The sequence below is a fragment of the Cavia porcellus genome, unplaced genomic scaffold (genome assembly GCF_034190915.1).
Source record: "Cavia porcellus strain 051 isolate PalLab524CR breed Dunkin Hartley unplaced genomic scaffold, mCavPor4.1 scaffold_21, whole genome shotgun sequence".
Lineage (NCBI taxonomy): Eukaryota > Metazoa > Chordata > Mammalia > Rodentia > Caviidae > Cavia > Cavia porcellus.
In genome coordinates, this window is record NW_026947504.1 from 24,098,565 (window position 1) to 24,386,922 (window position 288,358).

Consider the following 288,358-nt stretch of genomic DNA (forward strand, 5'->3'; position numbering starts at 1 on the left):
CTGAGCTATACTCCCAGCCCTGATGAGATTATAAGGCGATGGTGTTACTGGAAGGTGATAGAGTGGGAGATGGGCCTCTAGATGGGAAGATACAATGGGTGTGACTATAGGAACTATGTCTTGTCCTGCTCTTTTCTTCTTTCAGACTCTTCCACCACCAGGACGTTTCTCCCTCCTCAGAGGCTAAAACAATGGAATCAGCTGACCATGGACAGAAACCTCGGTAAGTCTTTCTTCCTCTCTGTTGCTTTCCTCAGATCCTGGGTCACAGCAACAACACCATCCCTCATACCTGTTAGCCGCAGAATATTATTGTGTGTGCAGACAGGGCCACTGCAGAGGTAAGTCAAGTTACACCAGGCGATCCTAGGGGGTCCTGATTCAACCTGACTGATTTCCTTACAACAAGAGGAAATTTGGACACACACACAGAGACACTAAGTGCACGTGCCTTGGTAGGAGATGGAAGATAAAAGAAAATAGTTATAGAACACAGGAACTGTATACAAAAGTTTTAATGTTATTCACAAAGACTTCTGAAGGTAAAAGAGAGATAACCAAAGAAGCACTTCTCAGAGCTAAAGACAAATCACTATCCGCTAAGATTTCCAGGTATGCTAAGCAGAATTCATTTAAAAACAAAAGCCACATCAGGGTAGAGGCAGAGCGCAGAGCTAGAGAACCTGTCTCCACGCCCTCGGCCCTGGGTTTAATGTGTAGTCCTGGGAAAAACAATTGTGTAATTTGATAAACAAACTAGAAAACAGTGATGTGAACTTTCCTTTCAGCGTGCTAATCTATTTTTGGCCCACTATATATGGTTTTCAGAATTTTCACATCAGTTCTGGTCCACTCTTTGCTGTAACTTACCACTGTGATTTTTTTCTTCTCAAAATAAATAGAGATTTTCTTTACTACACTATTGTATAGCTATTGTACTATAACTTTCAAGAAAGTAGTCACATTTATTTGTCTTTGTGTAGTAAACCATCATTTGATAAAGAAAGCTATATAAAGCAGATTTTTAAGGCAGATATTTTAAAAACAGATATTTCTTAGTTGTAGTATACATATCAGCTAACACAATAGACACAGAAATAGCAAATAAGGGGCTGGGGATTTAGTTCAGCGGCATAAGCGCCTGCCTTGCAAGCAGGCAGTTGTGAGTTTGATCCCTGGTACCGATAAAAAGGAAAAAGACAAAAAAAAAAAAAAAAAAAAAAAAAAAAAGAAATAACAAATAAACATGAAACATCAGAATTAACAAATATAATACAGTCACTATCCCTCGTGCTGGGATTAAGCACCCACAGCATAGTTCTCTGCCCACAGTCTCAGAGCTAAGAGCAAGGCCTTTTAGAGAGGCCGTGGCCTAGCTACTGGGTAGTGAAGTGAGGGGAGTTTGCAAGGACTTACTAGAGTCCAGCCTCAAGATTATTCGGGAAAGTTAAACCCCTTGTGGGCTACTGCGGAGAGACTGCCAGGAAAGCTGCAGGCCAAGGAGCCCCGGGGGTCACACACTGTACCTCAGGGCTGTGGCTTCTGCTTAGCCAGGACCTGACACTGAAGGAGTCACCAGGAATCTGCTGCTGAATTTGCTGAGACTGAGGGTAAAATCCTTTCCTCCCACAGAGCCTGTCTGCTGCTCTTTACTGATAATGTTTAACACTGTGCCAGCTTCTAAGAGACAGTTTGTTTTTTAGTTAGTCTTGGGGATTGAACCCAGGAATGCTCAAGCACTGAGCCACATCAGTACTCCTCAACCATTTTTTTGAGTCAGAGCCTCATTATGTAGCCTAGGCTGGCCTCAAACTCTCAGTGATCCTCCTGCTTCAGCCTCCCAAGTGGTGAGATTACAGGTTTGTGCCACTGTGCACTGCTTAGTTCCTTTTTTAAAAAAAATTTTTATTTTTATTAGTCCATGTCTGCAGTGCATAGTGATTACACTCATCATGGGGAACTGGTACACGTATATAACGCATTGGAATTCTTTTTGTATGCCTTTTCCATTCCCCACCTTCCTCTTTGCCCTTTTGAAAACATACTTCAAGACAGAGTCTCCTTAGGTTGCCCATGCTGGGCTCGAATTTGTGATCTGCCTCAGCCTGCAAGTAACTGAGAGGACAGGTATGTCCCACCATGCCAGCAACGAAAAGCATTGGAAAGGTTCAAATTTACCTTCACAGAGCAGGTGAAAAGGGTGAACTCCGAGCTGAGAGGTCAAAAGGAGAAGTGATATAATTATTACGAGCTCTGTGTCAGGATTTCACTCTATCACAGCCTTGACTCCTATCGAGTTCTATAAAATTTTGCCAAGGTGTTTTAAAAGGTGAATTTTTAGCTAGAAATGATCATATATTATCATCAAATTCATTATGTTCTATTGCTAATTTTTATAATGAGTATCATTCCTTTTGGAATATCACATCAGTAAATTTGGTTTTTAAAACTCCTCTTTAAAACTCCACCTGCAATTCCAAGCACACATATAGTTTCTCATTTAGGGTGATGAGAACGTTCTAAAATAAAATTGTAAATATACCAAACTCATTTAATTGTACATCTACAATTAGTAAGTCTTATGGCATATATATTATATCCCAATGAAGCTGTTTTTAAAAAAAAATCAGCTATTATATGCCAAAAGGTCAAATGGAAGAAATAGGCACACAGTGTACCTAAAAGTCTGAAAAACGCTGTTAACCTGTTTTTCTAGTGCTAGCTTGTTACACAGTTGTAGTACTATATGCACATATTTATGTGTTTCCACACTTTTCCTTTGCAGAGTATTTTCCCAGACTCATATTTCCTGACCTCTTGAGAGTAACATATCACTCATCACTAATTTTTCCATTTGAATTATCTTTAAATATTTTGGAAAAGAATTGTGACTTGTAGAATCACCTTTAGTATATAGCTTGATTCTATTGGCAGCTAAAAGGTATTTATCATCTTAAAACTTTGCCTTTTTAGTTTATTTATTCTATTGAATTGAAACACATTTATCACGAGAGCTGATAACGCTGTAGGATATTTTGATTTTGGCATTTTTCTTGAAGCAGGGTCATTTTCTTTGTGATCTGGGGTTGCCCGAGGTCTTGGCACCTACAGTCTTGAGATCCACACCCCAGGCTCTACTTTCTGATATTGATCTGTTTCAGTAAAGGGATGCAGGGAATTCACTAGTTACCTTCTGATTTTCCAGAATGCAAAGATTAATTACTCTGTTGAATGAATTTTATTCCTGTTATCTGCTTATACAAAAATTCTAAAATAAAACATAAGAATTGAATTCTCTCCAAGAATTAACCAATACAATTTTTTATATCATCAAGTCTAGTTTAGTGCTTGGAAGACAGTAGATGTTTAATAAATGAACATATAAAACACAAACTGTGAACCAGTGGGGTTTTCTGAGCAGCTCCACTTTGCATGGAGGCAAGCGTGATTTGCAGGTCAATGACTGACATTCAGCTCAAATACAACCTAGCTAAATAGGCTTACATACAGCTGCCTGGGCAAGCACAGAAGCCACTTAGCTCGGACAGACGGGGCCTGACATGGTATTCCAAGTTAAGCTTGCTTCGCTTTCATCCGTCCCCATCGCAGGAAGACCTTGTGCAGATTGACTATTAGGAACCTCACACGTCCACATAAATTCTGACCGGTTTGTCTTGCTTCCCCCTCACCATGTGTGCTTCCCTCAGCCCGCTGAGGCTGTCTGTGTCTCCACAGGTGTGCTCCCGGTGGGTTTTCCCGGGCTGGGAATGAACACCTAGCTTACATCTCAGGTGGACACAGCTGCATCTTCCTGGTGCCTTCCCCCAGGTTTTCAGCTAGTGTCTTATTCATCTGCAGACCTCTGAACTCCTACTCTTATTTGCACTGAGTCCTTTCTCTCAAGATGGGTCCTCGACATCGTTTCATGCTGGAAAAGTGCAAAAGGCAACAAAACCTCTTTCCATCCCTTTTCTTTGAGCGATCCTGTCCCCTTTCGATACAGATTCTGCAAGAAGGGGATGCAACTGAGCGCTCCATGTACTCCCCTGGATTTTGATCCTACACCCCTTGTGGGCCATGAGTGCTTGCCAGGGTTTCACTCACAGGGCTCCCGTGAGGTTACCGTGACTTTTCCAAAAGAACATCAGGGCCTTTCCCTGTTAATCTTTCTTTCTTTGTTGTTGTTTCCCTGTTAATCTTTCTGTTTTGTTCTGTTTTGATATGTTTAATCTTACCCTCTTTAAGATAAAAAACAAGTGTGTAGGACTGATAACCATATTACTAAGTTTTTGCTGGATCATTGAGCAGTGAACTGTTTGCAGTGTCACTATTTGTATGTCACTTTATATGCTTCAATTTTTTTAACCTGAACAACTATTTCTAAGATGACAATATGTAACTTACCAACTAGTGATTTCTTACTGTTTATTTTTCTGTAATTCTGTATTATTTCTACCCCTTTTTTCTTTTTTATGTTTCTCTTTTAATAATAATAAAAAAATTTTTAAAATCTTGATATCCCTGAGGCATGTGGAATTGTTGATCTTTCTCTCCTCAGACGTAATCCATCCCTTTTATTTTTGTTTTGTTTTGCTTTTATCTCTCGCTTCACTTAAATCCCATATTTAGATGTCAGTATTTTCTGACCCACATTTAGGTATCAGTATTCCCCAAGGATCCCACTTTTATCCCGTGCTGTGTTTGTTGGTATTAACTGTTGCCTCAGTCAGGGTGTTTTCATTCATAAGGTCCTACCTTTCAACAGGTCTTCATTCACAAGGCCCTTTTCCCTGCTCTGTTTAGTATAACTTGGCTGTGTATTATTCTTACAGAATTTACACCTTCTAATTGGAGAGTTTCTGCCTTTAGCGTCCCTTCATGATACACTTGGTATCTCTCATCCATATTGGTACTACTGGTGAGTGACTTGCTATCCATTACTGTCTCCTACACTTCTGAGAATAGTTCTGTTCTAATCATGCATGTGGAAGTTCAGTTGGTGTCCACTAATTTAACATTTCTGAGCATTACAGTTTGTAAGAACTTCCTCGGGCATGGACAAAATTCATTAGCCCCCTCTCGGGCCTCTGCCTTTCCTTTTTTGTATGTGTCAACAAAAGACTGTAAATCATTAAAGAGTTGTCACTAGTTCCTACTAAGGGTGGGCCATCACCCTGTGATAAACACAGCTTTTCTTGAGAGGTAGAAAGGCAACTGTGTAGTCCTGCAGGGCTGAGATCACACTTCCAGTGGACTTTTGACCAAGGCTGCCTGTCCTTCAGCTGAGCCAGCACGGAGCCAGGACAATCAGCTGGGTGGACAGAGCTTGGCCTGAAGTCTGCTTCCGCTGTTCCTTTAGCAGCTCACTCTCGTGCTGGTTCATAAGGACATGTTTCTGATAGGACATCAGCCTACAGCCTGACCCCTAAGATCTGGGCCAGCGCAACTAACACTGCCACTCTCGATTTTTATTACCATCTGCTTTGCCTCTATGTCTGCATCCATTCTGCTTCTTCTTCAGCAGACTCCTTCCATCCCCACGACTTCTCACAGCCTATACCGATTCTTTAAAGTTAGCCTTTCGTCTCCCTCCAGAAATACTGAGTTTTGTACTTGCTATCATAAATCAAGTACTTTTCAGAGTTTGGCAAGTGTCTTATCTCACTTAGGAAACTCAATCATCTCAAGGGTGGAGACAATGTCTTATTCCTTTTGTACCTTTTGTGAGCCTTGTATAATTCAATAGAGGCTTACTGAGTTACTGAATGAATGGATAACAAACTGAATCACAGGAATGAGCTACAATTTGTAAAACTCTCAACGTAGTGCCTTGTGCAGTGTGTTGTACAGGTGTTTGTTAAATAAAATGAAGCTTGATAGGATGTAAGTTTGAATTTAGAAGGACTATTATTACTATAATTAATAAAAATTGTGTCTATAATTTATTAATAGACTCAGATACTTGACTCTTTATCGCTATACTTTTACTAATGTAGAACCATGGATAGAAACATTGCTTCTTTTTTCTAATTGCATATCATTTCTCTCAGTGATAGTTAAACCTCATTATATTTAATGATTTATCCATTTTCTGTTATAACAGTTTTATCAGTGACTCCTTGTGTTATAATCTCATTATTTCACAAAATTATATCCTATTTGTTAATAGTAATGGTACCCTGATTTTATCTTCTTCAATGTTCTTTTCAACGCCTGTCTTAGCTCCCCTGTGAAAAGATTAAACCTTTTTTTCTCTAACTCTAGTTTGCCTAGATTATGTGTATTCCACTGTATATTGTTATGTAAAGAATTTAATTCAGTGTCTGAACTATGTCTGCCTCATTTCTATAAACTTTTTTTTTTGTCTTTTTGAGACAGGGTCTCGCTACACAGTTCAGGCTGACCTTGAGCTCACTTTGTACCCCAGACTGATCTCTAACTCACAACAATCCTCCTGCCTCAGTCTCCCAAATGCTGGGGTTATAGGTATGAGCCACCACACCCAGCTCTATAAATTTATGTCTTAGAATAAGATGGAAAACATGCACTAAAGAAATCCAAATTACCAGATTTTTTTCTTTATTTCAAAGTGTTGTTACAAAATATTGTATTTTGTACTGAATTATATAGTGGCTAAATTCTTTTTTACTGAATATATATAGTTGCTAGACTGATTTTTTTACTTCTTGACTAAAATGTAGTATATGCAAGAAAGTTAAACGTGCTCAATGGGATCTTATAGGTGCACACTGGAAGTATAAAGAGAATAGTTCAGAATTTTACCACACAGGACCTTGCAAGTACTTTGGCTTAGAAAAACAAAAATCTGTGCAAGCAAAGGATGGGGATGCAGGTGTAACTTATTGCTTGTTTGAACCTATAACAATATCACTTGAGACAATTTTACTTGTTGGGTGAATGCCAAAAAACAATGTTTCAAAACAAAGGATTATATCATTTCTGAATAGTTCATTGCTTCTTCAAGACTTTTCAATCAATATTTAATACAGAAAATTTCTAGTATATATGTATATATGTGGGTTACATGAAGAATAATATGATTCCAACACAGTGCCCAGATTTCTAACATTTTTAATCTCACTATGCAACCTATTTAGGTAAAGTTTTAAAATTTTCAAGTGGAGATGAGTTGCCTAGCATATGTAAAGTCCTGTGTTCAAACCCCAGCACTGGAGGAAAAAAAAAAAGTTAAATTAGATGATAAGTAACTGAGGCATAGCACCAGACGCAAATACTTTGTCACGTAATTTGCTTATCTAATTAACAATGTCATGATTTCTTCTTGACATAGAACTCATATTTGGCAGAAAGCATTACCACACTGCTTTTCTTTGATAGAAGAGCAGTCAAATTCATTCTTTCGGGAGAAAATAATTGACCAATCACTTGTTTATGTTCCTGTGCTGAACAAAAAAGACAGCACTGTCATGAGACATATTTTCAGTGACAGTGGTTACCTGCAGTTTTCCTAGATTAAATATTGGCTGTACCACAATGTAGCTACAATACTTGGGCAAGTTACTTCCTTCTGCATCTGCCTCCTCTCATCTGATGATAATCATTCTTAACTTACTGAGCTGCTGTGAGGACTAAATGTTCATAAATGTGAAGAATTAAGAATTTCCAAAACATGGTAAAATATATAGTTCACTTGAATTATAAACCTATTTTAAGTATGGAAGATGTGTGTCCCTCAGACACCTGTGGGTCTTTTGGAATAGCAAAAACTTTAAAATATTTTTAAAAATAATAGGTAAAATACAATATTTCAATTATGAGGAAAAATACATTGTCTCCTTTGCTCACAAAAATGATTCAATAAGACCACTTTTAGCATTAAATTAAAAGATTTTTAATTTAGTAATTTAAATAAAAAATACTCAGAGAAGAAAAATCTTTGTCAGGATCAATAATATTTTCAGAGTTGTAAAAATTAAAATATATATTACAGCAGTTTGTTCATTTAACTTTTATGGGTTCGTATAAAATCTAACACACACCATGCAAACGCAAACAGAAAACATTAAAAGATGGCTGACAAAATGTCCCTGCACATTAAACTTCACTCTTAGCAGATGCTCAATATGTTAATTATGTTTAAAATTTTTTAAAGTGCAAAGTGATTTCTTGGATGATCTGCACAGCAGCGGGGTGTAGAAAGAGAAGGAGGAAGAGGAGGGAAAGGGGGAGAAAATGGAGGAAAAGTGGGAGAAAGGGAGAAGAAGGGAGGAGGGGATGAGAGGACGAAAAAGAAGGGTGACCATATTTTTGGAAGAAGTTGCCTATGTGTGCTGAGGTGTAGAACCTCAACAGCCTGCCCGAGAATCAACCAATCAGGAGGCCGACATCTACATGTCCACAAAGATAATTGGCTAGTGCAGAGGGCTGCACAAAGCTGATTGGCTGGTTCAAGGAGTGGTGAGGGAATTGGGGGAAACTGCTCCCTGAGAAAACAGAGAGCAACGTTCTGGCTCTCTGCCGCTTACTGGGTATTCTCCAAATGACTGTAGTGATTTATCCTTCAGGAAAGCTTGTTTGGAAAACAAAAGAAGCACAGTTGTTCACAACAAAAGTGATATTCAACAGGCGGAGGAGCTGAGTACAATGGAGCTCCTTTATTCTTGTTTAAAACAAACTTTAGCCTTCGGGTTTCTTCTAACAAATATGTTAAGATTGCCTAGAATATGCATAGACATTTTAAAATTATAAATTATTAAATTAGGCAAGACTTATTGTTTCTGATAATCACCATTGCTTTATTAATCTTGTGTCAGATTTATAAAATTGTGCAAATGGAGTATAATTCTTATCGTGCTGAAATCTTTAAATTCTGTGCAAAATATATTAAATTCTTTCACAATTATAAAGGTTCTATCACTCATTAAAAAGAAGCTACTGCTAGCTGTGGTGGCGCATGCCTGTAATCCCATCACTTTGGAGGCTGAGGCAAGAGGATGGCTGCAAATTCCAGGCCAATGAGTTTAAGGCACTATGTAGCGAGACCCTGTCTAAAAAAACAAAGAACAAAACAACAATAGAAACAAAACAAAGAGAACCTCTTTCGGAAGTTTCCTCCTGCAGTTAAATATGTATGAAAATGAGATACATTTACCAAAGTGATTGATACTGTTCTCACAATTTTAACACACATGAAAAGATCTGCTGCCACTCACAGTGTTTCTTTTATTTTGGTTTTGTTTTTGTTTAACAGCAAAAAAGGGAAGCAGAAAAGGAAACAGAAGAGGAAAAGCAAGTAAGCAGGGTGCCGAGGAACGTAATGAACGTGCCCTGCTGCCTTTCTGCCTCCTCCTACTTGACATTATTGCATTTTGTTGTCACAGTTGTTTTAAATTCAAATAAAGTAGTGACAGCATTTCACCTACAAGTTTTTAAATTCAGTTTTGCACACACTGTTTCTACAGGCCATCTTTCTGGAAATGAGAATAACTCTGTAATGCAGATTAAGCAGAAGTATTTTGCAGTCTTTCCTGGTGACCATTCCTTGGCTAGCTAACAGACCAGCCATTCAGAAGCAATTTTCTTCAGGCTGAAATTATGTGCTGACCGCAGCAGATCACTTCCCATAATAACCCTTCCCCCACCCAACGCTAAATACAATCTGTCTCCTACTCACTGTAATAACGTGCAAATGACTGTAATTTTGCAGACAAGAAACAGCCCAAAGTGAAACGTGTCTAAACAGAGGTCGATTTGAAAAATCAGGGCTATTACCTAAATCTGTAAAATACATATTGTAATAAAACCAGCAACAGCAATCTCCAATAAGTAGTCTTAAAAAATGTAGCTTGTGTTTTGATCTTCTTTATTTAAGCAGTCTCCACTAGCATAAAAGAAAAATCCTTTTCCAGAAATGGTTTCAGTACATGAGACCTAAACTGCTTCACTCTGCAAACCCGATCTCCGGCCCTTGCTAGGGCACCCTTTTAGATATAGTGGGGCACCCCACCCCGCAAGAGCCAGAGCCAAGCAGAGCTACAATTTCAGACACTTAACACTGACCTACATTACAGCGCTCTCAATGTGAGCAATATACAGCTGTTTCCCTTTAAAGAATGTGCTGTTTTGTAACATTTTGCTGGGATCTCTAACACTCAAAAGCATGAAAGGCACACACAATCTGCTTTTCGGGGGGTCGGGGCGGGGAGTGCGTACAGGAATCGAACTCAGGACCTTGTCCTTGCTAGGCAGTCGCTGTGCCGCTGAGATACATCTCCAGCCCCAACCTGCTGGGTTTTCTTTTTGTTTATTTTAAGGTGTAGGGTTGAGGAAAGGGAATGATGTGAACATCCAGGCAGAAACATCACCTTCTGTAACTTTTTTTTTTTTTTTTTTTTTTTTCGTCTTTTTCCTTTTTACCGGTACCGGAGATCAAACTCACGACTGCCTGCTTGCAAGGCAGGCGCTTATGCCGCTGAGCTAAATCCCCAGCCCACCACCTTGAGTAACTTTTTTCTTCTTTCTTTTTAAGCTCTGGGGATTGAAGTCTGGGTCTTCTGTATGTGTGTCTGGCAAGTGCTCTACCACTTGTCTTAATCTTAAATCAGTGATGCAGTATTTGCTCTATAGCACTTGGATTTGTTTAAACTACAGTGTACCTTAAAGATCTTTATTGTCTCACCTTTGAATGCAGGGCTCCTTCTATTTTATATTCTTGAAGGTGAGTTAGGAGACCATAAAAATGACCTGAAAATTTGACACAGCGATGTTATACGTATAAATGTCTATATTTGCATATCGTATGCTGGAAACGCCCAAGTCTTCCTTGGTGGGGACATAACTGGTGTCTTTGTCTTTGATAATCCTCCCCTTACCAACAGGGCCCTGAAATGTTTAGGTCTCCAGGATCCTTTCTCCCCTCTTCTTTGTCCTTTTTCTTGATTCATTGATATTGCAGGATAATGGGAATGTCCAGTGTTTGACAACTGCTCATCTCTTTTTGATGACAAATATCCATAACTGCATATTGTTAGAAGTACTTCACAGAAACTGGAATTTAGTGTGGCAGTGTCAAAGGACAGAGACAGTTTCTCTAAAAGCTCTTTAGCAAACAGGAGGATATTAATTGTAGGTAAAAAGAGTGAATGAAGAATGTTTAGTGATTGTGTGAATGTTTAATAAATCACCAACCATGCTTTCTATAGAAGCTAGAGCAGGTTGTGTAACCGTTACCTTCAGGTAGCCCAGTGTATAACAGCCTCAGACAGATAAATATGTTTCTTCATTATCTATTCAGGTTGCCACTGTGATCCTCATTAGGATGAAATTGAATTCTTTTTCTCATAGAAGCACTGTGTGCTTTAAGCTGATCTTGAATTCGTTACGAATAGCCCACGCTGGCCTTGAACTTGTGGCAATCTCCTGGTCTCAGCCTTCCGACTGATGTGATTATAGATGTGTGCACCACCATGTCCAGATGTCTATATAGGGCTTATTTTTTGTTAACTTTGTTTGCTATTTTCTCTTCTTGGTCTTAAGTAGATATCAGATGGTGATGCTGAAAAAGATTAGGCAAAGCTAACCTCATGTTAATACTTGATTCCAAATAAAAGCTCAGATGATTTCTGGTAAATAATGTATCCCAAATAGAAGATAATAAAAAATAAAGACTACTATGTTTCTCTATATAGTTTTTGCAACCCTCAGGCTCCTTGTATTGAGCAATGCTATCTTTGAAAAGGAGAGTCTCCTGCCATGGGAGGGCCTGGTTGTTTTATAAACAATACAGTGTGCACTAGATAGACTTCATTTGGGGGCCTAGGGGTGGAGGGTGCTGGTAGCTATTGGTGGTGAGAAAATTGTCTCTTTTACATTATCTTCAAGCTTTTCCCACTCCTCATTCTCATATATTATTCTCATTTGCAACCTTTCCCTCACTTCTACATCTCTGAATAGAGATGCACTCAAATGTAAAATTACAACCTACATGCTGCACAATAGCATACTGGTACTAATCAGGTATAAGCATATGGATATTAACATAGAGAAAAACACATTCCCTATTATCTTTGTGTCTTAGTTACTTCTTTCTTGTTGCTGAGACAAACTACCTGATACTCAAAGTTAAAGGAGGAAACGTTTAACTTAGCTCACAGTGTGTGGAGGTTTCCGTCCATAACTTGCTGGCTCCAAGGTGGGGTGGCTCATGGCACAGGGGCATGGCAGAGGAGAAACCTTCGGTGGCAAGCAGACAGCAGGCATCAAGCAGCAAGCAACAGCCCTCCCTTGCTTCTGTCCCTTTATACTCCATCCAAGCTGCAAATTTATTGCTCGGTGCCACCCACAACTAAGGTTGGACACCCTTAATGCCAGAATCACACCCTTATCCACACATACATACCTAATCTAACACCTTCTAAACTCCTCACCCATAATTGCATGAGTCTTTAGGGGGACAACAAATCATAATGTTTGGTAAGAGATTAAAATAAAATTTGCAATTCTATAAATATTTAAAACACTTGGGAGGCTGAAGCAGGAAAATTGCCATAAGTTCAAAGACAGCATGGGCTGCACAGCAAATCACTATGACAAAAACAAAGGGATGAACTAGGCTGACTCCTTCAGTTTTGTAAGGGAAATAGCTCTGATTTCAAGACTGGCAGTTAATTACCTTGGTTTCAGTCATCAATTAGCTGATAGTCCTTTGATGCTTCTTGATTGAGTCCTTTGTGAAACAAAACAAACAGCAAAGCCAACACATACTGATTTATACAAAAGTTTCCTGGAAAACTTTGAGAGAGACAGGAAATGGGAGACGGTGTGAGTTAGAATGGGAAGAAATGCTTTAATTTATCAAAATGGTTTGAGTTAAATATGTGATTGTATTGGACATCAGTTTTCATACTTTGGTCATTTTATCCAAAAGGCTTAAGATACTAAATGTTGAAGTTAGGATTGGTTAATGATTTGAATAATAGATGTGTAAATTTTGCTTTTGGTTACACCAAGTCTCTGCTGTAGACCTGAGATTTGCTTCTATGAAGGGGTCTGTTAGAGAAGATGCCACTCATGAAGTCAGCTTTTTAAATATGCCCTTTGAAGTTCTGTTATTCTAAGAGCTATTGATTTTTCCAAACTAATATAATATATGGGATAACCATGAGTTCACCAAGGCTGAAATCTAGACGACACCCCAGGAACACAGAAAGTGCGCAAAAGTGATCTGGTCCTTTGAGAAACCACTTTTCTGAAAGAAGAAAAGTTAAGAATCACCATATGGTGCTGTGTTATTATCAGCCGGCCACACAAATGTATAATCTGTACATTTCAAAACACAAAACAAACATCAGAGCTGAGATGGAGGGTAAGTAGATACTAGGTCTCAAATTCTCATTTTATTCATGCCCAGCTTTGACTCTAAATGGATTTAAGGAAATCTAAGAACTATTATAGATGGCATTCTCTGGTTTATATACTCCAATAAAGGGTAGAAACTACTGTTTATTACTATTTGCAACATCAAGTCTAGTTCATCTAGGGTAGTGAAACAACTAATTGGCAATTTTTAATGGTCTAAATATATTAAAAGCCCAAACAAGTCAATAGCTATTACTTAAAACATGTGACATAAATATTTGTATTGATCCACAAAGTCATCACTGAATATTTACATCCTATGCTATCTTCTGCTTGCAATAATTCACTGTGTGTCCGTTTGGCTCAGTGAAGAGGTATTTTTAAAATTCCAGTTGTCATGTATCAATTACAATCTCAGTTGCACTGGATTTCCTCAAATTTGGGATCAACATGCTTTTGATTAAATTCAGAAAGTACCCATTGGCTTTAGATTTTCAATATTATAGCTCCTAAAAGTAATGGAAAATAATACTGAAAATTTTAAAAATAAAACTTGTTCTAAAAGCTTAATAAGAATATAGGTACATTAGTGTAAATATATTGGCAACTTGTTATTCTGTATTAACTTCTCTTGTCCTGTGACAGGAGTCCATTCACTGGTTACATCTGTCCTATGATAAATTCTAAAATATTTTGTTTTTGTAAATTGCAGATGTAAAATTCTGAAGACACTACACTACCTTTCCTCCCCATACAAAAAGTGTGAAACATTTAGGGAAGAGCAATTCTGAAAATTACGCTTGTTTAAAAGTGAAAAGACTTTAAAATGAGATGTGGGACTGTTTCAGGGGTTAATACTCCTGGTATATTTTATCTCCCACAAATCGATTTAAAAAAGAAGAATCTGGCCCGAGGTGTTAATATGGTTGGCGGTGGCGGATTTTGCTTTATTTCTTTGGAGCCATCAAAGCCCAGGTGGGGGGCTGGCTGCTAAATTAGGGGACAGATCCTCTGCGTTCCCCCGGCTGAACGTCTGCAACCTTCTCACTCCAGTGCTTGTAGACCCGAAAGCTGGAAACAAAAGGGTTACTTGTTTCCCCTCACTGCCTTTACCCCCAGATCGATTTTTCTTATTTAATCAGCAAGCAAAAAGAGACACTGGGAAGAGGGAAAAATGCAGGAAGGGCAAAGTGTTGGGGGAGGGTGGGAAGCCGGAGCCGCAGAGGAGAAAATCCTTCCCGGAGCTGGGTCGCCGCGTCCTGGAACGAGGCGGGGAAGCCGGCAGCACAGCCAGCCTCCTCTCCTCCTCGCTGGCTGGTGGCTCATTTGGCTTCCCTCTGCCACCGAGCGATCACATACATTATTTCCCCCAAGATAACACAACCCAACTTGTATTTACCGACATCCTCTCTCCGCAGCCTGTTTGAGATTTGTTTTAATAAATAAGTGTTTTATGTGAATGATGCAGTAATTGAAACGGGCAGACCCCCCCCCCTTTTTTTTTTTTACTGCGGGAGGTTCCTCAACCCCAATCTGGTTGGAAAATAAAACGCTTTGTCTCCACAGCCACCCCCCACCGCACCCCCACCCGCGCGCAGTGTGTGTTTTATACGTGTGTGTGTCTCAGCCCCTCCAGCAGCCCAGAGAAAGCAGCCAGCCAATGAGAGAGCCCGGTTTCATAAAAGCTGCTCGCTGATTGGCCCGATGCGAAAGGGCATTGGGAACAAAGAAAAGTCCCTTTCAGGTACAGAGGCTTAGAGCTCCTTCTGCTTCACTCCCCCTGTGTGTGTTGTGTTTCAGTCCTGATTTCAGTGTTGCAGAACAAGCTTGTTGTGTATGTGCACCAGGGGGATTTTTGTTTTCTGGTTTTTTTTAATTTTAATTTTTGTTTTTATAAAAATACACAGGAGAGTCTGACAGTTGATGGTCCATCTTCTTTAATAAAAAATTTGTTGAAGAGATTATAATTTCCAAAATAAAGCGGCTGCAACCAAACACATTCAATGCAGTTAGAAGGAAAAGGTCAACTCGATCCCATACAGACCGTAAGTACGGTTGCGTGGTGTGTCTCTCTATAGCACTTAGCGGGGACTTCATGCAGGGGAATGTGCGACTTTTATGCATTGAAATGAGGAACTAGTTACAGGGCTTGGCTTTTTCATTTAGAACAACCCAAGAAGGGTGAATTTTATTCAGTGGAGGGTGAAGCATTTGTAACTTCTTCACACAAATGAAGCTTGACTGGGCGCTCCGGGTAACTTAGAGTAAATTACCTTTTGGGCTCTAACCCAAAGGAGGACGAAAGCGACACAGTTACCTGTCCTGCTCCGCAGTGTCAGCTCTCCAGCCTACCTTACTCTCTCCCTCCTATCCTCATCGGGCGACCCCCTCCCCACCCAGCCAGGAAAATGGGACAGGGGCAGGACGAGCCGATTTCTGTCTCCTGTCACAGCCTAGTGCCCAATAATTTAACAGCAAACAAGGGAATATTCACCATTACATGTAATGGTTATAATTATCATTTTCCACCTTCTTAAAAAGGCAAGCTGCAAAAACACCATGGGGAGAGGGGAGGAGCCCCACCCAACCCAAACATACCCACAAATAGTTACCGTGGTGTATTTATTACATTTAGGGGCTAGCAAAATGTGTTCTTTGTTGGATACACGGAGGGGTCCCTAAAATCCGAGGCATTGGGAGGTGCCCCCTCCCCTCTCTGGCGCCCATGTCCCTGGCCCCTGGGGAAAGCCTACAAATTGGAGATAAGTTGAAGAAAGGTTTATAAGGTGTTTCTTTAAAACATCTGCTTTGCTCTGGTGCTCTCATTTCACTCCTGCCGAACTTCCGAGCCTGGGATCGCGGGGAAATGTTTCACATTCATAACTAGATGCTCAGCCGGGGGGGGGGCGGCGGGGGAGGGGGACCTTCAGCTTTTTTTAAAGACCAGATCAGTATTTTCTTGATACGCTTGTCACCATTTTTGTTCTCACGACAACCAATTGAGCCCTTGATCCTCACGTGATGTGAAAGGCTCGCACTGTAACCAAATCGCTGCTTTTAGTGGTTGGTTGTGGCTGCTCGCGCCCATCCCCCGCCCCACTTGCAGCGCAGCGGCCCCGCGCTTCCAGTCCATCAACAATTCATTACTGCTTTTAGCTTCCCAACGCCGGCTAATTAAAAATCCTAAGCCCGGCTCCTGGCTCCGAGGCTCTCCCTCGGACCAAACCCGGGCGGGGCGCGCGGTGGGGGGCGGCGAGGAGGGAGAGCCGCGGGGGGGGGGTGCTGCGCCGTGGGCCGCGCGCGAGGGGGGACTGTCCGGAAAAGGTCGCCCAGAAAAATCTTGTTTTGACTCTAATTATCGAATTACCACATGACTGATTGGCGTGAGCTGAGAGGACGCACCCCCTCCCCCGACCCTACCAGGAACACGGTTCCTTTTTCTTAAAACAACGTGAAACAGGAAAACATCGCATCCTGGGGCTCGAAGCCGGAGCCCACGGGAAAGGCGGCCCCCACGCGGCCCCGAGTGGGTCCCAGCTCGGCCCCCGCTCCGGCTGCGCCGCACCCCTTCCCGGCCCGCTCCCCCCCCCCGCTCCTCCCTTCCCCCCGCTCCCCCTCCTCCCCTCCCTCCTCCCCTCCTCCCCTCCTGGGCTCCTAAGTTAGTTGGAGAAATCAAATCTGTCAGGACGGGCGGAAAAATGCCACTTCCCGACTAAGAGGCGAAATCCAGCCCAGATTTTCAGTCCTTTCTTCTTATTCTTTCTTCCCTTTCACTAATTTATCCCGATGTTAGCACATTCTGTCTTGTTTCTCGCAGACGCCTGTAGGTTTGCTACATGGGATCATTACTTACTGATCATGGTGACTTTCAAGTCTGGGACTGAAGGCGGAATGAGAAGTTGGGAAAACTTTTTTCTCTAAGCTTTTTTTTTTCTTTCCTTTTAAACCTATTATTCTCGATGCTTGTTCAGAGGAAAAAAACCCTTTGGTGCTTCTGTTGTGAATGTGAAACATTATCTTCCAGCCGTACAGTGACACATTTTTTTAAGGCGAAAAGGACTCCTGATCTATTTGCCAAAAGGGGGGGTGGGGCGGTGGAATAATGTTATCAAGTGATTATTCTGGCTGAGATGTGTTATTTGGTTTCTTCCTTCTTGATCACTTGGTGTTTAAGTAAAATGAGGCACAGGCTTGTTTGCCGAGTGGCGTGGGAAATGTATTTTGATTTGCTGGCCTAATTAAAAATGATAAAGGATTAAAGGTAAGCCATGTCTTATGTGTGTGTGTGTGTGGATATATATATGTATATTTATTTATTTTTTCTTGACAATCAACTGTTAAAAAAGGGGCTGATCCCTTTAAAAACCGTTTTAACTGCTCTTTGTCAAACACACACTCATTTGCGGTCATGGAGGCCACCTTGCCAGATCACTTAAAGTGTATGTCTTAATCAGTTTCCTCTAGTCAGGAGCAGCGCATTTAGCAGACTGAACAGTTCTGTGACCTAGGAATAGAGTAGAATTGTTCAGGTGGATTTTTTCTTTTCCCAAAAGGCATATGTTTAACCTTTCATACAACACTGTCTTTTATGGAAAGAAATGTTTTTACAGACACGTGTGTATATTCCAAAAAATTCTCTGAACTGGGAACAGAGGATAGGGAGTTATGTGTGTGAGGAATTGCTGGTTTTTTGTTTTGTTTATTCCTTTCTCATTGCCCATTAGACAGTTTGTAAGAAAGAGTATTAAAATTAGAAATAAGGAAAATTTAGTGACATCTTTTTGAAAACTAGCCTCAGAGGACTTCCAGGATCTAGTCTTTTATACTGCAAGAGATAGTCCATGTTTAGGGGTGTTTAATGCCATGTTCCTCTTGTCTGAGTGTTTGGATTTTGTTTCTGGGCTTAAGATATCACATGTACCAGACAAAATTCCTAAACTTAAAAAGAAAAAGCCATGAAAACCTTTCAGGACTTGAACAATCCTTAAGATATGTTAATGCTTTTTAAAAATTACTTATCTTTGTGTTGTTGATAAAGGGATTTTCTTTTTGGTTAATGTGAGATGCTTACTGCCATGGGTATATGTTGGGGGATCTGGTTCTTTCCTTTTAAATGTGATACTGGACTGTGGAGACAATACATAAGCCACTTCACTTTACCCTCCCCTGTTCCCCTTACTGACTCCCCAGTGTTAATCAGTTTTTTTTTTCCTTTTTTAAAAAATTCTGGTAACACTCAGACAAGAAATATTCGGCTTTTCCCCCCTTCACAGGAGAAGGTGGACCTGGACTGACTGGTGTAAAATTCGTTGGACACATTCGTGGAGCAGGAAGAAGAGGAAGATTGGGAGAGTTTTTCTGTTTTTGTATTTTTTTTTTTTTTTCTCTTAAGAGAAAGCCCAGCGGAGCTAAACGAATGTCCCCTCATCTCCAAAGGAAAGTTCATCGGATTTTTATTCTAGAGAGCTCATCTTCAGGATGTCAGTGAATATTTCTACAGCAGGAAAAGGTGTGGATCCAAATACAGTTGATACTTATGACAGTGGTGATGATTGGGAAATCGGGGTTGGAAATTTAATCATTGATTTGGACGCTGATTTGGAGAAGGACAGGCAGAAATTTGAGATGAATAATTCCACCAGCACCACTAGCAGCGGCAGCTCTAAGGGTTGTGGAGGTCCGGCGGCGGTCAGTGGGGCTGGTGCTCCTGCAGCCTTAGCTGATGGCCTAAAATTTGCTTCTGTTCAGCCCTCTGCCCCCCAGGGGAATTCACACAAAGAGACCAGCAAATCAAAAGTGAAAAGGAGTAAAACTTCTAAGGATGCTAATAAATCTCTGCCTTCTGCTGCCTTGTATGGGATTCCCGAGATCAGCAGCACGGGCAAAAGGCAGGAAGTCCAAGGGCGCCCTGGAGAGGCTACTGGCATGAATTCAGCGCTGGGTCAAAGTGTGAGTGGCGGCGGCGCTGGCGGCGGCAACCCAAACAGCACCAGCACCGGCACCGGCACCTCGGCTGCCCCCGCGGGGGCAGGCTCCTGTGGGAAGGGCAAGGAGGAGAAGCCAGGTAAAAGCCAGAGCAGCCGAGGCGCCAAGCGGGATAAGGATGCGGGCAAGTCCAGGAAGGACAAGCACGAGCTGCTGCAGGGCCACCAGAATGGCAGTGGCGGCCAGGCCCCCGGCGGGGGGCACCTCTATGGCTTTGGGGCCAAGAGCAACGGAGGTGGTGCGAGCCCTTTCCACTGCGGGGGCGCTGGGAGTGGCAGCGGAGCGGCTGCAGGGGAAGTTAGCAAAAGTGCCCCGGATTCAGGGCTCATGGGAAACTCTGTGCTGGTCAAGAAGGAAGAGGAGGAGGAGGAGAGCCACAGGCGAATCAAGAAGCTGAAAACTGAGAAGGTAGGAAACTATGGCCTTCCTCGGTGCCCCCCTCTGCTCTGTGTGTTTGGGTGGGGTGTGGGGGTGTGGTTCGGTGTGGTTTCCACTCACCCAGCTTCCTGGTTCTTTGTGAGGTTCCTCTGATATACATGCTTTACGTTCGATTTGATATGGGGGTGCTTTCTGGGGTGCAGGGTTCGGCTCCTGCTGCTGCTGCTGCTCCTGCTGCTGAGGTTTAGTGTTTGCGTCCCCAGGTGGGAAGGGCCCAGTGATCCAGTACCTTCTGCCCTACAGAGGGTGGGCTCCTGGGCAGTCAGCAAGGTATGCGATGCTTTAAGTAGAAACCCTGCCTGTGTATCCACTTGACTCTGGTCCTGGTTTCTTCTTTAAGGAGCATTGCCACGTTTTAATTTGCACATCTGTATTTTTGCTAGGTATGTGACCTTTGGTGCAGGTTTCAAGTTTCCTCTGTGGAGAGGTATAGGGAGGATTCTAGTCTGCTCGCCACCGGCATCTCTTTCATGGTTTTGTTACTGTCTCCAAAACAGTGCCCTCAAAGAATGACCTTGGATGGGTCTCTTCTGTCACTGGTCCTGAATTACCCTCCAAGCTTGGTGTGTTGGCTCATTGGTTTCATAACTGTAGCAAAACTGGGACGGTTTTGGTGGCTGCTAGGGCTCGAACTTTGTTCCCTCACCAACTTTGTAGCTAGAGATTTAGGAGTGTTGTCCTCTGGGGTGTCCACCCCCCTGGAAGCTGCAAGCTTGGTGAGAAAAATACAACACACTTAGTGGCTTGATGTTCCTGAAATGTGAAGATATAACCAAAAAGGAGACCGAAAGAGTACAGCAAGTTGCAAGAATTACTCCTTGCATAAACAATGTGGACAGTGTCCTAGGCCATTGGGGCCCATCTTTCCATCTCTGTCATTGTCTGCAGTCGGACACTGCCTTGCAGAAAGTGCCCCAGTGCTGTGCTGCTTGAGCATGGAGGCCTCTGTCCTGCCTAGCTTGGTGCAATGGTGGTGTACCGAGTAAGGTCTGGGAACAAAGATGGTGTGTCCAGCAGGCACTGAGGTAGCTGAGGGTATGTGTGGTCCTTCTGTAAAACCAGTCTGTAGATGGATTTTACAGCGCTGTTTTGAAGAAGCCACTTTCTATCATGTGACTTGTCGTGCAGTTGTTTGGAGATGTGCTTGGAGATGTTCAGTGATGAATACTTGCTTTTGCTGACTTGATTAGAATGATTAGAATTGTAACTGATGTCTTTAGGTAATTATTTCTGTGTAAATTTATGCACAGTTCTCTAAGACTTTTTATTTGTTTTGTGTGCTCAATAAATACAGTATAAGAATAAAGTTTTGATTTTAGAAGTTCATTTTAGAGGGTGAAGTGTAAAAGATGCCAAATTTAAAAAGGCATTGAACTTTTTTGTGTGCTTGTTCATATCCTTTTGGTTAGACTGCACTCTAGATTGATGAATTTAAATGAATTTTTTAATCCTAGGTTTCAATTTTTATATAATGGGAAATATATAGCTCTACATAATTTCCACCAAGGGCATTGTGAAGTCTTCTTATTACTTAGTACAGTAGGGCATTTACCTTTGTTGCCAATGGTCTTCAAATTGCAGCTCTAATCTGCTCTAACTATCTAGATGAATTGCCCTAATCCAGTGCACACAATGGCTGCGGTTAAGGAGTCAGAGCCGTTTGATTGGATTCACTGGCTGCGTGGAATGTGGGAGGTACTGCCCTTTTGCATTCCCCTTAGCCTTTTAATCTTCCAGCCAAATGTTCGCATTCAACAATTTTGTTTAGCTGGCAATTGGAGCATTTCAGGATCTCAAAGGCTGCTGTCATGGCAACTGAGATTAGAGCACCGTGTCACTTCTCTAGTTTTTGTGTTCTTTTAGCTTTCCAGTCACAGAGGAAACTGGATGAAGAATGGGGGAATTAAATTATTCATATGCATGCAACTCATCTTCCATCAGAGCAGTATAAGTGTGATCATATGAGTTACATAAATGAAAAAGCAAACAAACCATGGTTGGCCTGAGTGGGGGAGGGGAGTGCATGTCCTCTGAGACTGACTCCTGGCCCAGTGGCGGGAAGGAGGGTGTGAGGCCAACTTCACTCCCTGGAGCTGACACAGAGGTCTTGGGATCCCTGCAAGGGGCTTGGATCCTGTGGGGTTGGCTGTCCTTGGCAAGCTCTGGTGTTGGCTCAGGGTCTCAGATGTTCCATGAGCCTTTCCTCCTCACCACAGGAGCACATGGCACTCCCTGGCATGAATGCCACCGTGGGAAGGAACTCTTAATGCACCAACTAGTGGTTGTGTCAAATGAGGCTTCCATTTAGATAATACTTCCTAATGGAATGAGTATACTTGTCTAGGAAGTAAATATTTAGTAGGGCAAGCTTCACCTAAGTAAATGTTTCAACTTCAGGCTCTTGCAGAAAGATTTTTTGGTCAATTTATATGATGTTTCAGTTCAGCCTTGCTTATCTGGGTTTGTGAAGAATAAGTGCCTTACAAGTGAGATGATTTTCAATAATCATGTGGCATCACGTGCAAAGACCAAATAGGAGGATGTGTTTGTGCTCATCTCTTTTTTCCTGCTTTGAGCATTTGCAGGAGATTCATAGGGCTGCTGTCACACCATGCTTACCTACCTATTTTTGGGCTGTTTATTCTGCTTCTTCACTGCACAAAGTCATGTAAAATGTGATAAATTGGGCCTTATGAAACCTAATTAAATCAGTGAGTGTTCTACTCCTTTATGTGGAAACCACAAGTATGTTGTAAAAGTCGCCACTCCCTTAATACGTGAACAAAAATCAAAACATGCTATAATTCTCAGATGTTCCAGCCGTATTTCTATAGCCTATTTTGTGGTTAAGCCACCAGTGACATGTCTAAGTAGATTTGACAGTTTGGCTTTTGGTTGTTAAAATCTGCCCCTCTACCTTCCTTGTCTTTTTTTTTTTTTTGGCAGCAGAATAGTCTTGTATTGCAGCTCTTTATGTATCCTCTTAGTTTTGACTTATCAGAGAAGCAGGCATTCAGCTGGGATAAATAGTGATATAGAGTTGTGTACATACGTTTATTCGATTGCTGGCAAATTGCAAAATATATGGAAAAATTCTTAAAAGCACTGATACTTAAATAGAAATGAAAGGCAGGAAGTCACATAGTTGTATTATAGGATTCTACTCAGTATATATTCCAAGAAGAGAATTACTTCTGTAGTATCATATTACCTTCATTAATATGGTCCTTGTCATCTTAAAAGGAGTATCTACAAATGGACCTGTCTATAAAGGATATCATTCATTTTTGTTCACTTGTAGAAGCCTTTTTACACTTCACTTGGGAATTCTGGCACATTTTCTAAATGAGTGTGAGCAGTTTAAGGATGTATTTTGATTAATGAGGGTTTTTTTTTTTTAGCTGATATGTTCCCCCCGCCCAGTACAGTGCCCCCTATGAATTCTGCTTAGAGTGCAGTTTATCCATGGCGAAATCAAAGGGCAAGAAGGTCACTTGCTATAATTAAAGAACAAAGTCCATTGTTGTTGGACAGCAAACTGTTCTGAAAGCTACATAAGAGATTTAGCTGTTAAAAACATTGGTCACTAAGGGCGGCTTCCAATCAGCACTGATTCAGCTCCTTACTTTTCTATAGGCTTTCTTGGAGGGCAAAGGAGCTTTTTAAGGTGGGTCTCAGGGAACTTTCCCTAAGAAAGGGCTCTGTTAGAACTAATGCAGCTTGTAGTATTTGGGTGAGCAGGCCAGTCACTGAATTCTGGAGATTAGTATTTGAAATCTTAGGTTTGGTGGGGAGATTAAACATGTCCACAACTATTCGAGATTGAACTAAAGGAGATAATGTATAGCAACTTTTAATAACTTTGCAAATAGTCTGTAAAAGAAAAATGGGGGGAGGAATTGATTGTTCAAATTTCATGAGGCGAAGTATGCTTTTCTAGAGAAGGCTGCATGGCTGCAAGATGGTTTTAATTAGAGTGTTATAAAGACTTATTTTTCCTAAGTAGCATTTTATAGTTAGTAAATGAAATGTATGCTGAAAGTGCTAAGCAGAAATCTCCCTAACCACAGAGGTGTTCAATAACCAGATTTAAAAAACATGGAAAGAACCATCTGTTCTTCGTTTCCAGCATGAAAAACAGGAATTGAATGGCTGAGATTTGCTCCAATTTTGACGATGTCTGCTTTTTTTTAATTTAAAAAAAGTTCACCTGGTACTTCATAGAGACTTGAAACTGCAGTAATGTGAGCAGCGCTGTGAAAACACATGTTCCTCCATTTATGTTAACCAGTTCCACTTTTATTCAAAAGAGTTCCAGAAGCTCAGCTCTTGACCACTTTGTAATAGTTACTCAATTCCTGCAGCACTCCCAAGCGGGGGTTCTTTTTTCAAGTATGTACTTAGTGGGTACCTGAATTATTCTGTCAGTTTTCTCCCTGGAGGCAGCGAGGTCTCTCCCTGGCTCACCATGGTCAGCATTTATCTGTTAATTTGACTGTGTGTGATAGTGCAGTGGACTGGTGGTTACCGTGTATAGACCATGCTCCATTTCTGAGTGTATAGACCATGCTCCATTTCTGAGCTGTAGTCTTTCTAGGATTCTTGATAACAAGCAAAATATTCTTTTAAGACTAATTTTTGAGTCCTTGACTTTTAGACACTAAGATTCTTAGTACTGGGTTTAGTAAGAGCCCTGGGTAAAACATTATCCTGCCTTTGTTTGAGGTCTTTTATTGAAGTTAATGACTGGGCTTGTGCCTCCCTGAGATAAATGACATTATCTCTGAGTGGGCTGACAGGAAACAGACATGTTAATGGTGAAGCTGCAGGGAGGATCTGCTCCAGTTCTGACAAAAGAGTTGAGAAGGGACCCCTGGTTGTGGTCATTAACACATAATGCATTCTTGCTCTTCCTAAGAGGCCCTTGATAATTGGAAAGCTATTTTAGCCACAAGTACTTAAATCATAAATCTACTATTCCTAGTTCCTTTGCACCCTTAAAAGTAGCAAAGTAATGTGTTTTTGTTAACAAGTGTGCATGCATCTGGCTTTCCAGTGTGACGGCAGCTCTAAGCCACAGCAGTAACATTTGGGAGAGCTGTATGTTGAACTGTCTTTATCTGATAGGTTCATTCTTTGTCTTTAAACTTTGCCTAGTGATCTCACAGCTTTAGTAAGGCAGAAACTTGGTGAGGCTGAATAGAAGTCATTTTGATAGTTGAAGATATCTCATTGGAGAGAGGATGAAATCTCTTTTTATAAGCTAGTTAAAGATTTTGCTCAATGATTTGAATGTGATGGAACCTCTCTTTTGAAATGTATGTTAAAAAAATCATGAGTTTCAGTGCAGTTTAAATGCTTCTTGAACAAAGATAATTGCCATGTTGAGCACACTCTAAAGGTGTAGAAAAAGTGGAAGGCTCATGTTACTCTATTCTTTAATATTAAGCACTGGAAGTTTTTCATAGTAATTATTACAGCACAACATATTTTTGAACTTGCCAGCAATCTGAACATAAAGCGTTTTCCCTGAATATAAAATAGTTTATTCCTAAATTACTTGTATGGTGTCCTGTGTAATGTAGAAATGCGAATTAAGTAAATACTAGGCTGTCCTGGTTAGCAACATCATAGTAGACATAATAACCCTTCTTCCCCAGGATTGCTGTAAGTAATAATAATACCTTCGCATCATTTAATATTATAGAGAAAGGGACCAGGTGAGGTCTCTGCTTCAGTAATGACTTAGGTTGTCACAGAGTAAGTAATACAGGGTCACACTGGTGCCCTCTAACTCATGTTTCATAGTGAGTGTGTAAAAATGTTGAGTTGTGTGCAAAGATACTGGACTGGGAGCATTAGATGATAGGGGCTTTGTTCATTAAGAAATAAACAAAACCCAGAAGTTCCCACTGATTTTATGATTCACCCTGCTGGACAGTAGAAGTTTCCCTCTCCTGTGTCCAATTCTTTCAACTGAAATTTCAGTAGTGTTTGCTTGCTTTCTGTTTCATGTTCTTTTTAATTTAAGCGAAAGGTTTTGGCAACTGGAACAAAACCACTGTAATGAAAGGTTGTTGAACTATTTATAGTTGACTGACTAGCAGTTGGGCTGTTTGTGATGTTATTTTGAGAACCCAGATGCTCACTTTGTTGCTAAAGCTGAAAGTTGCATATTTGCTAGATTTTGCTTAGATACACCTTCAGGAATGTAATGGAAGAGCTTTTTGCATGAATAAATGAATGCTCACTTGGCAGATACTTATATTTTGGTTGGTCAATGGGTCTTGAACCACAGGTTTTGGCAACTGGAACATGAGATACTCAGAAAGTTGTTTTTTGTTTTTTTGAAATCCTTGCCACAGCTAAATGAAAATTTAAAAGTATGTATTCTAACTGTAATAGAGAACTCAATGGGAATAGTGTTTCAGTTAGGACAAGTAGGTTTGAATCCTGATTTTTCAAAGCGTCCCTTTCTTCTTTCTTACTGTCTTCCCAGTCTGATTATTCTGTACTGTGACTGTTCCTGCTGGGAACCCTCAGTGTCAGTGAGCACCTGAAGAGAGATGTGCCTGCAGGGACATTCAAGCACATTCCAGTGACATGTAGCTTTTACAGTGTACAAGTGAATAAAAACATATCGATTATATTTTGTGTTGTATGTCATGGTTTTAAAAAGTAGATATTTAGGTCGTGGAATTGGCTTATTATGTTAACCAGAGAGCAGATGGCATGGTGCCACAGACGTATAATTTTACTTAAAGGGACTTCCAGGGTTTTGATGTGTTTTCTTTTCCTCTTATTTCCCTGATGGCTTCTTTTTATTCAAGGGTAACTTAAGGAGACCTGGTAGCAATTTTACTGCTTTCCCCTGACAGTTTGAAATAATAGCTTGGTCTTTGGTTGCACTGATCTTCTACTAGTCAACTGGATTCTGGTTTTTGTCATGCGGCAGTGAATTGAAAAAAAAAAGTTTGTAGTGTGTTTTAAGAAATGGACCCTTTTATATGCTTCAATTAGTAACAGACGACAAAGTTCTAGTTGGTCACACTTTCATAAAGTACTGGAAAGTCACTGTTCGTCCTTTTGATTAGAGAAAACTACTGGTTTGGTTTCTTAGGGAAGCACACCTGGCTCCTAACTGCTCACTGAACACCTTTTTGTCCCTCGCATTAGTTGCTAAAAGTTCAAAGGTCGTGTCTAAATTGTTCCAGGTTAGGTGAGCAGGCTTTCCTCATGTTGGAGGGCAGTACTTTTGATTACTTCAACTCACCACACGTTTGAATACATTTGGCTTAAAATGCGCCATTTGTTTCTGTGCCTGGATTTTACAGTTTAACCCGTTCTTTACCTAAAATATCATCAGACAGGAAAGCACCCTCCTCTTTGTTTCCCCAAAATGTGCATAGGCAGATAGAATTACTTTTGGATTTCCTGTCACTTCCTAGACTGATTTTGTGGATGGCTCATGTTAAAAAACAATAATGTTTGAATAGGAAGGTTGGAGACCTTGGATTTTCATTCTTCATGGAGAATTGTTTGTGTGTGGTGCACCCAGTACACGGGTAATGCTATCAAATCTGTGCTTTACTAGAGGCTTAGGACCAGCCCAGCAGCCCTTAGCGGTGTGCCTCAGCCCTTTAATTCTTTGCCAGCTCTTTTGTGATGGAAATGAAAGCAGAAATGAATCTTTGCTGCTAGGGAGAAAACAGGCACAACACGTGGAAACTGACCCCTGCACCACTTTAGAAGTAAGTAGTGGAGAGTACTTTTTAAAAATATTTAAAAAGTGAAACTTAGAGAAAATAGTTCGGTTCAATTTTTTTTTTTTTTTTTGTCTTTTTTCTTTTTATCGGTACCGGGGATCGAACTTACGACTGCCTGCTTGCAAGGCAGGTGCTTGTGCCGCTGAGCTAAACCTCCAGCCCCGAAAATAGTTCAGTTCAATTTTTGCGTGAAGAGAAGCGGCAGATGAGCCGAGCACTTGACAAACGGAGGGCTGACCCAAACCTGACTTGGTTATCCCTTTGCACCGGTCGAGGTCTTACGTAACTGATGAAAAGCAGTTCACAGTCCCAGATCTTTCAACTGCTCTGAGGGCGGATTGAGAGTTAGGGGGAGTTTGCTTCGGTCGCCCGAGGGAGCAACACGGTTTTACCAGGAGGGAACTGCCCTTCCGCGTGCAGTCCTTTTGGGGAACCGTCTCCGCGTTCTCTCCAAGAGCCCAGCCTGCGCCGGCCTCTCCAGGATGCCTGGCGGCCGCCAGAGCTTACAGTGCACAGCGCACAGCTGTTCCCATCGCTTCGTGGCCGTGCTGTCCTCCGGCCTGCGCTCCTTTCGCCTCCCCTCCCCCGCCGTAAAAATGAAGACGCTTTTGCTCTCCGTGACTCTGGCGTCCTCGGGTTGACCAGCCAGCAGCTTCCCAGCTCCAGGGCTGCAGCGCTACGCCCCGCAGCGCGCACTGTTTTCCTTGGTAGCAGCTGGAGCCGGCCGGGGGCGTGGCCGGGGGGCGTGGCCTACGCCTGGGCCAGGCTGCTCGCTCCCGCGACGGCGAGCACGCTCGCCGCTCCCCCGCCCGGGACCCGTTTGTGGCCCTGAGCGCTGTAAATCTGTCAGCTCTTCGCGACGCCTTCACCTCTTTCTTCATTTGCTCTAGCTTCTCGTTTGACAACGTTCCCCTGAGGCGGAATTCTAATCTGCTTCCAATTAGTTGCAAAATGTGACTGAAATTTCCACATTATGACTGCAGTTCTACTTGCACGCACACATCTAGAAACAAATTAATGCTCTTGAATATTTATTTTTTGAGCCCTTGAATGTACTTTAAGAGGGAAGGTTTCAACTGTTTGGAATGGCTTCCGGGATTTGCATTTACCCCCTCCGCGTCCCCAGCCTCATATTGGGGTATGTTGAAGCCAAACACCACGACTGTGGTTGGGGGCTGATCTCATCCTGCAGTGCGCTTTTGCCATCGGTTCAAGATTTTCCGAGATGTACTGCATCTGTTTAAGTTTTGCAAATAAATATTGTAGTGTTTCTAAAATAAACAAAGCGAGGATGTTTGGCTAAGGAAGGGTGCCTGCACAGTGTTTTAACAGAATACAAGCACACACAAATTTATATCAAGTATATTTGGCCAAAGCACAAAGACTTTTGTTCTACACTTTTGAATTCTTTCATCTTGTGTTCAAAAGCTGTAAAGCGAAAAACATGAATTGGGTGATTAGTTGGCTTGACAGATATAAGTGCAGTGGATACTGTGTGCCCCAAGTTTGTACACAGATCCTTGGAGTGATCACCCCGGGCTGTAGGAACTTATGTTGCATGAGTCCTTTGATTTAAATCCCTCTCCTGGTACCTAATCCGCTGCTAAGAGAATAGACTGTCCTCTGAGTTTGGGGGTAGTATCACTATGAAGTAGTTAAATATTCTTACTCCAATACAATTTTCTTCTTTTCAGTGATTTTTTTTTTTTACACACAGATGTTGGTCTATTTGATTATATATAAATATTAGAGTGCTTTAAGTCTTAATTGCTGAGACAGTCAGGACAACTGTTCTGTTACTTGCTTGGAAAAATACTTTATCAAGTCTTGTACAATACCAGGAGGTATCCAGTACCAGGATAGTGAATCTCTGACCTAATATTTACAGATAGGTGCTACTCTGAAGTTCACGGATGTGAACGGTCTGATTTACTGGTGCATTTCATAGTAAAGTTCATTCCTCAAGCATATTGGTAAGTTGATATCAAAAGTAATAATGGGCTTTAAGGAGGTGTGAAGGATTTTATTGATGGTAAAGTGATTATGTTGACCACATCACTCTGTATTAGTTTGTAAGTTACACCTTCTCATGTAAATGGATTGCATTCCTTGTTTTTTTTTAACAGTGAGATATAACCATAAAAATTATATTGACTGATTTTTACTGCCCTTTTTTATGTCTGTTTTCAATCTCTGTAATCAAGAGGTGGAGCACTTATTTTAGTTTATTTAAAATGTTACTTATTATATATGTAGAATATACATTATTTAAATGGTCTTATATAAAAAAAAGCAAACCCTTATGTTTTAGCTAAGCCAGAATTCCATAAAAGAGACTTCTTTGTATTGCTTCCCTTTTTCTTACTCAATGACTGGAAGCAAAAAAAAAAAAAAATCCAAATTGAAATCCATAAAAATTTAAAACGTGAGCCTTTCAGATTGTAGAAACCTCCTGGGCTAAAACAAAAACAAAAACAAAAAAACAGTAGCTCTATGGTGAAATGCTCACAATGGGCGTGATTGTGGTAGCCCCTCAAGTCCTGGGGTTCACTAATTACCCTTTAACGAGGTCCTTCTGCCCCAACATTTTTCCTACCTTGGGTAGTTTGGGTTCAAGTGGATCTTGCTGTATTTGCAACTTAGCATAACTGCTTTGAAGCCCCCGCCCGGGGTGGGGTGGGGGGAGGCGCTTCACTGGGGGCAGGCATTTTTGTTTGGGAGGAGGCTACACACAGCTTCATATTGTACATGGAGAAGCCACTGTGAATCTTGGAAGCATTTCATTCTTTTGTCGATGGTGCATAGTTTTATAAACTCCAAATGAGCTTATTGCCTTTTAACCATTGGGAGAGCTAAATAATGGAAGAGCCCAGAAGTTTCTGAGTTGGGCGGCTGCCAAGCAGTTAAAAAAAAAAAAAAAAAAAGACAAATGAATGGTTTAATTGTAGAGCAAACCATTTGTTTACAGATTAAGACTTATTGGGTCACTAAATCCTATGGGCCATAAGGCACAGAAACTGAACGTCCAGTGTGAGGTTTTGTGATGGTGCTCAGCTGTTTTCACTCCCTCCCCATTTTTTTCACAAAAGAAGCAAAAACACAATGAATTGTTTAATGGTGAGAACGCCTGGCCATGTGCACTTTCTAAGCTGCAAAGAAAGGCAGGAGGAAGGGGACGCAGGTTGTTATTCTTTGGTGCCTGGTCTAGAAACTAAAACTTAAGATTTATGGAGGTGAGAGAGGGATTGTAAGATAGCTATGGAATTTTCTGTTTGTTAGAATGAGAGCATGGATGATGGTTGGTAGAGGTCGGAGGAGTCCTAGAAGAAAGGTGTGTGGGAAAGACGTGGTTGGTGGAGGGCCTTTGTTGCTTTCTCCTGAATAGCAGGGACCCTTTGCAGAAATTTCCCCTGCTTCATTCAGTTAGTGGCTGTGTCCCTGAATAGAAAGGGACTCTCCAGCAATGGCAGTCAAGTGGTGTGGCAAATTTATGGAGAGGGCGGAGCTGTTGTCTGACAGTCTGTATTCAGCATGACTTAAAAAAAAAATCTTTTTAGAGAACTAGATTATATTTAAAAGTAGATGATGAGAACTTGGGGTGTTTGTTTCTGTAACAGATGTAGTTCATATTTCTAATCTTATTAATAAATAGATTTAGGAGAATATCTAGTAACATGTTGGTTTCTGGCAGTGTCATTCTAAACACTGGCCAACTCACTATGGTTACATTAATCTCGGGAGCTCAACCCTTTATCTCAAACCCTTTATCTCAAGCTCTTTTGTATATGAATTGTCACCCTTGCTGATAACTCAAGATTTTAGTGCCGTTTGAACAGGAAGCCTTTGTGTTCTGTTGCTTTGAACAAATCCATTCTTTCTGTTACATTAAAATCATTTGCTCATTACTTGATACATAGTTGATCAGTTGAACTTTTAATACTTTGATTAGCTTGAGGTGAACTTGGTTTTCTCCTTTACTATATTGCTATTATGGTCCCTTAGAAATGGCTTGAGTTTTGAGGTCGAATCCTGAATCCTGACAGATGGCTCAGACCATCCACAGACTTGCCTTTCCTTTGGAGAAAGTGAGCAACAGGATGTAGGAGCCCGGGAATAAACATGGTCTAAAAACTTAGGTCTAAATAGTTTTAGAACTGTTCAACTCTTTGTCAACTTTTTAGTGTGCTTTTCTTCATTTATGATGCTTTTATCTTAAAATTTCCTATATGAATGAAGACTGAATTTTACCTGTGAGTATCCAACATAACTACAGATACTGAGATCACGTTTGTGTAAACACATTTTTAAAAGCTCATACAAAAATTAACTCTTTATCAAAATGGTAAAACTCTGCAAGTGCTTACCTAAATGTGACTTGTTTGGTAGTAGTTTGAATATTAATATATGTTCAATCTAGGTTTACTTAGCAAACCAAGATAAGTGAAAAGCTTAAAAAAAGCCAACCAAAAAAACACCGTGGCTTGCATTAATATTTATGACAGCCTTGTGGCTGTGCAAGCTTGAAGTCTCCTGGCAGTTTTAATCTTTCTTGAAAAGAATGCTTTCTACCAAATTGTTAGTGCATCCATCACATAAACGCTTCTGAAGAGTTAGAAGATGTGCTTCTTCTTAAACATGCTGCCTGTTTCAGTAACTTTGTGTTCACAGTTGCGTGAGAATAGGAAGGAAGTAAGGTGCTGAGCTTTCCGCCTGTTAGAACTTAATATGAACGAGAATTTTCCTGGTCACTTCTGCAATTTAAAAAAGAAAGTGTGTATTTTTGCAGTGTTGGGCCAGGACCCAGGACACTGGGTGTGTTAGAAAATGATCTATCGCTGAGCTACACGTCTGCTCCCTCTTTTCGCCTCCTGTTCTTTCCGCGTTAGCCTGTTCTATGTATTGTTCAAGTGGATTCCTTTTACTGTCCATTTAAGTGTGAAAGGAAAAACAGCAATAACCTGTGCTCTAAAATGCTCTGAGAATCATTTTATAAACCTGAATATACCAAAGTCTAATACTGCAATCTTAGCTCCTAGGTCTTAAGGTCTGCTTTGAAAACCAGCCTATGAACCTGTAAGCCTGTTGTGAAGTCGTGCACATTACGCCCTCGTAAAAACCAGCCTTTCTCCATCTTCCTGGAAGAAGTACAGCTGCAGAGCTACTCCCAGCAGATAATCCTGTCTAGTTTTAGGTTGATGAAAGTTCTGAAGTATCTACAGTTATGTTCTGATGATTGGATGACAGCACAAGATCACTGGCCTTGTTATATTTCACTTCTCAAGTATATTAAATCTTAAACTTGCTGAGTTTTGCTTGCTGACATTTGTAGTGAACTCTGAAGAGGTTGGGAAGACTTTTGTACTTGAAAAATCTAGAAAGTGCCCCATGTATTCAAATCACACTTGTATTGGCTCAATCTATAAACACAGACCTCTTTAAGAGAGGAAAGTTAAATGGTGGTGGAAAAAATAGACACTTTTTTCTCTCTTCTGTAAAGTAAATTCTGAATTTTTTTTTTTAATTTCCTTTTGGATTTTTTTGAAAATCACTTTGGAGACCTAAAGCATAACACGACAAATAATTCTGCCCAGTGAGGAATGATTGCCACCATGTTATTTGAGCCAGAATGTGCATGCATAATTGGAGAGATTATTGGAGAGAGAGTGTTTTGCTGTGGTAGATGTGGTTTAAACCCCCGCACGGAGCATAGCATTTAGTTTCTCAGCTTACCCACAAAATCTGTGACTAATTTAGTGAATGTGAAAATTTTTGCCCAGATGGTGAGGTTTAATTGTAAAAACTGGAAAGATTTCAAAGTACCCTTTGGGGGAGTACAGGAAACAACAAGTAAACAACAAAAGAGAATTAAAAGTAACCATAAATCACTAAACATAGCACATAGAGATCATAAACACATAGCTGTACAGACTTAAACATAGACACACATGTAAGTATTCACAGCCATGGAAAAGCTTAAAGAATTAATGGCAACAGCATGAACAAATAGAATCTATAAGGGGAGTGTGGGAATGTTAAGGACTTACTGTGTTTTGCTCTTAGGTATTTTTTGCTGTGAGTGTGTTGGGCCCTTCTTGGATTCAGAGCTGTCATCCCCTCAAGGGTACTGATGTGTCTCTTCCAGTCGCTGGCTGTTCTTGGTCAGTGCGCTCTGATAATTGCCTCTCCAAACATTAGGGAGCACCCTGCCTCCCCCAGGACTTGGATAGTTCAGATTCTCTTGCTGGGGCTCTCCCGAGCCAGGGCTGCCTTGTTTTCTCCATGCTTCAGCTATGTAACCCAAGTAAGAGTATGGAAAGGAGCAGGTAGATAGTGATCAGTACTACCCGGACCCCGCTTCCTGTACAGTATCACTTGGTTTTCACACTTCTTGAATTTGATGGCCATATCAGAATGAGTATGACAGCCTGAGGTAGGACTTTTAGAGCTTCTAAGGCCTTTTCCTTTGGTTGCTTCTTGTGCAGATCATAGTTTACAGGAAAGAAATTGGCCTTCTTCCTGTGGTAGTCAGGGCACTGCTGGCCTAAACCTTGAGCCTGTAAATAACCTTTGAAGTTGGTAGGCTGATAGGGTTCTAGAATGCGCTTCGCTTGTGTGAATTGTGATTGTGAGGGGGAACGAAGAGCACTGTGACTTGGGCTTTAGGAAGTGACAGGACGGAAGGTGAGGTGGAGCTAGTCTATTGATAGCATCCACCGTGTCTTAGAGTCTGCGGCACTGTCCTCTATGAGGCAAAGGACGTGGACACATTTTTTGGTGCAGAAATGGAAAAGTACCCACATATTTATAAATAAATGTTTCATAATATTCAAAAAGAATAGATAAGCTAAATTTAGGTGCTTGACATATTTACTATAAGCAGTTGCTTTAATATTTGATGACAGTCTTTAGCATTTTGAAATGGTCCAGTGAAAGAGATTGAGGATGTTTTGTGTGTAAGGAAGATAAAAAGCCAGAAATGTTGGGATAGTGATTTTCAGGTACAGGGAAACTTGTATAAGATGGATTGGGTCCGTAAAAGGTGCTTCCTGTAGGGGAGTACATGTCAGCAGTGAAGTCATTATTACCAGTGGCATGGCAGAGCATGATAAACAAAGGTCAGCCACCCCAAAGCAGATCCGATCCTTACTGATCTCCTTGGCCAGCTTCCTTTAAAGAATATCTTTTGTGCCTGTAATCCCAAATAATTGGGAGGGTGAGACCAGAAGACCTAAAATTTGAATCAAGCCTGGGCATCATTAGTGAGACCTTGTCCCAAAATAAAATTTAAAAAAAGGCTGAGGACGTAGCTCAGGGTTAAGAGTGTTTGCTTATCATGTACAAGGCTCTGGGTCCAATTTCCAGCATTGCAAAAGAGCAAACAACCACAACAACAAACTTCATTTTTACCTTCACTTGTGTTCCTGTCTGCTTAGAGGCTGAGTTCTGGTTATCAAGAGCTTTGGTCTCTGTTAACAATTATCTATTAAAAGATCCTTAAGATTGTACTACTACCCTGTTGGAGGTAGAGAGCTTTCCTCATGTAAATGATACTTTTTGGGTAGTCATCTTGGCTACATATTTGTAAAGTTGGATTGGGGACAGCTTTTTCCTAGGGATTTTTAAGATACTTAAGATTTGGAAATAAAGTTGCAAAGAATAAGGTTGAAAGAGGATCAGACATAGTTTCTTTTTTTTTCCCTGATTTTTTTTGTTTCTGTCTTTTGTCTTTGTCTTTTTGGGACATGGTCAGTTCAGGCTGGCCTTGAGCTCACTTTGTAGTCCAGGTTACAGTCAGATTCACAGTCATCCTCCTGCCCCAGCCTCCAGAGCGCTGGAATTATGTGCCACCACACTTGGCCTTTCCCTTGATTTTTCTTTTTTTTTTTTTGTCTCTTTCCTTTTTATCGGTACCAAGGATCGAACTCACGACTGCCTGCTTTCAAGGCAGGTGCTTATGCCGCTGAGCTAAACCCCCAGGCCCTCCCTTGATTTTTAAAAGGATTTTTACATCTAACATAAGGCCTAATATTTAACAGACTCTCAGTAAAGCCAGTGAGATCCTCAGGATAAGGACTGCCACTAAACTATGCTGAGACAGAACTGAGAGTGTATCGGATGCTTTTCATGTTTGTCAATACATTTTAGCATATATATCCATTTAAGTTGTGCTTTCTAGAAATTCTGATACACTTTAAAAATTGTTTTGGGGACTAGAAATAATGCACATAGTTGAAGATGTTGTAAAGGAAGCTGTACAAAGTTAAGGCCACAAACATTCGAGGCAGAAAGACAGTGGCTCTGATAAACTCAGCACAATTTGTCTGAGTACTAATATTTTATTTCCTCAGAACCCTTGATTTGGGACAGGGAGAGAGTTTAAGCTTCACAGAATATGTGTTTCTGTGTTGCAAGTTCTGCAGCGTCCAAAGCCAGAAATGGCAAACCTTTGGGAGACTGTGTGCCCAGACTGGAGCCCAAACCCAACTTATTTAATGCAGTGTGCCAACTGTGTAATTAAACATGAATACTGAGGTTTTAATTCAAGGAAAACAAGTCATAGATTAACAACTTTAGTCTTAAGAGAAAACATAAGAACAGAGCTTTTAATGATATAAACAAATGTGTTTTAATTGAAAGGTAAAAGTTTGCATGTGACATGATTTTGCACAAAATGTTGATAGTGTCTCTGTGTGCTGGCTGCAGCATGCCTGCCCAGGGTTTGCTACCAGTCTTCTGGGACACAGTGGAGAACACTTGTTACTGAAAAAAGACAGTAGGAGATTTGCCTACTTGTGGCAAACCTCTTTGATTTGGTTTTTGAGACTCTGATGCTAGGAAGTGCACGCACAGCATGAGGCTGAAGCACAGGGCTGATGCAGCTGCAACTCTGAAACTCTATTACAGGGTAGAGAGTCATGACCAGTATGAGCTTGAGGTGACAAAGCGCAGATTCAGCTGAAGATAGCACTCACCAGACCTGGCAGCCTACGCACAAAGAAGAGGGAATGAAGCCTGCAGTCCCAGCTGATTGGATGTTACACTATTTTCTGGACGCACTTGCTAGCCTTTCTCTTGGCTGGTTGCATATATAAGTCCCCTCAGATCACACACATGGAATATGCTTTGCACAGATGTGCACAGATTGGAGTGGAGGTGAAAACAAGTCTGGGCAGGCAGGGCCTTGGAGGCTATGGGAAGAGTTTGAATCTTCAGTTTTGAGAAAAACACCCCCCTCCTCCCCATGATGTAGTCTTTTATGTTTTTAGGCAGTCTTGTGGATTGAGGCCAGGGTCTTTGTACTGAATATACCCCCTGTCCTTTTTCCTCTTAAAAATGAGTCAGAGCCTCACTAAGTCACTCAGTTGCCCAGACTGGGCTTGAACTTTTGCAATCTTTCTGCTGCAGCCTCACAGAGTGCTAACATTACAGGTATGTACCACCATGCCCTGCTTAATCTGTTTTTTAAATGTCTCATTTTGACTGTTGTATGGATGTTTTGCCATAGAGAAGATGGAAGAGGAATAGAGGATCAGTTATCAGCCTGCTTTAGCAGTCCCTGCGGGAGATGAGAGACTCCTTGGGAATAACAGAGGTGATGGGAAATGGTCACAGATAAACAGAATAGGATATAGATAAACAGATAGGATATAGGATATAAGAGGATATGGAAAAAATGAAAATTAAGGGTAGTATCTGGATTTAGGGGATGGATGATGGCTCAAGAGTTTCCACTTGCTTCTCTTGGTATATCAGATGAGTGCTGAATGTTTTCTTTTCGAGCTGGACAGGTGGGTCTGCAGGTACAGATTAGGAGCATTGGGAATAGATAGGAGTCAGCCTGGGAGAGGTCACCCACAGAGTGATCCAGTTAGGAAAGACCTGGGCTCAGTGCTGAGCCACGAGGACTGATGGTCCTGAGGAGAAGAGGGATCTGAATGGAAAATAAAAAGTTCGATTGGAAAGCTTGAGTTTTTTTGTGGGTGGTGAGGAAAAACAAAACGATGACCATTGCACTCCTGGGCATTGGCCTAGGAGAGATCTGGTCCACAGGTGTAGCTGTGGGCCACAGAGCTGAGACAGCTCCTTCACTAACAGGAAAGAGCATCTGTGCCTGCAGCGGGTTGCCAGGCTTTGTGTGAACAGTTAGTTCTTGTTTAGAGTTGTTTAGGCTCCATGCAGTGTTAGGTTTTTCTAAAGAGATGTTATAGACAGCCTTAAATATTATAATGCCTTCCTCCTTCTTTGCCTCCTCATACTTTCAGACGTGTGAAAGCTAGGACGGAGGGCGTCTGTGCTGCACAGGTTTGCCCCCAGTCCAGGAGGGGCATGCTGGGGCCTCCAGGAACTTTGTAGAATCTGGATGCCTGTGGCCTTGTGGTGGGAACTTTCTAGAAGGCGGAGGAGTGGGAGCAGTTGGAGCGAGCCGGTGAGGGAGTCTAGTGAGGTCCAGATGCCGTGGACAGGGACGGTGTTGGGCGTGGCCAAGTAAGACAGAGGTGGGCGGTGCCCGGGAGGGGGCGGTGCCAAGGAGGAGGGGAGCACGAAGGGGCGGGGCCCGTGAGGCAGGGGCGGGGCCCGCGTGAGGAGGCCCCTTGGCTTCCAGCACTGAGCGCTGATTTTAGTCTCATTTTTAAATTTAAGGAAGAATTTGCAGCACAGTCATCTTAGCTATGCTAAGTATGTTTATACAAATTCAGACATTTTTTCTTTTCCTTTTTCTTTTTCCTTTTCCCTGAGATATTTTTTTTTCACCTTTGAGCAGATTCTAACCCTTGTATTGTATTTATTGAGAATTTTGTATCTTATGTACTCTTAGCAGTTCTTACACTAGGCAGACAATACGGTAAATTCTATTAAGTCCATGGAACAAAACAGCATTCATAGGATTGGAACAATTTTGCATGTTTGTGTCTGGTGATCTGAGGAACTCTTGAAACTCACTGTGTAAAATAACAGCTGGGGATTTAGCTCAGTGGGGTAAGTGCCTGCCTGGCAAGTGTGAGGTCACGAGTTTGATCCCCAATAGCAACAAAACAAAACAAAAAACCTTAGTCCTTTTCCTGCACCTTGTTTTGAAGGCCTATATCATCGTTGTTTTGGGCTCTTTGCTATTGTTATTTGTCTTTTTTGTTTCTTTTTTTTTTTTTTTTTTTTTGTCTTTTTGAGACAGGGTCTCACTATGTAGTTCAGGCTGGCCTTGAGCTCACTTTGTAGAATTTGCAATGATCCTTCTGCCTCAGCCTCCTGAGTCCTGGGATTACAGGCATGAGCCACCACGCCCAGCTTGTTTCTTATTTTGCTAGTGTTTGGTTTGATTTGGTTTGCTTTTTTCCTCTAATGCAGAAAGGATAGGTATACATGTAGAGACTCATCATGCGTAGAACTTCTCCTAAACAGTTTATGAGAATCGATTGTATAATGCATGATGAAATGAACAGCTATTTTGAAGATAAAGAGACATTATGGTGAGACATTATAGTATCCATTGCTGATTCCTTATCATCTTGTTGTGAAATCCAGTAATGTTTTTATTCTTTGTTCAGAGTGGTTTTAGCCTGTTTTGTATTGTTTAATTTCAACATACATGAAGGTATGGACAGCTGTTTTGAAGAGAACAAGAGACATTATGGTTTTCCTATTGTCTGGTGTTGAAGGCCTGTAATGCCTTCATTACTCTGTTTTGATCACTTCTTTACTATTTTGTTTTGTAGGAATTCATTGTGTGTAAAGATACAGACAACCATTTAGAAGAAAACAAGAGACATTATGGTAGCCACTGTAGATCTCCCGTTGTGTTGCTGTGAAATCTGTATCACTTCATTGTTTTCTCCTGATCTGTTTTGTTCTGTTTAGTTTTACCCTCTTTAAAATACAAAAAAAAAAAAAAAAACCTCCAAAAGAAATAAATAAATAAATTTAAGGTGCTGTTTTGGATAAGCTTGATCAACTGATTTCATGGGTAGGATTTAAAAAAAATTTAAAGAGTGGACAAAATAGAGAATAATACTTTCCTCAGGGGATGTTTTCCATGTGTCTCTGGTCTTACGTTGTACACACATCATATGCTGTTATTTTAATATGGTTGATTATTATAACAACAGAAGTCAAACATGGTGGAGTCATAGCAGTTGGAAGGCCAGTGTTTCTTGTCTTGCATCCCGAGAAAGGCTCAGTGAGGGGTTATCACATCTCCTTCTGGGGAGATGGCTTGCGAGCCCTGAGAAACCAGCTTCGTTCGTGACAGTACTTTTGTACATGCATCTACAAGAATTGAAGCTGCACTAAAATGTTATGTAATGTAATGTAGGTTTTACTGTCCCCGTAGACCCTCAGTGTGCTCCCTCGAGCTAGTTACTGTGAACAGTTTCCCCATCTGTTCAAGCTATATATTTCTTGTCTTCTTGTACAGGTTAGAGTACATTAAAGAAACTGATCTGTACCTTGCTTTTCTTTTTTTTTTTTTTTTCACTGTGCCCTTTTTATTTCTCTGTGTCACGTTTTTCTTCTTGGGTCACATGTTTTTCTACATTTGATCTCATAATGCAACTAGTTGGATAGTAAGTATTAGGTTGTTTTTAGTATTTTTCAGTTACAAAAAATGTTCTAGGGAAACATCTCTGTATGTGTCTATTTTAGAATGTACTTGTCCTCCAAGTTGATTGCACCAGTTTGCATACCCTCCCACACTGGGACAGGAAATGCCTAAATTTCTCCAGCTTAACACTGTGGACGGTAATTTTCTGGCAGTAATGTTCAACTAATAGGAATGCATTATTTTAATTTGTATTTTTATATGTATAAAACATTGTATATGTTTTCCTATATATTGCTAATCTTTAACCTTTGACTATTTTTCTTGTGAATTGTTGGCCATTTCTTTTGGTTTGAAAGTATTTCAGTGTATATTAATTACATTTTTTAATATTTCACAAATATTTTCCTGGCTTTGCCACTATTTTCATCTCTTTGTTTGTCTCAGTTCTTTCTATACTGGTCGAATTCCCTCATTCCCAGATATTCTAAATTGTATATTCAGATTTTTAGTTCATTTCTTTTATGGCTGCAGGGCTTTGTGTTGGTTTAGGAAGATTATTATTAAGCTTTATTTTTAAGCTTTTATTATTAAGCTTTTTTTTTCTGCTGCAGGTTTTATGATATTTCAACTACCATTAAGGTCTTTAATGGAAGGCCTGATACTCACCTTACTGACTTTGAAGGCCATATTTCTATATAATTTTTGATCAGTTTTTGACACTGTACCCCAAATTTTTGAACCATTAATAGTTTCTCGATACATAGTTAATCTAAAATATACTAATAGTTTTTTGATATATAGAACGGTGGTCTGAATTAGCTGAAGAATACTTCATTTTTTTTATTTGCCCAAATACCCAGTCCCAGATCCTTTACCCCTGTTCTGATTCTCTAGCTCCTTTGTGTGCTTTTAGAAAAAGCTTCAAACAACTTATTAGAAGATTTCTCTCTGTCTCTCGCTCTCTCTCTCTGTCTCTCTCTCACTCTGGCTATTAAGAGTAGTTATTAGGATGCTTTTTAAAGCTGGTTCTTTATTGAAAAATTACCACAATATTGCTTTAAATATGGCTTCATTAAGGAGTTTTACAGGTGGTTAATTAGTGTGCTTGGTCAAATGGGAGGCAGAGCAGAACCAGTGATTAATTGTGGCTGCAGCCCTAGGAATATTTACACTGAGGAACACATTTGTGTTTTGTAGAATCCTAGGACAGAAACGTCTCTGTACAAAGGAACTGCTTAAGTAGTAATGATGAGCCTTGGCTTTGCTTAGCACTGTGGTTTAGTGGAACCGAGATAATTGCTGTGCAGAGAATGTTTTGGAAGTGTGTGAGCCATACAGTTGTGTTATCGTTGTAGGTCTCATCCAAGGAGCTCCTCACAGAGTGGGGCTTTGACTTCTTGTTCTGGGCAGAGCTGCCGTTTCTGGTCTTGTTTCTTCTTGGACTGCATTTTCTGTATGCCCTTCCTGTTCCAAAAGAGTTCTAATATCTCCTGTTCCTACTTGTTGCACTGGTGATAGATGTCTTTCATCTACATTCTCCCCATTTTCCTTGGTGTATGTGAATGCAGCTTTCCTTGCCAACCTAAGGCCCCCTGAGGACAAGAATGCCATCTTACTTATTTTTTTTTCAGTTAATATTTGTTGAATTGGATATTCTCATAGTAGGATTTCAGAGTAGAGGAGGGCCGAAAATCTGATCCTACTGAGTCCACATATTTTATCATTTTTCTAGATCGAGATCACAAGCAAAAACACTTGGGAATTATCTGCATTCTCTTCAGTCTTACATTTATATGACATTTAAAAATTCTTTTTTTTTTTGGTACCAGGGATCGAACTCACGACCACGTGCTTGCAAGGCAGGCACTTATGCCGCTGAGCTAAATCCCCAGCCCTGACATTTAAAAATTCTTTAAAGAACTATCATCTGTATCATCTGTTATGTTGCTTCTGCTTTCCAGAGTCCGGTAGAACATGTCTGTTGAATTTTAAACAATAATGTTAAGACGGTTTCCCCAGAAGGGCTATGCTGTGTCAGAATAGCAGATCACAATGGCATCTTGTTTGTTGGTAGATTTCTTTTTTACCCATGAAATCCTCAGGGCCAAAATGGAAAGTACTCTTCAAAAAAGAAAAAGTCATTATTCAAAAGCAAGAAAGGAAGTTTTTAGAGGATAATTTATACCAAGTCAACAGTCAAATTTGAAAAAAAAAAAAAAAAATATCCAGCTCACCAAGAGACTTGGAGTTTGATAAGATCAGAGGAGCTCAGGCATGAATTTGACACTTAGAGTCTGCCAAAATTTTATAAAAATTGAAAGTGTTCTTGTAATCCCAGCACTCGGGGAGGCTGAGATGAGAGAATCACCATAAGTTCAAGGCCTTCCTGGGCTACACAAGGGCCAGTCTAATGGAATACAGAGTGAGACCCTGTCTCAAAAAATCAACAGCAAAACTCCAAAACAACAAATCCCCAAAGCAAACAAACTAAAAAACACAAAAGAAAAAAACTGGAAGCAAAGCTTATTCCAAGGATTCTTATGTGCCATCCTTGATTAATTTGTCATTAATAGTTAATTGTTTTGGTTTGGTTTCGTATTTTTGTACCAGGAATTGAACCCAGGACTTGCATTTGACAGACAGGTGCTTACGGTGCTAAGCTATATCCTCGGCTCCACAATAACTGTTCTTAAAGCACTTTGATTTTTATCTTGAAATTGCCATTAAACTGAACATATTATTAAAGTACTTTTTCTGAAAATACTCTCGGCAGTATGCATTCAGTAGATAGAAACTGTGTGTATTTATTGTGAGAGTCTGCTTTACTTGAGCCATTTCTGATACTGATGTTAGCATAGCACAGCTGTGGTTCTGTAGGTCTTCCTCCCAGAAGTATATCTTTTTAACGTAAGGTATTTTTGCTGGACTGGAGGTCAAGAAAAGAAATCTCATAATCAAATATATTATAAAAGATGACAGGAGTTACCCATTAGTGAGAAATCTAGCATCTTTTGGAATGAATTTCCAACTCTCACCAGCAAAGCCTGGGAATAGTTTTTTTGAGACTTCTCTCCTTTTCCCATTAGTTTCCCAGATAAATTATTATTAGAAGATCATTTCCTTTCTAATGTAAAAAAATGCTATCAATAATTTCTAATCTTGGTACAATGGCTAACTGGCCACGGATTGTTTGTTGAATTCAGTAGCACCTTGTATTATGTGTAAGTATCTCTAAACAGCTCTCCTGTTACTTTTTATGACAGCCTTCGAAGATCATCATAAGGCAGTATATTATTGCTCTGGTTTGCAGTCAGAAAAACTGAGGTTTTGAGTGAATGCCAGTGGCTGGAGTCCATCAAACACTTATAAATATGCAGTCTCATGTCAAGGCGGCACAGCTCTTGCCCTGCAATTTACCACCAGGTCAGTTCTTGTCTTGGAAGGAAGGAAAGAAAGAAAGGAAGGAAGGAAAAGTGCTTAAAAATGCAAACTTTCACTTGTGTACCTATAGGATTTCCCAGACTCCACAACATCTTTGACCCCAGGTACAGAATTTTTGATTTAACAATTGCTTGTCAACAAGTCCATGAACTAAGTGCCTTGCTTAGAGGCCAAACAGCTTAACTACTAAGGAGCAATATAAACCCCATGCCTCTCTTTCCTCCCCTAATGTTTTTTCCCACCACCCCATGCTGGTTTTGATTTGATGAACAACAAACGAAATAATAGGAAAACACTTCATAAAAATAGAGGGTTTTACAAGTATGAGTGTAAACAAATCTGTAAGTGGCAGAGAAACCCAGGCCACACATTTTATAATGGCGTATTTTCAGATGTTAGGGAGCCTGCTGGAACCCCACTAAATGGTTAGTTGCCAGCTGTTGCTTTAATCTGATCACTTACAAAAAATGTAGCTCTCTTACTGGTGAGTGTGTTAAATACTGATATAAAAATAAATGCTGTGGCACAATTTTTGCAAATATTCTATGTATATGGATTGTGATAACTGGTTTAATTCTAATTGCACAAATCTCTGTAGGATTTATATCTATCTGTCTTGAGACAGTTGGAAAGAAGAAATTTAAGTACTCGGTACAGATTTGGATTTTGTTCTACAATGGAAAAAAACCATGTTAATTTGAAGAAATTCTTAAGTGTGTGTGCTAGTACTGTTATTCATTTACAGTTAAATTTGGTGGGTGACAGAAGTATTAGAAATGAAATACATGGGAGATTTTGTAAGATTTCTGATTTGAACAGTAGAGAAGAAGCCAGTGGATATTTCTACTGTGCACGGAAATTTAAAAATAATTCAGAAATGACTCCATTTTTTGACCTTCTTGCATTAGAAAGGAGATATGGCAAAGGCTTGCCTGTCTTTATTCACCAAATAGCAGTTTCACAGACCCTTGCAAGTTCCCATATGTTAGGGAAAAACATTTCTAAGGAATTGGCAGCATTGCACTTTGTAGCAAACGCCAGCTCTTTCCTTGGACCAGTTCAACAGAGAAGAGAAGGGCGGGGGTGGGGGGGGCTTGCTTTAGTGGCTGAATTACTCTGACAGGCTTTCACATTACCCCTCCTCTTATTAATATTCTTTTTGATGTGAGCTTGTAAAACAGAGGATTGGCTGTTAATCTCCAAGATCTCAAGGGCTTTTGGCAGTGGCCCATAATTGATGTGTTCACATGGCTGTTGTCTGACTACTAATGATTAGACAGCAGTGTTATCTACCAGCTAAATCAGTGTTGCTTATAAATCACACTTGATAAACTGCAGTTTCATTTCTTCAAAGAGTCTGTACATGTCTGCAGACTTTGATAGAACTGCCAGAGGCATTTCATGATTCTATGACAGCTTAGATTAGGTTTATTTTTCATTTTTGTTTGACAAAATATTAGACTCTGTAACACAAGTGAAAGAGAATTTGTTTTGTTCTCTAACAAGGCATTTGGAGAATGATAAGCAGGCAGTGCTTGCCTGTTCTCAGTGGGAGGAAATACAGGTTGGAATGGCAGGTCTTATTTTTGTCTTTGTTGCTTACTCCAGGATGAGTAGAGGGAGGCACGCCATTTGGGACTGTGCCACTCTAAAAGGGCAGATACCTTTGGGGAGGAAGTTCTCAGAATGTGGGGCTGTACCCAGACTGTGACATGGTTGGGGTGAGCCATCTCAGACTGTGAGGCTACACTGACGGTTCGGTTGTAATACGTGCTCAACCCATGCATCAAAGCGTGACTTTCTTTTATAGAAGTAAGAAACTGAAAGGTTTTATTAGAACAGGCAGCAGCCACAGAAATCTCGTTTATTGTCCTCCTTCATTCTCCACCCATGAGAGGATACTTAGCTGCCCACAGACACACCCAGCATACCCCATCTGGCCAGTACTCTGCACAGGTGGCGTGTTGCATGTACACGGTGCGCTTTGACTGGGAACTTACTTTCTTTTGACCACAAACTCCTGGGGCCTTGAATTGATTCAAGCCATGTACAAGAGTGAAGAAACCAAAAAAAGACTAAATTTCTAAGGCCAGTTGGGTGCTTCTCTGAAATTTTATATTTCTAAAGCTGCTCAGAGCCTTTTTGCTAATGTTAATCTTTCTCTAGTTTTAAATCCAGTTTTTTAAATTTCAAGTAAGAGTTTCTACTTTTAGAAATTGATTTTTTTTCTTTTGGTGGTGGGGGCACTGGGAGTGAATCTAGGGGCTTGCCATACGAGCATATCCTAAGCAGGTTCTCTACCACTGAGCTACATCCACAGCCCTTTTTAAAATTTTGAAACAGGATCTTGCTGACTTGCCCAGGCTGGCTGGCCTCAAATTTGCAAGACTGCTGGCTCAAACTCCCAAGTAACTGAGATTATGAGCTTGCAGCACTACATCAGACTGAGAAACTGATTTTTTTTTCTTTTTTCTTTTTTTTGTCTTTCTCGTTTTTGTTGGTACTAGGGATCGAACTCATGACTGCCTGCTTGCAAGGCAGGCGTTTATGCCGCTGAGCTAAATCCCCAGCCCCAAGAAACTGATTTTTAAAATGTGTTTTAAAAATGTTGCTTTACAGAGAAGTTTATATAGTTTCAAGGTTATTAGATTTTAATATACTAGAGAAATAATTGATCTAGAAAAGATAGTCCTTCAGTTATTTAAATAGATGCTTCATTTAGTTTTGATATATAAAGCAAGTACTATATTAGAGTTTCTAAAAAGATTGTAAAAAAGAAAAAAATTAAGAAGTATAGAGTATATTAAAAATGCATATATGTAAGGTCTGGGTGGTAATATTAATGAACGTAACAAAAATGTTTTAAAATATTTTTTCAGTAGTTTTTAAAAGTAATGTTTTCTTTTAAAAAGCACCATGTAGGCATGTATTCAGGAGGGCTTTTGTTTGTCTTTTTGAGACAGGGTCTCACTATGCAGTTCAAGCTGGCTTTCTGCTCACTTTGTAACCCAGGCTGGTCTTGAACTTGCAACGATCCTCTTGTCTCAGCCTCTCGAGTGCTGGCATTACAGGTGTACACCACCATACCCAGCTATTCGTGAGTTTTTATAAAGAATATTTTTACCATTAAAGCAAAAATAAGCACGAATTATTTAATTTTAAAAGATAACAGTTTTTTTGGCCAATGATTTAAATCATGATTCAAATCAACTTGTTTTAAATTTAGCTTACTGTAATGCTGAAACTGTTCACAGGTGTTTTATCAACTGACTGGAAATTACAGTAACAGTAAAAGAAATTAATATTTCCATGTACCAAGGGATGGTGTTACGGATAGGTGCTTATAGTTTGAGATTAGTATATAGCATATGTCCCCATCATGTGATTCATGTGGATCAAAGTATATCAGCTGTCTTACTGGTTGGAAAGAAAGAAAGTTCGAACAGTTTGTGTATGCAATCTGTCATGACCACATGTGTATTTCAAAGCTAACCTCTTTGTTCTCTGTGACTGACATTTAGAGGAGGCGTTAATAAGCCTCAGTTGTTATAGCTATTTGAAGTCATTTCTCAAGTGAAACATACATGTAAAAATAAGTAAATGTTCTGAAATGATGAATCCTAAGAGAATTTGCTCTTCCTGCCCCTTTCCCTGGCCTTGTTCCTTGGAGCTTTATAAAATGAATTAGTAACCGTGAAAGTGTGGCTAATAAGGCTCAGTTTTATTTACATTTGTGCACCCTTTTTACGTTTGGCAGTCCTGGGAACTGAACCAATGGCCTTGTGTGACAGCCAAGTGTGCGTATCATTGAGTTGCATCCCTGGTTGTTTTCTGGGTTGAGGCAAGATCTCTATGTGTTGCCCAGCCTGGCCTGAAACTTGTGATCTTCCTGCCACAGCCTCTGGCAGTTGTAAGCATGTGCCACCATGTCTGATGTGTGTACATTGTTTGGATACTATTTTCTTAGAGTCTGTTTCATTTGATTCTTGAGATATTCCTGTGACCTTGTTCAGGGAAATGCTCTTGATGCCATTTTACAGATATTTATACTGGGAGATCCTTGTCATTCTTAGGCTAGCTAGGATTCCTCCTAGGACCAGCTTGTAGAAGAGAAAGGGAAAACAAAAACATGCTCTCCCCGAATAAATCTTGTTATATACTTGATTCTAAATAACAATAAATAATCATAAATCTGTTCCCAGATAGTTTGAAGTTTTTTTTTTTTTAATCTCCCCTGAAACAAACCCATGTTTTGATTTTTCAACAATGGGCACATTTTTAATGTATTTTCATAACTGTGTGATGCTTTAAACAAGTATTAAAAGGTTGACACCTTGGATGCCACTAGGAGGGACCAAGATCCTGTGCATGTGAGGGTTAGTTGAAAAAGCTTATTCAGGATCCACATGGGCTTTGTGAATCAGCCTTCTGAATTGAAGGCTTCATTGTTTTCTAGATGGCCAGTGACACACAGATGGTAAAGGGACATGGCATCTAGAGGTAGTTTCTGGTATTCATCTAATGGGGAAAAAATGAACGGAAGCCTGGTGCAGAGCCGTCCTTGTTCACCAGGATTGAGACAGATAGCTCCAGGTTGCTGTGCAGCCACAGTGGGGCTGCCTGTGGGGGAATCAAGGGAAATGCTAGGCACTGGCTGCCTTTGAAAAGTGAGCAGCCTTGCTTTTCTGTGGAGGGTAGGGACAAAGCCCTGGGCTGTCTCCTCTTGATCTCTCCGCAGTGTTGGTGGCCGCCAGCCCTCTGAGGCCTGCTCTCCTTTCGTTTGGGCCTGGGGCGCTTGCGCCCTTATCCTGGGGTTGTGCCACACCACCTCGCTCCCTTGCTCCCTTGATTCTTCTCCGTCCTTGTTGGGGTCTACCAAGTTCTGCCCCCTTTTTTTTTAACACTCTCCTCATTTGCCTCGAGCTATCTCATGCACTTCACTGGCTTCATCACTTGTCTCTGTGCTGGTCTAGATCATTCCCTTGAGTTCCAGGCAGGGCCTCTGCCTGGGAGATGGTGCCCCACGGGTGACCTTATGCCTGAGCCTCGCGTCCCAGGGTAGGAGACACTCTCCTCTGAAACAGACTCCTGGAGCTCATCTTTGCATTTATCTTCTTCTGCCGCCTTCCTAAACTCAGCCTTTTCTTCCCATCCTCACCGCGGCTGCTGTCTCTTCCTTGGAGTTCCATCATGGCTTCTTCACTACTATTCTCCTTCCAATTTTGTTCTGTCTTGTCTGTTTTCTCACAGATTCTGTTGTGCTTTTTACCAGATAAAATGCCTGATCTCCTCCATGCCTGTTGTAGAATCACTACTGCTTTCTTCTAACTTTGCAGTGAGCCTCAGATTCTTGGCTTGGGCTTCTTTGAGAGCTGATTCTTCAGCCTCACCTCACCCTAACTGCCAACCTCCAACTGAATTCAGTATACAAAGGGGCTCAATTCTGCCTGCCCCTCCCATCCTTTTACCAGGCCAAATCTATTCCGGACCCCACCCCCCAGTGCTCCCACAATGCCCTGGGCTTAACTGACCACCTTGGCTCTGACCATACTTTCTCTACAGTTTCCATTCATTTCCAGTCTTGCTCCAGAGGGCTGCAGGAGCAATACGTGATGCATAGTAGCACCTGGCAGAAACTTGTTTAATGACAGGATGACTTCAACAGTGAGGCACTTTAATCAGCAACCATTATACAGGGGAGGGTATGGGCTCAATACCGGGTCCTCATCACACAAATGGGGTCCTCTTGCCTCCTCTGGCTTATGTGTTGATTTTAAGATCTTTGCATAAGGATCCAAATGATCATCTCCCATCATGTGCCCTTTTCCTCAGCATTGGCATTTGTTTACTTTTATTCTTTTTTTTTTTTTTTTTGTCGTTTTCATTTTTATCGGGAACCAGGGTTTCGAACTCACGACTGCCTGCTTGCAAAGCAGGCACTTATGCCGCTGAGCTAAATCCCCAGCCCCTTCTTTTATTCTAAAATGGAATAGCTTAGCATCTTTTATTTAAAAAGATTCTATCTATCTATCTGTCTATCTGTCTACTGGTTTTCTGAGACATAGTCTCACTATGGACTTTGGACTGGCCTGAATTCACTATGTCCAAGTGGGCTTCAAACTTGTGACAGTCCTCCTGTCTCAAAAATAAATTTAAACTGGGTATTTAGCCCAGTGGCATAAGTGCATGGTTTGCAAGCATTGATTTGTGAATTCAAACCGCTATCAAAAATTATAATAATTTAAATGATATTAGAAATACATGTTAACATTTAGGTAACATAGATGACTCTAAATGAGAGCTGATTCCCTCTGTCTCTGTTCTTAGGTGATTTTTGTTTTGGGAGAGGAGTTGAAACGGGGTCTTGCTCTGTAATCCAGACTGGCCTTGAACTTGCTATGAAGCTCAGGTGCTTTGAACGGGGTGGTTTTAGTGCCTCAGCCAGTCCTCCTGAGGGCTAGGATTACAGATGTGTGCATCATAGCTGGCTTCCTCAGTGTTTTCGGAGAGATGTGATTTCTGAAAGGATATTTAAGAAACTGATAAAAGATAGCCTGGTTCTCTTTGGAGAGTGACCCACTGGGTTTTAAAACTTTCTCTGTTCTCAGAAGGGAAAATCATTCTGGATCTGTGAGCAGCAATTTTTTCGTGTGTGTAGGACTGTAAAAAGGAATATTTTTGTTTCTTGTGTGGTGTTGAAACTGAACTTAGGCCTTGCTACATGTCAGGCTACTGATTTACCACTGAGCCACTGCCCCAACCAACACACACGAAAAACTTTAAAATTTTGGGTTATGGTACTAAATTTGATAGAGGGCATGAGTCTTCCATGGTAGACTTTCACAGAGTAATCCATGATTTTGTGTTTTTGCTCCTGACCCTGAGAGGTAACATCTCTGAAGATTTCACTGTCTCTGCTTCACAAAATCAGACAAAAAAACCCCACCTCTGCCCTTCGATAGTGCACTAATAAGAATGAAGGTATCTTTAGAGTGTCCTTGAGCACAGGCACGTTGACTGTATGGTACACATACATAACATATAGCTATGTATGAAAATGAGTCGTAGAACTTTGTGATTTTTTGTTTTTGTCCTTTTGAGACAGGATTTCACTATGTAGTTTAAGCTGGTCTTGAAATCAATTTGTAGCCCAGGTTGGCCTCAAACTTAGGATCCTCCTGCCTTAGCTTCCTGAGTGCTGGTATTACTGGCCTGCACCACCATGCTGAGTGGATGTTATGATTTTATTTCTTTCTTTAATCATTTTGGCTCTGTGATAAACTATAGTTTTACCAAATTGTGCTCAATAAAATTAATAAGATTTAAAAAGTTTCCTTAATTTGTTGAAATAGATCAATATTAAGGGTCAGCATTTGGGAGGTAGGAGGAGAAAAGGGACAAAACAATAAATGCATGCTGAGCCTTGTTGGATTTTTGTGTGCAGTTTTACAGGGAGGAAAGTGAATGGTACCAAGGGGGAATTCTGGGCAGGGAGTGAAAATTCACTTACGTGGCTTTGGAAAGGCAAGTTTTCCAAGATACCCCCAGCTCCCACAGTGTGGCTCAGACACTCGTTTGTCACTCATTTGGTTATGAGCAGGATATATTGGGTTTATAATTAAGATACCCAAGATTTTAGTTGCAGTCTCAAGTAATATTGCCAAATATAAGGTAAAGAAAAGCACTGCTTTAGTTAAAGGAATAGAAAGAACAGGATTTTTCCCAGCAAGCTCGTCTCGTTCCTTTTCTTTCTGCCCTGCCCTTCTAAAATCATGTCACCTTCACCATTTCCAGATTTCAGCCTGACTTCAGGAAGAAATTAGGAGCCTTACAAAGACAGGCAGTGTATTTATCACTGGTCACTATCTACCAAGGTGCATGCATCATTCATGTGATTTGAAACTGATCTGTCTGCTATTGTAGATCCTTTCTTGTGAAGCAGTCTCCAGAGTTTACCACTGAGCTCTCTTTTTAAAATTTCACTCTGACAGGATTGGGAACAAGATCTAATTGATAGCAGTGGACTTGTATGGAACTTTTCAGAAATTCAGCTTCGTACAAACAGAGTAAGATTAACCCAAGAGCACAGGCTTCTAGTATGTTTATATTGTTTCCTTTCTCTGTGGATTATTTTAGTGTTTTAAGTGTCTTTGGAAATGAGATGAGAGGAAATCAGAGAAGTCTTTGAGTGAGATATGAAAACACTGATCACGTACTGCTACTATTTAAAGAACCTCCAACACAGAGCAGTGAAAGATAGCAGTGGCGCTTTTAGAGCAGATTAAGTGTCTGTGCCTCAGCAGTGGGACAGGATTCCTGAGACAGCACAAATGAAGCTAACTGTATGACAACTGATGTGCTCTGGGGGAGGACTCCTCTTCTGGAGGCCCTGTGTCTGCTCTGCCTTCTAGGAGAGATGTACTTTGGCTCTGAAGCAAAAAATTTAAGGAATTGAGTCTGGTAGTTTAATTACACTCTGCCTTTACATGTTCAGTACCTTCTGCTGTGCTTTGGAAACTATCAAGAGGATAAAGTTAAAAATAGTTGCTGTTGCTTGGAGCAGATTTTATGTATGTGTTTGGCCATATGTGCCTTTGCTTTGTGACCTGTACATATGGCCACTTCAGAGGCTATCGCTAACAGTCAGCGACTCTGTTCCCTAAACAGCCCCATAGAGACTGGGCTGGTGGCATTCTATGATTTCAGAGTCCTGGCTCAGAATGGAAGCATCATCTTGGCTCTGTGGGGCCCAAGGCCAAGGTCCAACCCAGCAGGCCGCTGGAGAGCTTATCAGCATTTCAGTAGCTCAGCGTCTGGTAGCTTTTTACAAAATAATCTGGAAAAAATGTAAATAGTGATGTACTTCGCAGTCAGTGTACATGGTCATAGCTTTTGGAGTGGTTTAGAACAATGACAACCACAGAACCAAATCTGAGCCTTGGTTTCAGTGGTGCCTTGAAGGGAGGTTTCTGATTGCAGTTGGAACTCTTCAGATGCGGTATTTTAAAGTGGACAATAAAATAAAGTTCAGGAGTGTGACATCCAGTGTTCAGAAATTAGCTTTGGAGGCAGTTTTCTTTGTATATTGTGTTCTGCTTAAAATTTGAGAGTTGCCTTTGATGTTAGACCAATAATGGGTTCAAATTTTGGCTTGGCCACCCACCCTAAAGGACCTGTCAAGTTATATAACTTCCCAAGCTCCCTTCTCATCTGTAACATTCTTTCTTTATAGTGTTGTGAAGAGCATGGGAGGGCATGGCCAGTCTAATCCTGCCTCAGCTTGGTACCTTAGCCATTTAGTGAGAAATTGCCCATGTTATTTGCATAGTAAACTGGAATACCTAAATTGCTTTGATATCATTGGGAACAAGTCCACCATCATGTTTAGGAGAGGAAGAATTAGATATGATCAAAGGCACAGGTGTTCTAGGTTTGTCTGTCAGGGATGAGAATTTATACTTAATGAATTTGGGAGAAAGGATCAGTGCCTAAGGAAGGTTTTATTTGTTTTCTTTTTTGTTTGTTTGTTTACTAAGTAGTGATGTTAGGCAGATGCTGAGTAGGGACCACGGTTGTGGTCATCTCTAAAGAACTGTGATTTCCCTCTGGTAGTACAGGCTCTATCTAATGCTTTTTAAATAAGAAGTGACTGTGAGCAGTCGCATAAGACAGCCAACTACTAGGACACAGAGAAAACATGAACATTAAAGTAAGCATGTCCCAGCATGCTCATAAGAATGTAAAAGTATTGGTACTGACCCTTTCTCCACTGGTTGGCACTCTGAGAATCCTGGATTGAGGGAGGGATCAGTAGCAGGGTTAGTGTGGTGATTTGTGGCAATAGATGGACGAAACCGGGGGCAGTCTTCCTTGTCAGGGTATCTGGGAGTCCTTGCATTCCGAGACTCACTTATTTGCAGCCCTAGGCCGGCCCTGCCCCTTCCCCAAGGAAGCACTAGCTCTCAGGCAGCAGACCACCTCAATGTTTTTGTTGAATCCTGGTGGAACAGGAGTGCCCACTCGGGTGTTCCCCAGCCCTGTCCTGCAGACACTGGGTTGTCAGTTTTTTGCTTTAGTGATGAGAAGCTGCCACCACCACACTGTAGCTTTGGAAGCTTTTTTGCTAATCAGCACTCAGAAAGCCCTTGAAATAAGGTGAAAAGAGAAAATATTGCCAGGACCTCTGCAGACTTTTTTCCTCCAGCTCTCTGATTACATACACTAAGTATTGCTGTCTGTGTGAATAACCTTTTCTCCCTTGCCTCCCTGGGCCCTCCCTGCTCCCTCCTCCCAAGCTCTTAGACTCTCTGGCGTGATAAATAGCCAGGCTACTGCTCAGCATGCACCAACACCTGGGAATAATCATGCAAAAACAACAGTGAGAGACTGCCGCGAGTCTGTTCTTGACATTAACTTTCCTCAGTTTGACAGGCTGCCACCACCAGCTGTTAGACTTATGGGCGTGTTTTTTTTTTTTTTTTTTTCACCCCTACTGGAGATGGCTGCTTTCCTGCTTTCCTCTTTTGGGCTGTAATAGGTTACATCAGTGTCCCATCAAGATGACAAAAAAGAACTCTGTGAAAGGAGCCATTGCTAAAGCCTGCTAGTTCTTTATTTTGCTTTTTTATTCTAGTTATTAGTACTATTAGACCAGTAATCCCCCACTGATTTTTAAATGAGGAATATCTGATTAGAACTATATTAGAGTTCCTCCCCTTCCCAGAAACTTATTCATAATTGACTCTCTTGAATGTATCAAGTACTAGCTAACACTTGGCTCTATGAGGCTAAATCACCTATAGATTTTAGGTCTGAAATATATTTGTAATAATGATAATAACACTGAAGGTAGAGATATCTCCTGGTTATTGAGTGCTCCTGTGAACTAGACCCTAAGCTATTTTTTTTTTTTTCTTTTGTATGATCTCATAGAGCAGTCACATTAGCTAGGTGCTATTTCTATTTTATACATGAGGGCAGACTCCCAGAGAGATCAATTGGCTTGCCTGAGGTTACATAACTAGAGGTGTTTTGCATGCACACCACCCTGGACAGTACCTTGGATATGGGTCTGTGATTATAGTTGAAGGTTTATTGTATAGGGGTGATTATTTGATTAGTGGTGCAGCCTTGCCCACTAACTAGTCAGTCTATGGAGACAGGGATCTGGCTGGTTTAGGCCCACTGTAATACTAGCAGGTTGCTCCATGCCTGGCAAACAGGCGTGTTCAGTGGTTAATTATTAGGTTTGCATGCATGATGGAGTTTAGGTGACTAGGAGTAGACTTGGGGAAGGCAGTACATGAAAAAGAGGTGCATCTAAAGGAGAATTTGAGGTAGTTTAGGACTCATCAGGACCTCTGTAATGATCCCACCATTGCTATAAACCTGTAAAGTGGGGATGGATTAAGATAGTTGACTGCTGCCTGTTGCCCTTGTGTGAAAGAAGCAGTATTTCCCAAGGCTGAGCTTCTCTAGGTTAAGCCCTTTTTTCTTATACTTTTAACACACTTCAGCTGCACTTAACCATGCATTTGGAAGGGATTATAGAGTTATGTTAAATATAGTAGGATGTAAAAAGGAGCTCTATAGGGTTCTGTGTGGGGTGAGGGAACTGTAATGTCAGACAAGGGACTTTGTTTTAATATACAAAGTCAGTGTTTAGCAAGCTGTGCAGCTTGCTGCGCATTCACATTGTGTGAATTACTTCATGGAGACTGCACTATAAAATGGTGCGGGTAGTTGTTATTATCAATTCCACTTCTTAGATACAGTCACGGAGACTTAGAGAAACCCAGTGACGTGCAAGGACTGTTATAACCAGGATTTGAAACCCAGGCTGTCTTCACACAGAATCCCAGGCTCACATCTTAAGTATTCATGTTACTTTTTGTGGCTCCAATAGAATTTGACAAATACTTTAGATAAACAACTAAAAAGATACTTTTAGTTTGACCTGCAGTTCAGAGGTTTCAGTCCATGCTCTCTCAGCTCCTTGGTTTTGGGCACAGTGGTGACACACAAGATCTTGGTAGAGAGAGCATGTCACTTATCGGAGGTTCTCACCATGTGGCCGGCAGGCTAGAGGGGTGGAGTAAGGGGCTGAGGACAAGATAAAATGAAGTATGGTCACAAAATAGTGAATATTTAAAGAGACACATTCCCATGAATTCCCCTCAAAATATTTCCTCTCCCTTGAACCACACTGATCCCATCATGCTTAGCACTTCCTGAGGTAGTTCTGAGTCCTTTCATAAGTTGCCGCTGCATCAATATCCTGAATTCATTCAAAACATTTACTATTTTTGGTTGTTTTATTTTTTTAAACATTTATTTTTTAATGGTCATTGTGACTTAGGGGAAGAGACAGATGTCACATGGTGCCAGATCCTGATGGATGAGAACACATCGTAATGTTTTTATAAGCCTGCCTTTGCTTTAGCTAGCACTTACCCGTAGCATTCACTGTACTTTTTGATTATGCATTGTAAACACATTCATAAAAGAGGACTTCAAGAACTACCTCCAAAAGTGACAAGAACCATAGAATAAGTATGTATGAAAAGGAAGGAGAGTATTTTGAGAAAGAATGTTACTGTGTTTTTTGTAATAAGTTTTAAAACTTTGAATATGCATTGTATATTTTGATCAACCATTGTAGATACATCACCCAGAACCCAGTCCTTTTTTTCCTCTAGTGAAATATTAATTCCTGTCTATACTCATTTTGATCTCTTATTTTCTACTTTATATTGATTTTGTTTCTGAATAAAGGTTACAAAGGCATTTTTTTTGAATTGTCTCTGAGGTTGCCATCTGGTTATATCCTTACCATTTACAGTAGGATATAGTTAAGCCACTTTACTCCAGCAACCTTGTGAATCAAAAGACGGTACAGAATTAAGAATAACATGGACATTATTTAACTGACCCTTTTCTAATATGAGGAAAACTACTTCCTTAATGCAGTAATTGTATCTAGAAAGCTTTTTAAAAAATATTTCTAAACAGAATCAGAAAGAAAAATGAGATCATAGGAAATCTAGTTTAGTAGACATTGTGTGCTTTTCCAAGTTTGTCCCTGGTATTACTTGAAAGTCAAGAGTAAGTTAATAGGCTAACACTTCCAAAAGTATACTTTAATAAATATAAAATATATAACCGATTAGGTAAGCTTGTAGAGAAGCTGACCAAGATACATAAATTAGAAAGATCCATGTATTCATCTAAATTTTCTATGTATTTTTTTCTTTGTGAAGAATGTTTATTAAAGTTGTTTCAAATGCAATTTTTCATGTCATTTTGGAAGTCCTTCACTATAAAGATAATTCTTTTGTCTGATGACAAATAGCAGGCACAATCATTATTCTGGACCTCCACACTGAATAAGCTCCATTTCCTTTTGAGATACTGGTTTCCTTCTGTATTTCTGAGGCAGCACTTTTTATTATTTCTGCAGTGTCTGGTGGACCTGGATGCATCAGCAGCTCTGGTGCCTGACACCCCTTAGAATGCTGTGAAATCACAGTAGAGTGAGATGGGATCCCTGCTGATTTCAAAGCTTCTGATACACTGGGTGTAGGATTGTCTCTTCTGTCAGGGAACCTTATTAATGGTGTATGTGGTTTGGCTACCTGAACAACCCAGCTGGCAGACACCATTTTGCTGCCCGACATGACCCCAGGAAAGGGTGCCCAGTAGGTCCCACCTTCTAATAGCCCTTTCTTTCCAATAACCCATCAAATTATGGACCTGTTAGTGGGTTGGCCCATTGATAAGGTCAGAACCCTCCTGATCCAGCCTTTCCGCAGAACCACATCTCTGAACCCGGATGCCCTGGGGACCAAGCCCTTGGCACACAATCCTCTGCAGGACATTTCAGATCCAAACTGTAACACTATGTTGCCTTTTCACCAGAAGAAGTGCTGTGGAAACTGATAAGCCCCGCTCTGCCCTAACAAGCTTCACTGGTTGAAGAGATTGTGGTTCAGTGCTCAGATCAGTGACCTGAGAAATCAGGGTTCAATGGAGTAATCTTTTCTATAAGGCGAAAATAACTGCTGAGTATCCTTTAAAATCCTGCTTTGCATATGGTATATGTGGCTTCATGTGTGACAATGAGATACATAAGAGAAGTGAAACGCTTTAGGGAGAACATCTTCCACTGGGGCATTACCTGGCAGAAAGCAGTGGCCACATTCTTTGAATTATTTCTCTTTTACCATCTTTTGTCTCTCAGTATATGTTAAACTCTTATAAATTATCTACTTGATAGTGTACTCTTTTATGCTCACCTGAGCTGCTACTAGTGATAACTTACTGTTCCTGCACAAATATGAGCCACAGTTTTCTCTAGAATGAGTAGACTGGGGTAAGTGACCTACATAGACCATTCTGTGGTTGACTCTGGAAAAGGCCATTCACAAACTCAAACTGCCTGCATGGGCAGGTCAAATGGGAACTGCTGCCTGAGAAGTGCAGGCTCAGAGCAGCACCTTCCCCAGTTACTATTTTAAGAGCTAATGAAAATTCAGACTCTTCTCTAATGTTTTAAATATTGGTTTAAAAAAATATGTTTTTTTTTTTTTTTTTTTTTTTTTTTTTGTCTTTTTCCTTTTTATCGGTACCGGGGATCGAACTCACGACTGCCTGCTTGTAAGGCAGGTGCTTATGCCGCTGAGCTAAATCCCCAGCCCCCAAAAAATATGTTTTTAAAAGTAGCATACTTGGCAAAGAAAACACCTCTGATTCCTCCCAGTGACTCCAACCCCTCTTGACATTTGATGTCTCCCCTCGTTCCTGAAACCTTGCGGGAAGAGAATGTGTTGAGAGGTGAAGGCAAGCGTTTCCTTTTCTTTTACTGGTAGTGCTGATCTCAGGACCGCTGAGAATGACAGCTTTGCACTGCATGACAAAGTTCATACTGTAGAAAAACTAAGGGAAAGATTCACTTGTATAAATAAAAGATTTGAATCTTTAAGATTGTATTGCCTATCCAGTTTAAGGCTTTGAGGCTAGGATCACTTTGTGGTACTATTTATGATTCAGTTAATATTTGTAGTCAACTTTTCCGAATCTTAGCTTTCTCATTTTAAAACACGTTGGATGGGGCTCCATGATTCTTTGCATGATAATATTGGTGAATGTTCTCTTGTTACATTTAGATGATGTTCATGGAAATAAACACAGTTAACTTGTTCATAGGCCTGGGGTACTGTGACTTGTCTCCTACAGTCACCCATGTTCTACACAAATTTGATGTCTTAATGATAGTGTGTGGGCTTAGCTGATTCAAGACCCTAGGTTCAGCTAAAAAAAAAAAAAAAAAAAAAAGGAGAAAGTGGAGGAAGAAAGAGATCTTTGGAATTACAGAAATATTCTAAATAGTATGAGTGAGTGTATCTATATCCAAATATGTTCATAAATGGAGGTATATTGAAATAAGGATTTAGTCTAGAAACTGGCATGGTAGACGTTATCATCAGTATTAAAAGGTTGAAAATACCTTTCCAGCTGATGAAAATGGCCCTCAGAGAGGTTAAGTGACTCTCTATGGTCACAAATCCTAGTATCTTTCACTCCAATAACTCCTGGGGCATTCACTGTTCCCTTGTAAGCTTATTGCAAGAACAAGAATTGATGCTTTCCAAAACTACTCACCTGTGCGATTTTATTTTGGTTTCCTGTATGTCCAGTAGAAGCTAAATTTGTTGTCTTCATGTTAATATTGGCTCCTGATCAGGCAAGGTAAAGAATATTTTCACAATTATTTTTCCATTTTGTCCTTTTGGTTTATATGGATACCGTTTAATTTTAGTCAGTTTACAACTAACTAGGAAATGAAGAATTAAAAAAAAAAATAAAATGAGAATTTTATTGGGAAGAATGCACAGAAAGTACAGAAGTAACTGATTCATAATTTTTAAAAAAATTAAGCAAATGATTGTAATCTGACACAGCTTTTTGGTTGTGATAAAGATTACAAGGTAGCACTACCTTTTTTTCTCTGTTGAAATTCCCTTTCCTAGAGCACTGCTTCTTCCATGTGTTAGCCCTGTTTTAAAATCTTAACTGTCAATGTGAACTTTGATCCACACTGAGCTGCATTTACATGAAAGCATAAATCACCAGATCTGGGGGTCAGGCTGCTCAGTGCTTTTCTTTCTTGGGCTCTGTGATCAAGAATGCAGAACAGTAAAAAGCATGGAGCAAAAGGAAGTTTTATGGCAGCTTCCCCAGCAGGAAATTAAGTTTCTTTAACATGCAGATGGATGAAGGGCTGTTGTATTGCATCTTGGATCACTCAGGCAAGTGAACGTCAGTGTATCATTTTGGCAAAATGCAAACTGTAGAAGTAGTTCCTGCAGTCATTTGTGCAAGGAGACCACACAGATGACTGCTTTGGCTGTTGACCCAGAAGCACACTCCTTCCCTTGATTTGCTGGAATTTTTTTTTTAAGCAACAAAAACTATAATATTACACCTGCAGTACAGTAGCTACAAATGATAACTTGTAAAGGATAACTAGTGATATATGAACAATGGGGGAGAATGACCTTCTGTATGTCCTTAATATTTACAATTTCTTAACCCAGCTGTGAGGTTTGGTCACTTGTATGCAGCAATGACTATGTTCGACAGAAAGATGTAGATAAGCTGGGGTGCTGGTAGAGATGTGTTTGTGTGGCTTTTCACCACTGGCAACCTGAGTGTAGCAGAGTCGAAACTGTTCTGTAGCAGCCCTCCTCAGAGTTGGTCAGTGGGCCAAATGGCTGAGTAGGCTGGTTGGTGACCTGTGTTTTAGTGTGAGCACAGGCTTTGGTTTCCTTCTGTGCAAATGTCTGGCCTTGTGAAGTACTCCTTTACTATCCTCCTGAGGGTGGGGTGCAAAGGAGCTATCATTGCCCCATGAGCACTTCAGCCAAGCTATTGTTTCTGTTTTGTGGAGTTAGAGACAGGGATGTTGTTTCTATTTTCTAGAATTAGAGAGAGAGTTGCTGAGCTTTAATCAGGGATCTTGGCAAGTTGAACCACTAAAGGATTTGTGTATTGGAGAAACTCGTGTTCTGCTGATGTTGGGCAATGCATTTACTTCTCTTATATGAATTTTGCTAAACTTTGCAACAACATTTAATTAGGAATTAATTCTTAATACATGCTAATGATATCCAGTTTGTGTGTTTCAGTGTGTGTAATCAAGTTACATATTTTATATAATCTGCAGAAACTGTTAATGTATTTTAATAGTGATTTATGAAAACAATTTTAGTCCATATCCTGTACTTAAATGTCCAGTGGTACAAATATTATTGTTTACTGGTATTTATTAGACTTTCTCCTTTGGAAATGTTACAGATTTGAAAATAAGATTTCATTGCAAATCACATATACTTTAAAATTTCCAAAGCATTTTTCATTCACATCCACTGATACTAAAGGTTTGTCCATTGGTGAATTTAGAAAACCACTGAAGTCCTATCTGTTATCGATAGTGCTCTTATATTTGCCTTGTTTCGCATGAAAAAACAAAATGCTCATGCTAATCTACTTTAAGTTTGGGCACCATAAAATGCTCAAAGCGTCTTATAATTGCAAATGGATTTTGGAATGATGATGTATTCTAGAAGCCATTTAAGCAGATTGCATTGCAAGGAACGTGTGGATTGCAGCACCACTGCAGTAAGCCTGTCTGTCTTTCAGGTTGATCCCCTGTTTACAGTGCCGGCACCACCACCTCCGATTTCCAGCAGTCTCGCGCCTCAGATTCTACCCTCCTACTTTCCCCCATCTTCATCCAATATTGCAGCGCCTGTTGAGCAGCTTTTGGTTCGGACTCGTTCTGTGGGTGTCAATACGTGTGAAGTTGGAGTAGTGACAGAGCCCGAGTGTCTTGGGCCCTGTGAACCTGGGACCAGTGTGAATTTGGAAGGGATCGTGTGGCATGAAACAGAAGAAGGTAAATACAATTTATTTTTATTTATTTTCCTATGCCTCCCGCCCTGTGATGTATTTCTGTCCATCTGTGAGGGGAACTTGTGTTGTGGTGTTCAGAGAGGAAAGTTTGTAGGCTCTCTGAATTTTTGTGGAAATAAGAACTATGTTTATCTTCTTGTTGATGGATGCTTTAAGGGTGAGTCAGGGTCCCTAAAAGTGTTTTGCCCCTGTAAGTGCTAACATGGAAGGGCTGTGGGAAGTGGGGCTGGGGAACTTCATCCTACAACATATTGTGGAAATCAAGGAGGATGATGGATCTCAAGTTTACTATGTACTTGGTGTGCCAATCAATTTGTCTGTCTTGACACAGTTGTTTTGTGCTGTGGTGGCTTTTGTTTACCTTTGGAATAAAGTGTTTCCGTACATAGTAAGGACCCTTGTCATGATGTGGCTGTGGCTGGTTGGTTCTCAGAGCTAATGAAACCCTGGTCAAAGGCGTAAGCCCTAGTGGAGCCCGGCATCTCTTCTATGGCCAGAGATGAAACCTTTCCTGCCCCTTGGCTCAGCAAGCCGTTTGGCAAGTACAGTACATCAGTCACAGGGGAGACAAGGTACAAGAGAAATGGGTCAATCTATCATTGCTCCTGGAACTATAAATCAGAGAATGTGCCGTGGCGATTGTGGATCCAAATCAGGGGTGACCACGTCTCATAGCACATGGTCATCAGGTACAGGAGGTTGCTGTGGCCTGTGTCAGTAACAGGCCAGCAGACACTGCACGCCAGCCACTGAGGATGCAGAGTCACTCTGCTCCTCTCAGGATGAGTGCGGGAGAAGAGTTGATGGGAGACAGTGTACCCCAAGCCACGCTGAGGGGGACAAAGGAAAATGAAGAACTGGGGAGACTGGTTCCCTCTTCTGTTACACTAGAGTGGTCAGGGGTGAAGGAGAGTCACGGTTGTGAAGACTGTGGTGGTTTGTAAGAATAAGCATGAGGATGAGAGTCCCGAGAAGGGCCTGGGGTGCAGTCATTCACCAGACTCCTCTGAATCCAGGAGGAGAAACTGAGGGTGGAAACTCACAGGGGGAAGGTAAAACCCACGAGAAGGAGGCTAAGTGATACGAAATGGGCACGTTTTCTGGGCAAGAAGTCACTGAACTTGTTTCAAAATAAAGAGCTTTAGAGAAATCTTTAAACTGTGCACATTATATTACATATAGACTGTACATGCTTCATAATTACATAAAAAATTTGTAGTGCCAGTAAGGACTAAAAAGACTTAATTATACAAGAAAAGACAGTGAAAATAGTAGCTGTTGTGTACTCTTCTGTTTGCTGAAATGGAAATGGAAGTTACAACTTACTTTTGACTATAGAAATTTTGAGTTTTTTGTATTTTTCCCCTCTGTACTTTCTTTTTTAAAAGAAGATGCTCTAGAAGCCCACTGTGCTGTCATTTTGGAGGAACTGATTTAAGAGGGGTCAGAATACAGTTTTTCATTCTTATTTGTCTACTTAAAATACCTTCTTCTCCCTCCCCGCCCATCCCCAGTGCAAGAGCAGGCATTTGTGTTACCACATGAATCTTTTGAGTTGTGCAGTTTGCCACCTCCTTAGCTTTTCCCTAGAGCAGAAGTGATAGAGAAGGGCTTCACACTGATACCAGTGTGAAAAATACAGAGGGAGAAGCACAGGATGCATAGAGTTACAATTAATTAGTTAGGCACACATTTTCAGTACCGGGAAAAAAGATCTGGATAGAATCAGGTTAACCACAATAAACTCAGAAGTTCAATTTTCTTGACCTGGCTGGTGTCCTCAGTGGGTGAGGCACTGTCCTCTCATTTCTTTGCTGTGACTTGGCACCCACAGCCGGCCATGATTTTATTTATTTAAGTGTCGGGTGGGACTGTGTTCCCACAGTGTGACCTCATTGGTTGGCGGATGTTATTAAATTAGCCACAGACTTTCTGGGACAGCTTGAGTTATTTTTCAGTTTGCCTAGAAGCCTATTTAGCTTTAACTTTTAACCTTATCCCCTAATAAAAGAAGATTATTTAGAGAAAAATCTGCTTTAGAACTAGAGCAGTACACAAGTTGGAGTAGAAATGTGACCCTCTGGTCATGTGTTTCAAGAGCTCTAAGACATTCTTCATTGCCTGGTCATGATGCAGGGAAAGCCTTACCAACCCGTCCTGCACTCCTGGCTCTGGTGCACCTGCTGTTGTGAGCTGCTTTTCATCCATCTCTGGCTGTGAGTGTTGGCTCAGATAGTGGACTTGTGGCTTTGAAAGGCTTCAGGTGGGGAGCAATCTAGGGTGCCTCCAGCTGTGCCTTCACAGGCTCACGTGTTGCAAGGCTTGGAATATGTGGTAGGAAGAAGCTGGAGAAGGTGGCGTCCATCCTGCTGAGTGAAGCTAAGCTTCAAACCTCCACACAATTTAAGAACTCATTGTAGCCGAAGCCTGAGTCCTAAGATGTGTGTTAAATACATCGCCATTTTCAAGAGCGTTCCAGTTTGCATTTTTTCTTAATACAGTGTGTTTTAAGTTTTTTATACCAATTTAAAACTTAGACCCACTTGACCATTAGTTTTTCTTTTGGGAGAAACAGAGACACCCAAAACCCACTGGGAGCCCGTCCTTTGGCGGAGCTAGCAGGATGTTTAGAGGGAAAGAGAAGGGAAATTAAGGTGAGTGGTTTTGTTATATGAAGTTTCACTCATAAGAGAGCTTTAAGTTGGGCACTCAAGACCCTGTCAGGTGCCTTTGACTCATGCCCTGTAGACTGAGTTGGGTAAAATTCCTGCCCTGGCCATATTTGATTTTGAGGGTATTATAAAAGTGGTAACGTTTTTCACAACCCTAATTTGTTACACGTGTGGATGAAGGTTGTATTTGTGTTCTTTTAAGTCCTAGAATGTTAAGTAATAATATTCACAGTCTTCGGGGACACTGACTGTCCTTACGATTTCTTTCGGTGATGACGGGCAGCCGCAAGACTGGCTATGAGATCCCCGTTTAACAGGAAACCGATTCTTGGACTTGGAATTCCTCATTTTAGGAGGGTTCGTTTAGGCACAGGCTGCCAGTAAACGAAGTCCTGGTTGGGCTCATGAATAAAGTGTTACTAGTGAAGTTCCCTCTGGAAAAAATTAGTGCATTTCAGATCACGCTTAATGGAAGAGAAACTGTTACTGCTTTGGAATGTTCTCTTGTTCTACTCTGATCTTTCTTCTTGAAGATGAATACCTCAGAGCAATGATGTCTTGTGCAAAATTACTCACAGATATTGGAAAGAATTTCCTTAGCTTTGCTTTCTGACATTTGGGACACATATGGTCATGTATAGTTATTTGTTTGGAAATTTGCTCTTTTTGAGGAAAAGACATCAGAAAAAGCATGGTATGCAGGTACACAGCACTGTGTATAAATATGTATATGTTGAACGTGGCCTTTTAATTTGCATAAGTATATGTTTTTCATTTTGTGTTGTGTTGAATCATGTTTGTTTTGGCCACATCTGAGAACATACTTGGTTCAACTGTGTCCCCATCCGTGTTGCAACTGACATTTACAACTCTACACTGTGGTCCCATGCCAGTGGTGGCCTTTGAAACACATACAGCAGTAGAACATTGATTCTCAATGCTGTGTTTTGAATCACGCAGGGAGCTCTGAAAACTTGCAGATGACAAGCTGCTGTCCTTGACATTAACCGGTCTGGGATGGCAGTTGTGTCTGGTTTGGTGATGAGCCATTAATGTTTCAGGAAAGCTCCCAGCATGATAACATGTAGAGGAGGTGGAGAAACATTGTCTCAGGAGAAAGAGTGGATGGCCCAGCCCTTTGCAATTTCTTCGGAAGTTGCATGTATTGTCTTCAGTTCCCAAGTATAAAATGGGACAGGTGTGTCAGCCTCGTCTACCTTGCAGAGTAGATGGTGCCTATCAAGATGTTGAAATGTGCAGGTGGGCAAAGTTGCTCAGTCTCTAATGAGGGACAAGGTCCAGCCTGCAACAAAGGGAATGCCACAGAGGATTTGCAGGGCTTCACAGGTAACAAATTGGTATCACTCTTCCTAGAGCGGTGGTAATGGTGGGGTTGGAGCTTACTGTGGATTTCTGAAATGAGCCAGGCACAATATTTCTTTCTCTGTGGTCTCTGCTAAACTCTTTTTGAAACTGTTTAGAAACTCAAAGTAGTAGGAAAAGTGGTTAATGTAGCAAACAAAGAATTGTACTCAAAGAACTAGAAGGTGTTTTCAGAGGGGACAATAGAAATCTTAAGTGGCCACTAGGATAGTAAAGTGTGGATAGTGAGAAGACTCAACACCAAGTATGAGAGGAGGAATGCTCCTTTACAGGAGGTTCTCTACTTGATGTTCTATGTATTTAGCTCCAAGGAAAGAAATGTGATTTGGGAATTAATATTTTAAAGGCAATTAACTGGAGAAATAAGTTACTCTTTTTTAAACCAACAGAGATGGTCTTAAATTCACCAATCATAAATGTGCTCTGTGCAGGGTTTCAAGCTAATTCATCAAAAAGTAAATGATTCTATATAATTGAGGATGAATCTAACACGAGGTATTGTTAGTCCTATTCTGCAGTGTTTACATACATATCAGTCTTATTATTCACTAGAACATCTCTTTAAAAGTTCTCATTAATTTGAGAGGAGATTGAACATTAATCCAGGCTTAATTTGTGTTTTCAGTAACTGATCAGAATTTGCACAGTACTTTACTGAGATATTATTTATTGAGGTATATTGCTGTGATTTTATTTTATTATTATTATTTGGGGGATTCAGACAGGCCTTTGCTATGTAATTCAGGCTGGTCTTGAACTCACCATGTAGCTAAGGCTGGCCTGAAACTCAGTGACTCACCTCCTAAATGCTGGGATTACAACTGTGCACCACCATGCCCAGCCCTGCTGTAATCTTATAAATTCAACTTTTACTCACAAGAGGACTAAATAAAATGACCATTTTGGGTATTCATTACACCCCCCCCCCATATCCATGATAAAACAGTTTAATCACAGGGAACTTTAAGGTGGCTACTGGATGTTGCCCTCCATCAATATTAAACAGATACATCAGCCTGGAAGTACACGTATTTGTTTAATCAATGCAATAATAGGATAAAGGGTAGGAGCTTCCAGTTCTCTGCCACACTTCACATTGGTCATGAACCTTACTGTCCTGGGTCAGTGAGGAGCTAGCAATGAAGTGGTTCCTGAGATCCGTTTGTGGCACAGAAGCCCCAAATTGGCTGTGACCTTTGAAAGAGCTCAAATACTGCCCGCTTCTCTCCATGGAAATGACAACCTAAGTGGAAGTGAAGTCTGTATAGTTATTGGACAATATACTGTCGTATTACTTCTGATCAAATTGACTACCTGGTAGGCTTTATTTATTTTGAGACATGGTCCACTTCAGTTTCTAGATTATTACTTCTGATCAAATGGACTACCTGGTAGGCTTTATTTATTTTGAGACATGGTCCACTTCAGTTTCTAGATTATGTTTAAACTCCTGAGCACAAGTGATCTGCCGAAGCTGCCTGAGCAGCTGGGACCATAGGTGTACACTACCATGCCAGGAAAAAAAATTGGTTTAAGGATATATAATAAGCAATTACAAAATCATCGAAGGATTTTCTTTTTAAGATTAATAAAGCTAATATCAGCTCATATCACATAAGCATACAGTAGAGTCTCAGTAAAGAATTATTGAATGAAAGAGGAAAAAATGTAACTGTTTTCATGAGTTTTGTGCAGTTTTCCTGGGTTTTGCTTTATTCCTGGATCTTACATTTTATGCTTTCCTGAGAGGGTAGTGTGGCAGCAGTTTAGATATGAAGAGTAGGCAAGGGATTTAGCTCAGTGGCCTAAGCGCCTGCCTGGCAAACACAAGATTGTGAATTTGATCCCCAGTACCAAAAAAGAAGAGTGATTGTCTGTTCTGCTGAAAATGAACAGCACAGTCACCTTACCTGTTGCCAGTGCGCATCTTGTTTAGTAAGATTCAACTATTGTTTTTACACCAAACATTTGCCTTTTAGTTGATTTGTACAGGTGGTGATACTAGGATTGAATGATGGCGCACTAAGTCTGAAACTTGCTACATAAAGACATTTTGTTACCATTTTTCTTGGTGGATATTATAACTAACTTACACTTAATGTGAATATGGGATAGAAAACATTGAAAAGTAACCTTTTCTTAGAACTTAGGTATAACAACATTAAAGTTGTCATATAGGACCAAGTGTGACTGCGAGTGGTAATATACACTCTATTTATTTTTTCCTGTAAAGAAGCAGTTTAAGGAAATCCTGAAAGACTTTCAATACTATAGTAATAACTTTGAATTAAAGATATGTTTTCAAAATCACAAACTGGAGATAGTCTCATTGGTTCCAAAAAACACCTTTTACCCCATCGAGGCATATTAATTAAAGTATTCCACTGATGTTTTTACATGATTTTATAGGAGCTTTATTAAGACATAATTCGTGTAACTTAAAGTCTGCCTACTAAAATGTATAAGGCATTAGTTATTAATGTATTCAAGAGTTATACAAACATCATTATAGTTAATTTTGGAACATTTTCATCATTCCCAAAGAAACCTGTACTCCACCCCTACTTATTACCCTCTTTTATTTCTCTGACATTTTACCTCTGTCCTTATTTGTTGTTTTCATGTACAAGCACGCATATTTTATGCATAAAAAAAAGGATTGACTTGCTGTGTACTTATTCTGTGCCAGGCACTGTGCTGAACATGCTTACCAAGTAATGGTTTTCTGTTACTGTCAGGCTAAAATCTGCAGTGGGCTCAGTATCACTGTCTGTATCTTAGTAACAGAGACTGAGAAGAGCATCCACCTGTGCCATTCTGAATTTGGTCTCACTGCAGTGGGTCTTCCTGAGCCCTCCCCTTCACTCCATGGGGTCTGGATGACGGTCCACACCACTCAGAAGTTCCTGTGTATTTCTCACAGTGCTCCTTGGAAAGAGGGATGAAATGTGATGCAATGACTGAGCTTTTGGTTTAAGTACGCAGTAAAAATTTCTCATAATCCTCGCATCATAGTTGCACCTGAGTCATCTTCACTTCAGCTGGGTCAACTTTCACGAGCCGTACCTTTCAGCCCCACTAGACTGTGAGCCCCATCTGTTTTGTTTACTGTTGACCTAGCCTAGATGTACAGCAAGTGTACCATGTGTAGTTGTTGACTGCTGGGTAAAGGCATGGAATAAAGTGATATGGTCACTATACCTATTTAAATTTGAGTAGCTCTGCTGTCTAGCAGGAATATATTTCTTTTAAATTAAGTTTGGTAGACAATCAAAAATAGTTCTACAAATCTAGTTTGTCTTTCGTTTTTTAAACCAATGTAAAATCAGATTGTATTTTTATTATTTCAATCCTGCTACAACAGTGCTATTATCAGAACAAAAAGAAATACAATATTTGGCATGTTTTCCCATTAATCATTCATATTTTCTGATTATAAAACGAACAAATGGCTACTTTAGGACATTTGAGAAGGTAAGTACAAATGTAAGAGGAAAACTATAATCTTATTTATAAGACCATTTGCTATGTTAATTAACTCTCTTAGCTTTTTAAAATTGTTAATTGGGCCCATCAGCCATGCCAACCTGCCTTGAAACCTCCCAAAAACCATAAGAACAATGGGAGATAGACTGGCCCTGGAGTTTTGCCCAAGTTCAGAATTCAACAGTTAATCCATCAGGACCTGGTCTTCTCTTTATTGGTCTCTTCTGATTGCAGATGAATTTTAAGAATGATTTCTCTAGATCTATGAGGGAAATTAGTTAATGTCAAAAGTATCAAGAAATTAAAAAAATCTTCTTTAAATTGTACAATTTAAAGACTCAGGAGTAGATTAGAGCAAAGATGGCAGATAGATAACAGCTGGCTACAGAGGCTCCCTGAGATAGTCAATTTAGAATTCAACGCAATACAGCACGGGGAGACCTGAACAGAGAGAGATGACTTCTCTCATCCCAAGAAGAAACTAAGGTGAGAAGAACCAATCAAACACACAGTCCTGGTGCTATTATTGGAACAGCTAAAGGATCAGTGCTCCCACTGCAGTGGGCGACTTGCTGAGCCGTCCAAGGTCCCGCTGCTTCGACTCACTGGAGGCGCAGTTACATTGACGTTGGGGGTCGGTCAGCTGAACAGAGAGCTGAGCTGGCGGGGAGGCTGCATCAGCCTGTAGTCAGTGATGGGAGTGGAGCCATTCCACAGAAAGGGGGGCTCCAGAAGCTACATTCTGGCACCAGGCAGGACTGGCAAGTACAAGGGCCAGCAGTGACTGCAGTCAGTTGTTCCCTTCCAGAATGTGATTGGTGGAGTGAGCTAGGCCTGGGTCATGTAACCTGGTTGAGACCCAATAGATTATCCAAAATCAATTCCCTGTGGTGGCACACACTAATGCAGTGAAGCCTCAGCAGTTTGACTGACCCAGAGGGGAGGGGCAGGATTCGCTGCCCCTGTTTGCACACTAGCACACTGCAGTGGGAAGGGTCACCTAGCCAGCATGCTTCAGAAGAATTGTAACTAGCAATGAAAGAAATTGGGGCCTCCTGGAAGAAACAAAAAGATGAGAAGAGGAAGAAACAAGAAAATGTCCCCAGTTCCCAACCCTAAGAACATTGACCAAGGACAGGTAAATACAAAGGAGAATGAGGACAGCAAACGAGCAATATCAGACACAGTGCCGGTGGAATAAAGAGATATATTTGGGATCCCATAGATGAGTTCAAAAGTGAAATAGTTAGCCAAATAAAGCAAGATATAAGATTAATAAAAGAGATGCTAGGCACCCCTCAAGCAGACACAGATGGGAGAAGGGAGGAACTCAAACAAAGAAGCGAACCATTTGATAAAGAATATAAACAAAATATAGAATACATGAAGCAGATTCAAAGAGATTACCAGGAAATTAAAAACTCTATGGAAAGATGGCAAATCTGCTTGAAAGAAACTAAGGACAGGTTATCCAAACTGGAGGACAGTTTTGCAATGTGGGATTATGAAAGGAAAAACTTTAAAAATAACAAGGAAACAAGCAGTAACAATACAAACGCTAGAAGACAAGAGGATCTATAACTTAAGAATAAAGAATGTGAATGAAAAATCAGGGGTACAAACAAAAGAACTACAAAGGCTATTCACAGAAATAATTAAGGAAAACTTCCCAAACATAGGAAAAGGAAATGATATTCTGATATATGAGGCATACAGAACTCCAGCCACCTACAACCAAAGCAGAGCTACACCCAGGCATATAATAATCAAGATCCCAGAAATTCAATATAAGAACAGAATTTTTTTTTTTTTTTTTGTCTTTTTCATTTTTATCAGTACCGGGGATCGAACTCACGACCGCCTGCTTGCAAGGCAGGTGCTTATGCCACTGAGCTAAATCCCCAGCCCCAAGAACAGAATATTAAAAGCTGTTAGAGACAAAAAACAGATAACCTATAAAGGCCCATCAGAATAACAGCAGACTTCTCGACACAAAGCATCAAGTCAAGAAGAGCGTGGAGCAAAATATTCCAAGCACTGAAAGAAAATAACCTCCAGCCCAGATTGATATACCCTGATAAACGATCTCTAGAAATTAATGGAGCAACAAGATTCTTCCAAGACAAAGAGGAACTTGGGAAATTCGCAATCACTAATCCAACTCTACAGAGAATACTGCAGGGCATTCTAGAGAGAGAGAAAAGTACTAGGATTTCAGGAACAGTGGCAGAGAGGCCTTAATAAATGGAGCAGAAAACAGAATGAAGAAGATAAGTTGACAACTGGTGGCAAAAAAAGAGCATAACAGAAATGAGACAGAGAAGGTTGTTATAATCTCTAATATAGATGGCCTTGATACACTAAATTAAAAAAAAAAAAAAAGAACCACACATGGAGTAGATCAGGAGGTAGTGTCCACTGAGATGCTATTTATAGGAAATATAATTAACATGAAAAAGAGTACATGGACTGAAAATCAAATATGAGAAAACAATGCTCTGTGTGACAGAGAACCAGAGTGTAATAGGGGCTACTAGACCAGTATTTGTGGATAGGTTGGAAAGACAGGCTTTAATAGGTAAAGGAATACAATTAGAGATCAAGTCCAGGAGAGAGAAGGTTCGGAATCTCTTAGGTAAATAGCAGGTCCACCCCCCACTTCCACCCCAATGTAAAACCAAGGGTCTTGGTGAGACTCAAAAATGCACAGTGTACCCTGGGGAAGTGAAAGGGGAGGGAAGAGTCTTAAAAAAGATGGCAGAAGATATTGTTAATAGTATATCAGGATTTAAAACCCACATTACTCACACCACTCTAGATAGATTTTATTCTGTCCCAATTTGTCTACTTGCATTAGATTTGAGGACACAGACAGCTATCCCAAAAACATCAGGATATAGCACAGTAATCATCTTTAATTTCCTATTAACTTAATCTGGAGCCCTGTATGACTTATACTGTTTTATCATGACTGATCTTAGTTAAATCTGGTTTGTTTGATTGCTGTTTGGTATCGACAGATTTTATTCAAAACTGATATGATTGATAGTATCAAGTCTGAGAGTATAGGCAATTACACTGAAGATGACAAGACTCTATGATACACATTCTGGTTTGATAACAGCCTATTTTTGAAGTTTTATACTTTATACAAAGTTGTGTTTTTATTAATACTGTTATGTACTGATATATTCAATTATACTATGTCTGATATAGCCAATTCTATTGGAGATAACAAGAGACAACACAGGAAGTATGGTAGAACTCCTTGTATAATGGTCTTATATGTCTTTTTTGTTTTGTGTGTTTATAGGAATATGTTTTGTTTTGTCTTGCTTTGTTTTGTTTCTCCCTCTAATATAGAAAGGATAGAAATACAGGTTAAGACTCATGCATGTGTATAACCTATAAACAGTTTATGAGAACTGATCTTATGACACATGATGAAATGAACAAATACTTTGACGAAAAAGAGACACTAAAGTACCCAGTGCTGATCCTGGAGTGTCATAACGTGACACCCAGTAATAGTATTATTCTTTGTTCAGAGTGATATTAGCCTGCTTGGGTTTGTTCAATCTCAACATAATTGAAGATATGGATAAGTGCATGTATGTTTAAGTGTATAGGATTGATAACCATATTTCTACGTTTTTGTTGGATAGTTGAACAGAACTGGTTGCAGTCTTACTGTTTGAATCCCTACTTTAAATGCTCCACTTTAGTATCTTGAATAACTATTTGTAAGAGGACATCATCAACTAGTGATTTCTTACTGTTTATTTTTTTCTTTGAAAGCATGTATTATTTCTACCCGTTTTCTGTTTTGTTTAGTCTTTCTTTAAATAAAATTTAAAAAAATAAAATTGTTAATTGTAGGTATAGTGTTACATAGGAAATAACTAGAACATACTTAATCTTGCATAACTGACTGCATGTATAGCACAGTGCCTTCGAGGGTCCTCCACATTGTCACATATACTGGGATTTACTTGTTTTTTAAAGCTAAGTGATGTCGCGCTGCACACATATACCTCATTTTCTTTACCCCTCTTACCCGTGAAGAGACACTTTGGTTGTTTCTATATCTTAGTTGCAGATACTACCACTTTGAGATCCTGATTTTACTGCTTACTTGTGGCTGCGTTTTCTTTTTGCTATGGCTTTGAAGGAGTTCTTTATATATTTTGGACACTAACCACTAACAGCATCTCCATATACTTTCTCTTATTCTTTAGGTTGTAGCTTAGTTACTTCTTGTCACTGAGATACAATACCCAACACCCACAAAGTAAGTGACGAAAGGTTTATTTTGGCTCACAGTTTGCAGATGTTTTAGCCCATAGTCCTCTGGCTCCACAGTAGGGTGGCATGGCAGAGGGACATGGCTAAGGAGAGTTGCCTATGGCATGGCAGACAGGTAGCAGAGAGAGAGATCAGGGGAGGAGGGAAAGAGAGCCACCCTTCCAGGCCACATCCCCAGTGACCCACCTCCTCCAGCCAGGCTTCACCCCGCACCATCACATTTAGCTACAAATTCATCAGGAGACTCATCCACTGAGTAATCATGGCCCCGTGATCCCATCGCTTCTCCCAGATCCCACTTCTGAGCACATGAGACTCAGGAGGGACATCCAGATAGAAACCTAAGCAGGTTGCCTTGTCCCACTCGGAATGTTCCTTTACTCTTAACCTTTTAATTTTATGTAATTGTACTTGACTATTTTTGCTTTTGTTGCCTGTCTTAGATTTTAAATATGCATTTACAAAACAGTTGATCTCATTCTGTGAATGTAGGTTTTTTTTCTTAAAGGCTTTACTTTTTGGAGTACTTGTAGGTTCTCAAAAAGCTGAACGGAGCCCACACCACCCTTGTCTTCACACATGCATAGCCTCCTCCTCATCTGTGTCCCCATCGCAGTTGCACAGGCGTCATAGCTGACAAGCTGTACTGACACAGTGTCATCACCGAAGCCCATGGTGTATGCAGGCTTCATCCTTGTACAGTGTATGGGATGGCCCAATGCACAGTAACACATGTAGTATCAAACAGAGTATTTTTATTTTCCAAAAAATCATTGTGCTCTCCCTGGCACCCTTTCCTGTGCCCATCACCGAAGTTTTTACTTTGTCCATCATTTTGTCTTTTCTAGAATGTCATAGAGTTGAAATTATACAATACATAGTTTTCTCAGATAGCTTTAGAGATTTGCATTTAAGTTTTCTTCATGCTTTTTCATGAGTTTGTTGTTCAATTCTTTTGACCACTAATACTCAGTTGAATGTATTACAGTTAATATATTCGTTCACCTACTGAAGCACATTGTGGTCACTTCCAAGTTTGACAATTAAAATTTGACAAATAAAAATAAGTTTAAAAATTAAAAATTTAAACAAGGATTCCATCAGCTAAATGCTAGGGAGTACAGTTTCTGGATCAGATGGTGAGAGTTCTGTTTTACAGGACATTTCCGACTGTCTGCACAAAAGGGCTGCATTACTTTGCATTCCCACCAGTCGTGAGTGAGACCCCACCGCTCCCCATCCTTGGCCGCACTTGTCGACCATGCTAGTGAGCGCCAGTGGTGTCTCCCTGGCTGTGATGCATGATGTGGATGGAGCCTCTTTCCTGTTCCTTGGTGAAGGGCCTGCTCAGATTTTGGCCCAGTTTTTAATAGGGCTTTTTATTTTCCTTTTAAGTTTTAAGCAGTTTTTGTATATTTTTAAATAGCAGTGCTTCCGGGCCCTCCTTCCCCTCCATGACGCATCTTCTCATTGTCGTGATAGTGGTATTTTTTGCAGAGCAGGCAATTTTAACTTCACGTCCATTTTTATTCCAGGAATTGTGCCTTGGGTGTGTCTAAAAAGTCACCCTAAAATCCAAATTTATCTAGATTTTCTTCTACGGTACGTTTAGTTTCACTTTTAAAGGTTTGCATTTAATAAACCTTTAGGTCCATGATACATTTTGATTTAATTTTGTAAAAGGTACAACATTTGTGTCTAGACTCTTTTTTTGGCATGAGTTCATCCTGTTGTTCAGCTCACGGATTGAAAAGATCCTCCTTTCTCTGTGCTATTGCCTTTGCTCCTTTGTGAAAGATCAGTTAACTATATTAACGTGGGTCTACTTCTGGGGTCTGTTACATTGCTTTGATCTCCTTGTCTCTTTTTTTGCCAATACCACACATTCTTGATTACTATAGCTTTAAAGTAAGTTTGAAGTCAGGTAGCAGACAAAGCCTTCTGACTTTTCTTCAGTATTATATTGGCTATTTTGAGAGTTTTGTCTCTCTGTATAAACTTTTGAATCCATTTGCCAAAACGTAACTTTTAGAATTTTGAGTAACATTGCATTGAATCTGTAGGTCATGATGGGAAAAAATGCCATCTTGATAACACTGAGTCTTTCTAAAGAAAATGAAGTATTTATGCACTTACATTTAGTTCTTTGGTTTCTTTCATCTTTTTTCTTACATAGTCCTTGTACACATTTTGTTACATTTATTCCTAATGTTTGGAGGTGTTAATGCAAATGATACTGTGTTTTTAAAGGTTAAGTTTTACATGTCTATTACTAGCCTATAGGAAAGTGACTGACTTTTGTTTACTAACCTTATATCCTATAGCTCACCATAGTCATTTATTAGTTCAAAATAGTTACACTTTTGAACGTGATCTCCTTTTCATTTAATCTTGGCATTAAAACATAAGCATTTAAGATATTTTTTTAAAACTTAAGCATTTTTCCTTGATATGCAATGTTCATGGAATGGACATCAAAGCTTCCCTTAATTTAAATTCTTTTAATAATGCCTATTTACATTGCTTTTGACTTCTTAGCTAAGTATAAGTACTGTTGCATAGTGTAATTTTGTGTATGAAGGTTTTTTTTTTTTTCCTGTGACCTTGGAATTATGTGTATCAGTTTTCGAGAAACTGAATTGCTGAGTCATTGGAAACAAACTCGTCTAACATTCTGGAACCCACATTTCTTAACTGCTTTCCCAAAGGGATTGTGTTAATTTACGGTTCCCGGATGAGAGTGCTTGTCTCACCCCACCGACTATGGACACACTGACATTTCAGGGACAAAGGGGTGAGGCTCTGGGCCACAGGCCTAGCTTGCAGTGTCCACTTCCAGGTTCTGCCCTGAACAGAGAGAGGATGAAACTTCTCTCTGTGGTGAGCATCACAGTTGTTTGGCAAGAGAAAGCAGATGGTGTTCCTGAAGAAAACTTGCCAGTCTCTGCCTTCATGGAGGGTGTAGAATTGACTTCTATTTGTGTCTACAATGATATGTAATAGCTTTTCTCCTCCATGTGAAGCAGGTTAAGCACGACTTCTAAATGTGAGGACTTTAGACACCCAGGGCAGAGTCAGTCTGTATAGCATCTATTCTGTCCAGGGAGGCATCTTAGTCACTTGGGTTTCTCTCTCTGCAAACATCTTTCTTTTGGTTTCTGTCCCTTCAAAGTCAGGAAGGATGAAGCACACATTCTGTGTCTCAGGATGCATTTATAATGTGTTATTTGTCACTGAGGCATTCAAACAGTGTGCAGATTTCCCCCAGCACACTCAAGTCCTACCTTCCTGCCTCCACCATTTATTCCTCACGATCTCCTTGCAGGAGGAGAGGAGCTATCCCTGTAGGGGTTTTCTTTTGCTCTGTTTTGTTTGCTATGTATCTCAAGCTGGCCTTGAACCTTTGGCCATCCTCCTGCCTCAGCCTCCCACGTGCTGGGACTACATGCGTGGGCTGTCACACCCAGCCATCCCTGTAGTTTTAAAAGTCGTATCCACCAAAGCATTCTCACGTGCCCTTCCCTAGGCTTTCTGTCTCAAACAAGTGTGGCTGATATTTCCCTGGAAAATAGAAAATAAGCTGTATAATAAAGGAAAAGCATACCATAGGTTTCAAAAAGCTGTTCTCAGCAAAGAAAGTTGGGGGAATTGGGCTCCAGGGCACAATTGCCAAGTAAGTATCCAGCAGGGTCTGACATAACCCAGCCAGGAGACCCAAGGGGAGTCAGATAAAAAGTGCTGTGGGGTAGGCAAGACCCTGACTGCTCATTCAGTAATTTCTTAGAGCTCAATAGCAATTATATACACAGCGTGCCCACATACACTTACTTAGTAGTGCAGCCTTCTGAACAAGCGTGCACTGGAGGTGCTTCCATAGTGTTTCTGTCTCTGTGCATTAGTACAGTAGCTGCTGCTTTTACATGACACAAGACACGCTTGGTGTGCGTGAACTGTGAAAGCAGCAGTGTGGGGACCTTTCCCGGTGCTCTGTCAGCCCCATCTAATTAGCATTTCTTATTTGTGGAAGACTTCGTGATTAACCCTGTTATTCTTTTGGAGAAACTGAGATGGGAGCAATCTAAAGGAAGTGACTGCAGGGAATGTGCATTTCTGAATTTCTGGATCCCATCTAAGGAGACCAGCCTTCCTAAGCTTTGAGTTGAGCCTTATAGATATAAGGATATGTAGATAAATGTTTTAATTTGTTTTGATATGTAGATAAATGTAACCAGCTATTTTAAAAATATGCTAGAAAGCAAACATTTACCTGTCACTTTGAGGTTTTGACTGAAATGTGGGAACTCAGATTTGCTTATAGAGTCAAATGTTTTTTAAATTTAATATTCACCAAATATTTTTACAAGAGTACCAAAAAATGTAGTTTTCAGCTATGTATTTCATAACAAAAAGAAAGAAAGAAAGAAAGGCAGAAAGAAAGAAAAAAAGAAAAAGAAAAGAAATCCCAGCCAGCCCCTTGGCAGCCTGGGAGAGGAGGGCTTACTTGTACCTGTGTGGCGGCTGCTGGGTTCAGCTGGCTTTCCAAGAGCTTGGGGCACACTGGAGGTGTTCGTATATGGTCGTGTGGGTGTCTTCTTGGTGTCAGCTTTGACAGGCAGCTTTTGAAAGAGCTGACTGGGAGTGTTTTCAGTTCTCTACTTCTGAGCAGCAGCAGGGACTGGCTGTTGGAACAGACCTGCATGTCCCTCGGTGTAGTGAGTGGACCTTGTGGCATAGCACGTATGAAAAGCCACCCATTCCAGCATCACACATATCATTTCCTTGTGTGTGTGTGTGTGTGTTTTTGAGACAGGGTCTCACTTTGCATTTCAGGCTGGCCTTGACCTCACTTTGTAGCCCAGGCTGGCCTCGAACTCACAATGATCCTCCTGCCTCAGCCTCCTGACTGCTGGGATTACAGGCGTGAGCCACCACGCCTGGCTTTTTGTTTGTTTTTTGCTATGCAGCTCACGCTGCCTTTGAACCCCCTGCATAGCCCAGGCAGGCCTCAAACTCGTGGCGATCCTCCTGCCTCAGCCTCCTGAGTACTGGGATGATGGGTGTTCGCCACCCTGTTGGGCTGTCCTGTTGAGAGAAACATGTGACACAGACAGGGCAAGCAGACAGAGCTGTGGTGGAGCTGGCTATAAAGTTCAGGTGGCTGCAGTGAGGCAACCTTAGGGGCGTGCTGTGGGTTCATATGTTTTTGAATACTCAAGGGCAGGCAAATCAGGAAAGTGTGGACTAGGACAGCACAGTCTTCAGTGCAAAGCACAAGGAGCTGTGGTGAACCTGATTCCCATAGACCGCGCCTCCCATGGTGGCCGAAAAGGTGTCATCACAATGACAAGACTTTTTTTAAATGAAGGTGTGCATTGATAGTAGGACAAACAGGGAATAAGGTGTCAGCTTTACAAGAGCAGAATACAGTGAACTAGTTAACAGTATATCAACTACACATTAATCTTCAGTGATTCAGGAGGCAAAAATTACCTCAAAATCCCTTCTCAGTTACGAGAGTTTTCGAAGTATATACCTCCTAGCGTATCTCACTTCCTATCTGGCTTTTGAAGTAAATGCCTTGTTAAAATAAATATCATCAGCTCTACCAGTGCCTCATGCTTGTAGTTTTTTGTAACTGGCATGTTTTCAAGTATGATGTATTGCGTAGCATTTCTGTCACAGCACACAGTGCCGCTTTAGAGGAGAGATTTAATTTGGCTCAAGGCTTCAGTCTGTGATCTGTGGGCTCCAAGTGGAAGTATTGAGGCAGAAGGGGTTGGTGCAGCTGAGCTACTTAGCGCACGGGAGCTGGGGCAGGATCAGGAGAGAAGCCGTCACCTCAATCCCTGGCCACAGCTCTGAGCCGCTCAGACACGCCTTGAGCTGTCTGCAGCGGAACCTAAAGCTGATGTGCAAAGCACATCATAGATTCAGAGTAACCACAGAGTACTAAGGGCTCTGGTTTAGCATCATCATCTATATTTTCTCGCAGTGTGGAAACTAAGGTATGGGGAATTCATGACTTGTATAGCATTGAAGACAGGATCTAAAGGAGAAACAGAGCCTCATGCTCCATAGCTATCATGAGGGCTTGGGAAGGAGCTAGTTGTTTTTGCTCATATACACTCACCTCGAAGTTACAGAGCAAGATGAGCTGGGCCACGCTGTGTTCCTCTGGAGAATGGCGTCTGGCTGCTAATCCCTGCAGTCCAAGGTGGGGTTGTTGATAGCTTGACTGTCACCCGGACTTGTCTTAGCCTTGTCTTGGCTTTACATTTCCCCCAAGGAGTTGCAGGTATTCTACCAAGGGTTGTGCGTCCTTGCTTCACACCCAGAGTGAATTGTTGGCCTGTTTTAGAAAGTAGGAAAAATGATCTGCGGTGTATAGAACAATATTAGTATATTGTCAGCCTAATTTTGTGCTCTTTTAGCCTGACTTGCTACGGTTCAGTATCTGTGTCACATCCCCATTTATTTCATTCTGATCATTAATGAAAAGTGACAAAAGGGTAGGAGGAGTGCTAGTCTGGCTGGTAAACATAATAAGATTGATTAGAACACAAAATGAAAACATTAAACTCACTGAAGGCAGCTGAAGCCTAAGCCTTCCTCCTATTACATATGGCCTTGTTTGGTGGGTGTCTGAGCAGTGAGGAGTGTGCTGAGTGATAGTACAAAGACTGACAAAGCACATGAGCAGGTATGTGTCTCTGTAACCTCCCACGCTACCTACGCAAAAGGTGCATTTTTGTATTTCTTAAAAATACTGTGTTTACTAAGACCTTCTGAAAGGGCATGATTATACAAATCAAGAAGCACCTATAAAATTTTGATTAAAAATTCTTTTTGTTTTGTTTGTAATAGTCTAAAAATTTTTACATTTAGTAGATTTTTTAAAAAATGTAGTTGTAGAATCCTTGAGTCCTTGCATTGCAGTCATGGCTATTACTGGACAAACTTTTAAGAAAAGAACTATAGCCAAATCAGGATAAAAGAGCAAATTAAAACAATGGCAGCACAATTGCTATAATCCTGAGGTTACTATGATATATTGATTTTAGAAGAAAAGGAACTTAGTTAACAAGAAAAGGAAAGCATGTGGCCATCGCGTTTCTGTTGGGACCTCTCCCTTCCTACCGCCCCGTTTGTTCTGGGTGTGGTGATCCACACCTGTAAGGCATTGCAGCACTTGGGAGGCTGAGGCAGGAAGATCACTGAGTTGGAGGCAAGCCTGTGCTGCACAGTGAGTGTTCAAGGCCAACTTGAACTGCAGAGTGTGTTGCTGCATAGAATGACCAGGGAAGTTCTTTCAGAGTATTCTGTAACTTTACCTGCTGTTGTTGACATGATGCCTCAGTCACTGTTTTTATTTTTGGTTTCTTTTTCCCACTCACTGTTAAAAGCTCATGCATTTTACAAAAGCCTGAATAATACGCTGTAGGTCAGAAATTCCTTGGAACTTGTGCAGAAGTTGGTAAGGAACAAGGGAGAGGAAGAGCTCTGGAAAGCAGCACTGGATGAGGTCACAAAGACCTGGGTGAAGTCCCTTTTCTCACCATTGTGCTGTTTCCTCGGCTTTGGACCTTGCTCTCCTTGCAGGGGGAGAGGGAGGGTGCACACAACCCCTTGAAGATACCTGAACTTTAAGTCACAAGGGAATAAAAAGAGATCAAAGTGCTCTTTCAGCCAGAATCATTTCAGACTTAAGAGATTCTTAGCAAATAGTCATCCAAGATGGCATTACTCTTAAGTGACTTTGTGGCTTAATGCCAAGTCCTGTTGAATGAGTAGGCAAAACTTGGGTCTTCAAAAAGTAGATCTGTTCCTAGGACTCTGTACTCAAGTAATTTCCTGACTGATTAGCACTGTTCAAGTGTGTGTGTGTGTGTGTGTGTGTGTTGGGGAGCCTGAGTAGGTGGATCCTTATTTTATGCTTTGATTCCTTCCAAGGAAGAATGAGCCCAATAACAACATGATAGATTAAGATTCCCAAGTAGTGAAGTCAACAGTGGCATTTGTGGGGCTCAGAACCGCTATTCTAACTCGCTTGTACAGGTGTGAGCTCTTTCCACAGCTACTTACCCGTGTGCTTTCTGAGGGACTCCATCCCAGGCCCAGAAGAGCACAGTGAAATGGAGAAGGTAGGAGATGCACTAGACTTAACACACAGATGCAGTTAGGTTTTACTTTTGTTTTTGTTTTTTTTTGTCTTTGTCATTTTTCTCGGTACCGGGGATCGAACTCACGACCGCCTGCTTGCAAGGCAGGTGCTTATGCTGCTGAGCTAAATCCCCAGCCCCTAGATTTTACTTTTAACTTCTGTTTAAGTTACATGTGCACCTCGTTTAAAAAAGACTACAGACTTTTACAAACCCTGTAGCGAAACATAGTAGTTTCATACATTATCAACTTCTATTCCCCAGAGCCAGACACTTTAAACTCTTAGCTGGCATTTCCCTCTGTATTTTAAGACACGTGTTTATATGAATATTCATGACTTGTTTTCAGTTTGAGGCATTTTATGAACCTCTTTTTTGGGAAGATTATGATGTAGCTCTTGCTCGCCTCCCCCAACACAAATAAGTTTACCCCCACTCATGTTGCCAATGTGGTTATGAGTTATGAGCTCTCTGTTGCTGTCAACAAATTACTCTCAAACAGAGTGCCTTACAACAGCGAACACGTATTGTATCACTGCTCCTGTGTGTCAGGAGTCCAGAAGTCCCTTAGCTGGCCCTCGTGGCAGAGGTTGTCTTCTGAGGTTTCATTCAGGCCGAGGGCGTGCTGTGGTGAGCTGGAGACTTGGCTGAGCTTCGAGAGCGACTTGGAAGCTCCCGTCCGTGGCTGTTGGCAGGTGCGATCCTCATGGGCTGCTGGCCGAGGGCCTTCACTCCTGGCTGGGCTGCAGTAGTGTATCTGTGTAATCCTAGCACTCGGAAGGCTGAGGCCAGCTGGAGACGCAGCTAACTCAAAGCCAACCTGGATTACATAGCAGGACTTTGTCAAAAGGAAACAAACATTCCAGCCTAGCGTCAAGGGATGGATCTCACACCAGGGTGAATTGCAGGGGCCATTTTAGAGGCTGCTTACCAAAAGTAGCTTTGTTGTTGTTGTTATTATTATTCAAATATTTAGTGTTACATTATATCCTATAAATATGTTATCATGAAACACCCATGTGCTGTGGTTACCGTCCTTGTCTTATCCACCCTTCCCCTTGGAGTTAATATTTGATTTACTTTTTTTGCTTGGCATTTCCTGTACCTAGCATTAATTCACTGTGACTGTCATGCCAGAATTATAAATTGCTTCTCAGTATATTGAGAAACACTAAGTACAGTGTTCTATGCATTGTTTCTATTGGAATATTCTTTTCCTCAGCACCTTCTAATATGCTCCAATTTGGACGGATTCCTTAGGCATTATTTATAGCTGTGAAATTCCAGGACTTCTTATATCCCATTGTGAAGATACCCTCTCCGTTGGGCATCCTGTTTTCTGGTTTTTAAAAAAAATTTATTTAAGGAGAAAAAGAAAAAAAAAACCAGAAAAAGGGTACAAGTTATACAGAATTTCAGAAAAAATAAACAGTAGGAAATGACAGTTAATAGATTACATATTGTCATCTTAGAAATAGTTGTTCAAGTTACAAAATTAAAGCATATAAAGTGAACATTCAAACAGTGAGACTGCAAACGGTTCTGTTCAATGATCCAACAAAACTCAGTAATATGGTTATCTATCTTATACACTTAAATATACATGGAGTTGTATCCTTTAGAGCACATTCTTTTCTTTTGTACAATGGCAATTACGCATTTTGGGATTTATTACTCCAACGGTTCTTACTACTTTTTTGGAAGAGAGTAAAACCAAATGTGACATAACAGAACAGAGTCGGTCAAATCAAAAGGGTGGACATAATAGATAATGTAAAGACATAATACAAGGTGATCAACAATGGTTACCATAATGCTTTCCACTATCTCAAATAGAATTGCCTATCATTAGTTATAATAAAATTGAACAAAACAGTAAAGACGAAACCAACAAAACCAAAACATTGGAGACATTGTAGGTCTTCAAAAGTAGGTAATAGTCAACCAGAATGGGCATCATAATGAATCTTACAGTCTTCACAGTTGTTGCCTATACTTTCGAACTTCGTGCTATCAAGAAAAACAGAATAGAGTAAAATCAGTTAAAACAAGATGAGAGCAATACAGGGTTTCAAATCAAGTTAATAGGAAATCAAAGTGGGTTACTATTGTTTTCTGGATTTTTGTACTCTTCTTTTTTGGTTTGTCTCTTCATGTTGGTGGAAAGCTCTTCTAATAGCTTCCTAAGAAGGAGCTTATGAAAAGTAAAATTTCCAAAATCTTTGAGTCCCTCCCCTCACTTGATTGGTAATGTGGTTAGATGAAGAATGATTGAAAGCGGGTTTTCCTCAGATCTTTGAAAGTGGTATACTATGCTTTGCATTCCCCGTTGTTCCTGAGAAGTCCAAGGCCATCCCGATCTGAGATCTGGTGTTTGGTTCCAGCCCATGAAGATTTACCTTTGTGTCTAATGTTCTGACATTGCTCAGTGACATCATTTTGCAAGAAGTCTTTTCAAAGTCTGTTGTGCAGAGCTTGCTCCTCTTATTGGAAACTAAGGCCCTGTTGCTTTAATATTTTTTGAGATTTGATTTCCATCCCATATCTTCTCTTATTAGAATAGAAACTCATTTTATTCAGAACCTTTGGTACAAATCTTTTCTGATCTTTGGTGTCCTTTTTCAAAACCTCTGAATTATAGGTATTTATATACTTTCTGACTTAAAGATTTTTTCAATTTTATCTTTTTTAAATTGACAAATCTATGCTCATATATTTTTCATTTCTAAAGACTTTAAAAATTGCAGTTGATTTTTTTTTTTTTTTTTTTTTTGGTCTTTTTCATTTTTATCGGTACCGGGGATCGAACTCACGACCACCTGCTTGCAAGGCAGGTGCTTATGCCGCTGAGCTAAACCTCCAGCCCCTTGCAGTTGATTTTTAAAGAAGCTTCTTGTTCTAGTTCCATCCCTCATTTCTCCGAGGATATGCATTACCCTTTCTTTCTCTTTCTCTTAAGAATTATTTCTAATTCCTCTGGGTTTCTGCTTTTGCTTGTGTGTTTGATTCAGCCTCTGTGTTTTGTGTTGGCAGCTTTCCTCAACAGCGTGATGGTCTTTAATTGATGCTCTTAACAGTTGTGTGCTGAGAGCTGGCTTGAGGCTCTGTAGCTTTACTGGAGTTACTTAAGATGATGATAATGGAGAAAGAACTGGGTGGATGGTTTCTCTAGAGAGGCCTTGAGGGGTGGATTTCTGGATCTCTATGTGTGATTTTTAACCAGTTCCTCAGAAACATTTTCTCTGATTACCTGACTATTACTGTGCTGCTGTGTCATATCCCTGCCCTGGCTCTTGACTATTGTCTTTCTTGATGCCAATTTGAGGGGAAAAAGGACAAAGGTTTTTACTTTGCATTATATAAACTTCGATGGCATCTTCCTGTTTTTTCTAGTGACTTTTTTTGGTACCAGGTATCGAACTCACGACCGCACACTTGCAAGGCAGGCTCTTATGCCACTAGCTAAATCCCCGGTCCCTCTGGTGACTATTTTATCCCTATTTTTAGGTGATTTGCTAGAGAGTCCTAAGTTCTTTTGTTGGTATTTTTTGGAAGTTACAGTTTGAGGTGATTTCAGTTGATATGGAATGGGCCATTGTCACATCACTTTGCTTCTGTAGAAAGATCAAGTCATACAGTTTATTATTATTGTCAGGATTAATCTGGCCTCCTACTGCCTTCAAATGTGGCTTTAGTTCTGCTTGACTCTCAGACTAATAAGTTTGGGAATTTAAAACAGTGGCATATAAATGAAACTTACAGCGTCACCAGACTCTTTTTTGTTAGTCTATTACTTAGCTGAGTAAAACTAACAGTAGCTTTTGGAATGGACAGGCTGCTCATTACTGCAGCCGCAACCTGTGTCCCTGAGGATTCCTCATCAGATCATTGTGCTGGCCTTGACCTCTAGTTTTTTATCTTTATTAAGCAACAGGAGTTGTTTACCTAGCTGAGTTTTCACAAACTGTTCCGTGTAACAGAACTCTCCGTTCCTTCTTTGACTAACCTTCTAATACTTCTGCTTCTAAGAAACTCAGGTTAAGACTTTCCTTCTACAAGGGACAGACACATTGAAAGCCCCTCAGTAAGAGCACGTCCACTACTGTCTTGTGGGTAAGCCATGCTCTAAGTGGGGTGTGCTCACCAGTGTCCCCGAGTGTCTGCACCTAGGCAGAGCACACACAACTACTTGTAATTTCAAATATTTGCTCACAGGCTAGAAAGGTGTTGTTTCCTTTAACCCACCTACCCTACGGTAATAAAGCATACTTGGTGCCCTTCCTTGAGTGGGAGACTGTAAAGGATGATAAGCATCACTTCGATGGCTTCCACAGAAACAGACATATTTTTCTGCCTTGTTCACCAATGTATCCAGTACAGAGTACATGGACAGCAACTAGTAAATACTGTTTACTAAATGGATGAAGAGAAAGGAGGTCATCAACCTAGGACTTTATCCTCCTACTTAGAAAGTAGTGATTAAACCCAGTCCTCTGCCACTCGTGTGCAAAGCATGCATTGCACTGAAGAGGTGCTCATGTGGGGTTTGTATGTGCCATCAGTTGAGTCAGTTGGTGGCAAGCAATAAGCTGAAGAAAATGTCTTTATGTCCTTAAAATTTTATCTTTGTCCTTAAAATTTTATCTTTGAGGAGCATAGTTTATAATTCTAGAGCGAAAGAAGCCTCCTTATAGAAGGCCAGCTCCATATGGATAAAGCTGCTAATTTGTTGTCAGCTTCAAGGAGATTTAGAGCCTAGGCCTTCCTGGCAGTAGCTCACCATAGAATTGTTTTCTCACTACTACTCTGTATAAGTCTGCCATGCCGACATAGGAAAGACCGGATATTTACCAAACTAGTGGGACCAAATTTCTCTTTTGCAGACAGACGTGGAGATTTGCTGTCCAGGACTTTCTGAACTTAAGGATGAATTCTTGGAAAAATACACCCTTTCATATCTGAAGACAACCAGAGACCTCCCTGCCCATGGATGGTAGTGTGAGTCCAGTCACCTACCTGCTAGAAAGAGAAAGGGTGGACCAGACAGAAAGAGCTTGGCTCTCTAGTCCTGGACAGCACTGTTGTTGGCCTTGCCAGAAATAGATAGCAAACAAAGAAAATGTGTACATCAGTAATGTTGTGTAATCAGAAAATGCTGGACAGACCGAAATCTTTGGCAGGATAGTCTAATCAGTGGTGGGTACCTGTAGCATGCATGCCACAGTGGGCTGTTTGTTATCATTGAAAGCTCTAGAAAGTTCTTATCACTGGATACACGCTGAGCATTGAGGAGGCTGCCCATTGTGGGAATGGAAGTTCCATGCTGTCCTTTGCTGGCCTCCACTGAATTTCCAAAGCTGTTTAGACTGCGCTTAGGAGAAGAAACTCTAGTAGGTGGTTAATGTTTGTGTGCCCTTGTTTAGAACTTCTGTTACTATGTAAAATTACATAATTAATTAGATTAATTGTTATTCCATTACAGTTCACTGAGGCTTTTTCCCCCAAAGCAGAGGCCCTTGTATACTGAGAGTCGAAGTTTTGAAATTTCTTGGTAAAGCCTGGATCAACATTCTAGGAATTGCTTGTTCGCCAGCTTTCCTTTTTTGGCAATGGAAAAATGTATGAATAATGCCTTCTTTGAAGGTTTAAGGCACAGATTAAGCTAAGAACTCTCTAATTGAACTTTACATGCTGAAGGGGCTGACTTCTGGGCAGCATTTGAACAAACTTCGAGTCACCACACTCTACTGAGGGTTGGCTGCCAAAAGCCATGTAAGGCTTTATTTGATCCATTTATGAATTAAGAGCCTGCAGTAAATTAATTACCACATATTGGGATAATAAAATCTAGCCGAGAGAGGATGCCTTTGGGTCTACAGAGAGGAATCGAACCGAGAGCTGCCTCCTGGCGGCTGGGCACTTCCTGGCCCCAGGCCTTCCGCAGTGCTGGACAAGGCTGGCGCCGGGCTCTGTGCGCTCCAGAGGCGGCGTTTGAGCCAGCCTTCGGCTCTGCGGCTATTGGGAGGCCTTGCTTTATTGATCATAATAAGCTGTTCTGTCTTATTAAAGTTGCATCATGGAGTCTGGTTTTAGGAGCCCTATCGAGAATTAGCTGCAGAAGAAGTGATTGCTTGTGTATTTCTACAGTTAACAGGCCGAGCAGATGGGATAGCAGACCTGAAATAGTGGTGTTGGCCGCCTGCCACTGTTCTATGAATTTTGATTTGTGCAGATATGTAATAGTTTTTATTTTTCCCTTTTTGGAAGTCCTTGCTTATGAGCCTTGGGAAAATTAAACCCTGGTGTTCCTGTAGATGGTGCGGATGTTGTCACAGACACCATGCAGACCTGGAGCTGCCTCGTGTGTCTGCTAGCACAGGACACCATGAGCTCTGTGTTCTGTCCCAGAGGACAGGACACACTTCAGTTCCTTGCAGCTTTTCAGCTGAAAAGTATTTTCATTCACAATTTACTTCACATTTTAACATGTTTTCCCTCTCAAAGGATAGGATTATGTTTCATTTTCTTGAGGCTGCGTCCGCCAAAATATTGAATAAATGCGAGAAACCATGTTAAACAAGCTTAAAACAAGGAACTTACATGTAAACATGAAATAAACCAAGTGTGGCATGTAGGTGAAGAGGACCTGAGTTACTAAACCAGTTAAAATTTTTATTAAATACTGAATACATACAAATAATGTTTTTAAAATACATAGAACAACATGGAAACAAACACGTATTTTGTACCACTGAGGTTACAAAATAGAGATGTTCAGTGTTGAGACCTTTGAAACTCCTTGGTGACCCTTCCTCAACTCTGTGCTGCTTTTGCTCTCCCTGTAGACCATTACCTTGAATTTTTATTTTTTATTCATGGATTGTTTTATCACACCTTGCAGTTGCTGAATGCACATTGCTAAGTTGTACACTTAGCACTTCCAAGTTGTACAATGGAATCCTATGTGGAACTGTTCACCACTTGGCTCAGTGCACTCAGCGCTGAGCTGAAGTTCACCGTCACTGCAGCAGCAGATGACTTGATGACACTGTACTGTTTATCCATCCTTATGCCCGTAGACGTTTGGATTGTGACCAGTTCTCTGCTGCTTCAACATTGCCTCCAGGTTTCCAAGCCAGTTTTTAAACAAACCAATCTACTTTAAACAGTCTGCTGGCATTTTTTACAATGTTTGTTTTGCTAAGAGGGTATGGCACAAAGTATTTCAGGCAGTATCGATTATAAAATGATCATTTTTTACTCATCTCGGAGAAAAGCCCACATTTACACAAGCGTTAGTTACAAAGGAATAGTAGCTTTGTTTCTCTACTCTTCATAGTGGCTCGGGGAGAAGTCATTGATGCTGCGAAGTGCATTTCATTAATATTTGTTAAAGCTGCAATTGGAGAATCAAGTAGAATTTTTAAGATTAAAAAGAAGCCCCCCCCCCCCCCCGCCACCCCACATGATATGTGTGCTGCATTTCTGTGTGCCGCAATCCCCTCTTGGACTCTGGGAGTGTTCCTTTGTTCGCACTGGCCTCTCGACATCTCGGGATTCTGGTCATTTCTCTCCAGCAGCGTTCACCCAAGGCCTTTGATGGCCTCCTTTGACTTGTATGAGTGGACAACACACTGGGTCCTCCGTAAATACACGTATACCTTCAAACACAGTCACCTCGAATGGGTGGCACACAGCCCGTCCTCTGCCCCTGCCGCCATCTGGTCTTCGCATAGTTCTGTCTCAGGTCCTTTAGCTCTTGGCTCGCATACTGCCCCCTGCAAGTCATTCCTTGACTCCTGACCCCAACTGACCTCTAGTACCCAGACTCAGACCCATCGCTTTGGTTATTGCTTTGGCCCATCTTGTCCCTGAAGGACACGCAGCCTGTCTTGCTCACATCTGTACTGCTTATCTCCTCAGGGGAGCAGTGCAAAAAAATGAGTTTAAGAAATTAGTTATTTTTCTTATTTTATAAGTTATTTTTCCTTAAATAACTTACATGTTAAGTATATTCTAAGTAAACCGTGGAATGAATGTTTAGACAATAGACTTCTAAGCAAGTGATAAACAACTAGGTCATTTTCTCAAGATGAGGTTAAGAATATGGAAAGAATAAAACATTAACAGGTAAAAATGGCTTTAAAATGGAAAAGGTGTTATTATTATGTATTAGTGTTAATTGTCAATGGCAGTGCTAACCCTAAAGGCCACTTGGATTTGGAATGTGTTAGCATTTTCCTGTAAGAAAACAATATTCTTGAAAAGTAAAAGCAGTGGTCAGATTGGATGGCTCCAGAGGACCTTTGGTTTTGTTTTCTTTCTTTCTTTTTCTTTTTCTTTTTTTTTTTTTTTTTTGAGACAGGATCTTGCTGTGTAGTGCAGGCTGGCCTTAAACTCACTTTGTAACCTAGGCTGGCCTGGAACTCAAGGCGATCCTCCAGCCTCAGCCTTCCAGGTGCTAGGATTACGGTCTCCAGCAGACTTTTTATTTCTTAAAAATAAAACCCCTGAACTCCCAAATCAGCTTCCATAATTTTCACTGAGACTCTGCACAGGATGATTTAAAATTTAGCTAATATGACATTGAAACTTAAGAAGATTCAGTTTTCATCTGAATACTTAACAGTGTATAGAGTTTTATAAGTATTACCTGGTTGATACCATAGTTTTTAATATTCTCTTGGTCGTTCACCTCAGCATATATATGTATATGTATTTGTTTTGTTTTTGAGATAGGGTGTTGTATGTAGTTCAGACCAGCATTCAACTCATTCTGTGTTGCAGGCTGGCTTCGAACTCATGGCAGTCTTCCTGTCTGAGCTTCTCAGAGCTCTGGAATTACAGCAGTGTGCCATCACACCTGGCTTCAGTTCAGTGTGTTATTAATTTGACCAGATGAGTCACAATCTCCTTCAAAGGAGAGGCTTGTTTCGTTTTATAACCTGTTACTCTGTTTGGCTAACTCAGTTACGTGCTTTGCGTAGAAGGGTGTCGGGATAAGAGCTTATTAAGTTGTTTAAATACTTTTCATAATAGTAGAGTCTACTACATCCATTCTTCTCAATCCAGCCTACACATTAAAATCATTTTAGGAACTTAAAAAAATGCCACAATTCAGGTTTTAGGGCAAAATATTCAGATTCAGATGATTTAAGATGGAGTGTAGGGGCTGGGCGTTTAGCTCAGTGATGTAATTGCCTGCTTGATAAATGTGAAGTTCCATCCCTGGTACAAAAAAAAAAAAAAGATGGAGTGTAGATATTTTTATAATTAGTCCATCACTCCCAAGCTTATTCTGATGAGCAGCCAGAGCTGAAAAAGCACTAAGTTAGAACAGAACACAAGTTCTTAACTGGCTGTCCACTGGAACCACCAGAGCAGTGATGCTTGGGGCATACTCCCTTATATTCTGATGTCAGTTGAGACGGGCATTGGAATATTTAAAAGATGAGCCAAGTGATCCTAATGTGGCGGAGTTTATGAACCACCAGCAGTGGGTTCCTCCATTTTAGTGCCAGCCAACACAGCTTACCCTTCCCCGAGCTGGCCTGCAGATACAGTCTCCTTGTAATGCTTGCAAAAATGCAGATTCCTGGACCTTACTCCGGCACCCACAGGAGAGTTCTGCAGGAGCTCCAGGTCTCCTCAGAGGTTTATTTTCATATGCTGCTCTAAATTTTGGGGACATGATCCGATACATATTCTGCTTCCTATTAAATTATGGCTATGAGCAAATTTTCTCATATTTTACTAGGTTTGCCTTTGAGCACACAAATCTGCTTTGTAGGCACATGCTATCTTTCAAATAATTAGACTGAAACACTTTCGTATTTAGAGAAAATGTATAAAAGCAGCAAAAGGTGTCAACTATGCCATTTCAAGGAACAATTATAATTGTTTTCTTCCTGTTGTTAAGTGATCATAAGCTATAGGCTATGTAAATCTTTGAAATAAACAGCCCATTTAGTGATAAGCATTTGATGGTAGGACTATGGCAAACTCTTAACAATCTTATAAAAAATAAGTAAAGACTCATTATACTGAAGGCTCTCCCTTTACCGTATCCCTCTCTCTGTTGAGTCTGTTTGAATTGGGAGCTATTGTCTGGATTGCATTTCACTATTTCACTTTGATGATGTTTGTCTTGTGGAGATACTAAAATATAGTATTATATTAAAAGGGAGAAACAGAAACAACAACAACAAAGATAAAAAGCCAAAGGCATTCAACAGAATTTATTGAATTCTACTATGTGCCTAGCATTGTATGAGCTACTAGGAAAGATATTAAAAATATAAGATGACTTATTGTGATTGAAGGATGAATATAAAGATTTTATGTCTGAATAATGAATAACCTGTTTAATCCACCAACTGGTTAATTAATTGCTTAATAATTGAGAGTGGGGATATATCTGTATCTCCATATACAGGCATCATGCTGTCTACTGTTTCCCATCATTTGTAAGAGATTTCCAATGATTTATACAGGAAAGTTCTTTTGGTGTGAGTTAAGAGATTGTCTAGTAATGCTAAACATTCCCAGCTTTGTGTGAATCTATTTGAAAAGATACACAAGCTATGCTTATATGGTGGGAGGTGGGGGTATATTGGAACTCATATGTTGCAGTCATGATCCCTCCAATGGATATTCGAGGCTCCAGAAAAATATTAAATATAGGATCTGTTTTCTCTGCAGCTGGAGAATAGTCAGTCCATTGCATTCAGACTTCCTTCCTATTTTTTCTTTTTTTATCGGTACCGGGGATCGAACTCATGACCACACACTTGCAAAGAAGGCACTTGTGCAGCTGTGCTAAATCCTCAGCCTCCTCCTTCCTATTGTTTTCTTTGGCATCACCTTAATTTAGTAGGATCTTCCTGTCATCACCACATACTGACTAAAAGTATATGATAAATGATTTGGGTTCATACTTCTTTCTGATGAAAAATTTTTAGGAAACATATTTGTTTTTCTTAGGCTTCTCCGAACAGTGTTAAGATCTGAGATTTTTGCATTTTAGCACTGGAAACCTAACATCAAAAGGCTGTTCCTTCAAAGACATTCATGTTGCTATTTAAATGGTAATTACTTTCCTTCTGGTTTAGCTCTGGGCTTGGTAAATTTAATAAGCTCAGTATTTTTATTTTATATTGTTGGTACTGTGAAATGAGTGTCTGAATCAAAAACACCTCAGTTCAGGTTAGGAAAACAGTTAAATACCTAGATTGAAGATCTGTTCCATCTCTCAGTTGTAGTGATTCATTTTGCATGTGTTTTTCCTTTAGTGTCTAGAGATGGTTTTCCAGTCTACATAGCCTACTGATATAATTGAGGGACTAGTTAGATGAGTTAGTTTTTTTCACAAATTAAAATTTCCCAGAGGAAAAATTTAAGCCAGTGTTTTTAAAGTTCTTGCTACACATTCGAATCACATTTTTTAAAATGTTGCTTTGGCACCAGACCAGCTGAATCACAGCATTTTGGGACCAGGCCATGGCATAGATACTTAAATATTTTTCCTCCTAAATAAAATATACAGGGCTGGGGATTTAGCTCAGTGGCATAAGTGCCTGCCTGGCAAGCCTGAGGTTGTGAGTTTGATCCCTGGTACCCATAAGGTTTTACACACATACACACACACACACACACACGCACGCACGCACGCACGCACGCATTCACACACACACACACACACACACACACACACACACACACACACAGCAGGATTGAAAACTACAGTTCTGACATAGAGTCTACATTTTATTAGGCCAAGAAAGAGTTACACCAAATTTACTTAACTAGGTGCTTTTGAATATTTTAAGTTGTATTTCTCAGTTTTAGGGAAAGGAGTCTTTTGGTTTATTAATGATTTTGCTAGTTTCTTGATTCATCATTTGATCCTTTGGAAAACTGCTCTGTAGATTATGCTTTCCTGTGTACTTCACAATTCAATTAAAAGGTTCAAGGACAGTATGAGATGCTTATTTTTCAACCACAAAAATGAACTCATTTCTGTATAAAACATTTTTTGGTTATAATGAATCTTGAGTTTTGAGACAGTGTGTGAGTGGAGGCGTTTAGAAGAGAGGGGTGGAGACAGGATCTGTTGTACCCACTCTGCAGTGGTTACTGGAAACTTAATGGGGAGCTGGGACTTGTTTTTGTGGTTTCCAATGACCTTTTGGATACAGCAGGTTATTTAAAACCCCAGGCGGCAAGGTGAGTCTCGCCACATTACTATTCTAGGAATTAGGCTGGGACATACAAACAGAAAAAGACTTTCTGGGCTTTTCTTTATGTTGTGAATCTGTTTCCTGACCATTTAGTTAGAGTTTCCTTTGAATATTTTATCGTCAGCGTGGTTTATACTCAAGGCCACCCACCTGATTTTCGCCTGCTGACTTTTTTTCTGCCTTTTTATTCCCTCAAGCCCACAGTGCATGTGTATTCATGTTTTTGCTTTCCATTCACGGAGATCTCCAGCTGGGAAAATATAGTGTGTACAATACTCTCTGCCTTCAGCTGACATTGCTCATAAATTGCAAGAGAAACACTGCTATCAGCAGCTTAATAGCAGGTAGAATACAGCTCTACATATCAAGTCTCAGCAGGATACAGAAACTATGGTTACCAAATTTTCAAAGGAGAAGGGGAGGGAGTAGAAAGTTTTCTATCTCAGAATAACTGAAACAACATTGAAAATTGACTCACTGAAAGCTGCTTTTGAAAAGGACTTATAAGGGCTGACGCAGTGGTTGCCCACTGTCACTTTTTGCTGAATTGTTATTTTTGAAGACCTCACAAGAGGTTTTTGTGGTGGAGCAGGGCAGAAAAGGCAGGCTTGTTCACTTCTCTTCCTCTCTTTTGCCCTCTCTTTCTCCTTCTCCTCTGTCCTTTCAAATGAAAAAGAAAAGCCCTTTGATAAACTTAATGAAAAGGGTCCCAGCTAACCGATTTCTAGGGTGTGATGAGGTGAGGTTGAAAATGGGTCCCCAGCACACTCACCTTGGAACGCGGGTGTCTGGACAGTAGAAGTGAGACTCTGTGTTAACTTTGTCTCTGGGTTACAGTTTAGTTTCTTTTAGCCTCTGATCTGTTTATGTATTTGATTTATAGTAACAGAGCACACAATTACATAGTCTATCAAGGTGTTTATTTTAGGCTCTGATGTGAAAATACAGTCTTTCCATTAACAAAAGGAAAAGCTGTTAATATTTTAGGCTGCAAAGCACATCATAGATCCTTTCCATTAAAAATTAAGGAAAGGAAAGATAGTGCTGTTGTTTGAGAATTGTCAGTGCTTTAGCACATCATTTTATCTTAATAAGTAAGATTATATTAATATTTTGAAAAGTCCCAGATTTCCTTCCATGAAGAATGGATTGCTGGGCTCCATCATTTTCTGTGAGTAGCCACAGTCCAATTCTGCCTCTTGCCAGAAGAGATTAGTGTGGATGGTGAAATAATTCTTTCTTTAAACCAAGTAAAGCTGTTGTATTAATGCTCCTGTCAAAGGGCTCAGGCGGATAAAGAGTCCTCAGCCTTACTCCAGGCTCCTTAGTGATTTTTTTCAAAGGAGTAGCAAGATACATCCTCCCCCACCTGCAAGCCTGTCCCCAAGAGTGTTGGAAAGTAATTTATCAAAATCACCAGTCCTCATTTTTTCCCTGGAAAAACTGAACACCGTTTATGTAGATCTTATTTGGTATGATGTAGACTTCTTAGAAGTCTGTTAGCTGTGGGACTCTGATGAAAATCATCATAGGTCCTTGGGGTAGAGCTATGATGAATTAGTATTTTTAGTTAGCACGCAGAGGGATTTTTTTTTTTTTTTTAAATCACCTGGTGAGTTTGGAAACACGTTGAAATCAGGCTTGTGTTAGAAACCAAAAAAAAAAAAAAAAAACAAAAAAACAAAAAAAAAAACCCACCCCACCCATCCCCTAGGGTGTGTGCATGTCTTTCTGTGAAAGGATTCACATCTCTTTTAGACCAGAAACCCAGGATTGGAAACCTGCTCTGTAAATTTTTTTAAAAATAGAAACCTGGTTTTTCTTTTGTTTTTTTGATACCAGGTCTTGCTCTGAAGTTCAGGCTGGCCTCCAACTCATTGTATAGCTCAGGCTGGCCTCAAACTCATGGCAGTCCTCCTACCTCAGCCTCCCAGGTACTGGGATCACAGGCATGCACCACCACGCCAGGCTGGAACCCCAGTCCTTAACGTGTAGAAAAAGCCTGCACCTCTCAGCCTGTCCAGGTCACTTGCAGTGACATTGCTTGCCTTCCACCTGGCCTTATCAGGCCCTGGGCACACAGGAGGAAGGGAGAAGGCACTGTGTTGTGGATGGCCGTCCCAGGAACAGGGGCATGGTGACAGCTGAGGTGCAGCCCCACCTGTCAGCCTGCACTGGCTGCTTTCTGAGCCTTTTGGTAAAACAGGCAGAGCAGTCTTACAGTGAAGGTTTGGATGACTTTGTTTTGCAGCGGGGTTTCTGAGTGGAGAGGTGATGTCAGCAAGGCTGTTCTTGTCTGTCCCTTGCCTCTCTTATCAAGGTGCTATCCAAGAAGGTCTGGTCAGAGTGGCCAGGGCAGGCCTGCCTCTCCATGTGGCTTTATATGGTTTTGTCAGCTGGTTTCACAGTGCACTAAATGTGGCAGACCCCATATTCAGTAGTATGGATTTGGCAATGATGAGCCTCCGGTTTCATCCTCGTCAGTCATTTTATATGCCATAAACTTGATACTTTCCTGGTGAGGCCTAGGAGCTTAGACGTAATTAAAAGAGCAGCACTTGCTTCCCATGTCACCTACTACAGGACCCTGGTCACTGTCCCGTGCACTGTTTTCTGCAGTCTGCAAGCCAGCCTTTGCTTGGCCTCCTGTTCTCCAGAGTAGTTTCTTAGCATGTGGCTGTGTATTCAGCTCATTGAGCAGAATTCTCAGATGGGGGCAGCTGGGCCTTAAGTCAGGCCTCACAGCCGTCTGATGGTCTGGAAAAGACCTCATGTGCTTGGAGAAGCACAAAGCCTTGAGACTAGCGTGCCCATCACCCCTACCCCGTACTGCTGTTGAGGCAAAAGAGCAACCCCCACAGAAGAAGGTGGAGATCTGCTTGTGGTTTTGGCCTTGATTTTGCCTGTGTTCTCAGTGCTGGGACCTGGAACCAACCATTTAACCTCTAGGGGTTTTCTTCGCTTGAAAATTACATGATGTTTGTGCTTACTTGTGGGAATCCTAGACATGATCCAATGAGTCTTATTGTGTGTTAGTCACTGTATTGTGTATATACATAGCACCTTAGCAAAGGTGAGCAAGAGGCCAAGCTCTTGAGGTGAGGGCCAGGAGTGCTCTGTTGGGTCTCTTTCCATGTGGGGATACTGGAGTCCTGGCTGCCGTTTCCCAGTCTGAGTGAGTGACCTTGGGCAAGTAACTTTCTGCTTTCTTTGTAGATCAGCTGTGAGATGGAGATAAGCACCTCACTGGATGGTTAGGAGGATTAGTGAGTTAATATTTGTAAAACTCTTTAAATAGTGCCTAACACCCAGTCAGCACTATACGCCTTTGTTAAGCTAAACAAACGAAAGTAGGTTCCCAGGTTGTAATATTTGTTCTGGACAGAACCCAGGTGCTTTTATTGGGCTACCAGCATGGTCTCTGTAATTTGGGGTTTCAACCAAGAGTCCCTAGTGCTTTTAGGTCTTATTCTGATGATGATCCATGGCATTAATGAAGCCACGTATCTCCTCCCAGCAGAGGTGACCCTGAGGGGAGGTGGCAGCGGGTCAGGGGTGAGTGTTGTGCGGGCCTGCAGGGAATGTGCCCCGCTCCCAGGGGCTGGTCTGGCTGATTGTCTCTCCTCTGGGGTCAGCTGGAAGGTAAGCAACTGTAGGGAACAGTGCTGTATGTGTAATTGCTTTGTAAAAAACAGTTTATCGTCCTCCCATCCCTCCTGCGTCCTCAACTGCCAAACCCACACCAATAAATTTCTCTCTCTTACTTCTTTTATGTAATGGCTGGGTTGTGAATACAGCCTAAATAGATGTTGTCTTGAGGGATTGATCTTGAATACCTCATGCACTTAGAGGTCAGATGGTTCATTCTTACTCTGCACTGGGCTGTTAATTTATATTAAATAAATGAGACTTTACATCTCTGTAATCTCCTGCTCCAAAGGAGTCTCTCTGCATCCAATCTACATTACACTGTTGACGTTATTACGGCAATGGTATTGTTTTTAGAATGACAACTTAATATTCTGTTTTGTTGAATACATGCTGTATATTGCTCACAGTTACCAAGTTTCTTTTTAAGAATATGTTTCAAAGGAAAAAGAATATGTTTCTACATAAAATTAGACTAACTCAATTAAGTAGTATTAAGTAAAAATGCTATAATTTGTTAAAATAGATTAAATATACATATATGCAAACATACATGAAGCAAATATAATTTGTATTTTAATCATTTTCGTTGTGAAGAAACTTACCAGTAACTTACCAGTCTTTGAGGTGGGGATCCTTACTACATACTGTGATGTCTTTCTCTTTTATTAAGAGCCAGGTATACGGTTCCTAATATCTTCACAATGTGACATTTGAAAAAAACTACTTTATTTGTATTATTTGGAGAGGATGCCATGTCTAAAAGCATACTGGGAAAGAAAATTACCATTCTGCACTTCAATCAGTACCACAACAGTGCCTATTAAAGATTGTGGGCCATTTACTGAGGACAAGGGATACATGTGTCCCCTTCTAGAAGCAGCACACTATTCAGAAGGCAGGTGTTTCCGCCTGTGCCAACAAGTCACAGCAGGAAAGCGGCGCCTGACCTTTGCACTGTGCAAAACTGCGAATGTGCGACCTGTGGTTCATGTTGCCCGGCAATGAGTTCAATCATTTTGTGTCTCCTGGAAATCAATTTCTCATGATCACATATGCAGATTGGAAACCACGGCCTGAAGATTTACATTCAGCAAATAAAGTTTACACTCCCTGAAAGGCAGAGAAGGCTGTCATTTCATGCTCTCTAACCTTCATTATCGTACACACAGAAGCCTAGGGCACGCAAAGGTACGTGCCGGTTACAGACAGAGAGCTTTCTGCTCTGTCAGCTTGGCTTTATAAAAGTTCTGTTTTTTTTTTATTGCCTTTATCTATTACATCTGGAAAATTTATTTAAGCGATGATGAGTCTCTTTTGGGGCCCAGAGTCTGGGAGAATAAGCACTGACAGGTCATTGGGCAGAGATTTGTTGGCTGTGACTATTCATTAAAGTGTACGGAGTAGTGGGAGAGGCAGGCAGCCTGGCTCTGCTGTGGCCTGTGTCTAGAGCGCCTGTGTCAGGTGAGTGACAGAGGGACCTTGTCAATTGCTTCTGCAGTAGTTTAGTAAAGTGGATGACTTTTGAGATTCCAGAGAAAGTTTCCTGCATTTTTTTTAACATGTAAAATTACTTATTCCAGAAAAGTTTCTATTAAAAAGGGAAGACATATAAAGCAAGTTGTTTCCATCTGTATTGTTATCAGATGATTTAAAATGTGGACACCGTTAACTGAAAGCTCCTTCACTGAGGACATAGCACGGTCAACTGACAAGTCTCAGCTTTGCAGTTTTCGCTTTTATCTTTAGATTTGTGTCTCTAATTATAGTTACAGGAGCTATCTTATACTTTCATTTTTTAAATTTAATTTTCCCTAAAACAAATTATTGAGTGTCTATTCTTTGCCAGGCATTTCAAAAGACAGGTCCTTAGTTGTCCAGGAGAGCTGGTAGGTGAAAGGAAATCACCCTGGATCTCATGGTGGTTGTTTCAGTAGAAACGTCCACAGGGGCTGCCTCATGCTCTCCGAGCTTTTGAGAAGGGCTTCCCAGAATTCAAGGAACCAAAAGATTAAGCCAGGCAAGCCAGGCAAGGCAGGCCACCATTGTCCAACCAAAAGAGGAACAGAGCAGGGATGTATGAAATAGTTTACTGTGTCCTAGGGGCACGTATTTAAAGGATTCTTCAAGTGTCAGGTGGCTGAAAGTCAAGTGGACTTACCAAGACCTGATTTGGGGCAGTGTGTAGGTCAAGAAGAGGAGATGGAGTCAGGACTTAGGAGGAAATCACATAGGCGGGACTCCATGACCACTGAAATGTGAGTGCTTAAGCAGAAGAAACGCCTTGGATTATGACTTGTGACTCCTCTGACCTGTAACTAACCTCATAACAAATTACAACTCAAGTCCACAGTACATTCTAGAACTATCCCCGAGTTTTCTACCATAGATGACTTCTGAGAAGTTAAAGTTTCGAAGTTTCATGCTTTTTCCAGACTGTGATTTTCCATGTCAAGAGGTCGCATGTGAGGGGGGCGCAGGAATGAACTGATTTTTTTTTCTTTTTGAGACAGAGTCTTACTATGCAGTTCAGGCCGGCCTCGAGCTCATTTTCTAGCCCAGGCTGGTCTGGAATTTACAACTATCCTCCTGCCTCAGCCTCCCGAGTGATCTTGTAAGCGCCGAATGGCAGGAGGTGTTTAGTACTTGGCTCCAGGGTGAATGTTCAGAGGGAAACCTGTGACCTGCTTCTGTGGTGTGTTTATCAATGCTGCAGTCAATTCCAAGCAAAATGCTGCTGAGGCTAGAGTAGGGAAGATGTATGCACACCTGTGGCACCTGTCTGCAAGCTTCTCATCCCCACAGAGACCCGGTGGGTCCCATCTGTGCGTATGTAGGTCCTTTATGAGGCTGTGCTATTTATCAACACAGCTTCATGTAAACTTTCATGGCACATATAAGAGCACAGTAACATGTCTCTGACCTTCGAACCTGGGACAAATCAGTTAAGTATGCTAAGACTTACTTTCTCCTTCAGTAAAGTAGTGATGATTTAAAAATCGGACACATATGCTCTGAGGAACAAAGTGAGATAATGTCAGACACTCATTCTTGTGACCTACACAGAGCAAAGCTCTATCAGCGTTCCTTACATTCCTTTCCTGTATTTACACAAATCTTAGCCACTACCTGATGTGTAAAATAATGCTGTTTTGGGGCTTTAAATTTGCTTCCCTGAAGCTTCAGGAAGGCCTTGGTTTCAACTATATCAAGATCCAGTAAGCAAACCTTGAGTTTAGTTTGTCGTTAGGCATCGCAATTTGATTGAAATCTGTTCTGTCCATGTCTTAAGCTGTTTTGTGCCACCATAATAGCATACTTAAGATTGGGTAATTCATAATGAGCAAATTTACTTTCTTCAAATTCTGGGTGCTGGGAAGTCTTAAGATCAAAACTCTGGCATCGAATAAGGGCCTTTTTGCTGCATTCTCACAGGTAGAAACAGCAGGGTAAGATGGGGAATAAACTCCTACCGAGGCCTTTGAGAACTCTGCTAGTCTCCTTCATACGGGAGGTCCCCATAGCCTACCCAGCTCCTGAAGTCCCCATCTCCTAACATTACCACAGCAGCACATGCCTGAGTTGTGGAGGGGACACATTTACATCATCACATTCCCCTGCAGCTGCCATCTGTATTAACTCAAGGCTCATCGTTTAGAGTCAGCTTTCTGTGTTGTGGATTCAAAATGCTCTTAGCTTCTTGGGTTCAGTCAATGGTGGATCAAAAGTATTTGAAAAACAAGTTGATTTGAATGTGTACAAATTGTTTTCCTTGTTATTAATCCCTGAACAATACAAGTACTTACAACGTTTATATTGGATTAGATATTTTGAGGAAACACCAAGAGGATTTGTGTAGAATTCACCTAAAATACTGCACTCTTGAGGCACCCACGGAGTTGAGTATGGGTGTAGTGGTCTTGGAGCTTGCCATGGATACCACGGGCAGACTGTTACTGTGCAGCACCTACTTGGACATATATTTTTTAAATTTCCTCTGAATTGTTTTGTAACTTATTTCTAGGCTTCAAAAAATAAGCCTTCTCAAGGAAGCCTTTTGTACAAAAACAGAGTATGCATTTAGTTTCATTTTGAAAACGTCACAAAATAATTTTTGGCTTTGTAGCCCATTATATTGGTGAGTTTAAATCTGTTATAGCAATAATTCTTGATAGTTTAAAAATTAAGAATTTTAAAAATAAATTTAAGTTATCAGTATAAGACTGATTTAAATAAAGATTAATTGCATGGCTTAGTTTTTCTTGATTTCATTCTCACAGCTCTTCAAGTGGAGTTGGACTCAGTGGCACCAGATAGTATAATGTGCTACACAAGTGACTTCATCAGGGTGGGAAGCACTGTCTCTTTAACCACCACCTGACCAGAAAGCTTAGCAAATTCACTGTCACCATCACATATCTTGAAATCAGGAACAGAATTTAAAATGGCAGTCAAAAAACGGCCTTCAACTCACATGTTGGGAAAAATGCACGCATATATACTAATTTGTACACTGGGGTATACTACATGAAAGCCACATAATCTGGGACTACATGTCAGAGACTGAAAATTTCTTAAAAGCTAAAGTTAAAAGCCAGGTGTGGTAGCACATGCCTGTTTAGCAACTAACTTAGTGAGGCTCTGTCTTAAAATTTAAAAATAAATAAAAAAGGACTAGGGATTTAGCGCACTGTGGAGACTCTAGGTTTATCCCTGTAGCACAGAAATAGAGGAGTGTGGAAATGAAGTGTATTGCTCAGTGGCAGAGCACTTTGCTAGCCCATGTACGCATCTGGATTTCATCCCAGTACCAAAAATACATATGTACTAACCTTTAAAAAACTGAGTTAATAAAACAAAACAAACACACCAAGCCACTCTGACTTCCAAAATGGCAGCACGGGATTTCTCCCTCAAATTCTACCACTTTGAACTGCAAGTGTGCTTGGAGCTGCTGTGTGGCAGGCCTCACAGGGAGCTGGTGTGTGGAGAGTGGACCTCTGCTGTGTCGCTTCCCTGAGAGGCCCGCTCGAGTACCAAAAGATAATGATTTGCCACCCTTTCCTCTCAAAGCCAGAGTGTTTCCACAGTCTCTATGTAGTGCTGAGTTCTTCAAAGGAAGCTTGAGCCGAGTCCTGTACTCTTCACCCTGAGTTGTCCAGTCTTCTGCTGACAGTTCCCTAGCTTCAACTGAAACAGATCTTTCGTTATTTTAAGCAAAGGACATCAGAGGGAAACAATCGGTCTATATTTCATTCCTCTAAGAGGCATTTTCCTGTCTCAGCTGTTGTCATGAAAAAGACTTCTGCTCCATGTGTGACATTCCAAGGGTTGGTGCTGTCCATCCAGGTGCTGTGTCTGTGCTCCCATCAGATTTAGTGATTCAGGGACTGTGGTGGATACAAATCAGATTTTTGTCCAGTATATGTGTGTGTGTGTGTGTGTGTTTTCATGCTCCTAAAAGAAACACAGGCAGAGCTCGGAAAGATGTTGAAATGTTGAGTCCGATCTTCTTTCAGTGAAATGAGGTTTATAAAACACACCCTGATGATGAGCAGCAATTAACAGTGCCTTGCTTTCTGGAAAAGACTTGAAGCTGGCTGCCCTGCAGGTCAGAGTCAATAAAGACTGAGTTACTAACAATAGCCTTTCTCTCCCTCCCGCTGGAGCCTTGGACTTAACCCTAACTTCATCAGACTGGAGGAAGAGAATAATGCAAACAACAGGCATCGTGGACGCTGACTTGGGCTTAATGTGCAGGGGCCGTAGAAGCTGTCAGGGGCTTGATGGAGTGGCTTGTGCCTTAGTCCCCAGTGCGAAGCAGCACTAATGTTTCTGCCTCTTCTGAGAAGGCTTATGTGCCACCTGGGGTCAGAACTTAGCAGCCTGTGAGGCTAATGTTTCAGAGGAGGCCAAAGTGCAGTCAGTAATTTATATGGAAATTTGTGCTTAGATTGGCAAGGAAAGCGGATTCTGACTTGAATTCCTCTATCCGGAAAGAAGTCAGGGCCAGCTGCAGATCTCACTGCTAACATCATTGCCATGTGTACTAGTAACAATTAAAGTCATTATGAAATATTTATTTAGCAGCTAACATTTGGAGCCATATTTAAAGCAAAATGACTAACGGAAACATCAGCAGTTTTGAACTTAGTAGGAAAAAGAAACCACCTCTGAACTGTAAGCAGCAGTTCAGGTGAAATCTGAGTGACTTCGGAAACAATTACCAAGTGTCCGGTGGGGAGCTTCAGTTTACAGGCTCTGAAATTGAGGTTCGTGGTACTGACAACACTGAGAGAAATGTTAGGAAATATCCAGGACTGGACGAGATACAAATGTCAGAGAGGAATTAGATTTCAGCTGGATGCCTTGAATGCTTCCTCCAGTTTGCAGAGAGGTTTCTCACCCAGAAGTGGACTTAGAAGGCTGCATGTGCATGTGTGTCTACATAAACACGCGTGCTCAGATGTTCAGTGTGGAGAAACAGCCAGTGGAGCGGTGACACCGAGCACGTCTGGTCAATCAGCAACCAGCGAACTTTTGTTCTGCTCCAGCAAAATGATGACTTTGCCCCAGTAAGTGCTAACAAAGGCTCTTTCCCTTCCCTCTGCTCTAGGAGAGCGCTGTTAGTCACACTTCATTAGGCTTGTTTACAGAAAAGAGCTGGTCTCTAAGCACGTTATTGAAATACTTGTAACTCCACGGGGCTTTTTTCTTCCCTGAAAGATAAGAACCTTGGAATGTGGAAGGGGGAGGGTGGGAAGCAGCCCTTGCCCTTTCTGCGGGAAACTGGACTGAGCCTGGGAAAGGTGAGCTCACCCTGACCACTGCACCTCTCCTTGGTGCTGTCAGTGCATCAAGCAGCTTTACGTCTGCCTTTTATAGTCTAGACGTATGTGAGATGTTCGGTTAGCTATTCCTAAAACTTGCAGCTAGGTGTCCCTACCTTTCAGTGACCCAGAGAGCTTTCCTCACTGTGGTCAAAGGAAGAAATACCCAGAGATGATACAGGATGTTGTTAACGGAAATTTGCAGCCCTTAAGATTCTAAAATACAGAATCTGGTCACCAGGAATAGAGGATAATTAGTACAAATATCCAAAGATGTTTCACCTGGAAAGGACGCAGGACAACTTGCTGCTGTGCAATTCCTGGTATTTTTGCATTTCCCCTATTCTTTGATTTATGAGATGAGTTACAGGCGAGTTTAAGAGATGAGGGAACCTGCCAGATATGTGCATATCTGTAATCCCAGACACTACAGAGGCTAAAACGGTAGAATTACAAGTTTGAGCTGAGCCTGGGCAAATTGAAGAGACTTTGTCTCAAAATGAAGAATAAAGAGATTCGAATATGTAACTCAACATTCCCTAGGTTCAGTTCCCAATAGCAGGAAAATAAAAAAAGAAAAGAAAACAACAAAACAGAGCCACAGTGCATTTGCTGAGCATCTACTTAGCCCATGCTGAGCACCTTCCATAGATCATACCACGTCTCAGACTCGTATTGGTCCTATTTTTATGGCTGAGGAAGCGGAGGTGCAGAGGGATTTAGTTCAGCTCTGCAGAGGGCTATGAACCATGAGGGTCTCTCTTCAGGGCCATGTTGGCAGGAATTTAGAGTGCTCTGTTTGCTCACCGCCCTTGCTCTTTCTTCCTTGGGAGGCTTCCAGTTTGACCGCAGACTGAAGTTCATTAGGGTGAGTGCACCCAGCTTTCTCCGTAGCCTTGTGAAATGAGCCCTGCACGCACCAGCCTCTGGCTCCCAGTAGGTAAGGGCCCTTCTTCTGGGTGAGAACAGGGAGGGGCTCATGGCATGAACCTCATTTACCTCCCTTCTGTCCTTCATTGGAAAGTGTCTCTGACACCTTGTCCCTTTCCATGTGGGCCAGCATTGTTGCTTTTCAGGATGCACAGAATGTATCTCTGCCATCTGCCTACAGATCCCGCCCACTCACCCATGTGCACACACACTAGTGCATGCTCACACATGCACACACAGACACACAGAGTGAAGAGAAACAGTTCCATTTCAGCTGCTGCTGTAAATTGCTATTTTAAATTTCACCGAGTGGAATAATAGCAGGGTGATCATCTGCAGTAAGCGTTGTTGGCCTTTATGAAGAACAGCTCCTTCAGAGGTTTCGTGATTTACAGAGGACACAGCTGGTGGCCGGCAGAGCTGTAGGAATGTGTGCTCTCCGGGGCCCAGTGAGCTAAAGATGAAAAGGGCCCAGAGCTGGCACCAAAGCAAATAAGCATGCTGACTTTAAATAAAGCATCATAATTTATAGGAAGCCTGGCTCTTCAATCCCAGTGAGATGCTCGGGTCAGTAGCAGCTTTTTGATGTGGAGCATAATTGTCAATTGGTTCCCACTGTTTCCTCAGAACTCAAGGAGTGAAGATGGTAAAAAAAATATTTTAAAACACAGACTTGTAATTTATAGTTGTGTTACACACATTTTGACAATGATTCAAAGAGCATTTTTTATGAAACTGTTAATCACCCCCGACCTAGACTGTATGGATGGAGGACAGAGGGTGGATTTTGAGAAAGGCTAGGTAACCAGAGAAGTTGAGAGGGCCAATAATCTCCACCTTCTCCGCGTCTCCCTTCCTCCCACCCCAAAGTAATAAGGATTTGAGTTCTTACCTTTGATTTCTTTGGCATCTTTAATTTCACTCATAATCACACACACACACACACACACACACCCCAGCTTGTCTCTCCCTGCTCCGGGCCAGGAGCATGGTCTGGTCCATATGGGGGTGATGGCAGAAAGCTGTTACATGACTCCCCCTTCTCAGCACTTGACACCCTTCCCCCTTTGATCCCTGCAGGCTCAGTTTTCATGAGGCACTGGCGCAGCAAAGGAGACATTTGCCTTGAGGAGAGTTTATTTTTGTCTGTTTGCTGTTCTCTCTACTACGTGTGTTCCTAGCTGAAGTAACAGCATCATGGAGAGCTTGGGTGTGGGTGGTGGGAACCAAAAAGATCCTGGAATGAGTATGAAGTGTAGGAAAAGACGGCAACGATGATTGGGAGGCTGCATTCGCTCAGCTGCTCCTCCTTGGAGACTCGTGAGTCTCGTAGTGGGTGAGGCTGTCCTGCTGGCCATGGGAGACCCTGGCCATGTGCCGTGGGCCCAGGGTCACTTATACATAGCCATGTCCTAAAATAATACTCTTAAGAAAGGAATAACTATGACAGGGAAATACAGTAAGAACTGAATCGCTGTTAGGACCTATAGGAAGCTTACTTTACAAAATATTTATAAAATACCTTTCCCAAATTTTCAACTGCTTTTATTTACATAAAAATATCTCCCAGTGAGCTAATAACACAAGCTTGTGAAGCAGGGTTGGGGGAGGGGATCAGTTCCCTCAGCATTGGACATTGAACTCCCATGATGCAAGGGAGGCGGAAGGGAATAGAAATCATCTGCTCCGCTAATGAGGAAATTGGGCTTCAAAAAAGGAAAGGGTGTGAGAAAACTCTCAGGTTTACAGATCATCATCTCAGCTCATCGGATGTCAGCCAAATCAGTGGGTGCCTAGAGAATGCAAGTTCAGAACCTGGCTTCAGAAATCAGACCAGGGCTGTGGCTTATCTCCATGCCACAGAGCCTCGGAGGAGGTGGGAACTTGCTGGAAAGTGTACTCAAAAGGCGAGAATGAAGCGTCTTCATCCAGATGCATGCAGACACACTATATGAATTACATGTACTCGCTCAGCTTAAACGTTTAAATTGCTCCATATGTCTGTCTCAAAAGACTCTGTGTGTGTGTGTGTGTGTGTTTTCTCCCAGCCATCAGCCCCATCTCTTTCTGTCCTTTTCATGTCACTGTGTGTGAAGGACCACTGCTTAAGGTTCATCCCCTTAGTGGGTACAGGAGGTGGCTTTTGATGCTGCCCAGTGTCTGTAGCTTGCTCCCCTGTTGAAACAAACTCAGGGGACTTATTTTCCTCCCCTATTCTTACACTTGAACCTCAGATGGGTTCTCCTGCCTGTCCCCAAGGAGGAACTCTGAGCACCCTTGCAGAAACTGTTAGAGGAACTGCCCAAGAGTACATACTCTGGTGTGAATGGTGTATGTGTAGGTATATACTCTCAAATTGGCTCAGACCATCCAGAGTAGTGTTACTGTAAGATATGTGTGTCTGCCTAACCTCAAAGCAAATGCTTTTGTTACTGATCACATTTAAATTTCTCTCTAAAGATCTTGTGATTTTTTTTTCTCCCCACAGTTTTTTGTGAACTAAAATGTCTATAATGACACCTATTATATTTTGTAACTACAACCACTTTTGTTAGAACAGAATCTGATTGTTTAGGAGAAGCAAAGCCTCTTTCTTGACAAAACATTAATTGCTCGAGAGTGATGAAGCTTACATTTTTGGAAGTTTTACGTTGACTATCAGGGTTTTCGTTTATGTTTAGACAAGAGTGATACTTGGTCACTGAATACCCTGTCACCATCTTCATGCGTGGGACAGGCACCCATGCAAATGTGTAGGACAGCATTTAGTGTCCCCGGTGGTGCCTGACAAAAGCCTTGCCTCTGCCTCTCTTCTTCCCCACTAGACTTCTTAACAGGCCATTGTGTTTTTTAGAAGTGGGAAAGGATGGCGTTACTAGGCAAGCGGGGAAAGAAAAGCAGCGAGAGCTTCTTTTAGCTGACCAGTCAACTAGATATTGACCACCTGTCTTCGTGGGAAAGAAATAGATGGCAGTGAATAAGCGGGAGTCTAGTTTTCCAAGAAGCTCAATGATTTATCCAAATCAATACAGCTCATCAGGCCTCAGAACAAAGGCTGCAGGCGAGGTGACAGTGATGGAAGTGACTGTGTGTTCTTTTGTGTATTAAACCATAAGCCCCATGGGGAAACAAGGTTTCTCTTAGCTGTGTCTTTTTAAGGGGGTGAGGGTTCTTTTAGATTTTTAAAAAAAGATCTCCATAGTTTATGTTGATGCTCAAGTATACCTCCAAAAGAGATAAACTCTATCTAGGAAGGAAATACCATCTTTTAAAATGTAGATGAAAATAGCATTTTGTCTTTTGTGTTTGTTTGTTTGTTTGCTTGCTTGTTTTGGTTAAGGTTTCATTTTTTTTTTTCTTGTTATTTATAGATGGTGTCTGGATGAATCTCAAAGAATGTTAATTAAGATTAACCTCTTACAAAAAATCACAACTGATATTACTCCCACCCCATAAATGAACCCATTCCCAGTGACCAAACCCTAAATGGAATGCCGGGCTGCCTTTGGAGAGGTCACGATTAACATAGATAGGGTGATGCCAACATATTCCTGCCACTGAGGGAGAAGAGCTATCCAAACAGCAGTCATTAGCCCTAGTCCTTTAATCTTTAAGCTCACGGTGTTTTTATATAGTAGTAGTTAACACCAGGACAGTATGGGGTTTATGGCTGGGGTGGCAGCACACTAGGGCATGAAGTGTTACGTTACATTTCCTTTTGTTGGTACTGCCCTATCTCGTAGCTCTACTGCCATACACTATTTGTTCAGATAAAGCCCAATGTTCAGGGTGACTAATCGCAGCACTGTGTTCCAGATGGTTTGATTACAGGATGTGGTTAAAGTGACTCTTAAAACATTAAAACATTCAGCCCAGCAGTAGGGCTCTTTTAAAAAATACTGGTTTTATGGTCACGTGACGGCACTTACTTTTCTTACCCTAGTGCTTCGTGTAGACTTGGTGCAGGAAGGTACCTCTGCTTTTTGGCTGGCATGTATTTGATGGGCAACCTTAGTTGTAAATGTAAAATTGTCCAGATAATTATAAACTCAGCTTTGTCCTCTGAAAAAGTACCTGTATGAAGGCTGAAGCTATAAAACAAAGAATAGAGATATTACATCATTTTCAGCATCAAGAAAAGCACCAGTATTGAATACAACACAACAGAACATTAGCAGGGGGAGTTTTGAACAAGGGAATGATTATAAATCATACTTTGTGCAATAGTTATATTGTATAAAGTATAAGGCGAGATGAAACCCGAAATATGGGATCTTGACCTGTGTCAGGAAATCAGCATATTGTGTGGGGCCTTCCTGTTATCACTTACATTTCACTAGAAAGAATGTATGAAAATGAAGAAATGTGCAGAGTTTGAAAAGACGGATTATGGCATAAATGGGTTACAAGTTGCTATTATTAGAATGAGGTTTCTGTTTTCTGCCTGAGTGCACACCAAGTCCATCCAGATGTGGTGGTCTGAGTACCAGTTCAAAAACACTTCTGCCTAGCTCCAAATTCCACATTTGCAAGGCCCGGCAAAGACTTCTGTCCCAGAGATGAGCTACTTTAAAGACTCCAAGACAGTCTTTAAACGGTAATATAAACAGAGTTATGCTGATCCTCTGGGAAATCAGGCATTTGCCCAGTTCTTGAGGAAACGGCTTCACAAATACCAGAAATAATAATTCATAAGCCACATTTATAACATCTTTGGAGTAAAATTTCCCCCACAGAGAATGTGCATCATCTATAAGCTAGGGAGAGATTATACTTATTGAAAAAATATGGTAAGAGTGCATAAAAGTCACGGAGGAGGATTCGGTTTAGATTCTGGTTATTTCCTATGTGTTCAGTGAATGCCCACTGTGAGCTGGGAAGTGTCTTCTTAGGGGCTGGAGGGCGTGCAGACACTGCCCATGTTTAAAGGTTGTTGGAAGAGACACATTCACTGATAACAGGCATGGAGTGAGATGTTAAAGGTCCAAGTATTAGGGGAGGAGAAATAGACTTAAGCATGTTCAAACATGCGAGTTTTTGTTGCTCACTTGACAGACTGAGCTGGATATTTCTGGCGAGTGGAGCATCTCCTCACCATTCAGAGTCCCAGATGAAGGAACCACCTCACTTCAGTGTGTAGCCTTTAAGGTCAGTGTCGTCCTTTCCATTACAGTGAGCCACAAAGGGGAACAGACTAGACCTGCTGCAGAGATCTTATGGCCAGGCCCATGTGCCTTCACTCAGTTTCCTCTGGTAGAATACAGAGGCCACTGCTACGAAGGCTGGGACAGTCCACCTGCAGACTCAGAAAGAAGAGGGAAATGAGCTCTTGAGAGTAGCCTTTGGTGGGAGGTGCGTGGAATCCAGTTGGGACCCAGGATAGAACAGCCATTTGTGGAGTGGTACACACAACATATGTGTGACCAGGGAGAGAAGACACATGGGGAAACACTGGAATTTGCCTCTGGTCCTAATTTATTAGAAACTTTAGCTTTCCTTATGACTTTGGATTAAAGAACCTTATTTAAAGTTTCATGCAGAACAGTTAAAATCATAACATGAAGACTAGCTGAAGACACTTGTCTAGGATGGAGGGAAGAAGGAGAGAGTGACCAGGAAGGGAGGAAGAAAAGGAAGAAAAAAAAAGAAGGGAGGATGGATAGAAAGAAGGATGGTAATAAGGGAAATGAATGCTCACATGGCTTTTCCTTGCCGGATGAATGGTGGAGGATAGATGGGCTGTTTTCCCGTAGGCTACAGAGGCCCAGGAAGGAGCAAGATATTCAAAGACAGATTTTAAGTTAATGCAAGGAGCACCTTTTTATAAGATGACTGGGAAAGAGCGAGGCAGTCTGGGTGGGTGCTGGTAACATCCTTTGTCAGCACTAAGGCCAGAAGTGCTGATGGCTTTGCACCTTCAGCTGGCTTCCTCTGTCATCACCCTGGCATCCAAGGCTTTGGCCCGTCACCATCCTCTTTGCCTCTCAGTCACCTGGTGCCCGCCACGGTTCCACTCCAGTGGGCCAAGGTTACTGAGACCTGGACACCGAAGGCTGCCTTCCAAGCAGGAAGTGAATCTGAGGACACACTCCAGTGTTGCACACTTAGGCTCTAGTCTCATGTGACAGGTGAAGGGCCTGCTCTGTAAATGCAGGCAATATGCAGAAGTATATTTCCACTTTAGGATGACATGTACGCCTGTGTTGGTTCTAAGAGTACAGTCTTGAAATACAGAGTGTGGTCAGAGTCCTAGCCAAAATGTGCTTGGTTCAGTGGCACCAAACAGCTCTCTAATGCATAGTGCATAGATACAGTGAATACTCAACAGGCCGTCCTCTGGGAAACAGCACTGGAATCCTTCTGAGATCTCAGGGTTTTTGACCTGTAGAGACAAGGGCCTTATGTTATATAATAAACACCTTGTTCATAGTAAATGCCCTGTAGATAATATGCCTTTGGGAGCAGCTGCTTATGTGCTGCTCCAGTATCTGAGATAAACTGTCAACAACACAAAGAAAATCAGTGTAGTGTCATACCCCAAGATTATCTCACCAGCGTTTCCTCTGTGCTCTTCCTTTACTAGTAATAAGACTTGGGTTTTTTCCAAGTATAAAATGTTACAGTACAGGCATTAGCTCTTACAGAAAGAGCATGTCCAGTTCATTGTGCAAAAGGGTGAGGTGGGGTGGGGGCATCAACTTATGCAGCAGTTTGAGAAGGCAAAGAGAAAATGGACTTCAGTGCGCTGAGACCTCACTCACAGGCAAGAAGTTTGGAAGAGTGAACGTCTTTGGAAATAGGAGTATTAGTGTATTTCTAATTCATGTAAGAAATACAGCTCTCTGCCTAGATTTGTACAATTCATGTTTGTACTTTTAGAGAGATGACTTTCATCTTGAGCATTTATTTACGCCTTTAAGTCAGGATAGTGCACTTTGTAAGGTCGTAGGTTACAAAATGTTCACCACTTGAGATTTCTGCGAAAGGATTCTCCGTGCTCCTGCTGTGGAGCTGGACACCACCTTCGCACGCACTCTTCATGGTGGGTCCTGTGTGTGCACACGTGAGTGCAACCTCGTGGCCTTGTGCACCTCTTGCACGGGAGAGAAAGCCAGCCACCAGCACGCGTGGCTCGGCTTTCCGGAATCCCCCTCGAGGGGAGCGCCTGTCTGGAGCACCTTCAACACCTTTTAGACTCCTTTGGAGAAGCAGGGGTGACCCGCTGTGGGCCCAGGGTGCTGACACAAGCTTTCCTGTAGGTTTCTCTTTCCCAGCCACCACACAGCGGTGCCCACACTGTGCTCAGATCTTCAGTCTGCAGGTGCAGAGGGACGGTCCGGTCTGGCCCGAGGGGGCGTTCGTAGCGGCGGAGAAGCCTGGCGGACGAGGCCTGAGTGAACCCACCCGGGGACCCCGCAGATCCCGCCCGAGCCGCTGCCTCCCCAGCGGCGGCTCCAAGCTCCCACCGGCTGCCCTCCGCCAGCCAATCAGAATCGAGAGTTGGCAGCCAGCTCTGGCCAATCCGCGTCCAGCCTTCGCTGGAAACGCGAAACCCTTAGGGGAAAAGCAATAACAAAAGCCTTTCACTGCAGACAAATGTTAAGTGTCTGTGCAGACTTTTCCTGTTTTTAATTTTATTACTGCAAGAATGGAAGGTTTGTTGTTTCTTTCATGTTTCCTTTCAAGCAATTTTAATTATACATTTGTGCTACATCAGGGGCTCTGGAACGCAGTGATTCAGCCCATTGCATCTAAAGCTGAAATGCAGTAACCTTCTGGCAATACAGATATATTCCTGCACTGTAAATATAGCTGACATGCTCAAGAATTTTAAGCAGCTGCAAAGGTCTTTGACACCACACACAGAGCCCCAGAGAGCAGATGATGAGAAAAGCAGCTCAACCGTCCCCTTCCTCTCTTTTGCTCCCCCCCCCCCCTTTCCTGAAGGGGTGTGCTCATAAAGAATCCTTTCCTCCAGTTGTTCTTTCTTGTGCACATTTTGACCAAATGCCTAATTACCACTGCCTCGCATTGCAAAATGAGTTTCTTATACTCAACAAGGGGGAAAAAAATTCCTGAGGGAATTACGAAGGACTGAGCCACTATTTGAGAAAAGACATGCGATTTGAGAAAAAGACTTGCTTTGCTTCGTCCTAGCTTTTCTTTCCGTGCTAGACGATTGCTACAATAGGCTGAATTTACAGTGAGTAAATTCAGCTGTCACGTAAGTAATAACAACACGGACCATATGGGAAACAATTTTAAACCCCCTTTGGAGACTCGTGAAAGAAAATCTTCCTTCTTCGCTAAAGTCCCAACCATTCAAATATTTTACCTGCTGTTAGAAGGGTCTCAAGGAAATGAGTCTTACCCTTGTGAGGTTTCCCTTATCGTACGGGAGCTCAGCTCGGGTTTTCTGCAAATTCAAAATGGCAGCAGCAGTAGTAGAAGTGAACACACCAGCTGGAAACAGACTTTGAGTCATGTCTGCTAGTGTTTCCAAGCAAGAATAGGTGAGGGCGACTGCAGAAAAGGAAACAAAGACTCACAGAAGTCTTTCATGTATTTGCCCTAATATTTTATATATGTCTTAAGCTCTAGGTTTTTTAAAAACATATTTTAAAGAAGTAATTTTTTAAAAGTGGCACTTATCCTCCAGAGAAATAAAGACAATGTTTTGTTTCTCGGTGCCATTTGTTGTACTAAGTGCACTTAAGTTTAGTAATTCACAGATGCAGTGCTAAATTAAATTGTCTGTCTGCAAGCAGTGGGGAAAAGCAGAATAGCTTGCAGGAAATAAGTGTGTTGGTTTTGAGATTTCTTTGTTAATCCTCTGTGGCGAATGCTTACCAAAGTTGATTCTAAAGATAACCCCAACAGCAAATCTATTGTGCACATTTATTTTCTTAAGAGGGCTATTTTAGGAGTTCTTAACAGTGAAACAAGACCAAACAGTGAAAGAGACACAGCACCAGGCTGATTATTGTCTCACAGAGTCAAGGAGGGCAGGATTAGGAAGGAGAAATCGAGCAGATTGTCAGCTCCCTGGACTCTTGAGTCTCCATTTTCTCCTCTGTTCCGTTCCTATTTTTACACACTTACACAATTTTTTTCTTAATAAAAAATAACCATTATTTTACGTTGTCGAATTGGAAACAAAACCAATTCTTTTCAGTCACCTTCTGGGTTAAGCACTGGTAACTGGCGCTTAGTTTATGTTGGCTGCTTGCCAAATGAAAGCAATTATGTGTAATAATAGAAAAATTAAGAGGTGAGTGTTGCTGTTTTATAGCAGGACATGGCAAAAACCATTTCCTTCTGTCAGCAGTATCTTGATTACAGTCTCAGCCTCACCCTCCTGTGCCACATGGGTGTGCGCACGGAGACACACATGTCATTTCCTGTGGGTTTGAACTTGAGGTCACCGAAACCAGAAAGAGGAAGGCTGCAAACCACAGCCTTTGAAAGCAAATGAGAATAGAATTTGGCTGATAAAAATAGTGACAATCGATAAAGTAGAAATAAAGTCACTGGTGTTAAATGTGGTCCCCTTTCATCCTTTCCTCCCTGCAGGTGTTCTAGTTGTCAATGTCACGTGGAGGAACAAGACTTACGTGGGGACGCTCCTGGACTGCACCAAGCACGACTGGGCCCCTCCCAGGTATGCCCGGGTCTTTTATTTCTCTCCTCCTCCTCCTCCTGCCCCGGTGCTGCCTTTGCAAGGAAACTAGAGAACAGATTAATAATACATAAAAGTCTGCTTGTAATTGAAACCAGGCAAAAGAGAAATGAGTAGTTCAGCATTGAGCACACAGCAAAGTGCAGATGCTGGCTTCTTTCCTGTCAGGAGATCTCTGCTCCCCATCCCTTCCCTCTCTCCCCTTTGTTTTCTTCTTTTCTCATAGTGGGAATTTGAACTGAATTGGAAGCCAGCTGTCTGAGCTGTGTTTCTTTGATTTTTTGAGGCAGAGTGTAAGCCATTGGTAGCCTGTTCTGTTGCAGATGCTGAACTTGTCAATGGAAAAGTAAAGTGATTTTTTCCCTCAAGCTACCAAAGTGTTGACTCCTCTTTGCTGCATTATGTACCTTGTGATTGCATCTAATTCTTGTGGAGCCGCTTGGTTTGACACCTGTTCTTGCTTTCCTAGGTTTTGTGAGTCTCCGACGAGTGACCTGGAGATGAGAGGGGGCCGGGGCCGAGGGAAGAGAGCAAGGTCTGCGGCGGCCGCCCCGGGCTCAGAGGCCACCTTCACGGAGTCCAGAGGGCTTCAGAGCAAGAACAGAGGCGGGGCCAATGGGAAGGGGCGGCGGGGCAGCCTCAATGCCAGTGGGCGAAGGACACCCCCAAATTGTGCTGTGGAAGATATCAAAGCCAGTCCTTCCTCCACCAATAAGAGGAAGAACAAGCCTCCCATGGAGCTGGACCTGAACTCCAGCTCTGAGGACAGTAAGCCTGGGAAACGTGTCCGCACAAATTCCAGAAGCACTCCTACCACCCCCCAGGGGAAGCCAGAGACTCCTTTTTTGGACCAAGGCTGCTCCTCTCCAGTGTTAATCGATTGTCCTCACCCAAACTGCAACAAAAAGTACAAGCACATTAATGGCCTAAGGTACCACCAGGCTCACGCACACTTAGATCCAGAAAGCAAGCTGGAGTTCGAGCCTGACAGTGAGGACAAGATCTCAGACTGTGAGGAAGCCTTGAGCAGTGTGGCCCTTGAATGCAGTGAGCCAAGCACAAGTGTGTCTGCTTACGACCAGGCAAAGGCACCGATGTCCCCTGGGGCCCCTGGGACTCCCAAGGGAAAAAGAGAGTTGATGAGCAATGGCCCAGGGTCTCTCATGGGTTCCAAAGCTGGGAAGAATTCTGGCAAAAAGAAAGGGCTCAACAGTGAACTGAGCAACCTTCCTGTCATCTCCCACATGACAGCCACCTCAGATGGGTGCTCAGCAGTGGATGGCAGTCTGGCTACTGAAATGCCCAAACTGGAAGCAGAAGGGCTGATTGATAAGAAAAATCTAGGCGACAAGGAAAAGGGCAGAAAAGCCAACAATTGCAAAATGGACAAAAACCTCTCCAAACTAAAAAGTGCCCGGCCCATTGCCCCTGCCCCAGCCCCAACACCCCCACAGCTGATTGCTATACCTACTGCGGCCTTCACAACCACCACCACGGGGACGATACCTGGCCTGCCCTCCCTTACGACAACTGTGGTCCAGGCCACTCCAAAGAGCCCCCCGCTGAAACCCATCCAGCCAAAGCCCACAATCATGGGAGAGCCCATCACCGTGAACCCAGCCCTGGTGTCCCTCAAAGACAAAAAGAAAAAGGAGAAGAGAAAGCTCAAGGACAAAGAGGGGAAGGACACAGGAAGCCCGAAAATGGATGCTAAGCTGGGGAAGCTCGAAGACTCCAAGGGGACTGGCAAAGATCTCCCTGGGCATTTTTTAAAGGATCATCTTAGCAAGAACGAGGGGCTGACCAACGGGCTCTCGGAGTCTCAGGAGAGCCGCATGGCCAGCATCAAAGCTGAGGCCGATAAGGTCTACACTTTCACGGACAACGCCCCCAGCCCGTCCATAGGGAGTGCCTCGAGGATGGAGTGCAGCCCCCTGGTGAACGGGCAGGCCCCCATGGTGCCGCTGCACGTGCTGACCCCGAATGGCACCGAGAGCTCAGCGGCCAAGACCAGCAGCCCAGCCTACTCAGACATTTCTGATGCTGCAGACGATGGTGGTTCTGACAGCAGGTCAGAGGGCATGAGGTCAAAGGCCAGCTCCCCATCAGACACTGTTTGTGGCAAGGATGGCATTGTAAAAGGGCATTCCTCCTCTGCAGCGCCATCGTCTCAACTGAAAGAGTCGCATTCCCCCTATTACCATGGCTACGACCCCTATTACTCGCCCAGTTACCTGCACCCTGGGCAGGTCGCTGGCCCTGCAGTGGGGAACAGTGGGAGCTTGCAGTCCATGAAGATCAAGAAGGAGTCTGAGGAAGATGCAGAAAAAAAAGACAAGGCCGAGCAGTTGGAGTCTAAGAAAGTGGACCATAATGCCATGTCCCTGCAGCCGCAGCACCAGTCAGTGATCACACAGAGGCACCCTGCCCTGGCCCAGTCCCTTTACTATGGCCAGTATGCCTATGGACTCTATATGGACCAGAAGTCACTGATGGCCACCAGCCCAGCCTACAGACAGCAGTATGAAAAATACTACGAGGACCAGAGGCTGGCCGAGCAGAAAATGGCCCAGGCCGGGAGAGGAGACTGTGAGCGGAAAGCGGAGCTCCCCTTGAAAGAGCTGGCTAAGGAGGACAGTAAACAGAAAGCCGCGCCGCCGGCCACAGTCTCCAAAGCTCCCTCTGCTCCAGAACCTAACAAAAACCATTCTAAACTAGGGCCGTCAGTGCCTAATAAAACTGAGGAGACAGGTAAATCGCAGCTTCTCTCCAATCACCAGCAGCAGCTTCAGGCCGACAGCTTCAAAGCTAAGCAGATGGAAAACCACCAGCTTATTAAGGAGGCTGTAGAAATGAAATCTGTCATGGACTCTATGAAGCAGACAGGTGTAGACCCAACCTCGAGATTTAAACAAGTAAGATTGTGGATCGTGACCCCGACAGATAGAGCAGTCTGAGGCGTTTACATGTCTGGGGTTGATCTGGTTAGTGTTCGTACACAGGAGAGAAACCAACATCAGGGTTGTTGTTTTTTTTTTTCTCCTGAAAATATCTTGAGTCTCATGCATAGCTGTAAAATATGCATTGCTTACTACTATCTTACTGTGTTCTATAGGAAAAGGAGCTCCAGACATGTGCTGTGCAGACCTGTGTTCCATGCCCTTACTGTGTTTAGTTCTGTGACTCTAATGCATTCCCTTAACTTCTTTCTGAGTCTGAGGGGAGGACATTCCACTAAGGGACAGTAAATTCCTTTTAAACTCTGAGATTCTGAGTCTGATCGATAAATACTTATTCTTTCATATTTCAAATTTGTATTAGCATCTTCTAGGAGTATTACAACTGGGCACTTGAATTCATATTTCCTACTTTCTTTTTTCTTTCTTTCTTTTTTTTTTTTTTTTTTTTTTTGTGGTACTGGGGACTGAACCCAGGGCCTTCACACTGTGAGCTATGTTCCCAGCCCTTTTTAATTTTTCGTTTTGAGACAGGGTCTGGCTAGGTTGCTCTAAGGTCCCAGAGCCTTTCACGTGGGGTGTGAGGTCTCTCCGTCCCTGTTCTGCACACTGGTTTAAGTGCCCAGCGGATAGCCTGGTGCTGAGTGCTTGTGAGGAGAGCTGGGCCTCAGCACCTGTCCCAGAGCCCCATGGCCAGCCATCTGGGAACCCCTGAAAACTGACCCCACCCGTGCTAGCACTTTCTTTCACAGTTGTGACATCTAGCTTCACTACAGCCTGATGAACAGTCAGTTTGGTAGTTCCTAACACTGCCTCCCCACCCACCCCCAGCCCCACTTAGATGGTCACTGTGAATCTCAACGACAGTCCTTTCCCTGGGAACAGTTTTGCCCAAAGTAGAGACTGAGGCCCAATTCTCATTGTCCACCCAGGATCTGAATTCCTGGTGGAATTACATGCCCAGTGGGACCTGTGCGGCAGAAACCATTTCGGATTCTCAGGTTTCTCCTTCCCAGAGGCCGAAGTCAGGCAGTTGCTTGACAGGACTGTGTGTGAATGGTGCAATTTTGGACATTCGTAGATGGCTTTGTTTTCTAATAGAGGAGCCATAATACGTGCTATGAATTTGAAGTTTTGTTTTGATTAAGATGTTAACACATAATGAGAGCTCAGCTGGCAGGATATTAAGCCTCAGCTACAGTAAGTGAAGAAAATGTATTAGGAAAACAACAGTTTTTCCTTCTAAGTGATGTTAATAGCTATAATAATTGCTTAAATTTGCTATTATTAACTTGAGTTTAGAGTTTTTAAAATCCGTTTGACCTACGTAAAGTATTAAAAGTAAAATGAGGATTGGATTAAATATATCCAAGGATGTTATTTAAGTTGAAAAATGACGTCACGGGCCTAGCCCAACAGCTGAGAGTTTGGAGCCCAGCTTCTCAACTGGGCCACAGTGTGACCTTGATGGTGCTTGAACTTTTAAAAAGTGGGTTTTGTGTTTTGTACAAGGAATCCGTAGTCACCCCAGACATGATCACGTAGGAGAGAAGGAAAAATAACGTGCCTACACATGAACAGATGCTAACTTTGTATGCAAAGTAATAGTAATAGGCTGTCATGACTAATGGGTTTTGTTAAAAGTTAAAGTTTTAAGACAAATGTATATATATTTTTAAATCAGGATCCAGATTCAAGGACATGGCATCATTACGTATACCAGCCCAAATATCTGGATCAGCAAAAGTCAGAAGAACTTGATAGAGAAAAGAAATTGAAAGAGGATAGCCCAAGGAAAACTCCCAATAAAGAGAGTGGTGCGTCCAGCCTGCCTGTATCGTTAACCAGCATCAAAGAAGAACCCAAAGAGGCCAAGCGTCCCGATTCGCAATCAATGGAGGAGAACAAGCTGAAAAGTGATGATCGAAAGACGCCCGTGAATTGGAAAGACTCTCGGGGGACACGAGTAGCTGTGTCCTCTCCCATGAGTCAGCACCAGTCGTACATACAGTACTTGCACGCCTATCCATACCCACAGATGTACGACCCCAGCCACCCAGCCTACCGGGCTGTTTCTCCCGTCCTGATGCACAGTTACCCCGGTACGTGTTGTAAGCTCTGACTCTGTGGGGGGAGAGACTGTGTTCCAATATTAGCTATTAGAAACCTCACAATAAATTAGAAGCTTCAGGAATGACATTTGTTCTGCTTATTTTTATACTGTTTAAAGTCCCACAGATGAAACTGATTTAATAGAGGATTTTTGGGAAATGAAATATCAAGAGTCCTCAGCTGCAGTTTCTGTAGTCTCTGATGGTCTGCCGTAGCTGTCAGACTGGCAGATACTTTATTGCCTCTGAAAATATTCTAACCACTTACTGTCATAATCATTACAGTTACTATTCCTTTCACTTAAGCAGACACATAAATGCATGAAGTGGCTGTGAGCTCCATTCTGTTTATAACCTCTGTTCATCAGGATGAATTAACTGGAGAAGAAAATCGGAGAACCTAGATAACAGTTTAGCAATGATGTAGCCCATGTTTAATGTAGCTCTTATTTTAAGATGTCTGACTCTTATCACAAATTCATGTAATCCAAATTACGTTTTGTAAAGATGTGGCCCATAATTTGATGTGGCATTTGCTGTTTATCTGCAGGGGCCTATCTCTCTCCAGGATTTCATTATCCTGTTTATGGGAAGATGTCAGGGAGAGAAGAGGCAGAGAAAGTCAATACCAGCCCCAGCATCAGCACGAAAACAACCACTGAATCGAAAGCACTGGACTTGCTCCAACAACATGCCAACCAGTACCGCAGCAAGTCTCCTGCTGTAAGTCTCCTTCTGTTGCCTTTTAAAAGAACAGTGTTTTGGGGAAGACAAACTAGAGAACAGTCTTGAAATATAAACACTTAGAACCAGCTGTGATTTCAGGGTGCTGTTTTATCCTTAATACATAAAGAATGTAGTGTTCAAAAATAAGATGCTTTCAGGGGCTGGGGATTTAGCTCAGCGTCATAAGCACCTGCCTTGCAAGCAGGCGGTTGTGAGTTCGATCCCCGGTACCAATTAAAAAAAAAGAAAAGGACAAAAAAAATAAATAAATAACATGCTTTCACATGTGAGAGACAGTCATTGAAGTGCGTATGGTAGAAGTGAGATTTTCTGTTGCAAAATATGGTGTGCCTTGCTAGACAGGACAATGCATGTCACCTGAGAATGTAAATTAACAGGCGCCAACATTTGGATGAACTATGTTTTTGAAACACTGAAAAATTAATGATCAGGCACAAGCTGTTGAACTGTCAGGCAACTGTGGAACTTTTAGATACTTTTTTTGGGAGGGAGACAGCTTTCAGACATCAGCCTTTTCTCATACCAATTTAGATATCCATTTTCTCTGATGACAGTCGAAAGCCAGGCACAATGATGCACACCTGTGATCCTAGCACTGTGGAGGCTGAGGCAGAGCTGTAGGGTAGCAGACAGCTTGGGGTACATGGCAAGTTCAATGCGTGTCTCAATTGCGTAGTGAGACCCTGACTCAGAAAGAAAAAACAAAGCACAAAAAAGACAAGAAATCTGGTCCAAAATTCACTTGGCAGTAAGCCGATGGGGAAGTAGACTTTCTAGGTGGTAAATCTGACTTCCCAGCAATGGAGCATGTACAGAGTCAAACCTGCCCGTCTTACACCACCCATCTTTGTTATTAGCCTCGCTTGTACAGACTCAGGTTTTAAGTTCCTCCCGTAGGTCATTGGTATTCATGCGGTCAGCGTCCATGCTTGGATGTTCATCATGAGCCACATGGAGGGTCCATAATGCAGAATAGCTATTGATTTTATTCAGCTGCAAAGTGGAGTGGTACACAGTGAGAGATGCATGTGCAAGTCACTTGGTTGAGGAGAGAGATCTACATCTGCTATTTTTTGGCCTTGACTCTTTGCCTGTCCCTGTAACTCTGCTGAAGTCATGCAAATATGTGTCTTCAAAAGAAAATTTCTCAGCTAGGGGTTTAGCTCAGGGGCACAAGCACCTGCTTGGCAAACACAAGGTCATGAGTTCGATCCCTGGTACAAAAAAAAAAAAGATGATTTTGCTCCAAAGGCAAGTGTCTAGCTGATCCTTGTTACTGTTTAAAAAGACGCCACAGAAAGGATGTGATAGTTCTTGGCCAGAAAAGAGAAGCTTAGAATATGCTATCTACAATGTGAATGGGTACACTCTGTAGAAAATCTATAATGATGATTTAGGAGTCATTCTCTGTGAGGCTTCCTTCTAGTAAATAGATTTTTGGGGGGTCTGGGTGAGAAAGAGAACTTTAGTGAAAGAATGTTGGGTTCAAGGTGGAAATATATAGAAAACAGGCATTCCTTAACCAAACTGTGCCTGGGAGATGCTGGAGTCTCCATGTGAGCGTTGAGAAATTGGAAGATTCTGGATGTGGATTAGGATAGTGGCTTCTTGTACAGTACTATGTCTTTGGACCAGATTTTTTATTGTCTTGTTCCAGAGAATGCTGAAAACCAGGAATGCAAGTCCTTTATATAAAATAGTGTGCTTTTTGTGTATAATTCCCTCACATCTTTCTTTATATAGTACTTTAAAGTACCTCTAGAGTACCTCAACTACTAACACAGTATAAATGCTATGTAAATATTTGCTATACTCTATAGTTAGGGAATAATGACGAAAGAAATTCTGTATATATTTAGTACAGCAAATTACTGCAATATTTTTGATCCCAGGTTGGTTGAGTTACAGATGTGGAACCCAAGAGTATGATGTGTGAAACTGGGGTGGATAAACATTTTCATTGGAACAAAATGGATACAGACATGTTTAACATTATGAGCGTTTCTTTTCACAAAATACAAATAAAAGTGTAATTAGACAAGTTGACCTGGATAAAATCTGCAAAATGACTTATTTTCCCTGACTCATTTCTAAAAGTTGTTTGAGGCGATGATGGATTCTCAGCCTGCAGTGGTGATTGGTCATAAGGAGAAGACTAATCTCTTCACTTTGGATGGGGCAATTATTTTGGGCTGTATGTCAATGGAAATTAAACCATGTCATTTGGAATTATCTCCAGTTAATATAGAATTTTGAGTATGGGCTAGGTTTTAATCATTTATACAGATTGCTAAAGGGACAAAGGGGATTCAGTAGTTCTTGTTGCATTTCAGAGAATAAAATAGGATGCATTTTTCTTTCTGTTTGCAGCCTGTGGAAAAGGCGACAGCTGAGCGGGAACGGGAGGCCGAGAGGGAAAGGGACCGCCACTCCCCTTTTGGCCAGCGACACCTGCATACACACCACCACACCCACGTTGGCATGGGCTATCCTCTAATCCCCGGTCAATATGACCCTTTTCAAGGTCAGCAGCTCAATCCTTACTATGTCTGTTTTCATTCCGCTTTGGGGAACTGTTGCTAAAATTACCTGACATGACTTTTAAAATACCGTACTGAACTTTGAATTAATATCAGCTTTGGAAAGGAAAAGATTTTTATCACTTATTTCTTAGTATTTCCAAGACCATCCTCACATCTTTGTGCTCTGTCAAGACTTGCAATGGCTACCATTTAATAATTGTCACTGGCTGATGTTATCAGGAGTTTACTGTTATCTCACCGACTGAGGGCGTGGTCAGGGCTGGGGCACTGAATATTACAGTCAGATCAGATATCTGCGGTATGGAAATTGAAGCTTTTTTTGTTCCATTTCTGTAAGCCTCTGCAGTTGCCCTTTTCCTATGTAAGTGACGGAGGAGTTAAGTTTAGCACTTTCTAATCTAACTCAAGGGCTCTTCACAACCCTTCACGGCTAGGACTCTTTTCACCAAAGAGGAATGTCAAGAAAAATGTCTTTCTTAAAAATCTGGGGTCATACCATGCAGCAGCCCTCTATTTGTGACATATTATTGAGCACATCACATCAGAAGACCCAGGAGGTGGCGTGGTGTTTATCAACACCCACGCTGGCCCGGGACCTTGCTGTCTCTGTGAGCATGGGTGGTGATGACAAATAGCATGGGGTGCCTTGCTGTAAACAGCAGAAGCTTATTTTCTCACAATTCTGGGGACTCGAGGGGCAATGCAGTGCAGTTTCTGGTGCAGACTTTTGTGGGCTTGTTGGCCACAAGGCTTTCATCCCGCAGTGCGCTCCCCAGGCGAGGCTGCCAAAATTCAAGCATCTGCTCTTTCTTACCCGAGGACAACAATCATCTTCTAGGATTCCTATTAGGATAAGACTCTTGTGACCTTATTTTTCTTTAATCACCTTCTTCTGGGCCTTGTTTCCAAATGCAGTGAAATTGGAGTTGAGGGTCTCGACATAGGAGTTTCAGAGGGGACACAGTTCAGTCTAACTGAGGCCAGCTTATTCAGCTCTCATTACTTGGTGTCAAGCAGAGGTGCAAAGGGACCATCTCTACTTTGTAAACAACTTGCATCCAGTGTGAGCTTGGATGCTTGGTGGAGAAGGGGGATTTGTTTCTAACATACTCTGATCTAACTTATTCATATAACATAACTGTATGTGTGGGGAGGTAGCTAATCCCTTCTTATATGTTATGTGTTGTTACCTCTGGGAAAAGAAAGTGTGTCCACATAAAGGACATAGGAGAGGTGAATAATCTTTTTTACGTCTCCTGTTTTTGATGCTTTCTATGGAATTTAATAGCATTCTGTTAGGCACTGAGTTTCCTTTGGCAAGCCGTTTCAGTCTATTACCTTTGTCCTCCAGAGTGAGGCTACTTCTACGGTTGATTATTGACTCCATGTACGTTATCAGTGCATGGTGTTAAATCACAAATATTAAAATGGCTGAAGTTAGTATAAAAGTATTAAATTGCAAGGAAATAGTATATTGAGTCTATATCTTGCCATGACTTTGATTCCTTTTATGTTTTTTAACCTGGTACTTATTATTTCTCCTGAGCTTCTTGTTCAGGAATGTATGTCAACCGGTTAGCATGGTGCAGAGCCAGAGAGATACAATACAGTATCCTCTCCAACTAACTGTTAAGAAAAGCACAGCTTATTCAGTCAAGGGGTAGACACTGATTAGACCAAGTGGTTTGTTCTGGGTCCTGACAGCATGAAACATTTCCTGTGTGTGCTTAGGAAACAGTTTACTGCCACTGGGCCAGCACCCTCTGCTGTCCGTCCCCCCCCACTTTGCTCTGGGGTGATGTCTCAGAAGTCCCCATTTCTTCCCCTCTTAGGCTTGACCTCTGCTGCCCTGGTGGCTTCTCAGCAGGTGGCTGCTCAGGCATCTGCATCAGGAATGTTTCCTGCACAAAGAAGGTAAACTTCCTCTTCATTTCAAATTCGTTTTCTAGACACAGACATCTTAGTGACTTTGAGGGAGTCAGGATTGCCTTTTTAGATGAAAACCTTAGCTGCTTGGTTCCTAGCATTGTAAAGAATGTGCTTATTATGCTGTGCACCTCGCATCAACTTGGAGTCCATGAGCCACATTCTCGAAATATACTGTGGGTTGTTAATGAACTGGTTGGTGTTTTGCACAGTTGAAACTTCTTTGGATTCTCCTTACAGCTTTATTAAAGTAATTCACCATGATTCCCTGTTTTATTACATTCAAACAAAGTTGCAAAGAGAGAAATTATCATAATGTAGAGATATTGTTTGTGCATGTTTCCACTACCCCTTAAGTTGTTTAAAGAAAGAAAATAGTGTAAGGTAATTATTATTGAACACAAAATTGACATTTTTCACAAAATGTGTATTATTGTAGCTGGGCATGGTGGCACATGCCTGTAATCCCAGCACTTGGGAGGCTAAGGCAGGAGAATTGTTGTGAGTTCAAGACTGGGTTACAAAGTGAGCTTAAGGCCAACCTGAACAGCACAGTGAGATTCTGTCTCAAAAAGACAACAACAACAAGTCTGTTATTATGATTCATTCTTTCTGGAACTGAATTCCGGAATGAGCTAGACGTAGAGGAAGTCTCTCAGTCTAGGCGTTTCTGGGTTTTCAGCATCAAACGTTGATAGAGCCTGTGTTAACTTGTGCTTTTCTTTTGCAGAGAATAACAGGATTAGAAGTGTACGGTGTCATGTGACTGGATCACATGGGAAGCGCTTTATACAGACATCAGTTCCATGGTGTTAATTTGAAATGCCTTAATGGCAGGCAAAAACCAGTCATTTCATTTTTGTAAATTACAGATTTTATCACAGAGTAACAAATGTTGCTGTAATTAAACTTCTGTTTTATATATATATACGTATACATATCTGTATATATACATATATATATATATAAATATATAAATATATTATATATTCTTTACTTTTTGTATCAGTAACCAGGCTCGCACACACAGGGTCTGCTGCCAAGTCGCAAACCACTCAGTAAAGGAAATAAAAAAATGTATTTGTCATGTTGAAAAGTGTTAGCCACAAAAGGCTGCTTATTTTGTTTCTTTTTTCCTTTTAAATTGTAAATAAATAATGTTATGTATCAGTGTGCCTGATCCTTGCATATCCTTCATATATTTCCCGTAAGCTCCTCAGAAAGGCAAACTGTGATGATGACACTTTGGTACAATTTAGATGTCTATTTGGTGGCTCCTCTTAAGGACGCATCAGTGTAAAATGTTCCTGTAGTCACTGTTTGTACTTGTGTATTGTGGGAAAAATACTTTTGGAAGGCATGGGGTTGCCAGTACCACAAAAACTGTATGTATATAATGTAAAGATTAAAATGAGCGAATCATGAGCATCTGTGAATAATGAGGTGTCATTTTTTTATAATCTTGAATGGCAAATAACCCAACAGCCTGCATAACAGAGACATCTGTGATTGTTCTGTTACTTGAATAGTCCTGCGGTCCTTTATTTTTTTTAATTTTTTTGTTTTTTAATGTTTACAATTTTCCAGTTTTAGAAGAAAGACTTTAATGCCATTGCCTGGTTACTTGTTTTATGCTGTAATCTAGTTTATTTTATGTAAAATGTATATTGAATGCTTTCCTTTTTTATACCTGCCTTAAATAATTTGGCAATCAGAATTAAAAAGTTTTTTTTTTTATAAGGCTTCTTGTCTGTCTCATGTTATTTCCAGCTGACTGGTAATGATTCTAATTTTTAGTGAAAGATTTCTTAGTACTGTAAGGGCATAAGACATGATACAGTTTTCTTATATGACACATGGGAATAAGTACACACAGTGTATTTAATTCAGGGTACGTAGAGGATATTTATTCTGAATATGGAATGTATCCCTATAACTTAATAGGTATAGGTTTCTGTAATGTGGAGTGACATTCCAAACTTGTACTAATAAAAGTTTTAAAAATTTAAAAAAAACAAAAAAAAAAACAAAGACAGAAGTCTTGTACTATGTGGGCAGGAGATAAAGCATGTAATACTTCAGCCAGCTATTATTCAGTTGATTTACAGGACTGTATTATGCCAAATTTTAACTCATTCTTTTTTACCTCTCACCCTCTTCCTCCTTTCTACCTTTGTGACCTCCAGCAGAGAGCTGTTTAATACCTACCCTACCCCTGGGCCAGCACAGGACACTGGATAATGAACAAAGTAAACAAAACTTGCCCTTATAGTACCTGCATTTTCTTGTGCATGGGTTAAACACATGACAAAATATGTAAGGAGTTTACAAAGTCTATGTCTTAGTCACTTTTCTCATTGCTTAGATGAAATACCCAACACTCAAAGTGGGGAAGGTTTGTAGAGTGAAGATTTATTTAGCTTACAGTTTGTAGAGGTTTCAGTCCATAACTGACTGGCTCCAAGGTGAGATAGTGTGACAGAGGAGAAACAGTTCATGGTGGGCAGGAGGTAGCAAAGGACAAGACGAGCCTCTTTCTATCCCTTCTGTTGTATCCAGGGTACTTAGAGTAGGTACCACGCACACCCTTGATCCTACCATTGCACCATGAATCAGTCCCAGTATCGCACACTCTGAGAAAGCCCCACCTATGACCACCTGAGACTTTGGAGGACTGCTAAGGACCAGCTGGATAACTCTCCTTGAAAGAACAATTATCTCCATTTTGGCTAAATCTGGCCCTTTTTCCTTCCAAGTACTTATCAGTACAGAGCTGGCTGGAACATGTCTGGCTACAATGCATTCCCACTATTAGCTTTAAGCATGTAACTGGTCTAACTGAGGTGCTAATGTATAGTATATAAAGCAAGGTGACAGGTCAGTGTGTGCCTGTCCCGTAGCTCTCAAGAAGTATGTGTGAGCTGGATGGGAGGGAGAGCCATGCTCCACACTGTTGACTGGAATGGAACCTTGCGATAAGAAGCTATGACTTCCCAGGGCATCAGAGCTGAAGCTCTGTACCACAAACATTAGATACCCCTTAGAATTATATTATGCCGATTACTCTTCTGCATATTTCTCTCTCTACATATTGCAGTCGTGATTTCAGGGCTCCCACCTAAACCAGCTTATGGCACTCTCATGGTCACTTATCCTCAAGACACTCCCCTCTTCCTACATTAATACAACCTGGGTTTGGTCCTGGGTCTAGGCCTTTGTTCCAGTTAGCCATCATTTTAGGACCCCGTGGCTCCCCACACCTACAGGTATGTTTTAGTGTCTTATTCTGGCCATGGGTTGCACTGGAAGTGGTAGATTAGAATTAGCTCCCTGGAATTCCAATAACGTTCCCAGGGGATTAAAATAGAACCTTCCCAGACCACAACACAATCCAGGGAGGGCTCTCTGTGGAGGATCATCTAGACACAAACCATAACGATATTAGGTGACTGATAAATGTTATACAGAAAATTGTGGGCTAGGTGGGGCACAGTGAATGTGAAGAAGTGTGCTCAGATGAACAGAGCAGTCAGGGAGGCTTCCCTACAGAGAGGAGCAGCAGGTGCATGCTCCGTCCTGGGGAAAAGCACTGCAGTGACTTGGAAAGCAGACACCGCCGAAGTCCTCAGGTGGGAGGCTGCTTCCTGTGTTTGCACCGATTGGTTTCATTAGTTCCCAGTGGTAAGTTTTTATGACATTACTGTAATTGCTATTGACAGTTTTACCACTTTGTTTACTAAAGAGTTCTTTAAATTGGCAGAATTTGTCTTGATATACTGTGGTTAGACTTTAAAGGTCTTTGTTTTATAAATGAACAGATTTTTTTGCAAATGAAATGATTCCTCTGTTTTTTTACTTTACAAAGCAAAATAGAGAAAAAAAGGGTTAGATATGATACAGAATTTCAAAAAAGAAAACAAAGTAGGGAATTAGTACTAGTTAATATGTTGCGTATTGTTATCTCAGAAGGAGTTGTTCAGGTTACAAAATCTAGACACAAAAGGGATCAAACAATGACAACGCAAACTGTCCTTTTAATGAACTAAGATTAGTAGTATAGTTATCTATCTAGCATCCATATACATACACACACTTATATATGTTTACCAACATACACATAATCTTTGCCTTTCTTCCTTTCCCCTATCCTATTAGTTCTGTCCTTTTGAGCACTTTCTTTCCCTTTCATTATTACAATAGCTATTATATATTTTAGATCTTATTACTCTTTTAGATTTTAAAAAAATTTATATACCAGGGAGACAATACAATATTTATAAATGTGAGCTTATTTCACTTATAAGGATGGTCTCACTGTGAATAGTCAAGAAAGCAAGTGCAGATGACCTCAGGCGGGAGGCTGCTCCTGTGTTTCTGCTGGTTGGTTTCATTGGTTTATTTTTCTTTTGCGTTTCATTTATGTCATCATTTATAAAGACATTGTTGCTGGTGTTATTCCTACATGAAAGATTACTTTACTTGTTTTTCATCTGTTGTAAGCTATCAAATTTTTCAGTCCTTAACCACATTTTGATACCATCCTTAAAGACTTCATATCATCTGTCTCTGTTGCCTGAGGCTTCGCCAGTTCCTGGCCAGCTCCTTATCTGCTGAATTAAGGTCCTCTTCACTGTCACCAGTTGAACTATCGTGTTGTTGATGTAGACTGAGCGATACTGAAGATTCCTGATGATTTGTCTGCTCTAAGATGCATATTTTTCAAGTCATACATACGCAAGCTACAGATAATACAAGTAATAACTTGCTATTTTAATCACTTCTAGTTAGGTGTTTCAAAAGATGGGATCATAAAATAGGTGCACTTGAGCAAGTTGAAGTCTACTACCATAATACAGGGGATGCTGGTAACAAAAGTGCATGACACAGCACAACATGATTTGCTCAGGGTTCTCCTGGAGTGTTATTCATGGCTGGTTTTTTTTTTTTTTTTTTTTTTTTTTTTTTCCTTTTTGAGACAGGGTCTCAATATACAGTTCATGCTGGCCTTGAGCTCACTTTGTAGCCCAGGCTGGTCTCGAACTCACCACAGTCCTCCTGCCTCAGCCTCCTAAGTGCTGGGATTACAGGCGTGAACCACCACTCCCGGCACTCATGGCTGGTTTACAGGAATCACTAAACCAAGTTTTATTTTTTCCCTGTACCTTTACAGCATTATCACTGCTGATAGTAACACAAATTGCCAAAGGCCAGAGCTTGTTTATTTTGTGTGCCATTTCTCTGGTTGAGTATCTAGCCAGCACTAAGTGGTAGATTAAAGATTCCCAAAAGACAGTCATGCTTGGCTCCATTATATTATTATGATGAAAGTGCCATTAATATGCTTCTAATTGTTTTACTTTTATAGACATAAAATCAGTTCCCCTTAGTGACTAATAAGAGGGTTTATTGATTTTGCTAAACATTATTCATTCCAGGCCTGTTCATACCAGCTTGTCCTGAACATATGCAAAAAGCCTGCAGTGCTGACACAGTGCAAATTAACTTCATGAGAAACAAGAATGAAGAATTTTTTATAGTTGTGGTCCCATCGAATACAGAATATTAAAAGCAAACTAGTAGGCGCCATAATGAAGCATTTATTCCTTGATTAGGGTTTTTCATGGAAACTAGCCATTGATGTTCTGCCCAGGTCATTAACAGAGGAAAAAGCTATCCTCATATATTCACTGGGGGGGGGGGGGTGACCCTGATTTACTGTGCTTTCAGCCAAGGGCCCGTGAGTAACTGAAATAAATAGCTCCGGTTGAGACAGAATAAAGCAGCAGGATAACGATCATTACTGGTCTCTTCGTTCCTTCCTGGCTCTAAAAAGGGGACAAGACGGGCAAAGCCCCTTCTGATTGTTTTTGTCACTAACTACAGTCCTGCATTCCCTTCTTCTAGCAGTGGTCTGAGTCATAAACGTTGTTTACTTCCAGTTAACTTCAGGGGAGAAACAGAGCAAAACCACAGTGTAATAGCAGGTCTTCTGCCATGGAGTCTCCTATTTCGTAACAGAATCATTCTGTAAAGCAGGGGATAGTTCTCAGCCTCAGCCTTAGAGTTCTGGACCAGATAATTTTTGTGCGTGAGGCCTGGTGTGTTTAGTCGTGTCTGTGCCCTCCATCCCAAAGACAGCAGCTGCAACCTCCCCAGCAGGTGTGATAGTCAAGGTCGTAGGAAGTGTAGAGCTCCTGCCCAGCCTCCGCCACAGGTCCACTCCTGAGTCTTCCTGTTCTCCTGGTAACCATGTGAAAATAATTGTATTTTCTGCTTCTCACTTGACCAACATTGGACAAAATCTCCAGCTGATAAAGAGAATTGGGTGATGCATTGTTTAACACAATAGTTTTATAACAATAGTTTTATAGGTTGAAAATTTGGTTCAATTTAAAAATGCAATGGTCTCAGTTCAGCTTGTAACACATAATTTTTCAATACTGTTTTATTTGAATACTATTGTATTCAAAAGTATTACTTCTCCCTGGAATGCAGACTATCAAATAGAGAAAACCAGATGAATGAGTAATTCTTAACTGAGCTGCTGGGATTGGACTTGGCTTTCCTTCCCACGGGGAAATCCATTCATCGCCACCTCACTGGAGTGCGCGTGGAGAGACCCTCAGACACACTATGTATTCATAGGTGAAGGGTGAGGGGACCTTACCCTTCACTTAGTTGAAAATAAAATGAAACAAGCCAGAATCTGAGAAATAAAGGGAAGAAACAGAGATCTGCAGCACCAAGGTGAGCTCAGAGCCCTGGTGCTGCCCAGGGGGCCACGTGGGTGGTCTGACCACTTGATGGCCAGGTGTAATGAGTCTCTCTTTGTGGAGAGAAGCAACAGTGAGGGTGGTGGTGGTGAAACTCATTACCCGCATTTGTGGCAAACATGGCTAACCGACTGTGGCACTTGCTCTCCAGGTGTGTGGGTGGGCCTGGTGAGACCCCACAACAACCTCAATGCAGTTCTCCAGGTAATCCCGGGGAGACAAAGGTGGACTTCAAAATAAAAACTGTTTACCTGCCCTGCAAGAAACAAGCCACTCCTCCCTCAGCTGGGAGTTGGGATTAAACCCAGGGCAAGTGTTGTACCAGTGAACTATATTCTAGTCCCCCTGTATGTTGAGACAGGGCTTGCCTGAGTTTCCCAGACTGGTCTCAAACTTGCAGTTTTCTGGCCACTGCCTCCTTCTTGAGTAGGAGTATAGGCATGTACCACCGTGCCTTGCCAAAAACTATGTTCTTGAAACAAATCACCTCAATTACAATCAATCATCTAGCTTGTAGCTCCCAAGACTCCCTTCCCCCCATTTTCTAGCCAGGAGACTTGACTTTATGCAATTTAAAGTAATTGCTACTCACTGAGTCAAAAAAGCTTAGGAAACAGAATCATATGCTGATGCATCTTTTTACTGACTGGTGGAGGACCATTATTCTGCCTATTGTAACACTCAACATGAAGTTCTTTTTGCTATATAATAATGGCACAATAACGGTGTAAAAATACTACTATGGTTTATAGTTGGCATAATATATAATAATTATAATAGTCTAGTGTTTACAGGGCACTAGCTGTTGTTCTAAGCACTTCACACTCATTTAATTCTCATAGCTTAATTACTATTCCCATTCCAGAATTGACAAAACGGAGGTGCAGTGTCTTAGCCTATTATGCACAGCTATTACTGAACACCACAGATGGGTAATTTCTAAACCGTCTATTTGGCTTATGATCGTGCAGCTGGGAAGTCCATGATTGAGGAGATGCATGGATGAGAGCCTTTTGGCTTCTCCACCATAACATGGTGGAAGGCATCATAAGAATAAGAGAGAAGAGGACCAGACTCATCCTTGTATCTGGAGCTCACTCCAGACAGAACTACTCCCTCCTGTGATAGCAGCATTAAACCATTTAAGAGGGCAAATCCCTTGTGACTAATCACCTCACAACATTGCTACACTGAGGATTAATTTTCAGCCCATAGACTTTAGGGGACACAGTCAATCCACAGCACAAAGACAAAGTAATTTGCTCAGATTTACACTGTTAACATGACAGGGACAGGATTCAGAAGAAGGACCATAAACTCTCTAGCAAACTCTCTGGTAATTAGCAAGGTTGAACTTGCTTTTCTTGTTAAGGTGTTTATTAGCTTCCCTGAGTTAAACAAGAGAAAGAGTCTATGAGGCCAAGTCCCCAGAGAACGTGTACCAGAGCCAAGCATGAACTCTTTTCCTCTGTGTGCTGGCCCAGCATTCTGAGAAATAGCGCACAGAGGCTGCTGGAAGTTCTACCCTTTTGTCCATTGCCATGGGCCCTTGATTTCTTGAGTACTCTCTGCATCTGACAGCGACCAGCTCAGCATGTGAGAGGTGAGTCTGGGAGGCTCTGGTGTTTGGGTGAGCCTGGCAAAGACTCACATAGGGTCCAGAACAGTTACTTTTATAGTTCTTCCAAGAGCATTTCCAATGCTGACTTTTCTCTCCAAATGATGTCACGCTTCGTGTCCCAGAGGACTCCTGAATAAATTAGAAAAAGAAGATGTTCAAACCACAACTTTCAACTCTTTCCCACGGCCAGCTCTTCCTCCAGTGTACTTTGTATGCTCTGAGGGAAGAGGGTACTACATGAAACATTCTTGTTTTCAAAGTATAAATATTTAAACTCCAATTTATGTAACCATGCTGGAACTGGATTTTTACTTCAATGAAAAGAGCCTAAAAAAATAGTCTAGTCTAAATTTTTTCTTGGTCTTTGTGAGGACTTTGTGCCAGATGGTATGTGCTGGGGGCAACATAAGATAATTGACTCAAGACTTCACATAAGAATGGCAGGGGCTGGTGACCCAAAGTATTCTGGTCCCTTTCAATCACTTTTAAAACCTGTGGGTCAAAAAGAGAAGGTAGTCCCATCTCCCTGCCTTTCTCTAGAAAAGATGGTACAACCACCCCACCATGTCCTGCTATATCAGACAGGTGTTTTCAAGGTTCATTTCCGAGTGACCTTTGGCAGGTGAGGAAAATCAGGAGTGGGTCCAGGCTGGTAGCATGGCCTTTCGGCATGAACATCACGGAAAGGGAGAGTGAGTGTGCTTGGATATTTTCAGGTACATTTAGCAGGGACCATGCTTCACAAGTATCCTCTCCTACAACACAAAGCTGGGGTGGAATGGGCTCTGGACATCATCCTGCCCTCTGATTGCTCTAAAACACTGTTCGTTCCTTCTGCCCTGGCTTTTTCCCTTCTATTCAGGGCTCAAGTGTTCCAAAGACTGGTCCAGGGACATCAGTGCCTTGGGCAGAGGACAGCATCTTCCTGTATGTCTCTTGGGAGAGATGAAACCTGTCTCAGTTACTTCACTGGTCACAGCTGGGCCATCACCAGTGGGAGACATCATGCTTAAATCATCACCAGTGGGAGAAAAACAGAAATTGCCACGATTTCCTCAGGCTACAAAAGATGAGGCTCTGCTCCAGGGTCATGCCTGGGAAAGTGGACCGTGGCTCCAAATCTGGGTGCTGTTGGGGTGAAAGCAGAGCGTAATGAGTGTTGTGTTGCCCAAGAAGGAAATCCTTCTTCTGGCCCAACGAATTGGTACATTCTCCCACAGTCCCTGCAGTGCTCCTGTCTTTCTGTAAGGTGCTGTGGGTGGGAGGTGGGCACGCATTTGTGCTCAAGTAGAGCTCAGCTGCTAGGTCACAACTGATTCTCCCTTAGAGAATCTGGCAACTGGGCAGAACTAGCACGGTGAGGCACCTGTAGCATTGACCTCTACCGAGCATCAAAAGGACTATGAAGAGATCATTCTGCTGTATTTCTTTTCCCTCTTCTGTGACACTGTTGAGTAGCACTCTACACTGCCAGGAACAGGAGGGATTATGTCATTCAAGGCAACAGGCCACTCATATTGACTTAGCAATAATCGTGCCTTGGATAAACCTCATTGGCTTCATAGCTGCCTAAAATACACTATTAATTCCTTTAAAGCAGAGTTGTTTTATATGAATACTATGTATCCCCTAAACCTCCCAAACCCAAACCCAAACAGATCTCACCTTAGGAATGAAAATCACTGGGGCTTAGCTCAGCCGCATAAGCACCTGCCTTGCAAGCAGGCAGTTGTGAGTTTGATCCCCAGTACTGATATAAAGGAAAAAGACCAAAAAAAAAAAAAAAAAAAAAAGGAATAAAAGTCACAAATTATCTGTTGCAGAAATAAAATGATCCAAGGGTTTCTGAAGCACTTTTTTTTTTTTTGAAATTTAAGTAGAAGAGACTAATAATATAGTTCAGTATAGAGGGTTTGCATAGCATGTGTAAGGCTGTCACCTTGAACACCAGAGAGAGACAGAGACAGAGAGAGACAGAGACATAGAGAGAGAGTCAGAAAGACAAAAGACACAGGGAGAGACTGAGATTGAGACCCAGACTACCTTCTTCCCCAAACAAGTAAATTCTGCTCTGGGGAGAAGGTGGCAGGTTTACCTCTGTTACAAAAATGGAGATGGAACAGAGAGGAAGGGGGCCAAATTCAGGCAGGCAAAGTCCTGAATCCTGGTATACAAAAAAGGGAGGAGAGAGGACAAATTAGGCCATGGGCTAAGCAGAGACTTTCACCATTTCAGGAACAAGGAAGATGCCTGAGGAGAAAGAGCAACGAAGTTTATTTTTAGAGGCACTGACTTAGAGTTATGGAAAGATCGGAGTGGAGAAAAAGCTTCTCCAAACTCAGAGAACCTTCTCTCTGTTGCCAGAAGAAGGGGCGGCTCCAGCCGTGCGGGGAACAATAACTTTGCCACTGTACCCCATCCTAAGTGCTTACAGGGGAAGAAGGAAAACTCAGTGGCCCCCTGTGAGGTACCCTGCTTGGGTGAGGGGTGAGCTAGAGCCCCACCCAGCACATCTGGTGGCTGACAACCCTTGGAGGTAGGTCTGTTCCTTCAAAAGAAGGAATTTTGAAAGACCCTGAGCAGCCTGTGAAGCAGAACCCAATCGGTAGTGCTTCCTGAGTACCTACTGAGACTGAACTTTTCCTCAGGACAAGAGCCTGGACATGGCCCTCTCGCCCTGCAAAGATGGGGCAGAGACCGCCCTTCGGGGGAGAAGCCACTTGTCACTGTGGCACTGAAAAACGTGAAACTCTGCAGGCCGTCTGCTGGCTGAGGAGATCTGCTATGGACTCCAGTACTTCCTTTGGACTGTGACATGAAAGCTCGGGAACCGGGGACCTGGTGTGCTCCCCTCAGGAACCCCAGGAGTTTGTTGTGGAAGGCTGAGCATCCCGACCTCACCAGCTCCTCTGAGCAGCTGCCAGTGCTCTGGGTACCCACTGGGACACTTTCACGCTTCCATTGCCATAGTCACAGTCTTTTCAAATGGAAATGACAGAAACCTATTCAAATTTAAGTAAAAAAAGCAGATTTAATGGAAGGGCAAAGGGGCTCTAAGGGGAACAAAGTGGGAAGCATGGTCACACTTCCAGAGTCTGGCCCCAAGACCTTTCGGCTACTAGGTGCCTTGGGCAGCCTCTCTGTCCGTCTCTCTTCTTCCTCTGGCTGAGCACTTTCCTCCTCTGTTCTGCAGACTAACTCCTCAATTCTCTGAGCGCAGGCCACCCCCAGACTGGCAGTCCTGTCTAACATCCCTTAGTGCAAATTGCAAACTCCCAAGGAAGAAATGGAGGCAGTTCTGCTTGAGTCCAAGGCCCCAGAAGGTCCAGCGTGGCAGAGAGAACTTGCTTGGCCGGGAAGTGGAGGCTAGGGGTGAGAAATGGGACCAGGATGCTAGACGGCTCCCGGTGTTGGCTTATTTTAAACAGCCCTGTACCACTGCACTGCCACCTAAACCCTTTGTTCCAGGAAGATTTATGGCCAGAAACAGAAGCCCATTCAAACCAGCTTAGTTGTAAAGAAGGCTTACTGAAAGCTTATAAGACTTGTCTCATAATATCTGAGGATAGAAAGGGAACTGGCAGGTCACAGCGATGGTCTTTAAAAAACCCCTAAATCTCTCTGGAGTATCACTTAATATCTTTCCTCTACTTCTCTTTGTGCAACTGTCCCCTTCTGTACCTGTTGACAGCCTGTTTCTGCTTCCTCGGGGCCTGGCCTGTTCTTTAGTTAAATGTGGCGTGTGCTATCAGTCTGGCTCACTTTCTCCATCGCTTACCTGGCTATGATTTTCACATGCCAAGTACTTGTGCTAAGTGCTATAGATTCCTGTCCTGGAATAACCAGGTCTGGCTTGGACAGACTTGGGAAAGATTGGCAGACTTAGAAAATTTCAAGTGTTTTGCACCAAAAACTTAGCGGGATAAGGAAAAGAGCAAATATATCTTTTTATTTTAGCAAGAATGGGAATTCCCCCCCCCCTTGTAAGTATTTCTTACCCTCTTTGCCCTACTTCGATCTATATTACTTTCTACCATCTTGATACAGAAAGTGATATCAGGAATGTGATATAGGCCCTCCAAGTGGTCCAAATAATATAAGGGAAATATAACTTCCAAATTGCTAATGTCTGATACACTGAGTTCGTTTCCCCCAAAATCAAAGGCTGAATTCTAAGGAACAAGAGAGGTTAATGGTAGGAAATATTTATTGAGAGGGAGATACAGTTCCCGAAAGGCAGGAGGGATCTTCAGCGGTTTACCAAGGACCCCACTTCTCAGGGGAAGTTTTATAGAGCACAACTATGTGGGTACTATGTGGGTTACAGCTATGATCAACCAATAAGATTATAAGTGTAGTCACATAGGTAATATTGATTCAAGAGAGAAGCAAGTCACAGGGCAAGTGATGTGGAAAGAACAAAGAACTTGTTAGGAAGGGTTGAGTCCATGGGGCTTGGTCACCCACAGAGGTGACTGATATCTATGTAGATTTCATTGGACCAGATGATGCCACTTGTCTCTGGCCTGGTCATCGAGTCTTCATCTTGAGGCCTGGCCTCCAACAGATTCTCCTCTGGCCACAGTTAGAAAGAGTTTTCATCTCTGCCTTGACTCTTGGTGTGGCCCAACCCTATATGACTGCCTGTAATATTTCTAGCTGGCACAGCTGCCTATAGTAATCTGGCACCTTGTATATTCTTACGATTGTTTATGGTTTTCTCTTCTCATTAGTATGTAAGCTTGGTAAGGGAAGGGAATCAGTCTCTGTACGTTATCTCCAGCACCCAGAATAGTGTCAAGCCTGTAACAGGGCCTCCCTAAATGTGGTCTGACAGGTAAGAATATCACACAAGGATTTGGGAAGGATGCAGGTGACTCATCCTTTAAACTCTGCCTCACCCACAATCTCCGGCAGGTTTGGTTATTTATAATGAATGCCTTTGACCACACCTGAGATTATGTTTCTGCGGTGACTCATAGAAGTCCCCAGATAGCTTCACGTGGGATACTGGTCCCCAAAGGAACTAACTACGTGATTGGTGGAGAGGAGCAGTTGTGGAGCTTAAATTCAGTCACCAGTGGTCAGTGGTTTGGTCGTCATGCCTTTGTAAAGAAATTTCAACTAAAAGGTCAATTATGAAGCACAGGAGCTTCTGAGGAATATATCCTGTATCTCTCTCACTTGGGTTCATGGGGTTTTATCCCTTTCATTGAATCTGTCATTTTAAGTGTAACTCTTTCCTGCGTTCTGTGAGTTGGTTTCAAGATTTGGTGAGCAGAAGCAAGAGTTCAAAGGTCATGTGAAACCCCAGAGCTGTAATCAGGTAAGCAGATGTGCAGGTGGGGTGGGGACTCCATTGGGGATTGGCCCCTGGAGGTACACCTGTCTTGTGGGACTGAGCCCTTAGTCTGTAGGATCTGTGTGAACTCCAGCTACAGTGTTAGAGTTGAATGATAGGATGATGGCTAGTGACTTAATATTAGAGAATTACTGTTAAAAGTGATAAATTTTATATAGCGGTCAGGGAAGAGAAACCAAAAGGAAGTGAGGGAGCACATCATGCAGATGCCCACAGGAAGTATTCCAGGCTGGCAGAAGAGTCCGTGGAGGGTCCATGAAGAAAGAATGTGTTTAGGGGCTGGGGATTTAGCTCAGCGGCATAAGGGCCTGCTTTGCAAGCAGGCAGTCGTGAGTTCGATCCCTGGTACCAATAAAAAAGAAAAAGACAAAAAAAAAAAAAAAAAAGAATGTGTTTGAAATGTGTAAGGGACATCAAGGAGAGGTGTGCTGGCATCTTGGTGAGGGCCAGGATGGTAGCTGAAGTGTCCCATGTGCATAAATGTGATGTCCCCACCACACAAGGGGAGCTGCCCTGAAGTCACGGGGCAGGAAGGACACAGATTTAAGATACAGAGATCTCACATGTTATTGAAATGATTTAAATGGAAGCATAGAGTAAGAAGCAAGTACAAAGAAATGGAGTGGATGCATGCTTCTAAGCTGGGGAACAACCCAGTAGGCCATAGCCTGGAGTTTTGCAGAACATCACGTTTTTCTCAGATGGACGAGGCTGGAGCACAGCACTCAGAGCCTGACCAACAGTTCTAGAGCAGCGTTCCAGGCAGTTTGGTTTTGTTTGATGTACATCTGAAAGGTGAGACAGGTGAGGGTGCACACAGCAGAAACCAAATAGTGGCTGAAGTAAGACCCTGTGGATGGCGAATGCTTCGTGTCCTCATGTATATATATCTAGCATATAATGAGTATTCAGAGCTTCCTCTGTTCTTGTGTGTTTAGTGTATCATGAATATTTAGTGTTTCCTTGGGTCTTCCGTTCCTTCCGATTCATGTGTGCACGCTCTGCTTATTTTATGTCTGACAATATCTCGTAGGTAAATAATTTAATCATCTTGCTTAATACTTCTAACGATTTACATCAGCCTCATTTGTTTTCTCATTGAATACTCTTAATTCAGAAAATGCTTATTGCTTGACAACCCAGAGTTGCATGTGTGCTTAGGTGGGGAAAGTGGTTTATTAATTAGGACCTTGCAAGTTCCTGTGAGGACTTGGCCTTTACAGTTAAGGAGCTGCCTGTGCAGATGAGCCTATAGCGTAAGCGTGGAAGACTGGGACAGGCATGAGGCAGGAAACGTCACAGAAGTAGGTGGCGCAGGGCTTTGTAGAGTGCTGTGTGTAAGAGGTGCTGAAAATGTGCACCAGAAGGACGGTGGATGGAAATGGATAAAAACTCACTTGTTTGCTTTCTGTCCTTTTCAGTTGTATCCTGCTGGGTAAAAAGTATGAAACAGCCAGCCACCCAGAGCTGTGAGCAGCAAGGCTGGGCACAGAGTAGGTACCGTTAGCCTGGAGAAGAGGCCCAGCCAGCCCTCTGACAATTTTAATGAGGCATGTTTGCAGTGTGGGAGGAGATAAATTAGTAACTCTGACACACAGAAGGACCGTTGTTTTTTTTGTCTTTCTCGTTTTTTTATCGGTACCAGGGATCGAACTCACGACTGCCTGCTTGCAAGCCAGGCACTTATGCCGCTGAGCTAAATCCCCAGCCCCTAGGACCGTTGTTTTTAACTACTCAGTCTTTACAGTGAACTTGACTTATCCCCTAAAATTATATTTCCAGTTATTCCTTATACAAGTATATTTTTCTTTGTCCATTTGCTTAAAATTTTGAATTATCTGTTACTATTATTGATATATTGCTGTTATTTTCATGGTTTGAGTTAACTTGAACAGAATACTGACATATTTGGTACTTTGATAAAAATAATATAGCACTTGCTTATGAGACAAAAGGACACAGTCATTCTGAGAAATAACCCTGAAAGCTAATTTAAACATTTTGTTGGAAGAATCACTTTAAAGAAATTTTGATGGAATATGATTATTTTCATTTTTTTGTCTCACCCATTAGTAGGAATTTGGGAAGTTATTCCTCCTTCAGGTTCCTAAAACACACAACTCATAATTGTGTTTTATTCTCAGGTTGCAGGATACGTTTCTTAAAGAAAAATATCATGCACATTATGAAATAATTGGAGTGTACTATTAATATGTCTGAGAAATAAAGTGAATCCACAAAAACATGAGTGTAGCTTTATCTTTAGTTTCAATAAAGCATTACTTGACCAGCAAATGTGGCATGTTATTGCTTTCAGTATCCCTTGACACTGGAGAGCCAAATGGAAATAAACCAGCCCAGAATCCTATATAATTCTTTACAACAAAATAAATTCCAGATGGGTTAAATCCTTAGTTAAGTTATCAAAATACTAGAGGAAAAACAGATGTTTACTTATATTTTTGAAGTTAAAAATAGTATTTCTGTATATAACACAACATTCAGAAACTATAGAGGAAAAGAATAATTTATTTACATTAAAAAATCCAAAAACTTTTAAATGACATTTGGGTAGCAATGTCATAAATAAAATCAAATAAGAAATAAAAAATTGGAGAAACTATAGGTTTAGTGCCAATCTTTATGTTCATTTTATTTTTAAAAAAGCTTTAAGCCAGAAACTTCACAGAAAATAGAAGGAAAGGTATAAACAACTAGTTAACAGGGAATTACAATGACTGAAACATGAAAGAATGATCAGATAGTAAACTAAAAGGGCAACAGATTCATTTTTTATGTGTAAATGTGATAAAGAAATGTTGGTAAGCATATGAACCAAAATCTTGCAATGTTAAATATGTTAGAGACAAATTTGGTACTACTTGTCAAACAATACAGATGCACATAACAAATTTCCTTTGGGGACTGGTGTATAGCTAGTGTCACTCAGGCACTGGAAGATGCTGTACAGAAATGTTCACTGCACTCCTTTAAACAACTGGAAGCTTCTCAAAGGCCCGCCGGTATGGCCCCGTAAGGCACAGTTGGAATACACTACCCTAACATGGGTGAACTAAACCTTCATGCAATCACAGGATTTGGTGGCTATAAATATTTTTAAAAAAAGACTTCTGGGATAAGAAGTGTGCATTGCAGGAGTGCAATCGCATTTCTGCAAATAAACAGGTACAAATTTATATTTGTGTATATGAGTTGTATGCATGTATAAGTGTGTGTGTTTGGACAGTATGTTTATATTTGAATAGGGAGATCTGAAAGGTGAAGTAGTTATTCACAATGAATGGCTAGAGGGAGAAGTAGCCCAGAGAAGGAAAGGACTTTGTTAATATAATTGAGAATCATGTGGTGTTTTGGAATGATGGACATGATTCGCTTTTGAAATAAACTAATATTTGCCTCGCTGATTGTTATGGTTTGTGTTTAGATGTCCTCCAAAAACCTTGTGTAGTCATGGGGACAGGATTCTACAGTTTGTGACTGATTCATGGTCCAATGCTGGGATTATGTGTGTGAGTGCTACACCTGCCCTGGGCTGGGTAGCCTGCATACTATACAAAGGAGGGAAAGAGGGATGATCTCTCTCTCTCTCTCTCTTTCTCTTTGCTTTTTGCTTTTATTATTTTGTTGTCTTCTACTGCCATGAACTGTTGCCCCTGTGCCATGCCACCCTGCTTTGCGGCCAGCTGATTATGGACTGAAACTTCCATGAACCACGAGCTAGATAAACCTTTTCTTCTTTGATTTTGGGCATCAGTTATTTTGTCTCAGCAATGAGAGAAAAAATTAACTTACATGTTAGTAATAGGTGTTGTGATGTGTCTGTCTCCATCTTTTCTCTGTCTCTCTTGCCATCACTCTCTATTTTATTCATCTGTGATTAATTAGTTAAATATATACATACATATATAAAGTGAAGAAAATATGTTTATTATTTAGTTAATATCTTTCATAGTTAAAAATTCAACACCAATTATGAAGAAGCACATAGAAAGTTCTTCAAAGACACGTGTCATTTCCTTTGGAAATGGTGGAGAGAAAACTTCCTCCTTAAGAATCCAGTTGTGGGGGCTGGGGATTTAGCTCAGCGGCATAAGCACCTGCCTTGCAAGCAGGCAGTCGTGAGTTCGATCCCTGGTACCGGTAAAAATGAAAAAGACCAAAAAAAAAAAAAAGAATCCAGTTGTGGTGGGAACCTGGGAATGAGCTGAGCAGTGGATCTCTCTGCACTCTGGACCTCCTGTGCAAAAGCAGTTTAGACCCTGGGAGACAGAGGACAGGCGTAGCTTGGTTTCAGAGCGGTCAAGATTAGGTGATGTCTCCAGTACCAGAAAAGCTTTTGTTTGCCCTCCTTGTAGCCTCTCAGGACTCACAGTAGCTGAGAGAGCAGGACATGTGTATAAGCCTTGGAGCAAAGTACCCAGTTCCCACCTTTAATACTCAGAGCATTTTCTATGTCGGCAGGGGCAAGTCTGTATTTTTAACATTTTGCGTTGGCCTAGAATTCCTTTGACCATCAATGTTTCATTTCAAGCTTTCTGAATCACCTGTTTTGCATGTGCCTTATGTACAATAGAGATTAGTTTCATAGAATCCCAACCTGAAAATCTATTTTTTTAGTAAAGTTTGGTCCAGGTTTTCATGGCTACAAAAGACTGTTTCTATTCTGTTATATTACTCTGTGCCATGGTTTTGGTTTGGTTTTGCTTTTTGCTAATCTTAACATTGTAGTTCTGATATTTGGGGAAGTTTATATTTTTGTATAAATATTTTGAACTTTTATAAAGACATTCTATATAACTGTCTTGTATTTGTTAAAGATAAAATTGCAACACATAAAGGCAACTTTATATGGAGCTACTTTTATATAATATACAATAATTTCAGCCCTCTTTGCCTGACTGCTGTCAATGATACAGGACATCTCTTTGTTCTTTGTGTACTTTTCTTCCTCCACATTGAGCATCATCATTTAATTTACGTATGGCCTTGCACCTATGTATTTTTGCCTTACCACTTGCTTTGTCAGTATTAAGTACTGTTCTTTCATCCTCACCTATTTTGTATCTTCTTTCTTACTTCAATTTTTATTTGATTATGTTGTAAGTCATATTACATTTTTTTCCTAGACATTAAACAAAAACCCCATTGTGAGTAACTTGATCATTGTGCCTCGCTGTCCACAGTGCTATTTCTTTTGCTTTTTCTCTGTCTTTGTGTGTGTGTGCATGTGTGTCTGTGTGTGCATGCATGTGTGTGTATGTGTGTGTGTGTGTGTTTTGAGAAGGGGTCTCACTGTGTAGTCCAAGACAGTTTTGAACTCACTCTGTAGCCCAGCAGTGTTGGGATTTTAGGTGTGAGCCACCACACTCAGCCAGAATATTATTTCTTTATTGTAAAATTCTTACTACTTCATTAGATCCTCTCTTTGTTGGTTTTTCTGATTCCATATTTCAAGACAACTGATGTACCTTTTCAATTGGTAGCTAGGATTCTTCCTTTAGTTCAAGAAAGTTTAGCACTGATCTACAACTACTTGCTTTGTTTTATCTACTTTGGGGATTGCAATCATGTGCATGTTGGATAGCTTTTGTAACTTTACTAGTTAGATAATTTTTGTTTTATAAATACTTTTTTCTTTTCTCTTGTGGTACTGGGGTTGAACCTATGGCTTTGCACATGGTAGGTAAGTGATTTACCTCTAATTTATCTGGGAGATTTAACACCCAGAATTGTAACTATTTTTTCCTGTAAAATTCTTAAATTTTTCATTATTTCTATCTTATTTTGTTAGCTTATTTTGTTTCTTTCTTCATTATTTCTTACTGAGGTTTCCCGGCACACTATTTTCCCTTTCATTTTTTCCATTTGAAAATAATTCATTTCTCTATTTTTTCGTATATTTCCTAAGTTCTGCTAGCAATATATTATGTTCCCTCAGCACTGATTCTTCTCTGTGTTTTTATATTTTAATTTTGTAATCTTACTTTATGAAGGTAGAGTAATTGTTTTATTAATATTCGGGATACTGGGGATTGAGTTATAATTCCAGCCTTTTAAAAATTTATTTAGTAATTAACGTTTATTTTTATTTAAGAACATTTTTTGGTCACCCAGTCTAACTCAAACTTTTGATCCTCCTGCCTCATCTTTCAAGTAGCTGAGGTACTTGTGTGTGCTGGGCTTATTTTTTAATTACAGCTAGTTTTGTGCTTGCAAATTTCATTCCATTCTATAGAAATAGCTTTGTGGTGTGCACGTGTGTTTTAAAAAATCTTTCCAAAATTCTGATGTTTTAAATTAAGAAGAAATAAGAGAAAAACATTGTGCTATGAGCTGGGCACGGTGGTGCACGCCTGGTGTCCCAGCACTCGGGAGGCTGAGGAAGGAGCACTGTTGCCAGTTCAAGACCATACTGAGTTACAAAGTGAATTCAAGGCCCACCTACAACTGCATAGTGAGCCCCTACCTCAAAAAGGCACACACACACACACACACAAATTGTGCTAATTATGTTATACATGATTGATTTAGATTTTTCTGGACTTATTTGATTTAGAGCGGGAAGTCACGCAAAGTGAAATTCTAGGTTTTTTAGCTTGAGATTCTTTCCCTTTCTGTCTCACACGTATTTTACTTTAATATGGTATCCAGGCTGTGCAAACTCCCTTTTCTTCTCTGAGTTAAATAGCATAATCTTACCTCTATTCATTTCTTAACTTTTCACTTCTTAGCAGAGGTGGAAGTGCGTTTGTGCTCATGCTCCAGGGATCTGTCAGCCAGGGCTCCCTCTGCCCTTCCTGAGCTGCTTCCTGCTTGCAAGGCAACTCTTTGGGGGCTTTGCTTGATCTCAGCTTTGGGGGAATCATGAATAATAATGTTTGTACAATGTTCTCCATATCCAATTAAGCTTTTTTCTTTCACAGTCCTGGTTGGTCAGTGGAGTTTCTAGAATGAAAGACATTCTGAACCACATTGTCATTGTGTTTATACCAGAAATCTTTTTTCTCATACGTTAAGCATTCTGTTTTCCATTACACAGTACAAGTACTTTTTTTATTGCACAAGTCATATGTAACTAAATAAAAACAAAAGAAATAAATACTGTCCTTATTTTTCCTCCAAATATTAAAAAATAATATTTTTCATCAAAAAGATACAAACCACAAAAATATTTTTCTCTAGAAAAATTAATATCATATATATTAAATTCATGCTTTGAATCTTGTATTTTATTGGTATTCATGTGTTTTTGCCTGCTTTCAATCCCCCATGCCACCCTACTATTAATTTTGTTCTTATTCAGTAGCTATAGAACTTACTGAATCATTACAAGAATTATTGGTCCTGAAACATAGCAATGCTTTCTATCTTGAAGGACAAAATATTCAACAAAAGTTGAACATTATGATTGTGATTTTTCTACTTCTTTTTTCTGAGCTGTTTGTTTAAATCTTTCTTTGTTTTCAATATTTAAAAGCAAGAACTGAAATTACACTCTTCTATCCCCTCTCTCCTTTTTCTCCCTAATTTCCTCTCCATTTGTTTAGTCTTAGCAGATTGCAGAATCTTTTTCTTTCAAACATAGAACAAGCCCTGTTTCTGTGAAGATTGTTCTGGAATAATAGTCTTTCTTTTCCTTTTTGGTTAAAGTATTTTTATCTCTCCTGTGCAGTTAACCTTTTTTTTTTTTTTTTTTTTTTGTCTTTTTCGTTTTTACCGGTACCAGGGATCAAACTCACGACTGCCTGCTTGCAAGGCAGGCACTTATGCCGCTGAGCTAAATCCCCAGCCCCTTAACTTTTTACTTAAAATTATATGAACCATCTCAAATATTCAAATAAACATTTCCAAAGTAAATGTTCTGGAACATTTTGAGCAGTGACAAATCTCAAATAATTTCTCCTCCTGATCATAGCCATAAAAGAAGTTACCTTATGATGCATCGCTTTTCTTCCTTAGTAATCACAAACAATCTTATAAGAAGTAAAGACTTCAAAGAGAATTTACTTTTTGTAGACTAGATCTTCATGCTGAGTCCCTAAATTAGACTCACTACATAGCCGTGTGTCAGAACACTCATTCTCTTGGTCAAATAAAGAATAGACATTGTTCTCGTGACTATGGTTAGCCATCCGGTTGAAAGGTTGGTTTTGGACAATCAGCTGGACAAATCAGTCATTTGGCACAGTTTGGATTTTCAGCTTATTCGTGTAAGTATGAGAAATAGTTACATAAGAGGAATTCTCTATAATCAGAATTACTTAGCATGAAAAGACAGAGGGAAAAGACAGCCAATGGTTACTCCACCAAGAAATGAGATGGGATAGTCTTATAATTATTTTTTTGTTTGTTTCAGAAAGATTTTCTCTTTTCTACGCTATTGCTTGCCTTCTAAGGGCGCAGGAACTCTCTGAAACAGGAAACATTTGGAATGTCTTGGTCATATGACATTTTTATGGAGGAAAAGACTGTTAGTTTTTGGATTCCAAAGAGATGAATGTGTGAAAGTTTAAGAAGTGTTACTAAAGATTCTTACAGTTCACCACAATTTTGCTTTTAGCAGTTTCATGGTCATCTGCTGTTATCTTTCCTGAGCACCCCTTTTCCTCTCCTTGGTAATTACCTCCGGCTCTTTGGGACTTCCTTTCCTCCTTTGGTCTTGTGCAGTGAGAAGATAGTGCACACTCCCAGCCCCATTCTAGCAGGAGCACAGGGCACCCTAAGGACAATAAGCACTATCTGCTCTCCTGGGCTTCCTGCTACTTCAGGAGTGGACAAGAGACTGACCAGAGCCTGTGACTCTTAGGTTCGAGGCTTTGCTGCGCTGTTGAGTAAGAAGCAACTTCTTTTCAGTGGAGTTTTGGGATAGATGTCTCCAAATGAAATGGAAGCTTCTCTGGAAGGGAAGCCAGTAGGAAACAGATTTGAGCCAAGAACTAACGGGACACAGCCGTGGTACTTTTGAGCCCCTAAGTCCAGTGATGGCCCACGCAGCCCCTCCTGTCCTTTCTGTTACCTGAAGCGTAAGCAACAAGCTCCTCACTTCTTTCTTGGTCTATTTGTTCACCTGAATGACTTCGAATTGGAATTTTTGTTACGTGAGTGACCAAGCATCTTGGCTGGTATCTTTACTCTAAGACATAAGGTTTTTGAACCTGTGTAACGGTAACCTCTGCACGATTTGACTGCTTCATATCAAGAAGTGTTGGAGAGATGCAATGTACCATTTTCCATATTTAAATCTGTTGACTAACATGTTCTTTGAGAGCTAGGAAAACAGATTCCTGTTTTCTTAATGTGTAATTATACTTTATGTCCCCCCCCCCCCGGTCTACCTGTTTCTGTTCCTAAAATGCCTTCCTGCACACATGACTTTCCTATTTATTGAGCATCCTCTGATATTTTAAGTAGGCAATGTGATGGCCCCGTGTATCCCAGGACCCAAAGAGGAGACAAAAGACACAGGTATAGCTGCAGGATCCAAGCATGGACTCGGGATTTTTCTTATTTCTTTCCTTTGCACTAAATAAGAAAGAGTACTTATTTTATATAACTTAGCAAAGTTAGGAGAGAGACCAAAGAATCATTTTGAAAAATTTGCGTGTAGTTCTAACAAAGTGAGCTCTCTTGTCTAAGATTCAATAGCAACAAAGAAGGAAAAATTCTCATATATGCTCAAGCACTTTTTCAGTTTTTGAAAAAATCAATAACATATTCACACTAGTGTTTGTTTATATAAAATATTGATGGCAGACATATCCCTCTGAGTCCTTATGTAAAAATCCTTCCTTAATCATCAGATGGGTTCTAATTGCTCCTTCCCCTCTCATGGAAAGAGTAATGAAGGGACTGTTAAACGCAGCACTATATAGTTATTTTATAACTGGCACTAACAAATTTCACCAATTATAGAGTCCATTCTGTAAGCAATGAATGTGTGGCTCCCAATTAATCTAGTGCACCTCCAGGCAAGGTCTAAATCAGCTGGATACAGCTAAAGCAATTTGCACACAGCTAAAAGCAAATTGGAAAATAAGTGTTCCACGCGGCTGCCTATCTTTCCAAGCCAAAGACACAATCAGTGTTCTGGCAGCAGCCCTCTGTCATGTTATTTGCAGCTATCAATTTTAATTATAACAATTATTGATTAGTTAGGAAAGTGAATAATCTGAAGCTCAAACGAATGACTGGAGCTTCAGGTCTTCCAGTTTTTGAAGAGGACTGGGGGGTCCTACTTACAGACCTGTACTGTCTGGTCCTTATTTCTCCCTGTCTCTTCCCACCACACACAGAGTTTCAACTTGGCAATTTTGCTCAAAGTCAGCTTTGACCTGAAATTAATCTGGATCAGCATTTTATTTTTAATCAGAGAATTTAGAGACAATGAAGAGGGAGCTGGGGTTTGAGAATATAGTGTTCACTAAGCTATGTCTGCATGTACATGTGAGAAAAGAAATTCACTACAAAGAAAGGAAAATCTATGTAAGAAGAAAATGTATCTGGTATGTTGCCAAACGAAACAAGAATGACAATGTGGTTTAGTGGGTGGAAAAAGTGGGAGTTGAGGTTAGAAGTTATGAAAGAATCTTGGCTTTAAAATTATTGCTACACTTTGTTATCTTGGAAAAAAATCAAATAACACGGCCAAATCTTTATTTCATAGTCTGTAAATAAGCACAGGAATGGCACATTGAGCATAATATTTTCTTCATTAGTTAGTTTCATTTTTGGGGAGAGCAAAGATTGGGATGGGAGGTAATTTACAATACATTCTGTGTAAAGAGTTCTGCAAGACAGTTACAAATGTTATATTGAGCTCTCTCAAACAAGGTCTATTGTATTTGTTGAATTAACCACATTCTCCTCTGAGTTAATTTTCTCCTGTCAGATTCTGCAGGAAAGAAGCCCCAGTGAGGCAGACACAGACAGAGATGATAGATAGGAACATAAATAAATTCATCTCTCACTCTTATGAAATAGATGCATGCTAGCAAATTTGTCTATAAAATGAATTTCAGCAAAGCAAATCCCATTTCCCTGTTGATGCCTATTATAAAATCAGATCTATATCCATGGAAAAGAATTTCTCAAGATACTAAGTCAAAAACTGTGATAGAACAGTAGCACTTAATTTGAAGAATTTTTAAATATTTGGTGTGCACTTCCCAACTCAAGGGTTCCTCTGGAATCAGCCTTTGCAGAAAAGATCGGTTAATGCCTAAAGAGGATCAAAGCTCTTGGAACTCAATGCTCCTTGTTTTTAGTTTGGGGAATTAGACAGATTCTATGCTTTCTCGCTTTCTAAATCTATAGATTCAGCATATGTAATGAATGATTAGAAGGCCAGATAGAACTAGACTGCATTTGGTGGTCTGGGCTGATGGTCACAGCTGGAGGCCAAAGGGCCCCGGCTTCTGTGTGGTCCCAGAATGGGACAGCATCCAAAAACAAAAGCAAGGTAGGAGGCCCAATACTGCCAGCAATTCTTAGTGAAGAACAGTTAAAACCTTGACTAACCTGTAGTTCATTTCCATTTGTTTCTTGTAGGAAAGCAGAATTCTACACTTGGAGATGTATGCAAATCTTGTATAGAAAACAGTCAACCAGTTTCGTGAGTATCGGTTTTTGCTTTTGGTTTTTTTCCTTTAGATAACTTAGAAATGATTTTCAAATTGTGTGTAATATAATCTACCGTTTCTCCCTTTCACGCTAACTTGAGCCAACAAATGGGCTGCTTTGTTAGTTTGCTCTGTAGCAGAGAATAAGATCTTTTTAAATGATTGTACAATTGCAGCGAGTCTATTATTATATTTCAAGGAATTTAAATTAAATACCAAAGTTAAAGTTTTGCAATGGTGACATGCAGAAGATTTTTTTTAACTATTCCAGAATCATTAGTTTTTCAAGCACTCTATTTACATATGCAACATTAGTCATACAGGGAACGTTTTAGAGTATCACGTTCCTTTCTTAAGGACCTCTTTACATTTTTGGTTTTGAATCTTTGACTTATGAAGCAAACAGAACTGTATGTAAACATCTGGCACTTCGAATTCTTTGATAATTTATCATGATTCAAGTTGATGGAATTTTTTTCTATGAATAGAAAAGGCTTAAAAACTTCCTTGTTTGATGAAAGTTTCTTAGCAGGGACTACACTCACATCAGGAATGTCCTTGGACCATGGGCAACACCTAAAACTTACGATCTTTACCATGGAATGTGGAGTGATTTGACGGACTCCATTGAAAAATATGTATTTTAAGCTCAAAATCTGAGACAGGACATAATACTCTGAGATTTCGTATACAAAATAAATCTGCTTAGATGTTGAGTTTATGTCTTCTGATTCTATGTCTGTTACAAGAAGTTGAAGGAAGTTATTGAACCTGACTGAGATCCATTCTCCTTCTATAAAAGGTGAGTAAAAAAACCAAAGTGCTGTTAAAGAGAAGGCAGGCAGGTAGACACTTTTAAAGTGTGTAACATTTGCTCAACAAATACTAATTTCTCTTTTCCACTCCCTCTCCCAGCTCAAAATAACATCAAGAAATCCAGAAAGGGAGTCAGAAAGGCTAAAAAGAATATGCGTTTTAATAATCAAAAAATTTATTGTAAGAGAGTCTTATCTGACAAAAACTTTGAAATCCTAAGCTTAAGCGTGAACAACACTAGCAGCAATAGTTTATAGTATCAAAGAATCTGGCTGTCAGAAGTTTCAAGTGTCATCGGCCTAATTGCCCACCTGGGGTTGTACTCCTCCGAGTCTTACAGCTGGGTGCTGCCCAAGGAGGGAACGAATCGCTGTGGGGTCACTGGGTGACACTATTAACCACGTTTGTTTGGAATGGGCCCTGTCTGCAGCCCTCTGGCTCCCTTGGTCAGCTAGGGGAAGCAAGGGTCCCCTCTCTGGCCTGTGTAATGACTTCTGCACCTGTTCCAGGGAAAGAGCCTAGGGCACCTGCCCCGGACTGTCCACCTTGGGCTGCCTGTACCCATGTCTGCACCCCTCCTCAGTCTATCTAGACTCTAGATTAGTGGCCTTTCTGTTCTTAATTGTTGCTCTGGTTCTAGACGCTCTTGCTAATAGGCTGACTAATTTTATATGCCAATTTATAAGGTGTTAACAATAATCTCCCTCGGGATTATTCTTGTCTTAAAAGTGATTCATAAAACTACAGGGGCCTCATGAGTGGAATTTAAATAAGGCTGTCTGGGAGGGAGGCAGCTTCATGGGAGAGATGAGATAACCAGGGAGAGAGCAGCATGGCACCCTCACATCCTTCCAAGTCTGCATTTACCTTCCACCTGTTTTTGTAAAACCAATGTGGGCAAGCTTCTACTTACAAAGGAAACAGTGTATCTTTTAACTTGCAAGTTTGCTCAATAAAATTGCCACGTTTTAGCATAAAATTGAAATAATCTAGTAAAGGCTGAATCCTATCGCATTTAATTTCAAATTCTTTGGCTGTTTAGGGTTTCTAAAAAGAAAACAAGTTCAACTGTTTTGTGCTTATATCTGGCTCCTTTTAAGTGACTGTGAATGGGTAAGGAGGAGCTTTACTTTTCAAAAGCAAATACTCAAGTACCTCGGTGAGGCTTCATGAAAAAGCACCAGCCCTCAGTAAGGAAACGTGTGTGCAGATGGTCTCCAGTCAATGCTGTGATAACTAGGACAAATTACCAGAGAAGTGGAGTCCCAAAGTGACCGTTCCATCACCTGTGCCACGCTGCAACACTTTTGTCCCCGTGAAAAGTGGGCCCGCGGGTATCTGTACTACTCAACCAAACTAGAAGCCAGAAGACAAACCAGAAATGTTGAATCTAATCTTCCGGATCTTACCTATAACAATGATTGCCTACATAATGTTTACCCACCTTGAAAAAAAAAATCAATAGCAAATCTTTTTATTGTGCTTTCTTTAAGTGGCACTGAGTACTATTTCACTGCGTGTACTAATCAGCTGTTCACGTGGTAACATCACGCATCCATTCAATCTCCAATCCTGTCCTTAATAATCACAGACAACAGATAACTTTTGACACTTTTATTCACTAAATGTTGAGTTGGCCATAGTGTGAGAAGATTTTTCTAAGAAAATAAAAGCTGGTGGCCATGAACATTTACTTCCTTCCCTTCTCTCCTCATTTCTGTCTTAAGAAGGCATTGTTACAGTTTGGATCTGGGATGCTCCTCAAAGGTCCACGTATTAAAGTTTTGCTCCTGGCACATGGTGCTGTGGGAAACTAACGTGGAGCCTAGTGTTGGGGAGGTAGGTCATGGGGTCAAGAAACTCCCAATCTACTTGATATCTGGTTTGAGTTTGTAGTCTCTAAAATTGAAGAATGAATTTTAGGAACAACGGAATTTAACAGCAGAATGTATTTATTGAGAGAAAGAAAGCTTCTGTCTGAGAGAGAGGCAGGAGTTCCAAAGGAGTTACTAAAGATTGTCTTTTCTAAGAACTTTTATAGAGTAAAACCACAAAGTGAGGCAGTTCTAAGGTGAAGATAACATGGGAACTCACAATGTGGGCTGAGGTGGGACAGAACTATGACTGACCAATGAGATTAATTGCTCAAGCAAAGCTGATTAAATCGAGGACAAATGGGGAGGAGAGTGACATAACAAACACGCATGCTTAAAGAGCAGTAACTCTTCCTATAAGGGCTTGAGTTAGTGACTCTTAGCTTCCTCAGGATGATAGAGACCTATTTAGAATATCAATTCCTATTGAATACCCTTAGGAAGTTTGTGGGTGCAAAGTTTGATTTGTCTTTAGTCTTGAGGTCTGGCCCACTGAGCAGGTGTCTGTCTTCCCTGCAGTTGCAAGGTATCTGATCTTCTGCACTGGCTCCTTTGAGGGCCCAGCCTTGTCTGATGGCCTATAATACTTCTAACTCAGCTGCCTATAACACTGGGACCTCTCTCTCTCTGTCTGTTTGTCTGTCTCTCTCTGTCTGTCTGTCTCTCTTTGCTTCTCAGACATTATGAAGTGAGCAACTTCTGCCACCGCACACTCCCACCAAGTGGTAATGTCCTGCATAGGCTCAGAGGAATGGATCAAGACACCATGGACTAACCCCTCTGACACCATGAGCCAAGTCTAACCTGTCTTCCCTTCAGTTTGACTTATTTCATATATTTCGTCTTTTTGATAGAAAGCTGACTTACACAGAAGGTCGTTTCCTTGTTGCCAAGTTTTCTCTTTCTCGTTCTCTTGCTTCTTTGTCTCCTTGGGGTCTTTATCCTCTTCTGTTTTTTTAGCCACACTATCTTCCCTCTCACAGGAGTTTGCTTATCTCAGGCTTTCATTACCCTGCCCTAAACCATCACAATCATGATCCCCGGCACCAAAAAAAATCACAGTCACGCAAACTTTTCACCATCAAAGCAAGAGTGTTTCCGTGCTTCCTCCTCTCCTCCACCAAACTTCTTGGGTTTCTGTTGCTCTTCCTCTTCTTCCCCTCCACACCCAGGCCTCAGCATTTGCGAATCTGGAGTGTCCCCTCCTCTTCGTAATGTATGTGTCTCCTTGACTGGAGCCTGGTGAGTGACAGATTAAATGACACTTCCCTGGTACCTGCGTCCCTGACCATCTGTTACCTCCCAGCTCTCTGTTCCCTTGACTTCCTGACACAACTGTAACTCTCATCTTTATTTACCGAAGCTTCTTTCTCCTCTGTGGGGCTTCTTACACCTTGGCACTCACACAGAACCCTCTCCCCCCTCGGTTACTTTTCTCTTTTGATTTCCTACAGATTTCTTCCATCCTCAGGATTTTAACTGCCATTATTTATGTTGTTGCTTTCAAACATGCTATCATCTAATTTTCTCCTAAGTTTTGGGCTTATATTCGAAGTACTTCCTAATAACCTCAAGATATCCTTACGCAGTTGTATTTTAGTCTATAGTTGATAACCAAAAACCCAAGTTTCTTTCCCTTCATTAAACTAAATTTGCCTGTTTTTCTGCACTCCTGCGGGTTCCCCAAGTGCTCCTCCCACTCCACTCAAACGGTTCGCTTCATTCAAACACGCAGGAAGCTTTTATGTGGACTCTTCGATTTTTCTTCGTGTGTACCTCCGAATTTCCTGTTGTCCTCGTGGCTCGGGTTCACGCTCTTACTGTGACTGATTTAGCTTCCTGAACCGTGGGTCTGCTTTCTTAGCTCATTCTCCCCAAGGAGCTCCATACTTCATCCTACTCAGAATAATCAGGATGGTTGTCTGTGGGGTAACAATGAAAACTTAATTAAAATGGAACCATGAGTGATGACGCATACATATCTTAAACATTTTAACTTAAACCATATAAATATTAAGGGTTTTATTTTATCTTACAGCAAATAACCCTAACCCTATAATATCCTCTGGTCAATTTGTTTTCTTTCTTTCTTTCTTTCTTTCTTTCTTTCTTTCTTTCTTTCTTTCTTTCTTTCTTTTTGCATAATTATCTCAGCTTTTGGTTTCTTTGGTTTGAGTTTCTTTTTATGTGGAGCAGGAATTTAAACTTTTGAAGCCATCTGAGAAAACACTGCTCTTAGCTTTTTGTGCTGTCCTATGAATCACTTACAATTGTTTCACCCACAGCTAATATAGTGACATTAAAAAAGTCCATCTCTTTCAGAGAAAATGCAAATCTTTTCTTTCACTTTTATTTTATCTGTTCGTTTTAAATCCTTTAAACATTATAATAACAAAAGCAGCTTCTGTAAACAAATTAGGGGGCAAACACAACTTACTCTTGAAAAAAACATAACTGATGAAGGCAGAAGTGTGCAGTGGCCCTATTCATCAGGCAAGGAGCCATGTGTGATGGCCAGAAGTCAGGGCTCCCACAATCCCAGTTAGTTTGGGGATTTGGCTATTTGTGGCCTGGTTAACAGAGTATCCAGTGTTTTGTGGGTCTGCTTATACCTGGTGGGAGATAACTTTGTTTTCAAAATCCTCCCTGTAGAGAAACCTGACCTCCTGGGAAACTTATTTGGAGGGGGGGGGGTGCTGTTGGAATGACACCTCATTGCTGTACTAAAACTTCTGCCTTGGTGCACTGGTTTCCAGGGAAAACCTGCTTCAGAGTCTTTTCTTTAAGTAGAGACATATAAAAATTTAGATATGCAACCACTGCCAAAGAAATTAAAATGAAGACATGTCTACACACCTGAATGTAGAATTTACATACCAACATATGACTATTTATTGTTCAATTAGAGACTGATTTTCCATAAAACATTTGCATAATGTCAGTGTCTGATTAAAGAATCTTATATAAAATACTGTGATCTTTTATACTTTCCAACCTACTGTGAGTTAAAGTTGACTCTGGGAATTGATGTCATATTCTTTAACGAGAATCCCTCCTGGAGAGCAAAAATAATTTACTGAGAAAAAGAATTCTCAATGAAATCTAATGCACTAATCCATGGATTAAAATATAATTTAAAAATTCTTTTTCCCTAGAGTTCATCTGTGGAATCATTTTACTGACTCTAGCTCTGTGTGACGATGAACAGAGCCAAAAACCAGAATCACTTCCCTTTGACATGGAAAAGTGTATTACCAAGCTCCGAATCAACTCGACACTATCTCGAGATTCTTAAAGGAAATCGTCTCCTTTAAACTGCAAGCCCAGGCTTTCAGCACATGTTTGCAGAAATTTGCTGATTTGCCTAATCAGAGGCCTGGATTACAGGGGCATGGAGTGGGCTTGGTGACTCGCAAGGGCTCTCCGGACAGGCCTGGAAAAGCCAGCCTGGTCCTGTCCCCTGGCCCTATGTCAGGATGCTGTCACCAGAAGTTCAGAAACATCTTACAATGCGGCCCTGAACTCTGGAGCATGGGTGACTTGCTTTTCCGAAAGCAAAGAAGGCCAGCATTGCTACGTAAGGAGAGGAAGCTGACATGATCTCATTCACGAGCCTTTCTTCTGTTTGTGTCAAGGGAATCAGCCTCTGCAGAACAAAAGCCTTTCTTTGGCCACACATGGCTGTCCGCCTAATTTTCCCCATTTTTACCTCTGCCTCTTGTGTGGAATGAAGTGTGAAATACTGCTGAGACTCTGCATTGTTTCTCTATAGCTCCCTCACACTAGTCAAGGGAGGCAGGGTTAGAAGTGTTTGCACACTCAGAAAAATAACTCCAGCCTTTGGGACCAGGTCTGAGCAGCAGCTACCACTGGAAGAGGCCACAGAAAAATGATGGATTTTTGTTTCTATATGCTCAGAATGAATCCTGTAAGCTCAGGATGAATCCTGTATGCTCAGGATGAATAATTGTTTCTGTATCATGAATGTGCATAGCAGTTGCACAGTTCAATATCTAATTTAAATTAAGGATAAGAATATCATGTAAATAATTAAAGTCCAAAAAGCTAAAATGTTCAGTACTAGCCTTTAACTCAGACTTTTGCTTTTCAGGACAAACAGAGTATAATGGTTGACACATTGTGTCAATTTGAGAAGTTTAGAAGTTTAAGTGACTCAGCGGGGGGCCAGGGTCCTCACTCTGTAAACATACACATTTTGTGCAAGAGGAGGGCAAGGAGATGGTTGTGAGTGTTACACCTGCCCCAGGACAGGTAACCTGCTTACAATGTAAGGGAGGAAAAAGACGCTTGCCATCCCTTGCTGCTCCTGATGGCTGTTTCCTTGAAGTGATACCCCAGTGCCATGTGACCCTGCTTTGGAGGCAAACTGACTGAAACCTCCACAAACAGTGAGCTACAAATAAACCTTTCCTTCCTTAATTTTGGGTGTTGGTTTTTTTTGTCCCAGCAACAGGAGAAAAGTAACCAAGACATGGAACATTAATTATTGGGTAAAATGTAGCTCCTCGTGAAAGAATAAAATGCTATATTTTACACAGTGATGCTTTTTTATTCTTTTAATTGCTGCACATATTGTAGAACTGTGAATAAATCTATAAATGAGATCTGAGAAGACTATCTGTAACCAATAATTATATACACCACTGACAGGGCATTTAAGAAAGCATTATCTCAGCTGATCACTGGATTGATCAGAAAACATTTAATTTTCACTGGTTCACTTAAAAAAGAAATTTCTGTGTCTAAATCTATAGGGCTAATTATTAACTGATAATTGATTTCATTATGTATTCTATGATCAATTGCTTATTTCTCATTCCCAAAGAAAGAAAAGGGTGAAGCCACGAGTACGCAGACATCAGGAATCTGTAGGATGGAGTTTGATGACTGACCTCCTAGGGTTAACACTCACTGGAGAGTCATAGTGCACCTCGCTCCTCTGTGTCTTCTTCTGATTACACAGTCACACAGAACTGTGGCGAAGCTCAGTTTTCAGCCGTGTTTTGGCTTTGGCAGTACAAGCTCTTCTGAGATCAGCCACTGCACCCTGACAACCTGGGGGCCCTCAGGAAAGAGACTTGGGCCACTTGCTTCTTTCTTCATGAGTTTTCTTCAAAGTATTAGTAACTTCTTTTCAAAGATCTACTTTTAATCTTGTTTTCTTTACTCTTTGATACGTACAATTACATAATAGTATGTTGGAAAACAAAACATAGAAAAATTCCGTCCCCTTAACAAAATTATCTCAATGCAATTAGTACTGTTGTTTTTACTGGTGCGTTGCCATCTAGTCTTTCCTAGGAATTTATACTTATATAGTGTGTAATTGGTGGCATATTTGCTGGATTTCCTACCTGCCCCCCATAATATGATTTTTAACAGTTACAATTCACAAAATGGATGGCTCATCCTTTGTTTGGGAATTCCTCCTTTTTTAAAAATTTAAGTTTTTATATAGTTTTTACAAATATAAGTAACACTGTACTATTGTATTACTGTCTAATATGTGATCATAGTACTATACATTGTAAGTTACTATATAGTAGTTGAATTATATTAATTTGTATCACTTTTTCTTCATTTCAAAACCATCTCAAGGCTGGAGATCCAGGAGCAGGCATTATGAGTCAAATAAACATTTCATAGCTCTTAACACACTTGCCAAATTGCTCACCAAAACACAATACCAACTTGTATGGCAGTAATTATGGTGAAAATTGTAGTGTCAGTGTAGTCTTACCTTGTTTTCTTTCTGCCCTCTCGATGCTGCAGCCTCAGGAAAGAACACAATGGTTAATATTAGTCTGTCCCACGTTCTATAAAGAATAGAATACTGTTTGTAGGAATCGACATCAGGTGATTATTAGAAGAGGAAACTGACATTTTGCTTTTTTGTTTGTTTGCTTTCTTTTTTTTTAATACTGGGAATTGAACTCAAGGCCTTCAGCTTGGCGAGCAGGCATTTTATGACATCTTTTTTGGATAAGGCTTTATCCACTTGTCCGGATGTTATACCATTTACATCTTTTGTTTTTACTGTGTTTCTATTGCTTGTTCATATTTTATAGGTTTTGCTATTTTATTCATAAAGATATTTTGATAAAGTTGTATTTTACAGAAAAGTTATTCGAGTGTAGAAGGATGTGTCAGACTCCAGCTCAGCTGATTATATCATTCTCTGCTCGAAAACCTCAACAGACTCCATTACCTAGTAAATAAATTCTGAATTCTTCAGCCTGACATTTCAGATCCTTCATTTACTGGGCCCAAACTTTCTCCGGTCTTCGTCTCTTGCTGTGAGTTGTCTGTACACCGGCCAATCAGTGAGCTCAGCTCTCTGAAAGGTACTCACTGTTCTCTGGCCGGCTCTTTCTTGCTTCCTACTCGGGCTCCACCTTTCCTGCGGAAATTCAGTTTGGGACTCAAGGCATTAGAGCTGCATCCTCCCACAGCTCTCCTGTGTCCTAGCACGCTTCTCCCTCCAAAAGCCTGTAACACCCATCAGAGCGCTGTGCTTCATCCCTAAACCATTTATCATATTCAATCTCTAGGTTACTTAAAGAATGTGCCTTCATATAGTTGCTTCTTAAATATTCATTTAAGTAAAATATATTGGTTGATTCCAAGAGACCCTAGCCAATGTCAACATCTACCATTTCCTAGCGGCTGTGAGAATTGGTCTGTGACATCTCCGGAGGAAGTGGGGAACTGTCTGTGCTCAGATGGGAGCTGATATAAATAAACCTCCAAGTGTTTTGAGATCTTTCCACGCCTTTAAAATCACTAAAAATACAATGATGCTGCTTGCCTCTTTCAGGTTTCAACACCACTGATCCACACTCAGGCTATTTTAATGAGGATATTTTATGTAGATATCCAGGAGGCATTAAAAATGAGTGCAAAACAATCACACTTAGCATCCAAGCCCAACTTCAGGGCACAGACTGCCTTCCTCTGACAGCCTGGCTTCCTTGACAGCCGCATCACAGCTTCTGCTGCTATCAGCTCAGAACTTTGCCATTGGGAAGACTCAGAACTTTGCCATTGGGAAGACTCAGAACTTTGCCATTGGGAAGACTCAGTGCCTAAGGTCTTCGGGGCCTCTGCTGTCTTCAACCTTGACTTTGTCATTTGAGGGGAAGAGTTTGCTGGTCAATCAGCCCGGATTTACTACTGACCCCAAGCCACTTGTGGGTTAGAGGATAGTGCACAAGGAGCTCAGTGCCAGCACCTGCAGGCTGAAGTCCCTGGAACTGTACCCAGTCTGGCCTGGCCGGCTGCACTGGGATAATCACAAAAACTGTAAATTCGGGATACTTATTTCTAAGGACTTTACTGTGATTGACACTCAGAGCATTTGTAGCTTACACACAGGTTTAGTGTTTCAATGTTATGTTGTGGTAATTTCTAACTGCGTGAAGTTGATAGTCCATACTATATCTAGAGTCTGTTCACCTAACTTGTACGTTATCCAGTTATGAGAGGTCCTACAGATTTAATACGTGCTAACTTTATAAAGCATTCACCTTTGCAAATACGTCTTTAATCTTCGCAAGAATTTCTTGGAGGTTTTTATCCCTATTTCCCAGCTAAGGAGATGAAGGCTCGGAAAAGTGTACTGACTTCTGTTAAAATCACCCGATTAAATCATAGGACCAGGCCGTGACCCCCAAGTTTGTTAGATCTCAAAGTCTGTGCTTGAGCTGCGCTCCAGGTGGATGAGGTAGAGTCTGTATTATTTAATTTTCCCTCAGCAGAAAACATAGCAGGTTTTATTTAAGTTTTAACTTCCTGTTTCAGGGTGAGTTTGACTGTTTTGCAAGTGAAATTGCGAGCAGGCGGCAGAGGGGTACGGGGCCCCCATCAGCACTGTCAGTATTCCTGCTCATCCCACCGCAAAAGGTCCCCCACCTTTCGCGTTTTTGTTCTCAAATATTAGGAAATGACCCAGCACACCTCCTCACTCAGAGGAAACTCACTGCCCCGAGACAGGGAGTTATGCTCCAAGGCTTTCCGGAGGAGTTAACCCCTGCAAGGCAGGCTTGCGGGTTTAAATAGCTTCCCTGAGTTTGCTCCTGCTGCTCCCCCTCACTGCTGCCTTCACAAATATATACAACACAGTTGGAACTTAAATTTGCAAAGCCTAAAGCTGTTTGCAGAGAAAAAATTGAAATATGACCACGTTTCGTTCCTTTCTTCATTAGAAACGGAACTAGGTTCATAGCTGCATTTCTAATTCAATTAGAACTTAACGTCTCCGCGTAATATTTTTCTGTAATGTGTGCCTTTTATCTGGAATTTCAGATTTCTTTCTTTTGCTTCCTGGGATTTGCAAAGTAGCAACATCAGCCAGTTTACATTTAAGATGTTTTGATTCTTTTCTCAGGCTCTTGCCAGTGTACTTAACACAGAATGATTAAAAGCTGTGTGTTCTGTTAGAACTGTTACAGTGTTTAAACAAGGAAGTCTGTGTTTGTTTAAGAGAATGGGGAAATGGTTATCTTGACAGATTAGACTGAAAAAACAGGACAGCCACAGTCTAGCACAGATGTCCACATTTGCCACTTGGCTGGCTTTTGGAGGTATTCTAAACAAAACTCGCCTGTGTGCCCGGGCTGTGCTCTGCTCCACACCTGACGGAGGAATGTGATTGAGAGCTCCTGCCAGGCCCCGCGCCTCGCCTGCAAACGTTCCCAGGTCTGAGATTTCTCAGAGTCTAACTATGTCATAATTAAGCTAATGGAACACAAAAGGAATTTCTCCAACTGGCGTCAAGACTTCATTCGAATGTGATTTCGTTGTGCATCACACCCAGCTCCTAGGGCCCCTCTGCAAAGCGGAGATGAAGCCGAGCAGAAGCTGCGGGACACACCGCAGGATCCGGCTCTCAGAAATGTATTCCTCAAAACCGGGGCAAATGCCAGCAACAGCTGTGGCTGGGTGGGAACAGCGCTGGATGAAAATTCAGGGAACCTTATTCGATCCCTGACTGCAACTTCTGCCTGTGCGTGATGGGGAGTCCCCACTTAATCTTTTCAGGATAAGAAAGCTCGTGCTGATGACACTGATGGTGGTGGTTTGAGTGCACGCAGGGGGCCTGGCACGGTTAGGAGATGGATGTGCAGCACCCCCATCTTGGTCTCAAAGGAGCCCTGTTGACTACACACAGCGCAGCTGCTTCCTGTGGAATCGTGGGAAAGCTGAGAGCGAGGCCCAACATCGGGTACCAAGCACACAGTACTGGCTTGAACCCAGGCTGTAATACTTCATTAAATGATTGGCTTTTCAGGTGAAGAGGCCTTCAGGGTAACTTTAGCTGCCCACTCCAAACGCTGCGAAGCCTGAACACCTAAGCAGGCTTGAAAAATAAATAAAATTAAAAAGACAACGGTTATATTGGTTGGAATTATAGGTGTGGATAGATGCCTATATCTGTTGTCTGGTTAGTTTGCCATAAATAGTAATATAAAATTATTTTGCTGGCCGTGGTGGTGGATGCCTGTAATTCAAGCTCCCTGGGAGGCTGAGGCAGGAGGGTTCCAAAGTGCAGGCTGCCAGGAAAACTTAGCAAGACTTTGCCTCAAAATAAAACAAAAAGGGTCAGGGATATGGCTCAGTAGTAGAGTTCTTGCCTAGGATATAGGATGCTTTGGGTTCAATCCCCATTGATGTAAAAACAAAACACCCATAAACTTTAGGAAGCTACAGACTACCCATAGTGGAAGTATATTTGCGGTACTCAGATCCTGAGAGTTGTGTTTACCTTTTTTTTTTTTTAATCAGTTCTGGGGATTGAAATCACGACCGCGTGCTTCCAAGGTAGGCCCTTACGCTGCTGAGCTAAATTCCCAGCCCTGAATTTAACTTTTTATAGAGTAAGAACTTCAAAATATAGTGCATAATTTAAGACTTTGAAACACACTTGTTGGGGTTGGGAATGTAGCTCAACAGCACAGCACCTACTGGTAAGTGCAAGGTCCTGTGTTTGATTCCTGGTACGAAAAAAAGAAAGAGGGGCTGGGGATTTAGCTCAGCGGCGTAAGCACCTGCCTTGCAAGCAGGCGGTCGTGAGTTCGATCCCTGGTACCGATAAAAATGAAAAAGACAAAAAAAAAAAAAAAAAAAAAAAAAAGAGAGAAAGAAGAAAGGAAAGAAAGAAAGAAAGAGAAAGAGAGATGCTTGTTATTCATATACACAATTGCCAATTTCACTGTCTTCATTTTATTTACTACTATTACCACGTATTTTGTTTTATAATGTGGGTGACATTTATAATCAGTGTGAATTTAGAAATTATTCTAATGCAGCTTTATTGGTAACAAAATCATTGGCTTATTTTAAATTCGGAAGATTTAAAAATTTATCTCCAACATATCCACATTTGGTACTTGCTTGTAATTTTGATACCTACATATGCACACTTTTTATTGAAAATACAGAATTCGAAATGTCAAAGTTCTTAGTGGTGTCTTTTTTTTTTTTCCACTTCTGGCTCTTTTATCAGTGTTGAGTGGTCACCAAGGTCTTTGACAGGCCAGAAGGATTACAGCCAGGGATCTAACCCTGTTCCTTCCTACAAACAAGCCAGAATTTAAGTGACTGGTTTGAAGAATTAAGCTTATACCAATGGATACATTTGCATGTAGATTAAATGTCTTGCAGTTGTTCCAAGATTTCTGGAGGCATCTGAGTGCCTCTGTTCTGGCCTGGGAGGGTCAGTCTGGCTAGCTCCATTCTGGGTCTTCTGTTGTAAGCCTCTTCCTTCACTTCCTTCAAACCTCTCGCCCTTCTTAGGCCCCTGATGTCCTCTCTGTCTGCTCCTTTTCTCTCTGGCCTTTTCTGTTTACATAAAACTCCCTGAATTCTAACCCTAACCATCAATCTTTCTTAGTTCCTTATCAGAGGATAACAGGCCTCACCCAATGCAGTATTTTGTTTACCACAAAAATAACAGTCTGCTTCTTTCCAAATAGGATCTATTGTTTTGTCTTATCTCTGAGAATGTAAGAGTTAGAAGATCAGGGTCACTTTTTTCCCACACACTGATAAGTACCAGGCAATTGATATTATTAGATAACAAAGGAATTTCTTCATAATTATTGTGTACATTCCTGGCAACATGTCACCTAACTTCCTTGGTTGGCTCTCCCTAGGAATTGCTAGATCTAGGAGTTTAGATTACTTTCTGATCACATTTATAATCACCAGATTAGGGATGAGACCTTTATACACAGCTCGGAGATTGTCTATGCCATATCACCCCGAACCAGCAGGATTACATCTGATACATAGTATCAATGTGCTTGATGTGTTGAATCCGGAGGAAATCCAAAACTTTGAGAAGTTTCCTGGGTCTAGGATGAACTGTGATGCCAATTGCTTCCCAACAACTGTGTTTACTTGGAATAAAGCAATGATTCGCGACAGGCTCAGAGAAAGGCAGTCAGGGAGTAATGGCAGATAAACGTTCCTTAGGTTTGGAGATGATTTATGCAAGATTTCTGTGTTCATGCAATGCAAGCCTCACGGTCCAGCACTGTGTCCCGTACCTGTCCTTGGCTGCAGAACCGGTGCTGACCGGCCCACTATGGAACATCCATCCTGCACCAAGCTGGGGCCAAAGGGGACCACCAAGACACACAAGTCAAATATTGCAGCCTGGGTGTTTTTCAGGCAGTGTCTCCCATGCCCGGGTCACTGCCAAACCCACCATTCTGAAATTTCCTGAATTTAAAAGAAAAAAACTGACTTTGCCAATTTACAAAACATAAAATTATAGAAGAAAACTAGGTATCATATGCTGTAAAGGAAAGACAACACAAACATCCTGAAAACAGACCCATGCTCTTTAGAGTCTGCAGGCTAAAATGGACCTGAGCTCCTGGTCTGTTCTTTTTTTCTGAAATAGGAGCTGTTAGTGTTAGGAAGTGACAAGGATTACTGGTGATAGGCTAATATTGCTCTTGATTTATTCAGAAAGATTGAGAGAAAACAAATTAGAATAATATACTTCATCCCTTCAGAAGCATGAACCTCAAATGTTGAGAATGTTTCTGACCATCGTCTGAACCCAAGAGAAGTTGTCAGTGGGCTGATTGAATGTCTAGTGTTGAGTTCTTAGTGTAATGAAGTACAAGAAACACAACTAGGGGCTGGAGATTTAGCTCAGCGGCATAAGCGCCTGCTTTGCAACCAGGCAGTCGTGAGTTCAATCCCCGGTACCAATAAAAAGGAAAAAGACAAAAAAAAAAAAAAAAAGAAAGAAAAAAAAAAAAAAAGAAAAAGAAACACAACTAGACAGGATAACCTGAATAAGGTTAGAGGACATACATAATATATGCATCTACATCCATGCATGCGCTTGCATATTTATATTTGCAGGGCTTTTTTTTTGTTTTTGTTTTTGTTTTTAAGATAGGATGTAGCTATGTAGTTCAGGCTGGCCTCTAACTCACTTACATAGCCCTGGCTGGCCTTGAACTCCCAGCAATCTTCCTGCCTCAGGTTCTCGAATGCTGGGATTACAGGCCTGTGCCACCATGCCTGGCATTATGCTTGTATTCTGAGACCAGCACTAAGTTAACTTATGTGACATGTAGTGCAGCTGGTGACCACCAAGGTAGCCAGAGAAAGGAAACATTCTGTAGGGTGCTTGCCTTAGCAAAGCTTCATGGGAATTTAGCTGGTGTTTGGAGAATGTGTATGTTTTGCATTACAAGCAAGTGGAATGTGAATGCATCCAGAATGCACAGATTTGCTGTGCAGTTAAGGACTGGGCCCAAGATCAGATTTAGGGACTCAGGACTTGACTATGAGAGGCAGGATGTAAAATCTGGCAGGATGTAAAAATGCGAGTTGAAGCCGGGGCAGGAGAGAGAGATTTCTAGCACTTGAGCTGGTGTCAGTGTGCCAAGGACATGGGAAAGGAATGCTTGGCTCATCAGGGTACAAGCTACAAATGCTAGGAGACCTGCTGTCCTCAAGCGCCACAGGTGGCTCTGAGAGCCGAAGACCTGAGTTAACAACAAGGATCAGCATGCACCCTGCGAAACACTGGGTCCCTAGAGAAGTGCGGTGGTGGGGAGGAGGGAAGAAACCACACTTTAGAGCGTTTCGAGGCCCAGGACAAGAGAGACCAGAGAATGAGATTGTTTGGGAGGGAATCTCCATCTTCTGTGCTGGTGTTAGCTCTGCTCCTTTTGAGCCTAAAATTAGTGTTGATTCTCGTATAAAAATTTGAACCAAGGATGCAAGTCTCCATTTTATAGGAGAGCGATACTGGAAAAAGGGCCCTCGATCCTCGGTCGATGGGGTGGAAAAGGAGGAGGAAAGGGAGCAGCCTGGGCTGTGTCTGTCTCCTGGCTTCCACTGAACTGAGTCTCCATATGTTTTGAAATTTCGTTATCTTTACAGTTCACAGTCGAGGGTGATATAGAAAGGATTTCACAGACAAAACCAAGATTCAGATGTCTAGGGGTGTTAGGATAAAGGGGAACAGAGGATATAAAAAAGAATGTGAAACGAAGGAGAGGAAGATAATGGCGAGTGGGAACATCGGAGATACCACTAGGGAAGACCTTTCTCCTGCATTTTGCCTTTTTAAATACATAGTCTTATTTTTCACGCACATCCTTTTGAAAAGCAGATATCGTATTTATTAAAACAGTGAACTAGTGTCCCATGAGTTGAACTTAATAATCTTTTGGCCATAAAATGATGCTAGGTTTGGTGACATGACAGATGGTTTCTTTTTTTTTTTCCTATGAAGACTAGCATTTCATGATGAACAAGTCACTTTCAATGGAAACTTTCAAGAATTCTGAACAAGGTCCACAGGAGGGGAAGGCAGCCAAGTGGCTCCTCTCTCAGAATTCTCATTAATGCTGCCTCCCCTCCTTAGAGGGAAGTTGTGTCCAAGCCCAGCTGCAGGGCTGGCCTTGTGACCCGGATGTAGATGCCAAGTTGGAAATCGAAACAAGTGGGCTAGGAAATGGAGATACAATGCCTCAGCAGGAAGGACCGTGGAATCAGAGAACTTTCCTTCATTTTTAACAAGAGCGCTCTTGTTCCAGGTTTCAGGAGGCAGGACACATATGTGTGCCTTGCAGAGATCCTGGAGACAAGACTGTGGGGATCTGCAGGACACTCAGGACACAATGCTCCAGTAGCTCCCCTGGGAGTGTGGCGCTGTGGACGGCTTCCCAGTGCCTCTCGTCCCTCACGCTGCCCAAATGAAATGGAAGGTCATTCAGATCAAGCAATTGGGCGTCGGTTTATGTCCAGATCTGCTTTTTCTCTATCTACTTCAGACCTCCGGACTTGAGTGCTACAGTGACCTCTTCAGCCTTTATCTGTCCTCTGGGACAGGTGCATCTCTGTGACATTTTTCCCACTTGCTCTGCCGGCCTCTCTTGGTTCTCCTTGGAGATCTTCTATACCTCGTCTCTCAGTATCATTTCTTTTTTCTGAGAAATATCCCAACAAAGCATAATAACTTAGCAAACATGGCTCATGCAGAATCATTTTTGGTTATTCCTCACAGGATTAAAGTTGTCAGAACATTTCACTTCTCCTATTTGGGTAATCATAATCATAAACATTTATTCATTTGCTCAACAAATATTTGTCCGTGCCAGGCACTATACCAATAGGCACTTAAGTAACACTAGTTCAGGGTCCAGAAGAACTTTGCAACTCTGTGGGAAGAGACAGATAGTCAACAATAGATCCTCGAGATAACAGGAACTGTGATAGGTCTGCTGATACAATGCCCTAGAGTAAACAGGAGAGGCATCTGCGCCAGCTCTTCTGGGTCTTATAGCTGCTTCACTTATTCTCACACTTGTATGATAGTTCTAGTCGTTCAAACGTTAAGATTCTCCTGTTCTAGTTGATGAATGACCTTCATGTCTCTTTCACCCCACTGCTCCCCGCATTCCCACCGACCTATCAGCTAAGGAAGGGTCAGAGTCCAGGAGCTATGGCTCTACATGTAGGTTTTAGTCTATTCTGCTTAATTGTTACTTGGGCCATCATGATTTCTAAATACTTTTAGTATCTCTCTCTCTATTTTATTTGTTCGGCACTGGATCTATAGTGCCCACTCTAGAGACCACCATATAGGTAATGCTTCAGAAGTATTAGTTCTGTGTTTATTACCGAATGCTGAGAGTTGAGACACAGGAGAGTGATAAACCAGGAAGGCCTCTTGGAGGAAAGATGTTAGAGATCTCATTATGGAAACAATAAACACACTTTGCTGATTTTATAAAAATTCCATAAAGCAAGAAGAAGAAAACTCATGATGCTGTCACCCAGAAATGGTCACATTTTGACAGTTTGATGTTTACGCTTAGAATTTTCTTGTGTATTTTTTTCCTCTGTGTATATGTAAGTGGGCAAAGATTTTATAGTGCTATATGTAAGTTTTCTGTCTTTCCTCAGCAGCCTGCGTGGGACTCCGGCTGCCTGTTTGATCCTGGCCCTTCAATTGGTCAAGGAGCTAATCAGGGAGGAGAATGGGGAGGAGCTAAGGGCGGCTGCCTTAGATTCCCAGAGCAGGGCACTGAGCTAGCCTGCAGGTAGACCAAAGGTGAACAGAGAAGAGAGCCCTGAAAAACCCTAACATTGGCTATAATTTGAGGAAGAAGGGAGATGTAGGAGAGTAGCTTTCATAACCACACAAGTGATATAGGTTAATAAAGAAAAACTGAGGTCGTTTTCTTATATGTCATGGAATATAGTCCTATCCTTTTAAAGGTACTTTCCATAAAGACCTAACATTTCATAGCCTTTGTGGGAGTGAAATTGTAGTTTTCAACAGAAGTCTGTGCTGGGATGGGCTTTATATTGGCAATAGAAGGGCCGATTTGTTTAGACTATTTCTGAGTATGTGTGTTGTGTATGTGTGTGTATGCATGTGTGTGTACATGTGCACACACGTGTATGTAGGTGTGTGTATGCTGGACATATATATGCAAGTGTCCTATGAGGGGGTGTGGTGGTGACTATAGTTTAAGATGGCTTGATGTGCTCTTTTGTTTTTCTAAGCACTTGGCTTCAGCTTTATTGTGCCTGAGGTATCCATTACCCACCTGTAAAAAATGTAAACAGGGAAGGAAGGTCATGGCCAATTCTAAAATTCAAAAATACAATATTGCAATAACTCAAGAGTTTCAAAAGCCAGAATCTTACTTTAAGAAGGTAACCTCTAAATTCCATTGTCTCCTTACTTTGACAAATCAAAGTTCATACTTAATGATTCAGACCACAGTTTATGAATGGAAGGCCAGATGGGAAGGTGGTGAGTCTTTTCCAGCCCTGTAGACTTTGAGGGAAGAAGAAAAACAGAGAATTAGGAGAGAAAGGCTATCAGACATATGCCTTGAGGAGATTTAGCAAAAATGAGGCTAACCACACAGAGGTCTTCCTGTCTGCCCCTCCTGATGCCCATCTGGGGGAGCGCAAGTCTGCCAAGATGGCCACTTCATGGAAAGTGAAGCCACTGCAGAGAGCACAAGGTTAAAGCACCCATGTGCAGAGACCTGGGACCCGCCCTTTGGAGCTGTCCTTGGTTCTGCTGTTCATCCTAGTTCTGAGAGTCTCCAAAGATCAAAATCCTTAAAACATAAAATTCAGAAAATCACAGTCCCACAAGATTAAAATTTCACATTTACATATCCAAAAAACCACTAATTCCTTTAAAATTGGGGGAAACTCTAATAAGGAAACAGAAAACTCTATGCTGAGCTAGGCATGCTGATATATCTCTGTAATACAAGCACTCTGGGAGACTGAGTCAGGAGGATCACAAGTGCAATCCCAGCTTGGGCAATTTAGCAACACCTGTTTCAAGATAAATAAATAAGTAAATAAATACATGGAATGGGGATACAGCTCCAGAGTGAATTCAGTGTGAATTCTCTGGGTTTAGTCCTTGCAGAGGGATGAGGGAAGCTGAGTTTTGGGTAAGAAACTGGCTATATAGAATGGCAAGGACAAAAATTTCATATTAAAAAGGTGCTATGTGGGGTGTAGCTCACTGGCAATGAATTTACCTAGCATGCCTGAGGCCTTGACTTGGATCCTCAACACCAGGAAAAAAAAAGTATCATTTTTCTGCATTGGCATTCCTTCCCACTGATGAAATTTCAGGAGGTTTTACTGAACCAAAGCCCCACTTGCATGAAGAAGCCAGCAAAGTTACAGACTGGTCAACATTATTTATGTGCCAGATAGGACAACAAATTACTTAGCACAATAGTGTTGGTGTTCAATCTACGATAATGTTTCTGCACGATCTGTGTTCTGTATGAGTCATGTGGGATGGATTCCCATACGGCTACACAGCAGCACAGCACAGAGATGAGAGGATACAATGACACATGCTTGTGTTGGTATATATCGAGTCATAGTTTTAAAAAGCTGCACCACGTAGAAAATGAGTGTGAAACGCTTATCTGAGATCTATGCCCTAGAAAAATGCAGTGATTCGGTGATTGTGAAGCGAGCCAGCTCTTATGGACTGACTGTTTTTAACTGCCCACAATCAATCCTGGCTTACATGCTTCATAGGTCAAGTTTCCTTTTTAGTTTTTTCCTCACTAGTTTAAAATTTCAGCATTACTTTTTGCAAAAAAAATGTATGTTATTGTTACTTATTTTGTTGTGTGGAGTAGCCTGTGTGGTGTCCTGCCATATTTTTATATGCTTTTCAGATAAGCCATCATTTGAAAGTGTAAATGTGTCTTTTAAAAAAACATTTCAAAATTAATTTTTCCAGAATTGGTTTTTGAGATTTTAGATGTTGGGAGTTTTCATCTTGCAGGATTTCTGTTCAGGATTATATATTTGAGGGTGATGGCTTAAACTTGCTTGATTCCTATAGGGCAAAGCATGACCCAGAAGTAGCTTAGCATATTGTAGATTGTCAGATAGTGTTACTAAAGTGGAATAAGTGTCATCAGTGATAAAATGCAGAGCTGACAGCTCAAGCTTGTGCTCAATGGAAGTTGAAATGCCCAAGAGGTGTCTAACACTCCAGGCTTACCCAAATTAAGAGCCAGGTGGCCACATTCCCAGCTATAGATGGTGGTAGTAGACTTGCTAGCATCCAGATGGTGGGGTTATTTGCTCCAGAGGCAAGGGAGAATAAAATCTTGAAGAACACGAGATTGGGACATTTTTTTAAGCAGTCCTTTATTACGTAGAAAAATGTTACTAGAGAGATTAGCATTTTATCTACTATTACTAAAGACACAGTAATTTTTTTTGTTTGTTTGTTTTTTTGTATCGGGGATTGAACTCACAACCTGGAGCTTGCCAAGCATGCACTTATGCTGCTGAGCTAAATCCCCAGCCCTGAAGTCACAGTAATTTATATGATTAAATACTAAATCTGACAGAGCACTTAGTAGAGGGTTTCCAAGCTGGATTGGTCAGCTTTCTGACATTGCAATAAAATATCTAAGAATAACAACTTGAAGGAGGAAAAGGTTTTTTTTTTCTACTCATGGTTTCAGAGGCTTTAGGCCATGGTCAGCAGCTTGCATTGCCTTTAAGCTTATGGTTACATTGAGGGAGTCATCTCGACAAACAAATATGACGGTGGAAAGCTCTGTCCTCACCACAACTAGTAAGCAGTGAGGATGAGAAAGCCAGAGAAAGATGAAAGGGCTGGTGACATAAAGGAATGCTCTCAGGGACCTATTTCCTCCAACTGGACACCATCTTCTAAAGCTCATTTAGCTATGAAATCACCCACATTAGTGCCCCTGTGGTCCAGTCATCTGTCTGGCTCCACTTCTGAACATTGCTGCACTGGGGATCAGTCTTTCAGGGACATTTCATATTTAGGGACATTTCACGGCCACTGCTAAAAACATTTGGGTGTTGGAGAAGAGGGACATACAATTCACAAACTGAAGAAAGAAAATATTTTTGCTCCATCCATCTGAATTGTGTTGTTTAAAGTCAATGTTTCTCTGTGTGTGTGTGTCACACACACACATACACACACACACACACACACAAACACGTGTGTGAGCTTGCGGTAGGGGAGACCATTAATACTGGGTGTGGAATAGTTCTGGTGAAAGTTCTTTTGCTGGTGAGGATCAGTACCCCTTAACTGAGGTAACAGGGTAAGGAATAATTTCTAAGGGTCCTAAAGAAAATCTCATGTGTATAGGTGAACAAGAAAAGACTAATAAGTGCAAGTAGAATGCAAAGTTCAAGACCTAGATTTACACTTATTACTTCTCAAAGGTCATATGACCTCGCTTATTTCTGCTTCTTTTTATTTATGAAGCTTGTACAAGATGTTGCCTTCCCTTGGTCTACATCAGGACTATTTATTTAGAAGCCATTCTTCAATTTAGAATTTTCTTGTGAGTCTCTCAGTTCAAATTCCAATGAGATTTTTTAAAATATGGATCAACTAGAAATCATCAGGCAGCTGATGATAAAATATGATACTATAAAACTTAAAAAAAACAATGGAAGAAAATCTTTGTGGTGTTCAGTCAGGCAAAGAATACTAGATATGACACCAAAAGCATAATGTATGTAGGAAAAAAATAGATATATTGGCACTCTATTAATATTAAATGTTTTTCCTCCTCAAATGTTACTAGTAAGAGAATTTACAGACAAATCACACACTGGGAGAAAAATCTCTGCAAAGTACATACTTAAAAAGGCTTGTATTTGGAAAATTTAAAAAAATATCTTAAGACTATGATATTAACAAAAAAATTAAATAGGCAAAATTTGGAGACATTGTACTAAACAATGTATGTGGGTAGGAAATAAACACATAAAAAGAAGTTAGGCACCGTTAGTTATTATGAAAATATTAATCAAAAGTACAATAAATTATCATTACACACCTATCAGAATGTTTTTAAAAAACCCTCAAAGGGCAGAATAAGTGGAACTTTCTTTTGTATAATGCCAGTGAAAATGCAAAGTGGCAGAATTACTTGCAAAACAATTCTTTTATTTCTTATAAAGTTAAATTACACTTTCTATATGATGGAGAGATTCCACTTCTACCTATTTACCCAACTGAAATCTTTCAAAAGCCTCTACACAAATATTTACAGAAGCTTTATCCATGATTTTCTCAAATTGGAAAGGAAGCCAAAATGTCCCTCAATTCCTTAATTGGGAATGAATTAGTAAATTCTGGCACATCCAATACAACGAAATACTACTTAGTAATAAAAACGAGTGAACTGGGCAGATGTGGTGGCCCCAGCCTATAACCCCAGGATCCTGGGAAGCTGTGGGAGGAGGATCATAATCCTGAACTCATTCTGGGCAATTTAGCTACTTAGTGATCTCGATTTGGGACACAGTTCAATGAAAAGGCCCTGGGTTGAATGGGAGGGGAGCTTTTCATACACACAAGCTAAATGAAGCTCAGATGGTGCCTTGTGCTGAGTAAAATAAGCCATATTCAGAGGTGATGTTATATACAATTCCACTTATGTGGCATTCTCAGAAAGGCAAAGCTGTCAGAGGAGAAAACAGATCAATGGTTGGAGGAGTTAGAGGTAAGGGTCATTGTTTGCAAAGGTGTCAGCCAGAGAATTTTACAAAAGGGATAATAAAAATGTTTGGTAACTTTATTACAGTAGTAATGACAGAGCCCTGTGCATCTGCTAAAATTCATAGAATTGTACATTTAAACAATCATTATGCAATATAGAGTTTAAAAAAACATGTTAAAAAGTAGAAAGCCAGTCACGATACTGCAAGCCTGTAATTCCATCTACTAGGGAGGCTGAACCAGGAGGTCACAAGTTTGAGGCTAACCTGAGCAATTTAATAAGACTGTGCTTTAAAATAAAATTTTGAAAGCGCTTGGAGGTGTAGCTCAGTGGTAGAACACTTGCCTCATGTGCACAGGGTCTGGACTCAATTCTTAGTACTACAAAAAAAAAAAAAAATCACTGAAGGAGAGAGAATATAATTGATACCTTTTATAACAAATTCTGAAGTTGGTAACCACTGATGATTCCCAAGCACACAAAGCCCTGAGCAATTTCTCTGGCTTCTGGGATGGAGCTAACAGTGGGATGGAAAACTTCATGTGGTTTGTAAATGGACAGCTTTGTTTGGGAAGTAGTTTTATACCATGACATCACTAACTGTTCAGTGATTCCCCAAGTCATTAAAGCAGTTGTGTATGTGTCTACTGAAAATATTTCCAGTGGCACAGGATTTCTAAGAGTTGGAAAACAAATGAATAAAGGAGATAAGAAAGAGAGACAAGAAGAATAAATGCTAATTTCAGGAATGTGAGAACCAATGTCCCCTTGGTCAAAACAGAGAACCTGTTTTGAATATAACAGTGGGATAGTGTGTGCAGTCTTAAAATATATAGTAAGAGTCAAACTCTAATATGTCAAAGGTGCTCTCTAGGTGAGGTATAAAATTAACATAGGAAACGATAGGGGCAATACTATTTTCTTTTTAATATATTTTATACGGTCCTCTTAGGGTGATAAATTTGTATTACATTATGTTTTTTAAAATGACCTACTGAAAAAAATAAACCTTTGAAGTACTGAGATCTATAAATCTTTGAAATGTGCAAACATGCCTCAGAAACTTTACCTGTTTGATACAAGGCAAGAATGCTGTATTTTATTATTATTTATAGTTTTGGAATATCTTCCTTGATTTTTATAATCAAGTATCTTGGAGCATTCTCATACTTCATTTTCTGATGAGCACATGCACTATTCATTCAGGAGGCTCTTTAGAAGGAAAATAAGAGATTTCAGTAATCTCCTCTTGTCAAACCTTGCATAACATAAACATATCAGCGGAAGATTAAGGGCCAATTCAAGAAAATAAAATAGAATCTTGAGGTGATTCAGGGAGAGGAAAACACAGGCATTGTTTGTAAATGAAGGTTAATGATATCCTTGTGCTAGTTGCAATTTTGTAGCTTGCATATTTTGATAAAAATATAAAGGCTGTATCATAATTTGCAACTTACATCCAAAGAGTTAAAGTGAAGTAGTTATCTGCATTTTATTGTCAGCAAAAGAATTTTTTCCATGATTAGAGTCTTTCCCCAATATTACTAGACTTCATATGTGTAGATGAATGAGTTGTCTGTGTGTGTGTGTGTGTGTGTGTGTGTGTGTGTGTGTGTGTGTGTGTATGTGTGTATGTTAGTTCCTCTGGAGATTATGTTAGCATTGATTGGCTACAAAATGATTGAGAGAATCAGAGAGAGAAAGAGAGAGAGAGAGAGAGAGACAGAGAGACAGAGAAAGACAGAGACTGAGAGACAGAGACAGGGCTCTACCTAACATCTACACATGCCAATGGGGGATGAGGGAAGGCTTTGAATTCTTAAGTTTAGATTTATTTACATTAAAAATTGTTGATAGAAGTTTTCATATCTCACCTCAAAGGACTGTACAGTATCATTGCTGACAGTACATTTACCCAAACTGACTTTATGCTAACAAATATGCTGTTCAGATTGTCAGCAAAACTAAAATGAATGAGCTTAGCACAATTCAAATGGATCTTTGGCATATCATTAATCAATTACGTTCTCCCTGGCACTCTCAGGTTAGTATCAAAGTATACAATATAACATCATCCATTTTATTTAGCATTCTTTGTGTGTGGCCTCATAAAACATTCTATACAGCTTTCCTTCTGCCTCTCTTCTAGATCACAGCGACTGCAACCTCAGTGAAGCAGAAGCTGAGGGGATGGGACCAAAGCTTGTTCCTAAAGCCTTTTTTATCTCAGGGTAAAAGGTCCCCCAAATGACCAAATTCCAGGATAAAAGCCTGAAAGACAGTGAGAAAGAAGGGTAGAAAAATGTCACAGGGATGGAGTAAATAGTTCCCCAAATTCAACTTCTATTCTAGCGAATCAGTGGGCATTGATCTCAAAAGAACAGACAGAGAGCAATGTGGTAGAGGTGCCGATAGGGGTTCTTCTGAAACTGGAAGATCTTTTTGAAAAAACGCAGCAGTCTGCACTTAGTCACAGGGGATATTTATCAAGACCTGGGAGGACCTCTGAAGTGGCAAATAGCATTGAATCCTATGTGTACCTGGGTGATATCTGTAATACAGTTTAATTTATACTTTGAGCACAGTAAGAGATTCATAATAACTAATAATGAAACAGAATAATTATAACAATATGCTGTAATAAAAGTTATGTAATGCAGTCTCTCAAAAATATCTTACTGTATTGTACTCATCCTACCTCTTGCAATGATGTGGGATGTTAAGGAAGCACTTTATAGTTTCTCCCTAGCATATTACTCTTTTCCTGCTTTGGAGCCATTATTAAGCAAAATAACAGTTCCTTGATTACAAGCAATGTGTTCTGATAACCAAAGAGGCTATAGGATGATTAATGGATAGGTAGCATATACAGAACAGACACTCTGGTACATAATAAAATTTTTGTTGTATACTTACGCTGTATACTTATGATTGCTGTATACTTATGATTTATAAGTACTTTATATACTTCATTTGGCTTTCTAAAAATGGTTAGGAAATTCTTTGACTGTGTTCTACCAAGAGACAGCATCTTTATCACCTCTCTTGAAATTTAGACTCTTTTATATCTGCTAGGATACACTGACTGGTTATCTGAGACCAAGTTATAAATGACAATCAGCCTTTTTTTTGTGAGTAGCTGAAGCATTTCTTTTGGGATCCTGGGCTATCATTGGAGAAGTTCAACAGTCTTAAAACTGCCATGCTGACTTCGGGGAGAAAGGAGGTCTCCCGTCACGTGAGAAGGCTGTGGTAAGGCTGCTCCTCTCCTCATGGCGAGCTAATTCTGCTCTTTGCTTTGTGTTCTAGAACCCCTGCCTCTAGATCGGGCCCGTGGTCAGTTTCACCTCTGAGCCCCGTGTGTGCCCTTTCCAATCCCTCCTTTAATGTTGTTCCACTGCTTCTCCTCTGGGCTTCTCTGGAGAAGACATCCTTGGTAGATCGTGTTCTCAAGAAACTCCACACATCAGGCAATGTGAAACACTTGGTCTAGGTCAGTGCTTGTCAAGTGCATCACAAATCCAGAGCCCATAAAACCCAGGTCTCTGGGCTTCCATCTCAGCTTTTCTCATTTAGCAAATCTCCAGTGTGGGGAGAGGGCCTGTGAACATACATTGCTAATAAATTATCAGGCAATGCTGATGAAGCTGGTCTTGGTACCACGCTCAATCATTGTTTTTGCAACTGCTAAGGTCTGAATTCAACTGCTTGGATGACTCTCTGTGCTCTACCTGTATGCCTAGCCCAAGTAACTCTGGAATAGAAATTGAAACTTGTACTTAATTCTTTTTTAAAATATGTGTTTTTAAATTTATGTATTTATTTTTATTTTAAAGGGAATATAACAACAGTGAAACAAAACAGGGATAATGTTGCAGGCTACTGAGTTAGACAGAAATATTATAGGCAGTCAGACAGGGTTGGGCATTTGAAGGAGCCAGGGCAGAAAACCAGATACCTTACAAGTGTGGGGGAGGACAGACACTTCCCACTGTGTGTCTGTCCTGTGTCTGTCTTGAGACAAAAGATCAAACAAATACACCCACATCCTAAGTATTGGTATTCTAAATAGGTCTCTATTACCCCGAGGAAGCCAGGAGTCACCATTCCAACCCCCCACAAGAAGAGTCACCGGTCCCTAAGAATGCCCACCTTCTATGTGACTCGCCTCCTCATTTGTCTCCAATCTAATCAATTTTACCTGAGCAATTAATCTTATTGGTTAACTATAGTTCTGCCCCACCTTATACCTACTTTGCGAGTTCCATGTTTTTCCCACCTTGGACCCGTCCCACCTCATGGGTTTTGCTCTATAACAGTCCCTAAAAAGCCAGAGTCTGTAGCAACCCCCTCAGGACCACTTCTGCCTCTCTCTCAGACAGAAGCTTTCTTTCTCTCAAGTAAATATATTCTGATTTTAACCTTCATTGTTCCTACAGTTCATTCTTTGATTTTAGAGAACACTGTTAGGTCTGAGAAGAGTGGGGAGGAAGAGGAAGGAGTGGAAGGGAAAGAGGGCCGTGGAAGGAGTGGGCAGTGGTGGCTGCAAAGAAAAGAAGTATAAAATATAAGTAACCTTTATTTCGGGAGTGTGGGGAGAGACCCCCCGGCCCCTGGGGCACAACATCTCCACCCCGGGGCCGGCCGGCAGTCTCTCTCTGGAACACACACTCTCTCCTCGGACACGTGGCGTGGGGGAATATAAGTAGCCTAAGCTTAGGGCAGTGCCCTAAGGCCATTAGAGATGTACAGATATTTCATTGGCACAGGTTTGGTGCCAGGGACAGGTTCTTAGGGATGGGGGTATAGGGTTACAGGTAAATTCCTAGGGGCGGGGGGAGGCAGGAGCTCTTTAATTTGGCTGAGGCTTCTCCTGGTTAAAGTATCCGGCCTGGGCCAGCAACTCTTTCAAACACAAACTCGTGTCAGACATATAGTAGGTTGAGTTTGTTCCCCTATACCAGTAAGACATTAGGGAATCTGCAATAGTTACTATATTGCATTTTGTTGTCCTCTAAATAGTTGCTCAGGCTCCTGGCATTGGGCTGGCTCACAGGTGGGGGTTAAGCTGTCTTCCTCGTTCTCCTTGGTTGTACTTAATTCTGTAGTGAGGAACAAACTGTAAAAAATGTAAAAGGTAAAATAAAAGAAAAATGATAATTACATTTGTGGGGATGGGAAGGGGCCTTGAGGACTGAGAGAGATGGGGAATAACTTGGTTACTTTTCTCTCGTTGTTGAGACAAAAATCCCAACGCCCCAAATTAAGGAAGAAATGGTTTATTTAGGTCACAGTTTGTGGAGGTTTCAGTCCATAACCACCAGTGTCTCCTGAGATCCACATCATGCCATGTTGGAACTTAGGACACTGGGAAACCAAGCAGCCAACTTGCCTCCTTGCTAAGCGGTAGTGAGCCTACTGGCACACAGGCTGAGAATGAAACACCCCACTCTCCCTCTCTCCCATTAGCAAATGGGAGCCAGAGATCGTGTGAGCATCTCTTGGGAGGTTGACCATATGCAATATAGCAAATATGGGGGATTTCCTTCTACCATCTCTTTGAAGGCAAATATTTTTACCACTGTGTTGCTTTATTCTGATTAATGGTACCGCTCTATTCAATATTCTGTTTTGATAAGTTCTATAATGTCTTGTATTTCATTTTATTGTGCTATACCTGATTGAAAGAGCAACTATTGTGAAGATAACGAGGTATACTGTGGTACCTATTTACTGTTCTGTGAAGTTCTGTACCAATTTCACTACACTGTCTAAATTGGCTTTGTTCCATCTTGTTCTGTTGTATTTTACTACCTTTAAAGTAATAAAAATCTTTAAATATTTAAAAAAACAAAACAACTTCTGAGGGATTCCAGTGTACAGAAAGGGTCTGAAGAACCATAGTGATCTTCTGTAAGCACTGGCCTATACACTGGCTCTGCTGGCTGATCCACATCCACGGAGTTGCAGGATCTATAGCTGTTTCTCAGTTTGATCCAAGCTTGGCCTGGGGCTGTTTCCATATGGCACATTTATTTTGAAGAAACAGACCATCCGTATGATTTTACTAGGAAACCAGAGACCCCCTATTGCATTTCAAGCTCTGCAGTTCTGGTGGGAAAACACACAATATGAAAGAAAACAGGATTCGGCTCCACTGTTCATATAAATGACGCTTAGTAAAATCCATGTTAGAGGAATAGCAATGTCATGGGCCACGGACAAATTTTTTGATGTTTTCCCTTCTGTATATTTCATGGTCTTGATTTTTATTCCACAGAAAGGACAGGGCATATGAAAATGCTTAAGAAACTACACATTTCAGCCTGGGATGGTTCAGTTTTGATGGATGATGTGGGATTGCACAGCTCATTGCAAAGTAACGCTTTTAACTTAAAACAAATCAGCTTTAAGTGAATATGTTTTACACATTTCTGCTCCAGAGTTTGGAAAGCTTTTTCCTAGAAAACAGCACTTTTGGAAAAAGTCTGAGTGAGGGAGCTGCTGAAGGGAGGCGACATCTCCCTGGCTTGGAAAAGAGGATGTTTACTTGCTTTATCTTTAAAGGACTAGAAGTTTAAGGCCCACAGTGCTCCTGTCTTCCTAATGAAGCAGTTAATGATGTGTGAATTATAGATACTGACAACCGCTTTAATAAAAACAACAGGACGGCATCCACAGTACAGTGTGGCTCTCGACAATGACAGACTGTCTGCCTAGCACAGTATCTTTAAGTAAAGTGCCATTCTTGTGTGGCCGCACTGCAAATTCTTGGTGAACAGAGTTACTAAGAACACATGAATACACAGGACACTTAATTTCCACCCAGCTGGAGCACAGGGGAGGTTTCAGAGATGCTGCTGAATCCTGAATAAGCGGGAGTTGTTCTTTCTCTTTGCATTGGCTGCTCTGTTTTCCTGTGATTACCCACAACAGCAAAGGACTCTGTGCTGGATGTTTTCATACCCTGAGAGCTGCCCTCTCTCCTCGCTCTCCCTCTCCCCAGTGGAGCACAGGAATGCTGGCTTTCCAGTTGATTTCAAAGAACCAATTGTCTCTTCTGAATCCTGACTGATGTTTGAGATGGGATAATGTGCGGGTTTGTGCTAAGCCAGGAAAGCAGTCTGCCAGCCAGCAGTAGAGAGAAGCACTTTGTGGTCACTGACCTGGACAGCAGATTGCATGAAAGCCAGGCTTGTGAGAGCTGGCAAACAAACCCAAACCTAAACAAAGCCTTTTCTCCATTTAATTTGGTGGCCACTTTTAAGGAAAAGTGAATTCTCTTTCAGTCTCTCAATAGGTCATGGATTTGGATCCACAGGCTAAAGTCCAATCTCTTTATCATTATCCCTGGGATGAGAAAATCCAAATGGGCCTTGTTTGGGCAGGGGTAGTTTTCCTTTAAACAGATCAAGAAACTGTTTGTCTAACCCTCACCATTTGAGGTGACAGATAGCAAAGCAAAGCAAAGAGAATGGCATGCATTCACAAGTGAACACAACCTTTCCATTTGTCCCCAGAGCTCCGGGACCAGCAGAGCAACAAAATCACAGCACGCTGAAAGGGCATTGACATGCAAATGAGGCCTGGAGCACCCTGCGAGGCTGCAGAAAGGCCTGCTTGCCCTGCTGGGAAAGGCTGGGGAACAGGGAGGGTCCTAAGAGCCAGACCAAGCTGCCTCCTTCTTCAGGGCTGTGTGGATGTGGCCAGGCCCCCGAAAGGGGAAAGGGTAAGATGACCCAGGGGCAGCTGGGACTTGGGGTGGGGAAAGGAGGTCTGAGGCAAGTCATCAAAGTTTAAAATGACCAATCATCTTAGTTTCCCTGGCCTAAGAAGATGATTCCTAGATGAGGAATTGTCAGTGCTCAGATCAGTCCATGCGAGTCTGACGCCCAATAATAACCTTCTCAGCTAGAAAGTCAACCAGACATACTGTCCAATGTGGAATCAAAAAGGTTCACTGGGGCTGGGGGTTTAGCTCAGCGGTGTAAGTGCCTGCTTGGCGAACACCAGGTCATGAGCTTGATCCCAGGCGTGCACACACACACACACACACACACACACAGTTCACTGATAACCAAAGGTCTTCATATCTTTTCTGCAGTTTACTATATAGTGCAAAATCAATTAGTGGGACATGTTGTTTTGCTTTTCAGTCTCTATATTCTACTGACATACACAAGATGAATAAATCAGATTACTCTCTGTGGAGTCAAAGAGGATGGTGGATTGATCAGAACTGTCGTTCACTGAAAAGGAAGGTTTGTTCTAATGCTGTCTGGAGGACTTTTTAATGCTCATATCCTGTACTTTGAGTAACTACTTTGAAGATAATAATACGCAGTATATTAACTATTGTTATTCTCCTAGTGTTTTGTTATGTAATTTGGTTTTATTTTTCCCATAAAATAATAAAAAATAAAAACAATAAAAGAACAACAATTATGAAATTGTTGATACGTGCAAAGCTACGTGCTTCAAGCTTATTAAATTATCCAGTTCCACCACTAGTCCTGTTAAGTGGTATTTTGTTTGCTTTGTGCATAATGAAATAAAGAGCATATAGGTGATAATGAGTTTAAAAAATTCTTATAAGTTTATAAAAGTAGTGGGCGTGGAGCAAAATTCTTGATTTCTCTAATCCCAAATACCACAGTATTCCATTGGATACCATACTGTCTCTCAAGAAGGTACAGGTTGCCCGGTGTGGTGTGCACTCCTGTAATCCCAGCACTTGAGAGGCTGAGACAGGTGGATTGCTGTAAGTTCAAGACCATTCTGGGCTACAAAGTGAGACCAAGGCAGCCTGCACTGCATAGTGAGAAACTCTCAAAAAGATACACACACACACACACACACACACACACACACACACACACACACAGAATTTAAAAAAAGAAGGAAAGTTACAGGTCAGGGTAAGAAAGAGAAGTTGCAGAATCAGACACCAGAAAGTCTTTTTAAAAGGCTATTAATTATATTCACATGAATTTGCATAATTATGATGTAATTAACATGATTGCTATAAATTCATCAATATAGCAATAAAGATAAAATGGAAAGAAAAAGTTACTGCCTACTCAGTCACCCTGGCTGCTGTGCTCTCTAAAGGCACTTGTAGCTATCAGTTTAAAACAATTTAAGAGATTTCCACAGACATGAGTATCTTTCCATATGTTTTGGTTTTTTTTAAACAGTTGGGCTACGCTTTATTCAGATGACATTGTTTTGACATTTTATCGTGTCACAGTTGAAACTGTTTTCTCTTAAGACGTTGTCTGGGTCAGCTTCCCAAGGACACTGTGTTAGATTTCTGTTGCTGTAGCAAGACACTGAGGACAACAGAATCATAAGGAGGGAGTTTATATTGATTCATCTTTTCCCAAGTTTCAGATCACATTTTGGCTTGTGGGGAGGCAGGGAGTGTGTCTCTGTGGAGCTGTGCCGCACAGGAAGCCGCTCACCTCGTGAGGAGGCGGATGAAAGACCAGAGCCCTACAACCCCCTTCAAGGATCCGTCCCCAAAACCCAAAATCTATGCGGCCTTACTTCTTAAAGATTTCCATCACCTCCCACCAGCACTAAATCTTTAGCATGCAGGCTTTATAAGATGTGTTCCCTTATAAAACAGTCCTTTCCCAATTATTCTTGTGCATTTATGATTATATCCTTTTGCAGATATATTTGAAGGACAAATGTCTATGAGAGGAGTATATAACAAAAATTGTGACATGGGCATGGTGATATATACTTGTAATTCAGTTTAATTGGGAGGCCAAGACAGGAGAATCACAAGTTTGTGTTACAGGCAGCTGAGTTAGTTAGAAATATTATAGTTAGTCAGGCAGGGATGGGCCCTCGAGGAAGCTGGCCCAGAGGACCCAATGTCTGGTGACCTTGGAGGAGACACACACCTCTAACTGTGGGCCAGATCTCAAGACAAAAGACAAAACAAATGCAACCACACCCTAAGTATAAACATTAGGGATTAGGTATGGATCACCTTGAGAAGCCAGGAGTCACCATCCCAGCCCCCTACAGGAAGTCACTGACCCATGAGAATGCTCGCTTGCTATGTGACTCACTTCCCCATTTATCCCTGATTTGGTCAATTTTGCCTGAGCAATTAAACTTACTGGTTGATCATAGCTCTGTCCCATCTCATGCCCATCTACTTCATGAGTTCCCAGTGTTCTCCACTTTAGACCTGCCTCGCCTCCTGGTTTCACTGTCTAAAAATCCTAAGAAAATACAGAATCTTTGTTTTTTGTTTTGTTTTGTTTTGTTTTGTTTTGTTTGGTCTTTTTTTTTTTTTTCGTTTTTATTGGTACCAGGGATCGAACTCATGACTGCCTGCTTGCAAGGCAGGCGCTTATGCCGCTGAGCTAAATCCCCAGCCCCAATACAGAATCTTTGGCAACCCAGTCAGGACCGCTTCTGTTTCTCTCTCTCAGACAGAATCTTTGTTTCTCTCAATAAATATTTCTGTTCTTAATCTCTGTTGTTCCTAAAATACATTCTTTGATTTTGGAGAACATTAACTTGTTCTGGACATATAGTAGGTGTGGAGTTTTGTTCACCCATGTTGTCTGAGACCAGCTCTCAGTCTCCAGGAAGACACACGCACACACACAACACACACACACACACACACACACACACACACACACACACACACACATTGGTGGATATTACTAAAAACAAAAAAGCTGTTCAAAATTGTTCTAATGTAGACGCAAATCAACAAAGTTTCAGAGTCTTTGTTTTTTTCTGTCCTGGAAAAGTTTTACAGACATTCTGATATTGACTCATCTAATAGCTAAAACATATCATTGTTGCTTTAATTTTCCTTATTTATACCTGGATTTGGGTATCTTTGTCTTTATGTTGCATCAGTATTACCTTCCAATAGATGTGTGCTTAAGCCAAGCACTGTGTTAGGTATGAGGACTGAAAAAATGAAATGATTAAGACATCTATCATCAAGAAACTCAAGGTCTGTGAAACATACAAATAAAACTACAATGAGATATGACAGTACTATGGAAGAAATTCATATAAAAAACTACAAGAAATCAAAGAACCATGTGGGCAGTTTTCTTCGGATGGCCAAGGTTAAACGCAAAAGGGTTTAGAGAAGCTGACCCTTGGACATAGAAACAAAAAGGGTTTCAGAGATAGCAAGACGGGAAACTTGACTCTGTTGCTTCTTATATTATCTTGGGCAATTTATTCGATCTTCCTGAGCTTTAGTTTGTTCACAGATAATGTGGGGATTATGCTTGCTAAATCACATGGTTAGGAGGATTATATGTGACAATGTTGATAGGTAAGAAGTAATTTTTTCATGCAAATTTTATCATTAAGGAAAAATGCTTTCATTCAATAACCACCTCTTCTTATCTTTGAGTGAGACACTTCCACGTCTCCAATTATGAGTTTTCAATTATAAATTGGTGAGAATAGGGACTTTTTGACTCCTTGGTTGCTAAGTCCTTAAATGACATAGCTACTGCTACTGCTTTATAGTGTCACTGATACATATCACCCCAGTCAAGGATAATAATTTATGGAAGAAACTAGTTTCAAACTTGCTGAATGAGATCCGGGAATTTAGCTCAGCGGCTTAAGCGTTTGCCTGGTAGGCTCAAGGTTGTGAGTTCGAGGCCCAGTACCAAAAAATCAAAAACAAACGAATGAAAAGCAAAGTTGCTGAGTGAGAACTGTTTTAATGTCAGTTGAAGATAGGACGGGACCAAGTCTCAAGGTGAAATTTGAAAAAAATGCAGTTGGAGTTCGTGCTTGTGACAAGCTGGAACATCTCTAGTACCAGCAGTGGCTTCATAGTTTCTGTTATGGCTGTGCCTAGATGTCCCCTCCAAGACTCATGCAGTCATAGGTGGGCTTTTTCAGAGGTGACCGGATCTAGAATGTGTGATGCTGGAATCGATTCATGGTGTATTGCTAGGATTAGGGTCCTGCCCGCCTAAGTAGCCTAAATAAGACATAAGAGATAGAACTGTGGTCACCCCTTGTTGCTACACTGCCTTCTTCTTACCATGACCTTTTTTCCTCTGTGATGCCCCTCTGCCATGCCACCCTGCCTTGGAGCCAACTAATTGTGGACTGAGACTTCTACAGACTCTGAGATACATAAAACTTTCCTCCTTTAACTTTGGGTGTCAAGTATTTTGTCTCAGCAATGAGAGATAAACAACTAAAACAGCATTCTTCAAAGACCGAGAACTGTGTGGAAGTTCTTGTATCAAGTTACTTTTTTAGACACGAAGAAAGCAATATTGCAAATGCCACTATTCCTAGTTTCCATTTAATTTAAACTGCTCACTGAGATAATAGCCACCCTTTTGTGGAGACATCCCTGGAAGATGTTAGTGTCCAAGAACTTTGCTTTCATGACTTTGGAAGACAGCAAGTTTAATTTTTGCTTACAAAAGCATTTGTTTGTTTTGTTTCCCTTAAGAGGGCATGAATGGATTTAGATCGTTTGAATGGATCCCAGCTGGTTTGGGTATTTGTGAAAGTCTACTTGGACATTAGTTTATATGTGAGCTTGTTTGCTGGTGGGAAGTTTCATGATAGTTTCCAAAGCTACCTGTGAATAAGAAAAATCTGTGTCAAGGAGAGTTCATTTATTTCCCACCATGGCAAGTGACAGGCTGGAGGACTCATGTTACAATGACCGCTTGGTGCCCAAATATAGGATTTTGGTTTGCATAAAGTTTTTGGTTTGGTGTTGCCAAGTTCCTTTTCATAATGCTAGAGGAGAGATTATAAACATCAAGGAATGCAAGTGTTTTTCTGGGAAGTCAGTCCTCCAAAGCCATTAACCTCGACTTCTGGGTGGCTTGAAAGTCACTTCTCCAATGCCTATTGTCTTTCCATTAAGACTACAGCCTTTAGAAGCCCAATGTCACGAAAGCCTCAGGTGACTTTCTTCTCCCTTCTTCATGGCATTTTTTCATGGTACAGGACACATACAGCAATCTACACAAATCTTGAGTATACATTATTAAATTAGTACATATCTCTATGTGATTTGAAATAAATCATGAATGCAAAAATATAAAACACAAGTTTCTGTATATTTTTATTTTTACTTTTATTGGTCTTTTGAGACACGGTCTTGCTATGTCATCATTGCTGACCTTTAACGTGCTGTGAAGCCCAGATTGACCTTGAACTCATGATCCTCTTGCCTCAGATTCCTGAGTGCTGGGATTATAGGTGTTGAGTGTAGCACTGTTTAGAACAGAAGAACTGTGCTCCCAATCAGGCTGAAATGTCTCTGAAAATTTCTGCGGTGTGTTTGAGGTGTTCTTAGGTTGTACTTATTGGAAGCTACAGAAATTGTGTTTGAAGCAATCAATAAATCAAATGTAACATCTAAGGTAATTTCAGAGTATTCTCTGGGAAACTTGGCTCATTCAGTGGCTTCTCTATCACTTAAAATCCAGCTCTTTGTCTCTGAGGTTGATGAGTCGGTATGAAAGCAATTCCAGCGCAAACTGTCAGATAAAGCAAACTCAATTCATGTCCTATAATGACAAGGTTGTGCACCACGCAGAAGGGCTTTTAGATTGGCTTTGAGTAAACTCAGATGAAGAGAAGCTTGTATCAAAAAGACAAAGAGAGAAAGAAAATCCACCTCACCTGAGAAATACAGGGATCAAAGGAGTCCAGCTCTGGTAGGGACCTGGCAAATCACTTCTGTTTGTGTAATGACTTCTTTACATTATTGAATACAATGGGAACTTTAAAGGCAACTGCAATAACAGTTACTCATGAAAAATTAACACAGAATTTATGGAAATGTAGGAAAAGTCCCAAAGCAATTAGCTTAGATTTCTCTAGAGTCTGAGAAAAGCCTGGATAATTGCATGCAGAAACTGCATAAAGTGGCTGTTTCCATTATTGTAGGATAGAGAAAGGCCATTTCCCTCACAATAGGATATAATGATGTTAGCGCTAACAGGGAGATATGTTTAAAAGGTTATAACATGGTTTACAAATGGTTTGATTTATGTAACTTTGGTGATATACACTTAAGGTTACTGTTCAGGAGAGTGGAAAAGTTACCCTTGAAATTTCCAAAAGCTCCTATATGATAGGAACATATATTACAGTTTCTGAAAACTAATTGTGTATTACCACTAGGATGCACAAGAATGGATTTAATTTGTCTCAGAATTGAAAGCTGAATTGTACTACAAGCTGGCACATGAATATCCATTGGAACTCATCTCTCTTGTAAATTGGTTATTATGTATGTTTAGGGCTGGGGGTTTCTCGCTAAATGTCTTAGAAACTCTGAGGTGCTGGCACCCTGAGGAGACGGAGGGAACACTCTGACAACCTGAAGAGTCCTTACTGAGCCTAGAAAGAGATTATACATGGTTATTTAACTGTCATTATTTTTAGAAAAATGTAAAAAAAAATTATCTTGCTTTCTGATGTTCATTCATAAGCATTGGCAGTTTAATGACTTTTCAAGTCCCAGAGTCAGTGTCTCCTTTGCTGTCTGTAAAGAAATGGAGAAAGAGGCATAATGCAGGGAGCCTTTATCAACCCTCAGTGTCCTCAGCAGTGGCGATGTCACACATGCGGATCTGGGTATCCTTTTCTATCTGTAAAAAGCTGTAGTTACGGCTCTGCCTGGGATTTGAATGACTCTTCAAACCATTAAATAGATTCTTGCTCTGAAGCACACAGAATATTAATAATTTTCATTAGCTGCAGTGTCAGAAGGGCCATACATTCTCAATCTTATTTGGTAAACACTCTCTAAGAAAGGAGAGAAGCAAGCAAGCAAGCAAGCAAGAAAGAAAAAAGAAAAGAAAAGAAAAGAAAAGAAAGAAAGAAAGAAAGAAAGAAAATTATTTAAGTGCGTCCAACAAAAGCCTCAGCAGAAGTCCTGTTCTGAATGGAAACTGCTGCCTGGGGACAAATGTCAACACAGTTCAAGCTTTGTTAAAAGGACTGAAAAGACCCGCCAGTCTACACATGGGCTCGCTTATGGCCAGCATTAAGAAAATCAATCTAAAATAACAACAACACATTCACATCCCAACCTGGCCAATACACTTCCAGCAGATGTGACAATCATATTTTGACAGTTCAGATAGCTGATAACGGATGGCAAAAGAACTTCCCGTTTGATGTGGGACCCAAGTTTACACAATTACAGCTCTGTTTGTCTGGGCCACATTAAGGATGCAAAACACAGAGAACAAACAGGAGCCACTGTCTTGACATAATCCATGGAAAACAAGCCCTGGCAGTATCACTCCGATTTGCTTCTAATTTTGTTTGTTCGTTTGCTTTGTTCTAATATTAGGCACTCCTAATTTTATAGTAATTCAAAGAAAAAAATGCAGATCTCTGCAGTCCTTCATTCCCAGCTGTCTCTCTCTCTCTCTCTCTCTCTCTCTCTCTCTCTCTCTCTCTCCTCTTTGTCCTTGTGAGCACACTTCTTTTGGGTGTATTGTTCACCTGGCTAATGAAAGAAAGGAAGGAAGAATGAATTGAAAGCTTTGCCGTAAGTGGAGCTGGCATTTCATTCAAGCATTCTGAGCTGCTTTGACATTCGACACCCTTGTACCTGAGACTCCTGGACATCCTGCACTCCAGCAGCTCAAATAAAGCTGTTCCTTGTGGGATAGTTTAAAACTACTTGTAACATGTTTTGATTTACAGATTATCAATGCAGCCGAGCAGCAGAGAGACATATTTGGGGGTTGCATAAACAAACACATTCAACTGTGGTGTGGATTAACCTAAAGTGACACATTTATTTAAAAATCTGCCTACTACTTGTCCTCATTGATTAAATGCCCTTAAGAAAGTACGACTGATGAAATGAAAGCCATTAAGATGCAGCACACCTCCTCCACTTCTTTTGATGGTTGACACATTCCCTAGAGTGGGAGATTGGACGGCTGATAAGCTAACACTGAATTATAAGCACTTTGTGGAATGTCACTGGCAAATGAAAGATCTACTGTTCTGCTTGCAAAGCAACTGTATGCCTTAACAGCATGAAAATGGACACGATGCAGAATTAGTTCATCCTCTGTGCCTAGAATACAAACGAGGGTATACACTGTGTGCATTTCCATGTAGAGACCAGCTCAGAGCCAGCACGGCTTGTTCCTGCCTGCAGTATCATCGATTAAGGAGACAGAAGGGACTGCCAAAGACTTTGTCAATGTTGTCAGGACTCCAACAAGCATCTGGTGATTTTTCTGTTAGGTGTTGTAACTTGGGCTTGCACAGTATTATGGGGGAGGACAGGAGTATGTTGGCGGTGATGCTGGGGTGCGGAAAGGTTAAATGGGAAGTTCTTTTCTTCTTGGAATCAGGGGAGTAAACCATATTTAAGGTATAGTGGGAAAGAGGCCAAGTCTGGAGTTGTTTTTTTTTTTGTCTTTTTCTTTTTTATCGGTACCGGGGGATCGAACTCACGACTGCCTGCTTGCAAGGCAGGCGCTTATGCCGCTGAGCTAAATCCCCAGCCCCCCAAGTCTGTAGTTTAAGCTATGTGTTTCCTTACTAGCCCTAAGGCTTGGTAAGAGTCAAGTTTGCTGAATCTCTGGTTTCTTCAGCTGAAAAATAGGGCTAACCACACTTGGCTTTTTGATTGGATTGTGGCAAGGATGGTGTGGATATTGGACCAGAATGAGCTTTGTGAACTGTCTAGCACCATACAGGGGTCGGGAGTCACCACTGGCTGCCATGACCAACATCATGGGGTAGTTGACCTCCCCAGGTGGACATCATCCCACTCCATGGGTAGGGCATTTCCTGCCTGCTTCTTCTGTATTGCTTCAGGCCAAATCAGTGAGAATTCTCTTTGCAGACTGTGCTAAGCCCAAACAGAAATAGCTAAAAAATCTGGATCCTAGTTTAGACCTCAGTCTAAATGGTTTGGTGTATGCTTCAGATCAGCAATCAATCATATGGTCTAAAGTAAAAATAGGGAAGGGAATCCTAAAGTATCAGGAAATATGAGTAAACTTTGGAACACTGATAAAACTGGAGACCAGACTTGATGAATATTCATACTACTTTTTCTGAGCAACTAAACATTGTTATTAAAATCTGTAGTGGGAAGTTGCTTTTAAGTCTGCTCATATCAACAATCATTTTGCTTCAGATGTTTCTGTGCAGTCACACCCACTGGGTGAATGTTACCTCTTCCAATGCTAAATGGTGTCATTGTGTTATGGTTAATATCTAATGTCTAATGTATTTGCAAGGCAGCTGGATTACGGGCACTATAGCTGACTTGCTGTAAAGAAGGGTCTGAGTGGAAGAGGTGAGTCACCATAGATATGACTCAGGAGGGTTTGATCTGGTGTTTGGACCCTCCCTTCACTTTCTCTGCTTCCCAAACACCATAATGCAAGCAGGTTTTCCTATGCCCAGGCATTTCCGCTATGCTTTTCTGCCTTGGAGCCAGCGTACAATGGGCTAAAACCTCTACAAACTATGAGTCAAAATAAATGTTTCTTCCTTTAAATTGTGGGTGTTTGGAATTGAGTCCCAGGGATGAAGGCAGTAAATATGGCATGCTATTTGTTCCAAAACATCTGGGGGTTGGACCAGAATGCATTCTGAAGAGACCTATGCCCATCTGGCCCTTATAGGGATTTCCCTCTGAGGCTGATTCTGAGAGGATTGTATTATCTTACGCAAATCTGAAAGCCTACAGTAAGTGGTGTGGGCCATTCTATCATGTGGTCATGACAAAATGGACTTGATTCTGGCTTTGATTTAGTCAACTGTTACCTGGGCTTATCTCTTAACATTTGTGATAATAATAATAATAATTGTGATAATAGTAATAATGATGATAATATATAATTAACGGATACTCCCTCATACACCATTCATTTCTGCAATGATTAATATGTTATGGCTTCTTCTGAGAACCTGACATAGTGGACTCTAATATCCTATCTGTGGTTCAAGTAGTAGATTTGAAAAAAAAGGGATCATAACTATAATTGGGTGACTCTAGATTCAGAGCTACATATACCTCGCTTAACTTACTGGGCTCTGGAGAATATTAAACATTATCATGCCTATGAAAACACTTTTAAAAAAAAGTATTCATTGAAAAATTAAAAGTATATTATTTTAAGGAAAATTTGAAAAGCACATAAAGAAATAAAAACTACTGTTGTCCCACATACAGCAAACAGCCAGGTCCCTCCCCACACCTCTCCATCCACCTTCTGAGGATGTTACCGTTGTTTGGTGCATGCTTCTGTACTCCTTTCTTGGCGAAAGTTCTTGAAAGTAGAAAACTCCAAGATACAAATGTGAGTCCCGTTTCTTTGCTGTGGTGACATGAAGAGCAGTTTGACCCTGACTACTAGGGTTGTTTGTTTCAGGGTGCTCTGGCCTGTGCAGGCTTTGGGCCTTGGTTGCAAGACCAACCATGTGCATTGGAAGCCCTCCGGGGCCCCCACTGGCCCGGGCAGTGGAAACATGCATGAACCTTGTCTCAGCCTTTGGCCTTCGATCATGTCCCCTTCTTGGCCTTTCCCCTCCTTTTTTTTCTTTCTCTGCTTTCACTCTTTCCTTTTGTGGTTTGTATCCTCCTCTTCCCTGTACTATCCTTCCTTTGTGGATTTCAGTGGCAAGAAACCCACAGATGGCAAGAAATCCATCACTTGTGGGGATGGGGTGAGAATGGCATGAAGGATAGTCAGGAAAAAAGTCTGTCTTCCTTGTTATTGTTAGGTTGCTCAGACTCCTTTGCTCTGACTTAGCTAAGTACTTGGGAGAACAGATGTTCTATGATCCTGAAGAGAATAAACCAGATGTGTGCAGGAGACAGGAGCTAGGAGTCACACTCCTATCTGGGGAGCAGGTGAGTGTTATGGTTGGTGTTTGGATGTTCCTCCCAAAGCCTCATGCAGTAATGGAGGTGGCTGAATCTAGCATTTGTGATTGGTTCATCGTCTAGCACTGGGATTGGTGGCGAGAGTGCTAATATGCCCAGGGGCAGGTAGCTGGTTTATAAGGAAGGAAAAGAGGCTTGCTTACCACATCTTTTGCTCTGGCTGCTTTGCAGTCTTCAGTGCCTTGCAGTACTGCCCCGTGCCACATGCTTGGAGCCAGCTGATTATGGCCTGAAACCTCCACAAACTGTAGGCTACATAAACCTTTCCTTCTTTCATTTTGAATGTAGGGTATTTTTCTCTTAGCAATGAAAGAAAAGTAACCAAGACAGTGGGAGAATGAGCTTGTATTTATTCTCGCTGGCTACTTGGTAGGTGCTACTGCCTGATATCAGGTCCCAGACCTCGAGCTTGTTGTGGGATTTAGCTGTAGCTGAAAAATCCTGACTGGTGGTGGAACAAATAGCAGCAAGACTGATTTTCAAAGGAGATTTAGGTGGATCCTCTTTATCAGATAGAGGACGCCGAACATATCACTGTGGTTAGAGCCATTTTACCCTGAGGATTTGAAAGCTCTTCAGTAGAATTCAGAGCAACCTGCTGGGTTTGCCGAGATGCCTGATGAAGTTTAGGTCACCTAAAACTCTTCTCCAATCACCCTCTGGCCACCTGGAGAATGTAGTTTCTCTTTCAGGATCAGAGTTTAACTCAATTGATCTTGTGCAAAGAACACTGCAGAAGCAGCAAATGATAGCTGTTTTTCACTTATTTTTGATGTTCTGCTGACATATAGGCATCATCTAGAACGTAGAGATCTTGCCAGCCATGTTCATCTTATTTACAAAGCCCATCCTTCACAGGAAAGGCAATCAGAAGTTAGTGCAGACATGTTCATTTTCAGGTCATTTGTGTAAATGACTAAAGTTTGTATCAAGGCAAATCTGGGGTGGTCCATATTATCAGGTATAGATCTCCTTGCCTATTTTTTACTTATGCAAAAAAAGTAGAAATAATTCTGTGTAATAATAATAAAGTAGAAATTCTATTGAGAGGTGTCAGCTACTCCTGGTATCAGAAGTGAAAAGATCCAATTACAGAGATCCAGAGATCCAATTACAACTGAATAGGCACAGTAAGTGTGTTTTATCATCTACGACACACGCTTCATTTTTAAACTTTGTTTGACTGCTCTATCAGTCTTCTGACCAGTCTCCTGTTCTGCTCCCCTCCCTTACCCCGACTCCATCATTTAAAACACTGAGAATTGTGCTGTCAGACAGGCGGGTGGACACGATTGAGAGTATCTGCTTTCTGTGCACTTTTATTATTTTATTTTTTGAGACAGTGTCTTGCTATGCACTTCAGGCTGACCTCGAACTCATAGCACTTTGCCCACTTCAGCCTCCTGAGTGCTGGGATTATAGGCTTGTGCAACTTTGTTTAAAAAAGCCAAATCCAGGTGTCTCTTCTGAGTACCACAGAAGCTTAATGAGTGGTAAACAGGATAATGGAGCCTATATTTGCATTATTGTGTCTAAAACACAGCACAAGCTGTGTTTGTACCTACTGAATGGACTAAAAAAAAAATTGGACTGATTCAACAAATATCTATTCCTCTGTGTCAAGAATTAGGCAAGACATTGGAGATACAGATAGGAACAAGTTAGATAGGGTCCCTGTCCTCGTGGAGCTTGGACCTTTGCTAGGGAAGATAGACAATAGGCAAGATAGTTCTAGGTTACAGTTTACAGTACAAACAACCAAGAAGGGTAGCACAGTGTGATGAAGTGGACAGACAGGCAGGAAAGGCTGTTCTGAGTGGTGCTCTGTACCGGGAAGATGCAGTTCAGCACACTGAGGCAGCGTGTTCACCTTTCAGTCATTAGTCACCATGGTCAATCTCTGCTGTCTGCTCCCCAGCAGCCCATAACATTGACAATGAGGCAGTATGAGTGAAGCTCCCGTGGAGAGATTCCGCTGGAGATGCATTAATTTGCTAGAGTTGCCATTAAAAAAGAACCATGGTCTGAGTGGTTCAGTAACAGACATGTATAAGTATTTTTTCACAGTTTTGGAGGCTGGAAAGTCTAATGTCAGGGGCAGCAGAGCTGCTTCCTGGAGAAACCTCTCTCCTTGGTTTGTAGGTGGCCTTCTTGTTCTGTGCCTTTTGTGTCTGCACATGTTCCTTTTAAGGAACATTGGTCATTCTGGACTACTGGCCAATATGACAGTGTAATGACCTCTTTAGAGATCTTCCCTTCAAATATTTATGTTCTGAAGTTCTGGGGCTCAGGACCTGTTGTATTCAAGGTTTGAAAGGGAACAGATGTATTACAGGACACATAATTTATAGGATTATTTTATAATATTTATCCAAAAAGTTAAATGCAGAAGAGTATAAGGTATCTGTTCACACACAACAGACACAAAGAATCCAGCTGAGGATCTGGATCCCACGGCAATGTCCTGCACCAGTCCAGCTGGAGGCCTGGAGCCCACAACAATGTCTTATGAAAGTCTGTCTCGAGGATCTGCACGGGGAAGGCCCAAAGTTCAGTGGTGGAAGCTAGAAAGTCTGTGTCGGTGGGATAAAGGATGTGTGCCCACAGGATGGGGATCTGCACTAGAGGAAGGAGGCGATGCTCAAGGTAAGGACTAGAACTCACCCTAAAAGAACCACAGCCATCCTCAGTGACAGCAAGGACCTCAGAAGTTGAGACGACAACTTCCTCCCGGATAATCAACGGGCCACCATCTTCCCCTCCAGTTCTGCTTTCATGCTGTTGCAGTAATCCTCAGGCGGGCCTTCCACACCCAGCACCATGCTGATTTGGTCCAACTAGGTATGACAAGTTGCCATTAGTTAATCCACCACAGGACCTTAACATATAAATATCTGCAGAATACGATTCAGCCTGTAAGGAGAGAATCAATGTCTCACTGTAGATTTCTGTACAATTGGAAAAACGTTTTATCCTCTGGGTACCTTGCAGTGTGCTATAACATGTGCCTAAGGAAAACGCCTATCAGATGACAGACTACGGGGTGTTACAGTTAGATGGGTGCCAGTGGGTGTGTCCTGCCCTGTCTGTATCTTACACTGCACTGTCTTACACTGAGTTGGAGGTTCCTTTTCATAAAGTTTTCCATCTGTTATCTCCAGTTTGGGAGATGGACCTGACTATCAATTCTGAAAATGTGTGGGGAAAATACACTGTCTAAATGAATACGTATTTTGTAAAAATCATAAAAGATAAACCATTAGAAAAAGAACACCTAGTTTAAAAAATTCTGTTGATATATTCAGATTTTACAGCATGGGAAAAACAATCAATTTATTGAAAGCTATGTGCTCAGCACTCTGCTAAGGGGAATCTAGAGGCACCATAATTGATTTATTCTTCCTTTCACTCAACAAATATTTATTGAGTCTTTACTGTGAGCTTCATTTAGCATGTCCAGTTTTGAAAACCTGGCTAAAGATAATTCGAGCATGAACTGAATTTATCCAATGTGGTCACGTGTTTCCCGTCGTGCAGTCCTTCTAGAAGCCGCCGTGCTGCAGCTGTAGTGGTGACAGGCCTGAGAAGACCCCAGCTGCCACGTGGCTCACAGGCCTCCTGCTGGAAGATGAGTCCTCCCTCAATGAGGTGTGGAGCGCATAGAATCCAAAAAGCAAAGGTGATGGTGAAGATGGTGCACAGTTCTGAACCTCTGAGAGGAGACGTACAAGGAGGAGCAGTGCTCGAGAGGCGACTACCAGCTCCTGCGGAGTTACTGAGCAGGACTGGTGAGTCTGTTTCTCTCAGTGGGCCTAACTATTCATGCATCAAACCAGAGGGAAGAGGTGGGCCTTTGCTTTACACATGCGCTCCCGTACCTGTCAAACTGATACTGCCATGGTGCCTGGCTCAGCTATCTTACATTGTCCTGATAGTTCACTTGTACATCCTCAGCCCCAGTGGAATTTGCTCGTCTTGGAGTGCCAGAAAGTAAGCCCATGCTCAGTAAATATTTGTTGAATGAGTGAATTAATCAAATTGCAGTCATCCAGAGAGGTTTTTCTTGAGTAAGTTCCATGTGAAGCTGTAATAGTTATATCTTTTTAAATCAGGTTGAAATCAGATCACTAGATATCTGGTTCTTAGTGATAGAATCTAGGCAGGGTTCTATTATATCTGAATGCATGTGTGTCAAGACTTCATCCATCGGCTCATGCATTGTCTAAGTGCAAGTTAGGTAAAAATGTGTGAGAATCCAAGAGTGGACAGTGTGAGAAAGAGACTCTTTCTTCTCATGTTTAGAATGAACTTTTGAGAAGCATGAGCACCTTGGCCACTATACCAAATGTGCCAAAGTGTTGCTGTCTCATGCCCTCTCAGTGCTGCACTGGTGTCGATGGCCAGAAGCTGCAGTTCAGAGGCTCTGGCCTTGCAGACACAGGAAGCCAGTGTAGCAGGGTCTTGCCATTTCCTGGGGCCAGAGTCCACTGATATACTCCTCTGATGTTTGTGGGTTCACATGAAGATCACGTGGGATATCAGTGGGAGTTCCACAAGTGCCAGGAAAATGCACAGGAAGAATTTGGGCTTCTACGGGATTTCAGCTGCTTCTCAGAAATTTCATTTATAAGGGCCAAAGCTACCTGAAATGAGCGTCACTTAGCAAAAGCAAATATTGCTTCTGCAACAAATTATAACTGAATAAATGGAAGGCAGCAGTCATGACTTCTGTCTTGAAATGAGCAATATGTTGAGACAAAGTAATGAAAGATAAAATATGTACAGTGAAAATCCATTCAGCTCCTCAGGAGACAGAGGTGGGAGAATTGCAGCTTTGAGGCGGGCCTCGGGAACTGCAAGGATCTTCCTTATCATTTTAAGAAGGGCTTGTGTGGTAGCTCAGTGATCCAGTGTTTGTCTAACGTGTTTAAGACCTTGGGTTTAATCCCCAGGACCGTGAAAAAAATCTGTGAATATGAAGTTCATTTAAAATGTCTTAAAATTATCATATTCAAAAAATAGAGGACTAATTAAGGTTAAGAGTAGCTTTTGTCTAAGAGAGACAGAAGAGGGCCTATAAAGTGGGTTGCCCTCAAAATTATTGAATTAGAATATATCTTCATGATAGATTATCTGACAGCCGTTAAATATGTTTTGAAACTTTTAAAGGTATGGAAAACCTTTATGACACAATAAGTCAAAATGCAAACTATGAAAATAAATACTAAAGACATAATTATACAAGCACATGTCGAAGAAAGACTAAAAGCCTGCCTACAACATTCCAGTATGTGTAGAGTGGGTGGGGATCCTGGCTTACGCTTCTGATTCATTACTTTTTTTCCTGTACTTTTTATGTTGTTAATGAACATATATTAATTGTACATATAAGTAGCATATTTTGATACATGTGTACATGTGGATCAATCATGTATTAATTGCACCTCTCCTCCATTCATGGTTTTAAAAAAATTAGAAAGAAACTTGAAAGTTCAGGAAAATATAGCATGGAAATATACGTACCCACCATGGAGATTAACCATATGCTGACAGGGTGGCAGGATTTGCCTGAGATCTCTCTTTAAAAGACACTAGACATATTCCTGATAGTCACTTCCTCAGCCTGAGCCAGGTTCTTTCTCTTCTCTCCTTTGCAGAAATAATCTCTGATATCCTGTTTAGCACGTTTACTGAGGGTAAGCATCATATTGCCAGGGGACTAAGTTCTGGCCAGTGGAATGAAAGGAGCTGTGTGTACAGCACTGTGGATGGTTCCTCAAAAGAAGGAAAAATTGCTTCCCCTTTCCCTCTTTCTGTCTCTCTGTCTCTATCTCTGTCTCTGTCTCTCTGTCTCTCTTTCTCTCTCTCTCTCTTTCCTTGATACCAGAAATCGAACTCAGCACCTTACACTTGCCAGGCAGGTGCTGTGCCACTGTGCTGCACCCCCGGCTCCTAACCATTCTCTTTGAGGCTGGCTAGGGTGGGGCAACCATCTCAGCAGCTGCTGTGGGCCACCAGATAGATGTGTGCCACAGAAGATGGTCTTATAAGACAGAGGAGTGTTTTCAGGCATGTAGACTAGACTTACCAACTATCTGTGACTTACCATAATTCTGTTGGCAAACAAATAACATTCTAATATATTCAAGACAGTACTATGTAAGATTTCCGGCCCTGGAAGCCTAGGTTAATTTATCTAGCACACTGTGTATCATGTTCTCTGGTATGTCTTGTATTTTTATTACCTGTGTACATAGTGTAAACAATATACATGTTGCATGCTAATAGTATAATTAAATGGTATTATATTGTAATACCCTTTTGTAACCTGCTTTTTAGAAATACAGAATTTCCTGACACTTATCCATGTTGATATATGTAGATACAGTTCATTAATTTTGACTGCGATGTACTATGCCACAAATTATGTCAATCCTTATTGAGGACTAGATTATTTTCACTCTTATATTGTTTATAAATACTACTATACAAGCGTGTTTGCACATGTTTTGTGGTATCAACATGTGTGAGATTTTTAGGGTGGCTATTTGTGGAGTGGCTGGATTGCGGGACACATGCATTTTTAAGTATACTAGATCATAGACATAATTTTAGAATAAATATTAGAAAGTATATAAAAATTTCTGTTTCTCAGCATCTTGAGCAACACTTCATATTTCTAGGCTTTTCATTTTTACCTATTTAATGACTAAACAATGGTGTTTTATTATCATTTTCCATTTTTTACAACAAAAATGCATTATCTTTATAATTAGAAAAGATAAACATCAAAACCTCTCCCAGCTTGACTCTCAGGATGTACATTAAATTTCTTCAGGGAGTCTAGACATGTCTCAGGGATCAGTGGGGGAATCTTTCTCGTCCATATGGCTCCCTCTCCAAGCTCATAGAAGAGTCTAATTTATTATTCCAGAAATGCTGTGTACAATAATACAAGACAATAAACCTTTTGTTCTGCTTTAACACACTGTTTATGAGCGCTCAACAATTGTGGAGCTGAAGCTAGCTGAACTGGCGACCTATAACTTGTGTTTCTGGGTGTCCAGCCACAGCACTGCCCTGTTCTGTAAGCAAAGAGAGTATTACCTGTCCTTACGAAATACTGTGAAGTGTGTGTGTGTGTGTGTGTGTGTGTGTGTGTGTGTGTGAGTGTGTGTGTGAGTATGGTCTTGCTTGATCTACTTATTTCCCCACGATGCTCTCAATGATTCTTTCCTTGAGGTGAAGACATGCCTCTCTTCTGTGTGAGTCCAAGGGCATTGTCATCCTATCTCTCTCCCTCAACTAATGGCCCTATTTTGAATCAGATTCCTGCAAACCATGGACCTGAGCCCAGTTGGGAGCTCATCATCTTAAATTGCTGTCTAAAGGTGATTTTTTTCTTAAAGGGCATTTGCAATTTAATAGGAAACTGTGGAAGACAGAAATGCCTCCTGGAAAGACTGGGTCTTTTGCTGTAGAATTGAAGCTGTTCTCACAAGTCAAAGTGGTAAAGTTTTGTTCCTTACAGACTCTGCTCAAGTAACAACATGGAGTTTGGTAATATGAATCCATTTAAGAATATTTAGCCTGGCACTTGAAAAAATGTGGACATGAAAGGAATACAGTAATTGAGTCTTCATTATACAATTTACAAAGTTTATTTTATTCTATTTATTTATTTATTGGTACCGGGGATTGAACTCATGACAGCCTGCTTGCAAGGCAGTTGCTTATGTTGCTGAGCTAAATCTCCAGCCCCTTTATTTTTTATTTTAAAAAGCAAAAAGCAAAAAAAAAAAGGATAGAAATAATACAGAAATTTTTAAAAAATAGAAAAATAACACTAGTTAATATATTGCATATTGTTGTCATAGAAGTACTTGTTCAGATTACAAGATCTAGGCACAAAATATTTAAGATAAAATCCCAGAAATAATGGGGAAAACTACAATTGTGCAAAATATTTCATTTGAATGTTCTTTCAACAATCGTGTACTGGGTAAAAATGTGCACAAGTGAAGGTAACTGTTTGGGACTTCAGTGGCTAGGGGGGTTGCATCACCTAGATTTAGGTGATAGATCAAGGGAAACTATGAGGTTTTCTAAAGGCTTATTTTTTCCCCTGTAGTACTGGAGTCTGGGAGCTTTTTGAATTGAGAAGGTATACTAAGACCAGTTCTCAGGAGTGAGCAAAGGATTCCCAAGAGGCTTTGCCCTGACAGTTTTGTAAAGTCTTTATCGTTTGATGATTTTAAAATATATATGTATTGTGAGGGGAGGAGGTTGTAGTAAGCCATATCTACACAGATAGCTAAATGTCCTCCCCACAAAGCCTCAGGTACTCTCAGATGGGGTTCTGAGGGAGACAGCCGGATCATGGGGGGATGGAAATCATCAGCAGATTATTTCACAGATAACTTTATAGCTTACTTGCTGTTAGGAGATGGGATCCAGCTGGAAGCAGTGTGTTGCTGGGGGTGTGGCCTGGGAGGGTTATCTGCCCCCCTCCGCTGTCTGTTTCCTGTCCATCATGCTGTGAGCACCCCTCCTCTGCCAGTCCCTCCGCCATGCAGGTCTGCCCTGGAGCGAGCTGACTATGAACCGAAACCTCCCCAAACCGTGAGCTGAGTAAATCTTTCCTCCTTTAAATTGTAGGTGTTGGATATTGTGACTCAGTGATGAGAAAGTGACAAAGGCAGAGGTTGAGATGGAGAAAGTTGATCAGTGAGAATAATTTATGGTTACAAAGAAGCAAGTTCAGGAAAGCTATTGCAAAGCAGAGAGGCAATTGTAATGATGTGCGCTTGAGAAAGCTAGAAAAAGGATTTTGGAAAGTTTTTGCTATTAAGAAATTATATATAAGATAGATATGCTTAATCTCAATTAAACATTGTGTCATGTCTGCATGTATCAAAGTATCACTTGCAACTCCATTAGTATGTGTGTGTATATATATATATATATATTTTTTTTTTGGGGGGGTACCAAGGGATTGCACTCATGACCTCATGCTTGCAAGACAGGTGTTTACACCACGGACCTAAATCCCTGGCCCCAGTATGTATAATTTTATGTATCACATATTTTAAAGAAATACTCAAATGTAATTTTACTCTCTATTTAGAATTATTCCAGTGTTGAATCATCATGATGCTAGATCTATGGACTTTTGTTCCTGCTCAATTCACTTATAGCTACTTATTTCCCTTTGTATTTGTGACTTTTGTAGTTGATATTTCTGTGGCCTCTTGTTTGGTTAAACTGAATCTCTGCAATCATGTGTCTACACCGGCAACTCTTCCTTTCAAAGAGAGTATTTCTTCTCTTTGGAACTTTGACCTGAGAACGCTTCAGTTTCTTTGGAGGACACATGCTCATCACATTTCTTAGATTCAGCTCTTACCAACTTGCACCCGTCACTCCAAAGTCCTGCAGTGAAGTTAGAGCTTTCTCCCAGGGTTTGGGGGTGTCGAGGAAACAAACCTGAGTCCTGTACGTACCAGGAATGTGCTCTGTCACTGAGCTGCCTCTGCCTCAACATCCATCCTCCCACAATGACTCCTCCTTCTTTCTCTCTCCTACTCCCACTCCTCTGGCTTCAGGTTGAGCTCACCATTCCTTTTCTACCATTTTTTCTCTGTTTTAAGATTTCTCTTACTTTCCAGTGTGTTTACACTGCACACAAAAGTTGTAGGCCATCCTGGTTCCGCATGGCTCCCGTCCGTACTGCCAAAAGCTGGTGTTGCAGACCCTTGTACTTACAGGCTTATCCTCTTACATAGTTTTTTTTTTTTTTTTAATTTAAAGAAAAAAAGCAAAACAAAAAGGGTTGAATACAGAATTTAAAAAAAAACTAAGAAATCACTAGTTTATAAGTTAAATATTATTATCTTAGAAGTAGTTGTTTAAGTTACAAAATCAAAGCATAGAAAGTGGACAGTGAAATGGTGACAGTATAAACTATTCTGTTTGATGAACTAACAAAAACTTAGTAGTGTGGTTATCTATCTTGCACGGTTAAATATACATGCAGTTATATCTTTTAGAGCGCTTTCCTTTCATTTCATTATTTTACATAGTTTTTAAACACTGACACATGTGAAGCCCTTTGCAAGATGCTATGAGGAATAATGTTTTTATTTATGACAGCTTAGTGGTGGGAAAGATGGACCCAGAGAGCAGAAATTATCCTAGCAGGCAACCCAGGATATGTGCTAAAACAGACTACTGCGGGGCTGGCGAAGGCTAGGAGGGCGGTGGGAGGCTCTCTCCCAGGGAACAGTGGTGGCTGGGAAAAGCAAGCTCTTGCATTGCATACAAGCTTCTGTTGCTCAGCAGTTCAGGGGTGCACAGTTGGGCAGAAGGAAAATCAAGTCTCTTTCGTGTTGCGAGTGACCGATGTGAATGACACCGCTTACGGCAGAAATCTGAGGAAATATTCCAGACAGCCCCGGCTACTCTCCCGTCACAAATCTCCACTTGTAACAGAAATTATTTAGAAGGTGCATGGCTGAGAAGAGGTGGAGCACGTCTTGGTATTTCAAATATTTCCCCGAAGAAACACCTAGTGCTTATCCTGCTATTAAAGAAAACTTCTAAAGTCACCACTCTTTGTCTGCTGGTGTTACCTGTTAGAACCCTAAATTAAGATGGCTGTAACGTGACTGTAAAAATTCCTTCTAGGTGAAAACTTGACATGCCAGAATGCTTCTTTTGAATAATGTCCCCTGTCCCACTTTTAGTTTTGCAAATTTGTTTTACGTTAACCAAGGACTTTGAAAGTCAGAAGACAATTTCTTGACATTGGAAATAACTGACTCTTTCTATAAAGTTTTGTATACTGCATGAAACATTAAAAGCACAACAAGAAGAACAAAACAAACAAACAAAAAAACAGGAATCAAGATTACCTGGTTAATTAATGTACAGAAAAATTCAAAAAGTCTTTACGTAGTATGCCAAATCCAATACCAAAGTTGGAAGAAAGAGTATTTATATTTGTAAAGTAACAGATGTAGCTGTGAGAGAGCTGGTTAAAGTATAACCAAATAGAACCAGCACAGATGCAAGCAGCAGTTTTAGTTCCTCCTTGTGAGCTACATGAGCTTTACCAAAACAGTGAGTTATATTGCAGAAACGTCACTGATAAACAGGGCAATAAATACATGTAATATTGCTATTATTTGAATCTCAAATGTTCCCCGTAGCTGTGTGTTGAGAGCCTGATCCCCAGTGTATGACATGGTATGGTAGAAGCTTTGGGAAGTGGGACAATGCAACATAAATAAGTCACCAGGCGATATTACGGTTTACATCTAGATTTCCCCCAAAGGTTCACATGCTCCTAAGTAGGGCTTTGGGAAGGTGATTGGATTGTGGGGGCATGATACTCATCAGTGGCTTAATCCGCTGATGAGTTTATAGTTAAATGTGATGTTGGGAGGTGAAGCCTGGTTGAAGGAAGTGGACTCTCCTTCCTTGATCTTGGTCTGCTTCCTGTCTGCAATGCCATGGCTTGTTTCTCCTCCATCACACCCCTCTGCTGTGCTTCCCTGCTTTGGAGTCAGAGTGCTATGAATTGAAAGTACTATACACTGTGAGCCAAAATAAACCTGCCTTCCTCACAGTTATGGCGTTGGCTATTGTTTTTAATGAATACAAGGGTGGACCTGGACAGGAAATTGAGAACTTGGCCATTTTTTTCTCTCTCTTTGCTTCCCAGATGCTATGAGGTAAGCAGCTGGGATCTACCACACTCTAGATGATATACTGCCTCGCACCAGTCCAGCAACAACAGAGCCAGCCCTCCATGGACTGCAGCCTCTAAACCGTGAGCCAAAATAAAGTTTTCTCCTTTAAGTTGTTTGGCAGGTATTTTGTCACAGTGATAGATAGTTGACAAAGGAGGTGCTGAGGGACAGGAAAAGGGTTTCCAAACACAGACAGTCGCATAGGGCCTAGGGCCCTTGGAACAGGGCCTGAAACTGCTTTCTTGATAAGTTCAGCCCTCATGCATTTATTTCCTCAAAGCGCTCCACTTGACTCTAGTGATTGAAGATGCATCTGGGTATAAACAACTGTCTTCCGTAAGTGCCCAGCCAGAGGTACAGCTGTCTTTCTGCTCTGCCTGTGAAGGAAGTGCTGGCTTTGTTATATTTTCATCTACATAGTGATGATTTTCTGAGAACTGTTAAGTAAATTTGATTCTATGCAGTTACCTTTTACCATTTACAAGCTTTGGAATCTAACTAAGATGTGACCTTCTATGCTGTGTTAGTAGTGACATGGTTTCAAAGATTTTTGTTTAGTGAAAAGAAATGTGGGCAAAATTTCTCTATTTCTTACAACTTCATGTGAATGTATAACTATATCAAAATAAGCAGTTTAATTAAGATATTCTAAGATAGTATTAAAAGGTATACAATACAGAGTAGCATTACAGAGAGCTGTGATAACAGTGCCACATTCAACAGATTAGTAAACTCTGGCCCACATGTTTTTGACAACTTTTCACTAGAATATTTCTGTGCTTATTATTATTTTTTATTTTAAAGAGGATAAAACAGAATAAAACCAATCAAAACAAATCAGTGTAAGAGATACAGGACTTCAAAACATTACAAAATCAGCAATGATTATCATAATGCCTTTTGGTGTCTGCAAAATAGCTGTAGATAATTTTGGACATAGTAAAAGTCAAGCAGAATAGAACAGAATAGAAACATTAAAAAGCAAAACAATGAATGCAATAAAGAGTTTCAAAATAAGTCAGTAGTAAATCCAAAATTGCTGCCAATATCATGCTATCTTTGATATAGCTGCTCCTGCCTTCAGATTTATCATAATCAAACAAAACAAAAGAGAATAAAACCCAACCCAGCAAAACAATGGAATCAATGTAGGACCTCAAAACGAGACCATAGGGAATCCACAAAGGACTCACAACCCTCAGAAGGAGATGCCCCCTAGATGCCATACTGCATATCGATATCCTCTGCACCCATGATCAGACCTGCAATGTTAGTGAAACACCAAAGCACCACAGGCATTGAATTGCCTTTCAGCCCCGTAGCTATCATCACAGCCTTTGTTTCTCTGGCTAAGTCAGTCACCCATGGTGGGGTGGAGGAGGGGTGCAGTGGTTCTTCCTGTTTGCAGGTCCATGCTCTAGAAGGGGCTTGTGCTAGCTGTTCTCAGTCTGGTGGTGGTCCGTACATGGTGCTGGTTCCCAGACTGGGCTTGTTTGCTGGTGTGGCATCATTTTCTCTCTCCCCCATCCACAAATCTCTGTGCTTATTAATTTGACTGACAAGGGCAAAATTTAGTATGTAGTTACACTGGAGATTGTAGGATCCACAAGCCACCACATTTACCATCTTATCCTTCCCAGGATAAAAATTTGCTGATGTGGAGTGTGAGCTGTACAAGGCGAGGACCTCTTCAGCTCATCCTTGTTGCTTAGCACATTGCCTTGCACACCGTGGGAGCGAAACAATGGTATGCTGAATTATTGATGCACATATTAAGGAAATGTGGGTTTGCTATTGGGAGAGTGAGTGAAACAATTTGCAAACATCATCTCCAATGCCATGGCCAACGTCTGTGCGAGGCAGAGGACTGTGGGTCTAACAGAAGACCTGAGAATTCACCGGAGATCAGCCAGATGGCAAGCTAACAGCAGCATGAACTGATATGTAGAGCACCGCGTGCAATTCTGATATACGGTTAGTCAGGTATCTTAGTCCTTTTTAGGTGTACAGCATGTAGTAGTAGTTCAGTTTTCTAGTTAAGTAACAAATTGAATGAAAAGATTTACATCTAGTTATGGGTAGGCATACTAGAGTCTCATTAAACTGACCTCTCCCTTTATTAAAGAGAAAAATAATTAAAAATAAACCTAAACAATCCAAATTTTAAGTCAGCTGTAGTTTTGAAATTTTTATTATTCCAATGAAAGTTTCAATTAAAATGGGCTCTTTCAGAAAGATCTGAAGGGTGAAAATGTTTCTTGACAATACAAAAGAATAAATTTTTAAGTTGTCAGCTAATTCTGTCTTTCTCCCAGGCAGGGAGGGCTTTATCAATTTGTGGTCTCAGTAATAATTTCCTGAGAATATGTTCAGCACTGGAAACATGAGAAAAGGGAATAATGAAGGAATTTGGAGCCAGACAAAGCTGGATTTGAATCTCTGGGCCTGGACTAACTTAATTATCTGCACCAAGGCTCATCTGTAATGGAGAAAATGACCTCAGCCTCCTAAAGTTGTTTTGAGGATTAAATAATAACGGAGAGTGATTAGAACATGGTGTATACTCATAGCCACTTATCAAATGTTAGCAACCTTTCCTTGGACCAAAGGACAAAGGACAGACGAGTGAGAGAAGGAACGCCTTTCGGTTAACTGCAGAAGAGAATCTCTGCCCCTGAATGACTCTGCCAGCTGTCTAGGGGATATTAGGACTATATTATCTGTGTCATGCCAGAAGCATTGCTGTACAGCCTGTCTACATACTGCGCCTATATATTATTTCAGAAAGATGATTTTTCACATGGAGCATAGCCTGACTGTTTAAGCAAACCATACTAAACACTTTCATTGGTGCGAAGCCTTGGGCTGCAGAAATCTTTGCTGCAGCTCCTGTTTGCAGGTGCTGGGGTGGCGGGAAGGCTTGCCCTTGCTGAAATCTGTTCATTAGCTGCTTGCTGTTCTTCCTCCTGACCCCAGCACACACTTCTATTTTTGGCATTCAGCCTTGCCTCACAGGCAAATGGTTGGCCAATTTGTTTTATTAAATTGTTTTTAAAAATAACTCTTTGTTACAGAAAGTCTGTATTTTTTTTTCATAGCTAGAGGCTAGAGTGGTCTTCTGTTATCAGGTTAAACACTGAACAGTAAGCAACAGTATTTTCCAAGGGCAGTGCTTCATCCTTTCCAGCTCCTAAGCGTTTGACCTTGAGTTAGGTCCCGCAGTAATCCTTCTCTTGTTGTTAGTATTGCAGACTGCCTGTCAGTGACTGTGGCCATTTTACCAATTCAGCATGGAGCAAAATTATGATGAAGCACGTTTGCCGTGGGTAGCAATTTATTATTATCCTAACACATATTTAAGGAGAAAATGTGACGAGGAGAAAGGTTCACAGAAGGTCCTGTGACTATCTGGGGTTGTTACCTTACCTAAACTAGAGAGAAATAAAAAGCAACTTTCAGACTACATAGACTGTGTCAGCTCTGGGTTAGATGTAAGCACACAAATCTACACTAGGACAAAGCTCCATGGAGCTGCCAGACAGGGCTGGCATCGCATAAACACCAGCTTTGCATTTCAGGAAAATCTTTAAAATTATTAAATATAGTTAGGATTTTCTCTACATTTTCTTCTGTAACTCTATTGGTCATTTTTGTGATTTTCAAGACCAAAAGTTCAAGTGTTGAAAACATAATCCATCACAGATCGGTTACTTTTCTCTTCCCTGAATGGCTATTGGTTTTATCCTGGATTATTTTACTCACTTTACAAACGTTGACTATTATCAGAAGAAATAGAACCGTGGCATGTTGTACTTCCAGCTGGTATGTTAATTGGATACTGTTTATTCAACAGCAACATTAGGAAAATAAAAACCTCATCACTAGTCTTCACTGAAAAGCCCTTGCAAATAATAGCGCTTATATAAAACTTAAGGCCTGAATGTTTCTTGTTTATGAGTAGCATGGTATTAGCATATTAAAATCATTACTAACTGGTGCTGGAATATGTGTCAGAAGCCTGTCAATGTGCTAATGGCAGTAGTCTTGGAAACATCACATCTGCCACAGATTAATTACGCACATAAAACATTATCATTTCCCCTTGCCTCCTATGAGAAAGTACGGCTGCTAAAGTGATTAATGGCTTTGAGTGATATACAAAGGAATAAACAGGAATGTTACCAGTAGATTGAGAGACCTGCTCTTGATTTGTATTAGAACAAGTTGCAGGACCTCCGTGGTGTAACATTTATTTCTTGAAGCCCTTAGGCAATTAAAAAGAAATGTCTGGCACAAACTCTGGGTAACTTGTTGTCCAAATGGCTAATCCTGCCTTTCCCCAGAGGTCTTTGCGTAGGAGGAGTTGAGGGTGGAGATCAGGTAAGGTCAGAGTGAACCGGCCAGGCCACTCAAGGCGAGGGGGACCAGCTGCTGTGTGCGAGGTCGTTTCCTGTTTTCCTCCCACTCTGTATTTCTCAGCCATTGGAGTTAGGCACAGAGGTGACTTTCCAAGGTCTGCACTGGCTGCTCGGAGCATACTGCGCTTCCTTCCTAGAGGTCAAGCTGAGGGAGATCTAATTTTTAAAGGTTGGAGGTAAAGGAAAGAGAAAGCATTTGAAAGACAATTTATTGTTTACAATTAAAACCGGAGGATTAAAGTTCAAAGGTGAGAACCCAGCCTGCAATTAAGGCTGGTGAGAGGACTTAAACAACCTATTATATGACAATTACCACAAATGAGAACAGGAGGTAATCCATTGATTGCATTCGTGAGCACCCTGCCTCGTTATCCATCATCGCAGCCAAGCACCTTTGCGTTCCCTGAACGTCCCTAGCTATGTGCATGGGCCAAGCTACTTTTCCCTCTTTAAGGTGAGTGAGCAGCAGATTTTCCAAACAAGACCAGTGCTGGGTTCTAAAGACCCTGCTTATTACATTGTCTCTACTTTTTGGTTATTTTCCTAGGCCTTGTGGGGGAAACTTGGAAGGTTAAAGCAACAGTAAATACTAAAAAACCAAGACAATTTTCAGTATTTCAGCATCATTATAATTAGACACAATTATAGTGAAGTTAGAGGTAATTTAAATTGACCAGCTAGATATCAGATGATGTGTCTGGAACTGGCAAATTAATATGTACTTAGTGAGCAGACTTGCCTTTTAGGAGACAAAGGTAAAACCCATTCACTTGGCTAGCCAGAATGTGTGAGCCCATGTATTTGTGGAAATGCTATTTATACAGATGACAAGGCTTTAGTACTGTGGATTTTTCAGGGAAAATGGCATTGGAGGTGAATCCTCTTGAGTTTTCCCTCATGGTCTGCTCAATTTCTGCTGCACCGATAAAGCATTTAAATGCTATTGTTCATGGAAGACCTTGGGAAAATGGTGTCTTTCATTTTCCAGAACCAGGTGCTGTTCCCCGGCTGTTTGACTTTCTCAGAACTCATACAACCCTGACCAGAATCATTTTGTCCCTAAGGACAGAGGTAAGGGCACAGAAGAGAGACACAGAGAGACACATGGAGGAAAAAAGGGAGAAGAAAATGAAGGGGAGGAAGAGAGTTAGGGAGAAGGGGGGAGATAATAAATATAGCTCCAAAAGAGAGCGAGACAGTGTATGTGGTGGAGAAATTATGAATTTAACCTGAATGAGAGTGTGGGTCATTTTTCCTGTGTTCCCAGTAGCTGTGTTGAAATTTGAAGCACTGGGGCATTTGACATTTTATAAAATTCAAGAGAACTTTTGGTGTTGAATTCTCCAAAGACTTTGGCTTTATGATGGTTTAGGTCAGAGCTTGGGGTGAGCAACAGGACTGGAGAAAATGTTCCTTTGTCCCTTTTGTCTGTGAGAAATGACATCACTGATCTTTCAGAGTGGAAATACTGCTAACTCAAGCCATGGACGATTTTCTCCTTATGTGTTCTTTGATATGAGAAATGGGAATCCAGGGTGATTTGATGTTGTCCCTTTAGGCTTTGAGACTTAGGAAGCAATAGAACCAGTTACTTAATGCAATTTCTCAAGCCTTGAAAGAAAACATTTTAAAAAGGAAGTCAAAGGAATTGAAGCTCCTTTCCTTTTTTTTTTTACACCCTCCTTTGTAATTCTAGTTATAGGGCTTATTATAATAAGAAAAAATCCTCTGGAGTTTACATCTTCTGTCACACACTATTATTGCTTCAAAATCCCTGTATGTATTTTCACCCGAAGTGCTAAACCTTTGAGAGAAACAGGTCTGACGATTGAGTGTCTGGCTGGAAATCATTTACTATTGATGGTCACTCGGCTCAAGATTGTATCGCTGAAATGACTTAGGGAGAAAAATCAATAATACTCACACACTGTGCAGTCCTGTTACAGGATCATCTGTTTTTACTTGAAAAAGTATTCCTTGTTCCAGATTACTCTTTTAAAATAAAGGGAGAGAAAAAGGTGACCTAAATCACAGCTCATTTTTGCTTATGCCCTTATTGTTATTTGAAGTTCTTGCTTTGGCAGAAGTAGAGAGGAACAACTCCATCTCATGAAGAAATAGTAACATATGTAAGTAAGATGGAAGGCTATGTGTATGTGCTTTATTACAGCTTCAATTGCTAATGTTTTCAACTGAGGGAGACCCTATCTGGTGTATATTTACTAATATCTCAATTTTGAAATTGTTGGACAAAGAAGAAATGATTTGGTTTCTGTAAAATGGCTTTTGTGGGTGGGACACTGATTTTGTACACACAGCCCCACACATTCGTGCAGTCACACACATGGAGCATGTGAGTCACTTGTGTTCCCATTTTTACTTACACAATGACATTTCCATTGCTTCTGTAGATTTAGTTCTTATACATTTGTCTTCCAGCCCGAGCCTGGAACAAATTCCGGAGCAGAGTTCTAGTGAAATGAGACAAGGCCTGTCTGGTTTGGAAAAGGAGCCACATTGCTTATTGAAGTGTGAAATTGAAATCCATGGAGTCTGTGCTTATCAAAAGCTCAGTGAAGGAGTCAGGGAAGACAGAGGAGAATCCCAGAGTGGAGAACCTCACAGCGGGCTCGGAGCTCTCCTCGGTGCTGAGACAGCACAGTACGGAATGCCCTGACCTGGGACCGACCTGGCACATGTAGGCTGTGTAGTATTTTGCAAGGACAAGGAAATCATTCAGGAAATTTGTTTTGTGGTGAGGGCATTATTCCTTTACCAAAGCCTTCATCTTTTCCCTATCATCAGAGCTTCTGTGACATTAGAACCCAGGTGGTCCCTCGGCTTTCACTGCCTTCCTCTTGATTCTTGTTCTGTCTTTATTTTAATGAAATAAAACCTCTGAGTGTGGGTTCTTTATCTGGATTTTCACTGCATCTTTGATTGCTCTGGAGAATTTCATTTGTAGTCTTCATTTAAGAATACATAGTGCGTATCCTGATAGGTGGATCCATTCTCCTGTCTGGCTCTCTTAGGTAACTGCTTCAGTTGCATCTGTCAGCTTAGTAATATAAAACTCAGTTCAAAGTCTGGATTCTTTTTGTTGTTTTGTTTTTGGTTTTGTTTTTCCTCCAGTACCGAGAGTGAATCCAGCGTCTTGACTCTGAGCTGCATCCCTAACCCTTTTCAAAATTTTTTTTTAAATTTTGAGACAGGGTACCCTAGTTCCTTTCTCACCACAGTTTGTAGAGGTATCAGCCCATAGTCAGCTGGCTGTGGTGGAGGAACATGCAGAGGAGATCAGTCTGTAGGGCAGCGGGAAATGGAGGGAGGGAAATACACCCATTTAGGCTGTGTCTTCAGGATCCACCTTCTCCAATGGTCTTCACTTGCCAGCATCATGTTTAGCTATAAACTCATGATCCTCCAATGAGTATCATACTCTCTGAAGCCCGACCTGTGTAACCATGTGAGGCTGTAGGGGACATGCACCTATAAATCAAAGCAAGGCTTTCACTGAGCCACTCACTTGTCCAGACTGGGCTCAAACCTGCAGTCCCCTTGCCTCAGGATCCCAGAGTACTGGGATCACAGTATGTACAGCCATGCCCTGCCTGAATTTTTGTAAATGAACTTCTACCTTTTACTTGTTATATTCACAGTGTGAAGTTCCATTTCCACTGATAACAGAAATCCAACAAGTAAGCAAAAGTAGTGATGTTCTAATAGCTTTCTGTATCCTAGAATAGAACAATTAAAGCACAACAACCTCTTATGTTTATGATTAATGTTTATTTAATGTGAATTAGCTGAAACACAGTTGGTAAATAGGAAATGATGTCAATATTATGCAGAAGCTATTTTGACTTGTATAGGATTTTCCTGGGGTATTAATATTTTAAAGTAATTAAAACCAGTTTCTTTCCATTTAACAAGGGACATCTGGCCATACATTAAAACCTCAGGAGAAAAACTGAAAACCCTGTAGAAGTGATATTTTTAGTGCTAGTATCAGCCTGTTTAGCAGTTCTAATAGCTACTACAGCTTTCAATGTATTAAGGCTATCTGAGGAAGCTAAGTGTGCAGATAAAGATGCTAAAGTGACATCTTCTTATATTAAAACACATGATCTAGCTTTCAACTTCAGTGAAAGTGGTCTGTCTCAGAAGGGCCTCCTTTAAGGCCTTATACCATGAAGAAGGACTAAGTAGGAACCTCAAGTTTATCACTGCAAATGATCTCAGGTGTTGTAGTTAGGGGTTGTATGGAAAGCAATTACAATCAGGACACAGAATTTATAATATTATTTTATGATGGTCACCCAGAGTTAAACACACACAAAAAGTGCAGGAAATCTGTCCATAACACAGAAGACTCAGAATATCCAGCCAAGGGCTTGAATTCCACAGCAATGTCCTGCATGAGTTCAGCTGAAAACCTAGGGCCCATGACAATGCCTCCCATGAGTCCATCTGAAGGTCTAGTGCCCATGATAAGGACTCATGCCAGTTTGCTGGGAAGACCAAAGTTCAGCAGTGGAAGCCAGAAAGTCTATGCCAGCAGGACGAAGGATCTGTGCCAGTAGGTTGAGGGTTCGACACTGGAGCCGAGAAGTCACACTCAAGGACCAGGGCTGTCCTGAAAATTACTGCAGTCATGCTCAGTAACAAGTCCCAAGCTCCTCTGATGATGAGAACAGTCAAGTACCAGAAAGCCAGCGTGGCAAGCTTTTCTTGGAGATTAAACAGCCTCTCCAGAGCCAGGAAGCAATGCACAATGTAAGGACCAGAGCTCCTCCAAAGTGAACCACAGCCACTCCTACCAACAAGGTCCTGAGCTCCTCTGATGATAATGGCTCAGCTCATACTGGGGAAGCTAGTCCTGACGAGCTCCCCCAGGAGAACCAACAGCTCAAAGCAGCAACACTTAGGAGAATCCACAACGCCTAGCTCTTCTCCACATCTCTGTCTATGCTGGCAACTTTCCCCAGGTGGGCCAACTACACTCAGCACCATGCTGATTTAATTCATCTGGTGTTAGGTTGACAACCAGTTTTTAATTCGTAACATAAGTGGATAATTAAATATGCCTGTATGTTTGCAAGAGTTTTTGTTTGTTTGTTTTGGGCTTGAAGAAGACACATAGATTCTGTCTCAGTTTCCTAACATAATTTCCCCAAAGCCCTATTATTTTTAGCACACAGTTTTATAGAATAAAAGGATTTTTGGTATGTGTATGTGGACACACACCAAAATGTGACATCTGAATAGTTCAAGTTCACATTCTTGGGCATGAATATTATTAATCTTTCCCAGCACAGGAAAGGTGATGCAAAGTAGTATTGTGCACAGGACATGAGAGGAACTTTTCAATGCCCAAGGACTTTGGGCTAGAATTCAGCACATGCCACAAGTGCACGTAGGCATATACTCAGGATTTTTGACACATAGCCTGTGTGTTATCCTTCCTATCCTATGGGAGAGAGATGCTGTTGTGACTTACAAACCTTCCAGTTAGCAGTGATGGTCCTTGTTTCTCAAGGCTCTCACAGCTGCATTTGGGAGCCAAACAATCTCTCTTTTGGGTGCTGTACCCGCAGTGTGGCTAATGCTGCCTTGTCTCCATCAGGGCAGGTTGGAAAAGCTAGTGCTGGAGTTGTAGAAAACTTGAAAAGTGATGTGCATGCCTTTCAATTTATATTTATATTATATATTTTGAATTGTATAGTAATATGAACAGTTTGATGCTATTTCCAACTCTGACAGTAATGAGTCAGAAGTGAAGAAAGTTGATTAGCTCACTTCACTTCTGGAGTTAAAGTCCCAGAATCTGGGAAGTGAAGTCGCTTTTCTATCCTATTCCCTATCAGCCTACCCTGTCACCTGCCTTCTCTTTCTACACAATCTCAGAATACTCCACCACCCACAGTCCCTCATCTGTGTTTGCTATCAGGGGCCCAGGCCAGGAATGCAGATATTAACTCATAGGCTGACCTCTCATCTGAAAGGGTGTGTGGTTGGAGAGCTCAGCTTGGCCATTCCACATGAACTGGTCAGTTAGCCGCAACATTTGAGTAGCTCCAACTCCAGGCCTTCAAAGTTATTGGTAGATACAGAAGAAGATGAATCAGCTGCAGGCAGAGTAGCTGTATCACCCACCCCCATGGAGCACCAGCTGGTGAACAGCAGAAGTAGCCTTCCAGAGGACAAATAACTTGATGGTTGCTTTCAGTGGCAGTGTATCTTGAATGATATTTTGATGTTTGCCTTGAGTGAATTGAGATAGTTTTCTGTATTTCCAGGCTTTCCAGTAAATTTATATCCAATAGCGTGATTTCCCATTGCCTGGCTCAAGAGATGAAGGAGGAGAAGGTTGTGTTCGGGGACGCTCAAGACACTTGCCTCCAAATACAGGTTCAGAGACTTTCTACCTCACTAGCTCCCCAAGGGGTGCCCATGTCTTCATTCTTCTTTGATAGTTTATGAGTGTTTAAGGTTACTGAAACTGGGGTTTGATTGTTGGGTTGAAAACTCTAGTGCCAGATTGGTATTATTCTCCGAAGATGTGCTTCTGCAGAACCCCTCAAGGCTGTAATGCCTTGGTTATTCATGTCACTCACTGTGAACTGAATTCCAAACATGATGGGCTGCTCTCATAAGAGAATGAAATGAAAAAGGCCACTGGATTTGGGCTGTATCTCCAGAACTGTGATTCAAAATAGTCCCATCTTTATTGCATAAATAGCCTGTGCAGGTAACTGTTGTAGTAGCGCAGAGCTGACTAATACAGACAAAACTGAAGGAGGAGAGACGAGGTGGCTCTTGGACTCTGGTCTCACTATTGTCTCAAGGTCTTCCCAGCCCACAGCGGGCCTCAGTGTCTCTTTCTTTGTTTCCTTCCTTCCGTATCCCTCCTTCCCTAACATTAGGGAATGCAAGGTTGTCCAGGTGCATCCATGGGCCGTGGATGGTAGCTCTTGTTCCTCTTGCTTCATATGTATTTCTGAGTCTGACCTACTCTCAGCATACTACAGTGCTGATGTGCCTCCCAGACAGAGATTTCCTTTTGGGGGGCCATTCTGTTGCAGCAAACTTTCCTTGAAGCTGAGGCAGTGAATGCTGTGCACGTAGCTACTTGAATGAATACAGAGAGAGAGAGAGAGAGAGAGACAGACAGACAGACAGACAGCCAGTCAGGAGAATGAGGTTGGTGCAGGAGCCTGTACTGTAATAAAGGGTGAGAAGAATTCTGGCTCATAGACATGAATAACGAATTTCATGGTCTTGTGGAAGTAACCTGAGCACATGTCTCTTTTGCATCTTGAAAGAACCTAACATATACTGAGTCTTCATAAAGCAAAAAAAAGTTCAAATTTCAGTGAGTAAGCCATGTCTTTCTGTAAATATGATAAGTTATATCACATGTCTAAGTTATTTGGAAACCCACTGAAATTTGTTAAGATACAAACTGAAAGAGAAATGAGAAAGGATAAAAGGAATCTGCTAAACTCTTAAGATACTAATCAAATAATACTTTGCATGTTGGGTTTCCATTTAGAAGAAAACTATGTCTAACAATTTATCCAATGATAAACTGAAATGAAAATGAAAGAAACAACTTAGAAATTATCAAAATCAACAGACTAGAATCTCTGATTTGAAGCATGAAAGCAAGTACATATTGTGTTGAAACACTCACCAAGCTTTCTCATGAATGCACTTAATTATAGGTGAAGTTCCTAATGAAAGTGAACAATTATAATCAAATGGAGCTGGCTAGGGAAGACCTGAAGGCCAAGGGCTGTGTTTACTGCAGAGACTTTAAAAACAATAAAAATACTTGATGGTGAATTTTCCAGGTTTTGAGAAGTGCAATTATAACCATCTAGCAGTAAGTGAATTACTCTTTTTGCAAATAGTTGCCAGCAAGTATATATCCTTTCTATTCTGAAGTTTGGGTCAATTAAATGTTTTGTACGAAGAATAGTAATAGGCATTGTGCCCAAACACAATGCACAATCAGTTTCCATCCTTTCCCCGCCAGGTGCCTCAGTTTGTAAGGCACAGTTTACAAGGGACCCATATTGCCCAAGAAGCTAGAATTATTTAAGAAGGGTTTATGCTGAGGGCAAAAAGAATTCTCTTCCCTTGTATAGTTAACAGGCAAATATGTAAAGAGATAGGAGGTGGTACAAAAATAAAATATGTCCAAAAGTACAGAGCAAGTCTCATTTGTAGCTCAATTGGCTATCATAATTTACCCAACTTCTCTGAAAGTTACAAAGATCTATTACCTTTCTGTTCATCTGAAGCTTTATTTAAATAATTTTATTTAAATAAATGAGCATCTATGATCATCTTTCACCACAAACTTACACAGCCCTTTGCCTGGCACGATAGCTTTTAGATGATTTAGCCTGTCTGAGTTTCTCAGGTGTAAACAGTTGAGGTGAGAGCCACACTTGTTCATTTCTGTATTTCCCACGGTGCTTCACCGTTTAAGTGATCAATCAATGTGTGCTGAACTGAACATGTTTGTATTCATCTTCAGAGTATCTCTGTTTGCCTCCCCAAAGTTCTGTGATATATTCAATTTATTCATCCAATATTTATTGAATATCTACTGCATGCTATGCTGAGGATTGTGTACAATATGGTGATCAAGGTAGGTAGACATGGGCATCTTGACTTGGAGCTCAAATCAGTGGCCAGGAGAGAAGGTGGACTTCCCTGGACTCCAGCATGTCTCGCCCACCCGAGACTCTTTGTACATAGGCATTATGCTCTAGGGTGCCTCATTCTAGCCATGGGCAAAACAATCTTGAAATCAATCAGATAATTTTTGCTTCAAATACACTGTGGCCGCCTCTTCTGAGGGTGTTCAGGCTGGGAATTTCTGCCACAGCAGATATAACAGCTTCCTGGCATAAAGTGTCCTCTCTCTAGACACAGCTTTCCAGAACAGACAGCACCAGCCAAACATTTCTGCTGGCTCTGTGGACCGGCTGGAGTAATGTTAAGGAAAGGCTTGTGACTAGGGAGTGGATGTGTGGTTGCAACGTCCACCTGCATGAGCAGCTCCTCCCAGTGCATGCAGGGACCAAGGAGGGAAGTAGGAGTGAACCGCTTCCAGCCCCAGGGCTTCCTCTTGTAATCTCTGGTGGCATCACACCTCTTAGAAGTTGGTCTGCATGCAGTGGAGCCAGGACACTGGGTAAGACTGACACTCTGAAACCTGATTGCTCAGACAAACACTCCCAGAGGAGCTGACTTGGGAGGTGAACACTGAAAAATGGGGAGGAGGAAGAGTATTCCAGGGTAAGGCTTTCCAGCGTAAGAGGGAGAAAGTTTACAAGGAATCAAGAGAGAACTGAGTATTCAGTACTGCGGAAGCAAGTGTGGACTGCTGTGTGGAAGGCTGAGATAGGAGATGAGATAAGGCGGAAAGCCTGGCAGGAGCTGGGCTATGAAGAAAACTCTGGACTGCTGATCAGTTAAGACTGTATCCTAATTGCAAGCCATGAAAAGGCGCTGAGGTTTAAGGTTTTTGTTTTGTTTTGTACCAGGGATCAAATCACAACCTCACAATTACCAGGCAAATGCTTGAACCACTGAGCTAAATCCCCGGTGTGCTGAGCTTTAATTTGGAAGCAGATAGCAAGACTTTCTGTGTATTTTCAGTCTATCTCTTTGGATTTGTGGAGAATGGGTCATAGATGAATGTGAACCTGCCTAAGGCTGAGATGTGGCCAGAATGTAAGTGGGCAGAGCTAAATGATATTCCTGTGGCAGATCTGATAGAATTTTGTGCTGGAATGGATGGGAGGTACTAGTCATGGGTACAAGGATTCAAAGATTGTCTGAGTTTCAGGACTGGGAAACGGGTTAGCTTTCTTGTCTTGGGGCAAAGTAGAAGAAAAATGTTTATTTGGCTCGTAATTTCCAGAGGGTTCAAAGTTGATTGGCTCCAAGATAGAAACAACGTGGCGGAAGTGTACAGAGGAAGCAGCTGCTCAGTCTGCCCTTGAAAGTCACCCCCGAACTGTGACCTCCTCCACTCAGACTCCGCCTTCTGAGAGCACATTCAGCCACTGAACTTCCTGATGGCTGGGTGAGTGGATGTGCAGAGTGCCCCATAGTCCAGTCGCCTTCCAGACACATGAGACTCTAGGGGGGCATTTTAGGTCTTCACAGAGATGCTGGCAGCTGGCAGCGGCGTTAACTGAGTTGTGAGGAATGAGAGGAGGAAGAATTGAAGGACATGGTCATTCTCCTGAATGGAGCTTATTCCCTAGGTTGAGAGAAGGTGAGATCCAGCAGTCTTAAAGAGAGGTCCTCAGATATTTCTTTTCCACCTAATATGGTGGACCCTGAGAGCCAAGAAAAGTTCTTTCATAATTTGATAATTCAGTCCCAACAGAAAACCTCAGTAGGGACAATTGATGTGGCATCCAGCTGTTTACAAATGGTAGCCCAGATCACTCTGTTGAATACAGTTCAAAGACTGACTTCAATGCTAGGTGTGACCAAATTGCCCACAGCATGGCTTTACAGTTTCTTTGAGGTCAAATCCATGGAGAATGCATTCTACCAGCTGAACTTGGCATTCTGGTAAAACTGGTCTCACTTTCTTCCCCTAATGAATGAACCAAGATGGTCTCATTTTAATTTGTTCTCTGACCTTGAAAGAACAGCGACTTCGGGACTGGAATTTCGAGTGGGTGTCCCGCGGAGCCCTAGACCGATTCATGCCCTTTACCTCGACCCATTTAATTCCCTTCCCCAATTTCCTTATCTTCTGGAGGGACAGAAATGTTGGTCACTTTGTTTTCTAGTATTCTTGGAACATACTAATTTTTACTTAATCCTAGTATAGTAGCTGGGTGCAGGGCAGATCTGCTTGATGCTTGTTGGTGTGAGCATGGCTTGGGGAGGTAAAATCGGGAGGGAAAGTGGAGAGGGGAGGAGAGTTGCTCGTATGGGGAGCTGCGCTGGGCAGCTGTTAGGTCCAGTGCTTAGCTGATGTGATGCCTAAGGGAAAGCATCACCCCAACCAGATGCAGGGTGCGACGAATGGAGAGGCTGCTCAGGATAGTAGAAGTGCCAAGTAATGGGGACATTTATGGTTCTTAGTGACATGCTTATTGCCTTAGGAAACACAGGATAGCATAGGAATGAGTCAGATTTTGCTAGAAATTATATCCTGAGCCATGTCAACTGATTGTGTCCTGTGGCTCCAAGCCTGACACCAAATCTGGGAAAGGGAAAGAGGAAAAAATTCCTGTAATTACAGAATATACAGTACCCATCACGAAGGGTAGAATTAAGTTGGATTATTTAGAGTTTATAAAAGCATGGTCATTACCATTCCAGACAGAGTCTTTTTCAGGAAGGACTTGGAGATGTGGTGTTTCTGGGAAAATGGTGAAGAATAACACATGCTGTGAGCATTTGACCCCACCCAGCCCTACATCCACTCCCTGTTTTACAGTGTTGCCACCAATTTTCTTAGAGTCCCTTGAAGAATCTCTTGAAATTAATTTCACTCTTTTTTTTTTTTTAAATCAGTACCGGGGATCGAACTCATGACTGCCTGCTTGCAAGGCAGGTTCTTACGCCGCTGAGCTAAATCCCCAGCCCCAATTTCACTCTTTTTGACTGAACTTTCATGTAATTTATTTAGTAAGCTGAGCATAAAATTCACATTTATTTTGTCCCTTAATTTGTCAGTCGAATGCTTTACCATGTCCATCTTGTGCTCCATACAAAGATGGAAATGTCAGAGCTGGGGATTTAGCTCAGCGGCATAAGCGCCTGCCTTGCAAGCAGGCAGTCGTGAGTTCAATCCCTGGTACCGGTAAAAATGAAAAAGACAAAAAAAAAAAAAAAAAAAAAAAAAGATGGAAATGTCCACTGAGTAATTGCACTTGGAACTGTCCTACTAGCAGAGATGGGGATCTTAAATGAAATGTTCTCTAGTCTAACACTGTATTTTTTAAAAAAAATATGATATGTGGGAACAGAACCTCCAAATTGCTTGGGCTAAGAGAATTACTTCTTTTTAAAACTCTGTCTCATCAACCAGTACTTGATTTTCTTCCTAATGCTGGATTTCAAAGTCTTAGAGGAGCCCACAAATACAGCATTCAGCCTTCCCACAGCTGGGGGAAGGGGTCCAGAGAAGGGTCAGGGGTCAGAGTATTTTCAGGTGGAAAAAATGCCAAAGATAGTCCCTGCCAGTTTTTTAACTTCACTGAAAACCTGTGAGCTGTTTGTCATCCCTAACTTTTCTCTACAGAATCTATGTCAGGAAAACAGTCATCTCTCCCAAACACAACGCCTGGGGGTACGGGTCCAGGCATTGCATAAGCACCAACCAGACTTCACCAGTCAGAAAGTGGAGTTTTGATTCAGTTTAATGGCAAAGAGTTGTGCCAAACTATGGTGTATGTCTTGCCTCCTCCTCAAAGTACCTGGACTGGATTTCCATGAATCTAATTATTTCCCATAATGGTGAATTAAGTTATATAAAATAAAAAGTTGTCCTAAACTCTATTGTTAGCATAAGAACTGCTTCTAGGACTCCAAGAACACCCATACCATACACCCTGCCCAATAGGGTCGATTCCCTGGAGACAGCCACAGGGGCATAAAATTCTTCTGTCAACTGTTTTTCCTCTGGCTTTTGGAAATGCTGAGGATGATTTTTTTTTTTTATGCCCCCTCATACCCAAAACTATAGATCTACATACACACTCTGACACATACACTCATTTTCAGAAAAGTTTTTCCTTCCTGCAACTCTACGATCCTGGAATCTAGCTCCCTGCAGGCTAGAAATGATGCCTGAAACTCCGATGAAGCCTAACAAGCTGACTAGGTAGGGACAAAGGACCAGATTCTTATGGGGAGGATGATTTTTCTTGAATCCAATCACCTCAGTAACACAGAAGTAGTGATGCTAGGATGGGCTAAGATGTTTGTTTAAGAGGATTTGGAAGCAGGAGAACCTATGAGACTGAAGATAAGGGAAACCCATAACTTGAAAACACATTTTGTTTTGATTTGTGACTCACAATAGTGGGTTACAAATGTAACACAGAAATAAGAAGTGTTGAATTAACTCTGCTTTGTGCCTATGAGCAGTTAGTTGTTTCCTTTGTCTTTGGTGTGTTAGGCCTTTGCACATTTACTTCTCATATAAGGAATTCTCCATTTACCTAGTAAACCACCACACTCTATGAAGCTCAGCCCACCCCCCAACTACAGAGACTCCTCCTCCTCTGCAGAGGTTGATGGTCATTCTCCTGACCCTAGAGGCTTCCCTGGAGTTGCTGGTGTGCCCCATTGGCATTGTGCAAATATTTCAAGTATGAAACCAGGCATTTCATTTAGGCAGGAACTAGCTTTTTTTTTTTTAATTATTTTTTATTTACTTCTTTATTTGTCATTGGCTTTTATGATGATGCTCTTTTTTGTGACTCCCCTGTGTGCAGCATAGAACCTGGAAACTGGTATGATAAGGTAAGAAGTTTTTGGGTAAAAAAAATATTTACAGCATCATTTTTTATACAAGAGGCAATGGAATAACTGCATAAAATATGAGGCAAGATTTCAGTCTATTTCAATAGCGTCATCTAGTAGAGTGGCAAGACAGCAGGATCTGAGAGTGCAAGCAGACAGTGAGAGGTGACACAAGGAAAAAGGGAGACAGAGGACTCCAGAGCCACCAGACACCTGTGATGGTGATGGGTATTACTTCCGGGGCAAGACAACTAGCAAACCCGGAAGCAGTTTCCCTGAGACGCCATCTGTCTTTCTTTTGGATTATAAAACTAGTTTATATGTATCTTTCATGACACTCATTATATTCTACGATGTCACACAGATATTTATGTTATGCATCACCTTCTTTTCCTTGCAAGACTAAATTTTATTCATTTAAAAATATCCCACAGTGCCGGGCTTCGTGTTATTGTAGCGATGCAGGTGATCAAATGAACTGTGCTGCCTCAATGCATATAGGAAACTGTGCTATAGGAAAGGTCACGGTCAGCTGTTTTCATCATAGAATGCCTAGAAAAAGAAAAAGAATTAAGCTAAATTTTTGAAATGAAGATAGAATGGAAGTAGACTCAGGGAAGACATTTGGGAAGACTCAGGGAAGAAAATGATATGAACAAAAACGTGAAGAGGGAACGTGGCAAAGCCAGGCAGAAGGTGAGCCTCAGAGAATCATGAAAGGAGCGTGGGATGATGCAGGAGAAGATGGAGCCTTAATAGTCTAGGATCACCATGCTTTGCACATCCCTTGGGGATTGTATCCTTTTTCTGGCTTCCCAAGAAAGCTCAGCTCCCACCCAGCCCACAGCGGCAGTCCTGACAGTTGCCTACCTCACTGCTGAGTAGGGATAGATGAAAAAGACAGCAATAGAAGCTGGAGGAGGAAAACAGCAGAACAAGAATGTGGATAGGAGAGAAAAAAGTGGATAAATAAACATGGATAAAGAATCAAAGGACCCTGGCAAATTCTCAAGCTAATCTAGTAGCAGTAATGGCCTGGCTTCTGAGGTTAATTGAAAGTTGATGGAGTTGCTGAACTAGAAAATTCCAAAAACTATGAATACTTTTTTCATGTTGGTGAAGATCCAGGACAATATCAAATTCCACCCTCCCTTCCCACGGAAAACAATTGCTGCATCAGCTGAAACTCATTTACAAAAATTTTGCAGTGGTGAATCGTTTGAAAATCTGTGGGTTTATACTTCAGTGTTTTACAAAGAAGACAAGGTTCTCAGTGCTTGACATTCTTTGATTCTCTGAGCACAAGCAAAGTGCACAATGGCGGAGCCTGACATCATGTCTGTATTAGACACGGGTAGGCAAATTCACCCACCATGAAGCAGTAGTGGGGTTCTCTGTAGGTAAAATGGTAATTGTATCCATCACAGAGGGCGGAAAGTGGTTGTACACAGGGGTCAGCAGCGCGATCTGCCAGTCACAAACCTCATGGCTTCTCGGGGAAGCACGTTCATTTTTAGCCTGTTTCCCCTCCTTTGAAGCCGGAAGTTATTGGCTACAGCCGGAGGCCTGTTATGACCGTGTGAGGATCAAAGCCCCACGAGGGGTGGGAAATCCTTTGTTCCTGGCTCTCACATAATAGTTTTTTCCTTTTCTTTGACAAAGAGAAGCAAGTCAAATAGGATTATACTAATGGAACAGAGTGTTTTATATAAAAAGTTTAAAGAAACCCAGAAATCCAAACAAATTCCAATGTCTTTCATTTACTGAATACTGTTTCATTCCTGAGCCCAAATGGAAAATATGTTGGTGGTAAGTGGGCCATTTTCTGAGGCTCTAAAGAAACTATCATTTTTCAAATTATGACTGATATACAAGCAAATGCAATGGTCCTTTTAACCACAGTAAGTGAAGCAAGTGTTTTTTTTTTTTTTTTTTTCCTATTTCAGATTCCTTTAAAACACAAGCTTCAAAGGCTGTGCTCTCCCAAATTACTTCAACTCCAGCTTGTTTCTATTGTTTCAGAATAGCAAACAATATTCCCTAAAGTGAAAATAAAGACACACTAAAGTGACACTTTCAGGGTATAATGAACTACAGCTTAAGAGCAAAAAGCACAATAGAGTCATTTAAGAAATAAAAGCACAATGGTAAAGTAATAAAACAATTTTCCATGCACTGTTGTTTTAAGGAGAAGCTATCTCCTGAGCAGACAATATTATCTTCCTGATTACAGAGTACTTTGTTGACTGAAATTCAAGAATTCACTGGTTCCCAACAATTACCTATTGTCGGCGTGGCTATAAAGATCATTCTGTTTGGGAAAGGAAGTTGAAAGGGTTCTGTGACTGTGGCTCATTTCTGGGAAAATGGACAGAATGGGACACCTGACACTGTTGCACATGAGGACAAGTTAGCAGCCTGGAAAAACATTCCATCCTAGGGTTCTAATGCCAACACATGAGATCTGACTTGGTTGTTTTTAAGCAAAGGACAAATATGGGCGGGCTGTGGATACGAATGGGTTTTTTTGGGCAACATGCTGGGGTGAAAAGCGTGTTTGATAATTTCTTGTGTTTTCTGTTTTAATCTTTTTTTTTTTTAATTGGTACCGGGGATCAAATTCATGACTGTGCACTTGCAAGACAGGTACTTATGCCACTGAGCTAAATCCCCAGTCCCTGATTTCTTGTGTTTTCAGAGAGCTGGTTTGGAAGGAAGGCAAAGGAGTAATTGCAGCAGTTTACCCTTTCAGTTAAATACTGCCCAGGCCACTGGCTGCTAGTTTCAATCTTTTTCAGTAATTTAAGAAGAAAATGAAGAATGGGTGAATTATTAGATGGATTGAGTCAATGCAAAGGCAGTGAATGGGAGTTCCAGGTGGAGTCCTGGCAATCTCGATGAGTAAAATTAATCTGAGGAAAATGATAGCAGAGTTCTGGACAAAAGGCACACTCTGATGGCTGTAGCTGAGTTTCGACCAGGCCTTGAAATGTAAGTTGATGAAATGTAAGTTCAACTGATTGGCAGCATATTAAAAATCTGACATTTTTCTTAAAATCTGCATTTTCTGATTGGATTGAAGTTGTCAAGAGGTGTGGACTGCCACCAACATTTGACGTACAAGAAATGGCAGCAAAGAGACATGGGATTTTGTCCTAAGTTCACACACCCAGAGACTGTACTTTAGTGGTCACGGGGTAAGGAAATTTTCTTGAGTCTTCCAGTTCAGGAAGTTGAGCTTCACTAAGTTTTGTTATCAATATGTGTAGTTCCTTCCTCTAACTCCCATTTCTGCAATTACTTGATAATCTAAATTGCTTATGGATACCCAAAGTCAACTGTGTCTACAAAGTATCATGTCTTGTGGTGTTTGGGGTAGGACAAATTCTATGCTTTGCAGTCTCCATGTCACTTTAATATTAGTAATGCCAGTCTGAATGGGTAGCTAAAAAAGCCTTAGACTGGAAAAAATAAACACAAAGAAGAGTGCAGGTTAGGCATTGTAGATTAAGCAAGCATTTGGTTCTGGTAGCAGTCCTCTGCTTTGGACTTGATCCTGTGGTTTAAGGATTAACTGTGTTACAGGATATTATAATAATTGTGAAAAAGAATTGTAATGGAATAAGGATGTAGATTAGTGGGAGAGCACTTCCCCAACATGTGTGAGACCCTGGGGTCAAAGGCCAGCCAGAAAAATAGCTCAGGAAGGTGAGAGAGAGTGAGAGTGAGAGGGAGGGAGAAAAGGAGGGAGAGGAGAGGGAGAGCTGCATACACAAGAGAGAGGGAGGGAGAAATGAGAGAGCCAAGGAAGAATGCAGCTGGTTTTGGAAATGTGCACACATGCATGTCACACCAGTGTGTAGGCATAGTGGTCAGCTCCGTAGGGCAGAGGACAGACCAGGACAAAGGGATGGTGGTGATGGGAGGCTAAAGCGTCTTTGAGGGCAGACAGCTGGGTTTAGGAGCTAAGCCTGAGAGAAGGGCACACAGCAGGGACCTCCGGAGACAGAATGAGGGTGGCAATGAGAGCAGGTTCCTCCTGCTCAGTGCCAGCTTCGTGCTGCAGCACCAGCCTGTGCTTCCTTAGGTGAGGATGGGTTTTCCCAAGGTTCTCCTCATTTTTAAAAACTGGTGATTCACTAAAGTTTTTTTTTTTTTAAACATTCAAAAGCAAAATAAAACTACAGCGTTAAATTTTGCTTCTGGTGATCCCTGAGAGACCTCTGCTTTGGTACTCTAGTCTGAGGTGGCACAGTCAGGTGGTAAGGAAGCAAGGGAGGAAATGCATCCCAGGGATACAGTACCAGCACTTAATCCTTAAGGACGCAGAGGCAGGGAAACGCCCTAATTACAGTGAGGGATAGAGTCAGGGACAGGGTGTCAGCCAACTGGAGAAGCTAGAACCGGGGGAGGACGGAGTCCAAGGCATACAAATCATAGAAATAAGACTTATAGGAATTTGGGGTTAATCTTATAGCCATTGTTGCATGTATTACATGTTGTTAATTGAATTTTGTCCCTCTAAATTGGCCCAAATCCAGCATCTTTGGAGATATGATTAAAGGAATTGATGAGATCATCTTGGATTAATGAGGGGGTTTCACTGGGCCTTAAACTGAATGACTGGGGTCTTCATAGGAGACAGGAAAGAGATTTCAGATACACAGACCCTGAGGAAAGACAGCAGGTATAAGACAGTATGAAGGAAGCAGCGAGGTGTGTGCAAACTGAGGGCCACCACAGATTGCTGGAGTCACCAAAGCCAGGACGGAGGCAGGGGACATACGCCTGCCACATCTCCAGAAGATGCCACTATTCTAACATCAATTACAAATTTCTGATCTGCTGTGACTTGCACAGCTCTTGAAACTCTGGAGCAAGGATGGTGGCAAATGACGAAAGGAAGACAAGCATCAGAAGGCTGAGGTCACGTGGAGCCCCTCTCCTGATGGGAGAAAGGACTGCCCCACAACTGCAGCACATCTGCTTATACGACCAGCATTGGGGGCTGCTTCCAGAGAATTTAAGGGGAGGGTGAGATCTGGAACAGGAAGAGCATCAAATCTTCAACAAAACACCGTGCCTTGGTGGTCACACAGGAGATGAGAGAGAAGCTGAGGGGAGGTTCATTCACTCTGCATCAGCTCCCTGAGCTGCACATACTTCTCCCAGGGCCCTGACAAACGCATGAGCAGCAGAGACTTTGTCCTAGATCCCAGAGGTACAGACAGCTTTGCTCCCAACCCTGGTCTCCAAAGCTCAGAGGGAGACATTTCTGTTGGTCTCAGTCACCAAGTTAGTGGCAAATTGTTATGGCAACCCTTGGTGTCTGTGTAACTTTCCACTGGAAAATCGTAGCAGTAGACAAGGGAGACCATGGCAAGCAGTAGGGTTGGGGAGTACTGCAGTTAATTTTAAGGGAGGATCTTCCCAGCAGCTTTTGGGAAGGACAGAAGATCCTCACATTCCATTGGGCATTCCATTGGGAAATCAAAGGAGCCCCTGAGTGTGGACAGAGCAGAAAAGACAGCTTTGAAGAGTAGAACATTTGGAGGAAGAACTGGCAGGCCTTGATGACAGCTGTGGGCTGGGTGACATCGAGGATGGAAGAGGATGAGGAGAGGGAAAAGCCAAGACTGAGTTATTCTGAAGTCATTGGAAGGTTAGATACAGCAGTAGCACCAAGAGAAATGAAGAAGCCAGGAGGAATAGTGGGTGCACAGGGAAACACACACTACCCAATGGACAACAACAGCCACAAGGTTAAACCCACTTGTAAGACTTAGTTCCATGACTTTGGTGCCTTGGACCTCATGCTCCCTTGGCTTTAGCTTCTCCAACTGGTTGTCTTCCTTGTTAGAGGCAGACAAGGCTGGCTTGAAGTACATGTGCCTGTGAGCTGTTCAGGGGCAGGTGAGTGGTAAGCCCACCATGGTGCCAGTGAAGAATTCTCTCTTGTGAAAGAGGAGTGAGCAGACTGAAGAGGCAGAAAGTGGGACATACTTAGCACTGGAAGAAGGCCACCTACAGGAAACACACACCTGGGTGTTAGACACACCTGTGAGTTAGACAGGCGGGAAAGGATCAGACGACGCTGTGTGCAAGGTTAAGGACTTTGTATTGTATCCCAAAAGCAAGAGGAAGCTAGAAAAGAGAAAGAGCAGAAGCCTAACTGGATGTATGATGGAGACATCATGTCAAGATAAGTATGGAGTGCATTGTGGGAATGCAGACAGGCACAGAAGGCTGATTAAAGGCGGATCGAGTGGCTCACTTGATACATGACAAAGCTTTTCTATAGGCTATGGCCTGGGAGAGAGAATGGGGGGGGGGTAAACTAGCTGGAGGGCATTTAAAACAGGACCCTAGAGTGGGACACGGTGGAGGTGAGGGGCAGAGGTGAGTGTAAAGCACACTGAGTTTTGTAACTTGAGCAAGTAGGGGTCTGGTGGAGCCATTTCTCAGATCAGAGGACAGAGGAGAAGGCTGCCTTAGAGTCTCATGGCTCCTAGGGGGCTCTCAGAAAGCCCCCATGCTGGAACAGTAACTCCCCAGGTTGCAGGGCCTCTGTATCTGGGAAGGAGCCACCACTTCCCAGCATACTGGCCAGACTCTTATTCTGAGCTAGAGTTAGAGCTTAAATAGCTGCTAACTCTCTTCTCATCTGTGATTTTTTATTTTTGAGAAAATAATTAAGCTCTGTTTTCTGTAAATGGAACTTTTAAGAACTCTCTTTTCGACTCTGTGCATGCATGGGACTTGTGGAATAGCTTGACACTACTGGCCAAAACAAATAAACACCAGACTTAAAGGCAACAGTATTTTAGCAAATTTGTTTGATGCCCTGTTGAAAGCAGAGTACATTGTAGCTAGGACAGATAGAATATTTAATGTCAATTTAATGTGGAAAGCATCTTAGATGTTTCCAGTTACTAATTCCTGCTTATTAAATAAGAATGATCAAAACCAGCATTAAAATTTAGTTGGGAGCCCAATCTCCGTTCAATGAGCAGATGAGATTTTCCTCTTTGCAAAATGAGTATACACATGGGGATGAATATATAGAACATATTAGATTCTCACTAAATTGGTAAAAGTTCCACTTTCCTGCTGTCAAAACATCTTCTGGAATTTCAACAAACAATATTTTTTCTTAGATGAAATCCTTATTACTGTTTGATGTTTGAGTATAAAACTGGAATGGAAACCTGGAATGCAGGCAAATAAAAATGGAGCAAGTTAAGCTCAGTGTGTTTGTACCATTATTGTGAACACACCTGTTTGATAGGCTCGGAAAAGATCAGGTGTAGTGTCATGATGTATCATTCTGGGGTCACCAGGAGTGAGTGCAAGAAACTAAAGAGATTTCTCTTTTAGGATTGGGGAGGAAGAAAGCCTCTGAAAGTACCGCACAGTGCTGTGTTAGCAGCAGAGTTCTTTGAAGGAAACCATGCAAGTCACATGCTGTACACAGAACACAGTTTAAAGAAGCAAAGCTGTGGAGGAGCTAACAATGGCGGATTGGTAAGCAGCAGAATACAGAGGTTTCCTGAGACAGACAACTCAGATGCCAGAATAAAACATCCTGGAGAGGTCTGGACAGAGGGAGATGAATCTTCTTGACACTGGAAGAAACTAAGTGGAAAAGAGCTGGTCAAACATGCAGTCCAGGGGCTACCATTGGAGAAGCTAAGATTAATGGCCATGGTGCTCTCCCTGGAGTGCCCAAACTCCCACCATCTCAACTCAGCTGAGCCTCCTGGACTCCTGCCACTGTGACTTATTGGAGCTACAGCCATAATGAAGTCAGAGATTGGGGAGCCCAACAGAGAGTGGAGCTGGCAAGGGACCTGCATTGATCCACAGTGAGTGCTGGGAATAAGACCCTCCCACAGGAAAGGAGACCAACTGGATGCAAGGGACCTGCATTGATCCACAGTGAGTGCTGGGAATAAGACCCTCCCACAGGAAAGGAGACCAACTGGATGACATGTTGAAATCAGGCAGGATGGGCAGGAACAAGGAACAGGAGTGACTTCAGTTGGTTGTTCCCTTCCCATACCAGATTGGTAGGATCTGCTTGGCCTGGGTCACACCCCTGGCCAGGACCCAATAAGTCATCCCAAACCAATTCCGTATGTGTGGTACATACTAACACAGTGAAGGTCCCACAGGTTGACCTGGAAGGTAGGGTCCAGCATATGCTGCCCCTATTTGCACCCTAGTGACAAACAGCAAACTGGAGAGGACAGAAATCCCTAGGCAGTGCATATCAGAAGAACCATAACCAACAAGGAAAGGGGCTGGGACCTCCTCTATGCACCTGTATGGAAGAAACCAAAAACATGACAAGAGAAAGAAACAAGAAAAAATCCCCAGCCCCCAACCCTGAGAACATTGACCCAGGAGAGGTAAATACAAAAGAGATTGAGGGCAGCAAACATGCAATATCAGACACAGCATCAGTGGACATAAAGAGATATTTTCAGGATCTTATAGATGAGCTCAAAGGTGAAACATTTAACTAAGTAAAGTAAGATATAAGTAGATTAATAAAAGAAATGCTAAGCACCTCTCAAGAAGACACAGACAGAAGAATGGAGGCCCACAAAATAAAAAGAGAAATGTTCAATGAAGAATATAAAGAAAACCTAGAATACATGATTCAGATTCAAAGATATTACCAGGAAATTAAAAACTCCATTGAAATCTGGCAAAACTGCTTGAAAGAAACTGAGGATAGACTATCAAACTTGAAGACAGGTTTGCAATGTGTGATCATGAAAGGAAAGATCTCTTAAAAATAACAAGGAAACAAGCAGTAACAATATAAAGGCTAGAAGATGACAAGAGGATCTATAACTTAAGAACAAAGAATGTGAATAAAGAAGCAAAGGCTTCTTTATGTCAAACATAAAGGCTATTCACAGAAATAATTAAGGAAAACTTCCCAAGCATAGGAAAAGGAAATGATATTCAGATGTATGAGGCATACAGAACTCCAGCCACCTACAACCAAAACAGAGCTACACCCACACATATAATAATCAAGATCCAAAAATTCAGTGTAAGAGCAGAATATGAAAAGCTGTCAGAGAAAAGAAACAGATCACCTATAAAGGAAAACCCATCAAAATCATGGCAGACTTCTCAACACAGACCATCAAATCAAGAAGAGCTTGTAGTGAAGTATTCTAAGCCCTAAAAGAAAATAACCTCCAGCCCAGATTGATGTAACCACCAAAACTGTCTCTAGAAATTAATGGAGAAATAAGGTGCTTCCAAGACAAAGAGGAACTGGGGGAATTCATGACCATCAATCCACCCCTACAGAGAATAATGAAGGACATTGTAGAGAGAGAAAAAATGTACCAGGGTTTCAGGAACAGTGGCAGAGAGGCCTCAATGAATGAGTTAGAAAGTGAAATGAAAGAGAAAAGCAGACAACTAATGGCAGAAAAATAGCAAAGCAGAAATGAGGCAGAGAAGGTTGGCTATAATCTCTAATATAGATGGCCTTGATACACTAGAAAAAAGAGAAAGAAAAGAAATGCAGGCAGAGTAGATCAGGAGATAGGGTCCACTAAGATGCTCTGTATAGGAAATATAATTAACCTGAAAGAGGGTTTATGGACCGAAAATCAAATATGAGAAAACAATGTTCTATGTGACAGCGAACCAGAAAATAATAGGGGCAATTTGGTCAGCACCTGCAGAGAGATTGGAAAGACAGGCTTTTGTAGGTAAAGGAATGCAACTTGAGATCAAGTCCAGGAGTGAGAGGATTTGGAACCATTTAGATAAATAGCAGGTTGCCCCTCCAATCTAAAAACTGAGGGAGGTGGTGGGACCCAAAATACACAGTGCACCCTGAGGGAGTGAAAGGGGAGAAATAGTTTTAAAAAAGAAGGCAGAGGATATTGTTAATAGTGTATCAGGATTTAAAACCCACATTACTCATACTTCTCTGTTTAGATAGATTATATTCTGTTATGGTTTGTCTATTTGTACTAGATCTGAAGGCACAGACAGCTATCCCCCAAAAAGCAGGATATAGTATGGTAATCATCCTTAATTTCCTATTAACTTAATCTGAAGCCCTGTATAACTTATACTGTTTTACTATGACTGATCTTATTTGAATATGTTTTGTTAGATTGCTGTTTGGTATTGACAGATTTTATTCAAATGTGTTATGATTGATAGTATCAAGTCTGAGCGTATATGCAACTACACTGAAGATGACAAGATTCAGTAGGATACCCATTCTGGTTTATTACCTCCTTTTGAAGTTGTACACTATCTACAATGTTTTGTTCTTATTAATATTGTTATGTACTGCTATATTCAATTATACTATGCTTGACAATATAGACATTTCTATTGAAGATAACAAGAGACAACACAGTAACCATTGTAGAACACCTTGTACTGTGGTTTTGTATGATTGTTTGTTTCATGTTTTTATAGGAATGTTTTGTTTTGTCTTGCTTTGTTTTGTTTCTCCCTTTAATATAAAAAGGATAGAAATATGTGTAGAGACTCATGCATGCGTAGAACCTATAAACACTTTATGAGAACTGATCATATAACGCATGATGACATGAATAACTACTTTGAAGAAAAAAGAGACACTACAGTGCCCAGTGCTGATTCCATAGTATCTTGATGTGAAATCCAGCAATACTATTATTCTTTGTTCAGAGTGATTTTAGCCTGTTTTGCTTTGTTTAATCTTACCATACATGAAAGTATGGACAGCTATTTTGAAGAGAATGAGAGACACAATGACAGTCATTGTAGACTTCCCTGTTGTCTGATCTTGAAGACCTAAAATGCCTTCTTCATCTTGTTCAGATCAGTTCTGTACTATGTTGTTCTGTGTGAATTCTCTGTATGTGAAGCTATGCACAAATATTTGGAAGGAAACATACAATATGATAGATAGTGAAGATCTCTGATTGCCTTGCTTTGAAATTTATGTGTCTTACATTGCTTTGTTATGTTCTGTTTTGTTCTGTTCTGTTGTGTTTAATTTTACCCTCTTTAAAATTAAAAAAAAAATGCAAAAAAAAAAAAGGCAAAGCTGTAACTCCAGCAAGTTGGTAGCAGGGGACAGATGAGTTCCCAGCACCTGTAAGGGCGAGTATCAAAGTGTCTATGCTACTCAGAGACCGCGAGGAGCCACTGATGAAGCATAGTACGGCCCTTCTTTCATCGAGGAAGAGGGCCACATATACTTCAGAGGGGAGTCGCTGATTTTCTCAGTAGCACTTCTTGGATGAGGGTGTATTTTGTTCTATTGCTCACTTACTATTTTTGCTTTCCTGAGACAGGGTCTTGCTAGGCAGTTCCAGCTGACCTTGAACTCACTATGGAGCCCAAAATGCTATCAAGGTCACAGCAATATGCTTGCTTCAGCCTCCTGAATGCTGAGATCATAGGTGTGTGTCAGCACAGCCAATGTGAGCATGTGTTTTAGAGACTTGCTTTTCTTACCTTCCTTTGTAGAGTTGAGAGTGTTTCTCTTGCCTATTCTCACATGGAGAAATGACATTCCTCTTTTATAACAGTGTTATGCAAGTGTAACTTACAGGAAGTTCACAAAGACATTAGTAGTATTCCATTATTCATTGTAGGTATGAAATCTTATTTCTAAATATGACTGTATAAGAAATACCATGCTTCTTTGCTTTTTAAAATTAAGCAAGATGTGTCTCTGAGCTACTACTGATTGGGCCAAGAGAAAATTCAGGACCACCCACTACTTGGGCTCCAATCCAATCCTGACCTTCGGCCAGAGGCAAGTTCCAGGGGCCTCCTTTGGCATAGTTCTTCTGGCTGCTGGTGATTTGCTGAATCTTTGGAGCTACAGGTTAAGTTACAGATTCTCTAATCTGTAGCATTGTTCTTGAAACTTTCTAAAGATGAGAATGCTACAGATTTCCAAAACTGACTCACTTCAAGATGGACTTCCAGGAAATTTGTGAATATGCCTCACTGTCATTCTCTGGGGATGCTGCAGACATTCTCTGTTTTGCAGCAGACAGATGCTTGCGATCTTTACCAAAGGACCATGAGCTCACTTAACCTCCGTATTTCTGTCCTTCCTAGTTCTGAAGTGCCATTTTTACCTATCAGTATTATTGTTTTTCTGGTGGTACAAGAACGCTGCGTGTCAGTGGACTATTTACAATACTGACCATGTCTGCCCCGCCCTGCCCCCACCCCTCTCTCTCCCAGGACTTGCTTGTTGTGATAGATGTGCTGGCTCTTCTCACTGGCACATTTGATATAAGCTACTTGGCAGTAAACACTGTGTGGCGCCTCAGATCGCCGCCAACCTGATGATTTCTTAATCCTTAGCTTGTTCCAATACTTGTACGGCTGAGTTAGCACATGGGGTGCTATAAAACACTGAGGCTGATCTGAGACCGAGACAAAGAAGCTCCCCCAGGCTTCCACAGTTCCTTTCAAAAGGCTTTAATTTAGAAAGAAGAATAAAACAAGCTCAAGTCCATATGCAGATGATCAACTTTGAAGTCCAGGCTGCTGCTGAGATTCAGCTTTAGATGTTGAAAGAAATCATCCGGCTGGTGATGAGTTCCGGGTTGCCATTTCGTAAGCTGTCTTCTTATGTGTAAAAATGGACAGGAGGCTTAAAAAAAAAGTCTTTCTCCCTACTGGCCTTAAATTACACTGGTTTCAAAACTCAGTTTTCAATAAGGTAGAAAATATGGGAGTATATACTGTATAATTTCGAAATTCCTTTAGCAAATGTAGTGAGGAGAGAAAAAATTGTAAAAATATTTTAAGTTATAGGAGGAGTAACATGATTTTGTGTAAATGGTTTTCTGACTTGTACACAGTAAAGGCAAATAGGGAAGTCGACATTACTGACACGTTTGGTACCAACTAGTAAACAAGTGCAGGAAAATCCCGCTATCTGTCCATCCCAGTTGCTTTTCCCCTGCTTTACAGTCACAGAAGCTGTGCAGTGACAGCCTGGGCACGTGACTTGTGATTTGGTGGAGCCACATCACATCCAAGGAGGATATAGAAGGTTCTAGTTTCCTATCTGGCCCTTTGTAATGCTTTTATTGTACCTGTACAAACAAGAAGAATGTGAAGTCAAATCGCTTTCTTGAATCCCTCAGAACAGTATACTTAGGGATGTGTCACACCTATCCAAGTTAGCAGGGTGTGGGTGTGGTGAACAGCTAGTTCGTTGCAGTCGTTGGTTTTGCTCATATTTATCACCAGGTGTTCCGGTAAAATAATATGAGCTCTTTTTAACGGTGTGATTATACCCTTAAGTCAGTGAAAAATGTAGGTGTTAAGCTGAATGAAAAGCCATTTAGAAAAATACTGAAGGCATTGGGGATCTGAACTGACACTGAACTCAGCTGGGGTGTGCCGGGCTGGCAGGAGTGGGAGCTTTGGCAGGGCCCTGGAACACTCAGGTGCGGGCTGGAAAGGGAGAAGCGAGGGCTTCACGTCCAACTAGAACAAGGGGCTTGGAAACAGGTGAGCAAATTAGAGACAGCTGGGCTCTGAACACAGTTCTGAGGGGAGCCGAGCAGCTGGTCTGAGGAGGAAGGAAGTAGATGTCAAAGGGAAGGTAATACAGGTGGCTACAAAGTCTGCACAGGTGGTCAGCAATCGGCGCAAACCTGAAGAAGCGAGACAGAGTGAGGGAAAGGATGCATGGTAAAAACACAAAGGAGAGATGTGGAGAGGAGCCCCGCTGGCTGGCCAGAGGCTTCCTCAGCCTCAATTAGGGCACAGCGAGTCCTGCAAAGGGAACTGCCTGCTCCATCCCTGCTTCCTCTGTCATCGCTTGTGGAAGGAGTCACGGCACAAGTGACATTCAGAGGGTTCCTAGTGGCGAGGACGGGAATCTTCCCATCATTCTTGGGATGTTCAATTCAACCTTCATTTCAAATCTCATAATGGGGAACATGTGGGCACTGCCTCAAAAAGGGGCAGCAGCTTTGGGGCCCTAATGTGCTTTAGTCTCAGCCCATGGCAAAGTTCTGGAGCTTTACTAGAAGGAGAGGTCACACTAAGGCGAAAAACAGATAAATAAGACAAGTGTGCTGAACGGTCAGCACACCAGTTAGCGGGGTTATGTTCCCTGAAGCTTTAGATGCGTCAGGCTGCAGGAAGAGATCACTGTGGCGTGTAAGATGGTACTCATCTTCAGACTGCAGGTGGGTTCCTGGAACCTTGATGCCAGTGGGCGAGCTCACCTTTGCAAATGGAGAGGGAGCTCTTTTATGATCTTTTCCAGTAAAAAGTAGGCCAGAGCTTTCTAGGGAGGGGACATCAGCTTGGATTTCATGGTTACTCAGAAGCTTCTGGTGGAGGTTTTACATCCAGATCCTCATTCTAAAGATGAAATCAGCTTTGGTTTAGAATTCTAATTTCCAATTAGTGAACACATTGGATATTAGTTTAATGACCAATAGGCATGATTAGCAGAAGGCCAACTGTATTTGAAAGGGCAGGTCGGTCCTCAGGGTAACCTCTATCCTGAGAGAGTACAGAATCCAGAGTTGATATACATTTTCATGAGAATTAGTACTGTGCTGACGGAAGTAAACTCAGCGAGCAGACAAACAGCTCTTCCAGCTTCATGTGGGAATAACTGTTCACTTATTACTCATGTCTAATTAGTAACAGGAAAAGGAACAGGCAGAGATGGAGAAACAAACGTCAGAGAAACACTTAGGTAGTGCATCTGCAGGTTGTGATGGCTTTGTCCTTAAAGTGTACTTCAGACAGAGGAGAAGCCAAACACCTAAGTATAGATTAGGAACAAAACGCAGGAGCTTAGCTTCCCTCCTTCCTGCTCAGACTGCTCCCCTGATGGTAGGCTTTCTTTTCACTTACAATCCTGTGGTATTGAGCACACACTGTAAAGGACTTAAAAGGAATCTCACCAATAAGGTGCTTTTGTTACTAAATTCTCAGAAGCCTCACTTAAAAGTCCTGCCCCTGAGATCAAGGCTTTGGCTATGCCTGCAGTATTTTACAGAGCTGTTGTTTTTACAAAGCTGAGAGAGTTCTCTGTTCTACTGTTCATGCCAATCCACCTCCAGAAAATTTTGGAAGGGCAGTTCCTAGTTCCTAGGTAAGCTTCCAGAAGCAGTGTTCCTGATGGCCTTTGCCTAAAGAGAAAGGGAGTTCTGGTGGCAGAATGCTTTATGTGCTTAAGATAACATCCGGGTTGTAATTTCTCCAGAACAAAAATACTGCTTTATGACAGGCAAGTTCCCTAGCAGCCTTGGCTTGGCTTAGGGACTCAGAAGCGGCGAACCTGCTCCCTACCGCACACTATCATCAGTTGGACACTCTAGTGGACAGATTACTTTGTGGTTCAGGGTGCCTCCAATGTCACTCTCCAAGAGGACACATCCACTTGACGTTCAGAATGAGGAAAGGGCAGGAGATGATGGCTGTGTGGACAGAGAGCTAGCTTTTGGGCAAGCAGGACAGAGGCAGCTTGGACGTGGGGCTGGAGCTGCAGAAGCAGCTTGTAGCATCAGCACTTGGTGATCACAACTGAGGCCCCTGCTGTAATCAGACCCTTCAACATGTCATCACGGAAGCTGGCTCTGAAAGCGTTGTTTAGAGCCTGTCTTTGCAAATCACCTGTGGTTTGGTGAGCTCCGTTATATTCTGTAACATTTAGCTTTCCCTGTGTCTTGCCTATAGTGTATTTTGATGTCCATAAGAAAACAAAAGCCCAAAACATGAAGTGATAGATTCACTCTCTCCTGAAGGTCTAGATGACAGGGTGTCCTCAGCCTTCCTAAAGGGCTGCCCGGGCTCCTTCCCTTTGTCTCTCCTCTGCTCTTACTTCTGACTCCTGGCATGTGACCCTTCTTCGCTGCCACCATCTTTCCTCATTTTCTAGGACCAAATGCTCTTCAAATTTGCTCCTTTATCTCATGGATGCAGTGCCCGGATAACTATAGATGTGCGTTCAGCTGTATATGAGGAGAAATTGGAACGTGCTCTCACTTTGGTGTAACTGGTACCGTCAACCTCCTTCATCCGCAGTCACCAGGGGACACTAGAGTAACCACCCCGAGCCCCGGCGTGATCTTCCCCTCACCAGACACTCGCAGTCAGACCTCTCACTTCTGGAGAGGGGCACGGTTCAGTTAATTCTTTTCCTCTGTCTGCTTTTGGCAGAGACAGCAGTTTCCCAGGCATGTTCATTCTTTTAAGAACAGAAATTCCAAACAGGTGTTTAGAGCAGAAGACACTGCGCACAACATACTTTAGGCAGGTGGAAATAAATTTAGATTAAAGCTTTTTGATTTTATTTTGAGGAATTTGTGTTCCTAGAATTCACACTCCATTCATATCCAATAGAAATCAAAACAGTGGGGAAAAATGGGAAGATATGTCAGAATTAGAAGGAAACAGTTATGTGCTGCAGTACAAAGGAGGTATTTTATGCCTCTTTAAAGGGGCAGAATCAGTATATTTGCTTGTTTTCTGGGGCTCTGTTGTACCATGTGGAGTGTTAACGATCATGACTCTTTTCCTTTGTTAGTGTACCTATACTGTGCTGGAGAGCCAGTGGTACTGAGTCAAGGGCATGTGGCAAAGCTAGAGGTGAGTAAAGTTGGTGGTTACTTACGACCACAAAAGCAAGGGCAGGTCCTTTGGGTGGCATTTCAGAGGCATCCTCTTCCCTTCCATTGCTGCTTTTTTTTTTTTTTTTAAAGTCTCTCTTAAAATTAAACCAACTCTTTTGGAGAAAGAGTAGTAGAGTAAAAATAAATCTGCATGTGGAGTGACTGCCTCTGGTTATGAAACTTGACATATTATTTAATATTGTGTTAACCTTAGTCAAGTAAATTATTTCTTGGAAGCTTATCAGTCTTACACTGGAAATATTTCTATTTTGAACTTTCCCAGGATTACATAGCTGAGACTACGAACAACAACATGCTTTAGGCATATTCATGGTCAAACCAGGCAATATCTGTTAAATATATTTTCTGGCCAGGGTGGCCCACCAATTTATTATCAGCTGCAATCTCTTTCATCAATGTGCAGTCTTAGTTGTGAGAAGTACAAATAGTTTTCTATGGTATTAAGCAAATGGATGAATTTGAAGCTCCAAGAGGCTTTAGAATTAACAGGAGATTGAAGGACTGGGTTTGGGAAAGTGGGTGGAAATAAAAAAATTTCAGAATTAGGAAGTAGAATGCCATTGTTTGAGCAGCGTCAGCCTGACCAGATGTTGTTGCTACCAGTACTACAGGATGGGATCTCAGATAATGGAAGTGTTTCTGCTGTGTATGCTACTGTAAATGAACCCAAGAAGTCCTAGTATTTTAGGAAATTCCCAGATTCACAGCAGCACTTTATTAGCAAACACTGGGTCACATACCACCTCATCGGCAAGCTACCAGCATTCTGGGGTAGGCCGATGTGAATGTTCTTATTCTACCAAAGGTTGCAGACAGTTATTACCACCGAGGTTGTAACTGTTTAGCGCCAACTTATTTACTTAAAGCTTACCAAATTCTACATCATGGGAGAATAGAAAAAATAAGTTTTGAAGTGAAATCAACGTAATAAAATTTCAACAAAACACAAATGGGAGAGGAAGGGGATGCTGATTGACCAAGGGTCATGTTGGATAATGGGAAAAAAATTGTGAAATAAGGTAAGAGGACATTAAAGATTTATTTATCTTATAATTTTAACCCTAAGCACATTATCTGATACTGGAAAATTTCTGGAAAAAGTTCTAAAGTTTCCTTTAGGTTGCATATTCATAGAGTATATCTAGAGGAAAGGTCTCTGTAGCTACAACTCTATCTTCCTATGCAATAATCAAGGCTGAATCGATGTGAATACACAGGCTGCAAAGTAAATTAAGGGCAAGACCAAAGAAGGAGTCAATTTTCCAGACTCTAGTTCAGTTTTGTTTTTATAGTGTCTCCTTTCGAAAGCTCTTTAAAATTTTTCCTATCAGAAAAAGAACTATAAAATACTTTAATTGGAAGACATTCTCAGCAGTATTTACTGGCGCAGTCTAACTGGGCCCTGAATTCTGCACTGCATCTTCTTCCCTTAAGAGTTTCAATGACTGAACTATGGCATGGTATTAGGTGGCCCCAAAACTCCACTGGAGCCACCCTGGATGGTGAGTGAGAGAGAATAAACCTGTGTTAGAGTCCATCGCTGAGAATTTTGGACTTGCTGTTTATGTAGTATCATCTTGGCCTATTCTTCAAGGAAAAGAGGACATGTAAATCAAAATATAAATAAATGTAGATTTAATAACATATGTTCAGTAATTAAATACCATTTTAATAAACACAAAGAAATAATTAGAATAGCAAATGCACCTGGCAGCCTAAGTATAAGTCCATACTGTAAATATAATGGTATCAGTGTAAGTGAGTTCTATCAGTCAGTGTATTACTCATTTCCCTGAATAATTTAATGCTGGAAACCTAGGAACCTATTTAAAGTTCAAACTGTCTCTGCTGTTCTCCTTTACTTAATTTTAACTATTTCTGTACAATCATAAAAAAAAATTCCCTTTCAATACCATCTGATGTCTGGTCAGAGAGCCAACTCTCACAGAATTCATCCAACTCTGATTATAAGTGAACGAGTTGTCATCATGGGCATACTTCATAGAATGATTGGATGGGCGAGTGAAATAGAGAACAGTCTCTGGGTTTCTATTGATATTTCACAGGACGATAAATAAATACACTAATAAGTAAACAAGAAAAGAGAACTGTTTTCAAAAAGCTGTATTCATTTAAAGGCTGAAGCCTTTCCATGGTAGGAGAAAACAGATAATAACAGTTAATATAGTAGATGTGCAGAAAGTGGTTATTTTCTTTCTATCCTTTTGGCGAGGTGATGGAGGGAGTTGAGAGAGTTGTTGGATGATATACTGCCAAAGAAATCAAAAGTGATTTTTCTAGCCAGTTATACTCTCCAAGAAATGTGAAATCACTCCAAGTTAAAGAGCATATAACACTGCCTGAGTCTATTGAAATCCTTCCAAAATATGTCCACATTCAGTCTTCCAAGTCCCATTGCTCTGTTGGTGCTGTCAAATGGAGCAATTGCAGATCATGAAGTGTACAGAAACACCGAAGTGTTTTTCAAATGTAGCAACATGAATCACAAATAGCTTTACGCATTTGGAAATACATAACCCCACCAGGTCATTCTTTCCCTTCATACACCATTACCAGCCCTTTAGCCTTATTATTTTGCAACTTCCTTGGTTTCTTGTCAACTCCCTTGATTGCATCCAAGGGAAACTTGGAAAAGTACTTAAAATAGAAATAATGGAGAAACCCTCGGACATTCTGCCTTTATTAATGCCAGCACTTAACCTTTGTTGATGTAACATTTTCTTAGCAAATAGTGCAAATTGGAAATTTCCCTAGGATCACAATCCAGTCCTCCCCCGAGCCAAGTTCAGCCCCAGAATTGCTGTTCTCTCATACAAGGATATTTATTCAGTCCCAGCTCATTTCTTACTTTTCTGTTGAAACACTTTCTCCACAGCATTATTTAACAAGTGAGTCATTTGAACAATGTTATTCGGTTCTGAATTTTTGATTTCTCAAGCATAAATATTTGTCCATGGTTAGTGTGTTAGGCACTGATCAAGTGCAGATTCTATACAATGGCTTTGACCTTTTACTTGGAGAGACTTGTGTACATTTCTTCCAAATTCATTTATTTTGTTTCACCTGCTGGGAATCATGTTTACATACAACAATACTGTAAGAACCTATTGAGAAATCCTCTGTGCTGTTGTTAATGTGTTTTTATTTCCTTGGAGAGGAGATTTCATTGTGCAGCCCTCTGCCGACACCCTATTCATGCTTCCTATTATCCCTCCAGCGCTGTCTTCCACTAAACACATTCTCTTTTTCTCTTCCTCCGTGTGATTATTTGCATGAAGATTTGCATTTAAATGGACGTGGAAAGTACATTAGCAGCACCTACACTAACCATGTAAAAGCTGCACACTATTTGTTGCTGCCAGATATGAATGGGAAAAAAATTCAATGAATGTTTTGTAAGGAGAATTCTCAGGTAGCTGCAGTTTAGACACAAAGATACTTCCTTACATTGTATTTAGCACTGATTATGCATATAGAAATATATGAATACAAATGCCTTATTCCCAAAAGGGATGCTGTGAAGTTTTACAGCATTTATGTTTTCTCACAGGAACCAAACATATTGTACCATAGGCTCCTATGTTTTGTGAGAGCATATTCCAGAGCTGGTCCAGTTTGACTTTTTTATCTTTGCTAATAGAATAAGGATGGGGGGGGGGAGAATTAAAATGCACTGTTTTAGGTCAGTAGTTTAGGGCTTTCTTTTGTTGAGCAGCTCAAAAATAACATTTTGTAAGAAAGTGGGATACCACAAAGAAAAAGGGGAAAAAATTAGTAGAGAGAAAGCATAAATAAAAAATGGGGAAAGAGAAAAGCATACTTAGTGAAATGGCAGAGGTCTACTAGTTTGTATTAAAAGAAAAAAAATCAGAAGAGGAAAAGGGAAAAAGAGCAAAAATGGAGAAAAATGGAAAAATAAGAAAAAGGCACGCAAAATGGTAATATAAATCAGAAAGCAAGTATTCATGTAGAAAAGAGAGAAAGGGAGAGGAAGAGAAGAAATCAAGGAAGACAGTGAAAGAACCTTTGTGTTTTATACACAAAGCAGAGACTCTGGGTTATCATTCAATATTATGAGAGAGAAAATTAAATCGGCCCTAGCAAAAGGATTCTATTAAGGGATAATATCTTCCCTTTTATTGTTAATTATCTTACGTTTACAATAGTCAGTGTAAATGTATATTATTTTTACAGTAACACATGGTTTAGCATAAATAATTTACCCAGAATATATGGCTAATTTCTAATTAACTTCTAGCTCTGTTAGTTTGCTTTAGATTAAAGCCCTTTCTCTTTCTAACAAGACCTTGAAGGGGAGCAGACAACCTAATTACAGACATTCATTGTGGAATATTTATATTTAGCAATTTAAAAAGGTAATATCAAACGAGAAATGTAGTGGAAAATAGAGTGGAGGCAAAAAAGGTTGCAGTAGAGGAAGGAAAATTTATTGTTTGTCTTTGTATTTTTATGTCTGCATAAGAAAAAAATAGGCCAGAGAAATTTATCAGCAGGCTGAATGCAGTACGGCAGTAGTACCTCTGTGTCCCCAAATACAATTATTGTTTATTGCTTAAAAACAATTTTCCATAGGCTGTATGTGCTAAAGAGAAATCCATAAACATCAGAAACAAGTCTTTAACAAGTCTTCATTGTTTATATGGATGAAAACAATCCATATTTTCCTTTCTGTTCATCGAGAATGAACCCAAATAAAGAAAACTCCCTGCATCCAATGAGATTTGTAATACAACAATAGAAGAATCCAACACACACATTATGTTTAGGGTGCTCCATATCTCAGCCATAACAAGGGTAATAAATAAAATCTACTTTAAAACCAGGAATAGAACCTCAGTAATTGACTCGTGACTGCATGAGACACAATGATTTCTGAATGTGTAGGGTAACCAGCGTCAGAGAGCTTGCAAAGATTCTCCACAGGGCGCCGGGGATTTAGCTCAGTGGTGTGAGCACCTGTCTGGCCAAGTGTGAGGTTGTGAGTTTGATCCCCAATACAAAAAAAAAAAAAAAAGATTCTGCACGGGAATGTGCTGGCATAAACTCCTTTTTTTGTTCATGTAGCCTCATCCTTGGTACTGAAGCACCTTTAAAAAGCAAGAAAATGGGATCAACTTCCTGCTTTATATCTGTTCATTGTCACTGTCACAGGGGAGGAAAGCCCTCTCCCCCTGGGGTTCTTATATCTTGAACTAATCTGAGTCACTCATGGACTTGTGATACCACATCTCTGAATTCATTGAGTTTTAGATAAGTGTGGTATATTAGTCTTAATGTGCACTTACAATACATGGCGTAATTGCTCCTTTGGAGCTGTTAATGCATTTTTATGGCCAAAAAACAATTTCCTGCATACTGTATGCATTAAGGAGAAATGTCTACCAGAAAAGATTTATGTTGAGAGCGCACAAAAACAAAACGAAATTTCCTAGTGTGTGCATGCATCCTTCTTGTTAAAGACCGTCCCCCTGGGTGTATTTGTTCTTCAAAGACTGAGGGACATCAAACCTTTTCTTTGTCATTCTTAAGCCTAGATTCAGAGCATCCTCAGGTCCTTTGCTATTTCTTTCTGTATCTTCAATATATAATGCTCTCTGGGGAATAAGTGAGAAAATATAGGACAAAAAGGTTTATATGATAATGAAAGAGAGAAGTTTTTAAATCAGCTCGGAAGAGACAGTGCAGATTCATACGAACAAAGACAGAAAGGAAATTCTGGAAAGTGGACATTGCTGTATCTACGAATGCAGCATTAGAAATACAGTATTCCTCTTTCTTTAAGATTCTTCTATGGTGTTGAATAATTTTTACCAAGATAAAGGCTGGGTGGATGTTCTGGTATTGTTTGATTTGTCTGCTAATCTGTATTCTTTCTCTGCACTGTTCTTTGTTCCCTGGCGCTATTTTATGTCTGTACCACTGAGCTCCTTTGCCAGCTGGCTTCCAATTTGGTGTGGCCAATGGGAGGCACTGGCAGGAGATCAGAGGGCAGAGGAAAGAAACCGGACCATTTCTTCTTTGCTCTCTCCCTGTCTTGGTCTTGTATTTCTGGCAAGAGTCCCTCTGTGATCACAGCTCCTGCCAATGGCCTCTCCAGGGGTCCAGCTCTCACCGAAAGCTGGTAACACGGAGTGGGAAGCCTTCTCATTCTCAGTGGCCCCTGGATGCTCGTCTCTTGTTAATCCTGCCCATTCCTCTGGAAGTAATCACTTTATTAAAATATATTTGTTGAAATCCTGACAGAGATGAGCAGGTGCATAAGCAGGAGAAAGAGATCCCCAAATGGCCACGCCAGTTCACTCACTCAGCAGCTGAACTACCTCAATTGCTCTGTTGCTGTATGGTTTTGGCAAACTCATCCCCATGACTGCCAAAATGATGGATCCTCCTAAGCCTTGGCCGACTGTACTGTTATGTCAGTAGAATGATTCGGTTTGGGTTTGACCTAAAGCAACTGTGCACTAGAAGGATTTTGTAGCAACAGATGACAGAAATTCAATCCAAAAGAGTTTAAAAAGTGAGGAAAATTTATCGACTTGTGTAACTAGAGTGTTCAGTGATATTATAGCTATCGATATGGCTAGATCTAGAAATTCTCATAGTGCTGCAGAACTCTGGCTCTTTTCACACCCATCTCAACTTGATTTCTCTCTGTATAAGTTTTGTCCTCAGGCTGGGCTGTTTCACATGTCAACGATGTCCCTGGGAGCTCGTCACTCACCCTGCCCTCTGGAGAGAACCTCTTCCCTTCCTGAGATCCCGTGTAGTTCTGTGAATGGGATCTTCTTATTCTAGCTTGATTATTGATTCTGAAGTTACCTTCTCTTTAGCTAAGTGATGGAATATTCTCTAAATTTCCTGGCTCCTAGGATGATCCCTGAGCTACAGAAGTTGAGGACAGTTTTACTAAAACCCCCAAAGGTAGTTTATCAAAATGGGACTTGGCAGACAGAGGTAGCAAAAAAGGAAGAAATGTGTGTTTTATATGCTCCAAACAGTTCTCAGAAATATTGTCACTAAGCACTTTTGTGATCTTCCTCATTACCTTTTAACACCTGCCTGCAGTCCACAGATGAATACCTGTGGAAACCACTGTGTATGTCTAGCCTCCACTTTATGGCAAAATTAAGATAAGAGGTTTTTGGAAAGAGCACTGAATATATTACCTAATGTCCAGTGAATGCTCAATCAATTCTAATTACCCACTTATGAATGGGGAGGAAAGATAAGAGATGCAAAAACATTTCTGAAAAATGAAAACATCTGGCTTGGCAATGGGACTGAGTGCAGATCCAGTCCAGCCATGAGCTCCGAGGTGCATGGGTGCTCCTGAAAATCTGGAGCTCTTGATTTATCCCTCGGAGGAGGGGAGGAAGGGAGACAGGACTCTCTTATGCTGTCTCTAGTGAGACTTCTTTTAGAATTGGTTCAACAGAGCTTCTGGCAGGAAGCAGTCAGCAGGTATTTGGCTTTTTGGTTGCACCACATGGTAAACAGATGATGCAATTCTTTACAATATTTGCCACCTAAGCATTTCTTTCTGAGAAAACATTTAGGAAGAAATGAACACCCTGTCATTAAAATGTCTTCTAAGATCAGGGGAAGCAGCAGGTGAGGCAGTGGCTTCTTTTAACTTCTTACCTCCCATTATTAACAACCACTCCAGTCTTAGTCTGTCTTGGTTTAATTGTGAATTTCCAAATCCTGATAGAAATTTGTTAATGTTCTTTCTTAAGACACTTTTATCCAAAGGTTTTGAGGAATGAATACAAGCAGAGAGTTTAACAGACAGTGTTCTGTTTTCTTCCCCTTCAGTATTGGTCTAAGATGTGATATCTGTCCCTTTCTTCCCACATATGTGTGAGACAGAATTTGCCTGAGATTGCTAGTTAGTGGTGGCTACTCTCCAGGGACAGCCCCTCCTCCCCGAGCTTGCACCCTTGTGTGGTCCCCACTCCTTAAATCCAGGTCGGCTAACACAGAAAACCACTACACACTTCAAAAGCATGTCAAAGATGCTTGTAGATTTTGCCTGGGTTATTGGGGTGCATTCTCTGGGGAACATCCAGCCCCACCTAAGAATTTGGACTAATCTGAGGTCATATTCCATGAAAAGGTTCATACTAGCCATGTGTAGAGGCCAGAAAGAGAGAGGATACCCTGTTATTATTAATCAGTCCTATTCTCCAGCTAGTACCAGACATATGAGGCGGGAGACAAGTGACAAAGCCACCTTAGTGTTCAGAATGTAGATGTCACTGGTTCTGTTACTCAGGAGAAAACCTGAGTGAGAAAACAACTCTGCTGTGCTTGATCAATTTTAGAAATACAAAAGATAATGATGAGTTGGTATTTAAATTCACTGAATTCTTGGTTTTCCAAGAAGTAACAGATACTGAAATAAGGCCTGTAAGTAAATGAGTGGATGGTTCATGAAGATAGGGCTGTCTTGGATCATTTCCAATTCATTCTAGTGGTTGTGGTCATTAATAATGAAAGAATACCTTAAACACCAGAGACTATTCTATCTGTTGAGGCCTCTGGCCACTGTGGAATTCTTCTTACTTTGAAATCTCTGCAGAATTCTCTTCTGTGTGCTCTGGATTCTTGGAATCCATAGACATCTGTTATTAGCAATAAAATAATTTTTCTCAGGATAGAATCACTGACCCAATTTGTTTTCATCATTTAATTAATGCCCACTATTATATGCTTGTGCTATCAATGCATTTTTTAGTAATTAAAGGAATTATTCAGTTATAATTTATATATGATAGGACCGAGGGGAGAGAGAACAAGACCACACCAGCATGCAAACCCAGTCTGGGAACCAGTTCCATGTGTGGACTGCTGGTGGATTGGAAACAGCCAGACTCCAGCCCCTACTGGAGCATGGTCTGGCAAACAAGAAGTGCCAATTCCTCCAACCCACCCCTACCCTGTAAGCGACCAGCTTATCCAGAGAAACACAGGCTGCGATGATAGCTATGGAGGTGAAATGCAATTGGATGCCTATGGTACTTTGGTGTTTCACTAACGTTGCTGGTCTAGAGCCAGTGGTGTGATCATGGGTTCAGAGGATAGCGGTAAGCAGTGTGGCACCTAGGGGGGATCTCCTTCTGAGGGTGGTAGCCACTGTTGACTCCCTATGGTCTTGTTTTGAAGTCTTACATCATTTCCATTGTTTTGTTTGGTTGGATTTTATTCTCTTTTGTTTTGTTTGATTATGTCAAATCCAATGGCAGGAGCAGCTATTTCAAAGATAGCAAGACATATTATGGTAGCAATTTTGGATTTACTACTGGCTCGTTTTGAAGTCCTTTATTGTATTCACTGTTTTGTTTTTATTGTTTCTATTCTATTCTGTTCTGTTTGATTTTTTACTATGTCCGAAGCCATCTACAGCTATTTTGAAGACATCAAAAGACATTATGGAAACTATTGTTGATTTCATAATGTTTTGTATATTTTAGGCTGGCTTGTTTTGATTTGTTTCATTCTGTTTTATTCTCTTTAAAATGAAATAAAAAATATAATTTATATATAATAGTGAATACTCATTAGCAATATTCCACACGTCCTTAATTGGGTGGGAGGCGAGTTTCATACATAGGCAGTTAACTAACCATTCAAAGACTTTTTAAAAATACTCTTCAGATTAGGAGACAGGGTACAACCACTGAACAAAATCAACATCAAACCTTCCACTCCCAGGCATCTCTGTAAAGAGATGTTACATGACAAGCTTCCAAGGTTGCAGTGACCTATAAAACAACCCCTTTGCACAGTGAATGTTAAATCTAGATGGTGAGATGAGGATAGGAACCAGCATTTGGGATGGAGTTATAGCTCAGTGGCATAAGCACCTGCCTGGCAAGCATGAGGTCATGGGTTTGATCCCTACTACCAAAAAGAAAAACAAAAAAACCAACCAAACAAAAACCAGTATTTATTGTGTACCTTTATTGTGCTAGGCACTATTGGAAGCACTTGTATTTATGCACTTAATCCTCAAAACTATCTATCAAGTAGATGATATTTTGAGATCATAGGGGAGAAAAATTAAAGAAGAGAGACCATGCAACTGATGGTCATGCAGCTAGCAAGTGGTGGAAGTAACCAGATTACTGCTAGCAGCGCTGCTGTATGTACAGTAAGCCAGGTTTGCATTGCTTTTTGGTATGAGTTAGCATATGCTCTGTGCATAAGACACTTTGTCACTCAAACTGTGGCCCCTAGACCAGCAACATTAGCATCCCCTGAGAACTTGTTAGAAATGGAGACGCTCAACCTTCACTTTAGACTTACTGAGTCAGAATCTGTGTTTTAACAAGATCCCAAGGTGATTTGGATGCACATTAAGGTTGGATAAGCACTGATCTAGAAAGTAAATGCTAAAGGACTCCCAAGGGAGAAGATAGTACTGTGACCTTCAAAGGGACAAGAGCTGACTGCTCACCTAGGGAATGGGCGGCATGATTATATGAAGAGGCAACATAATTTGTCCATTAAGAACTCAGGAAGTGTTACACAAAATGAAAACATAAAAAAAAGTTCTTTTAATATATTTGAGTTTTAAAATCTGAAACACATGGTTAGGTTAGGGAGATGTGTTGACTCATTCCATGGGCAGACTCTCTGGCCACACCTTCCCTCACTAAGACTGGCATGTATATTGCATCAGCTGGGCCCAGGAAGATGGATGGACATCCAACCAATCATTTAATTGGACTTGGTGACTTGAGAATAGCTACCACAAGTCTGTATCAGGAGGATATGTACTTCCTCGCTTAAAGACGTCACTCTAAGCTCTGAATAAATTTGAATAGGTCATACATTTAAAAGTGACAAGAAGGTACTTCCTGTGACATTATTGATCAAGGAATGGATTCAGTAAATCCTAGTGATGAGAGAGCAGGTAATTGAAAAAAGGAAGAGAAGCAGAGAGAATGGAAAAAATCCCATGACATAACTTGCTGTCTTGACGTTGGTTTTGAAATATCTCAGAGAATTGTTGAGGTAATTATTAGCCAGAAGGAGTGAAAAAACTTAAGGGAACAAGCAAGGAAGTTAAGGGGGGATTTATTTTCTTTAGAGTATAAAAGGAAACCTAGAGACAGCTATTACAAAACAGGAGAATTTTATGTAGCCAACCTGGAAGCCAGAAAATAAGGCAACTCTGCAAACACAGTGACAAATATACTGACCGGTCTATACCCAGCCAGTGGAAGAGACGTGCTCAAACAGAAAAAGTCATGTGGAAATGTAGATATCACAGGATTTATGTTGCCTTTTGGAGCAGGAGGTATACTAATAAGGGTTAGTTCCATGAGCGAAATCTGAGGACAGAGAAATAAGCAGTGACACAGCAGGAGAACACGAAACAAATCCCATGGAAGAGAGCAGAGGTTTCTAACTCAGAGAGATCAGGCTTGGAAATCAGACTTTTGTCTGTGTCATGCTTTTCTGACCTTCTGTTTTTTTGCCGATGAAATAATCTTATTAGCTTTATGAGGTTGTTCTGGAAATTCTTTGGGGCCTATAAAAGGTATCATTTCTGCTTATTCAGTTCATCACCATGTCTTGGTTACTTTCTCAAGACCTCTTGACCGCACTTCCTTTTCCCCGGGATTATTTCCACTCTCGTCATCCAAGAAAACCAGTGCCGAGTGCTTGCCCTTACACGCTCATCATTGCGTCCATGTCTAGGTCTTCGTGTGCTGCTCCCCGCGGTGCTTGCTTCTTCTAGTTCGCACTGCAGATGTGGTCTCTCAAAACGTGGCCTGGCCCCACCCACCACTGAAACCTTGACTGTTGTAACTCTCAGCCTTCCGTGTGGCTACCTGAGTAATGTCTGATTCCATCATTTGCCTGGTAAAATCTCTCTTTGTGCTCCTACTGAAAGACATGACATATGTCAAAATTGCAAAAGAGAATCTTAGTAGGAGCCTGACTACTGGGGCTTGACCACAAAGCCCATCTACCATACACCAGCTTCAAACGTTTTAGAATGATTTTCTCAGTCTAGAGATTACGAATGAGCAAAAAAGAAAAAAAAAAAAGTGACAATAGAAGATTTGGAAAAATTTGGTGATACCTTATATTACAGTTAATAAGTAAGTAGAATTGGGCTGTTTTACACACATTTTTCATAGTGTCAAAACATTCTTACAGTATTTGTTTATTTCTCCTTTTTTATAATAAAGTAGAACATTAAGAGGACATGCAGACACATATATACACACAGTGCAGACTACTGTCAAATAAAATATTACATTTTCTATTACTTAGAGACATTTAAATAAAGGAACATCTTAATTGTCTTATCCACTCTTAATTTTTATTCTGTACTGTGTGTCTTCTTATTCCCACTTGGAAATAGCCTGTCATTTTAATATTGGCTTGTTCACTTTTCAGAATTATCCTGTGTAATCTAATCTCTGGAAGTTTAGCTCTTGCATTGTTAATAATAATATGATATGCTTAATTTCTAAGGACTCTCATTAGTAATACTATTCATTTCAAATCCTTATTAACCTGTCAGACAAGAAAGTTAGATTCTCCACTGCTAGACTACAGGCAGGTTCCAATAAGCTTTAATTACTTGGAATGAAGTACTCTATGTTATCTTTCAGAATGTTTATATGATAACATTTGGCTCAAATTTGATCTTTTTAAAATATCTTTTTTTTTTTTTTTGTGCTACTGGGGATTGAACTCAGGGCCTATGCATGCCAGGCAATCACTCTACCACTGAGATACATCTCCAGCCCTCAAATGTGGTCTTAGATATATATTTTCCAGAATCTATTGAGTTATGGTACTCTGGAGAATAATTAAAAACAAAGCTATAACATGAAAAAAATCAGGCAGTCTTTCTAAATGATCCGCCTAGCTGTTTGTGTTGGCCTGTCTTTCATAACTCTCTCGATTTTGTCCTACACAAGGAGCTGAGGATGTTAGAGGCATAACGCTTTCCATCTCACAGGCAGGCAGACTGTACAAAGGTGCCCAGGAAATGTGAGACCTTGGTGGAACACTGGTTGATGCACTGCGGCAGAGACAGTGCAAAATAGTTTCGATTGGTTTTACTTTTGAGATCTGAGATGGGTCAGGGGAGTCTTTTGAGAGTGCTCAGTATTTAGCCATTTATGTCAAGATGATTCTTTTGGAAAAGAAAATTTTTAGAAGATGCTTGGTCAGGTAGCCCCAAGTGTGAGACTCTACCTGGACAGTGCAGTGATTTTGGGAACAATAATCTTAAGCAAGACAAATGGATGTATGTGCCACTGTCACACCTGTGTGAACTGATTAGCACTGCTTTTAATTTTCATATCCAAGGTAATCTATGATCAATTATTATTCAGGAACCCAGGAAAATGTGGGGAATTGGCCTTTTGTATTAGGATTTTTAAAGAATGTATGAGGCAAGTGGGGTGGCTATTTAGGATTAAGGGGCAAATATCTTAAGAAACAGTATGTTCTCATTATTTCAAAGTAATTCTCTGCAGATAAAGTATATACTATTAAAATTACATACTACTAAATTTAGTAAACATGAGTGAACAGAAAGGAAAAAAATTAAATGTTTCCATGAATACAGTATCTAGACTCACCTCCACCTGTGGTATTCTTCCTGCTCTCTGGCCCTTTTCTTTCTCTTTCCTTCCTTCCTTCCTTCCTTCCTTCTTTCCTTCCTTCCTTCCTTCCTTCCTTCCTTCCTTCCTTCCTTCCTTCCTTCCTTCCTTCCTTCTTGTCTATTTTTCTTTCTTTTTGTGGTACTGGAGATTGAAACTTGGCTTTTCACTCTTAACTACATGTCCAGCCCTTTTAACTTTCTTTATTTTCTTCTTTAGTAAATTTGAGACAAGTTCTCCCTAAGTTACTAAATTGTAAACACTGGACTCAAACTTGTAATTCCCCTTTAGCCTCCTAGAGGGCTAGAATTATTTCTATGAAAGAGGTTGGATGCCTGCCTTTTCATGCGTGTGTGTTTGTGTGTAATCCTTACACTTACACACAGGAATATGCAAAGCAAAGTCACAAAATTACCAAAGCCCAGATTACTCAGAATAGTACGGTGTTAATTTTTCTGTAACTGATATGGTCTTTCGCTTGATCCTATATGCTACCTGTGGGAACAAAAATCAAGTTTTAGTTTGGTCAAATAAACTCAGTCTGATCTGCGGTGAGCATTTGAAGCCTATTGGTCTCCCCTTGCTTGATAAAGTAAAATGCAAGCTTCCAGAGTCTGACTCTTCCCCTAACTTTTCTCCAAGATGTTGGAGGAGGGAGCCTCTGAGCCTTTGCTAGTGGAACCCTCCTTCTGTTGGTGCTAAGGACCTGTGGTTTTGGGGTGCTGTTTTCAAGTCAGGAATCGCCATGACCTACCTCTCCTCATTGTTAATTCAGGCTCCCTTGTGCATGGTGCACACCCCTGGAGGAGCCAGGAGTTCTGCTTCCCTGCTCCACTGTGAGCTGGGTTGTATACCTGTTCTTCTGGAGAGAAATGCTGGGAGTTCAAACTGTGAAAATAGTATGACAAGTCCGCCCAAGATTTAAAAATTACCTTGAGAACTGCTCTGAGTGAGCAATGAGAGGTCTCACAATTGAGCACAGCAGAGCTGTCTTTTTCTGGAAAGGCTTCATTCTGCTTTGTAAATTCCACATTACCTGCCTTGCCCTCTCATCTGGGTCAAGATTTGTTCTCACAGAATGTTGCCAGGGCAACAATGCCTGTGGCTTTTCAAGGTATTTCAGGAGTGACTAAAGAGCTCTCTTCATCTGCTGGCACAGCTACTTGGGGATAAGAGAGAGGCCATATGTCAATTTGTTTCTTATTAAAATCACATTAATAAGCACCATTCATGTAAATCTTGCAGGCAAGCAGTAATTCTGGGGCTAGTGCTTCCATACTTTCAATCACAGGATTCTCTATCTCTGTGTTCCTGTGTCACCACAGAACTCTTGGAAGACAAATAGATTAATTCATTTTATTTGCTTTGTATCCTTTGAATGTCACAATCAAATTTGGCTTAGTGACCAGTGAAGAAAGTTGGATTACGGTGGAGTTTCAGGAATTCAGTGCGGCTCCTGTGTGTGTAGGGACTGATAGATGGGGCAACAGAAGTGTCACTTGGCAGTCACCAGAAGACCCTAGGAATGGTATTAGGAGTCGTCTCCACAACATGGTGCATATAAGGGTAAGGGATACATATCCCCGATGCTCTGTGCTCTGGAAGAATTTGGGTCTAAATGACTATGGAGAAGTCTGAAGGAGATGGCATTGGCAGGGGCTTTGTTGGATTGAATACAAAAGGTTAAAAGGCTCTGAGTCTTTCTCTCAAAAGCATACTTGTTTTGGCTCATATAATGTTTTCATAGGAGGGAAAAATAGAGAATTTGACCTTCTCCGTCTTTTATTTGTGAGTAAAAATTACTTTTTTGTACCATGGCCCATTCCCTCAAGGAAACAAATCTCTATCTGCTTACAAAATAGAGCATATAGTTCTGCACAGGCTGAGCTAGATAGAGGAAATGCCAAATAAGGAGAAGGAAGCTTGTGACTTTCTGACTCTGACATTAATCGGGTCGTCTTGATTACATAGCACAGGCAATGAGAAGCTTGATTAAATGACTTCAGTTCATTGATGTCTTTAAATAGATGAATATGTAATTTGCAATTTTACCAACTCAGTTACCTGTGGGTTACCATGGTAATTCGGTATATGCTGCAGTGACATTTGACATTAATTTTATTATTTTAATTTACAGTGAAACAATAGTCCTTCCCTATCAGTGTAGTTTGTTTTAAAGTAAATGAGAAAGAATAAATATACTCATGTCCCCAGAGTAGTCATGAATTACAGTTTATTAAGAGAAAAGGTTAAGACCAGTTCATCCGTCATCCAAATTAAGCTTCAGATTGATGTAGGTGTTTGGGTTAAATGGATTCTTCTGAAGTAGGTATCTATCTGGCCTCCCAACCTGTGAATGGGTGGTGTTCGGTCTCCAGACAAGACATATTGAAATTCGTACTACAAAATGTGTTATAATGAGATGATAATGCTGCAACTCCTCCAACTGCATTTCAACATAAGACTGAGATATAATTTGTTGGCAATATGTGTTATGCAATTAAGTCCTGGTTAACTTTAATGGTTTAGTTAATATTCTGGGAAAAACATTCTCTGCCCAATGGAAGCAGGGAACTTAAGACATTCTTTTTCTCCTCCCAGTTGTAGATTTATATCGAAAAAGTTGAGATAATGAGAATGTGAAATAATTTCTTTTTTGGTAATATTTTTTGTAATACAGACTATTAAAAGTGGGTATGAAAAAGACCTACCACTTGGGAAATGATTCCATGTGCATTTTTCATCTCTCAAGGCCTGAGAGATCCACTGTTTCTTACGAAGATCCCCCTGAATCCGTCTTGTTCCTGCCTCTAAGAATGTCTACATAGTTTCTTTCTCTTTTAGCTCCAATGTAAACTTATTGAAAACATTAATTAATTATTAAAATTAATTCTGTTGGAAGACTTATAATGATTGAATACCTTCAAGGTATTTCTGCTTTTGGCTGGGAAGGGAAGCCAATATTATATCTGAAGTAGCTGAAGAGTTTCACTATCTTTTTTTTTTTTTTTTGTACCGGTGTTCGAACTCACGACCTCATGCTTGCAGGCCAACACTTGTGCCACTGAGCCCAGTTCCTCTATTGTCTGCAGTGGTATACATTTTCTTTTAAATGAGGAGGTAAAGATGCATATGAAATAGTTTAAGCATAGTTAATTCATTGTTTTGTGAGATGGCTATGAACATAAATACTCTTTGTATTTTCTTGACAAATGTAATCCCTATAAACTGAGAATATAGAAAACAGAATCAGGCTCTTTTCTTAAATGAAGAATTTTTCTTAGAAGCTAACCAAAGGAAGTCACTACCTGCTAGTTATTTATCGACGAGTTAATTCAAAAGGTTGCCACAAAGTATTCACAATGGTTTTATCTAACCATTCAAATAGCCATCAATAAATAACAAAACAAAAAAAATAATTAGCAGTTGTAGAGAAAGAATGATAGGAAAAGGTAGAAAATAAATGTGTCCGTCAGCTAATGGAAATAAAACCAGTAAGCACAGGAAACAGTAAAGAAAACATTAATTCAGGCGACACCGTTTCAGTTTGCCTTAGGAATCATGAGTAGCAATTTGAAATCCAGTTTTTCTCTTGGGAAGAAGGGCTGCCTAGAATATGATATAAACTATACTGATTAAATAAAGAGGAGAGCCTCAGGCTAAAACAGAGAGAAAGAAGCTCCAACAAAGAAAAACAGCTAGTTGTATGAAATGACACATTTATATACCAGCAAAGTAAAATTAGAAATCTACCCCCACATAAATGTTGTATCAGCTGCAGAAGAGAAATAGCTATATCACAGAGACTAGACTTAAAAAAGATGGTAACATAAAATAGAAGATTATTTCAAATAGTTCCCAGAGCATACCTCATAATACATATTTAGGTTTTGATCACAATATTATTTTAATTTGCTACGTGATGTATAGTTACTTGAAATAAGCTGAAACGTAAGGAGAAATGTAAGGATAAAACAATATGGAAAATTACATATTGGAAGAAAAAAATCCAGTGTGTATGGATTATTAAGTTTAAGCAGGGATTTGATATTTTCGTTCTTCTTTAGAAAGGCAAAGCTTTTGATTCAGGCAAAATGGTACCCTATGGCTTTTGTGAGCCCCACTTAAAGTGTAACCAATGACAAAATGAAACATTGCAGGAGCGTGCTATGGATGTGATGATCCGTCATTGCAGAAGTTCCCATTAGAAATTCAATGTCATCTATTAGCAAGAGCCTTGGTGTATGCAGTAGATAGATTCTGAAAAGCAACAGATGAGTAAAATTTTTGTAAATTAAATCAGTGGGCTTGTCATTTGTGGTTCATCACTTTGTAAAACCATAGCCAATTTGTAATATCAATGATAAGGCCTAAAATATCTAATTGATTCGATTTTCTAAATCAGATTTTATTAGAAGAAAGCATTAGAAATATTGCTGAGAGCAATTTAAATGTCTGTAAAAGTACTAGAATGACCAAGACAGAAATAATTATGGGAAATCATGAATGATTCACATCACAGTCAATGCAGCGTAAACAAGATTCTGAGTGTTTAATCTGTGCATACTGATAATTACTTTATTCTTTTCCTCAAGCCTCGATCTTTGGATTCTCACTTTATATAAATAGCATTTCTACAGCTGATCACTTCTTCATGTTTGTATAAATATCAAGAAACCATCCTCTGCTAGAAGTTCTCATGTCTCGATCACTCATCATTTCCCCACTTTTGGTTGTATGTCACCATCAGAGTGTCCTCAGGAGTCACGCATGCTTCAGACCTCTTATTCTCTAATTCAGCCTCTTGCACTTGGTAATTTAATTGACTCATAAATTTAAATACTATATGTGTGTATTTGAGTTCTAGACTCTTACATGCAGCTGTATACTCAAATGCTTTCATTCAGATGTTATTTTTTAATTGGATGATCTTTATTTACTTTTATCCATGTGTTTTAGTATTTCATGCTTAATATGTGCAAAACTGCTTGGTTGTCACACCCCAAATTTCTTCCTCGATGTCATTTCTTCTCAGTAAATAAAAACTCCGAACCCAGAGTCACACTTAAATCTTCTTTCTTTCTCACATCACACACAGATCTTCGCTATCATTAGCAACTAACCTAAGCCACTTCCTTGTATCGTTGCAGTGGCTTCTTACTACACCTGTCTTATTTTCCTCTTACCTGATTAGTGTTGATTTCCCATCAAGCAGTGAGAACAATTCTTTTAAGATATAAGCAGGATTGAGAAAATTCCTCTGTCTAAAACTCCTCCGATCAGTTCCCAAGTCCCCCAAAGTACAAGAAATACAAAAAGAAAGACTTGTTCATCAGCCTACAAGGCCATGCACCATCTCATTGCTTTACCTTGACTCCATTCCTGGTTCCTGTTGCCTTTCCTGCCACAGCCTTCTTGCTGTCAAGCCCGGATCATTCTGACCTCAAAGCGTTTGCATCCTTGATCACTCTTCACCCAGGTTCTACTCTGTTTTTACTCAAATGCCATCACCGATGATGGGTTCCTCCACCAACCCAATTTCAATCGCAACTGCCCTTCTCTATGACCAGTATAGGCAGTGTACGTTTTTTTCTTGCTCAGAGTTATTTTCTTGTTTGAATGTATGATGCAGAAAAGAAGTAATTATCTTCTTTTTTGGCTCACTACTGTATCCTCAGTGTGCAAAGAAGTGGTCTGACATAGAAAGGAATTTAGTTAGTATTTGTTGAATGAAGAATCACATGTACAAATGGCCTTGGGGCTACCTCGAACATTTAAAGAATATAACCTAGATGTATATTCCATTTAGATCTTAACTTTGTGTCTAACTGAATTAATAAATTTAAACTTGGGACCAATGTTTTTATAGTGGAACATACTGTCGGTATAACTAGGTTAAATGTTCAAAGAAAATAAATATAAAATGAAGATTAGGCAAGTCTTTTGATTGCTTATCGATTTCTTCCTCATTTTTGGTGAAAATCATGCAGATTATGACAGTTACAATGAATCCTAGGATGAATGATGATTAATTTAAGGTAATCAAGAAAACCTCATTCTGTTTTGGCCAGTGACCAACTAGAACAATTCTTGTTAAAGTGCTATAAGAAATTTCTGGGGAACCTATTCTTTGTGGCATGGAATCTCTACCACTGAGCTATATCCCCAGCCCTTTCTATTTTTTGTCTTGAGACAAGGTCTCATTAATTGTTCAGGCAAGTCTAGAACTTGTAATTCTTCTGCATGACCCTCTCTCATTGTTGGAATTGGGGGTGTGCATTACCACGCACGACTTCTGGGAAAATTTTCTTACTCTTGTAAAAGAGTGGGCGGTGCATTGGCAAAGCTATTTATTTGCCTTCCCCTGGCTCTTTGAATTTGGATATTGTCTTTTGAAGATGTAATGCTTGTAGTTGGCACAACCAACCTGGCTCTGTGTGGGAAGCAGCAACAACACACTGAAGGTTCCTTAGCAAAATCACAGGAAAAAAAGGCCTCTGTATGGACAGGGCTGCCAATCTGGGAGCAACCTGCTCGTAGACTTCTTGAGAAGTGAGGTAATCCGCATCTATACTGTTTAAGTCACTCATTCTTGTACCCGTAGCTAAGTCAGAAATTATCTGTAGCAAAAATTATTTTGATAGGGAAGACTTAAAACAGTGAAGACTTGCCACTAATTCCAATAAATCTCAATGGCAACAGTTTACTTGGAAAAATCTCAATGTGCACTTATTCTCCAGAAGGCATCAGAGTTCACTGGGTAGTGATTTGCCTCTGGTTTCATCACTGTTTTTGATTCTCTGTACAGAATATGAAGTATCACAGATCAGTGCTCTAGGCTATAACATCTCCCGTCATGCTCCCATATAGGAACCAACAGCACCCTCCTCCAGCAGAGTGGATCTGGCCAGAGGTCTGCCTGGAGCTCTGCTGTACTCCAGCCTACAAGCAAAGAATGCCTTTTCTTTATCCACACAGGGTGGCTCCGGACTGCACAGTGGCCACCCTCTCCGTGGAAAAATTTCTATTTCTCATTATTCTTTCTCTTTGAATCGGCTCCAAATCCTCTGGCTTAGTAAAATGACTCTCCTTTAACATTTTCTTTATAGCACTGAGCCATTGTTCATGCTCAATTAAGGATGATGACGAATAATGCAACTAACAGTAATTAGTAGCCTGAAAGAAAACGATGGCTGAAAAGACAGTGGGGAACTTCCCGGGAGAGTTTTATTCCTATTTCGATGAGCCGTGTAAAAAATGCAGTGGAAGCATCCTCCACCTGGGAAGGTGCGAGCCTGGACAAATAGTGACAACAGATGACAGTGGGGAATTCTGCAATAGTGAGGTAATGAGCTGAAAGGCCCAATGGTTTTTTTTTTATTCCCTTTAATTTCAAAGGCTTAATTTTCACCATTACTGAATGGTGATTGTTACATCCCCTCATGCACACAGCATTGACCTAGATATGAGCCAGCATGCAGCTTGAATTTCCCTCAGTTATATTTGTAGGAAAATAGTACCTGCTGGAATGTTCTTAAGAAAATAAAGCTTCTCTGTCTCTTGCTCTTGCTGCCTCTGCAAGTGGTGTGCCCTGCCCTCTTCCACTGAGTCTTTCTCAGCCCCTTCTAGGTCAGGTCCTCTCCTGAAAGCCATCTCGGGTCCTTCATGCTCTGAGGTAATTGTTTTCTTCTGAGTTCCTGAAGTCTATTTTCCCCCCTTCCCTAAGCCAACAAGTTTTGAATATTGTAAGGATGATTTACATGCAACAAAATTTACATATCTTAGGCACTGAGTTTGATGAATTTTAAATCAACGAATACTGAAATAAAGACCTAGAACATTTCCCAGGATTCCTTCATCATTATTCAAGGAGCTAACGTTTTTAAAAAGTCTTCGTATAAATCTGTGGTTTTTCCCTGAAGTTAACTTTTGTCTCAGAGGACATTTGCAGTGCCCAGGAGCACAAGCGCTGGCCACAGTGAGCAGGGTGTGGGGGTCAGTGGAAATCAGGATCACTGCTACTAAACATCATGGAACAATCTTACACATCAAAGCAGTATAGAGCTGAGGATGAGAAGCCCTGATGTAAATAAAATCATGGAGTTGGTTCTTTGGATCTGATGTCTTCTATTGAGCATTATGTCTGTGAGATTCAGCCACAGTGCTGTGTAAATCAGTAGGTCTTGGTGTGTCGTATTTGACCACATGATAAATGAGTAAACCAAAATGTTCGTTCCAACATTTGTATGCATCTTGGTTGAAGAGAGTCAGCACGGTGAGTAAGGGCCAGGTTTGGGTAGTGGATCACCTGGGTTCATCCTTGGCTCTGTCTCATCTTAGCCATAGGATTGGTGGGAAGCTACTTAACTTTCCTGTGCCTCAAAACTATAGTAATTCAAGTGGAGATGGCATAATAATATCTGTTTACGGGGTTGTTGAGAGGACAGAGTTATGCATAGAAATAATGCTGACCTGCCTGTGCTAAAAATTATTGAGCTATGTACTTAGTACATCAAGTTTAGCTACTCATCAAAATATGTTTTGTGTTATAAATAATTACTGAAAAAAGGAGGAAAAGAGAAAAAATTCAACATTTGTCAAGGCTGCTAAAGGGACTGTTGGGTTAGCAATGCATTTGTAACAAAACATACCCATCCCAAACTGGGACTATCTCTGATCATCTAGCTGTCTACATCTTATATCTTATACACATTTAAAAATATAACCATTTTTGAGACACAAGAAGAATCTTCTAAAGAAAGGAGAATTTAATGTTAAGATTTTATATTTATTTAAAATTATTTAAAGTTGAGTCTAGAAATTTAGTCATGAATTTTAGAAAAATTGTCTCTGGGTTGAATCATAAAGGAATCTAATCCTTCTTGAACATGAGAAACAGCACACAGGGGAAACTAGCTGAAACCACTTTAGATGGTAACTTCAAAGATTTTGGAAAGAAATTATGTTAAAAGAAACAAAAAATTTGCCCAGCTGAATGAGGAAATTATTGTGTGACCTTACAAAATTCACTTGTTTTTAAATATAACATTTAAGTCTTTTGTATAGTGCCTGCATTCAGGCACGTATTAGATACTTGCCCATATGTTATCTTTTGGCTCAGGATACTATAGTAATTTTGATAATAAAGATGGCCAAACATAGGTCTAAGAGACAGCTCAATCTATGATGCAAGTTGCTCATGCATAGCATGTTTTGCTTGTTATTATAGTCTTTGTTGTAGGTATCAGTCAGTGCTTTACTAGAGAAACAGTTATAACATAAGTTATACAAATGTATGAGAAATGACACAATTGGCTTACAGTAGCCATCCACAGAATCAGACAAGGAAGCATACAGAGGCTCTGACTGAGCAATGGGCCTGGAGCTCCCTGCAGTGTAGGTGTGAGTTGTATCAGGAGGCCAATGGGTCTGTGCCAGAAAGCTTGAGGATCTGCAGTGCAAGTCAAAGAGTCTGCCCTGAAAGCCAGGAGACAACATCCAAACCAGTGGCAAAGACTGGAGCTCCTCTGAACAACAGAAACCAGTCCATCCTTCCTCATTTCCCCTCTCCACCATCCAGATGACGAACCGCCCTAGGGTGGGTCCTACACACCCTACAGTGTAGAAATACTGAGTTGATTTAGTTAATCTTCTAAACTTTTCAGGTTGACACAATCAATCAACTTAATAGTGCATAAATGTAGACAGCGGTCAAAGCCTTTTTTATTGTAGAGAGGCTCTGAGTGCCAATCAGCTACGTGATGAATTTGGCTCTTACCGTTTGCTTTATAAAAGTCCTGAAAGTGAGTACTAACTATATCCTCTCTGTTTAATGTCTTTTTTCTAGAAAAGACCTTGTTTCTCATAGAAATCTGGGGAGATTCTCTCTGTTAGCCTGATAAAATATAAAAGCAGGTCATGAACTCTGTTCAGTCAGCCATAGCTCCATGAGTTCTGATGTCTCTCTGAGCAAAGCTAGTCCTTGCTAAGAAGTATTTTTTCTGTGTGTGTCTGTCATGTTCCCATGCAGGAAGCTGAGCAAGCTTTTGTCTATGGGACTGAGTAACTGATCACATTAAGACATTGCAAAATGACCTGTTGATGAAAGAGCCAGGCGAGCTCTGGCCAAGAGTTACCATCTGGTGGCACTGGGCTCTGCCATCTGAGTGCTTCAGCCCCGTAAGACTCTGTGGCCAGGGGGAATGGTCTGCCTGTGGAACTGATCCTGTGGGGTCTTGTTCTGTTTACACCATTCTTTGACAATAACAAGGGAGAAATTTTACAAAAATGTAGATTTTACTAAAACCAGGCTATATTGTGAAGAAAGAGCATTTTTGTATTGGTACATGGAAAAAATCATGAGGAGAGATATTGTCCTACATAATCCCCTTGTAGAAGCTTTTCTATATATTTTTTTCAAGAAACATTCTCTAGTATCACAGAGAGAATAACACAGGTAAGTTCAGCAAAACTTGTAGGTGGAACTTGCTGTGGCTTTTGTCATGAGTGAGGGCAGTGAAAAGTTATTGATTTTGAAATGCATTCCCCTACCCCCAGACATGACAGACTGTTAAAAAGGGAGCAGTAGTTTTCAGAGAACCAAAGCTGAGGCCTCTTTTCAGCAGAGGTTTGACTAGGAGAACTACCAGCAAAGAGGACCAAGTTTTATTTCACAGAAAGAAGAACAGAGCAACAATGAAGATACAAAAAGAAAATGAGGTCAGTGTGCTTTCCCCTTAAAAAAAGAAATCCAGCCTGGTTTCAAGCAGGTAACATAGTTAAAGACTAGTGTCAAGTTCATGCCATAATTTACCCTGAAAGATCAAAGATAGAGTCCTCATTGATTCATTTAATCTTTCTCAGGTATTGCTACTGAATGCTGACTCAGGTGGCAGAGCCCAGTGCTGACTGCTGGAGCTGAGCTTGTCCTGCTTTGGTTGATGTGCAGAACACTGGTGAGTGTCAGATCCTGCCAAGCAGTATTCTTCTAGTCTGGAGACTGGATGCCAACAGGATCTGCACACCCCCATGGTGCAGCCTGGCCCTGGGTCATTTCTGAGCTGACTCCCCCAATCCTGGACACAAGTTCCCCACAGGGAAGTGTGTCACTCTGAAGTGCCCCTCCCCCACGTGCATTATCAGTCTCTCCCATGAGAAAGGTTCATCACAAAGTAGGCAAGACGCTCTTTCAGCATCTCAGTCTTCTTTTCTGCCGAGGGACTGTATCCTACACAGAGAAGCAAGGAAGAAGCAGGCTCCAATAGCCAGTAATGGCATGATAGGTGATTACCCCATGCTCATTTAAGAGCCCAAGTCCGTACACCTCAGTCCCAAACAATTCCATGTTTGAACTTCCTGAAGTATATCACTCTCAAAATATTTCTAACATTCTTATGATAACAAATCCTGCTGGGGAAGAATGTATTCTTACATAGATTCCACCTCACTACTTACAACAAAATATTTCAAAATGTGTCACTACAAGTTTAATACACACCTACTATGTGCCAGACATTGTCCTGGAGATGCATAATCAAATAAAGTCATTGCTGCCATGCTGTTTGCATTCATATTAACTAAGTGATATAAAATATAAAGTTATATAGAGAAAAAATCCACGAAGAAACTGAGTGAGGTAAAGGGAGACAGAGGAATGGGTAACAGTACACTTACACAGGGCTCAGGAAAGGCTGACTTTCAGGGTGCACTTGAAAGAGGCTTGAGTGAAGAGCGGCGGGGTATGGGGTGAGGTTTGTACCAAACAAAGAACTAATGATTACAGGGGCTGAGGCCTGATGGTTGGGAGTATTGCCAGGACTGAAGGAGGCCATGGTGGGTCTCAGCAACAGTGAACAAGTGGAGGCCGCGTGGGGAGGTGACTGGGGCTGCATCTGCTGGGCCGGGCCCAAATCCAGGATTTCAAACCTTACTCCAAATATGACTGGAGGTCTCAAGTAGGTTTGGGGTCAGAAAGCAAGGCAGGCAAATGCATCTCTCCAAATTTATGAGAAAGTAACATTGCTTACAGGGCTGTTCAGATCATGTGTATCCTCAGCAAACACATACACTCATAATTTCGGTATCTTATTCAGAGCCAAACTTACCATTATTCACAAGAGTAACGTTCTTTGCAGATAAGATTCGACTTGGTGTTTTCTCATTTTGTGTTTTTAAACAGCCCAGAAGCAGTGTTTGTCATATTCCATTTTAGCTATATATTTTATGAATTCATCGTTGCTTCTCTTCTCCATCTAACACATATTAATTACACGTAACAGTGGAGTTAGTATGACAACTCAACTCTCTTTTCTACCCACTGATCAAATCCAACCACCTTTCCACCCCATCTCCAGCCTGTCTCAACCTGTAGTAATGGTTATTCTACTTGCAGGTGGGCTTTTTTTTTTTTCCCATATATGAGAGAACATAAAGTGCTTACACAGCTGTATCTACTGCATCCCAGTAATGTTATGTCTTCCATCTCCATTCATTTCACTGCAGATGGTGGAATTTCATCCTTCTTTATGATTGAATACTACTCCTCTGTTTATATGACATTCCATTTACTCATTCATCTGTTGGTGGACACCTGGGCTGGGGCCAGGGATTTAGATCAGAAGTATAAACGCCTGCCTGGCAAGTGTGGGCTTGTGAGTTTGATCCCTGGTACCAAACAAACAAACAGAAAAACAAAGAAACACCTGGGTTGGTTCTGTGTCTTAGCAGTTGTGAATAGTGCTGCCATGGTAGTGCTCTAATATGTTGATTTTATTTCTTGGGATGAACACCCAAAAGTGAGATAATTAAAACATATGATTTCCATGTATTTTTTAGTTCTATGAGAAACTGTTACTATTTCTCATTATGGGTGAATCAATTTACATTCCCACTGACAGTATAAAAGTGTGTCTCCTCACAGCTTTCCAGCACTCTATTTATTTAATAGTTATTTTAACTGCAATCAGATGATAACTCATTATGGTTTTGAATTTTGTTTCCAAAATGACCCGAGAAATTGCAAACTTTTAGTATATCTGTTGGCAATTTGTATATCTTCATTCAATAAGTAATTATTCAAATTATTTGCCTATTTTAGTTGATCTTTTTTTCTGGTTAGGTTTTTGACTTGCTTATATGTTCTGGGCATTAATCCATTATTAGTTGAATGATTTCCAAAACTTTTCTCCCATTCTGTAGCCTTTTTTCATTATATTAATTGTTTTCTTTGCTGTGCAGAACTTTCATCGCCAGATACAATTCCATTTTTCTATTTTTTAAACATTTCGTTGCCTGTGCTTTTGGAACCGTATCCAAAAGATCATTGTCTATACTGCTGTCTTGAAACTTCTCCCTGTGCTTAAGTAATTCCTGGCTTTGGCTCTTACTTTGGTCTTCTGTCTGTTTGGAGTGTGTTTTTACACAGGATGAGAGGTGGGAGCCCCATGCCACCTCCTGACGGGTGCCTGGACTCCCCCGCACCACTTGTTAAAGAGATTTTCCTTTCCCCAGCCTGTTTTTGGTGCCTTTGTCAAAGATCAGTTGGTGACAGATGTATAGATTTGCTTCTGGCTTCTCTATTCTGTTTCAGTGGTCAGTGGGTCTATTTTTATGTCAGAACCATTTTGTTTTGGTTAGTATAGATTTGTGGCATATTTTGAGGGCAGATATTGTGATGCCTCCAGCTTTGTGTTTTTGACATACTTTTGTAAGAAAAAGTTGCACATTTCTCAAAAAGATGGCTTGGGATTTACTTCCAGGTAGATACCAGTGTAGTAATTGGCCTCCCAGGATAACCCGGACAGCCTGCCTCCTGGTACTTACATTTTGTTTGTTTGTTTGTTTGTGGTACTGGACATTGAACCCAGGGTCTTGATACTGAGCTGCTTCCCACGTCTTTTTTGTGACAAGGTCTACCTCATCTGTGGCTGGGCTTGAATATTTGATCCTCCTGCCTCAGGCTCTATACAGTACTTTTATATAGAATCAGAATATGGTGGAAATGATGATGTATGACTCAGGAGACTAAGTCATAAAAGACATTTGCACTTTTGCCTATTTCCTCTTTGGTCAGTTATTCTGAGGGAAGCTGACACCCAAGCACTCAACAGACACTTTCATGTTGTTCTGGTTTAGTTCTAGCCTGTGGCCCAAAGGTCCATGTGTTCAAAGTGGAACTTTTGGAAGGTGACTGGATCTGGGGCTGCTATACTCGTGAGCGGACTCCTCCACTGCACAGTCAGAGCTGGATGAGGTGTTAGTAGTGAGGTTCGGTCAGCAGAGGAGGCCCCTGCCATGTGGCCTGGAAGAGTGTGTCTTCACCCCGGCTCCTCCCTTTGATCCCTGCTTCCTGGCTACCCTGTGTAAGTAGCTGTGCTCCACCCAGGCTCCTCCAGTACGGTTCTGCCTCTGAACCAGACTAGAAACAGGAGCCAAGCTGCCCATCCTTTCCGTCATGGGTATTGGCTGTTTCATCCCAGGGAGGATAAAGTTACCAAGGGATGTGTCAAGGCGCTGAAATCCTGCCAGTCACTAGCATCGCTTCACAACCCGCCTGGGGAGGTGGTGTGGGAAGCAGACTCTTCTGCCCCTTCAGGGCAGCCCCGCACACACACGTGTGAACACCACCTCATGGAAAATCTCAAGCTCATTCACTTTCAGATTCATGAGCCACAGAAACCAGGACAATAAATCATCATTGTTTAAAGCCGCTAACTTTTGAGGCAATCTCATGCAACAGTGGATTATGTACACAATTAGACTCCCTGAAGTCTCCTGGGGACTCTGGCAACTCTAACACAAGCATACAGTCTAAGGACAGCTGCGATTGCTGTGGTTCCAGAGGCTCCAGGTGGAGCTTCAGGCATGTTTCATGTATTGTACCATTTAATCCACATAACAGCTCTATGAGATGGATACTCTTTATTACCCTGCTTTTTCAATGAGGAAATCAAAGTTCAGAAAATTCCCAGAAACTCAGGGAGGGTAGACAGATGGTAAGGCTGGAGGGCTCACAATCCTCTGCTAATATTTTACAACTTCACTATCTAATGGTTCACACTCTCATGACTTCATCCCTGTGTATGTGAGATTTTAATTTCTTTTCATTTTTCTCTAAATAAGTTGCAAAGTGAATTTTCATGCCTTTTCATGCACCCATTGTCTGAAACTAGAGTGGCACAGCAAACCAGGTTTCTATGACATACAAGCTCATAGTATAGTGAACTCTGATGTATGCAACTGCTTTCCTAGTGAAGCAAACCAGGTAGGGTGCAATGTATTTCTTGTCTTTTGCCTTTTAGTTAAGTGCCTAAAAGTAGATTTGTTTGTGCTAAAAGAAAAAATATGTTTTCTAGAAATTGTTTTAATATGTTCAGAGAACTACCAGTCAAAAAACCTTACTTTGCCCCTGTAAACAATTCATCATGCAGAAAGTTCTTTCTGTATTTTGAACGAATGCAATGATCAGTTTGCTCCTTAGTTAGTAACTCCTCTCATGAATTTTGCTTTACTTTGTTTTATTTTATTTTTTTAAAAAATCTTTTTTTATTTTGAATTAATCTTATACTTACAGAAAACTTGCAAAAATAGAAGAGAGAATTCCCATATACCTTTCACCAAGCTTCCTCTTACGTTGACGTCTTACATAGTATGTAGGACAATTCCCCAAACCTATAAAATTTGCTAATACAATAATTAGACTTATCAGCGCTTATCAATGAAAAGCAACAGGGCTTGGGGGTGTGAGAAGATGTTATTAAGTAAAGCCTAGAAAAAGACATTTTGCATTCTCATTCCATCAAGTCTAGTAAAAAACAAAAAGATGGCTTACTAAACTAATAAAGTGTAATCAAGGACCAAAGTGTATAGTAGGTATTAAAGTATTAAACTAATAAAGTTTAATTTTGTTTTGCTTGGTACTGGGGATTAAACTCACGACCTCACACTAACCAGGCAGCACTTGAGGTACTGAGTTAAATTTTTTTTAAGTTTATTGGTACAATTTAGATAAACATAATGATCATATTAATTATAAGGAATTTGTACCCGTACATGATACATCTTGACTCCTCTTTCCCCCAAGCCCCTCCCCTCTCTTCAATTGCTCTTCCCTTATTTATTCACAAAGCTTTGTTTCCATTCTATCCTTTTATCATTTTTTTCTTTTCCCATCCTTCCTTTCCCCATTCCTCCTCCTTAGTGTCCCTCGTTTTTGAAGCATCTCTATTTCACAATACCTACTGTACACTTTGGTCCTTGATTACACTTTAAGTTTCTCAAACCAAAGAAATAATGCAATATTTACACGTGTGACCTATTTATTTCATTTAAGAGTGTGGTCTCAAGGTGCATGCATTTACCTAGAATTGTCTCAACTTTATCTTTCCGTAGAGCTCAATTGTATAAAAAAAACCCCACACACCCTTTTTATCTATTCCTTGGTGATGGACATTCAGATTGTTTCTAAGATTCAGCTATTAAAAGTTGTGCTGCTATAAATATGGGTGCTCATGTATCACTGTGGTATGATGCTTTTAATTCTTCCTGAAAGATACCCAGAAGTGGAATACCTGGGTCATGTGGGGGACCTGTAATTCTAGTTTTTGGAGGAATCTCCATACTGATTTTCACAGTGGTCTACATTACCACCAACAGGGGAGAAGCGTTCCTTTTTCCACACAGCCCCTCCAGCATTTGTTATTGGTTGATTATTTGATAATAGCCATTCATTTTGGAGTGAGATGGAATCAGCATTGTTTTAATTTGCATCTCTTGAATGACCAGTGATGCGGAACATTTTTTCATATATTTATTTGCTGTTTGTATTTCTTCAACTGTGAAGTAACTATTCATCTCAGATGCCCATTTTCAACTGAGTTTTTAAATTTTGGAGGTCTTTTTACCTCCAAATGTTAATTCTTACATATTCTAGATATTAGTCCCGTATCTGAAAGACAACTGATTAAATTTTTTCCCACTCTGCAGGTTGTCTTTTGACTCTATTGGTAATATTTTTTGTTATGCAAAAGCTTTTTAGTAGAATGAGATCCCAGATGTTGAGTCTTAGTATAATTTCCCATGCAATCAGAGTTTTGTTCATGAAATCTTTGCCTACATCTATGCATTCAAGAGTCCCATCTATTCTTTCTTCCAGTAGATTTAGTGTTTCTTTTTTGAAACTAAAAATAAGCCCAATAGATCTTGATCTATTTCAATTTTAGTTCACTACATGGTGATAGACATGGGTCTAATTTTAGCCTTTGGCATGTGGAAAGCCAATTTTTCTAGCACCATTTATCAAAGAGTTTTTGTTTCTTCCACTGAAGCTGTTTGGCCCCGTTGAGTGTTTGGAGTTGTTTCTGCATCTTCTAATCTGTCCCATTGTTCTTTAGTTCTGTTTTTTATTTTCCCAGTATGATTCTGTTTTTATCATAGTACCTTTGTAGTATAATTTCAAGTCCCCTGCCTTTTGATTTCCCCTGCCTTACCTTTGTTGCCTAGGATTGTTTTCGTTATTCTAGATCTTTTCTGGTTCCAAATGAATTTTAGGAATGTTTTCTCTGATTACATGAGATTTACGCTAATGGTATTTTGATTTGGATTGCATTAAATGTTTTAGCAGTTTTGTGTTAATGGGTATTTTCACTCTTTTGGCTCTTCCTACCCATGAGAAGAGATATCTATTTTCTGATATCCTCTTCAGGCCCCTCTACCAAAGTACAGTAATTGTCAATGTGTAGGTCTTTACTTCTTTTGTTAGATCGACACCTAAATGTTTCATTTTTTTGAGTGCTATTGTGAAAGACGTTATTGTCTTAATTTCTCAGTGTGTTTGTGGTTTGTGTATAGGAATGCTGTTGTTTTTTGAGTGTTGTCTTTGTACCTAGCTATGCTACTTAATTTGTCTATTAAATCTAGAAGTCTTTTGGGCCTTCTGTGTAGAGTACACATCAACTAACAAATAATGATAATTTAACTTATTTCTTATCCTTATTCCTTTTGTTTCTTTTACTTATGTAATTGCTCTGGCTAATGTTTCTAGAATTCTATGTATAAGAATGGAGAAAGTGAGTATTCTTGTTTTGCTCCTGAGTTTAGAGTGAAAACCTGGTTTCAACCATTTAGTATGTTGTTGGCTATTGGTTTTCATAAAAGACTTGTGACAAATTGAGACAAAGACCATCTATTCCAATTTTCTGTAGGATTTTTATCATGAATGTGTGTTGGATTTTGTCCAATGCTTTTTCTGTTACTATTAAAATGATCATCTGATTTTGTTTTTGCTTCTGTTAATATAGTGTATTTATTGATTTGTATATGTTGAATAATCCCTGCATCCCTGAGATGAATTCTACATGGTTATAGTGTATGAATTTCTTGGTGATTTCATATATTCTGTTTGCCAGTATCTGATTGAAGATGTTTATGTCTATGGTGTCTGGAGATTTTCCTTTATAGGTGATTTACTTCTTTTCTCTGGCTGCTTTTAATATTTTGGTTTTGTGCTGAATTCCTGGAATCTTAATTATTATATGCCTTTGTGTAGATTTCTTTTTGTTATGGTTATTTGGAGTTCTATATGCTTCATTTATTTGTGTGTCAACTTCTTTTTCCATGTTTGGATGTTTTCTGTTATTATTTCTGTGAAGAGCTTTGTAATGGCTTTTGTGCTGTCTCCAGCTTCTTCACTGAGTCTAGTCAATCTTATGTTTTACTCCTTTGCTTCATCCTGTAGCTACTGGATTGATTTTTCATGAAGTATTGCCATTTTTAAGTTGTCTTTCCTTTTATGATTGATAATTGTGTTCGTGTCTTCTAGATCTGATATTTTATCTCCACTTTCATTCTTTCTGCCACATATATTTTCAGTGGGGTTTCTAATTCCCTATATTTCTGTTTGGATCTGTTTCATGAATTCTATTTCTTATTTATGGTTGGCATTCATGGTTCCATCATCTTTATGAGCTCTTCCATTCGATTAACTGTGCCTGCTCAATGATTTTTATTTTGATAGTTATTTCTTTTTGCCTTTTAGAGATTTTGTTTTCTATGGCCTATTCCATTTGTCTGTTTTCACTTCTCTATCATTTCAGAAAGTTCCATTTGCGGGCTTACAGTGTCCTCTGTCCGTTTGTGTTCTGGACTTGTTCTGGATGGGCTGGGATGTTTGAGATTGCATTTTTTTTTTGGAAAGTGTTTTTAAGTTTTCTTTCTTTTTTTTTTTTTTTTTGGTCTTTTTCGTTTTTATCGGTCCCAGGGATCGAACTCATGACTGCCTGCTTGCAAGGCAGGTGCTTATGCCGCTGAGCTAAATCCCCAGCCCCTTAAGTTTTCTTTTTTATTTAAAGAGAAAAACAAAACAAAACAGAAAAAGGGTACAAGTAATACAGAATTTCAAAAAAAAAAAACAGTAAGAAATCACTAGTTAATAGATTACATATTGTCATCTTAGAAATAGTTGTTCAAGTTACAAAATTAAAGCATACAAAGTGGACATTCAAACAGTGAGACTGCAAACAGTTCTGTTCAGTGATCCAACAAAAACTTAGTAATATGTTTATCTATCTTACACACTTAAATATACATGCAGTTATATCCTTTAGAGCACTTTCTTTTCCTCTCTTTTTTACAATAACAATTACATATTTTGGCCTTTATTACTCCCACAGTTCTTATTACTTTTTTTTGGAAGAGAATAAAATCAAATGTGACAAAACAAAACAGAGTCAGTCAAAGCAAAAGGATGGACATAGTACATGATGTAAAAACAGAATACCAGGTGATCAACAATGGTTACCATAATGTCTCTTGCTATCTTAAAAAGAATTGCATATATCATCAGTTATAATAAAATTAAACAAAACATTACAGAACAAAACCAATAAAACCAGAACATTGCAGACACTACAAGATTTCAAAAGAAGATAATAGTCAAACTAGAATGGGCATCATAGTGAATCTTACTGTCTTCAAAGTAGTTGCCTATACCCTCAAACTTGATACTATCAAACAAAACAGAATAGAGTAAAATCAGTCAAAACAAGATGGTGAGAGCAATACAGGGCTTCAAATCAAGTTAATAGGAAATCAAAATGGTTACTATAATATATCCTGCTTTTTTAAAATTTATTTTTTCCCTTAATTAAAAAAATAAAAATAAATAAATAAAAAGGAGATTGAGATATAAGAGGATATAACAGTACAACACCATAGGTCAGAACAGAACAATTTAAGTAACATAGTGTTTCACCACAAATTGACATAACAGTAGTCACCATAGTGTCTCTTTCCTTGAAATATTTGAGTATAACTTCGTATACTATAGCATCAAGCATATCAAGACAGTGTGAAGCCATTCAAGAGAATGAAATTATTACAGGATATTTAGAACCAACTAACACAAAACGGACAATGGTTTCTATATTATCTCCTTGTCTATAAAAATTTTGTTTGTTCTATCACATATAATACAATCCAATAAGATACTACATGATAAGAGTGATGGAGACAGAAGAACAAAAGCTCGATGGGACTTCAAAACAAGATGATATTACATCAGCACTAGCTATTATGATGTCTTGTTTTCTTCAAAATTGCTGTTCATACCATCACAGACAATAAAGTCAAACAACCCAGAATGAAACCATTCCAACTAATGAATGAAGACATTATAAGGCTTCAAAGCCATATAATGGGGAATCATGATTACCACATACTTTTATGTATTCTTATCATTTCTTACACTAGGGAAACTATTCAGTATTTGTACATGTGAGTTTGATTTATTTCACTTATGAGAGATTGCCTTTTTTGCCTTGTTATTTTCTATTTTATTTTGCTTTTTGGGTTGATGCTTTTCGATCTCTAATAGATAACAGGTAATAGATAATAGATAGCCTTGTCACTAATGCTAAGGCTTTCCTAGCAGGTGTCTGTTCCTTAAACTTTCTCCTCTACTTGGCACTGCCATCCTAGGGCAATGGGGGAAGTGCGCAGTGCGAACTCATACTGCTCTCACTAGTCCTACTGACGGGGCAATGGAGGGAGCACAGAGTACGGACTTACACTTCACTGGCTGGCACCACCGTGCCAGGGCAATGGAGGAGGTGCAGAGCAGGGACCTAAGCTCCACTTGCCAGTATTGCCATCCCAGGGACAATGGAGGAATCAAATTGTGCAGACCTGTACTCTGCCCCCTGGCACTGCTGTCCCAGAGCAATGAAGGAGACACAGAACATGGATGTACACTCTGCGTACCAGCAGCACAGTCCTGGAGACTAGGTTCATTAGCAAGATTGGCCCAAAGTTCTTCTCTTGTTTTGGTACCAAGGTAATACTTGTTTCCAGGAATGTGTTTGGGAGTATTGCTTCACTTTCAATTTCATTAAACAGTTTCATCAACAATGGCATTAGATTTCTAAACTTCTATAGGATTTAGTAGTGAACCTGGGCTTTTCTTTGTTGGTAACTTTGAAATTACATTTTTAATTTCATTGAATGACATAGGGTTATTTAGAATTTTTATAACCTCTTGATTCTGTTTTTGTGATTCATGTATATCTTGGAATCTGTCCATTTCTTCTGTGTTTTCCATCTTGTTAGAGTATAGGTTCTCAAAGCAGATGTTGTTAATCTTCTAGACTTCCACAGGGTCTGTGTGATTTCACCCTTTTTATTCCTAATTGCATGAATTTGCATCTTTTGTTTCCTGTTTTTTGATAAGGGTGGCTTAGGAGTTATCAATTTTATCCAGTCTTTCAAAGAAATAACTCTTTGATTCATTGATTCTTTGTATTGTTTTCTTTGTCTCAAGTTCATTAATTTCGGCCTTTGTCTTTATAATTTCCTTCCTTGTACAACGTTTGGCTTTGATCTTTTTGTAGATGTTTGAATTTCAACTTTAGGTTGTTATTTAAGCTTATTTTACTTTTCTGATATGAGAATTCACTGCTATAAATTTCCCTCTTAAGACCACACTCATTGTATCCCGTAAGTTTTGCTATATTGTGTTGGCATTATCATTTAATTGTAGATACTGTTTATATTGTTTCTTTAATTTCATCTGTGACTCATTGGTTGTTTAGGAGGGTGTTATTTAATATCTAGTTGTTTCTGTAGTTTTTGTGTGGGTTTTTTTCTGTTGATTTCCAAGTTCATTGCCCTATGGTCAGATAATATGCGTGGGATAATTTCAACTCATTTGCATTTACTTAAGTATGTTCTGTGGGCATTTATATGGTCTATTTTGGTGAACATCCTATGTGAAGCTGATAAATGGAACTGAGGGGAATGTGTGTTTTGTCATTGTGGGGTGGAACCCTCTGTAGACATGATTAAATCCATTTATTCATCGGTTTGATTTAGTTTTATATGTTTGTTGATATTTTGTCTAGTTCATCTATTTGTGACAATGTAGTATTGTTACCCCTATTACAATTGTTCTTTTTTTTTTTTTTTCGTTTTCTTTTTTGTCTTTTTCGTTTTTATCAGTACCAGAGATCGAACTCACGACTGCCTGCTTGCAAGGCAGGCGCTTATGCTGCTGAGCTAAATCCCCAGCCCCTCCCTATTACAATTGTGTTGATGCTTATTTCAAATAGATTGCTTAAAATCTATTATGGATGCTTAACTCAAATAGATTTTTCATGTCTGTTAGTATTCATTTTATTTAGTTGAGTGCAACAGAATTTGGTCCATATATTCATGATTGTTATCTTTCCTTCCTGGTGCTTTTCCTTAACAAATATACATTGACCTTCTTTGTCTTTTTGGATTAGTCTTTGCTTGATGTTCAGATTGTCTTCAAATAGAAGTTATCCCTGCTTTTTTTGTGTGTTCTTGTAACACTGAGTTTTGTTTTCCATCCTTTGACATTCAGTCTATGAATTTCTTTTTGAGTTAAATGTGTTTCATGTATGCAGCATGTTGTTGGATCTTGCTGCTTGATCCATTGTGCCAGTCTGTTTCTTTTGATTGATTAATTGAGACCATTTACATAGATGATTATAACTGATCCATATTGGCTTCTCTTTCTCATATTATTTTCCTGCTATTGGTATCCTGTCTTTTCTCTCTGATTAGTTACTTGCATTACCTGATAGTTCATGCTGTTAGTGTTCTTGGTATTGTGATCCTCCTTATCTCTTTTGAAGGTATCATTCACAACAGTTTGAATAGCTGGTTTAGTTCATTTGTTCTTTGTCATGAAAGTATCTTATTTCACCATCAGTTTTGAAATGTAGTTGGTAGGTTTTATAAATCTGAGTTGGATGTTGTTTCCTATTAGGGCTTGAAATACTTCACTCCAAGCTCTCCTTGACTTGAGAATTTACATTGAGATATCTACTGTCATTATGGTGGGTTTTCTGTTATAGGTGATTTGCTTCTTTTCTCAAGCTGCTTTCAATATTCTACTCTTTTGTTGAATTTCTGGAATCATGACTTGATGTAGACTTATTTTTATCATGGCTATTTGGAGTTCTTTATGCCTCATTTATTTGTATGTTAAATTCTTTATCCATATTTGGAAAGTTTATTTCTTCTGTGAAAGGACTTTTTATGATGTTTTCATTATCTCCAGTTTTCTCATTAACTCTGATCACTTTATGTTGTTCTTCTTTGCTTCATGTTGCAGTTGTTAGACGGATTTTTATGGTCTTGCTATTTTTAAGCTGTTCTTCTTTTCATGGTTGTCAATGCAAATCCTGCCCTCTAAATCTGATATTCTGTCTTCACCTTTGTTCAATCTGTTGCATATACTTTCAGTATAATTTAGATATCTGTTTAGCTCTCTTTCATGGCTTTCATTTATTTCCTATGCTGGGCATTCATGGCTTCCATTGTTTTCCTAAGTCCTTTACTGACTTTTAAAAAAACCTGTGTCTACTCTAGATGTGTTGCACATGCCTTTGATTTTGATCATTTCTTTTTTTAATCTGAAAGATTATTTTTTTTTTTTACAGCCACCTCCATTTTTTTTCCCATTTTTGCTGCTATCATTTTTGAAAGTTTCAACGTGTGGCTTTCAATTTCTTCTGTCTTGTGTTCTGGAGTTCTGGGTCAGCAGGAGGTTTAGGATTGTATTTTGATTCTGTGTCTTGTCATTTTCTTTCTTTCTTTCTCTTTTCTTTTCTTTTTTTTTCTTTGTACCAGTAATCAAACTCAGGACCTTTCCTAGAAGGCACTGCACTGCTGAGCTATATCCCAAACTCTGATTTGCATTTTAATTTTTGTGTTGTCACTTGTAGATTTCTTATGGTAAATAGGTTTATCACTAATATAATGGCTTCACTAGGAAATGTGTATTTCTCAGAGTTGTCTTCCCGGGCTGGCTGTTTTTTGGTCTATGTTTCTATCCCAAGAACCTGTCTTTCCAATTTATTGAGAATGAGAAGTTTCAATCTATTTGGCTCAGCAACCCATCATTTGGTACTGGGGAGAGAAATTGATTGTCACGTGTGCATGACATCCTGGATAATGTAGTACAGATAACACTTATAATAGCATTAAGTACAGCCTAGCCACTAACAGACTGTGGTAACTACTAATTTGATAACTATTAATTTGGTAAACCATAAAAACAAGCACTACAGTTGTATAACAAAATCCAACATACAACAGGAACTTGTGTGCAATGAGTTTCCCCTTGGCAGATTAATTTCATCCTGTTTGGTGCATATTTAAGAGCAATAGCAGACCAAAAAAAGAGATGCGTGAGGAAAAGTATAGTAGAAGCAAGGCTGTAAGGCAAAGGATGATCACCCAAAGTTGCCAAAACTGGAGGAGAGCACAGGAGACAGCGTGAAAGATAAAGCAAAAGAATATTGAAGTGAACCAGAAAGAGAAAGCATCATAAAGTCAAGAGAGATAATTGAGGGGAGAGAGAAAGAAGATGAACAGAACAAAACAAAAGTTAAAGTAACAGACCTTAAAAAAGAAACCCCAACCAGACTGTAAGACGAAAACCACTCAGACAAAGAAAAACAAAAGTAGTAAATTCCTCTAGTGTTCACAGTTCATGTCCAAGTGTATCCCAGAAATGTGCTGTGTAACTCTGCCAAGTTTTCAGTAGAACTTGTGCTGCGTTGGGGCTTCTCTTAGCCTCTGGCTGTGGAGCTGGAACTGGTTTTCAGCTGACAGTGTTTTGGATTTCCACTTCTCTTTACTGTGTTTGTTTCTATGGCACTGTCCCTGTTGCTATGGTGCATTCAGGTAAGGAGACCCAAGGGTTGCTCCCAGACCTGGGTACAGTTGGATCCTTCTGGACCTTGTACAGTTTCCTCTGTTGCACACCTGGGTCCTTTTTCCTGGGGGATGTTCTCTTGCTGCCGCAGGCCAAGGCTATGTACCTGCTTGTGTTGCTGGGCCAAGGTGGCCACTGGGGTGGAGTTTGGGTAGTCCCAGCTCTTACTTCTCAGCCGAACTCCTCCTGGTCTGCTTCCTAGCTGCTGGTAGTCTACTCTCCCCTCCATCCACCCTGCGACTTTGGCAGGGATTATTTTGCTGCTGGGATTGGCCTTGAACCCTTTGAAGTACAGGGCTGCCCTTGTTCACTTTCTTCAGTTCCCTGTGTCTGTGTACTGAAACACAATGCTAGTTTACTTCACTCACCTCCTACTGGCTCCAAAGGGCCCCTCAGGAAACAGGGCCTGTGCCACCAGAGTCAGTGAGCCTTGTTTTACTTATTAATAATATCTTTGATATTATTGATATAATAATATCAAATTGTTGAGTCATATATACATGCCTTAAAAACACAATCTTTAAAAATTCTCCATATATGCATTTATTAAATCAGTACTAATGCTCTATAAATGCATTTATTAAACCAGTACTAATGCTATCTTCATTTTACAGATGCGAAAAGTAACTTTTAAGTGTCTTTGCTCAAGGTCACCCAATTTCTAAGTGGCAGACTTGGGATTTAAAAAAATTTTTTCTTTTATTTTTTATTTTACTTTAAAGAGAATAAAACCAAGCAAAATAAATAGAACAAAGCCAATCAAAACACATGAGTGTGACAGAGAACTTCAAAACAATAGGAAATGAACAATGGTTTCCATAATGCCTTTGTTATCTTCAAAATAGCTCTAAATACCTTCAGACATAGTAAATACCTTCAGACATAGTAAAATCAAACAAAACAGAACCAATAAAAACTAAACAATTAATGATTTCAATAATAAAATAATAAAGGATTTCAAAACAAGACAATAATAAATCCAAAATGGCTACCATAATATATTTTGTTATCTTTGAAATAACTCCCCATGCCATTGGATATAAAAAATCAAAACAAAATGGACTAAAACCTCATCAAACAAAACAATGAAAATGATACAGGACTGTAAAACAAAATAATAGGTAATTACTAATGGCCACCACCCTCAGAAGGAGATCCCCCCAAATGCCACACTGCATACCACTATCCTCTGAATAGATGATCAGACCACTGGCCCTAGACTTTCAAGATCAGTGAAACACCAAACACCACAAGCATCAAATTACAAAACTCCTCAATAGCTATCATCACACCTTGTGTTTCCCCAGGTCAGCCAGTTGCTTACAGGGGCCGGGTTCGTGTGTTGGTTCATCTTGTTTCCCAGCATGTGTGCTGGAAGGGGCTGGGGTCTGGCTGCCTGCTGGAGATGGCAGTCTGTGCATGGAACTGGTTTGTAGAGAGGGCTTGCTTCTTGTAAACTTCTTGTTCTCTTCCGCTGTAGTCTGTGAATGGCACAGACTCATGGGAAAAGGCTGGAGTCTGGCTGTCCCCTTGGTGGTGCTGGCATACACATGGCCTAGACTTGGGGTTTGAACCCATGCTTGTCTAAACCTGGAACTTATGCTTTTTTCTTACTCCTGTTTCTCCCAGAAATAAATGACAAAAAATAATGATCATAAAAGAGTCAAATGGTCAAATAGTACAAAAACACATTGTAAACAGCTTTGGAATTCAAATATAATCATTGAATTAGATGTTTTTTCTATTAGAATGTTAAAACTATACATAGTTGGCCATAGCAAAATCAGTTATGTGGAGCTAGTTCCACTATATTAAGGGTCTAGGGTGATGTTTCTACTTTATTTTAAAAAGTGAAAGAGAATTGTAATATGTGGATTTCCCAGTCACTGTAGCTGAGGATGCAATTCATGTGTCTGGTTTTTATTGGTTAAAACTCAGTCCCTTCCAGATAACATATGTACAACCATAGATCTATTTATTGTTAGGGTCAGGCCTATTATATGACTTTCCAGTTGCCAAGACTGGTGATTTTTGCAGTATGCACATGCCTTGTTTTCACAGTATTTTAAGTTTATCATTAAGGGCCAATGTGGGACTAATAACCTATCTACCTTTCATTTTTTTAATGTTGAAAATAAACAACAATTTCAGAGTTTTCCTGACCTGTTGTAATATTCTCTGAAGCAATGTTTGATTTTTTTCTCTGTAAAATAATTCCTCAAGTCTATAGTTTTTAGATTTTGGAGGTAATAAACATGTATTTATGCAATTGAAGAACAGTTTAGATTATTTTTCCTAGAAATATTTGAATGTAATTTATCCTATATCATGTTGTATCATTTCATTTGGACTTAATACTATTGACATTTGATGAGTGTTCATATATCAGAATCATCCTGGAGTTACTATACTGGATTTCTTATAAAAGAAAGGCCAATGAAATTAATTTCATGAGTAAAAGTTGCTTCTTACAAGTCCAGCCGTGTCACATATACTTCAGAGGGAATGTAAGAGACTCCTTCTAAAAGAGAGCCAGATGTGGTAGTACAAGCCTGTAACACCAACACCCAGGAGGTCAGGAGGAAGATCGCTGAGAGTTCGAGTCCAGCCTGGGCTGCAAAGCAAGACCCTGCCTCAAAAAACCCAAACAAACAAAACAAAGAAGACCCCCCCCCCTGCAAAAAAACCCCCACAGAAAACAAGAACTCATGACGAAGGTAGATTATACTTTACTCATTCTCCAGAAATACAGGGCTGAGAATAGTAATGAGAATAATCACTGACTAAGTATTTCTGGCACTCAATCCTAAGCAGCGCAGGAGAGATAAGAAGGAGACAAAGTAGGAAGAGGCTTTTCATGAGGGCATGGGAGAGCTTAATAGGGGTGCAGCAGCTCTCAACAAGAACAAAGAAATGGGACTACTTTTATCAGTTTTTGCTGGGAGGAGGAGTTTGGGAGGTGAGCAAAATGCTATTAGCAACTGCTGATTTGAAGGAGCATCTGCCTGTGTAAAAAGTAAACGAAGGCCAGGGGTTTAGCTCAGCGGTATAAGCACCTGCTTGGCAAGCATGAGGTCATGAGTTCGATCCCCAGTACCAAAAAACAACAAAACAAAACAAAACCCCAAAAAGGAAACAGGAAACAGAAAGATTTACTGGGGCTATGGCTGGATGTTTGGGTGATTATAGAGTCTTGGATTGGAGAAGGCTCAACATACATGCAAAAAGGGAGTTGGAGGATTATCTCTGGAATGAGAAGAACAGAGACGTTACTCTGGGTCCAATACCAAGCTGGTGAATGTCCTGTTACAGATAGCTAAGCCACAAGCTAGCAGAACCTATCAATAATAACTTATATGAGTTCTTTACAGTTGACAATAGTAAATGCAAATTAAATAGTAAGCAGGTTTTAATGTTTTACTCTTGTTATGTGTTGTTTTTTCCAATTTAGTATCTACTTCAATTCGGTTTTTCCCCTTTGCTATTTATAACTGCACGTAATGGACAAACTCACAGGATAACTGACATCTGACATTTCATTTACAATAGGCACAGGGGTCTTTCACATATATACAAATAATAATCTGCTGAAAAAACATAACATTATGAATTTTGATTACAGCATACTTCGGAAAAATGTCAAGACACTGACAAAATACATGCAGTACATTTTCAAATTGAAGGGTGGATCAGAAGTGATTCCCATTGGACAGGGTTGTACTTACTAGTTAAAGTAATTACTGCATTAATTCATTAATGGGATTGGTTGTTTGGAAAGTACTTCCTTAGGCATGCTAAGCTACACATAACCTGCCGGCACAAACACTGAGTTTTCCTGATATGGCAGGGGCCTAATCCTCCTTCCCCAGAATCTTTCTTCAAAATACTTAGTGAGGTAATGAAGGGCACATTACCTAGATATTTCCCAGTTCAGAGCAGTTTTACTCTTAAAACTGCCAGCCTATCTTTTGTGGTCTTTGTATTCTCTGTGTTGGGATCAAGAACGTGACCGAATTTCAATTTTTATACAGGAAGATAGAATGGGTCATGGGTCCCTGACCCAAGTTGCAGATTATTAACCCATTTTGGTCTCTGTGACAGTGTAGGAATGTAGCATGGGGGACATTGGGTCCCTACTTCAATTCGGTTTTCCCCCTTTGCTATTTATAACTGCACGTAATGGACAAACTCACAGGATAACTGACATCTGACATTTCATTTACAACAGGCAATGGGACCCAATGTCCCCCATGCTACATTCCTACACTGTCACAGAGACCAAAATGGGTTAATAATCTGCAACTTGTAACTAGCTATTTTACTTTTTATTGGCAAGAAAGGCATTAATCAAATGACTCCTCTGAGGATGAATTATAATGATGCAAGCAAGAAGCCTTCAAGTGAATTTCCCTAATTAATTTCTGTAGGTCAGCATTATCTGTCACCTCCATCATGAAAGAAAGGGAAGCCTCAATCCCAAAAAACAAAGTTGCTTTTCAAAGGCTTTTGATTGGGCATCCTGGAATGGGAGTTCGCAGCTTTGCATTCCAAACTTGATGCTGCACTGGAGAATCAGAACAAAGTCCAGGGCTGATCTCTTTCCTCCCTGTGGAGATCTTGCCCACAGGCTGGAGAGGAGTAGCAGGCATGAGGAGCAGCCCTTGGGAACAGGCGACTGGTTGTTTGTCACTGTTACTCTGTGAATAAACGAACCTCAGTCCAGAGGACTCTCTAGTGGGCGGCTTTAAAGCCAGGAAATAACACATGCAATGGTGATTCAATAGCTTACTGCCCAGTGGGTTCACTGTTTAAAAATTAAAATAAGATTGAGTTTTCTATAGGAGGCAGTGGTTCTGTCCTGGAAATTGGCTTCATTCTGCTCTGTGAATAAGAGATAATATGAGTCTTTTTAAAATATATTTTCTCAATGCATAATCTTAGTATAATTGAATAAGAGCAGATTGCATGCAAAAGACAATATGAGATTTTATTCTTTTTTGTAAAATGTGTTATTTTATTAAATATTGTACATATTTAAGGTGTGCACCGTGATGTTTTGATATACATAGTGAAATACTCTAGTCAACCAACTAACACTCCATCCTGTCATACTGTTATTCTTTTAAAAATTTTGGGCTAAAAGTATGTAAATTTCCAGTCTGGGTACACTGTTATTAGCAGTCATCTTCACACTGTACAACTGATCTCTAGACTTATTCATCCTACATAACCGCAGGTCTGTAATCTTTACCATACATATCCCCATTACTTCATAACCAATCTTCATCTTCCTCTTCACTCTCCTTTCCTGGCCCCAGGAACCACCAGCTTTCTATTCTATTTCTATAAGTGCAATTTTTGATAAGATTCCATAAAAAGTGAGATGTGCGCTATTTGTCTTTCTTTGCTTGACTTATTTCATTTAGCACAATAACCTGCAGCTTCATCTATATGATGGCAAGTGGCAAGAGCTACTTCTAGTTTAGGTTAAACAATATCCATGGACTATACTGTGTGTACCACATTTCTTTATGCATTAAACTGTCAGCAGACACTTAGGTTGTTAGCATAGTTTGGCTAATGTAGGTAATGCTTAATGAATATGATTGTGCAGATATCTCTTCAGCATAGTGCTTCCAATTCTTTTTAATATGTACTTAGGAATAGCTGGGCCATATGGTATTTCTATTTTTAATTGAGTGGTCTCTCTATATTGTTTTCTATAACAGCTTTACCAATTGTATGAAAGTTTACTTTATTCCACAATCTTACTTGCACTTTTTAATCTCTGATTTTTTTTTGAAATAGCCATATTAACAAGAGAAAGTATCCTTGTGGTTTTAATTTGCATTTTCTTGATAATTACTGAGGTTGAACATCATTTTATGTATCTGTTGGCCACGTGTGTGTTTTCCTTGGGAAATGTCTATCTGGGTTCTTTGTCAATTTCTCTTTTTTTCACTGTTGAGTTTTATAAATCGTTTTTGTGTCTCGGATGTTGACACCTTATCAGATATATATTTGCTCTAAATTTTAAGGCTCTTTTTTCATTTTGTTGATGGTTTCCTCTGCAACACAGAAAACTTTTTGGTTTGATGTGCTAGTGACATTAGTTAGTTTTTTCTTTTCCTCTTTTTTTTTGATATAAGCACTCACTATGTAATTCATACTGGTCTTAAACTCATTTTGTACCCTTGTGCTTTCAGTGATCTTTCTGCTGTAGCCTCCCAAGCGCTAGGATTACGGGTATGCATCATCACATTTGGCCTCTCCTCCCCTCCCCTCCCATCTCTTCCTTTCCCTTCTCTTCCATTCACTTCTTTTCATTTTCCCCCCAAACTCTTGGTGTGATAGCCAAAAAATGTTATCAAGAACAAAGTCAGAGTATTTACCTTATGTTTTATCCTAAGAATTTTATAGTTTCAGATCTGATATTTAGATCTATAATCCATATTAATTTAATTTTGTATGTTTGGTGTAAGAGTCCAATTTCATTGTTCTTTTTTGTTTTTTTAGTTTTGAAAAGAATAAAATCAAATAAGAAAAAAAAAGAGCAAAAAATAGAATGGGGTCATTCAAAACAAAAGGCTGGACATAGTACCTAATTTAAAATCACAGTACAAGGTGATCTACAAGAGTTATATGATGTCTCTTGTTATCTTCAATAGAATTGTCCATATCATCAGGTACAATACAATTGAATATAGCAGTACAGAACAAAATCAATAAAAACAAAACAGTGGAGACATTATAGGATATCAAAAGAGGGCAATAGCCAAACCAGAATGGGTATTGTAGTGAATTCTTATTGTCTTCACAGTAGTTGCTTAAACTCTCAGACTTGATACTATCAAACATAACAGATTTGAACAGAATCAGTCAAGACAAGATGGCGATCTGTGATAATGCTACTACCGTGATGTTCTGATTACCATAGCTTTGTAACATAATTCAAAATCAAGAAATATACTGGCTTCAAATTTTTGTTTTATTTCTGAAGATTTATGTGGCTATTTGGTTTTTTGTGGTTTCATTCTATCTGATGATATTTTACATGGGATTTTCTTCTTTGTTTCTTTTTTTTATTAGTATGTATTTGCAATGCACAATAATTATGTTCCTTGGGGGAGTTGGTACCTGTACATACTATGCCTTTGTCCTTCCCTCCTTCCTTCCTTCCCTCCCTCCTTCCTTCTTTCCTTCCTTTCTTTTTCTTTTTCTTTTTTTTTTTCTTTCTTGGTACCGGGAATCAAGGCCAGGACCTTGAACTTGCCAGGCAGGCATCTATGCTGCTAGGCATTCTAGCTTTGGGGGTTTGATAGCACTTTATAGTTTCCTTAGTGACCATCAGCTTTATGTAGAAAGTACTACTTGATGTTACATCTTGCAACTGTTTACATGATAAAGGCATATAATTCACGAGTAAATTGACTCTTCATTTTGATAATATGGCCAGTTTGGACAGTTGATTTGAACTTTTATATATGATATTCAGACTAAAATAGTTATTTTTTCTTATGTGAAACTTATATCCAGTCTCCCTGGGGCACTGATCAATTTTAGCACTTTTTATATCTCTCTAGGGTTGCAGTATTTTTGGACTACTGTCAAGAATGATTCTGCTACAATCCTAAGGGCTATATTCAAGGTTATGTGATTGTTTACTGCTACAGTAAAAAGGAGCTTACAAATGCAAAATACTGTTCACTGTTTATTCATCTCATGTATTCATGCAATACACATTGGCTTACTGTGGTGTTTGCTTCATATGTATTCCACAGAATACCTTTTGTTTCTGCAAAACTGCACATTATATAATTTTATGCATCTGACCCTGACTTTCTTATAAGATAGATTCTAATAACAAAGGGAAAAACAAAATGCTACAGTGAAGAGCTACTAACCCTTGCAGATTTGCTTAATTCATTGAAAAGGCAGAAAGTTTGTAGAGGCCACACTGACTTGGGTTAGCAAGAAGTTCCACAGCAAAAAAGGTGTTAACCTGTAATTGATTGCAAAATCTTGTCATTGTACTTTCTAGTCTGTTGGGTTATTTTTATTTTAACTTCCTCGTTATCCAGCCAAGATAAGCAATGATTTATATAAAACCCCAAACAAACATGAGGAAAACCAACATATTTATTCTGCTTTATTCCATGAGAAATTGAGACTAATGATTTTATGGTTACTTCCTCTTTTTTTCATTTGAAGATTTAAACAATGAGGAGTCTAAATTCAACAATGTAAGGACTGTACTTGGGGAGTTTTTCTCTTTTATTCAGAGATTCCAAATTATTTCCCCATCCCTGGTTTCAGCATCAGATTGAAGACAGAGCATCTCAGTTGGAGCCTGGCCCCACTATCCTAGAGTCGCGTAAAATTACTAAATTACTATCCTCTTGGCACATTCATCTCCTCATCACACAAGGCAAACAAAATGCCCATATTGAAAGAGTGCTGTCTTTATATAGCAGATAGTAAATGTTGGTTTCGCTCTCATTTTCTTTTGCTTTAAAGAGAGGATAAAGTAACCACCCCATGCTCATTTATGTCCCTGATGCAGCTAGTTATAACAATATCAGTGGAAAAAATTAAACATTAGGAAAGTAGAGTGTCTTTTCCAAAACTGATGCCAGTAACCAAATCCAGAGGATACAAGTCATCTTCAAGTATTTTGGTCTAAGAGTTCGAAAGCCCACAACTTAGATTTTGGTCTTTTCACTCACTACCTGGGTGACTTCACCAATCTTCCCAAACTTTAATTTCCTTCTCTATTAAAAAGGGATTAAAATAAGAGAAATTCTAGTAACAACAGACTTAAAAGTTATGAAGATTAAACAATGTAATGTGGACAGAGCTTTTATCATTCACAACAGGGCAGGGGCCCAGCCTCACCCCCTCAGGCGCCCTGACTTACTTTCTTTGTGCCCCGACTCACATGACCATCTTGAAGATCCAGATGTAAACCCAGTGGCTCGCTGTCATGCAGTTTAACCATGCTGGGATATAGTGCTAGGACCAAAGTAAAATTTACTACTATTTTCTCACTGTCTATACCACTTACGTTTTGAATTCAGCCATCCAGCTTGAGTAAATGGTGGACTTCGTGTCACAAATCTGGGTGGCTGTACGTAACCAACCTGAAAATTATGCTTAGGGTGGCTAAGTATGGAGGAGGAGGAAGATTGATTTTCTCTATTAGCTGTTTGAGGATGAAATTTAATTTTAAATGACACCGGTGCTCACTATAATCTTTGTTAGCATCACTTGACTCTAATGTGAACCCCTCCAGGGCTCTCAGGAGGCAGCGTGTTGCCCGGCAGGGACCCAGAGTGATCATGCACCTCACAGCAGGGACTGCAGGCTCACAATGGAATGGAAACCATCACTGTATTCTGAACATGGATCGCCTCCAAGAGTACGCACTGCTGGACACTGTAGGGAGGACTCACAGGCTTACCACAGCAGAACTGAGAGTGGGGACAGTGCACAGAGATTGGAACAAGAGCACCAAGCCACTCTGAACAATGGCCTGACAGAGTGCTTATTTTTAACCATTTCCAGATGCAAGCTATGAAGTCACATAGAAGATTTATTTCTTTTACAACAAAGTCAATTGGGCATGACACTAATGTATTGTTTCAAGCAAAGTCTAACTCAACTAAATTGAGACTCAGTAGGAAGTTTAAAGAGAAGCAATTTCTGTTATCGGTTTTAATGAATACCATTAAGTGATAACCAAAAAGAAAGAAGAAGAAAAGATTAGGAATTGCTCAGAAAACATCCTTCCCAGTCTTCTAAATTATCATGACAACACAATCTTCAGCTGTGAAGTTAATTTCCTCCATAATTACATTCTATTTAGAGGTGCCATTGCTTAGAAACACCCTCCTGGTGAGAAAGCATTTTTATTCCAATGAAGGATGAAGAAGAGTCTCCAGCACCATGTGGCAAGCATTTATTTTCCTTGCTTTGCCCTTGGGCACTTACCCATCAGGTGCTGTGGGAGGCCCTTTGTCCTGGAGGCAGCTTCCCATCCTGAGAGCAGCAGGCAGAAGACTCCTGTTAGAGAGACTCTCAGGAAGGCGCTTTGCTGTGGCATGTGAATGGCACTTGCCCGAAATTCTAGGGCCTCTTGGGAGGCACTCAATGCTCCCCCTGGATGTGGGAAAAAGGGTTGGATGAGCCTTAGTGTGGCTATTACAGTTATGTAGGAGAGAAGGTGATATGCTTTAAGAAATGCTTTTTAGAATATAATTAATGCTAGTCTTAAGTTTGTAGGATACTGTCCCATCATTACAAGCTTGATTTTATTATGACATGAATGAATGTATTTTAACACTGTTCATCTCCCAAATTGTTGTTTGTATCCATTCATCTAGCAGTCA

At 40.7% G+C, this 288,358-nt stretch overlaps 1 protein-coding gene, 3 long non-coding RNA genes and 1 pseudogene across 7 annotated transcripts; 2 read left to right on the forward strand and 3 right to left on the reverse strand.

Moving 5' to 3' along the window:
• The first annotated feature begins 15,089 nt into the window (after positions 1-15,089).
• Positions 15,090-126,831, forward strand: Znf608 (zinc finger protein 608). Of its 3 annotated transcripts, none has more exons than XM_063232434.1 (10): positions 15,090-15,383; positions 18,612-19,731; positions 61,204-61,459; positions 114,702-114,789; positions 115,277-117,722; positions 119,449-119,866; positions 120,426-120,598; positions 122,993-123,146; positions 124,998-125,079; positions 125,822-126,831. In XM_063232434.1, the coding sequence occupies exons 2-10, from the start codon at positions 18,817-18,819 to the stop codon at positions 125,826-125,828; spliced, it is 4,539 nt and encodes a 1,512-aa protein (XP_063088504.1). In that variant the 5' UTR covers positions 15,090-15,383; positions 18,612-18,816; the 3' UTR covers positions 125,829-126,831. The 3 variants fall into 3 exon arrangements, with proteins under 3 accessions (XP_063088504.1, XP_063088506.1, XP_063088505.1); XM_063232435.1 differs by lacking the exon at positions 15,090-15,383 and adding an exon at positions 16,992-17,599; XM_063232436.1 differs by lacking the exon at positions 125,822-126,831 and having other exon boundaries at positions 124,998-125,083.
• LOC100733353 (alpha-ketoglutarate dehydrogenase component 4-like) lies at positions 56,867-57,179 on the reverse strand (annotated as a pseudogene).
• On the reverse strand, positions 109,300-113,894 carry LOC134471939 (uncharacterized). Its single transcript, XR_010041697.1, has 2 exons — positions 113,500-113,894; positions 109,300-111,510 (listed from the first exon to the last, which is right to left on the reverse strand). It is a non-coding gene; the product is annotated as an uncharacterized LOC134471939 (long non-coding RNA).
• A 26,549-nt stretch (positions 126,832-153,380) lies between the features above and the next one.
• Positions 153,381-159,012, reverse strand: LOC134472030 (uncharacterized). Its single transcript, XR_010041852.1, has 3 exons — positions 158,938-159,012; positions 154,953-155,098; positions 153,381-154,415 (listed from the first exon to the last, which is right to left on the reverse strand). It is a non-coding gene; the product is annotated as an uncharacterized LOC134472030 (long non-coding RNA).
• A 47,064-nt stretch (positions 159,013-206,076) lies between these two features.
• LOC134472031 (uncharacterized) lies at positions 206,077-211,756 on the forward strand. 2 transcript variants are annotated; one of them, XR_010041853.1, is made up of 3 exons: positions 206,077-206,183; positions 209,843-209,925; positions 211,294-211,756. It is a non-coding gene; the product is annotated as an uncharacterized LOC134472031 (long non-coding RNA). The 2 variants fall into 2 exon arrangements; XR_010041854.1 differs by lacking the exon at positions 206,077-206,183 and adding an exon at positions 209,019-209,308.
• The last annotated feature ends 76,602 nt before the right edge of the window (positions 211,757-288,358 follow it).

Coding starts and splice junctions, on each gene's coding strand:
- Znf608 (XM_063232434.1), top strand. CDS start 18,817: ATGTCAGTGAATATTTCTACAGCAGGAAAAGGTGTGGATCCAAATACA. Junction 117,723..119,448: donor CAACCTCGAGATTTAAACAA/GTAAGATTGTGG, acceptor TTTTTAAATCAG/GATCCAGATTCAAGGACATG. Junction 119,867..120,425: donor CCTGATGCACAGTTACCCCG/GTACGTGTTGTA, acceptor GTTTATCTGCAG/GGGCCTATCTCTCTCCAGGA.